We start from the raw sequence: 288,358 nt of genomic DNA, 5'->3' as shown, positions 1-288,358 counted from the left end.
ACTAGAGGGGAGATGTTTGTCCTTTCCAGGTTTCGGAACGGGAACGACAATAGCTTCCCGCCACCGTCTGGGAAAGGTACTGTCGGTCCAAATTCGATTATAAAGGCGAAGGAGGTAACGCAGACTATGGGTTGATAAATGCAGCAACATTTGGACATGGATACCATCCGGTCCTGGGGCGGAGGAGCGAGAAGAAGAGAGGGCATGTTGGAGTTCCCGCATGGAGAAAACAGTATTGTAGCTTTCGTGATTTTGAGAGGAGAAAGCAAGATGTCGCACTTCTGCTGCACGTTTCTTCGGGAGAAACGCTGGCGGGTAATTTGAAGAGCTCGAAATCTCAGCAAAGTGCTGACCCAACGAGTTAGAAATTGCGACGGGGTCCACTAAGGTATCATGCGCGACAGTGAGCCCAGAGACCGGGGAGAAACTAGGCGCGCCTGAGAACCGTCGAAGCCGACTCCAAACTTCCGAGGAGGGAGTGAAGGTGTTAAATGAGCTAATAAAGAATTTACAGCTTGCCTTCTTGCTATCGCGGATGACGCGACGGCATCGCGCACGGAGCTGCTTATAGCGGATACAGTTGTCCAAAGTAGGATGGTGACGGAAAATGCGAAGAGCACGTCGCCGCTCACGTAGTGCGTCACGGCATGCCTCGTTCCATCAAGGAACTGGGGGGCGCCGGGGCAATTCGGAGGTGCGTGGTATTGAACGTTCCGCAGCTGTAAGAATAACGTCGGTAATATGTGTGACCTCATCGTCGACGCTGGGAAAGCGACGGTCATCGAATGTCGCTAGAGACGAAAAAAGTGTCCAATCGGCTTGGGCAAATTTCCAGCTTCGCGAGCGCATATATGGCAGTAGAGGCTGCAGTCTAAGGACACATGGAAAGTGGTCACTCGAGTGTGTATCATCAAGGGCGAACCATTCGAAGCGCCGAGCTAGCGGAACAGTACCGACCGCAAGGTCCAAATGAGATAAATTTGTCGTGGAGGCAGACAAAAATGTGGGGACCCCAGTGTTGAGGCAAACTAGATCCGCTTGGTGGAAGACGTCTAGCAATAGAGAGCCACGTGGACAAGGATGTGGAGATCCCCAAAGCGGGTGGTGGGCATTGAAGTCCCCAACCAGCAAATAGGGGGGTGGAAGCTGACCAAGAAGATGAAGGAGATCAGCTCGTGCCATTGGTGTGGATGATGGAATGTATACAGTACAAAGAGAGAACGTGTATCCAGAAAGGGAAAGACGGACGACGACAGCTTGGAAGGAACTGTTTAAGGGGATTGGGTGATAATGGAGAGTATCATGGAGAAGAATCATGAGTCCTCCATGGGCTGGAGTGCCTTCAACAGAGGGGAGGTCATATCGGACGGACTGAAAGTGAGGGAGAACAAAGCGGTCATGCGGACGGTTGACCGGCCACCAGCAGTGCGCCTCGGCGACACAGAAGACGGCCGAGGGCGATTTCCGCCAGGTGGTGCTGTAGATGGGACACGCCTTGGCGGAGAAGGAGAGGAACTGGGTTTCTTTGTAGCCTTCTTGGAAGAATGATGTTTAGATGAACCGATGGTTGTGAAGTTGCAGTACGTAAAAACTCTTCACGAGTATGCTCTTTTTTCGAAGACTTGGCGTCCGACTTTTGGGCTCGAGATTTAGCAGAACCCGACGAAGGGTGAGCCATAGAGTGGCCAGGCGAAAGTGGTGAGGTTGAAAGAGCGATCTTTGCGCTGGCCGATCTGACGACCGTGGCACTAAAGGTGAGGTCGCAAGTCTGCGTGGCCACCTCCTTTGTTGGCCGAGGAGAAGCAAGGACAGTGCTGTATTTTCCTGTCTGAGGCACGGTGGGCTTGTGACTGGCGAATAATTTTCGAGCAGCAAAGGTCGACACCTTTTCCTTCACTCTTATTTCCTGGATGACCTTTTCGTCCTTAAAAACGGGGCAATCTCGAGAGGAAGCAGCGTGGTCACCCATACAGTTGATGCAGCGAGGGGATGGAGGTGGACAAGCATCCTCATGGGCATCCTTGCCACACGTAACACATTTGGCCGGATTGGAACAGGACTGGCTGGTGTGATTGAACCGCTGACATCGATAGCAACGCGTAGGGTTTGGGACATAAGGGCGAACGGAAATTATCTCATAGCCTGCTTTGATTTTCGATGGGAGTTGAACTGTCAAATGTCAAGAAGACAGTGCGGGTTGGAATGATGTTTTTGTCAACCCGTTTCATTACTCTATGAACTGCCGTTACGCCCTGGTCAGACAGATAGTGCTGAATTTCTTCGTCAGACAATCCATCGAGGGAGCGTGTATAAACGACTCCACGCGAGGAATTTAAGGTACGGTGCGGTTCCACCTGGACAGGGAAGGTGTGGAGCAGAGAAGTATGCAGCAATTTTTGTGCCTGGAGGGCACTGTGTGTTTCTAACAACAGGGTGCCATTTCGTAATCTGGAACAAGACTTTACAGAACCTGCAATTGCGTCGACACCTTTCTGAATAATGAAAGGGTTGACCGTGGAGAAGTCGTGACCTTCGTCAGACCGAGAAACAACAAGGAACTGTGGCAACGATGGAAGAATCGTCTGTGGCTGAGACTCAGTATACTTACGTTTGTGAGCGGACATAGTGGAAGGTGAGGAAACCATTGCGGAAGAATCCCCCATGATTACCGGCGTCTCCGATGGCGCGCTCCTCCCTTGTGGGGGCCCTCTCTGAGGGCACTCCCGCCTTAGGTGATTGTTCACACCTCAGGTCACACCTCCCGACAAACGGACGGAGGGACCAATCGGCATTTTCGGAAGGTATCAGCTCGGGTAATCACCCCTCCCTGGGCCTGGCCGTTACCAGGGGGTACGTACGTGTCCTACCTGTCTACCCGGGGTGGGGAATTACGCGTTACCCCGTCACCGGCTACGCACAAAAGGCGTGGGTCGGCCTTCAGACACGCACAGGGAGGAAGAAAGAGAAAGGGAAAGGAAAGAAGAGAGGTCTCAAACGCCGCAGCGATGAAAAGGGAAAGAGAAGAGGTAAGGAAAAGAGAAGGACAAAGGAAGGAAGAAGACATAAAAGCAAGGAAGGCGAAGAATGCAGTACATTTACGAGCGTCCGTCTCCGGACGTAGGCACAAACCATACTCCCAGATGGGAAGAAAGGGAAGGAAAGAGCCAGAGGTGAGGGGAGGAGGGGCGAAGATAGGGATGGGGAAGGATGCGGAAAGGGAAGGTATGCAGCCCGGAAAGGAAGGAAAGCCACATTAGCTCGGGGTCCCGTGCTCGCTACGCACGTATCCACAAAAGAGTTGTGGACCCCCTGGGGGGACAGCGGGTTGTACCGGACAGGATAGCGGTAACGGTAAGACATGTCGCACCTTGCAGCATGAATATGGAGGAACGAGAACTCTCCTTTTTGAATGAAAACGACAGTGCGTTTCAGAGCGGTAACAAGTTACCTGTTCATGTGAGATTTTCGGCATACGAACTTCGGTTTGGCGTGTCGTGTTTTTCGTTTGCAAAAGTATGTAACATTACATTTCAGTTGTATGTTTAGATAAAACATATCATTCTCTAGCTCAAGTTATAACAATGGGGATGTTTAACTAGCACAGCGGTAAGTTCAAGTTGAACCAGAAGAAACAGCGTAAACAACTAGTTTATGTATCGTTTTTCTTCGGTAGGCAATGGTGGAGAAGACACGACGTGAGTGCGATGAAAATAACATGAAGGAAGCTGTAGAAGAAGTCAGAGTTCTCGAAATGATGATCAGAAAAGTGAGTGAGAAATATTCAGTCCCTTGGAGAACATTAGACGACAAACTTAAAGCTTCGCAGGAAAATATATTGTAGGAAAACTATTTTAGGAAGCAATAAGCTCTTTCCGAGAACAGTCAGTGATGAACAGGAAACCGTAATGAAAGACTATGTTACAAATTTACATAACTAACTTATGCCTTTGAGCCAAGATGGATTCTTAAAATGGTTCAAATGGCTCTACGCACTATGGGACTTAACATCTGAGGTCGTCAGTCCCCTAGACTTAGAACCACTTCAACCTAAATAACCTAAGGACATCACACACATCCATACCCGAGGCAAGATTCGAACCTGCGACCGTTGCAGAAGCGCAGTTCCGGACTGAAGCGCCTAGGACGGCTCGACCACAGCGGCCGGCGAGTTCTTAAATCTTATGTGCTAATACACAGACCGACTGAAAATAAAGTATTGTTACACAAGACAAAAATTAAAGCGAGTAAGAACGTTTACTATGATTTTATTAATAGGCGTGAAGACTTAAAGCTGAAGACAACTCAATCCAGAGTTTGCAACGATCAGCAGGTTTTAGCGAGGAAAGACATACTGCCAAACTGGGCCGGCTGATGGAAAGTTCAAGTAGATAAGCTTTTACGGTCTGATTAGAGTTTCGTGAATAATGCTTTTTTTCAGATGTCCGACACATCCAAAACGTTAAATGGCTAAAATACAAAGGAAGGTAAAACTATTAAAAACGTAAACAAAAGTATATTCTTATCATAATGAGTTTTATAATTCTTTTAAGTAACGTGTTATAGTATTGATTGGTGTGGCAAACGCTGTACTACAACTACAGAAAAAAATTATACCTAGCTTCGGGCTAGTTCACTTGTACGATACAAGCCGACGTCCCCCTACAATAAGCTTTTGGATGAAACTTTCTTTCTCGAGAGTATATAATCGTTTTAGTACGGTGAAGGGGCCCTCCATGAGCAGACACCTTCAGCGACACACATCGATGCTGTTCCTTCATGTCTTCTTATACAATCTTCTCACGTTCCGTTATATCGTCTCTCCATCATTTCTTACCGCTGGGAATCCCCAGCCCTCGACTTTCAGTTCGTCACGCTGCTTTTCCTTACCACGCCTACCTCGACAGCTAATTCCCTAATCCAGTTTTCATTTTCCAGTATTACGTAACAAGGGCTTGACGATACCGTCAACAGGAATGCTTTCGTCGTCGTGATGTGGATAAATGGTATGGAGGCTTGTGGCACAATCGTGGGATTACAACTGCGTCAACTACAAGTACTTTCTGGGACGGTTCAAGAGTCGTCTTTGCTCTCCGACAGAAGATAAGAAGGTGGATCCTTCCCGAAACGTAGAAAACTCGGAGCAAACTGTAAGGGCTGTGAGATATTCTAGGTTGTAGTCTTTGCTTCCTGTTTTCCTATGGAGGCTTAATCCCGTGGTATGGTTTCAAACGTTGTCACGGATCCAACACTAGTGGCTTTCTCCTTGACGGAAGCCTATGGTGTCGATCTGAAACAAACGAAAAAAGTTACATTAGTATGCTGGAAGGAACAATTTTAATTACTAATTACAAACGGAAACTGAAATAAGTGTATGTTCTACAGTGTTTTGTTAACTCGGTGTACAAGCCCACCATCTGACTTTACGTATCGTCGCAAATAAGTTACAATATTTGCGAACAGCAGTCAGAAAGACGTTACACACCAAGAGTAAAGTACGAAGACAGAATAAATGTCATCTTCGACGCTACCCTGGTAATACTATTAAAAATGTTAGAGTTAAACGTAAGTAATTTGACAAGGGATGAAGCTTAAAAACATTAAAATAAAATTCGAAAAAGTGGTGACTATATATAAAATAATCTTAATAAAATAAAATTTGTGCATGACAATTGTACTGAACAATAACTTGAAGAGGTAGTGTTTAGTACACGTATGAGGCGCTACAGAAACGAAGTAAAGGCTGGAATTGACAATTGTAGCAACAGATTAAATGAATTACATAGGAAATCACAATAAAATAAATATATACAGGAAAAATGGAGAAACAGTATAGAAAAGCCAGTGCGGGAAGCATTAGAAAACTGTGATTAAGTGGTTTAGGAGAGGGAACTTACTGAGCTCTGTTTGATAACTTGTATTAAGTCAGGACTGTGAGCCAGACGTTTGTTATTGCCCAGGGCTTCCAAGACGTTAATTTTTTGGCCTTTATGTGATAAGTGGTAGACATGGGACTGTAGCAGTGTTAATTTTCAGCCAGCCTGGTTCCTGTTACGCCAGCAGGTGTGGTCACAATGTAGAATTGCGGCGTTGCATCATCGAGCCCGAGTTGGGGATATCTCGGGTTTGCGACGTTCTGCAGTTATTGCTGTAGTCACTAACCGATCAGTTAAACCTATCTCGGAGCTAAGGTATTCCAGATCTTTGACGGTGCGCCACTGTCAAGAGATTCGTAGGTAGGAGAATTCGAGTTTTAGATTTCGATGTGGCGCTCTCAGTAGGCGATATCAGCCTCATTTCACCAGACAAATGCGGCATACTCTAAAAGATGACACGGCAGCGTCTGCTGTAGAAGAACGCTCTTTGGCAGCATGCGAGGCCATCTCGTTCTTTTCGCCCTGAGATCTGAGACAAGCTGGAGCCTGTCGAGGTTGACACGTAGGCACCTCTTTGTACGAGGGCAGTTCAATAAGTAATGCAACACATTTTTTTTCTCGGCCAATTTTGGTTGAAAAAACCGGAAATTTCTTGTGGAATATTTTCAAACATTCCTGCTTCGTCTCGTATAGTTTCATTGACTTCCGACAGTTGGCAGCGCTGTACGGAGCTGTTAAAATGGCGTCTGTAACGGATGTGCGTTGCAAACAACGGGCAGTGATCGCGTTTCTTTTGGCGGAAAACCAGGGCATCTCAGATATTCATAGGCGCTTGCAGAATGTCTACGGTGATCTGGCAGTGGACAAAAGCACGGTGAGTCGTTGGGCAAAGTGTGTGTCATCATCGCCGCAAGGTCAAGCAAGACTGTCTGATCTCCCGCGTGCGGGCCGGCCGTGCACAGCTGTGACTCCTGCAATGGCGGAGGGTGCGAACACACTCGTTCGAGATGATCGACGGATCACCATCAAACAACTCAGTGCTCAACTTGACATCTCTGTTGGTAGTGCTGTCACAATTGTTCACCAGTTGGGATATTCAAAGGTTTGTTCCCGCTGGGTCCCTCGTTGTCTAACCGAACACCATAAAGAGCAAAGAAGAACCATCTGTGCGGAACTGCTTGCTGAGGGTGACAATTTCTTGTCAAAGATTGTTACAGGCGATGAAACATGGGTTCATCACTTTGAACCTGAAACAAAACGGCAATCAATGGAGTGGCACCACACCCACTACCCTACCAAGAAAAAGTTTAAAGCCATACCCTCAGCCGGTAAAGTCATGGTTACAGTCTTCTGGGACGCTGAAGGGGTTAATCTGTTCGATGTCCTTCCCCATGGTCAAACGATCAACTCTGAAGTGTATTGTGCTACTCTTCAGAAATTGAAGAAACGACTTCAGCGTGTTCGTAGGCACAAAAATCAGAACGAACTTCTCCTTCTTCATGACAACGCAAGGCCTCACACAAGTCTTCGCACCCGAGAGGAGCTCACAAAACTTCAGTGGACTGTTCTTCCTCATGCACCCTACAGCCCCGATCTCGCACCGTCGGATTTCCATATGTTTGGCCCAATGAAGGACGGAATCCGTGGGAGGCACTACGCGGATGATGAAGAAGCTATTCGTGCAGTACGACGTTGGCTCCGACATCGACCAGTGGAATGGTATCGTGCAGGCATACAGGCCCTCATTTCAAGGTGGCGTAAGGCCCTAGCATTGAATGGAGATTACGTTGAAAAATAGTGTTGTGTAGCTAAAAGATTGGGGAATAACCTGGTGTATTTCAATGCTGAATAAAACAACCCCTGTTTCAGAAAAAAAATGTGTTGCATTACTTATTGAACGGCCCTCGTACATCCCCATTCCACAGGTGAAGCCGCTACAAACTTTTACAGCAGGAAAACTCCGTCCGCACAGACATTTAGAAGTTAGCACTTTGCGTGCAACGACCGGGGCACAGTCCTCCAGCCGCAGGGGATGGAGAGGCGGCTCAGGTGGGAGTTTTGTGCTCAGAGCCCCGCCGGCCGGCGATAAAAATGACCGCGTATTAATATCCTTCAGCCACGTGATAGCGTTCCACGGCCCCCTGACAATCACATCCTCAAACCTCATTAAAGGCTGGCGGAAGATGAGAACAAGCGAGGGCTGCGCGGCCGGCGGGTGACGTTGAAAGAGGAGGGCCGCCACGCGCCCCAGGGGTGTCAAAACCTGACTGATGCGCCCGCCTGCGCCCACCACCGCGTTACCAGCGAACAGTATCGCCAGGAAGCTCACACTGATATAATTTCACTGATGATCATCATCGTCATCATCCCTACAAATGCGTTCAAAAGAAAAGTTTCACCTCAAATTTTCTTTTAAAGCTTCTTTCATCCCCTTTATTTTTTTTTATTTTTTTGGTGCGTCTGCATTACATCTCTTCTTCTACCTCATAATCTTTCCTTTCTATTTTTCTATCACTGCAGCTTTTTGCTAAGAGTTTTTGTTTGGAATGTGTCCGACTGATTTCGCCTTCACCTTTCAAACATACTACAGGAGAGTTCTTGCTTATTTACTCTTTCGAAAACTTCATTATTCCTCACGCAATATATATACTTAAATTTCTGCCTTATCTACAGCCACATTTCAAAAATTTCTAAGGATTTCCAGTCTTCCTTCTTTAACGTCCCAGTTACTAAGCCATATAATATATGGCTACACGAGACGGAAACAAGAAACGGTATTTCACATTCGGGACATGGAACGTGCGTACTCTTAATAAATGAGCTTGATACATGAATTAAAAAAAAATACAAGAGACATTCTAACTCTACAGGAAATTATGTGGCTTGGTGTCGTTTTCTATATTGGAGATGAAAAACAGCATGGATTTGGTACTGGCTAAAAATGGTTCAAATGGCTCTGAGCACTATGGGACTCAATATCTCAGGTCATCAGTCCCCTATAACTCAGAACTACTTAAACCTAACTAACCTAAGGACATCACACACATCCATGCCCGAGGCAGGATTCGAATCTGCGACCGTAGCAGTCGCGCGGTTCCGGACTGAAGCGCCTAGAACCGCTCGGCCACCGGGATTTGGTACTGACATTGCTGTAAAGAACAAGGTTGTTGATGTGGTTAAAGACATCCACCTCCATAACAAGCCAATGTCGTACATCACAATCAAATACCAGTGGTACGATATAACATTCATAAATATCCAGGCACCGACCGAAGATTCAACTCAGGATGAAAAAGATCAATACTATGAAGAATTAGATAGGGTAGTTGAAAGTATTCCAACAAGAAATATGAGGATTATCGTAGGAGATTTTAGTGGAAAGTAGGTAAAGAGGATATTTTCAACCCCACAGTAGGAGAATGTAGTAAGGGCTCCGCCACAAACTAAAATGAATTAAAAATGGACAACTTCGCATGTTAAAGAATATGAGAATTTACTCCACGATGTTTCCTCACAATGAAATTCACAAAGGTACATGGTGCAAAACTGTTAAGTCAGATTGATCATTTTATGGCAGACCAAAGAGATACCAGAACGTACAGAGAAGTAGATTGTAGCTCAGGTCACTTTCTGATGGTAGTAAAGATGAACACTGAGATGATTTGGAATCAACAACCAGAGTCCACGCCAAAACTTTTGTTCGATGTAGAACGACTGCAGGAATAGTCTCTTAAAGAAATCTGCGTGATTCATATTAATAACCAGTTTACAGCATTGCAAGAAGTTAGGGAGGAAAATAGTGTTCGGAAGGCTTGGGAAGTAAACAAGACAATAGTAACAGATGCAACAGCGAAAATATTGGGCATGAAAAAGAAACTGAAGAAAGGGAAATAGTTCAAAACTTGAAAAGAGCAAGGCTTCAGGCGAAGACCAGATATCAGCAGAGATGTCAAGAGATGGTGGAAATAAACTACACAAAGAAATTTATAACTTTATCACAATGATCTGGAAAACTGAAATTGTACCTGAAGACGAAAACTATAATACTTTGCCTCATACACAAGAAAGGAAACAAAATGGAATGTGGAAATTTCCCCTTGTGAGTTCGGAGGTTAGAACAGATCCGAGGTGTGCTTCCCTCTCGCAAAAGTATGATGGTTCCCTTTTAGGATTTGACCTCCACATTTTGCAAATTTTTCAAAAGTGCGGGCCATTTAGGGAAGAACGCCTTACGTGGTTCATCATATATCCATCATGTACTGAGACTTTCTGCACCTATTATTGTCATGCCTCTGCAACTCCACCCATAATCAACCTATTTGGGCGAGGAGACCTTATGGGGTGCATAATCTCTGTCTATTGTCCGTTGTCATCTTCTACACCCATGTTAATACTGGATCATTTTGCAGCCAATGTCCAACTCAGTATGCTGTCCATCATGGAGGGGTAGTAATGTACCTTCAGGGCTGTAGCCCCCTGACAACATAGAGATCGCACTGCTGACTCCTGAGCTGCAAACTCCCCACTTATGCCTCTCTACGTGGGACATCAGGGCAAATAGCAACGACTATCCTATCAGGTGGCCTTTGGTTGAGGCTGCATGGCCCCCATGTGAGAGTCCCTGGTCAGTATTGGTGGCATCAGGGTGGATGACCTACAATGGAGCAGACCAAGTCGTCTTTTGCTGGCGGCCGAAGTTTTCGATGCCGAGAAATAGGACGTCAAATCGTTGCCCTTCACAGCTACACCGTGGGAGGGCTGCAAAAACAAGAACCATATTCAACTCAATATTTAGTTTTCAGGAGAACCGATGGGGACTTCTTTCTGGCTACAAGCACTCTTATTGAAAACTAAGAGGATAAGGCTGGGGAAGGGGAGGCGCTGTCCAAAGTGTGAAATGGATTAGTCCTGATTAAGACAGTATTGCCAGCCCAGTCACAGGCGTTGCTCGCCTGTGACAAGCTGGGTGATATTCCCATCTCAGTCACTCCCCATAAAAGCCTAATCATGGTCCAGGGGATTATTTGTCATCGAGACCTTCTACTGCAGTCGGACGATGATTTACGCCCCCGTTTAGAACGGATGGGTATTCACTTCGCCCGGCGCATCTTTAGGGAAACAAAAGATAATAGGGTTGCTACTGGTGCCTTCGTCTTGAATTTTGAGAGTGATTTGTTACCTGAAAAGGTCAAGATGATGGTGCACTGATGTGACGCGAAACCACACATCCCTCCCCCTATGTGGTGCTTTAAGTGCTGGAAACTCAGGCATATGCCTTCCAGGTGCAACTCCACTTATGATTTCACCACTTTCATTAATTTCATAGGTTAAAGTCCCTTTAGTTTTCCTGTTAATTCCAAAATTATAATCCGGTACCTTTGTCCATTAGACACACGCACGGTCAAAATTGTGAATGCTTTCAGAGGGTAACACTAGCGAGTTTCACGGCACGTTAGTTTTATGCATTCACCTACACCTCCATGGTGAATACGTCGATCACAGCTTCGTCTCACCTACCAAAAGTCCCAAAAAACTCAGTTCATCCTGCAGTCCTTCGCGACCTATTTTTCTCTATTCTTGACGCGTTCCAGGGTTCAGAGGTAATGTACATGGATTGCTTGGTGGTTGCTGGACACGTTTGGTTCGTTCATGCTGGTGCAGGACATGCCGACTTGCGCTCTTCGAAAGACGGCTGCAGCCTTTTCACTGCGGAGGTGGTAGCCATCTCGCGCCCTTGAACGTATCTGTTCCTGCAGTGAGAAGTCCGTCTTTAGCGCGCCCTTGAGCGCCTTACAAACTCTGGACTAGTGCTATCCTCACCATCTTTTGGTAATGTCCATCCAGGAGTTCGTTTACGTCCATGAACAATGTGGACGTTCAGTAGCCTTTGTATGGATAGCAGGACACGTCGGAATCCCGGGAAACGAAATACCTAACAGGCTAACCAAAGAGGCGGCTACTAGTAAACTGAGTCTAGAGATCGGCATACAGGAACCTGATCTTCCATCGGTACTATGCCGCAAAGTTTTGGGTTCTGGAATACAGAATGGCTCTCCCTGACCATGCCGAATAAGTTACATATGATAAAGGAGACCACAAATGTTTGGCAGTCCTCCATGTGAGCCTCTTGCAAGGACGCCATTGTCCTTTGCCGGCTCTGCATCAGTCATTCTTGGCTAACTGAAGGTCACCTCATGCGGCATGAGCACCCACATTAGTGTCCGTGTGGTTCACGCTTGACAGAGGTCGACATGTTGTTGGACTGTCCAAATACAGGAACCTGATCTTCCATCGGTACTATGCCGCAAAGTTTTGGGTTCTGGAATACAGAATGGCTCTCCCTGACCTTGCCGAATAAGTTACATATGATAAAGGAGACCACAAATGTTTGGCAGTCCTCCATGTGAGCCTCTTGCAAGGACTCCATTGTCCTTTGCCGGCTCTGCATCAGTCATTCTTGGCTAACTGAAGGTCACCTCATGCAGCAGGAGGACCCACATTAGTGTCCGTGTGGTTCACGTTTGACAGCGGTCGACATGTTGTTGGACTGGTCTCTCTGACGTGCTCCCTTTGATTTTAGGTGACAATGCCTCAATGGATAACTTAGTTTTACCTGTGTAGGTTGTTTTTATCGTTCTATTCAAGAGGGCGGGCGCCTTGGCCTCACATCTCTGGCCCTCACCCTACCTGCTTTCTCCTCGCTCCCTCTGGTACTGTCTGTTCGGCTTGGCGTTCATCTTTTCACCATCTGTGTTTCTCTTGTCCTGTGTTTTTAGGCTGGAGATTTTAGTGTGTTGCAGAGTGGCTGGCTTATCCTCTTTATTCTTGAGATCAGCCAGCCAAGGCCATCTACTATGTTGTTTTAATACTTTCTACCATTCCTTCCTTTAAGTTGATGTTTTCCATTTTGGCTTGATACTTTCGTTTTCTACTTCGATGTGGCTACAAACATTGTTTTAGGTTTTTTCCTTCCAAGGATTTCAGGCCATAGGTTTGTTTTGGGATATGGCTTTAACACAAGATCCGTGTGACTAAGGAAAAAGGGACTGATAACCTTGCAGTTAAATCCCTTTAATCTACAAAACAACCAACAATCTAACCAGTGTGGAAATGACAGAGGAATCTGTTTGCTGAAGATAAAATACAAAGTTCTATCAATGATCATTCTCGACAAAGTTAAGCCTTACACAGAAAACGTTATTCAAGGGTACTAGGCTAGATTTCGAGCAAACCATTGCACAAATGACAATCGGTTTACTCTACGACAGATCTTTGAAAAATTACGGGATCTTTTAAAAAAAACATTCACTGTCTGTTTATTGATTTCCAACAAGCCTATGACAGAATCCACAGACGTAGCCTCTATAGCACACTAAGAGGATTTGGCGTACCCAATATACACATTAGAATAATGCAACTGTGCATAGATGATTCACAGGTGTAGTGTTCAGGGGATCCATGTCCCCAGCTTCCTAATTCCTTATGACAAGGAGATGTACTTTCATGTGTTCTCTTCAATCTTGCATTGGAGGACTGGAGAAAGTCGTTCAAGAGAGTAATTTACATCTATACAATGGTCTCCGATTCGAACACAGTGAAGTGAAACTTCTGGCATACACAGATGATGTAGTCTCACTCAGTGAAACAGTAGAAGGGCTGAAGGACACCTAGAGATCTCTCAGGCACAGTGCCAGCAAAATGAGACTTTCGATAAAGCAAGAGAAAACAGAATATATGGAAATAGATCGACTCATAAACCCAGATCCACAATGAAATTGACAACCACTCTAGATTTGGTAAAGTTCATCCAAGTATTTAAACTAATGTCTTGGATCACTTTTCAACAGTGAAAATGTCATAACATTGGATATAAACGAGAGAAGAGTTTCAGGATCAAGACTATAAGCTCTAAGTAGCCTACTCAAAGGTAAAGTTTTGTCAGTCACCACAAATGTGAACATATATAACTCCATCAATTGTTCAGAACTACTTTACAAATGGTTCAAATAGCTCTGAGCACTATTAGACATAACATCTGTGGTCATCAGACCCCTAGAACTTTGGACTACTTAAACCTAACTAACCTAATGACATCACACACATCCATGCCCGAAGCAGGATTCGAACCTGCGACCGTAGCGGTCACGCGGTTCCAGACTGTAGCGCCTAGAACCGCACGGCCACGCTGGCCGGCTATACTACTCTACAGTTCGGAAAGCTGGACACTTACCAAGAAAGAGAGAAAGAAACTGAACGTTTCCGAAAGAAAATCGATGAGAAAAATCTGGGGACCTGTATTGGAGAATGACATCTAGAGAGTTCGAAAGAACGCTGAAGTTTATCAGTTAAAGATACAACCCACTGTTGTCCAGAAATTAAAAAGTAGGAGAATGCAATGGGCTGGGTATGTGGCTAGAATGGAATCCAACAGAATCTCTAAAAAGGCATTTCAGTATACTCTCGAAGCAACAAGTCGTTGGGCCGACCTCGCCCACGGTGGCAACATGACGTAGAGAAGGACACAGCAGTATTAGGAATCCCCACAGGGTCGAGAGAGGCAACAAGTTATAGAAGAACATGGAAGCAGATCGTTGATGCAGCGTGTGGTCTACAGGGCCTGTCATCGCTTATAGTGCTGATAACAACTGTTAGATCGCTTTCTTCCATTTGCATTCTCATCATACATTTCTATCTTAAATGTACTCTGTGATTAACCCCACTGTCTTACCGCTGCATTTTTATCTTCTTCAGTATTCCTTATATAATTTTCTACTTTACGCAATTAATTCATGAAACAAAAATAAGTGATAACAAATAACTTACAGAAATGCAATCAGGTAACGTACTCGAAATTTTCGCTGCAAGTGGACTGTGTTCGGTGAGCTAGTTGAAAAATCGCCGTGGAGGGCGAAGCTTAAGTTTCGCAAAACAAATATATCTCTGCGTTGCCTTTCATCACTCTTTCCAGCTGAATCCAAATGAATGCTCTGGAAATTTATTATATCTCTTGTTTCTCATTGCTCCCGATTTTACACGAGTAGTAGCTTTGGGAGTATGGAAATGAATACCAATGTATATATAATGCCCCCCTGCTGGTCTGGGGGTTAGAATAGGCCCAAGATATTCCTGCCTGTCGTAAGAGGCGACTATAATGAGTGTCAAACGTTCCGGTCTTTATGTGATGGTCCCCTGTGGGGTTTGACCTCCATTTTCCCAACTTCTCTTGAAGAGTGAGCTAGTTGGGGAATGGCGCCTTACATGGTCAATCCTGTCCATCATGCACTGAGACCTTCAGCATTCTTTCTCATCGTGGCTTTGCAGTTCCGCTCATTCTCCATCTCATGGGCGAAGACACCGTCCTGGGTGCGTTTTCCTCCATCCACTATGCAGCGTAGTTTTTTGCGGCGATGATGACCATGGACTTCTTTGCTCCTGATATCCAGCACGGTAGCCAGTCCATTGTGGAGGGGCCAAAATGGACACTGTTGGTTGTAGGCTCCTCGCCATAAAGGGATCACTCTGCTGATGCCTTCTCTGTTAACTCCCCACATATGCCAAGGAGTGGATACCCATCACCTTGGGACATCGAGACTCCCAGCAATGGCCATCCTGCCAGGTGGCCTATGCTGTGGCTCGGTGGGACCCATGGGGAGGGTCCCTGGTCGCCTGGTCGGAGTGGGTGACATCAGAGTGGATGACACGCCACGAAGCGTAGTACATCATCTCTTGCTGGTGGTCAACCACCAACAGTCTCTAAGCGTTCAAGGGCTGAATTTAATGCATGGAAGTATGACCCCAAATCGTTTCCTTCCCTCGCCACACCAGGGGGGGGGGGGGGGGGGGGAACGTAAGGCTAAGGATGAAAGTGAATCGTATTCGCCCCAGTACTTAGTATGCACGAGAGCTGATGGGGAATCCTTTGTGTTGATGAAGCCTCAGTTTTTTGTAGAGTGTTTAGAGGTCAAGTTTGGGGAGGTGGAGGGATTGTCCAAAATGCGGTCAGCATCCTCTGTCCAGTCACGGGCTTTACTCGCTTGTGACAAGCTGGGGGATGTTTTTGTTAACATCACGCCCCGTAAGACTTAAATATGCTCCAGGGTATGATACTCCACAGGGTCTGAAGACGTGTGGCGAAGTGTTCGTTTAGTCCGACGCGTCCATCGGGGTCCGAGGGATAATGAGGTCGCCACCAGTGCCTTCATCTTTACCTTCGAGGGAGACCCATTACCCGAGAAGGTCAAGGTGATGGTCTACCGCTGTGATGTCAAGCCATCTATCCCTCCCACGATGCTGTTTTCTAAGTGCTGGAAGTTCGGCCATATGTCTTCCTGCTGTATTTTCAGTGTCACCTGTCGAAATTGTGGACGGCCTTCACATCCCCATACTCCATGTGCCACACTTCCCATCTGAGTCAACTATGGAGAACTCCTTCACCTTGCTCTCCAGACTGTACAGAACGAGAGTAAAATCATGGAATGGAAGACACTGGACTGACTGACCTACACTGAAGCTAAGAGGAAATTTGAACACCTACATACTGTGCATATGACTTACACCGCCACTACAACAGGTCTGGTCTCATCAGGTCCACCAACTCCAGTTATCTCTCAGAGCCGGAAGACCACTGCTGCACCTCATGATGGTGGGGCCACTTCCCTCTCTGTTGCTCCTGCACCACCAACCTCAGGAGCAGTGTCCCTACTCCCTCCAACCATCAGGGACACCACTCCCCACTTCTCAGTTGGAGAAGGGTACATCTTCTTTGGTTCCTCTCGCTAGGAAGGGGTCCCTTGGGTCCCTCCCCTCCAAGGTTTCTACAAGTGGGAAAGATGAAACCTGCCAGTGGTTGAATTGTCCAAAAGCATTGATACTCCTCAGTCCTGGAGTCTGAATCCGTGAAACCCTCCCAGCCAGAGAAACACAAGGAGCAGCGAGAGAAATTCAAAAAGAAGACCCCCAAGAGCAAGGGACATGTGGTGGCAACAACACCACCGCTACCTACAAGCTCTGCATCTCAGGATGAAGTGGAAATGCTGGCGTGTGCTGAGGGCCTACATATCGTTAGGTTCTCAGACACAATGCATGTTGATCGCAAATGTCCTGAACAGGTGGCAGCAGGTGACCCTGAGGCGTAAACTGCCTCATTGAATGTTCCAAGCCTTCCCAGACTCACAATCATGTCATCCTCCAGTGGGATTGCGGTTTTTTTTCCACCACCTGTCTGAGTTATGGCAAATGTTAAGTTTTACACCTGCTTTCTGGATTGTCCTCCATGAAACCTGGTTCCCATCAGTGCGGAACCCTGCCCTCTGCGGATATAAGGCTCATTACAGGAACTGTAGCGAATATAATAGTGTGTCAGGTGGAGTTTGCGTCAATGTCCTGAACTCAGTATGTAGTGAAACTGTGCCCCTTCAAACCTCTCTTGAAGTTGTGGCTGTCAGGATAAGGACGGCACAGGAAATAACTCTCTGCAATGTATATCTTCCTCCAGATAGTGCAGTACCCGTGAACGTATTGGTTGCGCTGAATGATCAGCTCCCTGCACCTCTCCTACTTTTGAGAGATTTTAATGCTTATAATTCCTTTTGGGATGGCACTGGCCGAGGCCGAGATGTCGAAACTTTACTGTGTCACTTCGACCTCTGCCTCTTAGATCCTGGGGCCACCACACATTTCAGTGTGGCTCACGGCAGTTACTCTGGCGTTGATTTATCCCTCTGCAGCCCAGGAATTCTCCCATCTGTCCACTGGATAGCACATGACGGCCTGTGTGGTAGTGACCACTTCCCCATCTTCCTGTCTTTTCCCTGGCGTCATGCCCACTCACGCATACCCAGATGGGCTTTAAACAAGGCAGAGTGGGGAGACTTCACCTCTGCTGTCACCGTTGAATCTCCCCCACATGATAACATTGATGTGATGGTTGAGCATGGCACTAGGACGATCGTTTCTGCGGCAGAAACTGCGATCCCTTGTTCCTTAGGGTAGCCCTGGCGAACGACCTTAGTGGTTGCAGGAAATTGCTGAGGCCAGTAAAGAACGTAGGCGAGCTCTACATTGACATAAACGGCAACCTTTCCTGGAGCACCTAATAGCTTCTAAACGGCTCTGTGCCATGTACAAAAAGACGGAAACAGGAGTGTTGAGAGAGGTATGTCTCAACCATTGTGTGCCATACGTCACCTTCCCAAGTCTGGGAGAAGATCAGACGAGTTTTGAGTACCAGACTCCAACAGGTGTTCCTGGCTTTATGGCGTGTTATCTGCCGACGGAAACGCGATAGCCGAGCACTTTGCTGAGCAGTATGCGACGGATGGAAGGGAAGGTCCTCTTGTTCACTACACACCACAGTGATTCTTATAACGCCACATTTACAGAGTGGGAGCTCCTCAGCGCCCTTGCCCATTGCCCCGCCACAGCTCCTGGGCCAGATCGGATCCACAGTCAGACGATTAAACATCTCTCGTCTGACTACAAGCGACGTCTCCTCGTCATCTTCAACCAGATGTGGTATGATGGCGCCTTTCCATAGCAATGGCGGGAGAGCACCATCATTCCAGTGCTCAAACCCGGCAAAAACCAGCTTGAAGTGAATAAGTATTGGCCCATCAGCCTCACCAACATTCTTTGTAACCTGTTAGAATGTACAGTAAGTCAGTGGTTGTGTTGGCTCCTGGAGTCACGGCGCCTACTGGCTCCATGCCAGGGCATTTTCCGCCAGGGTCGCTCTACCTCTGATAATCTTGTGTCCCTCGAGTATACCGTCCGAATTCTATTCCAGGAGCCAGGGTTTCTGTCTTTTTTTATTTACGGAAAGCATATGGCACAACCTGTCGACATCATAACCTTGCCACTTTATATAAGTAGGGCCTCTGGGTCCACTCCCTTTTATCCAAAACTTACTATCGCTCTGTACTTTCCGTGTCCAATTGGGTGCCTCCCATATTTCACTCCATATCCAGGAGAATGGAGTCCTGCAGGATTCTGTATTGAGTGTGTATTTTTAGGGGCCATTAATGGTCTAGCAGCAGCTGTAGGGCCGTCGGTCTAACCTTCTCTGTACGCAGACATCTTCTGCATTTCGCACTGCTCCTTCAGTTCTGGTGTTGCTGAGCGGCGCCTACAGGGAGCCACCCACAGGGCGCACTCACGGGCTCTAGCCCACGGCTTCCAGTTTTCAGCCGCGAAGTCGTGTGTCGTGCACTTCTGTCGGCATCGTACCATTCATCCGGAACCAGCACTATACCTTAATGACGATCCACTCACTGTAGTGGAGACAAATCGATTCTTAGGACTGGTTTTCGACGCTCGATCGACTTGGCTTCCTCATCTCCGTCAGATTAAGCGGAAGTGCTGGCAGCACCTCAATGCCCTCTGCTGCCTGAGCAACACCAACCGGTGGGCAGATCACTCCACGCTGCTGCAACTCTGCAGAGTCCGTGTTCAATCCCTTCTTGACTGTGGGAGTGTGATTTATGGTTCGGTAACTCCCTCAGCGTTGCATTTACTCGACCCAGTGCACCACTGCGGAGTTCGACTAGCGATAGGAGCTATTAGGGCGAGTCCAGTGACCAGCCTACTGGTGGAGGCTGGAGTCCGTCCATTGAAGATCAGACGTGCACAACTGCTCGCCAGTTACGTTCGACACATTCGTAGCTCTTCTGAACATCGTAATTACCGTCTCTTCTTCCCAACCACGGCGGATCATCTCCCACATCGGCGGCGCAGATCAGAGTTTACGATCGCAGTTCGTGTCCCTTCTGTCAGAACTGGAGTCTTTCCCTTTACAACCTCTCCTCGAGGTCCATTCACGTACACCTCCATGGTGTAAAACCTCGGCAGAAGCTTCTCCTGGACCATCAAATGTCCCTAAGGACACAGTTAACCCTGCGGTTTTCCGCTGTCATTTCCTCTCGATTCTCGACCTGTACTGGGACCATGAAGTGGTTTACACCGACGGCTCGATGGCTGATGGTCACGTTCGCTTCGCTTATGTTCATGGAGGACATACTGAACAGCGCTCCTTGCCAGATGACTGCAGTGTTTTCACTGGAGAGCTGACGGCCATATGTCGTGCCTCATGCCGTGGCGAGTCATTTCTTCTGTGTACTGACTTCTTCCAGCCTACAAGCTATCGACCAGTGCTACCCACGCCATCCTTTGGTGGCGACCATCCAGGAGTTTATACACTCCTGGAAATTGAAATATTAACACCGTGAATGCACTGTCCCAGGAAGGGGAAACTTTATTGACACATTCCTGGGGTCAGATACATCACATGATCACACTGAAAGAACCACAGGCACATAGACACAGGCAACAGAGCATGCACAATGTCGGCACTAGTACAGTGTATATCCACCTTTCGCAGCAATGCAGGCTGCTATTCTCCCATGGAGACGATCGTAGAGATGCTGGATGTAGTCCTGTGGAACGGCTTGCCATGCCATTTCCACCTGGCGCCTCAGTTGGACCAGCGTTCGTGCTGGACATGCAGACCGCGTGAGACGACGCTTCATCCAGTCCCAAACATGCTCAATGGGGGACAGATCCGGAGATCTTGTTGGCCAGGGTAGTTGACTTACACCTTCTAGAGCACGTTGGGTGGCACGGGATACATGCGGACGTGCATTGTCCTGTTGGAACAGCAAGTTCCCTTGCCGGTCTAGGAATGGTAGAACGATGGGTTCGATGACGGTTTAGATGTACCGTGCACTATTCAGTGTCCCCTCGACGATCACCAGTGGTGTACGGCCAGTGTAGGAGATCGCTCCCCACACCATGATGCCGGGTGTTGGCCCTGTGTGCCTCGGTCGTATGCAGTCCTGATTGTGGCGCTCACCTGCACGGCGCCAAACACGCATACGACCATCATTGGCACCAAGGCAGAAGCGACTCTCATCGCTGAAGACGACACGTCTCCATTCGTCCCTCCATTCACGCCTGTCGCGACACCACTGGAGGCGGGCTGCACGATGTTGGGGCGTGAGCGGAAGACGGCCTAACGGTGTGCGGGACCGTAGCCCAGCTTCATGGAGACGGTTGCGAATGGTCCTCGCCGATACCCCAGGAGCAACAGTGTCCCTAATTTGCTGGGAAGTGGCGGTGCGGTCCCCTACGGCACTGCGTAGGATCCTACGGTCTTGGCGTGCATCCGTGCGTCGCTGCGGTCCGGTCCCAGGTCGACCGGCACGTGCACCTTCCGCTGACCACTGGCGACAACATGGATGTACTGTGGAGACCTCACGCCCCACGTATTGAGCAATTCGGCGGTACGTCCACCCGGCCTCCCGCATGCCCACTATACGCCCTCGCTCAAAGTCCGTCAACTGCACATACGGTTCACGTCCACGCTGTCGCGGCATGCTACCAGTGTTAAAGACTGCGATGGAGCTCCGTATGCCACGGCAAACTGGCTGACACTGACGGCGGCGGTGCACAAATGCTGCGCAGCTAGCGCCATTCGACGGCCAACACCGCGGTTCCTGGTGTGTCCGCTGTGCCGTGCGTGTGATCATTGCTTGTACAGCCCTCTCGCAGTGTCCGGAGCAAGTATGGTGGGTCTGACACACCGGTGTCAATGTGTTCTTTTTTCCCTTTCCAGGAGTGTATATGCCCTGGAAAGGTCCAGTCGTTCAGTAGTGTTCGTCTGGACCCCGGGTCACGTCGGAATTCCAGGAGATGAACTTGCCGACAGGCTACACGGAAACCGCTTCTGGAGATTGGCACCCCGTAACTGACCTGCGTTCGTTATTACGCCGCAGGGTTTTTCAGCTTTGGGAGACGGAATGGCATAATCTCGGTACGCACAACAAACTGCGTGCCATTAAGGAGACTGCGAATGTGCGGAAGTCCTCGATGAGGGCCTCTCGCACGGACCCTGTGGTTCTCTGCTGGCTCCGCATTGGCCACGCTTGGGCTACCCACGGCTGCCTCCTGCGCCGTGAAGACCCGCCTGAGTGTCGGTGCTGCGCCTGGTTGACAGAGGTCCATATTCTTTTGCACTGTCCTACTTTGGCTGCCCTGCGACATTCTCTTCGGTTTCCGGACTCGTTATCATTGATTTTAGCAGACAACGCTTCATCGACTGATTTGGCTCTACATTTTATCCGAGAGAGTGCGTTTTATAATTCTGTGTAGGTTTTAGCGTATGTCCTTTGTCCCTCTGTGTCCTCCACCCTAGTGCTTTTAGGCTGGAGGTTTTAATGTGTTGGACAGTGGCTGGCTTCTCCTTTTATGCTCGTGGTCAGCCGGCCACGGTAATCTGCTTTCTTGTTTCAATCTCTCCTACCTGTATCTTGCATCTCTCTGTGGTTTTCTTGTCCTCTTTTGTCCATTGTAGAGTTTGTTGCCCTTCTGTCGTCTGTCGTTCTTGTGGTTTTTCCCTTTCTCCCCATTTTGTGTTGTCGGTCCCGTTTGTTTTATTCTCAGCCTTGTGGCATTGCTTTTATCGGAACAAGAGACAGATGACCCATCGCTTAAAGCAACCATCCAACGAAACTACATGTAATCCTAGTAATCCTTTGTACTTGAGAACCTTGAAGATTTTCAGTAATTTTATTTATGAGTAGTTTTAGTGACTATGTGTTCATGTATTCATAACTTCAGCATGCAATACGGTAGCATAGCACTTTGTCCTGCTTTTCCTATGATATGCTACGGATTCCTTAATTACCCTTTCTTTATAATAATAGGCCCAATTCCATCCTTGCTCCTTTCCTTTTGTTCGTCTAATTTATTGCAGTCTCATCTTAGGTGAAAAGGTTATCCCACAACTGCATTTTTTTATATACGCCCTTCCTGCATTAACGTCATATTTATAGCAACAAATATGTAACACTCTATTCACTCATTTATTATGTTGCGAAGTAAATAATTTTTTCTCGCTACTGCGATGGAGGGTTTGCTTTAAAGCATTTTTATGCTGACACTGTTTCATGAAGACTTCAAATTTTTGAAACATTTTTCACTGCACTATTTCCCAGTTTATCAAAATACTGCGAAGTTTCACTTTTGGTAGTCACCCTCCTGTCTCCTTATTCACTTATTCTAGCATGTAAACTGTTTGAAACAACAATGCAGAAATCAACAACTAAGTCGAATTTTAGAAACAATGGTAATTCAAGTGCATAAAATGCGAACCTCGTTGCCAATTTTGGGGAAGCGGCAAATGTTTTCGCACGCTCACTTTGTTTGCTTGCACACCTCTCGATCAGCTGTTCGCTGACCTTTTGGTGCTCTAGCTATCAATTGTTGAAAGTGTTGGAGCTATGTAGCTAAAATATTGGGTAAATAATAAAAAAATTGGTAAATAGATATTAGATTGATACTGAAGGATATCTGCATTAAGTAATAATATGGGTAAAGGTATCAATGGGAAAGTATTGAGTGAAGAGGTATCAGTATCGAGATAAAAGTACTTGATATCAAAACATAATAACGCAGTTTCCGTGTTCCTAGTCATGAGCTGTAAACAGTGGTTAACTCCACAAAGGCCTGTCACAGACGATCGTGTCGAGCTTTCAGCGCAGCAACCAGGAAGTCGTTTGTTATGAAACAAAAACAGTTTATCAGCACGTGCGTCACACACATTGCTCATCTAAGACATTTATTTCGGACCATTTGTTGTTTATCTTAAAGTAATATGTGGTGTCACCGCCAGACACCACACTTGCTAGGTGGTAGCTTTAAATCGGCCGCGGTCCATTAGTACATGTCGGACCCGCGTGTCGCCACTGTCAGTAAGTGCAGACCGAGCGCCACCACACGGCAGGTCTAGAGAGACGTACTAGCACTCGCCCCAGTTGTACGACGACTTTGCTAGCGACTACACTGACGAAGCCTTTCTCTCATTTGCCGAGAGACAGTTAGAATAGCCTTCAGCTAAGTCCATGGCTACGACCTAGCAAGGCGCCATTAACCATTTCTAGAGAGAGTCTCACTTGTATCATCAAGAATGCTGTATACAAATGATGGATTAAAGTTGAGTATTCCAGAAGCTACGTACTTTTCTTTATAGCATTCATTACGTATCCTGTTTCAGACCTAAGCAAGCCTGCGTGAGTTAAGCGCGTGCCCTTTCGGCTTCCTCGCCCTGTGTCTAGACTGTCTTGTCTAGACACAACATAATAATCTTGGGAGTCTGTAAAGTTTATGTGATTTTGACCCCGAAGGTGTGGGCCCTGTCGTAATGGTACGGCGCGATAAATAACGAGGCATCCTTTTTTAACGTCAGCTACTGTGTGGACAGTTTAAATTGGCGGGAAGGCTGATGCCGATAGAAAGCGCCCAGCCACGCTTGGCAAGGACTTCGGAAGACATAGAAGAACTTTCGCGAAATTCCGCCAGCGCTGTGGCACCTGGCCTCCCGCGATGCCACAGGCAACGGTCAGTCCCACCTTGCAAGCCCTAAGAAGCTAGTGTCCGCTGGGAACCGAACTCAGCATATCACAGCCGTGCATTTTAATTGAGTACGTCGTGTTTATCACGAAGAATAATTAAAATATTCGAGACAGAAAAGCAAAGATGATCTGATTGCCACCAAGTCTTCTGGGGAGATTAACTGATTTTTCAAATGCACGATTACTGCGAATTAATATTACAAGATTGCGTAGCGTGGTGGAAGATCCTGGAACGATACTTCGCCTAGCTGTTTTAGCAAAACAGAGTTAAATGGCGCTTCCTGAAGGAAGTCGTGTTTTTGTTGTGAATGGGGCGCGAAAACTGAAATAAAATACAATCTCATTCTGTCTTAGTTATCTTTATTCCAGTTTGGAACCTGGTTACGACATTGGCGTTTTCATTGGTTCCTGCTGTTGTTGTTGCACGAACTGTACGGAGGATGTCTGGTTGACCAGTTGTGCGACTGGGCACTATAAAGAGAATTTAGGTACACTAGAGTCCGCAGGTTAAGGAATTTGCCCGCACTAGCATATTACAGAAACAGAATTCCAAACCCCTAAATGTCACACTCAGTTAGTACCATCGAGCTGTGTGAGCCGTGGTAAAAATTGCTGTCTTGAAGAGCGTGCCGCGGCGCGTTGTGTGAAGCAGTCGCCCTCCGTTTATGGCGGTGGCGCCGCTGTGGCAATCGCAGCTTTGGTGTCTCACTCTGGCGGGAAAGGGGAAAGGTTGCCTGTTCACGTGCATTTAAGCGGCGCTATGAGCTCGCCAGTTGGTCAGTCTGGAGTCCGTCTGGGTGAGTCTGGAGTCAGTCTGGGGTCAGTCTCTCGTCCCCAGCTTGCTAGTCTGTCTCTCGTCCGAATTTGTGGCTCAGTGAGAGAAGTCAACGAATGGTCGCCCGTTCGGCGGCTTAGTTCCTGCATCTGAGTCTGCGCGTTAGGCCGCCAGTCTGCTCGAGTTGCTCAGGCAACGGTCATTGGCGGTTGGATCGATCGGTTGGTCGGTCGTGCACTGAGACACAAGATGACTTCTAAGCCTCGAGCGTCGGCGCATGTGAGGTCGCCACGTGAGTCCAGTGGGCCGCGCCGTATAGCGTCGGCTTCGCGGCCGACACGAGAGCAACGGGAGTCAACCCTCGACATCGGTCTGTCCGGTGCGAGCTGCGACGCCGTGAGACGGGAGATAGGCGCGCCTTCCTGCGTCCGTTGAAGCGGCTCGCAGCGGACGGTTCGGGAGAGCGATTTGGGGGTGCTGCGCCAGATCTTCGCCAGACATCGCAGTTTATTAGGAGTTAAGTGATTGAATATATATTGTTTCATTTACTTGTAAATTCTACTTTCTTCTTGGTGAGGTCACCTGCTGCTTTGTTTCGGGGTCGTCCCACCATTCTTCTCCGTTTGCCCACCCGCGGGAAGGTGGTTATTTATGAATTGGGTGGTCCGTTTTCCCCTTGTGGAGTAGGGGCGGGTTAGAGCAACCTGCGGTTCGGGTTGTTCGGTAATCGCACTATCAGTGTGCCGTACGTTAATAGCTGCCTCTGTCATGTTTTTCGGGTTCGGGGTGTTGCCGAATTTATTGCTTGAAGTGTAACTGCCTAATTCCTGAAATATGTTATTATCTTGCCTATCATCTTGAGAGGCGGTATATTTATAGTGTAGAGCATGTTTGGCCAATCTTGTATAATTTTATGTAAGATTGCATTTCATGGGCTTTTATTTAAATGCTCATTTTAGTATATAAGATAGCTACCCTTCCACCGAAAGACTTTTCTTAGAAGTTAAAATCGAGTTGCACCTTTCGGTGGCAAGTTAATCTTTTAATTTTATTGTTTTGTACCATTTCCATCCATCCTACGGGGTGCATAGTTTGTGTGCTTGTGTGAATTGTTAAAGCTTTTACTTTAAGGTACTCTGGTGTGTTGCAGATTTGCACCTGTGTAGTCTTTCAGAGGTTGTTGTGAGAGGTCGTGACTACGGCCGTGTCAAAAGGGGGCGGCAAGGTTCTCTGCCCGAAAGCTCATGCACTCAAAACTTTGTTTCCTTCTGCCTCTGAATAAATTGTAACTTGATAGTTGGAGGGTGCTTTCTGCTTATAATTTTAAATCTGTTCCTTAAAAAAAATAGGAATAAAATTCCCTTTTGTTAAAAGCAATTTCATTTTGATTTCATCAGTTACTCCCTGATACTCTGGTACTGACAACTACTTCCACGGTCACATAGTGTGATTAAATGTGATAATGTTCTTGATGAATCGCTAGTAAATAAAGTAAATTCTTAAGAAAAGGTTTTGAAAGCAAATTCACAGTTCACTGTGTTTAGTGCGACCCATAATTTTTAGGCTGCACATGGACGTTACCATACTAGGCTCTTCTTCATGTGTACTTTTTGTGACTCTTCATGTCCAAACGGGAATGGCGGTGGAAAACTAATAGCTGTTTTCGGGATTCTCCGGCAAGGGGTGCCGACGTGGGAGCAGGCGAAATGTTGGCCCCAGGTGCCGCTGCGTCATCATCATCAATGCGCCATTAAGCGAGCCCAAGGACGGCGCCAGCTGCGGCGACGGCGCGGGCTGAGCGAGTGGGTCCCCCTCTCCAGCCCGCCCCCGCCTCCCACCCTCCTTCTTTATCGGCCCATTTATCCAGACGCCTGCGAAGACCGCTTAGATTGTCGCGTCGTGACTCTTCCCACCTCCAAATCAACAAACTGCTGCGAGTTTAAAGTTTCTCTCCTGAGGAAGCCCGGAGGCAGTTTTAATTTAAATTAATGAAGGAGGAGGCGCCAAGAAACCAGTAGCTGCCGCCGAAGACTTGTTTCCGCGGACCGCAATATTTATCCCGCAGCGCTGGCGGCGGCGGCGGCGGCGGCAGTCGCATTAGCATATTAATTCCGGGCCTGCGACACGCAGATAAAGTGGCGCCCGCTATCGGGCGACTGGGCGCCAGGTATTTACTCGCCGCAATTAATCAAAAACACAAAAGGACGCATATTAGCATGATAACGGCCGCGCGCAAGACGCCCGCAACTTCGTCAGCGCTAAAGGCGAAGAACTGCGTACGGCGGTAGCTTCTGCTACAGGCTACTAGTTGGTGCACGGCGCATGCGCAGGCAGCCACACAATTTGCCCCTCTGTACAACGGTGTCCTGGAAACTGGTCTGTGAGCATGCGGGTGCTATTCTGTCATTCTGCACAACGGATTAATCTGAGATGTACCCTTTACCCTGTGGCTCCTGCAAGATGCAATTTCCATCCCCACACTACTACAGAAGTCAGACAGACGCTCCTAACGTTCTAAAGAGAAATGCCTGAAAAACTTTCAGCAATAAATATCTTCTGGAGTCGTCCACTGTAAGGAAATGACACGAAAATTCACAAAATTTCTTATGTAACTAGTGGGATACTTGGGTACTGGAAAGTGCTAGTTAGTGTAAGAAAAACATGAACCTAACGAAAATTATTATTTCTTTTGCAAACATTCTGAGAAATCACAATGGCACTTTTAGTTATGAACTGAACAATTTATTTCCGGGTTCTTTTCGGAATGTGAAATTACCTCTTAAGGATATTATTCGCTAATGAAATTTCTATACAAAGTTTAAGATTGTTATTGACTTGGCAAAATGGCTGAGAGCCGCGCCTACTCAACTTGAATAATTATCTGTTAGGTACGGTCGAGGCTGTCGCGTGTGAAATGCAGTGAAGTGTACTGTTGTGGAGGAAATATGGGGCTCGCAAGAGCTGCAGCGCACAATACCGTAAGCTGCGATGACTGCTGTCTGCGCCGCTCCCTGCTGACAAATAAGATAACTCTCGTTCTATCTGGATTGACGTTCGCCAATCAAACTCTCCCTACGCCTTGATGAAGTGAAGGACTCCTATTCGCCCCTAATCTAACTATTGGCGTGGTACACCGGTCAGATAACCAGTCCACCGCGATGTCACTCAAAAATTCGCCCGCAGGCATTTAACTATAACTCTATCCATTCACACCGCGCAATAAGTGTGGCAGAAACACAGTGAACAATGCTTAATCGCAAGGACTCAATATAGAGTCGCACTCCGATTCGCTCTCGACAGAGGTGCTCTCCCAGTGAAGTACTGAGGAGAGACTTGTTCCTCGCTTTTTGAGTACACGTATGAGCGCGCACGCTCTCGTTACGTGTTCTCGCTCCAAGAGCGACAATGGAACGGCCCCTCTCCACACCAGACGTGAAGCGATGTATCTTTCGGTCTCTTCCACTACTCTTTCAGCTCAAGGCATCAGAAATATCGTCTGCCAATCAGCATTGCTCTTCTAAAATGGGAGAATGACGTTTCGTTTAAGGCGACCAATCCGGAAATCTGTAGCATCGGCGTTTGGCGTTTGCTGTCTCCCTGTGAAAATCTCTGAAACTGCGTACTATGTTGTAAAGAATGTGTAGGCTGTGCACTGCCACACAATGTAGCGGAATTTGCTTTTAAGTCGAACACGGGGTCGTTCTTCCTTTCACTCGGGCAAACGCTGTCTGTTCTATGGGCGGTCACCGGCTGACATAGATAGGCTGAGTCGTCCTCTGAAGGGACCGCCCCCCGGCGTGCGGTTTGCGTCTCCAGAACTAAAAGCTCCCGTGACTGTCGTGTCTGGAATGTGTGTCTGTACGCAGCCTCGAGTATTTCAATCTTGGTGCGCATTTGCGATTTATTAGTTATTTGCATATCGTTTACATGAATTCATACAACACTGACTTTATCTTATCGAGTTTGGGTTCGAATGAAGCGTCTTGATGTGCGGAATATGATTGTGAGGGCGGAATATGTAAGCAATGAAGGTCAGGAGACCACGACGTCTTACAGTGGGACCAGCAAAATTTTCGCCCAGAAAAGGTCGAGAAAATGTTCAACAGTCCCCCTGGCAGGCAGTTTGAAGAGCCGAGGTCACTTTCGCACAACTCGCATAGTGGCGTCAAATCGAAAGACTTGCACCCGGCGAACGGTCTACCCGACGGGAGGCCCTAGTCACACGACATTTATTTACTTTCATGGTGATTTACTTCATAATAACGGGTGAATGGAAGCGTCCGATTCCATCCGTCTGCTTTGACCCATGATGTAAGGGTGTTACGTCATGGGTGTGTGACGTCATTACGACGCGGAGTTTATGAGTTGGTTTTGTTGTGGAGTTCGTCTTGCTGTGTTTGATGGCGCCCTATGGTGGTGTGTGTGTATGGGCTGAATGTAATGGGTTCATTTGAGCCTTGCTGTTGAATGTGCGAAGTCGTTGGTAGTCTTTGTAGTTTGGAACGCAAGGTTTGTGTATTTGGCGTTTCCATTATGTGTTATTTGTTTGTTGTTTGTGGTGAGTTCCGTCATCTCGGGTAGAGGTATCGGTGTCGGCGTGCACCACTGTGTGCTCATGTGTGTGTGTGTGTGTGTGTGTGTGTGTGTGTGTGTGTGTTTGGGATGGCCGACCTAGTTTGCAGCGCCGGACTTTATTGGTGGTAAGTAACTGTTTTTTTTTGTCTATTTTTCTCGTGTATGTTTTGTGTATTTATTGTGTATTGAATGTATCTTAATTTACGTGGGGATGTTTGACTTTTGAATTTTTGAGGTGTTGTGGTTTTGGTTTTGTTTTTCGTAGCTGTAGGCGTTGGTTTTTTTGTATCAATAGTTATGGTTGACCTATATAGGTCAATGGTAATGACCGATTCCAATTTTAGTAGTTTTTGCTGTACGTGTTGGTCTTTTGGTATCGTCAGCTGTGGTTGACCTTATGAGGACGCTTCCATTTACCAATATTTTTGCAATCTGGTCATAATGTATTTTTTGGTGTCCGACACAGTCACAAAATTTTTACTTATGGTCAGATCTTCGGAAACACCAAGTGGAAATCATGTAGTAAATTGCACTTGAAGATCTGAATGATAGTTTGGCGCAGGTACCACTAGTTCGTATAGCGTTATCCAGTGTGCACGTGTAGTATTCAACTATGGATGCAAACCAGCACTGCACTTCAATTGCAATTCGAACAAACTACGGTAGATACGTTGACTCGTTGCATAGAGAGGAGGGAGTAACTTTCGTCAATTGCGATAGTGGCGCTGCTAGAGAAACAGTTAAATATACAGCAGGAGACTGCCCATTTGAAACCTTCAATGGTGACCGTTTCGAATTCCTACGTGCTACTCTAAAGGCGGTCGAATACGACAGAAACATGGACATTCGGCGCGCAGTTGTGTTTCCCTACATTTTGTGATTTCATACAAGCTTATTCCTTGATGATCTTACAGATCTTCAGAAATGATGTAGGAGGGTAAATGTATCAATCTGAGGCAACGGTCGCTGGAACGGAAACGATCTACTATGAAGTTATAAGCGAAAATCGTTCTGATACCTCCGACAGTGGAATACATGTGCTGTCCTGCTGACAATGTAGGGTAAGCAATTCCGACAAGAGGTTGGGTTAGTAACTCTACTAATCCAATGCAAATGGCGTACTTTGTACTGACATGAGCAATCCTGGTATACAATGCCTGTAATGCAGTAAATGCAGTCTGTGTTTAGTGTTGAAGTAATAACGTCGATCAGCCATAACCAAGTGGAGTAGTGCCCAATGACGGAAGATGCAGACATGACTTTCGCGTATGTGTAAGCTATAGAAACAGCAGAAAAGCAAAAACATCGTACAGAACCAAATATCCACGCAGAAGACATCTGGCTCACACCATGTTTCCAAGACTGTTCCAGCAATTAAGCAAAACAGGGCAGACCGAGGAGAACAACGAAGTAAGTGCTCTTCTGACTTAGAAGATGCAGTGCTTGCCGGAGTGGATGAGGCACCTACAATCAGCACTCTATGAGCTGGGCGAATCCGATTTCGGTGCTCGTGTCGTGCTTTAGCCAATAGTTCCTGCAGCGGCTTACACTCCGCCCTACCGTCCCTGAGCACATACTTTTCACTGATGAAGCCTGTTTCGCCAGAGACGGTATGCTAAATAGTCGCAATAGTCATATTTGAGTCGATGAGTAACTGTGCGCTACAGCTGTGTAGAGCAATCGACGTGTTGGCAGGCACAGCCATTGATTACACACTATGCCCATTTCTGCTTTCTCTCCGCTTAAACGCACATCTGTACATAGTATTTATCAGGAACACACTACCCCGGTTGGTGGAATATATCGCACTCGCTATTCGTCAACGAATGTGGTTCGTGAACACCTGGATCAAACATTCCCTGAAAAGTGAACACGCTGAGGAGCTCCTGTTTATGGACAGCATGTTCACCTGATCTCACCCCACTTGATTGCTCGGTTTATTCTTGTGGAGCCACGTGGAAAGTCTTGCGTACGAGATACACGTCTAGACTTAAGAGGTTTTCCTGCCAAGAATTCTCTCTGCTTGCTACACTGTTCCGGCGACACCGTGCGCATTAGAACTGGTACGACATCGCTTTGTGCGACGCTGCCATGCCTGCATTTAAGGGAAAGGGGAGGAGAGGACACGCCATTTTGAACAACTGCTGTAAATGCTACATGTGAAACTTGTGGAGGTAAACGGAATTCATGATTACTGTAATGTAGAGCTGAGATTTTCCGTCTCCCTGACATCAAGTTACGTTCGCCGTTACTAGTCCACCAAGGGAAATTATCTGCAGGTTTTGGGGAGTATTAACCGAGAATTCTGTATGTCATGACCAGGGTTCAGAAGTTGGGGCCCTGCACGGTGCTAATGTGGAACTTGAGTAGATTTCTCGCTTTTCCCTTTCGACTCGGTCGTTCCGGACTAGAGTCAAATGACACATTTACAGTTATCCATCATCCCTGTATGTATATTTTTTTTGTATTTTTATGTCTGTCTTTTTTATGTCCTGTGTATTTTAATTTCATATTTAATGGTTGTATTAAAGACTATTTCTATTTAATTAATTCACGTGATATGCTACACCATACAGTAAATAAAGAAATAGAATGGAGAACATAAATACCAAATTACGAGCGATAAATTTAAAAATTGTCCTTTTTACACGGCATCACACGCATCAAAAAAAGTTCTGCATCACCCCGGTTCCCAGAACTCCTGAGGATACACGTTGACTGTGAATATTCTATCAGAGACAAACTACCTTTGAGTGTTTAGAGTTGTCACTAAACCCGCCCAAAGATGTAAACAACCATGCATGAGCAGCGCCTATTAGACGGAGGGGGTTCGACAGCCGGTCAGTTCCACTCAGGAAGGAGGTACACGGCTCGTGTTGTCTATAGTTCAACCATGCCTAGACGGTCAACACCGCGGTTCAATCGCGTCCCAATTGTTACTTAGTCTGCCTCGGGCATGGATGTGTGTGATGTCCTAAGTACTTCTAAATTCTCGTGTACTGATGACCTCAGATGTTAAGTCCCATGGTGCTCAGAGCCTTTTGAACCATTTTGTCACTTTGTGCGAGGAAGGGCTCTCAACAAGGGAAGTGTCAGAGTGAACTAAAGCGATGTTGTTCGGACATGGAGGAGATACAAAGAGACAGGAACTGTAGATGACATGCCTCGCTCAGGTCGCCCAAGGGCTACTATTGCAGTGGATGACCGCTGCCTACGGATTATGTCTCGGAGGAACCCTGACAGCAACGCCACCATGTTGAATAATGATTTTCGTGCAGCCACAGTCGTGTCACGACTCAAACTGTGCACCATAGGCTGTATCATCCGCAACTTCATTCCCGACGTCCATGACGAGATCCGTCTTTGCCACCACGACACCATGCAGCGCGGTGCAGATGGGCCCAACAACATGCCGAATGGACCGGTCAGGATTGGTATCACGTTCTCTTCACTGATTGTCGCATATGCCTTCAACCAGACAATCGTCGGAGACGTGTTTGGAGGCAAACAGGTCAGGCTGAACGTCTTAGGCACACTATCCAACGAGTGCAGCAAGGTGGAGATTCCCTGCTGTGCTGGGGTAGCATTATGTGGGGCTGATGGTGCGGTCATGGAAGGTGGCGTAACGGCTTGAATGCCACACGTGAATGCCATCCTCCAACCGATAGTGCAACCATATCGGCAGCATATTGGCGAGGCATTCGTCTTCATGGACAACAATTCGCGGCCCCATCGTGCAAATCTAGTGAATGTCTTCCTTCAGGATAATGACATCGCTCGACTAGAGTGGCCAGCATGTTCTCCAGACATGAACCATATCGAAAATGCCTGGGATAGATTGAAAAGGGCTGTTGATGGATGACGTGACCCACCAAACACTCTGAGGGATCTACTCCGAATCGCTGTTGAGCAGTGGGACATTCTGGACCAACAGTGCCTTGATGAACTTGTGGATAGTATGCCGCAACGAATACAGGCATGTATCAATGCAAGAGGACGTGCTACTGGGTATTAGAGATACCGGTATGTACAGCAATCTGGACCATCAACTCTGATGGTCTCGCTGTATGGTGGTACAACATGCAATGTGTGGTTTTCATGAGCAATGAAAAGGGCGGAAATGTTGTTTATGTTGATCTCTATTCCAATTTCTTGTACAGTTTCTGGAACTCTCGGAACCGAGGTGAGATGAAACTTGTTTTGGTGTGTGTATATGACACATGTAATGTATATAAATTGCCTTGTCATGTAAGATTGAAAGAACTATGCCCCTTACATGAAGTCAATCAAGATCACCAAACTCACGTTGAGCAAACAGTAGGGCTGAACAAATATGACTGAAAAGACAGTCCATCTTGTAGAGGGTATAGTATGGACATATTGGAATAATTAATGTTGGGTGATGGTTTTAAAGTAATCCATGGGACGTGAAACTTTGTGGAAATGCGTCGCTTTACTGGAGGCTAGTTTATCCCAGGGAAGTATTCAGAGTTGACCACGGCTGGTTGGCGGCGCGTGATGGGAAGCGACAATAGGCAGCTTAGGGCGGCTCAAACTCTGAGAAAGCGGTAACAGGGCACGGCCTCCAGCTGCCTAAAGATGAGTGACAGTGAGGGGGTGTTTGACCCCAGGCTGGTGTACCAGGAAGCAGATGGAAAACGGTACGCCTGTTGTTAAATGTCCGTCGTCCCGTTTTCAGTGAAACATGCGAGAAAGCCGCGCAAAGCTATGGTGGAGCAGTCAAAAGAGACCAAAATATGCGTGTTCGTGACTATAGCAACTTCACGCTGAATTCACGGTCCGCAGAGTCTGAAGTAAATCAGGTTAAGAGCGACAGAATGAAATGCGCCGGTCTCCGATGGGAACGTAAGACCAAGGAATTTGAAGTACTCTCCGAGGAGTCAGAATTTCGGAAAAAATTGGTGTTTTATGCAGATGATAACCTCGATGGGTGGGCTGGGAGGAGCTAAATAGCAGCAGTTGAGAGGAAGGGAAATTTTGTGGGAATTTGTTGACTTCCCAGAGGAGACATTGGTCGGCGCTGGGAAGCAACGCATAATTAACGCGACTTTTGCTGCAATTGACGGAAGTGATTTTGCTGGAGAGGAAACCGAGGCTAAGAGCGGACTGACAGAAGTCTCGGTATACGTCTTCCTATCCCAGCTTGCCTAGAGTGCGGACGTGCCGCTCTTTACTCAGCTTGCCTGAGAGAGAGTGAGCATTTCTGCACTTCAGGACTTAGCAAACTGAACTATTGAGCTTGGAGATAGAAAGTTTTTGTTCAACTATGTACTGAGCAAGATAGCTAGGAGTGAATAGACGAGCGCAGCCTTGCAGCACCACGAGGCTGGCCGACATCCGCACAACGACGCCACCCCGACACGCTGAATTCGGTGACATTGCGCCCGCTCCGGCCACTGATTAATTTGTTGGATCATGTCGGCAAAGTTTCCACGAGGGTTTCATGCGCCGTGTATTGTGGAATTCTTCTAGCACTTCGTATTACGCCTGGGTCAGTAGATAGGAATTAATTTTGATTTATCGCGAGTTACTCCACACAAACGCAATTTATTCCCACTGCCTGTTAGCAGAGTCATGTAATGTGATGATTGAAGGTCGTGAGTTAAAATAAATTTGTGCTAATCGACTGCATCTGTTTTCAATCCAGTAGTTGAAATCCCAAGTCACTTTCTTAATTAATTGAATGTTCAACATATGCATCTGGTGTTCAATAGCTGAATATAACATCAATGTGCACCCCTTTTTAATTAAAACGGATCAATTCTGAATCAATTAATGTCAACACTGCCACTGCAGTTCAATCAGGAGTCACAGGGCCTTATTACTTTCTTTGCGTTATCCGATATTGCGGCAGTTTTGCACTCTCTGTTGATCTGTTTGTCAATTAGGTGGGGTGAACACAAGCCAAAAGCAGATAAGTGACGGGTGGGGTGTTACAGTCATGCTGACTGAAAATATGCCAGTGTACAGGTGATGTGAGCTGTACACAGCTTCTCCTCTCACTCCTAGCGCTATATAACTTTAAAACATGAAAACGATTTTTTTGTATAGTTACAATTCTACATATAATCGTCTGTACTCCCAAGTGTAAGATGTATGAGCCTTGAGAAGTTGCATATTAAGTCAATATATCTAAAAACAAAGCTTCTGTAACTTACCAAATGAAAGCGTTGGTACGTTGATAGAGACAATAACAAACACAAACACACACACAAATTTCAAGCTTTTGCAACCCACAGTTGCTTCATCAGGAAAGAGGGAAGGAGAGGGAAAGACGAAAGGATGTGGGTTTTAAGGGAGAGGGTAAGGAGTCATTCCAATCCCGGGAGCGGAAGACTTACCTTGGGGGGGGGGGGGGGGGGAAGGGACAGGTATACACTCGCACACACACACACATATCCATCCGTACATATACAGAATGCATATTAAGTCAGATACACTTGAAAAGGACAGACTATGAGTCGTAAAATAACTCACGTAATAATAAACAAAATTTTTCTAGGTGACAATGCCAAACAAGATTTTTCATCTTCAAACCGAGTATGTTGTGTCCATCATAAAAGGCGGAGAAAGAGACCCAAACGTTAAAACAGCAAATCCAGCTTTATATTTGCATGTAAGGGGGCAGATAGATATTCATGTTGTTAGTCATTTACATCTTACCATTGACGCTGCATCACCCAAAAACCGTACTAAGGGAGACCAAGTCGCCATCCATAGGGGTTAACAAGGATACTCGGAGTGCATGCAGGCTGTGACTCACAGGGAGCGTTCTCGATGTCACCACCCCCTTGTTGCCCGAAGTTGATTCATTCATTTTTGAAGTAAGCTATTAATTTGGACGGCACTTGGCACGCTGAGATAGTGACACATTGCAGCGACCGATAGCGACGGTCGAATTTAAATAACCAGTTTTATTGATCATGCTGATCTTTTTTGTTGCTCATCTTTGTTGTGAGTTGAAGGTTCGATGTCAATTTTCTTTCTTTGGTTTAACTTTTTACGATCGTCTATAACTGTAGAGGATGAGTGGGTTGCTTCAATGAAATCATGTAAACACTGGTGGACTTTCTCGTAAATAACACGTGTTTTTTGAGTCATATCACCTCAGAATACACGTAACTCGAATTCCATCCTCGAACTTCAAACTCGCACAACTGACCGCAAATATTTAACAACACGCAGAAAAGAAATTACTGTCATATATCGATCTATTTATGCAAAATCGTGTTTGGAACATGCTTTTCATAGATAAAACATAAATAATTGTTTATCTTTTTTGAGGAGTCCACAAACATCATTGTAATTAGTTAAGTGTTTATAAAAGTTGACGTTTAAATGTTTTCGCATAACTATGTAGTAGTAGATTTTTGGTTTTTATGTTTTCAGTTTGGTATTGGTCGTTACATATGATCCGAGATCGGTTAGTACATTTGTCTCACAATAAGCAGTTTTATTACAAAGTGTAAGCACTCATGCAGCCCATATGGGCCGTGACTTAGTGAGCAGGTAGTTATAGCAACAGCCGGTCCAGTTTCCACGGTTTATCCTTTGGGCGAAGATTTCACTGAGCGCTGTCTTCATGTATACCTGTGCAATGCGGGCTTCATAGAGGAGAGTCCCTCGCAGATATGTTAGTAACTATCCGGTGTTGAGGAGACAGGTGTGAGACATCCCTTATTGCCCTGTTTCACACGGCATTTGCAAATAATTGATATGCTTCATCCGCATGAGTGGATAATTTCTGAACCTCCTTCGATTTGTAGATAGAATAGTTATGTTTACTTAGGGTTGAGAAGAATGTACGTTTAGTACACCGGTAGGAAAGCAACAAAATTTGATGAAGTTGCGGAAGTAGATGATTTTCTATACGTAAGACAAATAAACAACAAGCCGATGGACTCTTAAAAGAAACAACCAGCGGACTGAAACTGGATGGTAGTTCATTTGAGGAACTGAATGCCGTATTTACTCAAAACATACAGGGTGTTTCAAAAATGACCGGTATATTTGAAACGGCAATAAAAACTAAACGAGCAGCGATAGAAATACACCGTTTGTTGCAATATGCTTGGGACAACAGTACATTTTCAGGCGGACAAACTTTCGAAATTACAGTAGTTACAATTTTCAACAACAGATGGCGCTGCAAGTGATGTGAAAGATATAGAAGACAACGCAGTCTGTGGGTGCGCCATTCTGTACGTCGTCTTTCTGCTGTAAGCGTGTGCTGTTCACAACGTGCAAGTGTGCTGTAGACAACATGGTTTATTCCTTAGAACAGAGGATTTTTCTGGTGTTGGAATTCCACCGCCTAGAACACAGTGTTGTTGCAACAAGACGAAGTTTTCAACGGAGGTTTAATGTAACCAAAGGACCGAAAAGCGATACAATAAAGGATCTGTTTGAAAAATGTCAACGGACTGGGAACGTGACGGATGAACGTGCTGGAAAGGTAGGGCGACCACGTACGGCAACCACAGAGGGCAACGCACAGCTAGTGCAGCAGGTGATCCAACAGCAGCCTCGGGTTTCCGTTCGCCGTGTTGCATCTGCGGTCCAAATGACGCCAACGTCCACGTATCGTCTCATGCGCCAGAGTTTACAACTCTATCCATACAAAATTCAAAACCATTGCTGCACGAGAGACATTCGCTAACGATATAGTGCACAGGATTGATGACGGCGATATGCATGTAGGCAGCATTTGGTTTACTGACGAAGCTTATTTTTACCTGGACGGCTTCGTCAATAAACAGAACTGGCGCATATGGGGAACCGAAAAGCCCCATGTTGCAGTCCCATCGTCCCTGCATCCTCAAAAAGTACTGGTCTGGGCCGCCATTTCTTCCAAAGGAATCATTGGCCCATTTTTCAGATCCGAAACGATTACTGCATCACACTATCTGGACATTCTTCGTGAATTTGTGGCGGTACAAACTGCCTTAGACGACACTGCGAACACCTCGTGGTTTATGCAAGATGGTGCCCGGCCACATCGCACGGCCGACGTCTTTAATTTCCTGAATGAATATTTCGATGATCGTGTGATTGCTTTGGGCTATCCGAAACATACAGGAGGCGGCGTGGATTGGCCTCCCTATTCGCCAGACATGAACCCCTGTGACTTCTTTCTGTGGGGACACTGGAAAGACAAGGTGTACCGCCAGAATCCAGAAACAATTGAACAGCTGAAGCAGTACATCTCATCTGCATGTGAAGCCATTCCGCCAGACACGTTGTCAAAGGTTTCGGGTAATTTCATTCAGAGACTACGCCATATTATTGCTACGCATGGTGGATATGTGGAAAATATCGTACTATAGAGTTTCCCAGACCGCAGCGCCATCTGTTGTTGAAAATTGTAACTACTGTAATTTCGCAAGTTTGTCTGCCTGAAAATGTACTGTTGTCCCAAGCATATTGCAACAAACGGTGTATTTCTATCGCTGCTCGTTTAGTTTTTATTGCCGTTTCAAATATACCGGTTATTTTTGAAACACCCTGTACATAAACACTGTGCAAGTGTGTGTATAACCTATTTGACAATAAAGAGAACGCAATAATTCTATAAACTATGAAGGGATATCAGGCATGTGGTGGCCTTTCCACCCCGATACTCCGTGGTTGACATCAGGCGAGTACTGACAGTCTAGCTTCGACGACGCTGTGAACCATTCCCTCTGCAGTCAATGTCTCAGCTAAACCACCACTACGTCTCTGACTAACAACGTACTGCCGCGAATATGGTGAAGTTGAAGTGCTTCATATTAAGATAGGCGAACGAGTGAAATGAATAAATGACTGACTTGCTGGTGGTTTTAACAAAATATTGGACAAATATCGTCAAGAAAAAACTCTACCAACATACATAGCTTAGCTGAGAGCAGACTTCGAGCAAAGTATCGAACACATTTATTAGAATCAATTAACTAGTTCATACAAGATACATCGACACTGTTATAAGCTATCATAAACGAGTCGGCGCATTTTAAACGAGTACATTTTGGTTGGGACAGAAGGAAATATCTGTAGAGAACATCTGTGAGAAACGGTTCTCAAAAGATTTGTTTCGAAGTCACGTCTGTCTGAACAGTGGCAGCCAGTGTACAGTAGCAGGTTTCGCTTCAGGCGGCACGCGGGCATATCTACGTCCTCCTGCGAACGTGATGGAAGCAGAACCGAGCGTCGCATTGCGTCACGCCGTGCTCATGCACCATATTCGCCCGCCGATAACTATTTTTTTTTTTTGCAGTAAATGCACAGTTTACGCAACTGTATCTGGTCGCCGTGGCTTATTGAACACAAACACGCAGATTTTTAAGGAACTTTGTGCTTCGATAAGAAAATACTGTGGAGTTTGGAACGCGATAAACGTAAAAAAATTAGTGGTAAACAGTACACCAATCACAGAAGCAGACGGAAATAGCTTTTTCCCACATTTGCCGCATCGCACACAAGACGTAAATGAACGTTCAAGTAATTTGTTGTTGTCGATTTGTAATAACTCGTATGTTTTTCCCTTCTACGATGGGCAGAAATTATGTCCTACATTTTTACTACAACGTTATAATTGTAAATCAGTGAGTATTTTCCGTCTTGGATAAGGTGAAGTCACAGGCAAGGATCAAATTACATATTGCCTACGTGTCCATTTTTTTGGAGAAAGATTCCGATTTCGCCATTAGAGGGAAGCGAACACAAGTAACCTAGTCGTCTAGTCGTTATTCCGTGTTTTTAACATTCACGATCCGTGTCCCTACAGGAAAGCAATTAAATATGAAGAAGATCTCATATAATGTAATTTGGACTGCATAACAGGACTGGGAAAACAACTTGAAATGAGTTTAACAGAAAATGTTTCATTCACTATTTGTATTTCTGTTTATTTCATTTTTAAGATTCGCACAATAATGTTTGAGCATGCGACGTTTAATCTTTTATATTTCCAGAACACGTCATTTAACTTTCGTCGAACACTTACACAAACACTAACATAAAATTACCATTAGAGATACGGAGATGGAAGTCATAGAGATAAACGATAACAAAAAACATCTTCTCGCCCTCCACAAACTCTGTCACATTTTCAAAACCATTACGGAACAGAACCGACTCATAAGTTATCGGACTAACATGGTAAACCACACAGCTGTTAAGTTAATAGATCATGTAGTATAATATTAAATCAGATCTATGGTAACACCCACTCACTACCACTCTACACCCTCACACACTTCCCAGGCACCACCACCATCTTTTCCCAGTTGCTTTCCATCCCATCACTCCCCCCTCCCCCCTCTCACAACCACTAGCCACTACTCTCATCTCCCACCCCTGCTTTCCTGTCACATCTCTGCTGTTGAACAACGAAAACATTTCCACTAATTTGTATTGACTCACACTCCCCCCTCTATCCCCCCCCCCACCCTACACACACACACACACACACACACACACACAGAAACACAGAAACGCTCACAGTCAGAAATCAAATGAAAAAACATACTGCTTGAGTGCGGAACACATAAAACCACCCTTTTAAATTTGATGTGAAGTTTTATAATATGACATGAAGTGGAATTAACGCCCATAAAGCCTAAGAAAAAGTGATTTGAAAAGGGCGAAAAACTGGCAAGAGTGAATGTGAAACCAAGATTCTTCCAATACCACCTTCCGATAACGGCGAAGGAGTATGTGTACAAGAACTAAAAAGTCCGTAATACGTTGTAAGCCACCTTTATACGGAAATACTTGTTTGATTCTATACAGACCAAAAGGTACAGATATATCGTGCAGCCATATTTCCATAATGCCCACAGAAGACGCTTCGTAGATAAATGCGAAACGTTTCTGGTGTAAAAATATTATTTCATTGCAGTAAGCTTAAGACTGAAAATCCAGTAATAATTAGTTATCACAATTAATGTAGCTGAATTGTTACTACAGCCCATTTGTGTGCTCTTCTCCTTAATGGCGGAAACGAACTCTTTCTCCAAAAAATGAAAGCACAACTCCTTCCTCTTGCGAGCGTATAGCTGAGCTTTCGACATACCACTGTGAATGTCAGAATGATCCACGTCCGTTGGACAGGTCGATCCTCATTTTGCTCCGCAAGGACTCAAATACATTTAATGAAAAGGTCTCATGCAGTGGATAAGTAATAGAACACGACTGGCTTTAGCAAACATGGAACGTGGTTGTTGTACCTCACAAAAAATGGCAAACAGGATGATCATTTAATTATAACATGTAAGAGCGGTACACATTAATTTATATATGTTACGAAGTTCCCTGATAACATACATAAATAACAAATTATTACAGGGTCTGTTCGATCAGAAGCAATGCGGAGAGTGAGAAAATTAAAGATTGATGATTTGGGAGAGCACTTATCTAATACCTGAATGCCACAGCAAAGACTGGATGGTTTAGGTGTACGTGGCAAGACCACAATCCAGAAGTGCATTATGGGAAGACAAATCGGCATTGGTCGTGCAGTGATTACTTGAACCCTCCAGAAGAATGAGAAACTACACATTCAACTAAAATTCATGATTGAGTCGTGAATGAGCCTTCAGTCACTCGGGAAGAATATTATATTCATGGTTTCTAATCCTAACAATGCACCTACAAACACTCGGTAATTCTCATACGCTGCTCTCCTAAGCTGTGGGCGCTGACGATAATCAGCAGTCAGTCGTGTAGGTACTCTCCATATCCAGCAGTTGTTTGGACCTTACCGAGTGCCATGATCTGCCGAAAACTGCGCCACATCAGCGCTCTATCGGATATGTCAGTTAAATCTCTTAGACCAATCACATTCGTGTGCCCCAGGCAAAGTCTTTTCCACTGTGTGCTGAGCTGAAATACGTTCTCCACCGACAAAGAGTTCTTGCTCCTCTTTACAAGTTCACGCGACGCACAAATGAAACAGGTTCTGAAAATGATGGCTATAGATATGTTTGTTAACAAGGTAACTATCTCCCCTCCTAGCAAAAGTCTTAGAACATTAGCCAATCTTTAGATAGCCAAGAATGCAATTCTTAAACAATTCTGAGTTACTCCCCCGCTCCTCAGCTACGTTTCTTACTCCAGCTAATACGCTCATCTCCACGTCCTTATTTCTCAGAAATTGGCTTCTACTCAGCTATTTTTTCAGATTAGCCAACGAGGAGCCCTCTTATAGCTATTTAGGGCAGATGCTATTAATCCTGTGAAGAATTCATCTCATCACATTACAAAGGGAAAAGAATCCCTGCCCACGATGAAGATCTGTCGCTTCCCATAGAATGTTCCAGACTGTCCCAGCAATCTTGGAAAGCCAGTCGTCAGTACGAGACAAGGTCCCTTTTAAGTTGTAACACCATAGCTCTAATGCTCTACTGATTTATTTTGCCTTTTGTTTTATTTAATGTTACATCTTTGAGTTTCTGCAAGTGTTGTTTGATTGAATCGATAACACAAAATTGTATACTCCTTTCTTTGTAAAAACTTTGATGTCATGGTTTGATTCTATGCAATGTAGTGTATCTGTCATTTACATACTTTGTCTCATTTGAAGGGAACAAAACTTAATGTATATAATTATAATTTTGTTTAAATAATTTTTTGTGGAAATACCAATATATGCAAATGTTCTGTTTCATTTAAAATGTTTGTTTGCTGTTATGTAAATTGCTGACCTTCACTTAGGGTTCTTAGTTATTTTGTATGTAAACGTTGTTGTCCATCGGGAACGGAACTGTGTAACGCGCGCAAATTGTGGTTGGCCTAGGTAGAAAAGGTGAAATCAAGAGCCAGTCGGGGACGAGCTACCAAACTGTCAACTGCTCATGTGAAAGTTGTAAATTGTGCTGGTTCCGAGAGAGGCTTTCCGTGCCGCTTTCCAATGCCTCGGGTGTATGGATAAAGAGCTGGAACTATTCTGGAATTGATATCTATCTTCACCACCAAGAAATGACAGAGTCCAGCAATTCTACCTTGCAAAACCACCTACCAATATGCAATCGCCACAACATTGCCCAATCACTGAAAAGGAACCAAGGAATAGTAGAAATGTATGGTGAAGGATCAGCTCATTGGACGTTTTAGTGTGTGCAAATATAAGGTAACATACTCGAACTCTTATACCTATCTTGATTTTTTATCCCTAGTCACACAACCACTTAGGGTCGTTCCCATGCTAAAGTGATTACCGAGTGTAATTATTGAAAGAACATTAAAATTCAGTGTTTTAGCAGAACTGAGTAATACAGTAAATAATGCTTGCTGAAAATAATCTTTCTGTTAAAACTGTATATTAATATTTTGTTGCCAACTTCTAAAGCGAATGATCTTAAAACTGAGGCTTATAAAGTTTTGCTTAGTAAATGATCATATTGCTGCCTGTTGTGAATCGCAAAAGGTGAGTCAGTATCTCACAAATATGTTAATTTTGTGTCTCGCTGTAGTAAAAGTTGAAAACTGCAATTGTGGAAAATTATATACTCATGCCTGCTAAGCACTTGTTTCTCTTGTGTATTAAAAGTGCATAGTAATGGTGTAACAGGATCCACAGTTTGTGTATTGTGCTCAAGCTAGATAACGATTCATAGGTAGACCACTATCTAGACAACAGTAATTTCTTTATTCAAAAGACAGTGAGAAGTAATCTATTAGTGAACTCCAATTAATTTTCCTTCTAAGTAGAAAGGTGTTTAGTATTGAGAGACTTTATCTATGCACAATAACTAATTCTGCTATGAACCATATTCATATTTCATGTCAGATAGGAATATGTCTGAAAAGTAATAGTAAACCTATGCCCAATTTACGATTCTACAGTGAATATTAAGAATAACGTTATTGAGACCATTCAGTTTGGCTAAGCTCCTTAGGTAATAGTGTGTTTTGTTATCTGTTATATTTATGCAAATAGTTTGTTCTGATCTGTTAGCTTTATCCTTAACGTGAACATACTGTATTCAAGTGCCAGAGTTCATTGCACTCTCGTGTGGCTAAGTATAGGTTGTCCGTTAAAGCTACTCATACCTATTTTCTTGAACAAGAATGTCAATCATTCTCATGCCTAATTAGGCTGGCGACCGTTTTCTTTATTCTTTGAACAGTGTAGATAGGTAAAATATTGTTTGTTAATGTTTAAACATTTACGTGATTCTGAATTTCACTTACGATAAGGTACAATACGGTCAACATAACGAAATTCCTCTCAGAGGGTAACACTGCTCTGTTGCTTTATACCATAATTGCTTTAACAAGATAGTTTTATTTCACAGCCTGCCTCCAACTTCAAGGTTATGGTATAGCAGACGGTAGTGTTACACGAGGCTTTTCCGTGACAGGACTACTTGTTCTGTTGGGGCATAATACGTAATAGACCAAATTTGGTATTTGATTTCACAAACTACGTAAAACCGGTTGCAGTGTAATAAAGTGTGTGTTTTGGCGAGATGGCACTGCTTGTAAAGCGTGAGACCCCCCGTGAGAGCAGATGTTCATCATGCTTCGTTATACGATTTCTGTGAATGTAGTCCTGGCCCCATATCACACTGGACGCACTATTCTAAAAGTTGCAGAAATGTGACTTGCAGACATCAGCACTGACAATGGCCAGGTCGCTGCCCGCTAACTTGTCCAGAGCAGTCAGCTCATCTTATCCTCTTGTGCTTTCCTCTGAAACACAGCCCCCAACTCCCAGGGGAGTTAGTCCGTACAGATAGTGCCCATCTTCGCTTATTATGTACCCGTCTAAGTTACAGAGAAAATTACACAAAAAAACCACCAAGAAAGAGTTAATATAGAAATTGACGGCCTATTCCTGGCAATTACTGATGTTATTAATTACAAGAATTGAATATGTTATTAACTGATAGGAATAGAGGTTATATCAACAAGCTGCTTTTACCTCACACGGGGATAACAGTGGTAATAGTATGAAACCGATGTTTTAATTTGCTCGTTCTCTTTCACAATGATTCTTGCTGACCCTGATACCACTCACATGATTTGTGATTAAAACTGCATAGTGTTTTCGTGTAAGCGAGTTTGTGATGCATATCGTGCGGAGCTGTGTGAGGAATTTCTGTAATGGGATCGCATCGTCCGGCACCACCTAGTACATATCCAAACCATAACCAGAAGACTTCCCAGCTGCCGTGTTTCTTCCCTACGCTCTTCCCATTCATTACGTTGTCTTCCTTTAAGAAAGACATATGGTCGGATGCAATGAAGTTGGAGATAAGTGTGTTTGTCCATTTGTAACGAATACACGAATGGTACGATATACTACAAAAATTTGTTCACTATTTCCATTGCGGATGGCGGATAGGACTGTGATTTAAGTTGGTATAATATGCAATTACATGCTAGAAAGGATTTTTTTCATGGACCATTGGCAGCAAAAGAGCTGCTCTATAGTTGTTCTACATTGCCATCATCATCATCATCATCATCATTTAAGACTGATTATGCCTTTCAGCGTTCAGTCTGGAGCATAGCCCCCTTATAAAATTCCTCCATGATCCCCTATTCAGTGCTAACATTGGTGCCTCTTCTGATGTTAAACCTATTACTTCAAAATCTATATTGCCATGACTATGTAGTTTATATTCCACTCTCTTTGCTCATCTTTTATGTAACTTTTTGTTACTTATTACATGTATATTGTAAATATATGAACATACCTGCAGCTATCATTCTTCACTTTCATCTATCACCTATCGTTGTAAATATTTTTTCTGTAACGCAATGCACCTCATGTTAGAGATCGCGATGTGACAAAGTGTGATATCTAGCCTTTTCGTACATTTTGTACTGACTTTCTGTGTTTACTTAATGTGAATGAGTATGAAACCAAATGCAGCTAAACACTGTGTTTGTATGTGTGAATAACCTGCAATATATACATTAGCTGAATGAATTGGTCATAGATACCATGAGACATTGCAATAAATACCCCAGATCATAGCAATTTAAAAAAAAACTTCTTGTAACCGATAAGTATATTTCCGATATTTCCATCATTACCAGGATCACAGAATCTAGCTGGGCGTGATTCGGAATATACTATTCCTGCAGCACCATATCTGTTGATGAGCCTAAAATGTATTGAAAAGTAGTTAATAGTAGAGAAAACAAATCGTATCAAAGTATAAAAAAAGCTAACACAAATTTTATGTTACTACACATAAACTGCAGCTACGTACCCTTATACGCGTGAAGTATATTAGTTACTATTACCACCACGACTCCCTATTTAAAAAATTCGAAAAAGGAGCAATATTGTTGAGGCTGTCACGAGAAATTTAATTACCAATGTCTTTTTAGATGTTAAGACTTCACATTTGTAGAAAACTGTAACTAGGATTGGTCCGTTGTACACTAGTGCATAACAAAGATAGGCACTTCTAAATACGAGATGTAGAAGCACAGCGGGGAGTTCTGGTAGAAGAGAGTGAACACAATGAATTAAAGCGCCAATTGGAAGAGCTTTTAACGTTCAGTTACTGGGAGTAAGAATACCGCTAAATCTTAACAGCGTTCAATTAATGAACTACCTAAGTCCGGCTCAATTGACAGGACACATGTTTTTAGGTATAGGTGATTTAATAATGTGTACACTACTACAGTGTGTATATTTTCATTCCATGAGGACTTAATGAATTATGTTTCAAAAAATGCAGTTTACAAGGTTAATGTTGTTAGAAAAGCTAAGTACTTTAACACAGCGATTAGTATGTCCATAGAATCAAGTCATCAGAACAACAAGTGGAATATCCAACAGTGAAGAAAGGGGTTGCTGATTTCTCTGCTATTTGTGGGGACAGAGAAATGGAGCTGTTATACGTGGTCACCTATCGGTTGTCAAGTAGAACGGTAAACTGTGCTGTGGCTGAGTGACTCTCTAGAGTCCATCGCGACGGAAATAATGTAAGGGTGTAGAGGTGTTTTTATGGGGACCATGAATCCATGAAAACGTTTTTAGTAGGTGTGTTTATATTTTTATATATATGATTTTATCATTCTCGAAACTGCACAGATAACTCTCGGAGAACAAAGTAAAACAAACAGAAAAGTGCCTGTTGTTTGGCCTTTCATATTTTCACCATTTATTTTATCTTTTTCGTGTTTACTTCACAAGTATCTCTGAGATGTTAACTTTTCCAGCTTCAATATGCATCGGTTGTGGTACATTCGCAAACTCTTTGCTTAACTACTACATTGGAATGCTTGTTTTTAGTAAGCCGATGGTCATCAGAAAATGGCTTGCCTTGGCGGTTTAGAGTGCCATGTGCTTGAGTGTTCAAAAGAAAGTCGGCTATCATTCTCATTCTCGTTCTTTTACTTACAAGTGTAGCGTCGAAAAGGGAGAGACGTTGTCCAGCGCCTTGAAGTGTTAAATGTTTCTAGTTTTCTAGCCATATTTTAAGCGACACTCTGCTCTGATAAAATTACTTCGTTTTACCAAGAGCAATGGTTTTGAATAATTTTTACGACGAGCAAGATTACAGGTAAGAACAGTCCAAATTATTTACTGAGCTGAAGTCTGTGGTAATACTTTAAGTTAGTCAAGCCATGTTTTGGATACTTCTACGCGATGGTATAATTCTGCGTATTTGTAAATAATGGTGTAGGTTAAGAGTGGTTGTGAAGTATAAGCATATAAAAACTGGTCACTGAACCATTACGAAGCTCGTTTCATTCTGTTTTGCATGAAATTCGTTCATGTTAAATTTCATGAAAAGTACGTGATCGGTTTTGTTATGCTAAATCTTTTTACTACTCACTGATACTATTATTATTGCAAGAAAACATTTCATATGTTTTATTGTAATTAAAATACTTATTTTAAAATGCACATAAACAGTCTCGAAAGCAAGAAACTTTTATCTTTGTGGTTACCGGTTTCGGTCCGTTTTTAACCATCTTCAGGCCGCGTATGACGATGGTAGGCGGTGGCGGTGAACGGAACATACGTTACGACTCAACGAACGTCAACTGCTCAACTGCTGAGCAGTCGTAACGCCTGTTCCATTCATCGTCATCGCCTGCCATCATGGTCACAAACTGAGAAACTGACCGAAACCGGAAACCGCAAAACAAAGGTTCCTTTCGGGAAGGTTTTTATGTTAATTATAATGTACTGAAAAGAAACCGCCGTTCTCCAAGAGAAATGTTCTCAAAATTTAAAATACTTATTTTTATGATACTTATTTATATGATATATTTTATACGTGATGGGGAAAATAAAACTGGTTAGGAAAGTATTTCATGCATCATAAGACAGACAACCCAACACATCGTCCGGACCCAGGGCAGATGATATAAGCTGGGTTGCCTGCCTTAAGATGCGTCAGATGTTCTCGGGGACAGTTTTACTTTGCACATTTTACATATTTATAGTTGTTATTACATAATTCGTACACTTATGTGGCAGGTTATTTTGGGTGTGGGGGGGGGGGGGGGGGGTTGCGGTGAGAGGATAAAGGCAGAAACAAACTAAAAAACTGTGGCAGTCCACCCTACTCCAGAACCAAACAGAAACTGTGACTGGCGAGCCTGAATTCGCGACATAAGCTGAATAACAACGCGATTTGCTGTTCGAGATCTGACATATTTCAGTGTCCGTAAATTACCATTAGGCAAAAATTCATTTCACTCCCACGCGGAGAACTGAACCCGACGAGAAATAATCCAAGAGTGGCAGAGAAGCATCGAGATCCTTCCCTTATGCTGATGAAACCTCGTAACAGTTGACTAGCACTATAAGATAGGAAAGGGATCACCTTGAATTAAATTATAAGTGTGGTGAACCTAAATAAGATTATAGATGTGGTGATCTTAAATTAAATTGTAAGTGTGGTGAACTTAAATTATAAGTGTGGTGGAGAGTGTGTGCTCAAGTTGCTTCCACTGCAGCCTCTCAAACATTAATGCGTCTAATCTGGCCTTTGTTTCCAAGGACAACACCGACAAAGCAAAAAAATGGTTCAAATGGCTCTGAGCACTATTGGACTTAACAGCTATGGTCATCAGTCCCCTAGAACTTAGAACTACTTAAACCTAACTAACCTAAGGACAGCACACAACACACAGCCATCACGAGGCAGAGAAAATCCCTGACCCCGCCGGGAATCGAACCCGGGAACCCGGGCGTGGGAAGCGAGAACGCTACCGCACGACCACGAGATGCGGGCCCGACAAAGCAAAACACCAGCTATTTGTATACCACTTTATTATACCGGGTGATCAAAAAGTCAGTTGTTGTTGTTGTTGTGATCTTCAGTCCTGAGACTGGTTTGATGCAGCTCTCCATGCTACTCTATACTGTGCAAGCTTCTTCATCTCCCAGTACCTACTGCAGCCTACATCGTTCTGAATCTGCTTAGTGTATTCATCTCTCGGCCTCCCTCTACGATTTTTACCCTCCACGCTGCCCTCCAATACTAAATTGGTGATCCCTCGATGTCTCAGAACATGTCCTACCAACCGATCCCTTCTTCTAGTCCAATGGTGCCACAAGCTCCTCTTCTCCCCAATTCTATTCAATACCTCCTCATTAGTTATGTGATCTACCCATCTAATCTTCAGCATTCTTCTGTAGCACCACATTTCGAAAGCTTCTATTCTCTTTTTGTCTAAGCTATTTATCGTCCACGTTTCACTTCCATACATGGCTACACTCCATACAAATACTTTCAGAAATGACTTCCTGACATTTTATTCTATACTCGATGTTAACAAATTTTTCTTCTTCAGAAACGCTTTCCTTGCCATTGCCAGTCTATATTTTATATCCTCTCTACTTCGACCATCATCAGTTTTTTGCTCCCCAAATAGCAAATCTCCCTTACTACTTTAAGTGTCTCATTTCCTAATCTAATTCCCTCAGCGTCACCCGACTTAATTCGACTACATTCCATTATCCTCGTTTTGCTTTTGTTGATGTTCATCTTATATCCTCCTTTCAAGACACTGTCCATTCCGTTCAACTGCTCTTCCAAGTCCTTTGCTGTCTCTGGCAGGCCGGCCGCGGTGGTCTAGCGGTTCTAGGCGCGCAGTCCGGAACCGCGCGACTGCTACGGTCGCAGGTTCGAATCCAGCCTCGTGCATGGATGTGTGTGATGTCCTTAGGTGAGTTAGGTTCAAGTAGTTCTAAGTACCAGGGGACTGATGACCTCAGATGTTAAGTCCCATAGTGCTCAGAGCCATTTGAACCATTTGTCTCTGACAGAATTACAATGTCATCAACGAAGCTCAAAGTTTTTAATTCTTCTCCATGGATTTTAATACCTACTCCGAACTTTTCTTTTGTTTCCTTTATTGCTTGCTCAATATACAGATTGAATAACATCGGAGATAGGCAACAACCCTGTCTCACTCCCTTCCCAACCACTGCTTCCCTTTCGTGTCCCTCGAATCTTATAACTGCCATCTGCTTTCTGTACAAATTGTAAATAGTCTTTCGCTCTCTATATTTTACCCCTGCCACCTTCAGAATTTGAAAGAGAGTATTCCAATCAACATTGTCGAAAGCTTTCTCTAAGTCTACAAATGCTAGAAATGTAGGTTTGCCTTTCCTTAATCTTTCTTCTAAGATAAGTCGTAGGGTCTGTATTGCCTCACGTGTTCCAACATTTCTACGGAATCCAAACTGGTCTTCCCCGAGGTCAGCTTCTATCAGTTTTTCCATTCGTCTGTAAAGAATTCGCGTTAGTATTAGTGACTTCTTAAACTGATAATTTTCACATCTGCCAACACCTGCTTTCTTTGGGATTGGAATTATTATATTCTTCTTGAAGTCTGAGGGTATTTCGCCTGTCTCATATATCTTGCTCATCAGATGGTAGAGTTTTGTCAGGACTGGTTCTCCCAAGGCTGCCAGTAGTTCTATGTTGACTACTCCGGGGGCCTTGTTTCGACTCAGGTCTTTCAGTGCTCTGTCAAACTCTTCACGCAATATCATATCTCCCATTTCATCTTCATCTACATCCTCTTCTGTTTCCGTAATATTGTCGTCAAGTACATCACCCTTGTATAGACCCTCTATATACTCCTTCCACCTTTCTGCTTTCCCTTCTTTGCTTAGAACTGGGTTTCCATCGAAGCTCTTGATATTCATGCAATGGGTTCTCCCTTCTCCAAAGGTCTCTTTAATTTTCCTGTAGGCAGTATCTATCTTACCCCTAGTGAGATAAGCCTCTACATCCTTACATTTGCCATCTAGCCATCCCTGCTTAGCCATTTTGCACTTACTGTAAATCTCATTTTTGAGACGTTTGTATTCCTTTTTGCCTGCTTCATTTACTGCATTTTTATATTTTCTCCTTTCATCAATTAAATTCAATAATTCTTCTGTTACCCAAGGATTTCTACTAGCCCTCGTCTTTTTACCTATTTGATCCTCTGTTGCCTTCACTATTTCATCCCTCAAAGCTACCCATTCTTCTTCTACTGTATTTCTTTCCTTCATTCCTGTCAGTTGTTCCCTTATGCTCTCCCTGAAACTCTGTACAACCTCTGGTTCTTTCAGTTTATCGAGGTCCCATCTCCTTAAATTCCCACCTTTTTGCAGTTTCTTCAGTTTTAATCTACAGTTAATAACCAATAGATTGTGGTCAGAGTCCACATCTGCTCCTGGAAATCTCGTACAATTTAAAACCTGGTTCCTAAATCTCTGTCTTACCATTATATAATCTATCTGATACCTACTAGTATCTCCAGGGTTCCTCCATGTATACAACCTTCTTTCATGATTCTTAAACCAAGTGTTAGCTATGATTAAGTTATGCTCTGCGCATATTTCTACTAGGCGGCTTCCTCTTTCATTTCTTAGACCCAAGCCCTATTCACCTACTGTTTCCTTCTTTCCCTTTTCCTACTCTCGAATTCCAGTCACCCATGACTATTAAATTTCCGTCTCCCTTCACTACCTGAATAATTTCTTTTATCTCATCATACATTTCATCAATGTCTTCGTCATCTGCAGAGCTAGTTGGCATACAACCTTGTACTACTCTAGTTGGCATGGGCTTCGTGTCTATCTTGGCCACAATAATGCGTTCACTATGCTGTTTGTAGTAGCTTACCCGCACTCCTATTGTTTTTTCAATATTAAACCTACTCCTGCATTACCCCTATTTGATTTTGTATTTATAACCCTGTATTCATCTGACCAAAAGTCTTGTTCCTCCTGCCACCGAACTTCACTAATTCCCGCTACATCTAACTTTAACCTATCCATTTCCCTTTTTAAATTTTCTAACCCACCTGCCCCATTAAGGGATCTGACATTCCACGCTCCGATCCGTTGAACGCCAGTTTTCTTTCTCATGATAACAACGTCTTCTTGAGTAGTCCCCGCCCGGAGTTCCGAATGGGGGACTATTTTACCTCCGGAATATTCTACCCAAGAGGACGCCATCATTATTTAATCACACAGTAAAGCTGCATGCCCTCGGGAAAAATTACGGCTGTAGTTTCCCCTTGCTTTCAGCCGTTCGCAGTACCAGAACAGCAAGGCCATTTTGGTTAGTGTTACAAGGCGAGATCAGTCAATCATCCAGACTGTTGCCCCTGCAACTACTAAAAGGCTGCTGCCCCTCTTCACGAACCACACGTTTGTCTGGCCTCTCAACAGATACCCCTCCGTTGTGGCTGCACCTACGGTACGGCTATCTGTATCATTGAGGCACGCAAGCCTCCCCACCAACGGCAAGGTCCATGGTTAACGGGGGAAAAAGTCAGTATAAATTTGAAAACTGAATAAATCACGGAATAATATAGATAGAGAGGTACAAATTGACACACATGTTTGGAATGACATGGAATTTTATTAGAACCAATGAAATATAAAGTTCAAAAATGTCCGACAGATGGCGCTTCATCTGATTAGAATAGCAATAATTAGCATAACAAAGTAAGACAAAGAAAAGATAATGTTCTTTACAGGAAATGCTCAACATGTCCACCATCATTCCTCAACAATAGCTGTAGTCGAGGGATAATGTTGTGAACAGCACTGTAAAGCATGTCCGCAGTTATGGTGAGGCATTGGCGTCGGATGTTGTTTTTCAGCATCCCTAGAGATGTCGGTCGATGACGCTACACTTGCGACATCAGGTAACCCCAAACCAATAATCGCACGGACTGAGGTCTGGGGACCTGGGAGGCCCAGCATGACGAAAGTGGCGGCTGAGCACACGATCATTACCAAACGACGCGCGGAAGAGATCTTTCACGCGTCTGGCAATATGGGGTGGAGCGCCATCCTGCATAAACATCGTACATTCCAGCAGGTGTTTATCAACCAGCTTGGGGATGATGCGATTCTGTAACATATTGGCGTACCCGTCACGGTAGCAGTTACAAAACCAGAATCACGCATTTCCTCGAAGAAAAAAGGCCCGATAACGGTATATGTGGTAAATCCAACCCCTTCCGTGACTTTCGCGACGTGCAATGGAGTTTCCACGACAGTTCTAGGATTTTCGGTTGCCCAAATTCTGCAGTTGTGGGCGTTGACAGACCCTCGGAGAGTGAAATGAGCTTAGTCAGTCCACAACACGTTACTCAACCAATCGTCATCTTCCGCCACCTTTTGAAACGCCCACACCGCAAATGCCCTCCGCTTCAATAAATCGCCAGGTAACAGTTCATGATGTCGATGGATTTTGTACGGATAGCATCGGAGGGTACGCCTCAGTGCCAACCAAACAGTAGTGTATGGAATGCCGGTGCGACTGCACGAGCGCTGACTTCCCCGTGCATAGACGAACCCATTACAGTCTCCATTTCTTCCTGAACTGTCTCAGCAGCATTACGCCTTGTGCTCGGTCGGCCACTACGGGGTCTATCGTCTAAACAACCCGTGGCATCGAACTTCAAAATCATTCTCGCCACAGCTGCAATTTTCAACGGACCTTTCCCCTTTCGAATCCCCTTCCTATGGCGATAGGGTCGTAACGCTGAACGAGCACGTTCCCCATTCTGATAACACAGCTTCACTAAAAGCGCCTTTTCAGGTAACGTCAACATGCTGCGACTGCTGGCGCATCTGATTCTCTCTCTTTTTTTTTTTTTTCTTTATTGTTATTTTAAAACCCGTACAAAACAGGCAGGCTGTCAGCAGCATGGTACGCCGCTCTTCAGCCGTAGAGGAGATAAGAAAGAACAGAAAGAATACACAAATGTGACATAACGGTGTTTAATAAAAAGGAGACACATAAAGATAAACACGGAGCCGTTCACACTCGACGATAATTCACAACAAACTGTTGTCACGACGCACGAACACTGAAGAAGACAATGGCACTGGTGAACAATGGAGTGTGACGACGAAACTGAACACTAAACACGACGGCACACACGATACACTGATGGCGATGACCTCCGGCGCGCGAATGTTCACTCAGCGTGTACGAGTCCGGGGACCTGCCAAGAGTGGAGGTGAAGGTGGAGGAAGGGGGGATGGGAGAGGGGAGAGCAGAGATGCCATGGGCAAAGGAGAGAGGGGGAGGGAGGAAGGGGAAGCCCGGAGGAGAGGGTAGGAGGGAGGGGGGAAAGGAAAGAGAAGGGAAGGGAAAGGGGGGGAGGGAGGGTGCCTAAAGGAAAGGACACAGGAGGTGGGGGGGAGGATCAAAGTTGATAGGAGGGGTATATGCAGGGGAGGAGGACATCATCAGGGAGGGGGAGCTGGCGGAAGCCACCTTGGGAGAGGGTAAGGAGGGTGGAGAGATGGAGACCAGGTGGGATGTGGGAATACAGGCGCGGCAGCGGGCGGGGGTGGGAGAGGATCAGGGACACGAGCGGGTGAGGAGGATCAAGTTTACGGGAGGTGTACAGGATCCGTATCCTTTCAAGGAAAAGGAGGAGATGGGGGAAGGGGATGAGATCATACAGGATCCGCGTGGGGGAGGGGAGACGGATGCGATAGGCAAGGCGGAGAGCATGGCGTTCAAGGATTTGGAGGGATTTATAAAAGGTAGGGGGCGCGGAGATCCAGGCAGGATGGGCGTAACAAAGTATAGGGCGGATGAGGGATTTATAGGTGTGGAGGATTGTGGAGGCGTCCAAACCCCACGTACGGCCAGAAAGGAGCTTGAGGAGACAGAGGCGGGAACGTGCCTTGGCTTGGATTGTCCGGAGATGGGGAGTCCAGGAGAGGCGACGGTCGAGGGTGACGCCAAGGTACTGAAGGGTGGGAGTGAGGGCGATAGGACGGCCATAGACGGTGAGATAGAAATCAAGGAGGCTGAAGGAAGGGGTGGTTTTGCCTACAATGATCGCCTGGGTTTTGGAGGGATTGACCTTAAGCAACCACTGGTTGCACCAAGCAGTGAAGCGGTCAAGATGGGACTGGAGAAGGCGTTGGGAGCGTTGCAGGGTGGGGGCAAGGGCAAGGAAGGCAGTGCCATCGGCAAACTGGAGAAGGTGGACGGGGGGTGACGGCGGCGGCATGTCCGCCGTGTACAAAAGGTACAGAAGGGGGAGAGGACGGAGCCTTGGGGCACACCGGCGGAGGGGAAAAAGGTGTAGGAATCTGTGTTATGGATGGTGACATAGGAAGGACGGCGGGAGAGAAAGGAGCCGATCAGACGGACGTAGTTAATGGGAAGGGCAAAGGTTTGGAGCTTGAAGAGGAGACCGGAATGCCAGACGGGGTCATAAGCGCGTTCGAGGTCAAGGGAGAGGAAGATTGCGGAGCGACGGGAATTAAGCTGTTCGGAAAGGAGATGAGTGAGGTGAAGGAGAAGATCGTCAGAAGAGAAGGACGGCCGAAAGCCACACTGGGTGACGGGAAGGAGGCGGTGCTGGCGGAGATGCTGGTGGATGCGGCGGGTGAGGATAGATTCCAGGACCTTGCTGAAGACCGAGGTAAGGCTGATAGGACGGTAAGAGGAGACGGCGGACGGCGGTTTGCCAGGTTTAAGGAACATGAGGATACGGGAGGTTTTCCACAGGTCGGGGTAGTAACTGGTGGACAGGACTACATTGTAGACCCTGGCCAGGGTGGAGAGGAAAGAGACAGGAGCTTCACGAAGGTGACGGTAGGTGGCACGATCGTGACCAGGAGCGGTGTTGCGTTTTGTGCAGAGTGTATCAATGAGATCCTGTGTAGTGATAGGGGCATTGAGTTCCGTGTGTGTAATGTTGTCCAAGTACTGGAAACCAGGAGCGAGGGGAGGGACAGAGGTGTCAGTTCGATCGCGGATATCCGGGAAGAGGGAGTAATCGAACTGGGGATCATCGGGGATGGAGAAAACATCGGAGAGGTAGGAGGCAAAGTGATTGGCCTTACTAAGGGCGTCAGGGAAGGGGTGATCATCGTGGAGAAGAGGATAGTAGGGGGAGGGTTTAGTTCCGGTAAGGCGATGGAAGGCCGACCAGAACTTGGACGAGTTGATTGGTAGGGTTGCAGTTAAACGGGTGCATGTCTGTCGCCAGTCCTGGCGTTTCTTAGCCGCGAGCAAATTACGAACGTGCCGCTGGAGTTGCCGGTGGCGTCGTAGTGTGTCCGGGTCACGCGTGCGGAGGAAGGCACGGTAGAGACGACGGGATTCACGGAGGAGGAGAACGGCCTGTGGGGGTAAGGTAGGACGGTGGGGGTGGATGGCGACAGTAGGAACGTGGGCCTCCACGGCCTCAGACAAGGTCTGCTGGAGAAAGGAGGCGGCATGGGTGACATCGTCAGGGTGGTGGTAGGTGAGAGGGTGGCTATCGACCTGGGTGGAAAGGGTATCCCGGTAGGCATTCCAGTCGGCTCGGGAATAGTCGTGGACATACTTAGGGGGAGGATCAGTATGAGGGTCAGGGCGAGGGCGACGACCGTCTGAAACGGTGAGGAGGACAGGGAGATGGTCGCTACCAATAGGTTCCAGGACATCCACCGTTATGCGGCCAAGGAGGTTGGGGGAGGAGAGGATAACATCAGGAGTGGAGTTGGATTCGGGACGGGTGTGCTGGGGGATGGGAATGAGGTCGCCTTGAAGGGAGGAGAGGAACCGATGCCACCGCCGTAACTGGGCGGCGGAACGACTATGGATGTTGAGGTCGGCGGCGATGACGTAGGAGGAGAAGGTACGGTCAATGTGGGAGAGGAAGTCGAAGGGAAGAGGGGCGTTAGGGCGGACATAGATGGTGGCGCAGGTAACGGTAAGGCCAGGGAAGAAGAGACTAAGGATCAGGTGTTCGGTGGGGTCGGGAAGGAGAGATTGGAGCCGAACGGGGATCTGGCGGTGGTGCCCAATGGCAACTCCGCCACGCGCAATCGGGAGGGGATTATCGGAGCGGTGGAGGAGGTAGGGCGAAGTGTGGACTGTGTGGTGGGGTTGCAGGAAGGTTTCATTGAGGAGGAAGGCATCCACGCGGTGGGTGGCAAGGGTGTGCAGGAAGAGGTTTTTGTTGGCGGGAAGGGAGCGTATGTTGTTGAAAAGGATACGTTGCTGTCGCGCCATGACAGGGATTTAAACGAGGGTGTCAAGACGGGAGAAGGTGAAATGGGCCTGGTTGTTGGAGTAGGTGGCGTACATCTTGAGTTGGAATATGGAACGGGCGGCAAGGGAGATCTGCTGGAGGGTGTGGGGGCGCTGAAAGGGATGAACATTCTGGAGGACGATGGTAAGGAACCTGATGATGTCCTCAGCGGTGAGGGGGGGGGACGAAGGGAATTGCCAGGAGGGGTGGGGGCGTCCAGGGGACGGACAGGGACGGTGAGTTCAGGAGTGGTTGGAGGGGGTCGGGCTTTACACTTTTGGGAGTAGGTGGGATGGGGGAGATTGCAGGTATTGCAGGAAGGAGGGGATTGGAGGTTAGGGCACTGCCTGAGGAAGTGCGCTTGCCAACAATGCGGGCAGGTGGGGGCCTCGCGGCACTCAGCTGTGGGGTGCGCGTTATAGCGCAGACACCTCTGGCAGCGCAGGGATTGAGGAGGGGAACGGGAGGGGTCGACCTTGTACCGCTGGTTAAAAAGGAGGGCGCCATCCTTCAGGAGACGGTCAGTGGAGGGAACGTGCTCAGAAGAAACCCGCATAAGGTGGGTGGGGCCGGCAGCGTTATGTATGCCGCGAACCGCACGCACCTCCAAATGGGGATGCGCCTGGAGCTCCGCCAACACCTCCTCCTCCGTGATCACTGGACTAAGCCGAGTGATCACGGCGGTGAGAGTTGGCGGGCGACGCGGAGGTTGGGGTTGGCGGGAGGGAGGTGGTGAAGGAGCAGGGGTGAGAGAGGCATGAGAGCCAAAGCGGGTGACAGGGATGCGGGAAAGGAGGTATGTGTGGAGGGTTGGGCTGGGGGAGGACCGAATCACGGCGAGGAGTGAGGAGGGAGATGGGGGCACCAGGACAATGCTAGCAAAGGAAGAGGGTGAGGTTCCGGGCTTCAAGGAGAGAGGGATCAGGACGGGAGAGGAGGTAGCGGTAGGAGGAGGGGGTAGAGGAGGAGGAGGAGGGGGCAGGGACAGGCGGGGAGACATCCATGGCATCATGGGTGGGGGAAGGAGGACGAGGCGGAGCCTTTTTGGAAGCAGAGGAAGCAGGGGTGCCACTGGGGCGCTTGACGGCGGTGGAGGAGGTGTGGGGGACGGGAACAACGGGAATGTGGCGGGGAGGGGCAGGTCCCGGGGCCGGAGTCGGCGCCAGAGATAGTGATGGTGAAGGTGAAGGTGAAGGCGACGGCGACGATGACGATGACGGTGGCAGTGGCGGCGGTGATGGCGAAGGTGACGGGGAGAGCTGGGCGTGGACAGTGGCCCGACGGGCCACCACCCGAGCCGGAGCTGCAGTGACAGGCTGGGGGAGTGGGGGGAAAGGATCAGAACAAGAGGGGCGAGAGGAAGAAGCGGGAGAGGGGGCGACAAAGAGAGAGGGTGAAGGGAGAGTGAGGAGAGGTGGGATGGAAGGAGGGGGGTGGGACTGGGCACACCAAGTTATAGTGGTGGAGGCGGCGGAAGGGGAAGTATAAACTATGGCGGTGGTGGTAGCGGTGGCAGCGGTGGTGGGGGCGGACATGACGGTAGACAGAAACAATAACGAACAGAACGAAGAGGAAAGGACAGAAACTGGGGACAGACAAAGACGAAGACGGATGAAGACGAAGACGGAGGAAGACGAAGACGGCCGTAGACCAAGGTCAGGACGGCGGCGACGGCGGCGACCAGGCGGCACCGGATGGCGGCGGCGGCGGCGGCGGCGGCGGCGGGCACCGGCTGGCGGCGGCGGCGGGCACCGGCGGCGGCGGCGGTGGGCACCGGCTGGCGGCGGCGGTGGGCACCGGCTGGCGGCGGCGGCGGCGGGCACCGGCTGGCGGCGGCGGCGGGCACCGGCGGCGGCGGCGGTGGGCACCGGCTGGCGGCGGCGGTGGGCACCGGCGGCGGCGGCGGCGGCGACGGCGACGAACAGACGGACGGACGAACAGCAGATGGCGGCGAACAGGCAGACGGACGAACGGACGGACAGCAGGCAGCAGCGGCGGCGGCGGTGGACAGCGAGCAGTCAGGCGGACAGACGGACGAACAGCGACAGCAGGAAGCGACGGGCAGGCAGGCAGACAGACAGACAGACAGGCAGACAGACAGACACAACCGCCGAAGACGGAGATTACAACCTGAGAGTAGCCCAGGCGTTGCAACCTGACGTCGTCGACTGAGGGGATCCAACCCTCTGATGGATTCTCTCTCTCATTACAGCTCCTTTTATACACGATTGTCATGCGCAGTCACTGACGTTTTGCTTCCAGCGCCATCTGTCGGACATTTTGTGAACTTTTTTTTGTTCTAATAAAACCCCATGTCATTCCAAGCAGCTGTGTCAATTTTCACCTCTCTATCTACATTATTCCGTGGTTTATTAAGTTTTCAAATTTATACTGACTTTTTGATCGCCCGGTACTGACTAACCCAGAAAGGTATTTATACAAGTTAAGGAACTTGTAATGGAGGTCAAGTCTGCTTTCAGCATAATTTCGTTTACTCTAAAGTTGCACGAAAGTTAGTCAAAATTTGTCTGCCTTTAGCAGTTTATTTATTCTTAAAGGAAAAAAAGGTTAATCAAAATGTACGAAAGAAGCAAGTTTATCTGAACCTCGAATTAGGTTAACAATAAGTGAGAATAACACTTTGTGAGGATCCCTATCGAAGGTAGAGTGTGTGGTGGCTATATCACGAAGACGTCCAATATGTTCAGTACGTTGATATAAGATTAATTTTGATGAATTCAGCAATCCGAGTTGCACACCCATAACATACAGGAGCGAACAGCTCAGACTTCGGATCGCGCCCAACTGAGTTCACCAGACAGACCCAAACTGCCGTCAGCCCCCGCCTCCTTTGATCGGCCATCGCCTCCGCCGAATCACCATCTTCGACCTCCCACAAAACCCTCCTCGTGCTCGACTTCCAACATACCTAAAATTGCAGCTGGAAGGTCTGCCTCTATTTTATCACCAATGAGATGGCCGGGAAAAGTCACAGAATGTGCAAAAATCGGTGAAAAGACTTACGACATCTCCTCACATTTTTACTTCCGCCAGTAACTCATCTCCTACCTTCCAAACTTCACAGAACTTTGTGAAGACACTGTCGTGTCCTGTGAACTGTGCCTACGCGCCAACGCTATCAGAACTGTGTCGACAAGCGCCTAAGAACTTGTATTTTCTAGTGACTTTAGTGAAGCCAAAGTATGGCCATTCTGAACTTTTATCAATCCGCCACTCAGTAATCGTGGCTCATTTAGTGTGTTCTGAACCGCAAGTTCACGTGAGCAGTTTCATAGCTACAGCCGAACCTGGTGAGCAAAGATAAATTCTGTTGTAGTTAATAAATTATTACTTATTCAGAGTGTTATGATTAACTTTATTACTGTTAGCCACCACAGTGTCTAAGAAGTCTAAGACAACACTACTGGGACATCCTTTTCTCCACTTTTGAACAAACTATTGTTTTACCAAAAATAATTTGTTTCAAATGTTATTAAACATTCTTTTGCAAAAGTGAATCAGGTTTGAATAACCAATTCTATATTCTATTAAGCCTTATACTCAGGTTTCTAAAAATGTATACATACGTCAAAATCAGTTTGATAGTTATAAATTTACTGTAATTAAAAAGTGTCTTATTATTGGAAATTCTGACGGGAAATTAAGGTTTATATGGGCGCTGAGTGCCAATTCTGAGAGTGTGTATATAGCTTTCTACTCGCGAACATACTATGCTACTCCTTTTCTTCTTAAGTAACTACCTGAAAGATTCTATGCCACTCGTCTGAAGTTGTTTGTCATTTCTTTTAGTTGTTCTGACGTGAACAGTTGATGAAATACTAATATGGCGGCCACTCAATAAATACGAGGCGTATTCGGAAAATAAGATCCGATCGGTCGATAAATGGAAACCACTGTGAAAATTCGATGAAGCTTTGCACAGATGTGTTGGGCGGTATCTCTAGTTCACCAGTCGATCGCATCAAGTCGCACTTTTCAGTTCTGAGCGCACAGTGAACACATAAAGATGCCTAGAAAATAGTGTCTCCCTCCAAGTACTAGGGCCTGGTGAAATACACTCCTGGAAATTGAAATAAGAACACCGTGAATTCATTGTCCCAGGAAGGGGAAACTTTATTGACACATTCCTGGGGTCAGATACATCACATGATCACACTGACAGAACCACAGGCACATAGACACAGGCAACAGAGCATGCACAATGTCGGCACTAGTACAGTGTATATCCACCTTTCGCAGCAATGCAGGCTGCTATTCTCCCACGGAGACGATCGTAGAGATGCTGGATGTAGTCCTGTGGAACGGCTTGACATGCCATTTCCACCTGGCGCCTCAGTTGGACCAGCGCTCGTGCTGGACGTGCAGACCGCGTGAGACGACGCTTCATCCAGTCCGAAACATGCTCAATGGGGGACAGATCCGGAGATCTTGCTGGCCAGGGTAGTTGACTTACACCTTCTAGAGCACGTTGGGTGGCACGGGATACATGCGGACGTGCATTGTCCTGTTGGAACAGCAAGTTCCCTTGCCGGTCTAGGAATGGTAGAACGATGGGTTCGATGACGGTTTGGATGTACCGTGCACTATTCAGTGTCCCCTCGACGATCACCAGTGGTGTACGGCCAGTGTAGGAGATCGCTCCCGACACCATGATGCCGGGTGTTGGCCCTGTGTGCCTCGGTCGTATGCAGTCCTGATTGTGGCGCTCACCTGCACGGCGCCAAACACGCATACGACCATCATTGGCACCAAGGCAGAAGCGACTCTCATCGCTGAAGACGACACGTCTCCATTCGTCCCTCCATTCACGCCTGTCGCGACACCACTGGAGGCGGGCTGCACGATGTTGGGGCGTGAGCGGAAGACGGCCTAACGGTGTGCGGGACCGTAGCCCAGCTTCATGGAGACGGTTACGAATGGTCCTCGCCGATACCCCAGGAGCAACAGTGTCCCTAATTTGCTGGGAAGTGGCGGTGCGGTCCCCTACGGCACTGCGTAGGCTCCTACGGTCCCCAGGTCGACGGGCACGTGCACCTTCCGCCGACCACTGGCGACAACATCGATGTACTGTGGAGACCTCACGTCCCACGTGTTGAGCAATTCGGCGGTACGTCCACCCGGCCTCCCGCATGCCCACTATACGCCCTCGCTCAAAGTCCGTCAACTGCACATACGGTTCACGTCCACGCTGTCGCGGCATGCTACCAGTGTTAAAGACTGCGATGGAGCTCCGTATGCCACGGCAAACTGGCTGACACTGACGGCGGCGGTGCACAAATGCTGCGCAGCTAGCGCCATTCGACGGCCAACACCGCGGTTCCTGGTGTGTCCGCTGTGCCGTGCGTGTGGTCATTGCTTGTACAGCCCTCTCGCAGTGTCCGGAGCAAGTATGGTGGGTCTGACACACCGGTGTCAATGTGTTCTTTTTTCCATTTCCAGGAGTGTAGTTCGCCCGAAGCTAAGCAGCCCACATCACATAAGTGTCATGCATGTTTTTCTTCAGATCAATTTTCAGCCTCATTCTGCAGGGGCAATGAAGATGCTCCTGCAGCGTTTTAAATTGGAAGTATTTGTTAACTCACGATACCACCAGTAATTAGCTCCCTCTCAGTTTCATCTCTGCTCACATGAACCGCTGGCTATCAAGACAGCATAGAGAATTGGCAGAAAGCACCCGCGGCTGCCTCCCTTAACGATGGTATTGGAAAGTTGGTACAGTCGGACCGGCGACTGTGTAGATAAGTAGCTGGAAGTTGTAACTAACTATTGCAAAAAAAAAAAAAAAAAAAAAAAAATTATTGATTTTCAAGGTGGTTATCATTTGGCGACAGATCGGACCTTACTTTCCGAATACCCCTCTAAGTCATAAACTAGGACAGAGGCATCAGACACATACGTACCCGCTTGAAATATTTATTTTTCGACATACTTCTCTTGTAAACTTTAAACACGTGTCCTTCCTTTCGACTACTTGTGGCAACGTTCCCATCTAACGAGTGATCTAACAAGATTTTTTTATTTCCCCAGATTTCTGCAACCCACGAGGCCGATGTGATCTGGAGGGTAGTGAAACACACCTAAACGTGGAAACTATGTGCCATCGCTTGATAACTAGGCCGGCCAGGACGCTCCCTGCTGGGGACTTTTTCTTATCCTTTGCTGGATTCCTTTATCCCCTTCAACAAAACTTTCCATGAAATAAGCCTCTAACCATATATAACCTCCACGAATATATGGGACCAATTTCGCTTTGGACGCCCTCTGAGGACTATCTCTCAGCTTACAAATGTCGCATAAGATCTAGTCGCGTACACACCTTTAGCACACCTGCAGTGATAGTCTGACTGCAAATCACTAAGCATTGGCCGCGAGATATTATGCATCAGCTACCTTCCCACGCGACGTGTGCTTCCAGCTTCTAGATGCATATAGGCTCGAAATTTAAAACTATGTGCGATTTTCTGGCATTTGCAACTCACTTTGGTAAATTACAGAAAAGACCAAGAAATGTGTTTCAATGATCATGTAACAGACCCCATCTTTGGCAAGGAGTAGGAAGCAACAGAGAAAGATGGGAACATATTTTGTTTGTAATTATCTCTTCCGAATGATAAATAAATAGTGATAGCATGGTCAATATTTATCTCTAGAATGTGCATAGTTTGTTTACAGCTTTTTTACAACCTGACATAGACATTTTAATAAAATCACGATCAGATGAAAGACAGTAAACAAGCTGTATGCAAATCCATGTCCATATACTACAGTACTTGAGCATCAAGTTGGGAAGTGCTGTTTTCTCTCTGAAATGGTGATAACGTACTTAAAATCACAAAAGTTACTTCTTTATGAATTAATAAATTAGTTAAAAATGTGATTTCTATCGAATATTTCATTGCAAATGGACACTGAAAATCTATTTAACAGTTAGAATGCACTGAGGTGACAAAGGTCACGGGATACATCTCAGTAAAGGGTCAGACACCTATTGCCTGACGTAGTGCAAATGCTCTGTGTGTCGCAGAATAAAGTAATCGTTGGAAGCCCCTTGCAGAAATATGCAGCTGCGCTGCTCTCTATATCCGTCCATAAGTGCGAACGTGTTACTGGTGCAGGATTTTGTGCACGAACTTATCTATTGATAATATCCCGCAAATATTCGATGGGATTCGTGTCGGACGATCTGGGTAGCCAAATTATTCTCTCGAGTTGTCCACAGTCTCCTTAAAACCAATAGGAACTACTGTAATGGCAGATTATCATCCATTAAAATTCCATCTTTGTTGGGAACATGCAAATTTCTCCAAGTAGCCGTACACGACCATTTCTAGTCAATGACTGGTTCAGTTGGACCAGTGCACGCAGTAAATTTATGTAAACATAGCCCACACCATTACGGAGCCATCACCAGCGTCCACAGTGGTTTGTTGACAAGTAGGGTCCATGGCTTCGTCGGGTCTGCGCCACACTCGAACCCTACCATCAGCTCTTACCAACTGAAATCGAGACTCATCCGACCAGGCCACGCTTTTCCAGTCGTCTAGGGTCCAACCGATATGGTCACGACGCCAAGAGACTCGCCGCAGGCAATGCCGTGGTAGTAGCAAAGGCGCTCTGCTGCCATAGTCCATTAAGGGGCTCCGGAAAGGCTCAAAATCATGAAGAGTTCAATTTTTACTTTTTTTCGTTTTCTGAATCTGCAGACTATTACCTTTTAATGGATATATAATTTATTCAATTCCGAAGACTACAACTATTTTAAAATTTTTTTTGAAATGTGTTCTACATGGGCGTGACCCACTGTGGCGCTGTTAAACTGCTGTCAAATGGTGTTATTATTAACCAATTATTAATAATTAATAATAATGATACTAATAACTGAACTGTTGAAAAAGAATTCACGGAAAAACTCAAAACCCCAATGAAAGTGTAAATAGTGTTATATGGTCGAGAATCCCCAAGACTGTATTTGTTGGAATAGAAACACTTCACTTTGGTGTGTATGATGCTGTTGCGACTTTCAATGATGGCAACATTGTAAGGTGCAAGGTACTTAGAAATATGGGAATGAAGGTAGGTTCTAACATGGTACGAGCGATGCTTGCATTAGACAAGGAACGCCTTCGGGTTGCAGACAGGGCTGTAAAGAGTCTAGAAATACAAGCAAGAGTAAACAGGAGGAGGAACAAGAAGAAGCTGGAGGAGGAGTTTGCAGAGGATGAAGATAATCCATCCTATGGACCTGGAATGCACTAAAAAGTTAATCCAATCTTTGCCGCTCGATTCCCAAAACTTTTTACTTTCTCATACTAATTACATGTTTTCTAATGACCTTCCAAACATATTTGTTTCAAACTTTCAGTAAATGTTACACAGTATCTTCTGCATAATTTAACACAGCCTTTTTCTAAAAAACTGTATATTATGGAATATATAAATAAAAAATTGCAAAAAAATGTTGTGAATTTTCATTACAATTGAAAAAAAATCATCTTTAATAACTGAACTAAAATTTTGTAAAATCCCTGTGTTAAGTTGTAGCCCGTATTCCAATAAATAATCTGTAAAAAGTTCAACTTCCTACCTCAAATACTTTGTGAGGAAAGATGTAATTTATAAGCGTTATTTTAACATTGCAAGTATAGGGCGTTCCGGAGCCCCTTAACGCCAAATTTTGCCACGGTGTCCTAACGGATACGTTCATCATACGTCCCACATTGATTCCTGCGGTTATTTCATTCGGTGCGGATTACTTGTTAACTCTGATAACTCTATGCAAACGCCGCTGCTCTCGGTCGTTATGTGAAAGCTGTCTGTCACTTCGTTGTCCGTGTTGAGAGGAAATGCCTGAAATTTGGTATCCTCGGCACATTCTTGACATTATAGACCTAGAAATACTGAACTCCTTAACGATTTTTTAAAAGAAATGTCCCAGGCGTCTAGTACCATCTACCATTCTGCGTTCAGAGTCTTTTAAATCCCGTCGTGCGAACATAATCAAGTCGGAAAATTTTTCAGATGAACCATCTGAATACAATCTTCGCCAGTGCACTGCTCTTCTATACCTTACACACGCGATACCACCGCCGTCTGTTTACCTGCATACAGCTGCCTGATGACTCGGTAGAATGCTACGTTAACGGTTACACGTCTGAAATAATACGTAGGTGCATTATTTTGAAATGTAGCAGGCAAATTTGCATGCCCTTTTCATTAATCTTGTATTGGGTTAATAATTTAGAGAATGAGAAGTGTGGGAGTTGTAGTAAGAAAATATTTGTTAAATATCTTGGCCTTTGCCACCTAAACGTTGTTCGCGAATTAGGGTTTATTTACCGGACATTAAGAAGCAGCTACCACTATTTCGTTCTAGTAAGCTAAATGGATATGTGCAATGTTTTTTGTGTGTGTGTGTGTGTGTGTGTGTGTGTGTGTGTGTGTAGTGGTTCGTACGTTGTTTGCTTTGCGTCATGCTTGCAACTTTTCCATCGCTCTCTGTCTTGTCTGTAGTACAGCGGTTTCCCCAGCAGTCAACGATATTCCTTCAGAGTTTATTCGCTACGCAGCTACATCAGCAAGTGCCAAGCTGCAGCACCCATCGCGGTATACCTAAAACTCTGAGCTGGACGGGGGTCGTGACGTGACAATGGGGCGATCTTCTGTATGTCCCTCTCTCTCACACACACGCATATGGCAGAGAGCAGCGTGCTAAACCGGCACCCGATGCAGTGTCTGTCTGTCCTTGGGACCGAGACGGCGCGTCAGCTGAAGCAATACGCGCATAAACTCTCGTAATATACTGCCTTCAATAAATTATGACACGGCGATAGACGGTCGGCAGCGGGGGTGGTTTAGTAACAAAGCGCTACTCGCGGTGGGGGAGGAGGGGGAACGCGCGAGCCTGTTTTATGCTCGGCCGGCCGTTCTCACAGACTCGTGCAGACTTCGCCGCTCCGACCTTCTCGCCACTCCGTACGGGGAAGAACAATGAATGTTATACATTGATTAATGCTCAACCTGTCTTTTATACTGTTCCTTTCCACAGCTGCAAACACGCGAAACGGTCGCAGTCAACCACGACTGAGCTTTGATTATTTGTGTTAATCGGTAGAGTTCGGAGCAAATCCTTATTATAAGGGGCGATAAAAAGGTGCGAATTGTTATTATAAGGGGCGATAAAAAGAGTTTCCGTTACAAGGCCACACTAACATTGTGCCTACATCTCGGTGCTTACACAGGGTGGAAATTATTTAAACCGACAAACTCTGGATGGTTGCACGGGGCACCAACAAACATTCTTCTCTAAGCTCGTAATCAGCTGTGAGGCATTTCAAACCCGATAGATGTCGTAATGGCTCTCACTACTCGTGAAACTGCACAAAATGGCTCTAAGCACTATGGGACTAAACATCTGAGGTCATCAGTCCCCTAGACTTACAAACTACTTAAACCTAACTAACCTAAGGACATCACACACATCCATGCCCGAGGCAGGATTCGAACCTGCGACCGTAGCAGCAGTGCGGTACCGGACGGAAGTGCCTAGAACCGCTCGGCCACAGCGGCCGGCTGAAACTGCACATAACATGGGGACAAACCAGACGAATGTAAGAAACGTCCTTAGTGAGCAACTGTTAATGCAGTTCTCTTACAGTGTTTGGATCCAGATGATTATCCGCTCAGAGCACAGCCTGCGCAGTGGTGCCTGGAACGGTGTCAAATCCATCCTACATTTCCGTCCTCTGTGATGTTCACATAAGAAGGAATGTTCGGGCGTCATAGGCTCTGCAATATCAACAATCCGCATGTTTTGAGTGGGGTTAATGCACATGCCACATTAACTTGCGCTCATAAATTGCTGTTCTACGTGAATGTGTGGCAGATGTGTTGGTGACTGTTTAAATGGGCCTTCTCTCCTACCTAGGCGATTAAATGGTAGTCATTATTACAGTTTCCTCGTCAGAGTATTCGCAGAGTTGCTGGATGACATACCTCTCCCTGCAAGACACCGCGTGCGGTTCCGGCCGCAACATTTCAGTTGTCCTGTGCGTCGATTCTTGAACCGACAGTTTCCAGAAATAAATTTCTTTTATTTCTGTCTATGATCACAAAATTGTTAGTCCTTAGACTACCGATTTATGCCATTCATGACTATCTTCATAACTGTTTTAAATCATATCTTAACATTACGAAGCCGTAGTGGCATCGTCAGAAGGTAAACACAAAGTCAGCTTAGCATTGCCGCACATATTTAAAATGTAGTATGTACTAGACCACAGTGACACCGATATAATCTTGTTAACAGCACTACTGTTCATACCGTTTCACCAAACGTGGGCTTGTCGTGATGGACCTGTAACTTGGTCTACCTGATTTGACCCCTCTGGACTTCTTTGCATAGCGAGAGATGTCCAACGCTGTACGCAGGACGCCTGTTAAATCAGAAGAGTATTTGATTCCCCAGATACTAGTAATAGTACTAGGAATTAAGGACACTCCTGTAGACTTTGAACGTGTTAGACAGGACATGACCCACCGATGCAATCTCTGTCTACAAGTCAGCTGAGTCGTTTTTGGCTGGCCGGTGTGGCCGAGCGGTTCTAGGCGCTTCAGTCTGGAACCTCGTGACCGCTACGGTCGCAGGTTCGAATCCTGCCTCGGGCATGGATGTGTGTGATGTCCTTAGGTAGTTAGGTTTAAGTAGTTCTAAGTTCTAGGGGACTGGTGACCTCAGATGTTAAGTCCCATAGTGCTCAGAGCCATTTGAACCATTTGAGTCATCTTTGATCCCCTACTACAACTGACGTAATTATATTTTGTTGATGATGCTGCCTCTTGGTAATAAAGAACTGAAACTTTTTTGAATTTCTTTTTGTCCCCACAGCAAACCATATGAAAACATGTTTTCATTGTCGCATGCAACCTAAGAGAATTTGCTATTTTAATTAATTTTAATCCAGCGAAAACTCTCTCTAGTGCCTTAAAAAGTTTCATAGGAAAACATGACAAGGAAAAAGTATTTGTTTCTATGACCCTTACAACCTCCTAGCATTAGCTGGTTTCAGTAATTTTCACTCTGTAGATCCTCATCGCAGTCGAGCTGAGTGGCGTATACACTGCGGTAATGTCCTCCGACGTAAACTTTTTGATCGCCCTTACACTACTGCTTTATGTATCTGATGTTTAGTTTAATATGAACATTGGCCAATGATAAGAGAACTAGCACCACGAGCGTGACTCCAAAGCAAATGCAATTTTTTTTCAAAACTCCTCATCTTGTTGTTCACGGAGGTCACACAAACATACTTCCTGCTTGTATTCAACTTCAATTATAACTGTATCCATAAGTCCTGTTGTAGTAGCACAGCGTGAAGGCAGCTGCTACACATGACGTTCATCTGAAGCAAGCTGTTATAGAGTTGCTGTGATGTGGGAACGAGACAGTGACAAATATTCAAAAGTGCGTACAGAAGATGCACAGAGATGACGCTGTTGATCGCTGTACAGTCAGATGTCAGGCGAGCAGATTATCTGATGAAAGTGTTGTTCGCCAGTACACTGCACACAGTACATCCATTTGGATCTGCTTACTGCATTCATCTCTTGTTCTGCTTCTAGAATTTTTTAACGCCTATAGCAAACTGACAGATTCTTTCTTTTAGTCAAGATGTGCCATAAATTTCTTTTTTCCCCAGTTCAATTCAGTATCCCCTCACTAGTTATTCCATATATCCACCCTATCTTCAAGATTCTTCTGTAGCAGCGAGTTTCAGAAGCTTCTATTTTCTACTTGGATGAACTGTTCATTGTTAATATTTCCTTTCCGTATTTCTATATATCAGACAAATGCCTCCAAAAAGGATTTCTTACTATTTAAATTTATATTCGATGTTAAAAGATATCTCTTTTCAGAAATGCTTTCCTTGCTATTGTCAGTGTGTCTTCTATATCCTCTCTATCTTCCTCATCGTCACATATTTTGCTGACCAAATAACAAAATTAATTTACTACCTACTTGCAGTGTCTCATTTCCTAATCTAATTCCCTCCTTTAATTCGGCTATATTCCATTGGCCGTGTTATACTTTTGTACTTTACTTCTAATCTCTTTCCAAGGCACTGTCCATTGGGTTCTCCTGCTCTTTCATGTCGTTTCCCTTCTCTGACAGAAGTACAATGCCATCGACAAATGTCAATGTTTCTTTTCTCCTCCCTTACTTCATTCCCATTTCCAGTTTCTCCTTGATTTTCCTTAGTGCTTGCTAGAAGGAACAGACTGAATAATATCGGGCATGGACTACAAACCTGTCTCATTCCTTTCTCAAATACTACTTCCCTTTGATGTCCTTCGAGTCATAACTACAGTATGATCTTTGTATAAGTTGTAAATAACCTTTCACTCCTTATACTTTATTTATGCTGCATTCACGGATTAGAAAAGCGAATTGCAGTCGCTTTCATTAAATTTACAAATGCTTTTCTTCAACCTACCTTTTGAGACAAGTTGGAGGTTCAACATTGCCTCACATGTTCCTAATTTTCTTTTGAACCCAAACTGATTTACCCTGAGTTCAGTTTCTAGCAGTTTTTCCAGTCCTCTGTAAAGAACTCGTGTCAGTATTTTGCAGTCGTTATTTATTACAGTAATGGTTCGGTGGTATTCACATTTGCTAGCACCTGCCTTTTTTTTTTTTGAGTTAGAGTTATTACATTCTTGTTGAAGTCTCATATATCATCCACACCACGTGGAATCCTTTTGTCACGGCTGGCTAATTGTGAGTGAATGTCATCTACGCCTGGGACCATTTTTCGGCTCAGGTCTTCCAGTGCTCCGTCAAATTTTCCTCATCATATCCGATCTCGCACCACTTACATTGGATATTTTCTTTATTCTTAATGTTAATAAAATTTAAGAAATGCAATAGAATTACAGACAGATATTAACTATTCGCATTTTATTTTGTAGAGCAGAAGGAGTTCAGAAGCAAACATTTCATTTATCGATTTTTAATTTTCTGCCAGTAACTTAATACACAAGCGAAATTATCAAATGCTTTTTTGGGGTGTGTTATTTATAACAAATTTTATATTTCTTATTTATTTATTTATTTATTTAACCTGATCAGATTAGGGCCATCAGGACCTCTCTTACATCGGACCAGTGTTCCACACATGCAGCATTTCACACGTCAGAGTTACATCATGACCGTAGTTTAAATGAGAAAATTAGCTTACTCTAGTGACAATATGAATAAAGAGTAGTGACTAAGACCTAATAAAGTAAATGCGGAAGTATTTTTACAACAGATGCTATACATACTGATTATGATAAAAGCAATAATAATAACAGTGAAACAAAAAATCAAATAATAATGATAAACATGACTGAGATCTAATAAAATAATTGCTGGCAGTATTTTTACATCAGGTGCTATACATACAGATTATGGTGAAAGCAATAATAATAACAGTAAAAAAAATCAAATAATAATGACAAACATGAGAAAGATTGGCAATAGTAATGAAGGTTTGTGCAGATGCACATTAATATCTTGGTGTCTAAAGTAGATGTTTACTAGTATAGCGAGTTTTGGGTAAGGGAGATTTAAGGAGGGGGAAAGAGGGAAGTAATGAGGTGAAGTGCACTCATGTACAGAGGAAGGCACTACTGTTGCTTAAGTAGATACGTCATTAACTGTTTTTTGAAGCCGGTCATGTTTTTATGTTCTCTAACATAACGAGGGAGGTTATTCCAGAGTCGGGTTCCCGCTACTGTAAAGGACTTGGAGAAGGTGACTGAGCGATGCAGTGGAACGGAGAGGATTTTATTATGATGGGATCGTGTGTTTCTGTCATGTTGTTCCGACATGAGCGTTAGGGACGAGGAGAGATATGAGGGACAGTGTACATTTATAAGGCAGTAGATGAGACAGAGTGTATGGAAATCTCTGCGTTTGTCTGCACGCAGCCAGGACAATTTTGCATATGCTCGTGAAATGTGATCAAAAAGTCGAACGTCGCAGATATAAGTGAATATATGTATTGCGAAGGTATTGCGAATATCCCGAGTTCCTTAATTAAATATCTGCTATGTGATCTTGGGTGGGCTACAGCTGTTATTCTGATTACACATTTAAGCAATGAATACTTTTTCTTTTAATGATGAATAACCCCACAAAATTATGCCATCTGAAAGCAGTGAACGAAAATAAGCATGGTAGGGTAATTTACTGATATGTTTATCACCAAAATTTGCAATAATCCTAATAACATAAGTTGGTGAACCTAAATGTTTCAGCAGATCATCAGTGTTTTTCTTGTAATTCAATTTTTCGTGAAAGCGTACATCCAGAAATATAGAATACTCTACCTTAGCAACACACTTCTGTTCAAAGTCTATATTTATTAATGGTATTAAGCCATTTACTGTACAGAACTGTATATACTATATATACACAAAATTTAGTGAGAATCCACTTGCAGAAAATCATTTAATATATTTCTGAAATGCATTATTTACAATTTCCTCAGCTAACTGTTGTTAATTGGGGTTCTTACTATACTTGTATCATCAGCAAAAAGAGCTAACTTTGCATCTTCATGAATATAGAGTGGCGAGCTTATCAAGAAGACTTTCATGATTCACACTATAAGGTTGAGTAGCTGATATTGGAGGCTATTTTTTCTGCTGTTTTATTTATAAATGTTACTATTGTCTTCAAATTGTCAATGGTTTTTAACAATAGAAGTTAGTAAAGAGGAAATGTATTATAAGATTAATGTTTGTATGTCGGTGTTTCTAAAAATTTTCTAAGCGAGACTCAAATGTGACCACTAGACATTGTATTTCTAGAAACCTACTGTCAAATTCTGAAGTTGCATCTTGAGAATAATTCCATCACCGAACAGAAGTATGGAAACCAAGCAATCTTACAGGTGATTTCATCACCATATGGGCCAGGTGTTGTTGAACTCAAACGTTTGAGAAGAGCTATAAAATGTGGTTTTCAATAAAAGTCGTACGTTCAATTTGACGTGTTTGTCCTCTCCTGTGCTGTATTTATATGGATACAAAATGTTGGTTTGTACAGCATCTGTGGATCTCATCTTTGATATCTTTTCGAAAAATGTTTATAAAGAAACGTCTTCCACATAACTTATCTTTACACAGGTTACAAGTCGCAGGCGAGGAGCAGATATACTCTGTGCATGGGTCTGATATGAACGCCGCATACTACAAGCACATTTATATGCTTCTCATCTGTGAATATAGGTCATGTCTTACGCTACTACTCCACCTACTCAGTATTACCATAAGCATTAGGAATTATACGGAGTTCCTTTAGTTCTTATGGTGTTACTTTCCTTGAACAACAATCAGCCATTATTCTGATTCCTTGCAAATTGTTCCTTATCCCGAAAGACTCATAATTTATTAGGCTTTGTCTTTCAACTCCGTCTGTTTGTCTAAACTAATAAAAGAAGTCAGCACACTTAACTGAATAAGTTCTGTTTTCACTGCAGTATTTGTTACACAAGCTGTTTTCGGATGTTGTGCAGGCATATTAAAACAAGAATAAGACAGATTTGAACCACAGACATTTTTGAGGAAGATGCTGATACTGAATCTGTTGAGAATAGCTATTGTGGTCAATGATTCTCGAGAATTTGTGTTAATTTATACAATGAGAAATCTATATCTCTATTCCACGCAAAGGGGAGGATAATATAGTTTTCATAGTGTGTAGTTACGCTTTGGATACTTTGGACGTAATTTTTCACTGCTTAATCACAGTTCAAGATCCGCTAGATTTACCGTTGCGCTATGAAAGTCTTTCGTAGTTCCAATATCCCATAAAAAAAGATAAAAGGCGTTAATATTCATTTATGGATCCAAATCTCTTGTACGACGAGAATATTTTCAGGGAATTGATACCGAAGTCACTGATGTTAAGTTTAAAAAGGATTATACTCTCATCCTGAATTATATTGCGACTCTTGAGGCTTTCTTTTTGTGTTTCCGTCGTAGATATTCACGGCACGTAATGCAAAGAAGTATATCAAAGGCTGTGGGAAAGGAACGTTCTCATTCCAACTCATAATCTATCTATGACGTCCTCATGGGCTTTACCTCCAAACATCAACGCTGCTGCTGTCGTTTTTCTTATGTCGCAACTCACCCTCCATTAAGTCGTCGTGTTGATTTATTCTTATCGGTTAATATCCGGCAGCAACGTCCCTTGGCCTATTTACACTCTGTCCGCGATGATACACACTCTGTCATCCTGTTTGCAGCTATAATTGTGTCTTCCACTCCAGTCTGTTCCTTGCTCCATTTGTTAGTGTCGCCATCTCTCCCAGTCATTCCCGACGTCCAGCTATCCAACTGCTTGCTAAGCAAACATCAGTACGTGCATGACAGTTGCATTTAAATTCGGTACATCATTGCCATGAGTCAATATTGGTTACAGGTACTATTTGTTTACTTTCGTTTTTAGACACGTTAGAATCTTCATTTTCCACACTCTGTTTTTACCAATAGCAGTTCAGGGTATTTCAATCGTCTGTCTATTTCTTGGTTACCTGCATTTAGTCCTTTCCTTCAATCAGATTAAACACAATAAACTGGTCTTAATATCTCATTGTTTACGTTGTTTGATTGTGCATTATTTTAATATCTTTATAAATGAATTTTGTGCCTGCTTTGAAATTTCCTATATTAAATTGTTCCGTTCGTTTTCCTGCACACAAAGTAACAGTACAATATCATCATCAAAGTGAAGATGGAACACACAAACTGTTGAGCATAGTTTTTTCAGCACCTGGCAATTGCGGGCTTGTGTGGGCTCAGGTTCAATAGTGTCGTGGAAGAAAAGATAAGTCTTCTGAAGTAAAAGGACAACACTATCGGGAGATAAAACTGTTACAATAACAAAGGTAATGTTCTCGAATATGAACATCGTTCCAAATCTGTGAAATAAAAATATGCGCATGGGAAGCATTCATTACGTTGTTGCTCCACTACGTGAACCTGAACGTGCTAGGATCTTCCGCGGTACGCTTCCCACGTGCTGTCCACACGCTACTGCTGAGGCCTGTGCAATCCTTCAACGGTGACCCTCTATGCGTCATCCATCGTGTGAGGACAGTTTGTGGCACGGCTGACTACAAATTTCAAACGGCCCAGGCATGCTCAGTAGGGATCACATTTGCAGGTAACGCACGCAATTTCAGTAGAGTTATTCCTGCCTCCTGTATGACTGCGAGCTGAGAGCTGTTGTCATCTTGGAAGACCAACCCTTCTCGGAAATGTTAAATGTAGGATTGGACAGTATGTTGGGCGATCCTGCCCAGATATAGCAAATTACTGTAAGCGAAGACGAGAACCATCCGGCATCAGTCCGTGCTATTAGGCCAAAACGTGACATCAATTGACCCGCTGAATACATGAGACCGCGTGCCGAAACAAGTACTGGTACCGCGCTATCTCTACTTTTTCTTCAACAGTCATTAGCCGTCAGACAAATTATGCATTTTCTGCAGCTTTTCAGGCTTTCACAGCAGTTATGTTACAATATACTTCTCGGGTTTGCCACCAGATAACAACGGCTAACTCTCACATTATTTTATCCAAACACGTGTTTCACACCTGCTCTCGTTGGTGATGTACACGCGACCCGTTAATCCAGATTGAAGTTAGCAGACAACGCAGCCATACCACTTCGCTTTTTGTTGCTCCCTCCACGGAGATGTTCACTTGGTGGGCTGGACTATCATCTTGAAAGACAGCCTGTCATTGTACCGACGGACAATAGGAGGTACTGCTTAGCTCACAAATTACCATCCACAATGATCTGCATCATGAGAGAGGCACAACACTGCACGAAGCTATAACACTGTATTCCCAAGACGTGTACCAGGACCTAGCTGTCTCCATACTCTTCTACGACCAACAACTAGCGTCAGTCTTACCTCAGACTCGTTGCTGGATAGAACCGACGTCACTCAGCCAGGTTCCACACCAGAAGTGTTATTGTGCTCCATTGCGCTCCACTGTGTTGGGCGCTTTACAGTCTGGCTGGTAATGACACCTAGAGGCCAAATTTATCGCGTGTAGACGATTGCGCAATGCCTGTATCTACACACAGCTCCTGCCTACCTCCAAAACGGCTGCATATAGTTCTGTTCCTTTTCTTGTTTTTATTTGGTCATCATTCTTCTGGCTGGTTCGATGTGGTCCGCCACGAATTTGTCTGTTGTGCCAACCATCTCATCTCGGAATAGCACTTGCACACCACGTCCTTAATTATCAGCCATCCAATCTCTGTCTTCTCTTATAATTTTTACCTTCTACAGCAGCTTCCAGTAGCGTGGAAGTTATTTCTTGGTGCCTTAACACGTAATGTTTGATCCTATCTGTCGTGTCGTCCGAAGGGCGAGTTGCCATAGTAAGATTGGTACTTCGCAACGCAACCACAAGAGAAGATAACCGCTGCAAGCCTCATCTGTACTGACTCATTAAGCAGACTACAAGCCCTCGACCAGTGCTTCTGTCGCCATCCTTTCGTAATGAATATCCAGTCGGTTTATGCCGTCGAAAGCCGTGGACGTTCAACGACCTTCATCCGGACCCCAGGACATATCGGAATCCCGAGAAATGAACTTGCTGACAGGCTTGCTAAACAGGTTACTAGTAAGCCGACTGTGGAGATCGGCACACTGCAATCTGGTCTCCGGCCGGTCTTACGCCTTAAAGTTTTCGGGATCTGGAACACTATATGGCACCCCAAACAAATTACGTGCTATAAAGGAAACAACGAATTTGTGTAGGTCACCCATGAGGGCCACTCGCAGGGACTCCGTTGTCCTTTGTCGGCTCCGAATCCCTCCCCCCCCCCCCCCCCCAGTGCCAACCGATACGGTTCTTGATTGACACTGGCCCACATTTTGTTGGATTGACCCAATCTATCCGCCCTGGGGCGGACTTTTATCTTCCTGACGCACTACCTATGGTGTTAGCTGACAATGCCTCAACCGCTGGTCTACTTTTACGTTTCTTTCATTCGGCGGGGAGGGGGGTTTAATACACTCCTGGAAACTGAAATAAGAACACCTTGAATTCATTGTCCCAGGAAGGGGAAACTTTATTGACACATTCCGGGGGTCAGATACATCACATGATCACACTGACAGAACCACAGGCACATAGACACAGGCAACAGAGCATGCACAATGTCGGCACTAGTACAGTGTATATCCACCTTTCGCAGCAATGCAGGCTGCTCCCATGGAGACGATCGTAGTGATGCTGGATGTAGTCCTGTGGAACGGCTTGACATGCCATTTCCACCTGGCGCCTCAGTTGGACCAGCGTTCGTGCTGGACGTGCAGACCGCGTGAGACGACGCTTCATCCAGTCCCAAACATGCTCAATGGGGGACAGATCCGGAGATCTTGCTGGCCAGGGTAGTTGACTTACACCTTCTAGAGCACGTTGGGTGGCACGGGATACATGCGGACGTGCATTGTCCTGTTGGAACAGCAAGTTCCCTTGCCGGCCTAGGAATGGTAGAACGATGGGTTCGATGACGGTTTGGATGTACCGTGCACTATTCAGTGTCCCCTCGACGATCACCAGTGGTGTACGGCCAGTGTAGGAGATCGCTCCCGACACTATGATGCCGGGTGTTGGCCCTGTGTGCCGCGGTCGTATGCAGTCCTGATTGTGGCGCTCACCTGCACGGCGCCAAACACGCATACGACCATCATTGGCACCAAGGCAGAAGCGACTCTCATCGCTGAAGACGACACGTCTCCATTCGTCCCTCCATTCACGCCTGTAGCGACACCACTGGAGGCGGGCTGCACGATGTTGGGGCGTGAGCGGAAGACGGCCTAACGGTGTGCGGGACCGTAGCCCAGCTTCATGGAGACGGTTGCGAATGGTCCTCGCCGATACCCCAGGAGCAACAGTGTCCCTAATTTGCCGGGAAGTGGCGGTGCGGTCCCCTACGGCACCGCGTAGGATCCTACGGTCTTGGCGTGCATCCGTGCGTCGCTGCGGTCCGGTCCCAGGTCGACGGGCACGTGCACCTTCCGCCGACCACTGGCGACAACATCGATGTACTGTGGAGACCTCACGCCCCACGTGTTGAGCAATTCGGCGGTACGTCCACCCGGCCTCCCGCATGCCCACTATACGCCCTCGCTCAAAGTCCGTCAACTGCACATACGGTTCACGTCCACGCTGTCGCGGCATGCTACCAGTGTTAAAGACTGCGATGGAGCTCCGTATGCCACGGCAAACTGGCTGACACTGACGGCGGCGGTGCACAAATGCTGCGCAGCTAGCGCCATTCGACGGCCAACACCGCGGTTCCTGGTGTGTCCGCTGTGCCGTGCGTGTGATCATTGCTTGTACAGCCCTCTCGCAGTGTCCGGAGCAAGTATGGTGGGTCTGACACACCGGTGTCGATGTGTTCTTTTTTCCATTTCCAGGAGTGTATCACTCTAACAAATAGCGGGCGTGTGGCCTTCATCCTCTCTCCATTTTAACTCTTTCTCGGTCTTTCTTTGCTGTTTGTTCGCCTTGATGTTCATCTTTTTCCTGTCTGTGTTTCTCTAGCCGTGTGTTTTTTGGCTGGAGATTTTAGTCTGTTGCAGTCTGACTGGCTCATCCTGTTTTATTCTTGCGATCAGCCAGCCCGGGCCATCTGCTATATTACTTTAATACCTTCTATCGCTTTTTATTCCCTTTTAGTGCATGGTTTCCCCTTTTGGCTTGCTTCTTTTGTTTCCTCTTTCTTTTTCACTTTCACAAACTCCTTTTGGGAATGGCTTTAATCCGAGACCTGTTTGAATGAGGAGAAAGGGTCTGATGACCCTCTAGTTTTGTCCTTTTATTCTCAAAGCCAACTAACCACATCGAGGAATGAGCGACACCGGCGTAACTACTCCCGCATCGGTTCTCCTACTTACGGCTGAGCAAAGTACCGCTCAGACTAGTCCCCCATCATCGTCTTGTAGTAGGCCAGACGTATGGTGAATGTATTAGGAAGAACTCAAGTGAAAACTCGTATTTTGTCTGCATCAAGTTATACGCTATGTTTAGAGACATTGGTAAATACTTATGACAGTCCGGTGGAAATGGATTTTACCAAGTTAAATAGTTTTAATGTATATTACGAGGTGCGACAATAAAGTAATGAGACTAATTTTCTTCGCAAGAAGTGGCAACCCTGCAGGCTTGCGTAGCCACAATATCTTTGACCTTGGTGCATAGGATGCTTCTAGTCCAAGCGGCACATTGATGCAACTGCTCAGTCATGAGTTGTGCTGTAATAAGTCAACTCGTGTTTGTGTCTCTCGTCACGGAAATGGATCCGCATAATATTGCGCAGTGGTATGCCATTTGCATTAAATTGGGTGAAAAAGTTACAGTAAGCTTCAGAGAGCTTTTGGAGAGGAGGTTATGTCAAGAGCTCAAGTTTTCCGTTGGCATAAAATGTTTAGTGAAGGCAGAACAAATGTAGAAGATGAAGACCGCAGTGGACGACCATCAACCTCACGGACGGATGTCAACTTGGCCAGAATGCGTGAACTCGTACGATCGGATCGAAGATTATCCGTGAAAATGATTGCAGAAGAACTGAACATCAGATGACAAAGTGGTTTGTCTAATAATAACTGAAGATCTTGGTATGAGAAAGATTTGTGCAAAAATGGTCCCCAAAAATCTCACACCACAACAGCGAGAAACACGGAAAAATGTGGCAGCCGATCTCTTAGAGCAAACGGAAGTCAATCCAGAATTGTTGAATTGTGTTATCACTGGTGATGAAAGTTTTTTCAGTACGATCCAGAGACAAAACACCAAAGTTTCCAATGGTGCTCAAAGGGATGACCCAGAACAAAAAAAGCTCGCATGTCAAAGTCAAAAGTGAAATGCATGCTTATGTTTTTCTTTGATTCCGAGGGAATTGCTCCTAGACAAACAGTTAACCAATACTACTACAAAGAAATTTTGGAAAGACGTCGTAAAAGAGTTCTTCGTGTCTGTGCCAACATTGCTAATAATGGATTCTGCATCACGATAATGCGCCATCCCATATTGCTCTGTCAGTACAGCAATTTTTAACCTGAAAACAAATTTCAGTACTACCACAGCCGCCTTATTCACCAGATATCGCTCCGTGCGACATTTTTCTATTTCCAAGAGTCAAAACGTCCGTCAAGGGACACCATTTTCGAACAACTCAAGATGTACAAAAAGCTGTGACGAGTATTTTGGAGGATATTGCAGAAGATGGGTTCCAGAAATATTACCATCTATGACAGATGCGCTGGAAAAAGTGTGTGCAATCAGAAGGGAACTACTTTAAAGGAGACAACACTAAATTTGACTAAAACGGTAAGCAACATTTTTTTCACGTCAGTCTCATTACTTTACTGTCGCACCTCGTATAATGAAGTGAATTGATGTTTTAAGTGTTATAGTATGCACCCAGTCTCCTCCCAGAGCAAAGCGAAGACCCTGTCTTTCTACCAACCAATGTATTTTCGTCCAGTATAACACTGTCACTCCGTTTGTATCACCGCATCTCCGACTCTTCTTTTTCGGTTTTCCCACGGTACGCGACTCATTGCCATACAATATTGTTGTCAATACATACATTCTCAGACATTTCTTCCCTCAAATTTAGGCCTATATTCGATACCAGCACAGTTCAATTGGCCAGAAGTGTCACTTTGCCTGTGCTTGTTTTTATGTCCGTTGTCTGTTACGTGCGTTCTCCTTAGCACACAAACAATCCATGATTCGCTGGTGGCGGTCATGAGATGCTGTTACTGATCACGGGACGAGCAGTACGTTTCCTGTTTTCAATGATGTGTGCCTCTCGGTGGCGCCTCAAAGTTACGACGACGACGCTGTGGTGTCGGCCGATTCGGCTGACAGCCTCTAAAATGCATATCTTAAGGGTTACGAGCACTTGTTCATCTTCGCTACTGTAAAACACCTCTCGTACTCTTGTTCTGGTCCGTAGTATTTCTCCCCAGAATATGAAAACCAAAAGGTAAGTAGTAAAAGAGATTCGTTTCACAGTATCGAAGATGAAGACATGCTCATAGCTCTTGAGGTAGGAATCTTGGAGCCGATGTTTACTAGACTTTTTGCTTCGAATTATACTTCCTGTCATATCCCTACTGACCATTCTTGCTGGCACACCCTGTATTTAAACTTAGAATATGTTCAATTTCGCAGCAAACCGACGTTTATGTTACTGGTCTGTAATTCATTAGGTACGTTCTTTTACCCTTTTTTCCACACTCTCGGGACTTTGCACTGGATCGGAGATTCGCGTTAAATGCAAGTAAGGCGCGGATACCGGAAAGTTGTTGTTGTTGTGGTCTTCAGTCCTGAGACTGGTTTGATGCAGCTCTCCATGCTACTCTATCCTGTGCAAGCTTCTTCATCTCCCAGTACCTACTGCAACCTACATCCTTCTAAATCTGCTTAGTGAATTCATCTCTTGGTCTCCCCCTACGATTTTTACCCTCCAGGCTGTCCTCCAATACTAAATTGGTGATCCCTTGATGCCTCAGAACATGTCCTACCAGCCGATCCCTTCTTCTGGTCAAGTTGTGCCACAAACTTCTCCCCAATCCTGTTCAATACTTCCTCATTAGTTATGTGATCTACCCATCTAATCTTCAGCATTCTTTTGTAGCACCACATTTCGAAAGTTTCTATTCTCTTCTTGTCCAAACTATTTACCGTCCATGTTTCACTTCCATACATGGCTACACTCCATACAAATACTTTCAGAAATGACTTCCTGACACTTAAATCTATACTCGTTGTTAACAAATTTCTCTTCTTCAGGAACGCTTTCCTTGCCATTGCCAGTCTACATTTTATATCCTCTCTACTTCGAACATCATCAGTTATTTTGCTCCCCAAATAGCAAAACTCCCTTACTACTTTAAGTGTCTCATTTCCTAATCTAATTCCCTCAGCGTCACCCGCCTTAATTCGACTACATTCCATTCCCCTCGTTTTGCTTTTGTTGATGTTCATCTTATATCCTCCCTTCAAGACACCATCCATTCCGTTCAACTGCTCTTCCAAGTCCTTTGCTGTCTCTGACAGAATTACAATGTCATCGGCGAACCTCAATGTTTTTATTTCTTCTCCATGGATTTTAATACCTACTCCGAATTTTTCTTTTGTTTCCTTTACTGCTTGCTCAATATACAGATTGAATAACATCGGGGAGAGGCTACAACCCTGTCTTACTCCCTTCCCAACTACTGCTTCCCTTTCATGTCCCTCGACTCTTATAACTGTCATCTGGTTTCTGTACAAATTGTAAATAGCCTTTCGCTCCCTGTATTTTACCCCTGCCACCTTTAGAATTTGAAAGAGAGTATTCCAGTCAACATTGTCAAAAGCTTTCTCTAAGTCTACAAACGCTAGAAACGTAGGTTTGCCTTTCCTTAATCTTTCTTCTAAGATAAGTCGTAAGGTCAGTATTGCCTCACATGTTCCAGTATTTCTACGGAATCCAAACCGATCTTCCCCGAGGTCGGCTTCTACTAGTTTTTCCATTCGTCTGTAAAGAATACGTGTTAGTATTTTGCAGCTGTGGGTTATTAAACTGATTGTTCGGTAAATTTCACATCTGTCAACCCCTGCTTTCTTTGGGATTGGAATTATTATATTTTTCTTGAAGTCTGAGGGTATTTTGCCTGTTTCATACATTTTGCTCACCAGATGGTAGAGTTTTGTCAGGACTGGCTCTCCCAAGGCCGTCAGTAGTTCCAATGGAATGTTGTCTACTCCGGGGGCCTTGTTTCGGCTCAGGTCTTTCAGTGCTCTGTCAAACTCTTCACGCAGTATCGTATCTCCCATTTCATCTTCATCTACATCCTCTTCCATTTCCATAATATTGTCCTTAAGTACATCGCCCTCGTATAGACCCTCTATATACTCCTTCCACCTTTCTGCTTTCCCTTCTTTGCTTAGAACTGGGTTTCCATCTGAGCTCTTGATGTTCATACAAATGGTTCTCTTATCTCCAAAGGTCTCTTTAATTTTCCTGTAGGCAGTATCTATCTTACCCCTAGTGAGATAAGCCTCTACATCCCTACATTTGTCCTCTAGCCATCCCTGCTTAGCCATTTTGCACTTCCTGTCGATCTCATTTTTGAGACGTTTGTATTCCTTTTTGCCTGCTTCATTTACTGAATTTTTATATTCTCTCCTTTCATCAATTAAATTCAATATTTCTTCTCTTACCCAAGGATTTCTACTAGCCCTCGTCTTTTTACCTACTTGATCCTCTGCTGCCTTCACTACTTCATCCCTCAAAGCTACCCATTCTTCTTCTACTGTATTTCTTTCCCCCATTCCTGTCAATTGTTCCCATATGCTGTCCCTGAAACTCTGTACAACCTCTGGTTCTTTCAGTTTATCCAGGTCCCATCTCCTTAAATTCTCACCTTTTTTAGATTAAAACTTTTTTAGATTAGAACTGAAGAAACTGCAAAAAGGTGAGAATTTAAGACCGGAAAGTACTCTCTGCAAAATCGTACTGGAATTCCATCCAAGCCTGGCGACATTTATTTTCAACTCCTTCGGTTGCTTGCCAGCGCCAGGGACGTCTGTTTCTATACTCACCAAACGGAAGTCTGTGGGACGGTCAAATGATGTATGTCTGTAATACCCCGCTGCGTGAATGATTTTTAAAACTGAAAATTTCATACTTCCTTTTGCTGTCTTCTTTCGCCACACCAGATTGATCGGCGAGTGACTGGATAAAAGCCTTCGACCCAGTTTTCTGATTTATGTGGGATCGGTATTTTCACGGGTTCTCGACAAGATCTTTCGCTTAGGTATGACAGTGGAAGTTGTATACGTCGCGCATCAGTCATTCTGTCGGAGGCCTACATTTCGACGAACGTTGTTTCGATTTCAGTGTAACATGGTCAAGCCATGTTTCGCCACCAGTGATAATTCGGCTGAAAACTTTTTTCCTACGACACAGTATCTGAGGAGGGAGTTTATTGTACTTGCTGGACGACGGATTTTGTGCAACTCAGCATTTTTGGAATCCAGACTGCGCGTCACTTCCAGTACTATAAGCATTCTGTCACACTTTCATAGAGAACAATTCTGATAAGCGTGGGGCAAGGCAAGACATAATAACGAAATCGTGAATTGTCTGTCTTCTTGATTTCTTTTACCGTCTTTCTGCTGCAGGTCATCAGGAATGGCCGACGGTCACCCACTTCGCTTCTCATCATGCACATTGCTTCGGCCATCATTATAGACTCGACACCATTTTCTAACAACTCAATTCATAGCGTTTTTCTCCATACACTTATCTAATCTGCCGACGATGTTCGGCAGCTTTCACCTGTCTTCCGTTTAAGAAATGTACAATAGCGCATGTTTCATAATCCGAACGCCAGACTCATTTTAAACACACGCTAATAAATTCAGGGCGTCCTATCTCTGGTTCTACTGATTGCAGACTAGAGAGTCGAGTGTTTTGAATATATTTTGGCCTAGGGACCCTTTGAGTACCTATTGAAAGAATGGGCAACTGTAGAGGGTCAAAATTTAAACAGTACACTCTTTTCCATCCCATGCAAATTCAGCAAATCGACTGGTTCTTTTGCAGTAAATGTGGCCTAGTGTAGGCCTTAGGTGGCTTATAAATGCACTTCTTTATGGGCGGTTCCTGAGAAACCCTTGATTTTTGGGTACCAAAAGTAGCCCACTTCTATAATTTCCATTCATCGCAAATAGTCGAAACCTTTACCATATGTTCTTAAGATGGCATTCTTGGAGACACAGATTTTTTTTCGGTATCGTTATCCGTTGCTGGTATCCAGAAGTTCTATGTTACAGTAAATATGCACGTAAAGTATTCACGTAACATCCGCCTGAATAATGTAGTATTGACTTCCATAATGAGTATGTACCTAGGGTTCTGGGATCATCGCAATGTTTCTGAGGTCACCAAACTAGTTTTTAAAGTCATTTTTTATGGCGCTCTGTCTCTGTATAATGGTCACTTCACGCCTATACAGTCTTCCTTGACCTCGAAATTATTCGATGGTACCACCTGACAGCGTAAGGACCTTACAAAAAATTATTTTATCATATAAAATTCTGTGTACTTGCAGATCAAATACCACATTTTATGTGTACTGCAAGTTTAGCTTAAAAAGTAGTGCATTTTTTCTTATTTAAAGTAGTGTAAAGTTAACTTTCATTGGATGGGAGACGATTTTGTTTTAACTTTATATTATGCAAGACTTACGTTTTTGTTGCTTATACGTGTCAACCTATGTAAAATGTCGAAGTATGTAGATAAACTGTCAAATCTTTACTGGCGTAAGGAATTCGTTTTATGTAAACAATACATCTTGCTGTAACAGGGAACAGGAGGCAACCAGAGAAAAAATGCTCCAGTAGAAGGCCAAAAATGCGAACGTGCTTCTCTGTAGAAAAAACTCTGACATAAAAGTGGGGAGCCGCTACTCCTCTATACGCCTCCCTCATGAAAAAGTTTTGACAAGCGAACATATTTGCGCTATTTCGTGCTGAAAAAGAGACAGTGACGGTGGAAGAGAGAAGAGAGAAAGACAGAGTAGACGGTGAGGTTGGGAGAGATAAAGTGGCAGTGAAAGAGAGAGAGAAAGATATGTGAAGACAATAGAAATGGGAGCCAAAGATAGTGGAGACAGTGGTAATGAAAAAGTGAGATGAATGGAGACTATAGATAGGCTTCGAGGTGTGGAATCCCCCAGACCAGAGAACTTTAACACAAGAAAATTTGCTCGCTTTTCCCCATACCCTAAACCACATGTTTAAATTTCCTAGACTAGGGATCGAAACCCCGAGTAAACCATCCCCAAGGATGTGGGTGAAGAGGAGACAACGATGGATGAGGAGAAATGCAGCAGAATGTATCCAAGAAAGAAAAACACAGTGGCAAAGGAAGAGAAGAAGAATGGGACAGTGGTAGTGTGAAAGAAAGAGAGTGAAAGATTCAGAGGATAAGAAAGAGTAAGAGAAACGGATGAAGACAGTGACAGTGGAATAGAGACACAGAAGAAACTGACAATGGAAGATAGAGAGAATAGGAGGGAGACATATACAGGCAGTGGCAGTGGGAGTGACATACTGAGTATGAAGACTTCAGAACATAGAGAGACTGGGCAAATGGATTTAGAATGTTGTATGTTGAAAGAGATCGAATGTATTCGCATGCCCAAAATTTTTGTGAGGAAGGCAGGATGGGGATTCAGGTAGCGGATTCCCCACTTTTCTGTCAAAGACTTTTTGAGAGGAGTATCCTCACCTATTTCGTACTCCGGCAGGACCATTTACCAGCTGGAAAATAAACGTTGAAGCAAGCTATCGTAGTGACGTTTGTCGTCGGTTCTTTGAGAGCATCCACAGCTCCAAGAGCTTACTCTAAACATGCGCACAGCCGGGTGCGTATTTAGCTGACCCCTGTGGGCACACAGCGCAGGCGGCGCACAGAGACGGGGCACCCGGGCCGGACCCCCCAGGAGTCGGCGTCGCGACGCCGGTGGCGCGTGCCCCCTGCCCCGCCCATTGTGATCGCCAGCCGTGATTTACACCTGAATGCGTTCATACATTAGGCCGTGTAATTGGCGCTGCAGTGTCGAAAACGCCGACTCGCCTCTTACGTAAATCACGACAGCTGTAATTCAATTCAAACACTGGCGACCCAGCCAGGCACGCGCCTAATGGCCGCCGGATGCCTGCAGCCTCATCCCGAATACAATGGGCGCGATGATGGGTGCCTTGAGGCGGCTTGTCGGGCGTGATGCCACAGGTGAGGCGCCGGGGACGAGGGCGCCACCTGCCGTCCACTAGCTGCCCCATTCGGTACCTCTGAGAAGGGTCTCCTCTGTACAAATCAGTCACCTGCGTGCCACATCCCTCTGCAGAAACGGCACTTAACTTTTAATGCCTCACAACTCCACCCCAATGGGCCTCGGAATGCCCAACGGTAACGAACGACCGCCGCATCATCCTGGAGTCTCTGAATGCGGATATGGAGGGGCATGAAGTCAGCACGCCATGCTCCCACCCATTGTCAGTCTTGGTAACTAGAGGCGATACTTCTCAATCAAGTAGCTCCGCAGTGGGCCTCACAAGGGCGCGGTGCCCCCCACTTCCCAACAATGCACGGCAGACTCGGACAGTCATCCATTCAAGTGCTAGCCAATCTCGACAGCACCTAACCTCAGTGATTTGATGGGAACCAGTGTTACCAAGGTGGCAAGGCTGTGGGTTGCAAATGACTCACAAAATGGGCAAAAGAAACTGACAGTAAAAAAATGCATCACTCTCAAGGATTATGTTCAGTGGCATCAGAGGAAAATACGAGTATGTGCATACCGCGGAGTTACAGTGTTAGTGGTTCATTTTTCATGGTCATCAGCGATCAGATGGTGCTCAGGACTGTTTTGACTGTAAGCAGAAACTTAGTCTAGTTTAAAGGATGTCAGTGTTTGCAACATTCATTCTACAGTACAACCATGCCATGCCGATGGATACATACTCCAGGTGGACTTATTGATAGGTTGCTGTACATGTTGGGCACAATGTATCGATGGTGTGACGCTGCTTTCATCGGAGGTCTGCCGAACACCCCGACACCCATACAACCAGGTTCTGGAAGTAACCATAATAAAGACGCGAGTCAAGAATGAAGCATTGTGCGATCTGTGGTGGCTGATGGAACATCATCCAGGTAAGAAATTAGGACACATGATACACCTAGTGTGTCAATCAAGGACCACTGGGAACTATCTGCCTACAGCAGGGCTACAATTACATGTGTCTCTGGCCAGAATGCCACTGACACCACGACACTGTCAACCATGTATACCCAGGTGTCGTCAAACAGTTGTCTTCACTGATGGGAATAAGTTGTCTTTGTTGATCCATTATGGACCATGAGACAACGGATGGCAAGTATTTCTTGATGTAATAATTTACCAACAGCCGTAAGTATTGTAGAAATTTAGTTAATGAACTTCTTATGTGCTACCAGTTTCGGCATTACATTGATGCCATCTTCAGGCCCCACACGTCATAGTCGTAAAATCGCTGTACACGGAAGGAGCCATATAACTGGATCTGAGAATAAACTCGCTGTGCAACAGCTCTTGGTGGCCAGGCGACACAGAGCTGTTGCATAACGATTTTATTCACGGATCCAGTTATATGGCTCCTTCCGTGTATAGCGATTTTACGACTATGACGTGTGGGGCCTGAAGATGGCATCAGTGTAATGCCGGAACAGGAGCACATAATAAGTTCATAAAATAAGTTTCTACAATACATACGGGTGTCGGTAAATTATTGCATCAAGGAATAAGTTGTGTCTGTAAGCGCGTGGACGTACACGAGTATGGGGCACAGCAGGTGAGCTCTCGATTCTGGGGAGCATTTTCCCTACGACACACAGGTCCCATCCCAGGCTTCATCGTCTGATGGGTCACCTAACTCGTGATCAAATCTGGTGTGTCTATAGCGTAAAGTAACCAGCGTCCACTATATTGCACAGCTTGTTATTCCCATGGTACTGCCATTCCTCCGACCGCAATGTGGTGTGGTTTCTCAGCAGGCAATGCATGTCTACGTGTGGCTGCAGTGACGCAGCGTTCTCTGCATGGTGTACAACAGCAGCCCTGGTCTGAAAAAATAGCCAGATCTCCAGCCAACTGCACACTTACGAGATATGGCCAAGCAGGAATATACCTGCTCTCCAAAGCCTGCAAGAACCATTGCCTAATCACAACAAAAAGAGGTCCATCATGCTTGGGACAATCTATCGTAGGATCCATTCGACACCTTTATGACCGACGGCATGCTAGAACGGTCACCTGCTTTACCGCCAGAGAGAGTTACACTGTGAATTGATGCGACTGTTTGCGCACCCTTCCCTGTGACATGTGAACTTCATTTGGATGATGATGTCTGGTTTGTGGGGCTCTCAACTGCGCTGTTATCAGCGCCCATACAAATTCACAACCTTTGCTTATGCCAATCTCGCCACTTTCTTGAATGATGAGGTCAACACAAACACCCAGCCATCTCGAGTCAGGTGAAAAACTTCATTTGGTCCCAGTTTATTATCATATGCTCTTACAATACTTTACAACCTCTCACATCACTTGTCAATAATATAACCTTGTCCCTGGGGGTCTTCCATGCTTTTACAACAGTGTGAAACAGGCCCAGACAATATTTCAAATGGTTCAAATGGCTCTGAGCACTATGGAACTTAACTTCTCAGGTCATCAGTCCCCTAGAACTTAGAACTACTTAAACCTAAGGACATCACACACATCCATGCCCGAGGCAGGATTCGAACCTGCGACCGTAGCGGTCACACGGTTCCAAACTGAAGCGCTTAGAACCGCACGGTCACACCGGCCGGCGACAATATTTCATCCATCTTAATACAGACAGCCCAACTTACATCACTCTCACACTGGGACAGATAGTACTAGTCGGCTTGCCTATACTAACGAAGAGGACACGGCAAGTGCCATAATTCGATTTCCCAGAGACTTTGCTCAGTGGAAGAGGGATTAAAATAGGCGAACACATGTCTCTACTTATACGTATATACTTGACCGGTCCTCGGAAAACGTCGACGAAAATTTTCGAGGTGCTTCATTTGCCTTTTAGCGAGTAAATGGTCAAACCAATGTGGTGACACAGTGAACAGCGTCAGAGCTACGCACATTTGCATACTCTGTTCCAAGTCGATTTATTATTATTGTTTCACATAAGGCTTTCCAATGTATATCGAAATAGCGTTCTCCTTGTTCATCTACTAATTGTATGTCTGGTGAATGAATGAAAAAGAAAACAATAAATGAATGAGAAAGTTATCTGAAATTGTTTTCGGCGAAATTTCTGTAGTGCATCTTGATTCATAATATACTGCAAGCCCAGCTGTATGAAATATTGTCTGGGTCAGTTCTGTTTTCCCCATTCTGTATTTGTCGCCCAATCTATGTTGTAGTATGTGATGTTGTTGAATTTAATAGTAATAAAAGCCATGCACATTGGTCTCTGGATTATGAAATTAGCCATTGCGCTCGTACAACTTCTGTATGTTGATGGAGGAAACAGTGACCAATCCAGATATAACTTCACTGTCAGGATATTGGTTCTTTATTGGTAAACACACCATGCAGTCGCAGAGGCCGGCAACTATATATGTTTCCCGCCCCGGCACACGTCCCTTCCTGTAACATGCGCTTTACAGGAAATATGGCAAATTTGATTTAAAGCTGTGCTTTCCGAGAATATCTCGATTTTATTGACCCGATGTGACAATCATCTTTAAGGCGAATTTTGTTTCGTAATTTGTTGATGTCGCTAGATGAAAAGGGCGACCTGTAAAGTCCTTGGAATTCGAACTTCAGTCAGGAAATGATTTCTCGCCAGCGTGATATATGCCAGGGAATCTTTCACCGGTGACACGACGGAACGAGACAGCGAGACAGGTGGCAAACGCACAAGGTCCCAGGCAGCGGCGGGAGTCGACGCTTCTCTTGTTTTTTATCGACAGGAGTCAAACAACAAGTTGACGTACGATGACCCTGGTCGTAACCAGTGCCATCTCAGCCATCAGGAAAAAACAGAGGCTGCGAGAATGAGAGGGGCGGGAGGGGTATCGAGCGTGGGGGAGAGGTGCGAATGAAGGTTCGGGCCTGCGGCACAACAACACTGTGGCGCAGCCCGCCAGATGGCAGGTCTGAGACTCTGCATGACTGGCGCCAGTTTTTAGTGTCACGTAGTGCCGCCACGGAGGACGCACGGATTAACAGTGGGCGCTGTGACTTTCCACGTGCCAGTCACGTAAAAATTCGCTTGCACGTTTTTACGCGCACTTATACGAGAACGTTACGTAAAAGAAGACAAGGCCAAAAGGAAACCTCCACTAATTAAATGCCATTCTTTTAGAAAACTAATATCCTGGTGAAACTCTTGTCGATTAAGAAAGGGAATGTCGCGATAAACGTAGTAATTAGGCTCCCAGTACGGTAGCCATCCATGTGCTAGCTGCAGCCGGCCGGTGTGGCCGTGCGGTTCTAGGCGCTTCAGTCTGGAACCGCGTGACCGCTACGGTCGCAGGTTCGAATCCTGCCTCGGGCATGAATGTGTGCGCTGTCTTTAGGTTAGTTAGCTTTAAGTAGCTCTAAGTTCTAGGGGACTGATGACCACAGATGTTAAGTCCCATAGTGCTCAGAGTCATTTTTTTGCTAGCTGCACGTAGGTGTTAAAAAAACTTTTTTTTCAACTGCCCACACTTGTCTATCTTTCAGCAAGCCTCTTCATCCGTTCACAGCTACTGCAACCTACGTGCAACTGACCTACTTATTGCAGTCAAGCCTTATTCATCTTCTAGAATTTTTACGCACCCACCCCCAACTCCACACTTCGTTCTATATCCAGATTAACTACTCCTTGTTGCCTAAGGGTATGTCTTAACATCCGAAGCCTTATTTTGCTCAAATAGCGCCGCGCGGAGTGACTGCGCGGTTAGAGGCGGCTCCCGCCGGATGTTCGAGTCCTCCCTCGGGCTTGGGTGTCTGTGTACTTCTTAGCATAAGTTAGTTTAAGTTATTGATTGGCGACTCCATGGAGTGTTCTGTGCACCACGACCAAATAGTGGATATAATTGGAAAGAGAATCAGCATTGGTCGTATTTTTTTGTTTTATTATCCGCAAAATCGATTTTCGGTCTCTTAGTGACCATCCTCAGTGCTAGAAGTTAAAAATTTTTCACATAACGATCGGAGAGTATAAAACAGAAAATCACAACTACACCTGCGTATGAACATAACTGTTGGTAGGAACATACCTGTAATATACAATTAAAATTGGTAGGCACTGGTATCAACAAGCTTAGAGTGATCACATAGACTGTGCTCAGTTTATGTGATCGCTCTAAGCTTCTACTCTAGCTTTGCCGGCCGCTGTGACCGAGTGGTTCTAGGCGCTTCAGTCAAGAACCGCGCTGCTGCTACGGTTGCAGGTTCGAATCCTGCGTTGAGCATGGATGTGTGTGATGTCCTTAGGTTAGTTAGGTTTAAGTAGTTCTAAGTCTAGGGGACTGATGACCTCAGATGTTAAGTCCCATAGTGCTTAGAGCCAGAGCTTTATAGGGCTTTTGTGCGTTCATGGCTAGAGTATGGATGTACAGTGTATGGAACAGTGAGTCGTCCTTACCAGAACGAAGGTTATTGCCGTTAACCACATAAGGGCATTAGGCTAGCCACAAGTGCTGATGGTACCAGCCCCATACCTAGTCTCCATGTTGAGGCTGGGTAACCTCTACTCACCATCTGGTGACATCTCCTCAAGCTCCTCGCAGCTCCGATTTCACCAGCATACCATACTGTTCTTCGTCCCCCTCTGGAATTTCTTTTCACCAGTCGTCCACGAGAAACATTACCTTTTGGTACCTGCATGCAGCATGTTTTGGGGTAACTTGGTGTGGAGTCTGTACAACTTCAAATCCAGGGTTTTAACCGACCGCTGAGGTTGCTGGAGAGACCCCGCGTAATTTTAGATTTGATACAGTACAGGACAGATTACCCTCTTGTTTCTGTTTTCAACGCGGACTTTTCTGACTTCTTAAATGAGCACAACCATTATGTAGCTGTTTCTACACATGGGTCTAAACAGGGGGACGCCGTTGGTTGCTCTGTTGTTGCCTCGTGTCCTCAAGGTAGACTTCCTCAAAAATTCACTGTCTTCGACACAGAATTATATACAAATATGCGGGCACTGGGGCAGATGAGACGTTCTTCAGGTACTAAATTTCTTTTTGTTCCTTTTCTCTTAGTGCCATTCTCTGTCTAAAACGGTTGTACTCAGCAGATAAAGTAGTCCAGAATATCCAAGACACCCTCGTCAGACTACAACGGCTGGAAAAGAGGTATCTTTCTGCTGGGTACCTGGGCACATGGGTATTGCTGGGAACGAAAGAGCGGATCAAGCAACTACGGAGGCGTGTTCTGATCCTTTGTTATTTCAGTATGCCATCCTCCGGCCTTTTGTAGCCTCACTGTTGAGACTCATAGCCTTTTTCGTTCGTAGGAGAATGAGTGGCTTGAAGGGACAGGTAACGCCCACAGCATGGTCGTGGCAACCTTCCTTCCAGCCACGTCTGCGGGTCGAGGTCCTGCTTACTTGTCTTCACGTAGGCCCCAGTCCTCTGACGCATGGTTCTTGCTCCGTGAGAGGACCCACCAAAGTGTGGCGCCTGCGCTACACTTTACAAGACTGTGTTGTATTTCTGGACGAGAGGGCAAAGGCAGATTCGCCTTTAGATCTGCCCTGTATTTTAAGTGACTTTCAAAAGAATGTCTTGCGGCTTTTAAGGTTTTGTGAGTTGTGCAACTTCTCTCTGAAAGTTCTAGGAACATATGATTAATATGTTAATAGGGTGACTGGCTCACCCACGTTTTTTGTAAGTGATCAGCCAGTTACATCTCCTTGTGTCTCTCTTTAAGCTGTTCTGTGGTGTTACGCCGGTGTTAATCCCAGGTGTACGACCCTCCATCCTTGAGGAGTGTGAGGAATGTGATTGTGCGGCTCAACCCGATTGAGGAGAGAGTGAGTGAATGAGTGTCATTTTATAGATTTCCTTCTCAATGTGGGCCACAAGTTTGTTTTAATGAGTATAAGGGTGCTGATAACCTCGCCGTTGAACGCACTGAAGCTTCAAACACACATAAACACACACTCACATATACATGTCTACCTACTAATAAAGTTACTGCACTAAGCTAATGCGCTCTGAGCAAAGGGGACAAAAGAAGGGTGCTAAACAATCTCAAAGTTTTATTGAACGGCTGTTTTCTCCGATCATCTATTTTTTATCACACACAAAGAACTTACAACAGAATGTAAGACTAGCATCATGGATTTACCTCACTTTCAAATTTATTCCTCTGCCGCTTAACATTTGCCCCACAAATTCACAAGATATATATTAGGAAGTGTGATAATTGAACGGGTTAGAAGGATGAAGCGACCTAGGTGGAGAGTACATCTCTGGAAGGATGCAAAGTACGACTGACCACCCCAACACTCGCGGTCAAATAATGGCTTGTAAGAAATGTGTCGTAAATATCCACAGATTTCCTAGGCATGGAACGACCCTTTTTGAAATAATCGTTCTACTCTGATGCTACGGCCTAGTGCTAACAGTTTTTAAATGTAAACGACTCATCTTTGTCAAAAAATTGGCCTATAAGGCTCACATAAACCATATTATTCAGAAATGTGTTATGAATGAAATGAGAACCAGGACGTCACTATTAACCTACAAAACACTTATTCTTTACTGGGCGATGGTGCGTCAAGTCTTTGATTGCGGGACAAGATGTTAAGGATCAGATGGTGACATCCGCATTGGAAAAATTAATAAACTTCGATAGGAAGCTGTGAGAAGCTTTGGGGACGCCACACACTCCACCACAACCATCGTTCTTTTGGTTGAAGCAGATGGCACTCCAACTAATCTCTCTGTGACCATTTTCTATTGTAAATACCTTAAATCAAAGCAAAATATCTCGAAGCAAATATATCAAAAGCTTAACGGGACCCTCCTGCCTCGGTACGAATCTTTCTCTTTTCTTAAAAGTATGGTTTTTCTTTCGAGATGGACTTATAATGTATCTAGAACTCCCTGAATATCGATTCAGGGACCTCCATGAAGATTATAAGGCTCCCTCTGCTAGATATATTTTAATGTAGCTGTATCCATTAAAATTGGTCCTTTTGTAGGTAATAATCAGTTCATCCTCCTTGAACACTATTTCCACTTAAGTAGAAAATATTGCAAATTTTGGGACGCAGTTTTTAAGAGAGCTCTGCTTAACAATCGTTACCCGCACTGATGCCCCTGAAGTCACTGACCAATGGTAGCGTCTTCTACAAGCTCGTACGTGGTTGGTTTACTAATTACAGCGACAAGCATCATGATTGAGAGACCACAAGAGATAACAAGAAGAAAAAATACGATTTTGCTCGCAGACAACAAAAGCTTCATATGCTATAACCATTGATCTACTACTTGCTGTGATTACTTCGAACAACCTTTGCACTAGCGAGATGGAAGACTATCAAGTGCTAACATCGGTTTGAGAAGAAGGCAAATCCACTTTATTCACTTGGGTGATATTATATAGCCAAACACGTAGCCAGCCGAACGTGTGCTGGCCGCAATATATAAACGCCCGCTGCTCCCCCCGCACCGCGGTAGGGCAAGGAAGTCGGCAGGGCTGGGAGGCCAACAGAGGGGACACCTCAAGCTGTAGCTGTCGCGCGCAGCTGAAACCGGTGAGCGCATATCGGGACTATGTTCTGCTTCCGCGGCCCACTTCTGCAGCCATTCAAAACGAAGTAATTCCTCTGCGAAGCGAGAATTTAAGCTCTGACTGAAGCAGCAGGCAGCAGCGGCATCGACTTGCCCAGAACTAATGGTCAGCAACAGAACCGCCGCCACTGCAGCTGCCATCGTCCAATCAACCGTTCACCGCCCGCTCTTCTGATCGAGACGTCGCGCTACCCAGAGCGACATTACGAGCTAGGCGGGTCTGGGTTAGGACACCATGTCGGGGCTTGTAGTGAGGAAATTTAATGTGACATCACTCGTACCCGAAAAAGAATTTAGTATTCTAGACGAGGGGACTAGTAGCGTTTCAGAACTTACCTTCTGTTTCCACTATATAGTCACATCATACTTGGCCGTACAAGAAAAACCTTTCGTGCCATCTAACAGTTACGGAAAAAGTCTTGTTTATTTGGTGCTTAATCTGGAAGACGCTACATTTGTTTCTTCAAATATTCAGAATTGTGTAGTAAACAATTAGTCAGTTGAGCGAGCGTGAGTGTCTTGCGTTGGGGTTCAGTTTTTAACAGTCGAGCAAACAGACAACAAAGTGATGTTATAACGCTTTGTAATTCCATCTTCTCTCCTTCCCAATTCCAGTTATTGTCCACAGTAAGCAATGTCTTTTATGAAAAGTTTGAGAGGAGCGAAGATTACCATAAACTTTCTAGTTTATTTAGCTTTTCGCGTAGAGTTGACTCCAGTTCTTCCTATCTAGGTGTCTGACACTTGAAGCTGAAATTCTTACATTTTAGGTTCTCATGGCTGAACTGATCTAAATAAATTTTAAGATTGCTGTTCCAGAATTTTTGTTCTTACGTTAATACATTTTGTCACATTTTAATATATCATACAGCTTTTAGTATTTTCACATTAACAAAGCCGAAATTACATTGTTCGCCCAAAATATAAAAGTATGTCCGATCACAGACGCATGCTTACTACTACTTCACTCTGCGGTAATTTTCTTGACAAGTGTATTTCTGTTAATTTTGATTATTATTTCATAAATGAATTCAGAAATAAACATAGAGAACAGTACTAAATTGCGTAATTAATAATAGAAATTTTAAGTGTTCCAAGTAATTCGTAATTTCAAATGTTTCTATAAAAATAATTTTAACTCTACATTCAGAGCTAGTACTTATGGATTGTAACATCGAAAATAAAATAAATCCTTTTCATAAATTTTAGTTTGAAATAAAACATATTGTGTGTGTGTGTGTATGTGTGTGTGAGTAGTTTGAGTTTGTGTGTGTGTGTGTGTGTGTGTGTCGTCCGTTGTTGACGAAGGCCTTACTGGCCGAAAGCTTTATTTGTGACAGTCTTATGGTTCTGCCTATCTGCGACCCAGCAACTCCGCTATATGGTGAGTAGCAACTTTCCTTTCCATAATATTGTCACATTCCATCCTGGATTTTCCATTGTTTGATATTGTGCATAAAATTGTATGAAAGTTTTCAGAAAATCAGCTGCGATAATACTGATCTGTTCAAAATTTGAAAAATAATATTAGTAATAAATAAATGAATCAGTCTAATCTAAAAGCCGTAAATTCAACTAAATACCTAGGTATTACAATTACGAACAATTTTAATTGGAAGGAACACATAGAAAATGTTGTGGGGAAGGCTAACCAAAGACTGCGTTTCATTGGCAGGAAACTTAGAAAATGTAACAGACCTGCTAAGGAGACTGCCTACACTACGCTTGTCCGTCCTCTTTTAGAATACTGCTGCGCGGTGTGGGATTCTGACGGAGTACATCGAAAAATTCAAAGAAAGGCAGCACGTTTTGTACTATCGCGAAATATGGGAGAGAGTATCACAGAAATGATACAGGATTTGGGCTTGACACCATTGAAAGAAAGGCTTTTTTCGTTGCTACGGAATCTTCTCACCAAATTCCAATCACCAACTTTCTCCTCAGAATGCGGAGATAATTTGTTGACACCGACCTACATAGGGAGGAACGATCACCACAATAAAATAAGGGAAATCAGAACTCGTACGGGAAGATATAGGTGTTCATTCTTTCCGCGCGCTGTACGAGGTTGGAATAATAGAGAACTGTGAAGGTGGTTCGATGAATCCTCTGCCAGGCACTTAAATGTGATTTGCAGAGTATCCATGTAGATGTAGATGTAAAAGTATATATCGACAACTACTGTTGAGCCGGCCGCGGTGGTCTAGCGGTTCTGGCGCTGCAGTCCGGAACCACGGGACTGCTACGGTCGCAGGTTCGAATCCTGCCTCGGGCATGGGTGTGTGTGATGTCCTTAGGTTAGTTAGGTTTAAGTAGTTCTAAGTTCTAGGGGACTTATGACCTAAGATGTTGAGTCCCATAGTGCTCAGAGCCATTTGAACCATTTTTGAACTACTGTTGAGGAAAAGTAATGGTAAGGAAGATGTCCCGTTACAAGTTCCATTTTTAGCGACTGAGATACGGAACCCTAGAAAAGATCACATATTTGGGCAATATCTTTTTTGAGTTTAGTTTCAGATACATTTCAACACTCCTCGGTCTCCTATCATTAAAGCGAGAAGCTTTTAAAATCTCAGGCTTCCTATCGTTTGTTTTGGATTTCCCTTTCCACACAGCTGACATGTGACAATGATAGTGATGGTGCCATTTTTACTCGGAACTGTATAGCTATTGACCTCGATTACGCATATTTCGATGGCAATGCAATGAATGCTGCCCTCGGTCTAGCAGAAATAAGAGTTCGCTGTCTGCAGTGTGTCGTATATAAGTAGCACTATAGTAAGCAAGAGCAGAAGTCGAGTCAAAATATAGATCAATCAATCAAGTTAGATGGAAGTAATGTTGAATAGATTGCCTCGCCTCTGCACACGATCCGGCAGTTTTAACTAGGGATATTATCACAGCTCAAACACGAACTGAAATTCTTAAAGAAGTTGCGGAAAAAGCAGGACTACAAATATTATTCGAAAAAACGGGATATGTGACATGCAAGAAACAACCACCAAAGTTTTTGAACACGAAACATGAAAAAATAAAGAGGATTTCTCAAGTTAAATACACTCCTGGAAATGGAAAAAAGAACACATTGACACCGGTGTGTCAGACCCACCATACTTGCTCCGGACACTGCGAGAGGGCTGTACAAGCAATGATCACACGCACGGCACAGCGGACACACCAGGAACCGCGGTGTTGGCCGTCGAATGGCGCTAGCTGCGCAGCATTTGTGCACCGCCGCCGTCAGTGTCAGCCAGTTTGCCGTGGCATACGGAGCTCCATCGCAGTCTTTAACACTGGTAGCATGCCGCGACAGCGTGGACGTGAACCGTATGTGCAGTTGACGGACTTTGAGCGAGGGCGTATAGTGGGCATGCGGGAGGCCGGGTGGACGTACCGCCGAATTGCTCAACACGTGGGGCGTGAGGTCTCCACAGTACATCGATGTTGTCGCCAGTGGTCGGCGGAAGGTGCACGTGCCCGTCGACCTGGGACCGGACCGCAGCGACGCACGGATGCACGCCAAGACCGTAGGATCCTACGCAGTGCCGTAGGGGACCGCACCGCCACTTCGCAGCAAATTAGGGACACTGTTGCTTCTGGGGTATCGGCGAGGACCATTCGCAACCGTCTCCATGAAGCTGGGCTACGGTCCCGCACACCGTTAGGCCGTCTTCCGCTCACGCCCCAACATCGTGCAGCCCGCCTCCAGTGGTGTCGCGACAGGCGTGAATGGAGGGACGAATGGAAACGTGTCGTCTTCAGCGATGAGAGTCGCTTCTGCCTTGGTGCCAATGATGGTGGTATGCGTGTTTGGCGCCGTGCAGGTGAGCGCCACAATCAGGACTGCATACGACCGAGGCACACAGGGCCAACACCCGGCATCATGGTGTGGGGAGCGATCTCCTACACTGGCGGTACACCACTGGTGATCGTCGAGGGGACACTGAATAGTGCACGGTACATCCAAACCGTCATCGAACCCGTCGTTCTACCATTCCTAGACCGGCAAGGGAACTTGCTGTTCCAACAGGACAATGCACGTCCGCTTGTAATCCGTGCCACCCAACGTGCTCTAGAAGGTGTAAGTCAACTACCCTGGCCAGCAAGATCTCCGGATCTGTCCCCCATTGAGCATGTTTGGGACTGGATGAAGCGTCGTCTCACGCGGTCTGCACGTCCAGCACGAACGCTGGTCCAACTGAGGCGCCAGGTGGAAATGGCATGGCAAGCCGTTCCACAGGACTACATCCAACATCTCTACGATCGTCTCCATGGGAGAATAGCAGCCTGCATTGCTGCGAAAGGTGGATATACACTGTACTAGTGCCGACATTGTGCATGCTCTGTTGCCTGTGTCTATGTGCCTGTGGTTCTGTCAGTGTGATCATGTGATGTATCTGACCCCAGGAATGTGTCAATAAAGTTTCCCCTTCCTGGGACAATGAATTAACGGTGTTCTTATTTCAATTTCCAGGAGTGTATTTTGGGGACATCACACAAGATACCGGTCTGGGCATAGCTGCATACGAAGTTCGCTGTCAAAAAATGGCTACTGCATTCAGATTAACACAAAATATTTACGATAAAAAATCACTTTCTAAATTCGGTAAACTTAGGCATTACAGCACTGTAATAAAACCTGATTGTCTTTATAGAGCAGAGGCTTTAATTTTTAATAGAAAGAGAGATACTGAAGAAATTCAAAAGAAAGAAAGAAGGATGGTTAGGAAAATGTTGGGCCTCAAAGTTACTGATAGAGAAACAGGCCGAGAAGTAATAATGAAATAGAAGAATACACAGACATATATGGTGACACGAGAAAACGAAGTCTTGGGGTCTGTGGGTACATTAAAAGAATGGCACTCTATAGGTTGACAAAACAAATAGTGGTATTCTAAGAAAACAGAAGTAAGGCCACAGCTGAGCCAATTAAATGGATCTTCCGATTAAGGAGGATCTCAAAGCATCCGGTATAACTGAAGCAAACGTTGTAGATAGAAAAACATTCAGACAGTTGGTGAGAGGGAACACCGTGGACTGATGAAAGAAAGATACTTCATACTGAAAGGATGAAACAATGTGGACACAAAGTAAGGCCAACGAAACAAAACGTGGTCTTAGTGCTAGGTCCTAGTGCGCCCAAACGTGAATAATAACATAAGCTTTGTGAGAGACACTTACATGAGCATCATATATTCCATCACAGATGACTGTCAGCCGCGCGTTTCTTGTCTCAATACCACATTTGCTTCACAAAAGCTGAGCTTCCATTGATGCAGTCTCACTGCGCCTCTTTAAAAAATACGTGAATAAGCTAGAACTATTACATTCATGTTATCCAAAAAATCACTATTATCGAGCAACGGATTCAAATTGACTCTCGCCCCTGGTTCCCTTAAATTATTTAGTACAAGTATCTGCGATAGTTTAATGACCGATATCGTGTGGGACTTCCTTGTCCAGTCTTAACAAATACTTCTTCTCCGTGTGTAGTAACACTGTCGTGGACGACATGTTATATCCCGTTTTCTTTTGTTTCTTTCCTGTTCTGTATTCGGTATACACGTATTGGAAACGCGTCCTTCTGCGACGAGGAAAGCGTAACAAGCATGACTACGCGCCTTGTTTGCATACAGCATCTGATCCAACATACCCGGATACATATCAGTCGATATTAAAAAGGAATATATTCACCCTTCGCCTTTATGACGGTTTGAACTCTGTGGAAACCACTTTCAATAAGGTGTCTGAATGTTCGTGGAGGATTGGTAGCCCATTCTTCATCAGGAGCAGAAACCGGAGAAGGTGGTGTGATGTTGCACGCTGAGGAAGGGAGCCAAGTCGACATTCCAATTCATCCCAGAGGTGTTCCAATGGGTTCATATCGGGACCTGGCCAGTCCTGTCCGTTTCATGAGTGTTGTTGTCCACAAACCACTGCCTCAGACGTGCTCCTTTGTGACAGGATGTGTTGTTGTGCTGGTACAGGTAGTACTCGTTTCCGAGCTGTTCTTGTGCTAGAATGAAATTTCCACTTTACAGCGGAGTGTGCGCTGATATGAAATTTCCTGGCAGATTAAAACTGTGTGTTGGACCGAGACTCGCACTAGGGATCTTTTCCTTTCGCGGGCAAGTACTCTACCAGCTGAGCTACCCAAGCAAGACTCACGCCCCGTCCTCACAGCTTTAATTCCGCCAGTACCTCGCCTCCTACTTTCCAAACGTCACAGAAGTTCTCCTGCGAACCTTGCAGAACTAGCATTCCTGGAAGGTAGGACGCGAGGTACTGGCGGAATTATAGCTGTGAGGACGGGGCGTGAGTCGTGCTTGGGTAGCTCAGTTGGTAGAGCACTTGCCCGCGAAAGGCAAAGGTCCTGAGTTCGAGTCTCGGTCCGGTACACAGTTTTAATCTGCCAGAAAGTTTCATGTTCTTGTGCTGTACGCTGTACGCAATGCTGTAGACTGTGTTAATACCCCTTCGCAGTTTGTATTTTCTGAAGCGCAACAAGCAGACAACAATCCAGTCGCCGGCCGGCGTGGCCGAGCGGTTCTAGGCGCTTGAGTCTGGAACCGCGCGACCGCTACGGTCACAGGTTCGAATCCTGCCTCGGGCATGGATGTGTGTGATATCAATAGGTTAGTTAGGTTTAAGTAGTTCTAAGTTCTAGGGGACTGATGACCTCAGAAGTTAAGTCCCATAGTGCTCAGAGCCATTTGAACCATCTGAACCATACGATCCAGTCACGGAAAACTTCCCCGTATTGTAACATCACTTCTTCTGTACTTCACTATTGGCACTACCAAACCCTTCCGTGGGAATACCAGAGAGCGTAACGTGATTCATTGTTCAAGATGACTCGTTTCTGTTGCTCTTCAACATCGCCGTCCCAGGTGGTTCCTCACTCTGTGTCACCGACAGTGGGCCCTGTGGGCCGCCAGACTACATCTGCCGCGTTGGTGGTAGGAGGCAAATATCCTTCCGTTGCTGTAGGAGGAACAGCCTCCTCCGGCTCCTCTTGTGTGATAGGGATCCATTGGTACCCTCTCTGTCCCCACTAATGGCACAGCGGACACTCGCCAGTGGCTAAAGGAACCTAAAGCTGCTGGACGAACAGCTTCACGGTCTTCCTCCATGCATGAAGCTACAGGGTGATTCAAAAATGACCGGTATATTTGAAACGGCAATAAAAACTAAACGAGCAGCGATAGAAATACACCGTTTGTTGCAATATGCTTGGGACGACAGTACATTTTCAGGCGGACAAACTTTCGAAATTACAGTAGTTACAATTTTCAACAACAGATAGCGCTGCATGTGATGTGAAAGATATAGAAGACAACGCTGTCTGTGGGTGCGCCATTCTGTACGTCGTCTTTCTGCTGTAAGCGTGTGCTGTTCACAACGTGCAAGTGTGCTGTGGACAACATGGTTTATTCCTTAGAACAGAGGATTTTTCTGGTGTTAGAATTCCACCGCCTAGAACACAGTGTTGTTGCAACAAGACGAAGTTTTCAACGGAGGTTTAATGTAACCGAAGGACCGAAAAGCGATACAATAAAGGATCTGTTCGAAAAATTTCAACGGACTGAGAACGTGACGGAGGAACGTGCTGGAAAGGTAGGGCGACCGCGTACGGCAACCACAGAGGGCAACGCGCAGCTAGTGCAGCAGGTGATCCAACAGCAGCCTCGGGTTTCCGTTCGCCGTGCATGTGAAGCCATTCCGCCAGACACGTTGTCAAAGGTTTCGGGTAATTTCATTCAGAGACTACGCCATATTATTGCTACGCATGGTGGATATGTGGAACATATCGTACTATAGAGTTTCCCAGACCGCAGCGCCATCTATTGTTGACAATTGTAACTACTGTAATTTCGAAAGTTTGTCTGCCTGAAAATGTACTGTTGTCCCAAGCATATTGCAACAAACGGTGTATTTCTATCGCTGCTCGTTTAGTTTGTATTGCCGTTTCAAATATACTGGTCATTTTTGAAACACCCTGTACTTTGGAGATGTCCTCTCAGCAAGCTCCTAAAGAGAAGTGAGAGGGCAAGCAAAGAAGAAGTCTGCTAAGAAACAGGACCCTCTGGTGACACCAACACCACCATTCCCTAATTCCTTACCAATACTGCATCTGAGGTGGAGATCTTAGCGTCCCCTGAGGACCTGCATCTCACTGACGCCTCATTCACCGTAGGAATGGATACAAATACTCAATCGGTGGCAGCAGGTGATCCCAATGCATAACCTGCCTCCTTGCTGGCGTCATGCCTTCCCAGCCTCACGATAACGTCATTCTTAAGTGGAACTACTGCGGCTTTTTCCACCACCTGGCTGAGCTACGGCAGCTCTTAAGCTTTACACCTGCTTTCTGCATTGTCCTCCAGAAAACCTGGTTCCCAGCAATGCACACCCCTGCCCTTCGTAGCTACAGTGGATATTACAAGAACCGTAGCGACTACAGTAAAGTATCAGGTGGTGTTTGTGTCTATATCCTGAACTCACTGCATAATACACTAACAAGGGAACCTCCCCATCGCACCCCCCTCAGATTTAGTTATAAGTTGGCACAGTGGATAGGCCTTGAAAAACGGAGCACAGATCAATCGAGAAAACAGGAAGAAGTTGTGTGGAACTATGAAAAAAAAGCAAAATATGCAAACTGAGTAGTCCATGTGGAACATAAGCAATACAAGGATAAAGTTAGGTCAGGAGTGCCGTGGTCCCGTGGTTAGCGTGAACCGCTGCGAAACAAGAGGTCCTAGGTTCAAGTCTTCCCTCGAGTGAAAATTTTACTTTCTTTATTTTCGCAATGTTATGATCTGTCCGTTCGTTCATTGACGTCTCTGTTCACTGTAATAAGTTTAGTGTCTGTGTTTTGCGACCGCACCGCAAAACCGTGCGATTAGTAGACGAAAGGACGTGCCTCTCCAATGGGAACCGAAAACATTTGATCGCAAGGTCATAGGTCAACCGATTCCTCCACAGGAAAACACGTCTGATATATTCTACACGACACTGGTGACGGCATGTGCGTCACATGACAGGAATATGTTGTCGACCCATCTAACTTGTACACTTGGCGAATGGGTAAAAAGATTCTTCTACCTTGCCCGATTTAGGTTTTCTTGTGGATGTGATAATCACTCCCAAAAAAGTGATCGCATCGGACGGACAGATAATAATTGTCTGAAAATAAAAAATTAAAACTTTTCACTCGAGGAAAGACGTGAACCAAGGACCTCTCGTTCCGTACCTGCTCACGCTAACCACGGGACCACGGCGCTCCTGAGTTTACATTACCCTTGATGTTGCCTATGTTCTCATGGACTACTCAGTTTGTATATTTTGCTTATATTTTTCATAGTTCCATACGACTTCTTCCTGTTTTCTCGATTGATCTGTGTTCAGTTTTTCAAGGCCTATCCACTGCGCCAACTTATAACTAAATCTTAGGGGGGTGCGATGGGGAGGTTCCCTTTTCAGTATGCAGTGAACCTGTGCGCTTCAAACCACTCTTGAGCTGTGACTGTCAGGACAAGGACGACGCAGGAAACAACTGCGTGCAAAGTACATATACCTCTTATATATCTTCGTCCAGGTGGTGGAGTAGCCCTGAACGCATTGGCTGCTCTGATTGATTAACTCCCTACATCTTTCCTACTTTTGGGAGATTTTAAAGCTCATAATTCCTTATGGGGTGGCACCGTGCCTACTGGCCGAGGCCGAGATTTCGAAAGTTTACTCTCTCAGTTCGACCTCTGCCTCTTAAATACTGGGGCCCCCACACATTTCAGTGTGGCTCACGGCATTTACTCGGCCGTTGATTTATCTCTCAACAGCCCAGGAATTCTCCCATCTGCCCACTGGATGGCACATGACGACCAGTGTGGCAGTGACCACTTCCCCATCCTCCTGTCACTCCCCTAGTGTCATGCCAAAGGACACCTACCCAGATGGGCTTTCAACAAGGCAAACTGGGAAGCCTTCACCTCTGCTGTCACCGCTGAATCTCCCCCACATGGTGCCATCGATGTTATGCTTGAGCAAGTCAATACATTACACGCCTACACGCCACAGTGCACCCTATAACGCCCCATTTACAGAGTGGGAGCTCCTCAGTGCCCTTGCACATTGCCCCGACACAGCTTCTGGGCCAGATCGGGTCCACAGTCAGATGATTAAATATCTCTCGTCTGACTAAAAGCGACATTTCCTCGTAATCTTCAACCGGATCTGCTGCGATGGCGTCCTTCCATCGCAATGGCGGGAGAGCACCATCATACGGGTGCTCAAACCCGGCAAAAACCCGCTTGATGTGGATAGCTGTCGGCTCATCAGCCTCACCAACGACCTTTGTAAGCTGCTAGAACGCATGGTGTTCAAATGGTTCAAATGGCTCTGAGTACTAGGGGACTTAACTGCTGATGTCATCAGTCCCCTAGAACTTAGAACTACTTAAAACCTAAGGACATCACACACATCCATACCCGAGGCAAGATTCGAACCTGCGACCTCAGCGGTTGCGCGGTTCCAGACTGTAGCGCCTAGAACCGCTCGGCCACCCCGGCCGGCAGAACGCATGGCGTGTCGGCGGTTGTGCTGAGTCTTGGAGTCACGTGGCCTGCTGGCTCCATGACCGGGCAGTTTCCGCCAAGGTCGCTCTACCGCTGATAAACTTGTGTCCCTCGAGTCTGCCGACGGAACAGCCTTTTCCAGATGCCAACACCTTGTTGCGGTCTTTTTTGACTTACGAAAAGCTTACGGCACTACCTGGCGACATCATATCCTTGCGACACTGTGTGAGTGGGATCTCTGAGGCTCTTCACCCGATTTTTATCCAAAATTTCCTGTCGCTCCGTACTTTCCGTGTCCTCTCATAGTTCCCCCCATATCCACGAGAATGGAGTCCCGCAGAACTCTGTATTGAGTGTATCTCCAGTGACCATTAACGGCCTAGAAGCAGCTGTAGGGCCGTCCGTCTCACATTATCTGTATGCGGAAGACTTCTGAATTTCGTACTGCTGCTCTATTACTGGTGTTGCTGAGCGGTGCCTACAGGGAGCCATCCACAAGGCGCAGTCATGGGCTCTAGGCCACGCCTTCCAGTTTTCAGCCACAAAGTAGTGTGTTATGCGCTTCTGCCGGCGTCGTACCGTTCATCCGGAAACAACTTTACCTTAATGACGATTCAGTCACTGTATTGGAGAAACATCGATTCTTAGGACTCGTTTCCGACACCCGACTGACTTGGCTTCCTCACCTTCGTCAGCTTAAGAGGAAGAGCTGGCAGCACCTCAGCCGGCCGCAGTGGTCTAGCGGTTCTGGCGCTGCAGTCCGGAACCGCGGGACTGCTACGGTCGCAGGTTCGAATCCTGCCTCGGGCATGGGTGTGTGTGATGTCCTTAGGTTAGTTAGGTTTAAGTAGTTCTAAGTTCTAGGGGACTTATGACCTAAGATGTTGAGTCCCATAGTGCTCAGAGCCATTTTTGCAGCACCTCAATGCCCTCCGCTGCCTGAGCAACACCAATTGGAGTGCAGATCGCTCTACGCTGCTGCAGCTCTTAGAGCCCTCGTTGAGTCAGGCATTGACTATGGGAGTCTGGTTTATGGTTCGGCGGCGCCCTCAGTGCAACACTGTGGCGTTCGACTAGCGAGGGGTGCTTCAGGACGAGTCCGGTAACCAGCATTCTGGCGGAGGCCGGTGTCCTTCCATTGAAGGTTAGTCGTGCACAACTACTGGCCAGTTACGTTGCACACATTCGTAGTTCTCCTGAGCATCCGAATTACCGTCCGCTTTTCTCACCCACGGCGATTCATCTCCCGCATCGGCGGCCCAGGTCAGGGCTCACGATTGCGTTTCGCGTCCGACTCCTTCTATCTGAACTGGAGTCCTTCCCTTTACCACCGCCACCAAGACCCATCCGCATACACCTCCATATTATACACATAGGCCGAAGCTTCACCTGGACCTTCCGCATGCCCCTAAGGTCTCAGTTACTCCCGCAGCTATCCCCTGTCACTTCCTCTGATTCTTGACATGTTCCGGGGCTCTGAAGTGGTTTACACCGACGGCTCGATGGCTGACGGCCATGTTGGCTTCGCCTACGTCCACAGAGGCCATACTGAACAGCATTCCCTGCCCGATGGCTGCAGTGTATTCGCTGCACAGCTAGTGGCCTTATCTCGTGCACTTCTGTATATCCGCTCATGCCCTGTGGAGTCGTTTCTTCTGTGTACTGACTCCTACAAGCAGCCTACAAACTATCGACCAATGCTACCCTCGCCAACCTTACGTAGCGACCATCCAGGAGTCACTGTACGCCCTGGAGTGATCCAGTCGTTCCGTGACGTTTGTGTGGACTGCAGGCCACGTCGGAATCCCAGGAAATGAACTTGCCGACAGGCTGGCGAAACATGGAAACGGCTTCTGGAGATCGGCATCCCCATAACTGACCTGCGATCATTACTACGCTGCAAGGTTTTTCAGCTTCGGGAGACGGAATGGCATAATCTCGGTCCCCTCAACAAATTGAGTGCCACTAAGGAGACTACGAATGTGTGGCGTCCTTCATGCGGGGCTCTCGCAGGGATTCTATGGTTCTCTGCCAGCTCCGCATTGGCCGCTCTTGGGCGACCCACGGTGACCTCGTTCGCCGTGAAGACGCGGCTGAGTGTCGGTGCGGCGTCCGCTTGACAGTGGGCCATATTCTTGTGCACTGTCCTACTTTGACTGCCCTGTGGCGAAATCTTAGGTTACCGCTCTCGTTTCCGCTAATTTTAGCTGACAACGGCTCATTGGCTGATTTAGTTTTACATCTTATTTGTGAGGTTGGGTTTTATCGTTCGATCTAAGTTGTAGCACATGTCCTCTGTCCCTTTGTGTCCTCCACCGTAGTGCTTTCATGGTGGAGATTTTAATGTGTTGCAGAGTGGCTGGCTACCCCTTTTTATTCTCATGGTCAGCCAGCCATGGTAGCCTAATTTCTTGTTTTAATCTCTTCTACCTGTTTCTTGCGTTTTTTGTGGTTTTCTTGTCCCTTTTTTCCATTTAAGTGTTTGTTGCCCTTCCGTTGTTGTTGTGGTTTTTCCTTTCATTCCGTTTTGTGTTGTCAGTCTCGTTTGTTTTATTCTCACCCTTGTTCTATTGTTTTTTTCGGAACAAGGGACCGATGACCTCGTAGTTTGGTTCCGTCCCCTCTCTTTTAAACCAACCAACCAACCGACCTTGCCAAAATAAGGAAAACATGTAACACAGATTCTAGGCGCTTCAGTCCGAAACCACACGGCTAATGCTATCGCAGGTTCGAATCCTGCCTCGGGCATTGATGTGTTTGATGTCCTTAGGTTAGTTAGATTTCAGTAGTTCTAAGTCTAGGGGACTGATGACCTCATATGTTAAGTTCCATAGTGCTTAGAGCCATTTGAACCATTTTGTAAGGCAGGTGCGATTCCTGTGCTCCCACGTCCTCTTGAAGACCATTGGTGTGTTGTCTGCTGTAATAGAGATCAGATAACTTGTTTGGGAAGCTATACACACCTTCACAATGTGTAAGACATCACCTGAGCGTTTCGCTTATGGCATCTCAAGGAATCAGCATTTATTTACTGAATACGGGCTTGGCGACCTGGGGTTCGTGACCTGGGGACTGGTAATCACCTCCAGTCCCCTGTCACTGTAAGCTGTAGGCATGCTTCAGCGACCATTGTACGGCGCAGCAGTGGAACATTGATTGTTACATTGAGCAGGGATCTTGGCTTGACCCCCGGATCGCGAGGATGGTAAAAACGTCCATAAAAAACCCTCCTCTCTCTCAAAGAGTGCTGCACCCCGATTAGATGAATGGTTGTTACGGTTGAACAGTCTTTAGGGGGCAAATTCTGGGGAACCTGCGGCACCTCAGTTGTATAAGACTTACCTAGGCATGAGAGGCCCTGAATAGGTGGCATTTTATGTCTGTTGATGCTCGTGAGACCGAATGGATCCTTCGAAGTTCTCTCTTCCACATCCCTGGGAATGGGTGTGCCGCTGGTCGGTACCATCACCCAGGGCTCGAGTAGCCAGTTTTCCAGACTCAGGGATAGCTAAGAATTCTAGTGTCGTTAGTAACATAATACATGCTGCTGTTCAGTCTGTGTTTTCATTGGTTAAAAGCAAAGAGGGAAATTTTACGTTCGGAAGATTTAAGGGGGGTCTGCAGGTACTTCTAGAGCTGTTAAACCATTACGTAATGCGACTCTGTTGGTGGAAACATCAAGTTCCTAACAAGTGACAAACCTGCAGAAGGCCAAATGCCTCGAGGAGTATGCTATTGAGAGTGAGCTCCACATCACATTAAACTACAATAGAGGTGTAGTGACATGTAGGAACCTTGTCTAGATGCCTAAAGAAGATGTGAAAGATGAATGGGCCCAAGAACGCATTGTAGATGTGCAGAATATTGTAAAAAGAGTGGAAGGCGATCTGATTAAACTCCACACGTGCATCCTGACTTTGAATAGCCTAAAATTCACAGAACATATTAACGAGGCTTTTCTTCAACAATTCTTACGGCCATATGTCCCCAGCCAGATGCACTGCTTTAAATTCCAGCGCTTTGGGCACAGCACTCTTGGAACTAAAGGAGAAGACACTTGCGGCAACTGTGGTAAGGTTACCCATGAAGGAGTCGGATGTTCCTCTCCTCCAAAGTTTGTGAATTGCATTGGGGCCCACACTGTCTGGAATAGGAACTGCTGCGTCTTCCTTCAAGAAAAGAAGAAATACACTCCTGGAAATGGAAAAAAGAACACATTGACACCGGCGTGTCAGACCCACCATACTTGCTCCGGACACTGCGAGAGGGCTGTACAAGCAATGATCACACGCACGGCACAGCGGACACACCAGGAACCGCGGTGTTGGCCGTCGAATGGCGCTAGCTGCGCAGCATTTGTGCACCGCCGCCGTCAGTGTCAGCCAGTTTGCGGTGGCATACGGAGCTCCATCGCAGTCTTTAACACTGGTAGCATGCCGCGACAGCGTGGACGTGAACCGTATGTGCAGTTGACGGACTTTGAGCGAGGGCGTATAGTGCGCATGCGGGAGGCCGGGTGGACGTACCGCCGAATTGCTCAACACGTGGGGCGTGAGGTCTCCACAGTACATCGATGTTGTCGCCAGTGGTCGGCGGAAGGTGCACGTGCCCGTCGACCTGGGACCGGACCGCAGCGACGCACGGATGCACGCCAAGACCGTAGGATCCTACGCAGTGCCGTAGGGGACCGCACCGCCACTTCCCAGCAAATTAGGGACACTGTTGCTCCTGGGGTATCGGCGAGGACCATTCGCAACCGTCTCCATGAAGCTGGGCTACGGTCCCGCACACCGTTAGGCCGTCTTCCGCTCACGCCCCAACATCGTGCAGCTCGCCTCCAGTGGTGTCGCGACAGGCGTGAATGGAGGGACGTATGGAGACGTGTCGTCTTCAGCGATGAGAGTCGCTTCTGCCTTGGTGCCAATGATGGTGGTATGCGTGTTTGGCGCCGTGCAGGTGAGCGCCACAATCAGGACTGCATACGACCGAGGCACACAGGGCCAACACCCGGCATCATGGTGTGGGGAGAGATCTCCTACACTGGCCGTACACCACTGGTGATCGTCGAGGGGACACTGAATAGTGCACGGTACATCCAAACCGTCATCGAACCCATCGTTCTACCATTCCTAGACCGGCAAGGGAACTTGCTGTTCCAACAGGACAATGCACGTCCGCATGTATCCCGTGCCACCCAACGTGCTCTAGAAGGTGTAAGTCAACTACCCTGGCCAGCAAGACATCCGGATCTGTCCCCCATTGAGCATGTTTGGGATTGGATGAAGCGTCGTCTCACGCGGTCTGCACGTCCAGCACGAACGCTGGTCCAACTGAGGCGCCAGGTGGAAATGGCATGGCAAGCCGTTCCACAGGACTACATCCAGCATCTCTACGATCGTCTCCATGGGAGAATAGCAGCCTGCATTGCTGCGAAAGGTGGATATACACTGTACTAGTGCCGACATTGTGCATGCTCTGTTGCCTGTGTCTATGTGCCTGTGGTTCTGTCAGTGTGATCATGTGATGTATCTGACCCCAGGAATGTGTCAATAAAGTTTCCCCTTCCTGGGACAATGAATTCACGGTGTTCTTATTTCAATTTCCGGGAGTGAATTTTGAGGACTTAAACGTTATTTTCTTAAAGAAGGCATTCCTGTTTTCTATTTGGTAATTTTACTTAATTGGAGGTGTCATCATCTTACGACTGGGAGAGCGGTGTGCTGACCCCACGCCCCTCCTATCCGCATCCTCCACTGAGGATGATCGGCGGTCGGATGGTCCTGGTAGGCCACTCCTGGTCTGGAGTGCTTTAATTAAAGGTGTCATTATAGAAGGCCTACCTGTTCCCTTTTAGTTAAATTAAGAACTACAACATAATTTGGGTTAGCTGAAACTATTATTAATAAGGACCTTCCTGTTTTTATTGCTCTATTATTGAGATCTGGTATGTTACTCAATCTGTGTTTCAATTAACCTGAAATTGTGACTGACAAACGCCTATCTGTTTCAGAAGTATTTACGCCAATAAGATAAAAATATAAAATGATACATGATGGTACACCGGCCCTAACCTTACAGCATATGTCCCTTTATCCGTAATTGTAGGTGTCATCTACGTTCACTACCTTCTTTGCTACAGCCATTAAACAGCCAGTACAGACAAACAGAGGTTGCTATCGTCAACACTAGTACCTGCATTTGTTAGCGTGCTTGTGCTGATGCTGTTACTTCACAGCCTACACTTCCTCCCAAAACATCAAGCAAGTATGTGGTCGCTAACGTTGTGCAGCTCCCTGCTGCAGTCTGGTCCACTTTCAACTGCTGCATTCGTGGATCCAAAGCCAGTCCATGGCAACCAGTCATAAGGCCAAGTGTCCATCACAAAAGGAGTAGATGTCATGCTATCTGACGACTCTCTTGACTCCCTGGGCCTTGATGTCAGACTGGACAATCACTGAGTCATCACAAATTGTGAGCTCCCCACTGTTGTAACGTGTTGTAACCACGACCGGAACGGTCGCGGGGTGGTTAAAAAGCGCGGCGGGACCAAACGGAAAGCGGCCCGCGAACAAACAAACCAACGGAACGGACGGACACAAAACAACGACGGGCGATGGAGAGAGACCTTACGACGACAACATGCAAGAAGCAACAGAGTGACAGAGACAACCAAACAAATCCAAGACGTCCACTAGTAATGAAAACAAAGAACGGTAAACACGCTGTCTGTTGTCGAGGCGATATGTCAAGACTCACGCAACGATTAGACTGGCTGGCTGAGCGAGCGGCAGGCGCTTCAATACTCTATCGAGGGAGCCGCTATTGGCCGCTGGAACCACGTGTTACATTGTGGCGCCCTCACACTGAATGCGAGCCAGGAGGCGCGCGACGCCATAGCTTACGGAGCGATGGTGCAGAGACCTCTAGGACTCTTCGACGTCCGTGCCGTGTAGCGGGGATTCAAATTCCGCAGCGCGCGGTACCAGACCCACCCTGGCGAAAAGACAGGGTGAAAGTGCAACCCCCTTCATTGATGGCTCCCATATCATAGTGGAACATTAATGGGGTTAGGAGACATGTGGAGCAACTGACACTACTAGCACAGGCACACCCCCTGTGCTCCTGTTTGCAGGAAATGCATTTTAAAGCATCTGATGACCCTGTTTGAAGTGCCTACCCACTCCTGTGCAAGGATGACTTGAGTGGGGAAGGGCCAAAGGAGGAGTCGATTTGTTTGTCAATAAATCGCACCACTCCACTGCTCATCCCCTAGCTACCGACTTGCAAGCAGTGCGGGTCGCAATTCATGTCCTGTCAGAAGATTACAGTTTCTTAGCTATATTTACCTCCTTACGATGAGCCTGAATCTGAGGCTCTGACTGGTCTTATAGCACAACTCCCCCAACCCATTTACCCTAGTGTGAGGTATCAATACCAATCAAACACTGTGGGGTTCGATATCCACTTGCCTTCAGGATCAGGTTTTGAAGAGCCTCATGATACCTCAGGAGCTGTGTATTCTCAATGCAGGCACTACAGCTCATCTTTGTGTTACTACTGGGTCATTCTGGGCCATCGACGTATATTTCAATTCTCCAGCCCTCGCAGACTTCAATGCGTTCACCTGCTTCATGGAGAACTGTTGAAACAGAATCGACCAAAATAGATTGTCAGCAGGACTAACTGGACGATTTCCAGCCAACTGACTACGTTTGAACACCGTGACAGTATCCGGGAACTGGCGGACAACATCGCACTAGTGTTCCATCATGCCACTGATCAATCAATTCGAAGTCCTCAGGTCATCTTAGGAGGCAACCTGTATCTTGGTGAAAAGATGAGTACTGTTCAGCAATCTGGGACAGGCGTGCAGCTCTTCGACAGTTTAAATGCCGGCAAAGAACAGATAAACTCACAGCCTTTCGCGTCGCAGGGGCCAAGGCGCGGCACCTAATTGAAGAGAGCAAGAAAAGATGATAACAAGCGTTCTTGGACTCTATCAACCTTTCCACTTCTTCTGCGGTAGTATGGGAACCCATGCAAAGGATTTCCGGTAAACACCATCCCAGAGCATTTTGTGCAGGGTACTGCCAATGCCAGCCAGGGTGCAGCGTTTCAGCACTACTGTGCGACTGTAAATAGGCGAAAGTTGGACTTTAGATCCAACAGTTCTGAGTCACACAATTCCCCTTTTGTGGCTGTTTTCTATGTAATATTTGGAGAAATTTTATATGAGCTCCAAAACTAAGGAGATGTCTACAGATTGTTCCAAGCAGGAGGGCCCTGTTGGTTGCTCTGGTTTCCCAGATCATGTCCTCGAGATTCAGCTGCCTCAAGAGTTTACCGTCTTCGACGCAGTGACCTAAACACAATCAAATCTGGTACTTCAAATGGCTCTGAGCACTATGGAACTTAACATCTGAGGTCATCAGTCCCCTAGAACTTAGAACTACTTAAACCTAACTAACCTAAGGACAGCACACAACACCCAGTCTGCCTCGTGAGGCAGAGAAAATGCCTGACCCCGCCGGGAATCGAACCCGGGAACCCGGGCGTGGGAAGCGAGAACGCTACCGCACGACCACGAGCTGCGGACCAAATCTGGTACTGCGTGGTTCGATATTTGCCAGATGTGTGAAAAGAAATCTTCCTCAAATGTTTTAATTTGATATGGCAGTCAAGTTAACTCCCCAACTCGTGGAGAGAGGCAATCCTGATACCTCTCCTCAAACCAAGGATTGCATGAATCACAGTAGTTACTGGAGTATTGCTTTAACGAGATGTGTAGGAAAGACCCTGAAGCCAATGGATAACCGTCGTCTGGTGTTGTTAGAGACCAGGCAACACATTAGTCGCTCTCGATGTCGATTCTGGAAGTTTTCGTCCACTGTCGACAACCTGACCCTGATAGAGGCGGCTTTTCGGCAGTATTTCCAACATAACCATCACTGAAACTTCCTGGAAGATTAAAACTGTGTGCCGGACCGAGACTCGAACTAGGGACCTTTGCCTTTTGCAGGCAAGTGCTCTACCATCTGAGCTACCCAAGCGCGACTCACGCCCCTTCCTCACAGCTTTACGCCCTACCTTCCAAGCGTAAGTAAAGCTGTGAGGAAGGAGCGTGAGTCGCGCTTGGGTAGCTCAGATGGTAGAACACTTGCCGCGAAAGGCAAAGGTCCCTAGTTCGAGTCTCGGTCCGACACACAGTTTTAATCTGCCAGGAAGTTTCATATCAGCGCACACTCCGCTGCAGAGTGAAAATTCCATTCTGTAACCATCACTATGTTGGCACATTCTTTGATATCAGTATGGAATATGACACTACTTGGAGACATAATATTGTCACAGAACTGCATCAATGGAGTTCCCGTGGCCATCCCTCATTCTTCATACAGTCTTTCCTGTCCGAGCAGTTTTTTAGGATAAGAGTTGCGACACGCTGTCGTATCGTTTTCAGCAGGAGAATGATGTCCCTCACGGCAATGTTTTAAGTGTTACCTTCGTTGCCTGAGTCATAGACAGTATCATATCTACGATAAAGAGTCATGTACAGCGCATCTTATTTGTGGACGATTTTGCAGTTTCCTGTTCCTCCTACAGTGTTGCAACAGCAACCTGTCAGTTCGAACTTACAGTGGAGCAGTTGGATGAGTGGGCTGCAAAGACAGGTTTGCAGTTTTCTGCTCTATGTGTGTATGTGTGTTCATTTTAATCATTCTCATCTTATTTTAATTTATCTGACTTGCATATGAGGAACACCATCCGACGTTTAAAAGAGTCAGTGAGGTTTATAGGACTCGTTTTTCATTCCAAACTGTCGTGGTAACCGCACATAAAGAGACCTGAAAGCCAGAGCCCTGGAGGCACTGAACGTCAAGTGCCTTAGCCACAGATCTTGCGGCGCAGACAAACCGTGTCTCCTTCAGTTTTACAGTGCTTTTGAGCATTCAAAGCTTGGATGTGGCTGCACAGCGGAGCCATCTTACCTCAAGATTACTGACGCTATGAACCATGAGAGGGTTAGGCTAGCATCAGGTGCCTCAGTTCTGTACTGGGGCTGGCGAGCTGACACTCACAATTAGGTGGCATATGGGACGTCAGGCATGTAAATTCCTCGCAGCTCCGAATTCACCTGCACGCCATACTGTTACTCGTCCGCCTCTCAAACTCCTTTGCTCCAATCGTCCACGAGCAACACTGCCGTTTGGGATCTGCATGTGCCATGTCACATCGCAAGTAGCAAGTCCAGCCACCTTACTTACAGCGGAGGCCCAGGATGATATTAGATTTATGGCGGTACAGGAGAGATTGCACTCCTGCTTCTGTTTTTAATGCAATATATTTTATATGAGTTCCAAAACTATGCAGATGTTTACGGATGGGTCTAAGCAAGGGGACTCTGTGGGTTGCTCTATTTTCCTGGATCTGACCTCAAAATCCAACTGCCTCAAGGCTTTACTGTCTTCGACGTAGAATTACATGCGATTTTTCGGGCCCTGAAGCAAATGAGACATACTTTCGGCGCTAAATTTCTTGTATGTTCCAAATTTCAGAGTGCCCTTCACTATCTGAAACCTTTGTACTGAGCAAATAAAGTAATGCAGAATATCCAGGATGTCCTCCTCCAATCACAATGGCTGGGGAAGGAGGTGTCTTTCTGCTGAGTACCAGGCCACATGGGTATTGTGGAGAATTAAAGGGCGGATTAGAAGCCAAGGATGCATGTTGTGGTCCTCAGCAATTTCTGTGTGCCATTGCCGTGCATGTTATAACCTCTCTGTTTTGCTCCACAGTCTTGCGTCGTTGAGTGGATGAGTGGCTGGAAGTGAGAGGTAATAAGCTCCTTCTAGTAAAGCCCAAAATGGTGCCATTGAGGCCATGGCATACCTTCTTGCAGCCACATCGAAGGGACGAGGTCCTCCTTAGTCGTCTTTGCGTAGACCACAGCCATATGACCCATGGCTTCTTGGTCCGGCGATAGGACAGCTCAATGTGTGGCGCTTGTGGCGCACAGATCACTGCGTGACACATTTTATTCGACTGCGTTTTATTTTCCGAGCAGCGGACCGCAGCAGATTTGCCAATGGATCTTTCTTCTCTTTTAAGTAATGTTCTAACGAATGTGTTTCGAATTTCAAAGTTTTGTTAATTGCCCAACATTTTTCCCAATATTTCAGGGAGGTGGTTTTAATGTGTTAACAGAGTCTTGTAAGTTGTCAGCCGGTGACATTTGCCTGCCCCTTTCTTTTATCTCCCTTGTCGTTTTACTTGTGTTTTAATCTCATGTATAGCTATTTTTTGCCCTTTTTTCATTGTTTTAGAGCATGTGCAATGGAGTGATTGTACTGTCGATTCTAGTGCATAAGTGTGGAACAATTTTCGAGATTCTCATTTGACCCATTATAAATCGTTCTGAAAGCCTGCGACTGTGAAAACAATAGGTTTGTTTATAAATAGTTCTTCTGCTACCAGTCACGATTTTCTTTATTTTATTTTTCGCACGACGCGGTTTGGGGAATGATTCCCTTTTTCAAGTGCGTTTTTTGTGTTTGTTATGCCATTTCTATGTGATGTTTTCGATGTGTGAGTGTCTGATTCATTTCGTTGACTTTAAGTTTTCTTATGGTCCATTTGTGCAGAGTCTCACACGCACTAAACATCACACAATCTTGCTGCACACTTTAACCATCGAAAATATCTTACATGTAATTGTCTTCTCCTCCTCCCGGTGCTAGGGATGGGCCGCTGGTATGTCCCAACCCACATTCAGACAAGAGGGCTTATATAGCCACTCCTCCTGATGTTCATTCTAAAAGTATTGTCTCTAGTAACAGAACGCATCCAGTTAGTCACAATGCGTTTCTAATAGTGAAAAGGAAACAGGGTAGCTTCGAGAAAGGCGTAGAAGCCATTCCTGTCCCCTTAAAATCAGTCAATTGACTGCGTATATGACATTGTAGGTAAAAACTTCTAGTTTCCAACACGTTAAGAATCTCCATAAATCTCAGTGCCTTGGTAAATATTCAATTGAAACTGAGCTACACACCACCTTGAATTACAACAAAAGGGATCTGGTGGTCACACCAAGGGGGAATTGAAGGATGATTGGGCTCCAGAACGTATAATCTAGAAGCAAAACATAATGAAGAGAGTGCATGGGAAAGTCTGAAATCCGAGAAGAGGGTGCATGGGAAACTCTGCAATCTGACTCCTTTGTTCTGTCGTTCAGTAGAACCATACTTCCTGAGCTCGTTAAGGCAGGTTTCCTTCGCCTAAGTGTGAGGCCTTACTTCTCCAACTCAGTGTGCTGTTTCATTTGCCAGCGATTTTGGCCACTTGTGGCAAATGGGGAAAGGCTGCCCACGAAGGAGTTACATGTTCATTTCCCTGTCTGGGGTTGGGAATGCTGTGTGTATTTTGAAGAACGGAAGTTACAAGAACTTAACACCACGAAGGGCACCTCATGCCATGAGACCAAAAAGATGTATAAAGACATGCTCCTCTCATTGTTCACAACCTCCTTTGCTTCAGTTGATCAGCAGCCAGTGGAGGAAGCTGAAGCTGCTACACAAATGGAGGTTACTAGGGTCAGTACTAGTATCTGCTTTTGTCAGTGTACTTCAAGCGCCTGTACCTCTCCCCAGAACATCAGATAAGGCCATAGTTCCCAAGATTGCAGAACTCCATGCCTGTCCAGAAATTCAATCTGGTATGCTGCCTAGTGATACCACTACCACAGCCAAGGTTGGGGCTCCAAAATCCCTCAGAGCAAGAAATCAAAGACTAAGTACTCACCACTGATGGTGTCGTTAGTTAAACAATGTGAGCCGCGCGGATTGACCGCGCGGTTTGACACGCCCTATCACGGATTGCGCGGCCCCTCCCGCCGGAGGTTCGAGTCCTCTCTCGGGCATGCATGTGTGTTTTGGTCTTAGCATAAGTTAGTTTAAGGTAGTTTAAGTAGTGTGTAAGTCTAGGGACCGATGACCTCAGCAGTTTGGTCCCTTAGGAATTCACACACATTTGAACATTTTTAAACAACATGATGATGTCGACGTTATTCTGTTTGAAATCTCTCGTGACATTTCTGTAGTTGGACTGGGGCAATCACCTAGCTGCCGGCCGTGGTGGCCAAGCGGTTAAAGGCGCTACAGTCTGGAACCGCGCGGCCGCTCCGGTCGCAGGTTCGAATCCTGCCTCGGGCATGGATGTGTGTCATGTCCTTAGGTTAGTTAGGTTTAAGTAGTTCTAAGTTCTAAGGGACTGATGACCTTAGAAGTTAAGTCCCATAGTGCTCAGAGCCATTTGAACCATTTTTCAATCACCTAGCTCCAGGACCGAGCCTCCACCATCACAGACTCCCCTTTCGGGCGGTAATACAGGATCAAAGTGCTGTCCTTAGGGGCTCAGCATACGTTTGTTGAATATGGAGTTTGGCGACCTCAGATTTGCTGAGCCGCTTACTGGTAAGCGTCGCCATTCTTATGTCACTGTAAGCTCTGGGCATGCGAACTCTGTACAGCACAGCACAGGGATCGTGGCTTGACCACTTGGTTCGTGAGGACGGTAAAAACCTCTATAAAAATCACAAAATCTGAAGGTGTGCTACTCGCCAATAAGATTCATTCTCCGCAATATCCTTTCTTCCAGGAGTGCTAGTTCTGCAGGGTTCGCAGAAGAGTTTCTGTGAAGTTTGGAAGGTGGGAGACGAAGTACTGGCAGATTTTAAGCCCGAGGACAGGTCGCGTGAGTCCTGCTTGGCTAGCTCATTTGGTATAGCACTTGCAAGTTAAAGGCAAAATTCCCAAGTTCGAGTCTCGGTCCGGAACACAGTTTTAATCTGCTAGGATGTTTCATATCAGCGCACACTCCGCTGCAGAGTGAAAATCTCATTCGAGATTCATAGCTGTTGACGTGGAACAGTTACTAGTGGACAACCTCTAGGGAACCTGCGGCATGTCAGTTCTATAATGCTTCCTCAGGCACGTGGGGCTCTACCTCAGTGGACTATTATTTTTCTAGCTTCTTGTGGAACCAAAATGGAACCGTTGAAGTTTTCTGCTTCTCCTCGCAGCAGAAAGAATTGGCTGCTACTAGGTACTAAAATCCGTTAATCAATTGAGTTATGGCGTGCTGTTGGTTGAAACTGCTAGATCCCAAATACCAACTAATCTCCAGAAAGCTAAATTGCTTTGGAGAATATGCCAGGGAAACGGAACTCCACAGCACCGTGAACAACAGCAAAGGTGCTGTGCTGTGTAGGGATCTGGTAGACATCCCCAAGGAGGAACTGAAAGATGAGTGGGCTCAAGAAGGTGACGTCAATGTGCAAAATACATTGAAAAGGGTAGATGGAGATCAAGTAAAATCGGACTCCTTCATCACTACCTTCGATAACAGGAAACTACAGGAGTATATAAAGGCAGATTTCCTACACCTAAGTGTAGAGACCTATGTCCGCAACATAATGCACTGTTTTAAATGCAAGCGCTTTGGACACAATTCTTAAGATGTAATTGTGAAGCAAATATGGCAAAGCCACTCATGACAGAGTTGGCTGCCCGTCGCCTCCGAAATGTGTAAATTGTGCTGAGGACTACCATGTCTGGAGTAGGGACTGCAGAGTATTCGCTGAAGAAAGGAAGACACAGGAAATAAAATTATCGACACGCATCCGATACGATGAGGCCAGAAAGATCTATAACGTCGTGTGGAGTCCCACATTCACTACATATTTCGTTCCTGCCCTTAAGAAGAGTATCCTAGTTCGACAGTCAGTGCTTCTATGAAAATGGTAGATGCTAGCACCAGTGCTAGTACCTGCATTTGTCAGTGTGCCTGAGAACCAGCAGCTGTTTCAGAGTCCATAACCCCACAGAGAAAATCAGAGAGAGCCACAGTTTCCACCACTGTGGGGCTCCCAGCAGTACCTCCAAAGGCCGGATCTTGTAAAAATCCAGCACTGTCTCTGCTGCTGCTGCTGCTGCAGTAGTTCCCACAAAGCCCTCCTAGACCAATAAACCAAATAGAAAGCTTCCACCACACCTCCACAACAGACAATAGACAATGTCGATGTCACTCTACATGACGGCTCTGCCGCATTTCTTCAGAGTCAATGGAATTCGAAGTCAGCCCAGGGCTACCACAAGGTGATCCTCTATCTACTGTGTTTTCCAATCATAGCAGAAAGACAGGGTGAAAGTGCCACCCCCATGATAAATGTCTCCCACACTATAGTAAAACTTGAATGGGCTCAGGATTCATGTGGAGGAGCTGACACTTTTGGCACAGGCACAACCCCTCTGCTTGTGTTTACAGGAAACACATTTCAAAGATATTGCTGCATCTGTGCTTCTGGACTATACCTTCCACCGAAAGGACGACTCAACTGGGGATAGAGACAAGGGAAGTGTTCTTTTGTTTGTCTTTAACACACACCACTCTTCTGCTCTCTCCTTGGTTGCTGACCTACAAACAGAAGCTATTGCGGTTCATGCAGCTCAGATCATCACTATCTGGTCCCTGTATTTACCTCCAAAGGATGAGATAAAATGTTAGGCTCTCACGGACCTTATCGAAGCTACTACTTTCTCCTACAGGGTGATTTAAAGGCCCATAGTGTATTATGGGGCTCAAATAATACTTTCCCAGTGATTGAGTCTTGGAGAGTCTAATGATGTCTTAGGAGCTGTGCATCGTCAACACAGGCAGCTCCACTCATTTCTCGGCTGCTACTGAGTCATCCTCAGCACAGTGGGAAAAAACTGATGACCTTCATTACAGTGACAACTTACTAATGTAGGCTTACCTATTGGATAGAAGATGGTTTGAACAAAAGACAACGAAATGGGTGATCAGCAGGGCTAATTGGGCACTGTTCAGCCAGCTGGCTGTGTCTGAAAAACGCGACAGCATCTTGAATGAGGGGCCACATCACACAACTATACACCATGCCACTGACTCGTTGTTGTTGTGGTCTTCAGTCCTGAGACTGGTTTGATGCAGCTCTCCATGCTAATCTATCCTGTGCAAGCTCCTTCATCTCCCAGTACTTACTGCAACCTACATCCTTCTGAATCTGCTTAGTGTATCCATCTCTTGGTCTCCCTCTACGATTTTTACCCTCCACGCTGACCTCCAATGCTAAATTTTTGATCCCTTGACGCCTCAGGACATGTCCTACCAACCGATTCCTTCTTCTAGTCAAGTTGTGCCACAAACTTCTCTTCTCCCCAATCCTATTCAATACCTCCACATTAGTTACGTGATCTACCCAACTAATTTTCAACATTCTTCTGTAGCACCATATTTCGAAAGCTTCTATTCTCTTCTTGTCCAAACTATTTATTGTCCATGTTTCAGTTACATACATGGCTACACTCCATACAAATACTTTCAGAAACGACTTCCTGACACTTAAATCTATACTCGATGTTAACAAATTTCTCTTCTTCAGAAACGCTTTCCTTGCCATTGCCAGTCTACATTTTATATCCTCTCTACTTCGACCATCATCAGTTATTTTGCTCCCCAAATAGCAAAACTCCTTTACTACTTTATGTGTCTCATTTCCTAATCTAATTCCCTCAGCATCACCCGACTTAATTCGACTACATTCCATTATCCTTGTTTTGCGTTTGTTGATGTTCATCTTTTATCCTCCTTTGAAGACACTGTCGATTCCGTTCAACTGCTCTTCCAAGTCCTTTGCTGTCTCTGACAGAATTGCAATGTCATCGGCGAACCTCAAAGTTTTTATTTCTTCTCCCTGGATTTTAATACCTACTCCAAATTTTTCTTTTGTTTCCTTTACTGCTTGCTCAATATACAGATTAAATAACATCGGGGAGAGGCTACAACCCTGTCTCACACCCTTCACAACCACTGCTTTCCTTTCATGCCCCTCGACTCTTATAACTGCCATCTAGTTTCTGTACAAATTGTAAATAGCCTTTCGCTCCTTGTATTTTACCCCTGCCACCTATAGAATTTGAAAGAGAGTATTCCAGACAACATTGTCAAAAGCTTTTTCTAAGTCTACAAATGCTAGAAACTTAGGTTTGCCTCTCCATAATCTTTCTTCTAAGATAAGCCGTAAGGTCAGTATTGCCTCACGTGTTCCAACATTTATACGGAATCCAAACTCATCTTCCCGGAGGTCGGCTTCTACCAGTTTTTCCATTCGTCTGTAAATAATTCGTGTCAGTATTTTGCAGCTGTGACTTATTAAACTGATAGTTCGGTAATTTTCACATCTGTCAACACCTGCTTTCTTTGGGATTGGAATTATTATATTCTTCTTGAAGTCTGAGGGTATTTCGCCTGTCTCGTACATCTTGCTCACCAGATGGTAGAGTTTTGTCAGGACTGGCTCTCCCAAGGCCGTTTGTAGTTCTAATGGAATGTTGTCTACTCCCGGGGCCTTGTTTCGACTCAGGTGTTTCAGTGCTCTGTCAAACTCGTCACGCAGTATCGTATCTCCCATTTCATCTTCATCTACATCCCCTTCCATTTCCATAATATTGTCCTCAAGTACATCGCCCTTGTATAGACCCTCTATTTCTCCTTCCACCTTTCTGCTTTCCCCTCTTTGCTTACAACTGGGTTTCCATCTGACCTCTTGATATTCATACAAGTGGCTTTCTTTTCTCCAAAGGTCTCTTTAATTTTCCTGTAGGCTGTATCTATCTTACCCCTAGTGACATAAGCCTCTACATCCTTACATTTGTCCTCTAGCCATGCCTGCTTAGCCATTTTGCACTTTCTGTCGATCTAATTTTTGAGACGTTTGTATTCCTTTTTGCCTGCTTCATTTACTGCATTTTTATATTCTCTCCTTTCATCAATTAAATTCAATATTTCTTCTGTTACCCAAGGATTTCTACTAGCCCTCGTCTTTTTACCTACTTGATCCTCTGCTGCCTTCACTACTTCATCCCTCAGAGCTACCCATTCGTCTTCTACTGTATTTCTTTCCCCCATTCCTGTCAATTGTTCCCTTATGCTCTCCCTGAAACTCTGTACAACCTCTGGTTCTTTCAGTTTATCCAGGTCCCATATCCTTAAATTCCCACCTTTTTGCAATTTCTTCAGTTTTAATCTACAGTTCATAACCAATAGATTGTGGTCAGAGTCCACATCTGCCCCTGGAAATGTCCTACAATTTAAACCCTGGTTCCTAAATCTCTGTCTTACCACTGACTTATCCATCCCAAAGTCCTGAGGTCATCTTAGGGGGCGATCTACAGTTTGGTAGATTGAAAATGCCATTCAGCAGTCGGGAACAGGCGTGTATCTTCGTAAGTTTAAATGCTGCCCAACAGCAGACAACCAAGTCACGAGAGCCAAGCGTCGACACGTATTTAAGGAGAGCAAGAAAAGATCATGGCAGGCGCTCCTGGACCATGTCAACCATTCCACTTGTTCTAAAAAAGTACGGGAAGCCACCTGGAGGATTTCCAGTTAACACAGTCGTTTACCAGTAGCAGCAGTGCTGAAAGAGTGGTATCTCAAAACTACGGTCAGAGATATCGCTCAGACGCTGGAAGAGCATTTTGCACAGGCGTCTGCCTAAGACAGCCAGCATACGGCGTTTCACCCCTACCATACAATTGCAGAGAGGGGCAATTTGGACTTCAGACCCACCAATTCTGAGTCTTACAACCACACTTCCTCCATGTGGGCGCTGGAATCGACAGAGACTCATGATGCTGCGCCCAGTCACGACCAAATTGAATACTACATCCTTCAACATTTGCTTGCAGCATCAAAAGAAGTCCTTCTATAATTTTTTTTTCATATGGATGGCAGGTGACTCCCCTAACTCGTGGAGAGAGGCAATTTTGACCCCTTTCCTCAAACCAGGAAAGAACCAAAGTATATAAACAGTTGTCTCGGAAACCCCTGGAGCTGATAGTTAGCCATCGTCTGGTCTGGTCGTTAGAGATCTGGCAACTCCTTAGTCGTCCTGAGTGTATGTTTCACAGATTGCGGTCCACTTTCGACAACTTACCCTGCTAGAGGCTACTATTCAACAGGCGTACCGACATAAAGATGGCTCACTGTCTCAGTATATTCTTTGACATCAGTAAGGTGTACGACACTACTTAAGAGACACAGTATTCTAGAACAACTTCATCAATGGGGCTTTCGTGACCACCTCCACATCTTTATATGGTCTTCCCTGTCGAAGCGGTTATTTAGGTCTTGCTTTTGTGACACGACGTCGAATCGTTTTTAGCAGGAGAATGGCGTCCCTCAGGACAATGGTGATTTCCTTCTACCATGTTGCAAAACCGACTCACCAGTTGCAAATGCACCATAAGGTGATTAGAATGGCCACAGGAGCTTACAGGACAAGGCCCCTACCCAGTCTCTGTGCTGAGGCTAGTGAACAACCACTTACCATTCGGAGGCAGCTCTTCATGGTGCATGAGGCATATAAGTTCCTCATGGTTTCGAATTCACTTGAATACCATACTGTTACTCATCCTACTTTGTAACGCCTTTTTTCCAGTTGCCCATGAGTAACAAGGTAATTGGGTTCCGTTTGTGGCGTGTGCTTGCGTCACTTCGTGTTGTTCAAGTACAACCTCAGATCCAGTGTATTAACCATACGCCACTCGGATTACTGCAGTGGCCCAGAGTAATTTTTGATTTAGTGCCTTTCGGGAGAGGTTGCAATCCAGCATATGCTTTTAATGTACGAGGTGCTTTCAAGTTCTAAGGCCTCCGATTTTTTTTCTAATTAACTACTCACCTGAAATCGATAAAACTGGCGTTACTTCTCGACGTAATCGCCCTGCAGACGTACACATTTTTCACAACGCTGACGCCATGATTCCATGGCAGCGGCGAAGGCTTCTTTAGGAGTCTGTTCTGACCACTGGAAAATCGCTGAGGCAATAGCAGCACGGCTGGTGAATGTGCGGCCACGGAGAGTGTATTCCATTGTTGGAAAAAGCCAAAAGTCACTAGGAGCCAGGTCAGGTGAGTAGGGAGCATGAGGAATCACTTCAAAGTTGTTATCACGAAGAAAATGTTGCGTAACGTTAGCTCGATGTGCGGGTGCGTTGTCTTGGTGAAACAGCACACGCGCAGCCTTTCCCGGACGTTTTTGTTGCAGTGCAGGAAGGAATTTGTTCTTCAAAACATTTTCGTAGGATGCACCTGTTACCGTAGTGCCCTTTGGAACGCAATGGGTAAGTATTACGCCCTCGCTGTCCCAGAACATGGACACCATCATATTTTCAGCACTGGCGGTTACCCGAAATTTTTTTGGTGGCGGTGAATCTGTGTGCTTCCATTGAGCTGACTGGCGCTTTGTTTCTGGATTGAAAAATGGCATCCACGTCTAATCCATTGTCACACCCGACGAAAATAAAGTCCCATTCATGCTGTCGTTGTGCGTCAACATTGCTTGGCAACATGCCACACGGGCAGCAATGTGGTCGTCTGTCAGCATTCGTGGCACCCACCTGGATGACACTTTTCGCGTTTTCAGGTCGTCATGCGGGATTGTGTGCACAGAACCCACAAAAATACCAACTCTGGAGGCGATCTGTTCAACAGTCATTCGGAGATCCCCCAAAACAATTCTCTCCACTTTCTCGATCATGTCATCAGACCAGCTTGTGCGAGCCCGAGGTTGTTTCGGTTTGTTGTCACACAATGTTCTACCTTCATTAAACTGTCGCACCCACGAACGCACTTTCGACACATCCATAACTCCATCACCACATGTCTCCTTCAACTGTCGATGAATTTCAATTGGTTTCACACCACGCAAATTCAGAAAACGAATGATTGCACGCTGTTCAAGTAAGAAAAACGTCGCCATTTTAAGTATTTAAAACAGTTCTCATTCTCGCCCAGGCGGTAAAATTCCATCTGCCGTACGGTGCTGCCATCTTTGGGATGTATTGACAATGAACGCGGCCTCATTTTGAAACAATGCGCATGTTACTATCTCTTTCCGGTCCAGAGAAAAAAAATCGGAGGCCTTAGAACTTGAATGCAACTCGTACTGTTTAAGAACATTTTAACGAGCGCCACAGCACTACTGCTGTTTTCATGGATGGGTCAAAACAGGGGGTCTCCGTTAGTGGTCTGTTGTTTCGCATGATCGTGCTCTCAAGGTCCACCTACCTCAGGTCTTTACTCTCCTCGACGCATAATTGCGATCTTATGGGCAATGGAGCAGATGAGACGAGAGTCGACTAGTAAATTCCTACTGACTGAGTGCCCTTAGCTCTGTACAACTCTTGTACCCAGCAGTAGAGTAGTCCACAATACGCAGGACACCCTCCCCTGCCTACAAAGGCTGGGGAAGGTGGTCTCTCTCTCTCTCTCTCTCTCTCTCTGCTGCGTGCCAGGGCATAAGGGTATTGCATTTCATGAGGCGGCAGGTATAGCAGCCAAGCAGGCGTGTCATGATCCCAGTTAGTGCGGAGTACCATCACCTTGCTTGCTATCACCTCACTGTTGAGACAGTCTTGCATTAATGGGATAATGAGTGGATGGAAGAGAGAGACAATAAACGAAGCCTAGCAAAATCCACAGTGCGGCCGGGGAGGGGGGGGGGGGAGCCTCCCTCCAGCCATGTCGCTGGTACGATGTCTTTCTTACTCTTTGTCGCATAGGCCGCAGTTCGATCATGTGGTGCTGGTATTGTGCAGATCACTGTGCGCCACACTTTATTAAGGGGCGATGGAACGCAAAATGTAAACGTTTATTTATTAATGCACAAATGTAAAATTTTGCATCCGTAAAAACAAAGAGCTGCGTTACAACGGAAAAATATAATAAAATATGTATGTCTAATATTTTACCAGAAATCTGAATTTTTATTTATTTTATTGTGTTTTCTATAAAAAGCCATAACTCAAATTTTAATCCTGCAGCTAATATGAAAATTTTATTATAGTGCCCTGAGGAGACCACTGAACTACAGTTATTAATTTATGGTACAAATTAAACCATTAGCAGAGGTTTTAATTTTGCACATGCAAATTAAACTTTTTTCCTACACAAAATTATCTAAAAATCAGAATGTAATTGCATGATCTAGTATTTTTTAGCTCTAGGGAGACAGCAACACCTTGCGAACAGTTCCTAAAAATTTCATAGCATTAATGCATATACTTTTTGAGAAAAGGCTCCTAATAACGTAGAAAACATGGAAAATAAGGTTCAAGGATTTTCTTCTCATACTTCTACATGCAATAAGCTTACCTCTATTTTAAAATCCCCAATACTGATACTCCTCATCCTCCAGGTTTCTCTTCTCTCCTCTTCTAATCTGCCTGGCCTGTCTTTGCTGGTAAGACACTGATCTGTTAGCTTTCTTGACCGTGGTAAAATGCTTTTGTTGTAAACACACCAGGACCTATACCAACTCTCCTCAGAACTTCAATTCTGCCGTTATTTCCGTTATTGTAACATAAAACTGCATCTTAGACAGCTATTTTGAGTACTGAAAGTCCACAGAATGTTCTCTTTGAGCATCTAATCCAAATTAAACTATTGATACTTTCATTTGCATTTTGTGTCTTTCCGTGAAGACACTTCCTCAATAAATCAGGGTTTGGAAGGAACCTGACTTTGGGCTTAATTGCATTCGTTACAGGTTCTGGTAATGAGTATTTATGTGAATACGTCTCATTTCTGTTGTTGAACTTACACCAATTGTCTTTCGGACACAGATTGTGCATTGGTGTTTGGTTCGTGGGTAGTTTGTAGAAAAAAAATTGCCCACACAGCACGCATCACTTCCTCTAAATGGTGGGTGTATTTCCTAGTAGCTCTCCCACAAAATAATGAAGAGAATCAGTTTCTTTCAGAGTAAACCTCCCTTTTCACACTAGTGGTTGTCCACCCTGAAGTACTCCACATTTCTTGTCTTTCAGCAAGAGACGAAGCCTACAACCAAGCCTCTTTTGGATGTGGCCAACACATTCCAACTTTTCTATTGTTGTATTGTACGGATTTTTATCTGTTTCAGCTTTGAACAAAAAGGGGTCTCCATCACGAAGGTATTTAGTATATCTAACACCATACTGGTCCTCAGATCCAAAGAACGTCCTCACAACTGCAATAGCCCCCATGCCCCCACTTGAGCCACTATAATTTTTAGAGCATGTTACTGCATGCTTTTCTTGCCACAGTTTCTCATTGTCTTCATTGTTATACATTTTCCTTGTTGCACACTGGTGGCAGTATTTAGACATTATTTCTACATCTAAAACTTTACCAGAGTCAATACCAATAACTGATGCAACTCCATACAGAGATGTGAGACCCTTTTCATTCAGGTCCCAATTACAGACACACACAGGTCATTAACAAGTGTAGGAGATCCACTGTCATCACTGTCATGAATATCTACCCCAGGATTTTTTTTGTTTATTTCTACCATTTCCTCCACTACTTTCTTTATAGAAACTTTAGAAGTGTCGCTTACAGCGTCAGACATTTTCTTATTTATTTTTTCAAACCTTGCAAAAGGTAGAGGCACGTTCAGAAAACCACACAATAAAATACCTCCTCCCTGCTCTTTTTCATGGCATCTCAGAGCATATGCTAACATAAAATTCCTTTCATAGGTACCAGAGTCAGGTTTTTTGGAGGAGGAAAATGAAAATTCATAGCCACATGAATTACAAATTAATTTAAAATCACAAGCTATTGCCACTCTTCTTTCTTCACAACAATCACGTATTCCGTACTTTTACAGCTAATACATGAAAATGAAAAGTTATAGCTTGGCAGAGAAGCTCTAAATCGATAAGTCTGAATCCAGTGAAATCCATATCCACATCGTTTACGCACCTATACAATTCTCCTGTCACAAGTTTCCATGCTGAAGCTGGGAGCTTATTTTCTTCATTTCGAGCTGCTACGTCTTTTCTGTTTGTAAACCGACGTCCTTGAAACTTCCGTTTCCTAAACACAGTTTTTCCATCACCCATTATGCATAAAACGTGACTTCCACGTAAAGGTTTCCACCTATTAATAGGTGTTAGTATTGTCAAAACGTAAATAAACCACATGCAAGGTTTTCTGGCAAAGATATAGATGTCTTCCAGAGACACAGATGTCAGCCAAAGATATTGAAAGAAAATAGCCTACACACTGACAAAAATTCTGCTGAAGCAGGCAGTTTCCCAAATGTAGGAAGAGGTAGGAGGGGCTCCCAGTGCAAGTTAATCAGTCTAACAATTTAAAAGCATTTCTAAAGCTGCTATCACGATAAAATTCACACACAACATAGATTAAACTATGTAGATAAAAAAAATAATATTTTTGAAAAATCGATTTTTTGGACCCAACTCCATGACATCCCCCCTTAACTGTGTCATACGCAAACCAGAGGGTAGCATCAGATTTTCCAACGAACCTGTCTTGTATTTTAAATTACTTTCCAACGAATGTGGTTAGATATTTAAGGTTTTATGAACTGTCTGACATTTTCCCCAATATTTTGGGAGATGGTCTGAATGTGTTGCCAAGGTGACTGGCTCACCATGATTTTTGTAAGTGGTCAGACGATCATATTTGCTTGTGCCATTGTTTTAGCTCGTCTGTCGTATTAATGTTTTTGTAATCTCTGGTGTAGCACCTTTCACATTTTCTCTGTCGTCTTAAAGCGTGAGAGGTAGTGATTGTGTGAGTGAACGCTAGTGATGTGGGAGTGAGTGCACGAGTGTCGTTTCCTAGTTACATCCTCATTGTGTGCAACAACTTTAGCGTTTTTATCCAAATTTTTTCCCTTCAAAATGTGTCATAACGTTGATAACCTGGCTGTTGAGTGCCCGTAAAGGCAAAACAAGCACACAATAATAATTAATTCTCTCATCACATAACATCGAAAAAAAATTTAATGCCTCACAAAGAAAACATGAATAAAATTCATGATGCAAGGTGCTGACATGGAATTGTGAGCATACTAGTTACTACACATAGCTCCTTATAGCCACTCAAGATTTAAATTAACAACAGTTCCTACTTCAATATTATATAACAAATACCAAATACCGCTGCTTTTAATATTTACGACACAATTTAAAAACTTTCTACTGTATCTCGTTGGGCACCTCTTATTCCTTTGATAACTTCATCTATAGAACAAGTTCAAAGGCAAAGAAAACAATTTATTGCCAGAAAAATTGATGAGATATAATCATATTCATACAAAATCCTCTTTCTAGCTTCAGGGCATCAAATTCCTCCTACAAAAACGTCACCTGAAGTCGAAACTAATGTCAGCAAACAAACTGCATTCATTACTGATGTGCTCCTGCAACCTCCTCTGCTTTTGAAAATCACAATCATTAGCATAATCAAAAACTTTCACCTACAATATAGGAACAACAGTGCATTATAACACATTTTTCATAGTTATAACAACCTTAACTCACCATGTCAAATGAAATAAATATAAGCATTCATAAGTACAGGAGAAATACTATGCAAGCTATAAAAGTTTAATAATAATCAGTCTTACCCCTCTTTGTCCATCAGTCACTCATTCTGTACCAAATATGTCACCATTTAGTTCCCTTAAACGTTTCACCTTTATGTTCCTCTTTATTCCACCCTACTGTATAGAATTTCAAGACTTTCTCCATTTGTCTTCATGACCTATCTTGTTTTCATTTTTCACGTTTCCACAAGTCTCTCCATAAAACCTTCAGGTAAATGGTATGGGAATTATGTTAAACACATAACATCACTCTTTCGCAAATAATGAAACATATTAGACATAATCCACAACACTATAAATGTAATCGCAAACCAATTTATGTGATGCAAGATATCATTCTGTACGTAACTACTCCATGACTGTGTTGAAGTTGCAGATGTGACAAGCCCCACAAGTCCTCTTGTTTCTAAGAGTCTCAAGTTAAACTGTGTTTTTATGCACCGAAAATTTCGGTCCTCAATGATCTAAGTACACTGGAAAAAATTTATGTATCATCGAGTTATATTTGCTGGATAGTTTGTGCGATCTATATTAACACCTCTTCCCCAACTATGAACAACTTCTTCCTTCCTGTATAATTTCTCTTTTGTCTCTCTGCAGCCTTTCTAATCATTTCCGAAGATAATCTCACTACATCAGCATTCGCAACCTAGAGACCGAACGAGGTGGCGCAGTGGTTAGCACACTGGACTCGCATTCGGGAGGACGACGGTTCAATCCCGCGTCCGGCCATCCTGAATTAGGTTTTCCGTGATTTCCCTAAAATCGCTTCAGGCAAATTCCGGGATAGTTCCTTTGAAAGGGCGCGGCCGACTTCCTTCCCTAATCCGATGGGACCGATGACCACGCTGTCTGGTCCCCTACTCCAAATCAACCAACCAATCTCAGCCTAGAGGAAACTGGTAGCAGTACGTTTCACCATATCTTATCTGGTGGAATTTTTCAGAACTCAAATCAGTGGTAAGAACGTTGAATTGTTTGTCAGTTCATTAATGATTTCTTCAGATAGATGTATATACAAGTATCACGACATGTCGCATCATTGTTAATAAAGCATACGGAATTTACAAAGGTCTTTCTTGACGTAGTCATATGGGTTGGATGCAGGATGGTTTGTTGAAATGTCAATATACGTCTTCTAGGCACAGAATCTTCCAAGTTGTTGACCTGAATTGCATACCACTACCTGAATTAACTTTATCAACATGATCAGTTTTATGCAGAAAGTGAATTAGAAACGCTTGTATAACAGACGGACTAGTAACTCTTCTGAATGGTTTGAGTGACACAAACTTGGCAGTCAGCTCAACTGTGATCAAAACATAATCACGATTTCGACTAGCTCTTGGAGCAGGACCAAATAAGTCTATTGCAGCACATCCCCCAACATCAATGGAATGATAGGAAATAATCGTATAATGAGGCATCACTGGTGATTTTACCTTTTTACAAGGCTTGTATGAAGCGAATACTTCACATATACTTTCTCTGTGCTCAGAACCTGACATATCTTACAAAGTTTGTCAAACCATTTCTTTAGCACAAACTGCACATAACTCAAATGAGTTCTCCAAACCAATTTGCTGTCTAATTCGTCAGGAATATAAACAACCAAATGTGAACTGTTTACATATTTTCTGCTAAACAAAATCTTATCTTCAGTCAAGTAGAACTGTCACATTGCAACTTTATTACCATATACCCACTTCACATTACTTGTCACTATGATGGCTCTTTATCCTGATACTGTGCAATATTGTCAGCTGAAATGATCAAATGCTACATGTTACAGAAACATGACACTGAAATTATTTTCGTTATGCTCATTTTCAGTTCAATTTTTCAGCTCTATCGATCTTGAAGCCGCCTCAGTAATGACATTATCTTTACTAGAAAAGTACACTATCGTGAAGTTGAACTCCTGTAAATACTGTAAACGACTGACTACACAACCACGAGTCAACTCTGCACTCATTAAAAATTATAAAGCCTGGTGATCTTTATAGACCTACGTCACCCAAATAAACAAACAGCATGTTCTCACTTTCACGAAATCTCATTTAACAGTCAAAACTTGAAACTCAGTGACTGAATAGTTGAATTCATACATAGCAAGAACCCAGCTTGCGAAACGAATAATATGGGACTTCGTAATTCGATCTTCCTCAAATTCTTGTAAGTACTCAGCACTAATGGCAGTCTTAGAACTATCTGAGCCGAGACAAAAGTCTCTGTTAAAATCAGGATGCGACAGAAGAGAATTATAAAAAAAAGACAAGTCCTTTTTCATAGCCACCAGTTCTAGTTGTGCATCACAACCCCATGTAGTAGTTTCATCCATCAACGCACTTAGTCATGATGTAGGAAAACTGTTCAAACGCATACGTTTTTTATAAAAATTAATTAATCTAAGGAATGGAAGGATTTGTTTCCTTGTTGTAGGAACACGAATTCACGAATGGCCTCAATTTTATGCCGATTTGGCTGAATACCTGACGCACTCACAAAAATCCTAGAAATTTCAGCTCACTCCTAACAAACTCAAACTTCTCCAGGTTCACAGTGATACCATACGTTTTGAACACACACACCAATGTAGTTAATTGTTCGTGCCATATCTGAGCATTGACGTGACGTGGTTTGCAGGAACTGGTGTGAACAAGATGGCACCATGTTCCTATGTTTCTTAAGACTTAGGCTGAACAAAGTAATTCAGAGAAAACATTTGAAAAAAAAATGGTTCAAATGGCTCTGAGCACTATGGGACTTAACATCTGTGGTCATCAGTCCCCTAGAACTTATAACTACTTAAACCTAACTAACCTAAGGACATCACACACATCCATGCCCGAGGCAGGATTCGAACCTGCGACTGTAGCAGTTGCGCGGTTCCGGACTGAGTGCCTAGAACCGCTAGAACATTTGAATGTTACATAATTATATAATAAATAATTTTCCTTCGTTCAGTTTATTGAAATGAGGGAAGAAGCAGGCGCAGCTGCAAGTGGTATGTTCTACATTTGAGGCACGTCATACCTGGAAATTTATACCTTCGATAAATGTACTCTTTTATCTGCGCCAAATGCACGTTACTTTGTGTACCAGATTCTTTTCTCGTAAGCATGGCGTTCCAAGAAAAGGGCCTGAAACCGTAAAAAATTTCCAATAGCTGAATTACGAATAGAGTGGGTAAAGTACAAGAAAGTGAGTAAAAACTTTCATGCATCTTTAAACAGGCAACCCGATTTAACATCATCTGCACCTGGGGCAGATAATGTAGCTTATGTTAGCTGTCTGATGGTGAGTGAAATACTTTTTGGGCCAGTTTCATTTTGCCTGCAGTTATTAACAAACTATTGATTTAACGGTGCCTATTAAAACACTGGGCTTCCTTTGCTGCTTACTGCAGAGCTGCTGTGGCGTTTGGGTTAGAAGGGGGCAGCAACTAATAGGTGCTCCAAGTACAGAGGTATCTGGAGATTCAGATAAAAGTGTGGAGTTCAGCCCCGTCCACTGCGCAGTTTTAATCTGTCAAAAGAGAAATTGATCTTTTGTTTTCTCACTTGGTCCACCATCAGGCAATATTTGTAAAATAATCGAAATTTCAATTACAAAAAATAGATGTATGGGGCCCGCAATTAGCAACACAGTGTGTATGCATCCAATTTTATGAGACGTTGTCAGCTGCCTTAGAATTTAGGCTAGTTTTCCATACTTCGATATTTGTTTTTCAATCCTCAGAAAAAAATATTAGTTGAGGCATTACAGACTTTCACCATAGTCGTTAGCATTTTCTACTTGTACTTTTTTTTATAATTTTACTAACGTGGCAGCAGTTCTTGGTGATTTTTAATTGCCGGCCGCGGTGGCCGTGCGGTCTAGGCGCTACAGTCCGGAACCGCGGGACTGCTACGGTCGCAGGTTCGAATCCTGCCTCGGGCATGGCTGTGTGTGATGTCCTTAGGTTAGTTAGGTTTAAGTAGTTCTAAGTTCTAGGGGACTGATGACCTAAGATGTTAAGTCCCATACTGCTCAGAGCCATTTGATTTTTAATTTTAGTTGACATCTTAAGGATTTTGGTGACACTGTTATTCAGCAGTACACTGTATAGTTTTCAGGTACATAATTGTTGAGGATTCCGACCACCCATTGACTTTTTCCTGTTCGCTTTCGTCACGGGATCTGCAGCCGACACTTCTTAGTGATTCTTGTGACGTTTCGTGAGTGGACGGTGACTCTTCGAGAATGCACACACTCGTGCTGACGGAACTTCCGAAAAATCATTAAACAAACTACGACCTGTTATCCCGGGACTAAGGCGAACGGGTGATCCGTCACTTTTCAGGTAACGTTCCAGACGTGTTAAATGCCACCTCGAGCGAAACTGGCATGAAACAACTCTTATTCGTAATGTGTAATACTAATGGAAACATACTGTTAATAATGGCAATTATTTGAATGTAAGCATCCGTAACTCAAAATAATATAATAACTCTTGTGCTTGGATTATTGAGGTGCGATGTTGACTCTACTTCCAAGCAAAGCCAAGGAGGGGCATCAGTTGTTGGTTTGATTGCTCTTCTAACTGTGAGAACTCCACTGATCTGGGATAGGCAAACAGTGATCCCGTCGCTCGCTAGTTGTGCACTTTCTGTGCCAGTACAGTTCTGCTTAGGCGCTGACTTGCGATATAGCGAGGTGAGACGTAGCTTCGCGCAACTCGTGTGCAGTGACAACGACTAATGGGCTGACGAAATAACTAGCCAGGGAGGGTTTTTCAGACGTGTTCTAGCTCTCATCTAGGTGAATGTGAGGATAGATAGTATCTGCACCCTACGAAAAGTACAAAAAAAACTGTTCAAATACGCGCAGAGGAAAACTGAACTGCTATTTTGTCGAAAACTGACATTTTTTGAGACCGTGAGTCTTACGAAAATACAGATTGTTTCTTGCGAAGAGGACAACAGCAACCAGCCACGGTGTCAATGCCATTAATTTACAGAAGTAGCGACGTTGCTAGTTTCGAACGGACAGGTTCATCTTCGGGCGGCTGTTCACATTTAGACACAGAATATTGACAGATGTGTATCTAAACGTGTACAGCCTCCTGAAGATGAAGCTGTCGTTTCGGTGTACAAATAGCATTATCAACAACGGCTGCTTGCTGTTTTCTTATTTGCAAGAGTCAGCCCTTAAAGAGAAAGTGATTCAGAGGCAGAAGGCGGACGCGACCTCCGTCGTTCTAGGTATGTGGCGAATAGGGGGGCAGGATGAGTTACTGGGGTACAGAATTACAGAGCAGTTGCTGCGTAGTGGTGGATGCGCGGTGGACGCCACAAGGCGAAACACATGCTGAGGAAAAAACAAAAATTATAGTCTTCTTTTATTCTCTTTCAATTCTTTTCCACGTTTTCATTTTCAGATGAGGTTACGGTTCGTGTGCTAGACTTACACGCTGAATCTGTCCATACTTGCATTAATTTACTTTGTTCATTTCAACGATGTAGTATTCCACGGCTCAGAGGTCTCCGAAGATGTCTCCGGCAGTCGATTGCTCATCCCGTAATGTTTAACGGAAATATGTGGTAATTATAAAGTTCACGAAACTTTTTTTTTTTTAATCGGTATAGGAGAGCGTCTAAGCATAACATACAGTACGTGAAAGACAACCTATGCAAGTGTTTTGAAGTTGGTGCTCGGAAGTTAATTTGCGGAACCGCCGACAGAAGCGGCACTAGTCCTAGTTGCTGAAAATGTCAGCCAACTGAGCTAGACGGTGAAAGTATTTTGCTAGCTAGAATTTATCCGTTGCTAATTGGTAGTGAGTGTGCAAACAGCTTTCCATGACGGGTTCCACACGACTTCACCAGCTTACAACAGTGTAGTGAAATAGTACAAATAATTCGAGGAGAATGTTTCTGTGTGCGATGCGAGACGTTCGAAACGAATGGGCACGTCAGAGCAGAGGGCGCAGCGTGTGAGGGACGTTATGTATCAAAGTCCGACAGAGTCTACATATGAAGCTAGTACAGAATTGAATATGCGTCGGCCAACGGTGTGGAACATCCTTCGCGAGTGATTAAGAGTGAAGTTATACGAATTAGTTACTGGGAGCGATAATCTGTGATGACTTACTGCATCGTCTACAGATTTCCATTGATAAGTAGGACGATCTTGAACCGTCTTCACGATTTCACAAAAAAAGGTAATCTTTGGTGACGAAGTCACATTGCTTCTTTCGGGAACGTCAGCCGGCACGACACATGCAATTGTTAGACGCAGGCTTCACATGGAACTGTCAAAGGCGTCCGGGATTCCGAGAAAATTAACGTGTTGCGTCCAACATCTCTGGGAGCGGCCCTATCTTCTTCGTCGAGAAAATTATCTGTGCTACCGCGTACCTGGACTTTCTGCAGTGGAAATGATAGCGGGGATTCCATGTTCCAAGAGTTTTGTAGATCATCTGAATGAAACGTCAAACGTCACTGGACAGGCCTTTCACCTTGCTCTGCTCGACTGGCCAGTGGTGGTCGCATTTTAACCCTTGCGATTTTTTCTTTCTTCTTTTTTTTTTTTTTTTTTTTTTGGAGTTACATAAAGTAAAGCGATTATGCTGCACCTCTACAACAAAAGTTGTACCGATGACTTTGACTCGTGGATTATGCAGCTTCTTTCATCTGTCTGCAGCTTTCTTGATATTCTGTAATGCTAGACTTACCAGTTCATGATGTCTTAAACGTCGCTGTGCAGGGAAGGCTACTAATTGTTTTATCCTATCTGGTGGTTGTTTATTTTCCAACACGAGCAGTGGAGGCAAGGTAGTGGAATCATTAGGTAGTACATTAATAATGTTTTGGAAATCGGATAAATATACGCCCCAGTTTCTATGTTGGCGACGGCAGTACAATCTGCAAAGTTTACCTAACTCCTTCACGAAACGTTCTGATTGGTTTCATGATACCATAAAACGTGATATAAATACTGGTTTAATTATCCTGCGTCGCAAGGTTTTCAGCAGTACTCCATCGCAGCCGCTGTACTTACCGTGACTCGTGATACGCTGAGTGGGGATAGCGGAATTGCTCTGCCAATTGGATGTGTGCGGCGTGACGAAGAGTGGACACATACAGCGTTCAATACATAGTGAAAAAAAAAACATCGAGAGTTTGTGTTTCACGCACTGTATGATTTGTTACATTCTTCTTGGCCATTTACCTGTACCGATGACGTTGACTCGTGGATTATGAAGCTTCTTTCTTCTGTCTGCAGCTTTCTTGATATTCTGTAATGCTAGACTTACCAGTTCATGATGTCTTAAACGTCGCTGTGCAGGGAAGGCTACTAATCGTTTTATCCTATCTGGTGGTTGTTTATTTTCCAACACGAAGCAGTGGAGGCAAGGTAGTGGAATCATTAGGTAGTTCATTAATAATGTTTTGGAAATCGGATAAATGTACGTCCCAGTTTCTATGTTGGCGACGGCTGTACAATCTGCAAAGTTTACCTAACTCCTTCAAGAAACGTTCTGATTGGTTTCATGATACCATAAAACGTGATATAAATACTGGTTTAATTATCCTGCGTCGCAAGGTTATCAGCCAACTGTTGGAACGGAATTGTGGGCCATTGTCAGAAATCACCTTGTCAACGTGCCCTACATCCTTCAAGAAATTCTTGACGAATGCTGTAGAAACTGATTTTGCTGTAGCTTTTCGTAAAGGTGTGAATGAGACAAATTTCGAAGTAAGCTCAACAGCTACGAAAACATGTGAATGGCCTTGTCTAGATCTTATTACTGGCTCGAAGATGTCTACGGCAGCCATCTCCTTTAATTTGACTGGGATGATTGGAAATAGTGGTGTTCTGTGTGTCACTGTCGGTGGTAAAGAATAGTCAAATTGTTGTAACCACTCTCGACTGTAGATTTCGTGACTAACATACCGAAAAATTTTAAATTTCCTAACTGTGAGAAAATGCTCATAATCAAACTCGTCATTTTTCTTAGCGGATGAGTTTTCTTTTACAGCATAACTCACGTTTCCTTCATTACGTTCCGCAAACGTGTCAGATTCACGAGAAAAGTGGTCAGCATTTCCATAATTAACGAGCTCATTGTCATTACCAATTTGGTAATTATCGGATCTACCAGTGTCATTGTCTTTTATTCTATGCTGGCAATCTGTTCCTGTATATTTTTCACGTCACGTTTGTTTTGCTGATTAATTGTCATCTGCCCTTGTTTAAAACGTTGCAGAGACTGAAATTCTTCGGTATCCGCGATGGGTACCGGTTGAGTGTCATCTGACCTCGTATCTAATCCGCTACTCAGTTCCGTCACTTTCATGGTCAATAGCGTTTAAGACATAGTGAAAAAAACAAACATCGAGAGTTTGTGTTTCACGCACTGTATCATTTGTTACGTTGTTCTTGGCCATTTACCTGTACCGATGTTTTGTGGTGTTTCGTGGACTTCATAAATTACCTCGCACTTCGTATACATTTTATACTTTTTTTGCGATGGCCATGTTCCCTCGGAATTAAGCAGCTAAGAACACATATTACCGCTATGAATATGCCGCGCAGTCGTAAACTCAGTTTCCTGTTGCCGGGTTTCCGGCAGTCACCTCGGATCGGCGGCCCACGCCTGTTCCCAGACGGTGAGAACGCACAACACGAGGTGGCGGCAACTCTTTCTCTTTTTTTTTTTTCCTGCCCTCCCTCGCTCCCTCCTTCCCCCCGTCTGGACACGCGGCTCCTGCCGGTAGCGGCTGGCAGAGAACCAGCTGGTTTATTCTTCCGCTGACCTTGCGGGCCCTTCTAATTGGTGACCCCTCGCGGCTGCCTGGGCCCTGGCCCGCCTGCTTGTAACGTACGGCTGCTAATGGAGCGCCACCGGCTCAGACAGTCTCCGCGCCGGCTTCCGCAAAAGCGGCGGCTCTCCCTGCTGGCAGGCGACGCTAAGGAATAACGCGGCACCACGACGCGGACTGAGCCCCAAAACTTAAAGGTGACCATCACGGAAAAGATCTCGTGTCACCTTTGCGAAAAGTTTACTATTTGTGAGCGGTGGTAGAGAACAGGATACACAGGGTGGTCCATTGATGCTGAAAATAATGTGCGTCAACCTCAATGCATTTGGCAATACGTGTAACGACATTCCTTTCAACAGCCAGTAGTTTGCCTTCCGTAATGTTCGCACATGCATTGACAATGCGCTGACGCATGTTTTCAGGATCACGATAGCAAACATACTTGAGCTTTCCCCACAGAAAGAAATCTGGCGACGTCAGATCCGGTGAACGTGCGGGCCATGGTATGTATGGTGCTTCGACGACCGATCCACCTGTCATGAAATATGCTATTCAATACTGCTTCAACCGCACGCGAGCTATGCGCCGGACATCCATCATGTTGGAAGTACATCGCCATATTGCCATGCAGTGAAACATCTTGTACTAACATCGGTAGAACATTACGTAGGGAATCAGCATACACTGCACCATTTAGATTGCCATCGATAAAATGGGGACCAATTATCCTTCCTCCCATAATGCCGCACCATACATAAACCCGCCAAGGTCGCTGATGTTCCACTTGTCACAGCCATCGTGGATTTTCCGTTGCCCAGTAGTGCATATTATGCCGGTTTACGTTACCGCTGTTGGTGAATGACGCTTCGTCGGTAAATAGATGGAGTGCAAAAAGTCTGTCATCGCCCCGTAATTTCTCTTGTGCCCAGTGGCAGAACTGTACACGACGTTCAAAGTCGTCCCCATGCAATTCCTGGTGCATAGAAATATGGTAATGGTTCAATCGATGTTGATGTAGCATTCTCAACACAGACGTTTTTGGGATTCCCGATTCTCGCGCAATTCGTCTGCTACTGATGTGCGGATCAGTCGCGACTGCGTTTTATTGGCAGCACAGAAAATGTAACAGATTTACTAATGAGATTCCATACAATATGCATGTCCGCCCTCTTTTAGAATACTACTACGCGGTGTGTGATCCTTACCAGATAGGATTGACAGAGTAGAAGGGCAGCACGTTTTGTACTATCGCGAAATAGAGGAGAGAGTTTCACTGAAATGATACGTAATTTGGGGTGGACATAATTAAAATAAAGGCGTTTTTCGTTGCGGCGGGGTGCTTTCACGAAATTTAAATCACCAGCTTTCTCCGCCGAATGCGAAAATATTTTGTTGACGCCGACCTACATACGTAGAAACGATCACCGTAATAAAGTAAGGGAAATCAGAGCTCACACCGAAAGATATAGGTGTTCGTTTCTCAGCGCATTGTATGAGTTTGGAATAATAGAGAACTGCCCCGCGGGGTAGCCGAACGGTCTTGGCGACTTGTCACGGTTCGCGCGGCTCCACCTGTTGGAGGTTCGAGTCCTCCATCGGCCATGGGTATGTGTGTTGTCTTTAGACTAAGTTAGATAAAGTAATGTGTAAGCTTAGGGGCTGATGACCTCAGTAGTTTGGTCCCATAAGACCTTACCACGATTTAATAGATAATTATTGTGAAGGTGGTTCGATTATCCCTCTGCCAGACACTTAAATATGATTTGCGGAGTACCATCGTCGATGTACTGCCTTACACTGTCATTTTCATGCAGCCCCGCTACGGAAACAAACCACAACTCGCTTCTCAGGCGTAACGCTGTGGATTGCTAGGCTGTCGACTACGGCTATATTGCTAGCATAATTTACAGCTTCGTCGTACAGGCTCCTCTCCACGGTTGTTGTTTACTGAGCTGCCGCCGCACACTATTCCACCGTCGGCTAGTCACGTTCACTCCGTTGTCACACTCGCCAACCTTCCGACTCGGGTTCGATTGCCGGCGGGGTCAGGGATTTTCTCTGCCTCGTGATGACTGGGTGTTGTGTGATGTCCTTAGGTTAGTTAGGTTTAAATAGTTCTAAGTTCTAGGGGACTGATGACCATGGATGATAAGTCCCGTAGTGCTCAGAGCCATTTGAACCATTTGAACCAACCTTCCGACTCCACGCATGTGATGTATACTTCTTACAAGGGAAACTCCCCATCGCACCCACCCTCAACTTTAGTGGTAAGAGGGTCCATTGGACAGCCCGTCAAAAAATGTACACAGATCAAGCAGTAAAACAGGAAGAAGGTGTATTGAACTGTGGAAAAAAGAAGGAAATCCGTGAATAGTCCGGATTTAATTTTTGCACTTTTGAGAAAAATCAGCCGTATTCGTGTCGTGGTCACTGTGGTGTGGTGGAGTGCAGAATGGGAGATAAGGGTTCAAATACCACACGTTTCACCTTTTTCTTCCACAAATCATGAACTTTCCGTCCGGTCATTGACGTGTCTGTTCGCTGTATTCAAATTTGTGTATGTGTCATAGTGTAATGTCAGTTGCAACAGCAACGTGTAACGAAGGAGGTACGTACCTTCTATTTTTTTCTGCACGGATACCATATGGTATACCTCTTGCGTTCCGTTTTAGAAGTTTCGACTGTTGAAATCATTCGTTGTAACATAGTTCACACACGTTTATTTGTTGTTTTCAATTCTGTGTGAGGTCTATGCGGCATCTCGCGTGCCCTCGCTATTAATTTCATGATTTTGTGAGTCATCTAGTAAAAATACACTCCTGAAAATTGAAATAAGAACACCGTGAATTCATTGTCCCAGGAAGGGGAAACTTTATTGACACATTCCTGGGGTCAGATACATCACATGATCACACTGACAGAACCACAAGCACATAGACACAGGCAACAGAGCATGCACAATGTCGGCACTAGTACAGTGTATATCCACCTTTCGCAGCAATGCAGGCTGCTATTCTCCCATGGAGACGAACGTAGAGATGCTGGATGTAGTCCTGTGGAACGGCTTGCCATGCCGTTTCCACCTGGCGCCTCAGTTGGACCAGCGTTCGTGCTGGACGTGCAGACCGCGTGAGACGACGCTTCATCCAGTCCCAAACATGCTCAATGGGAGACAGATCCGGAGATCTTGCTGGCCAGGGTAGTTGACTTACAGCTTCTAGAGCACGTTGGGTGGCACGGGATACATGCGGACGTGCATTGTCCTGTTGGAACAGCAAGTTCCCTTGCCGGTCTAGGAATGGTAGAACGATGGGTTCGATGACGGTTTGGATGTACCGTGCACTATTCAGTGTCCCCTCCACGATCACCAGTGGTGTACGGCCAGTGTAGGAGACCGCTCCCCACACCATGATGCCGGGTGTTGGCCCTGTGTGCCTCGGTCGTATGCAGTCCTGATTGTGGCGCTCACCTGCACGGTGCCAAATACGCATACCGCCATCATTGGCACCAAGGCAGAAGCGACTCTCATCGCTGAAGACGACACGTCTCCATTCGTCCCTCCATTGACGCCTGTCGCGACACCACTGGAGGCGGGCTGCACGATGTTGGGGCGTGAGCGGAAGACGGCCTAACGGTGTGCGGGACCGTAGCCCAGCTTCATGGAGACGGTTGCGAATGGTCCTCGCCGATACCCCAAAGAGCAACAGTGTCCCTAATTCGCTGGGAAGTGGCGGTGCGGTCCCCTACGGCACTGCGTAGGATCCTACGGTCTTGGCGTGCATCCGTGCGTCGCTGCGGTCCGGTCCGAGGTCGACGGGCACGTGCAGCTTCCGCCGACCACTGGCGACAACATCGATGTACTGTGGAGACCTCACGCCCCACGTGTTGAGCAATTCGGCGGTACGTCCACCCGGCCTCCCGCATGCCCACTATACGCCCTCGCTCAAAGTCCGTCAACTGCACATACGGTTCACGTCCACGCTGTCGCGGCATGCTACCAGTGTTAAAGACTGCGATGGAGCTCCGTATACCACGGCAAACTGGCTGACACTGACAGCGGCGGTGCACAAATGCTGCGCAGCTAGCGCCATTCGACGGCCAACACCGCGGTTCCTGGTGTGTCCGCTGTGCCGTGCGTGTGATCATTGCTTGTACAGCCCTCTCGCAGTGTCCGGAGCAAGTATGGTGGGTCTGACACACCGGTGTCAATGTGTTCTTTTTTCCATTTCCAGGAGTGTATATTACCGTCGCTGTTGCAAACTGACACTACGCCACGACACACAAGCACACACACACACACACACACACACACACACACAATTTGAATACATACAGCGAACAAACACTTGAAAAAAGAAATTGGTACGTGTGAGATTTGAACCTGGATCTCTCGCAGCGCAATCCGACACCGTGACCTCACAACCACGAAACGACCAATACTATTGTTGCTCAATATTATATAGGTTAAATTTGGACTGTTAATTGTTTTTCTTCTTTTTTTCCACGTTACAGTTGACCTTCTTCCTGTTTTCATGCTTGATTTGTATTCAGTTTTTGATGGTCTATCCAACGAACCAACTTACCACTAAATCTGAGGGGACTGCGATGAGAAGTTTCCCTTGTTAGCAGCAGGTGGAATCAAGGAAACCAGAGACAGCGCCTTGATAGCACGCTCTGACGAATGCTGTCGATAATGAGGGCGTAATTTCTATCGCGGAACCACAGGATGCGTTTCCGCCATTTTGTCCACACGTCTGGGTGTGATAACGCATTAATATGGTCGCATCTTGGAAATAGTACAAAGGAACACCTGAAGTGCCGCAGTTTTGGGCCAGGGGGGGGGGGGGGGGGAGCGGGGGAGTGGGCAAGTGCCATGGCCAGCCGTGGAAGATACTTCTGCGAAATTGTGGACACTTGTAGTACGGCTGTTGGTGGACTTGTAGTGCTGACAGCGACAGTCTATGCAGGGTGCTAGGATTGTTGGTAGTAGCGAAGTTATCGTTATAACTGGGCCAGATGCAGTTGTCTCGACCCTGTAGCATGCCGAGGTGGTCATCTGAGCGGTCAATCTGACTTTAAAATTAGACGCTGAAAGTAATTTAGCGTGTGGGCTTCCTTTGTGACTCTTTTGTTCTCAGCTTCCATGTGGCAGTGGGCTATTCAGCTGTCTCCATTGTGTACCTGACAGAGTCAGTCAGGCTTGCTGTGGCAGAGGCGTTCGTCGACCTTGTGTTGTGCGTGAATGTTTTTCCCTGCTGAAATGAGTCTTTGGTTTATGTTTCCATTTATGTTTGTGATCGTATTTCTGCCTAGGATGTTTGCAGGTACTAGAAGATGGGAACAATGGCAGGAGGGTGTCCACAATGAGGAAATCAAAGAAAAACTGGGAATGAACTCTATAGATGTAGCAGTCAGGGCGAACAGGCTTAGATGGTGGGGTCATGTTACACGCGTGGGAGAAGCAAGGTTACCCAAGAGACTCATGGATTCAGTAGTAGAGGGTAGGAGGAGTCGGGGCAGACCGAGGAGAAGGTACCTGGATTCGGTTAAGAATGATTTTGAAGTAATAGGTTTGACATCAGAAGAGGCACTGTAACGTCCCCATAGAACAATTTATACACGACTGTGCTTAACCTGACACACAATGTTTTTTAGCGCAACGCAATCTGACTATCAAAGATCCCTGCAAAAGAATGGCCCTGAGTAACATTAAACTATACCTTTCAGAAATCACTTACCTCACAAAAATCTTCATTACTCGAACTACTGCAATACAGCGAGCGCCACTACTGCCAGCTAAATAAAAGATACAAAACTACGGAATAGGGATAATTAGCAAATGAAAGATTTTAATAGAGCACAAACAATGTATTTACCTTAATACTCATAATATATATAGCAGTTCATGACAAATTACAAAACTCCGCCATCTCTCTCCCCACATCCACCACTACTGGCGGCTCACCTCCAACTGCGCAACGCTACGCTGCCCAACACTACAATGGCAGACAACAATGCAAACTAGCCACAGGCTGCACACAGCACAGCCAGTGATTTTCATACAGAGCGCTACGTAACGTTGCCAATAAGAAAATATAAACTGCCTACTTACAGCACGAATGTTAGCACTGAATAGGGGATCATGGTGGAACTGTATAAGGGGGGGGGGGGGGGGGCTATGCTCCAGACTGAACGCTGAAAGGCATAATCAGTCTTAAATGATGATGATGATGATCGTATTTCTCCAGGTTTAGGATGAAGGGATCATGTTGGAACTTACTTGAACACCCATACAATGGTCTCGGGGTGAAATTCATTGTGCATGTCCACGGTGCGAGTGTATTGTGGACCAGTGCTTATGACTGGTAAAATCTTGTTCTGTATGACCTACAGGAGGTGCAGGCATGTCGTAGTTTCATATCCGCAGACTGCAGCAGTATTATGTCAAACACCGGTCTAATAACAGCCATGTACATGAACCGAGGCATCCTCCTATCTAGAGTACTTTGTCTGCTAAGCATTGGCTACAGCTGCTTGAGCCTCGCGTGTACTCGGTTGCCGATGTGATCAGCCCAAGTCAGTTCCCGATACAGCCAGACACCATGGAAATTCTCATAGAAGTATGTTGAACTTGTGTGTAGCGCTATTTGCCTGCAGCGTTTGTGTCTGGGATCCCAGCATTTCTGTCTACTGTCTTTAATAAGCATGAGCTGCTTGACCTCCTTGGTTGAAGATTCGGATGCATGTCCGCAGATATTCGTAGTGGCAATTACTTGATGATTAAAACTTGAAGGACTGCAACAGCACTGCGATTTTCGTCTGCTTTTGTAGTGATCGATAATATTGATTAGTATTGTGCCAGACATTTTTATTTTTGAGTCGGAATTTAATGCCGCTATGATTGATTCAATGGACAGTAGATGCGCTGTTGACATCTGCATGGGCTAAATACGGCGACATGATGATCCACCTGGTTTTCCATACAATTATATGTACTGTCAAGAACAGAATTCGCGAGAACCCACGCCTTTTCGTGATGATGAATTTCAAAGCATTACTACCTACTACGTATTATAAGAGGCTTGGATACATAGTGCCACCAATATGCTGTTAACTCACAAGTATCCCTACTGCGTCTCCTGGAAAATAAAAATGGAATACGAAATGAACAGAAGTTACGAGTTAACAGAGGACAAATTTGAAGCAAAAACAATTTAACAAAAGGTTCCATTTTCTTTTCCAAGAAAACGTGGAAGGAAAATAGTCATCTGCAACCAACATAGTCAGTAATAATAATGCTGTTCATAATGTGCGTTTTTTTAGGACTTAATGTCACGCCCATGAGCGTATTTAGTAACTATCTACAATTTTATTTTTTAACAGTTGTTTAAGCTCTCCACCACACACGCGTGCTTTCCTCCATCTGTCCTCATATTTCAGTGAATGGAGACAGCAGTGAGAGTTGAGATGCCAGAATTCTATACTATATTACTCAAATATTCCTGAAAGGACAGTGTTTACATCACATGGAATTCGGTGAATTACACGGTGCAGCAAAATACCGAAAATTGCTGATAGTCAAGTTTCTGTCACCTTGATCACGCCAGATCAAGGAGTCGGATGTCCGATGAGTTGCTATGGAACCGGTAATAATAACTTCAGAGGATGAAAAAATAACCGTAAGCATAATTCAATATCAATCTTTAAGATGGTTTTATTTCTATATGAGAACCATGTTACGTCTCAGTGCAGTCTTCATAGCGTCACTAAATTCCCGATAATATTTTCCTGTTGTTCCTGATTGTCAAACGTTTAACTAGAACGAAACCACCTGGACCAGTACAAACAGCCCTTATTCGGTGGCAGGACAGGCAAGAGGGATTCTGCTTTACACCGTGTGTAAACTTACACGAAGCAGAGCCGTGAAGTGTGACGTCACGGCCGGGTAAAGCAGTCAAACTGTTCTGCTATACAGAAAAAATACAGTTACTGTTTATGTATAATATGCGACGCTGTATGGATTTAGTTTATAAAAATTTTCAAATGTGTGTGAAATCTTATGGGACGTAACTACTAAGGTCATCAGTCCCTAAGCTTACACACTACTTAACCTAAATTATCCAAAGGACAAAAACACACACCCACGCCCAAGAGAGGACTCGAACCTCCGCCGGGACCAGCCGCACAGCCCATGACTGCAGCGCCTAAGACCGCTCGGCTAATCCCGTTCGGCGATTTAGTTTATAGTTGCTGTTAATTTCTGCTTTCTATCTGTTAACGTTTCCCTGAAATATCTCTTTAGCTTTGCTTACATACGCAATTTTCGTACCGCCGATAAAGATGGCCAGAACGTACGATAAACAAACTCCTTATTTCTATGCAAGAGATTTTTTAGTTTCACTTTTCGTCATTTATTTGCTGAATGATGAGACTACGGCAACACAAAATGGGCAAAACATAGATACAAAAAATTCATGATTACACTTATCTCACCATATGGGTAGCGAACATTCAGGCAACACCAAGAAGGAGTTGAGTGACATAAACGAAAGTTGGTAGGCGTGTTTCCACACATGAAAGATGGCATCTATTAAAATTTCGCGCCAGTCGCTTAAGAATGAGGCTAGTAGCGCCATTATGAGGCTGCAAATCAGATTTGCTTTAAATACACGCTGAAATGGTCGTGAGCTTCGACTCCAACAATCCTGTTTGTGTCCCGCTCTCCTCTCCAGTCCCTGGGTGCTGCCGCGCCTCTGCATTCAAGTCCCACCAATCTCCATCTACACATCCTCCGTATCCTCAGCCAGAGAAATTTCAACCTTCTCCCTCTCCCAGACCATGAACCCATCTACTAACTCTGAATCCAACTCCCTCCCCCTTCCTTCACACGTCCCCGCCAGGGGATCCCTCCCAAACCTTCTTTCTTTCCTCCAGTAGCTCCCCACCCTATTCCCTTTCCCTTTTAAATCCACAAATTTCAAAGCCAGCTACCTCTCTCTCCCTGTCCCCCAACCGGCATCCCTATCTCATTGTCATTACTACCTCTTAACAGTCGCATTCGGCCATCCTGATTTAGGTTTTCCGTGATTTCCCTAAATCACTCCAGGCAAATGCCGGGATGGTTCCCCTGAAAGGGCACGGCCGACTTCCTTCCCCATCCTTCCCTAATTCGATGAGACCGATGACCACGCTGTCTGGTCTCCTTCCCCAAACAATCAACCAAACCTCTTAACAGTTCTCATTTCCCATCCCCATCACTCTACTCTCTCCCTCTGTAACTACTTTTCCTTTCGCCTACCTTCTAGGGCAAGTCCTTTCGAGTTTTAGTGCAAGTGTGCAGTGATCCGTTGACATGGTCACTATCTCTTCTGCGTTGTTCGGTGTTGTTCCAGTGTTTTTCGAGTGTTTTTAGTGTGCTTCATCAGTTTTTTAAACTATATATTTATCACTGCTTTTATGCTGTTCAGTCAGACTTACTGCATTAGTCCTTCATAATTCTCATATTTCACCGCTACTGTAAAATCTTTGTCATTATGTCATCATGCTGCCGCCTAAGTGTGCACAACCCCTGGTTGAGGTGCAGCTTTAGTGTAATACTGCCAGCCCGCCAACCCCGCCACATGGGACGAGGGGGCTACGAAATCACAACAAAGTTGTAAAAGATAGTTATTTTGGAGACGGGACGTGGTAAGTTGATGTTAGTCAAGAAAGGCGACGAAAACATTTTCAGCACCTCACTGAATTCGAACGAGGCCTTGTAGTAGGGCTACGAGAAGCTGGATGTTCCTTCTGGATATTGCAGAAAGATTTGGCAGGAATGTAGCCACTGATCGTGGTTTCTGGTATGGTTGCGAGAATGTTCGATCGCAAGGAGACAGGGCTCCGTATAGCCACTTGGCACTGCTAAGGAGAGAAGACCAGCATGTTTGGCGTATGGCTGTGGTGTATTGTACTACATCTGAAGCAGCAGTGTGAGCAGCAGTTGGCGCAACAGAGACACAGCGAACTGTTCCAAATCTGTTATTTCAAGGACTCCGAGCCAGACGCCCTGAAGCGTGCATTCCAATGACACTAAGCCTCCGCTATTAGCGATTTCAGTGGTGTCAAGCGAAAGCTTTCTGGAGGGCAAGGTGTAGGTCTGTTGTGTTTTCTGATGAAAGCTCGTTCTGCCTCGGTGCTAGTGATGGCCGTATGTTGGTTAGGAAGAGGCCGCTTGAGAGCATGCAACCAACCTGTCTGCGTGCCTGGCACATTGGACCTATACTTGGAGTAACAGTCTGGGGTGCGATTTCGTATGACAGCAGGAGCTCACTCGTCGTCCTCCACGCACCCTGACTGGAGAATCGTATGGCAGTCTTGTGATTCGACCTGTTGTGCTGTCATTCAAGAACAGCATTCCAGGGGGTATTTTCCAACCGGATAACGCTTGCCCACACACTGCTGTTGTAACGCAGCATGCTGTACTCAGTGTCGACATGTTGCATTGGCCTGTTCAATCACCACTTCTGTCTCCAATGGAGTACATGTGAGACATAATCGGACGACAAAACCAGCATCATCCACACACATGCTGCATAAACAAACCCTGTATTGACTGACGAAGTGCAACAGGTCTGGCACCCCATCCCACACAGTGACAACCGGCACGTGTCCGACATAATGTATGCACGTTTGGACGCTTGCACTCAACATTTTGGCGATTACACCGGTTATTGACCTTCCAGAAGTTCACATTTGCAAATGACTTATCTCGCCCTCACATTAACCTACGATCTTGCAGTGTTAATACTTAGATATGTTACTTAGACAAATGTATTCGGGAAATTTCATTACTCTAAGTTATTTTTTGGTTTGCGACTTTTTTCCGTCAGTGTATTTACAACATGCTAACCATTAGCGAATGTAATTAGCCTACCTGATATTTGTCTCATACCAGGATAGTTCCTATATGCAGTAGCTATCTTACTGTTTTATTTTAACATACGAGGGTAAGTCAATCATTATCCGCTATTTACTTATATTTTTCTTTATTTTGGTAGTACTGTTGTTTTACATTGATGACGCTTGCTTAATTTCTTTGTTGTTATATCTTTGGAATTTTCAAGCTGCTACGTTAGTTTCGTTATTGCTGTCGTGCTGTTAATCAGGCTGCTCCGCTGTCTATTTGCACCAAAGAAGAGCAACGTTCAGTGATCCGTTTTTTGTGGTCGGAAGATGTATCAGGGGACGAAATTCATCGAAGACTTTCATTACAGTACGGGAACAGTGTTCTGCCACGTCGGAGTGTCTACGAATGGATTGAAAAATTCCGAAATGGTCGCACAAGTGTTACGCGCGATGAAGGAGCCGGACGACCTTTTACAGCCACAAGTGACGAAACCATTGAGCGTTCACGTGAAATAATTCTCTTAGACAAACGATTAACTATTGACGAAGTGTCACATCGTCTGCAAATTAGTCACGGTTCTGCCTACGAAATCATCCACAACAGACTTGAGTTTCATAAGGCTTGTGCAAGATGGGTCCCAAAACAACTCACACAGCTGCCTAAACAAATGCGCTTGGAGATCTGCAAACCATTTGGATCGCTATGGTAACGAAGGGGACAACTTCTTAGACAGGATCATTACTGCTGACGAAACATGGATCCACGAATACGAGCCGGAGAGTAAATGGCAGAGTATGGAATGGAAACATCAAAATTCGTCGTGCAAGAAAAAGTTCAAGATCCAACTGTCTACAGGAAAACTGATGCTTACGGATTTTTGGGAAGCGTAAGGAACATTATGGGGAAATGGGCACAAAAATAAACAGTGTAAGTTACAGTGAGAAGCCTGCTGCCAGGCTAAAGCCTGCAATTCGAAGCAAACGCCGAGGATTGCTGTCAAAAGGTGTTGTGTTACTACACTACAATGCCCTTCCACATACTTCTGCCCACACTGTTGAAACGCTCCAGAAACTCAAGTTTGGATCATCCTCCATATAGTCCCGATCTTGCCCCTTCTATCACTTGTTTGGTCCACTCAGACAGGCATTAAGAGGCCGTCGGTTTGCGTCGGACGAAGCAGTGAAAGAAGCGGCGCATTCCTGGCTCGCAGCTCAACCAAGAACACTGTTTTATCGGGGCATGAGGAAGCTTGTACAACGATGAACCAAATGCGTTGAAACGCAAGGAGAGTATGTCGAAAAATGATGTTCTTGTAAGTTTCCTATTTGATTAAAATAAAATTTTATAACTACTTTGCGGATAATAATTGACTTACGCTCGTGACATGGAAACACACAGTAGCAAAACGCAGTATTAATTGCGATTAATACGCGTCCTCATGATAAACTCCAGACACTAGTGTATATTCTCTGGCAAAATACAGGGTGTTTCAAAAATGACCGGTATATTTGAAACGGCAATAAAAACTAAACGAGCAGCGATAGAAATACACCGTTTGTTGCAATATGCGTGGGACAACAGTACATTTTCAGGCAGACAAACTTTCGAAAATACAGTAGTTACAATTTTCAACAACAGATGGCGCTGCGGTCTGGGAAACTCTATAGTACGATATTTTCCACATATCCACCATGCGTAGCAATAATATGGCGTAGTCTCTGAATGAAATTACCCGAAACCTTTGATAACGTGTCTGGCGGAATGGCTTCACATGCAGATGAGATGTACTGCTTCAGCTGTTCAATTGTTTCTGCATTCTGTGGTCCCCACAGAAAGAAGTCACAGGGGTTCATGTCTGGCGAATAGGGAGGCCAATCCACGCCGCCTCCTGTATGTTTCGGATAGCCCAAAGCAATCACACGATCATCGAAATATTCATTCAGGAAATTAAAGACGTCGGCCGTGCAATGTGGCCGGGCACCATCTTGCATAAACCACGAGGTGTTCGCAGTGTCGTCTAAGGCAGTTTGTACCGCCACAAATTCACGAAGAATGTTCAGATAGCGTGATGCAGTAATCGTTTCGGATCCGAAAAATGGGCCAATGATTCCTTTGGAAGAAATGGCGGCCCAGACCAGTACTTTTTGAGGATGCAGGGACGATGGGACTGCAACATGGGGCTTTTCGGTTCCCCATATGCGCCAGTTCTGTTTATTGACGAAGCCGTCCAGGTAAAAATAAGCTTCGTCAGTAAACCAAATGCTGCCCACATGCATATCGCCGTCATCAATCCTGTGCACTATATCACTATATCGTTAGCGAATGTCTCTCGTGCAGCAATGGTAGCGGCGCTGAGGGGTTGCCGCGTTTGAATTTTGTATGGATAGAGGTGTAAACTCTGGTGCATGAGACGATACGTGGACGTTGGCGTCATTTGGACCACAGCTGCAACACGGCGAACGGAAACCCGAGGCCGCTGTCGGATCAACTGCTGCACTAGCTGCGCGTTGCCCTCTGTGGTTGCCGTACGCGGTCGCCCTACCTTTCCAGCACGTTCATGCGTCACGTTCCCAGTCCGTTGAAATTTTTCAAACAGATCCTTTATTGTATCGCTTTTCGGTCCTTTGGTTACATTAAACCTCCGTTGAAAACTTCGTCTTATTGCAACAACACTGTGTTCTAGGCGGTGGAATTCCAACACCAGAAAAATCCTCTGTTCTAAGGAATAAACCATGTTGTCCACAGCACACTTGCACGTTGTGAACAGCACACGCTTACAGCAGAAAGACGACGTACAGAATGGCGCACCCACAGACTGCGTTGTCTTCTATATCTTTCACATCACTTGCAGCGCCATCTGTTGTTGAAAATTGTAACTACTGTAATTTCGAAAGTTTGTCCGCCTGAAATTGTACTGTTGTCCCAAGCATATTGCAACAAACGGTGTATTTCTATCGCTGCTCGTTTAGTTTTTATTGCCGTTTCAAATATACCGGTCATTTTTGAAACACCCTGTAATTGCCTTGCTCATCAAATAAGCAACCCACGCGAGTAGTACGTCTGTCGTAAAAGTAATTCGAGTTCAAAATAAATGTCAGCAGTGCATTATGAGGGTAAGCGATTTAGTTAATTCACCACACTGCCTGGATTGTCTTTAGCACCATTGTTACTGTACAGTAACCAGTAACAGTAACAAAAAAAGTTAAACCACCAAATATTTCCTGAAGTAAATTTTTCAGATTTTCATTTAGACAGTTTCTTTTCTTCCTGCATTACAATAAATTCTGCCATGGTTTCCAACTTTTTCATACTACTTAAGCATCGTCAGCGGTATTCTCAAGTATTTCCTTAAGGCTGATGGCAAAGTGTTCACGCAATGCATTTGTTTGGGTCCCATTGATTTGCTGATACAACATGAATATAGTCCATCACTAATATTTACGATCTATCAAAACTACGTCAATATACATGAGCCGGCCGGTGTGGCCGAGCGGTTCTAGGCGCTTCAGTCTGGAACCGCGCAACAGCTACGTTCGCAGGTTCGAATCGTGCCTCGGGCATGGATGTGTGTGATGTCCTTAGGTTGGTTAGGTTTAAGTACTTTTAAGTTCTAGCGGACTGATGACCTCAGATGTGAAGTCCCATAGCGCTCAGAGCCATTTGAACCATTTTGAATATACATGAACAGCAGATTGAACCCTTGTTGTTAGTTGAGTAAACGGTTTTATCTCAGAAACTGTTGTGTTTTCTCAACAATTTGTCTTTTATGAGTGATTTTGAGTTTCAGTTTTGCATGAAAACTTATTTCAGCAGCTATGTATCCGATACTGTGCAAAACACGTAGTTGTCTTTTGAAAAATTGTAGCTGTGAATAACATTATATTTCGTCGTCTCCCCTTCGTACTGCATTATCCCATTTCTTTAGACGTTCTGACGCCAGTAATTAAATCGGAAAAGATTTTAAACATCGTTGTAATAGTATTTGCGTTCCTGAAGTATCACTTTCTTTCCTTTTCTTTGAAGCATACGTAAATTACATGAGTGAATGAATGCCACTTTCTGCCGTTCATCGATTACTGAATCCACATACTACATTAATTTTTGGCCATTTTTGTTAGAATCCCTCTAAAGTCGGAAGCGGAAAAACAACGAATGCCACTTTATAATATTTTTGGCGGCTCCTCCAAAGACCGTCACGGGTTTCTAGGCAGACACGTTTTTAATCCTCTCTCCAGTTTGGTGTCGACTCACTGGTCTTGGAAACGCTAGATGCCGCAGACACCGACCGCTTCTTCTGGCCTACGGTGTGACAGTTTCCGCCCGCCATCTCCATCAGGCGCCATGAAGGCGACACCACTTTTGTGTAGTGGGTCGTTGGTGGTTTTCTCGAAAGTGGGATTTCATTCCAACTGTCGTCTACACTGCTTTCAACACTTGCGGTTGACATATCAATTACTCCAAACATTAAAATACCAGACGAATATAAGCTACGTGTGTTGGCGATGTTTGGTTTGTGCGGCGCTCAACTGCTCGGTCATCAGCGCCCGTACGAAGTCCCAATCTGTACACAGCCCAGTTTTTACACAGTCAAATATAGTCACTGCCACGAATGATGACGATGATGATATGATGAGGACAACACGAACACCCAGTCCCCGGGCAGAGAAAATCCACAGCCCGGTCGGGAATGGAACCAGGGACCCCGTGATCCAGAGGCAGCAACCCTAGCCGCTAGACCACGAGCTGCGGAAAAGCAAAATGTGATGTCACTGATGACAGCTCCCTTTATACGCAAGTCATTAATGCAATTACGCACCGGAGGTCATGATGGAAGCCATTGTACTAACGGAACCCAAAGAAAAATAAATCTTTTAGTGGCTGCTTACAGTGGTTACTAGTTCTAATAATAGCGCGTCTATAGAAAGAAGGCAAAAGAGAAACGAAATGACAATGGCAAACTTAAGTCCCATTTCAAACACATTAATGTCCACAAATAAAAATGTTGACCGTCAAATGTGAACTTTACCGCTGTACTTAACGCTTACAGATCGTACGATAGCGTATTGGGGCCTAATACCAACACATATGACAATTTCAAATGACAGCTCAAACCACAGAGTTTCATTAAAACGGCATGCTTACTTATTAACTCTGACCAATTGACAGCCGGCCGGAGTGGCCGAGCGGTTCTAGGCGCGACAGTCTGGAACAGCGTTACCGCTACGGTCGCAGGTTCGATCCTGCCTCGGGCATGGATGTGTGTGATGTCCTTAGGTTAGTTGGGTTTAAGTAGTTCTAAGTTCTAGAGGACTGATGACCTCAGAAGTTAAGTCCCATAGTGCTCAGAGCCATTTGAACCAATTGACATAACAGTGGTCAAAAAGACCAACGCTGGTGATTCGTGTCCCTTATCACATTTTTATTGCGTGATGATCACGCGTTTTGTATATTGCTCACTACATTTTCACCATCACAAAGAAAAACGCATACGTAATTTCAATAATAACGAAATACTGCGACCACTACGAAGAAATTATTATGATCGTTTACGATATCTCCGAAACCTCGGTAAAAACCTAGAGAATAAGAGAATAAAGGGAGAACTATGTAGCATCGAACTAATTTCTCGAAGCCATCTCTTCGCGAACAGATAATGACGTTTTTTGTTTCTTACCTTTCAGTAATGATGTAAAATACAAATTTCGTTAGTAAGGAACGTTCACAGTTTTAATTTTTTGCGACATCCGTCTCTTCCATAGTATTATATAAACCTATTTCACCTTAGCTAGTAGCGGAACAGGTCATTTTAAAATGGGATTACGAACAACGGTGCAGTGTGGCGTTCTACACTTGGCTTTGTCGAGGTGAAGAATGTTTACAGTGTGTGTTAAAAAAGTGCCTCACGTGAGAACCGAAAACAATATCTTCGGAATACTAAACAAGTACCGATTCACCAAATCACCCGAACACACAAAAGTGATGCGGAGAATAGCAGAACTGTCGATGATCGACTAACATTTAAATTATTCCTTTATTATTTAAACCTCATTTTGTCTGCTAAAAGTATCTGTCTGACGTAACAGGAAATATGCGAGTAACTTACTTTACTTTCTAACCCGCCTGTAATAGCAGGCCCTTCCAGAGACGTTTCTGCGAAACAGTTCGTGGCTTCCTGTGTTGCTCAAAACGACTGCTCATTGAGAGCTTCCTCTCGATGTAGAGGACGACGGACAGCCACTTGCATTGGCAAGAATAACGTTATTTATTATTATCGTCTGATTCTTTGTGATAAATTTCTTCTTAATCCGACTGAGCACCATGGTGTAATAAAAGCGGTGTTAACTTTGCTCATGCAGCATATGAAGTGAAGAATATTGGTTTATGTACTCTACCAGCGCCACCAAATTTTTACCGATGTAAATTGGTTGGTGTATAAACTTTTGGTGTTTTTCTTTGGCGTGTTGTCACGTAGGTTTGTAACCTCCCCCTCACTTATCGCCCTTAATGACAGTGAAAAATTAAACCGCGTGTACCTAATGGAAATTTGAGAAAAGCAATCGTCACCGGAGTTAATCTGTCGGTAAACAAGGGGGGGAAGGGTTACATCTAAATGAAAGGAAAAATGCAAATGAAATTGGTGTAATTAATTTTGAAAAAGGGCAAAGTTAATGAAGAAAGTAAATGTGTGGTCGTTACGTTAACAATTAACTGGCGTTAATTAGATATTTGAGATTTGGGAAAAATTACGGTCGCCAGTTCTATGGACAACTACTATAATAACTGAAAAAGAAAGGTTAATGCACATATAATTAGCACTAAAGGCGAGGCAACTGAAGGTTGACACGTGTTGTGTGAAAACTGAATGTTTGTCAGAAGTAATAAATTTCGCTAATATAGCAAAAGAATTAATAAAACCGGAAAATTGAAAATTAATTTAGTGACTGAAATTATTAGTGAACTTTGTTTCTGAAGCACTATGAAATTCAATAAAATAAGGTTAGTCTTGGGCTACCTCAACAATCATTTCAAAAACTACTTGAATCTACGCAATTAAGAATTAAGAGATTTAACTTTGAACTTGAATTAAATGATTCTGAACAAATAACAATAGTTAAATTTAGTACGTACCAAGCTGAGCTTTAGTCACCGGTAAGCTAAAATATCGTAACAAAACTCGCACTCTTAATTTGTGCTTGTGTAATCTAAATATTTTAGCCAGCCATGAATACCTTAACTGAACTTTGAAATTAAAGCAGTGAAATCGAATGATATTGCTTTACTGCTGGCGTTTGAATTTCAACGACACTCGAGTTCATTTCGGAAAAGGAAGGGACCCTGCTTGGTAATGCAATTGGGACAATGAGCAACAAAGGTTCATGCTAAGTTGCTGTATTTTAGTGATGCTATGGAATAGTTTGAAAAGCTGAGGTCTGCCATACAGTTCTAAAACTTTATGTGCTTTCAGTCTTCCTTGATGGTTGATTGAAGGTTTGGAGTCGTCGATCGAGGAGGTGACAACAGTCACTTATTGTCGGCCGTAGCTGTTGCAGAAGCTGGATATTGGCGTGCCTTCTTCTCGACACGGTCACCAGGCGAAATGGGCTCTTCATGTGTGCCAGCTAATGTTTCCCGTCCGCGACACCGTGCTAGAAGCTATCATAGCAAATCGAGCGCAATTACATGCTGCCAAACCCCGGAAGCGTGGCAACTCGCGGGAGCGTCACTCAGCACACCTGCTCCACCGCCCTACTCCAGCCAGACTCCCTCTGCCCACGCTCCATGCGGCAGAGTTAACACTACCAAAGATCATAAACACTTTGGTTCTCCACACGACCTTTCGATGTAATCGTTCGATAGCATAGTTTTCCCTAGGTAAGACCCAGTGTAAAAACACAAAAAATATTTACAAAACAAACCAATTATACATCGACATAAATGCATAAATATATATATATACAAATAGTAAAACAATTACAATATATAAAGACACAGAAATGTCATATCTTCAGGTAACAAAATAAGGAAGAAAATGTATAGTACAATAGATGGAAATAGGAGGATATGCATTTCCGGCGTTACAGGTTGTTATAAGTATATTTACCAACTGTTATTTTTTATTTGGAGTTCTTGTGGTGACATGTTGAAAGTTACAGATCTGAAAGTTATGGAGAGTGTTGTTCAAGCGACTGAAAACAGAGCGTCAAATGGGAAAAGTTTAACATTTGCGAGATTTTGTTCGCTTTGGGTATTCATAGTTGCGGATGTTAGGCGGTGGATTCAGCTCGTAACATTTGTGTTGTTTCAAATTGAGAATTTTTGACGTGAATTACTCGCCATTTCAATGGGCAAGGTTCAAAAATTGAGAAAAATGGAGGGTATTAAGACTAAGGTTTAGGGCCTCGTAGACTACGAGGTCCTTAGAGATGACCGCGAAGGACGGGGTAGAAAAAAAACCCTGATCCTTCAAAGGAATCAGCCCAGTGCTCATTTGTCTTAAGCTGTTTCAGGCAATCACGGTAAATTTAATCAGGATGCCCAGACGGGGATATGCGCAACCATACCCCTGAAAAAGGGTGCATGTGGATACTGCGTGCTCCAATTTAAAGTAGCCATATACACATTTTTGCTTGAACGTTAGCAACTCCTTCATCGAGTATACCTACCGAATATATTGACTGCTAACGAGATATGATGCGTTTATGCCAGCTGTATTAAAAGCAATTGTCAATTAAAATCCATACAGCAAAAAGAAGAAAGCAATGACTTGTGTAGATGTACAATGATAATATTATATATGTTGTGGCACAAAGAAGTGTTGAGTACTACAAACCGCTGTCTTCAAATATTACCTGTTATGCTCCTTATAGAACAATCGCTAAGAAAATGCGCTTCGAGGTAGGGTCAGCGACAGAGTTCTTTAATTCAAAACTAATAGTTGTCTACAGGTGTGAAATCGGTAAATTAACAGAGTGTTGTCAAACTGCTTAATATAGTGTAGGAAATTATATAGCTGATGATTAATTTCTCTCTTACGTTTATCAGTTGTGCCCAATAAAGCAATGAAAAATTGGTCTGAGTATGTACTGCACTAACACAAATGAATTACAGTCGGTCATGATAATCTCACGACTAAAGTTTTTCTTTAACAAAACAGAGTATCTATAACACTAGCGTATCAAAATCGTCACGAATTCACAAGACATATTACGCACTTTTGGCCACGATACAGTCCGTGTCTATGTGCAGTCAACAGTCATACTGAAGTAACATTACAGGACTGCTATGGAAGTGTGGAAATGTAACAGTAGGAGCAGACCAAGGTAACAATTTATTCAGTGCCACATTTTACACAGCAAAATTGTGTCTCGACAAAGAACTAAAGTACCCGGCAGAAGCAGAAAAATTCTTGAATTAACAAGTGTGCAATTTTGGAAGTGTTTCACCTTTACATGCACAGGGTACTGAACCAGTGTATCGAGAAGTTTTCTTAAGATTTCCACACTGATAATCGATCACGCAGCTTGTGTCCCTGTAACAAAAGAAGCTGAAATGTCGTCTACAGAGAGATCAAACCGCCAGCTAATGCAGCCCTCACAAACACGACGACTTTAGCATTTTCTTTTTATTTGTTTTTTTTCTTTAGATATATTTATTCGCCAGTTTTTTAGTCAGCGGGTCTGTACGGATGTCACATGACATCTTTCAAGTTCTATTGATGAGAAACTTTACTCTCTATTTTTTTTAATTACAGAAGTTGGTCAGCCCTAACACCGAGGTACCCTGTCGGATACCATTGAGCCAGCGAACAACGGTAGCGTTCAACACTCCCCCCCTCCCCCATTATCCGAGTGATGGTTAAGACGGATAACTCGCAGAGTGAAAGCTGTAAATAAACTGGAAATCAACTTCCAGGATGTTTGAAGGAGTTTAAGTCCTTTTTCTGATTATTAAAAGAACAAATTATTCGTCGCCGGCCAGGCTTGTAAATTCACATCAGCATTACATCGTCGGTGACACATCCAAGATTTTTCAGCCTATCGCCGTGTCTACGTTCACTACCATCATTCAAGCTACCACCGTAATGTGACGAGGTGCTACCTCACACCATCCGTGTTATATGTTCACTACGTTCGTACTGCGTCTTAACTTCCTCTTCGTATTCCAGTTGTTTTTTGAAGAAAAGCGGTGATTACGTTTGAGTTGACAAGGTCACCAGGGGCAGAGAAAACGCTCAAAATGGGGAAGGATGAAGAACGTAATCGTCCGTGTCCTCTCCAAAGCAGTTGTCTAAAATTTTGGCTTAAGCAATTCAGGGAATCGCAGAAAACCCTAAACCGTTTTAGCTAAATGAGGAATTGTTTATAGAGTATTTACTAGCTTCACGTATCTGGCCACTGTATTTTTATCTTATTGCGGCGAATAGTGCATAGTTCGTCGAAACTTCTACCCCAGCTTCTACATCCTTTATTTTCGCCAAGTTACAGCACTGAGAATAAAGCACTGAAAATATTTTGCTCTTTACTTTACAATATTTTATTACGCTTACGATCCTGTTGTTATTAAACTAGGCTCAGGTTTATAAGGTTTAAACAGAGGACTGATAGGTCAGTGGTAAGAAGACACGTAGCACAAGTTTCATAGGCGATACTGAAATGTCGATAGACTTCGTCAGAAATTTGTATCGTATGAACAGTACCTCCCAACACAGTGATGAAACCTGAAAATTTTTCAATATGAAATTAATACTGCAGCACGCAATGACAATAAAATATTGTGTAACACGAGGTATTAAAAGGTACAATATTTCTGTTATCTACGTAGCGTCATTATAGAAGAAGAACAATTCAGAGATTATTAGACGCCAATAAAGAAAGAAAAGTGCGGTTAGAAACGACGTCTTAAATGTAGAACAACATTACTTCTCGAAAAACTTTTTCGCCACATTAATGTATGTGAGTGAAGAAAGCGAAATAGGTTCGCCAGGAAGGTGCTGGTTAAAGGTAAAGATTATGCTGCAGGAAAATGACTTTTGAGCATGCGAGAAAACAAATAAGATGCCAGTGGAGAATTTCAACACAGGCAGATTTATGCCTGAGCAGGTGAGGAAAGAGAGATTAAATTTGGGGACAACTTGTAAAAGGCAAATAGCTTACTAGAAAACATGAGAGGGATAGGAAGCTCAGAAGAATCTTTCTGTATGACGTAACACCTGTCATAGGAGTTGCAAGAAACGCAGACCTCAGAAATCGTTTGAAAAAAAGTAAGAAGGCGATGTTTAGGATTATTATTATTACTATTATTATTATTATTATTATTATTATTATCCTCATTGGAGAAGGGGAAGGACAAAATTAAACGCTAGAAGACAACCTAAGGTTACCGAAAAACAGAAAACTAATGGTCACAATTAACGTCCCCATTCATCACCAACAGCACCTCAGGACTTCATTTCACGTGCTATTGCAGAAAAGAGTGGAAATTAAAACAAAATACGGACAAAGATTTAGTGCAGGAACTGATCCCACCAGCTTTACACCTTACTGGAAAAATTATGGTGGTAAAAAATAAATAGGAAACCGAGATTCGATTCAACTACCTCCTGATGCGCCGTTGAGATTGGGGGACACCTAATCGTTACTGGCGGGTGTTCCCGAGTACTGTGGGAAATAAGAAGCTCGGAGTCCGAAGCACAGTCCGTTCCATCCATGTCTCGTGTCTTCGCAGAAGCATTTTATCTCGTTTATTTTGCGCAAATGTACTCCAAGTACCCATCGACTTTTACAAGACACAGATGGCTACAATACCAGCATCTTTCTCAGGGACAGATTTCCATTAGCAGAGTCATAAAGCAGCAGCTGGCATGCCAACTGTGAGAGTAAATGCGCGAGTGAAGGTGTAGTGTAGAATGATTAGTCTCGCTGCTCGCCATATAACGTCGGCTGTCGCTTGCCTCGTATCTCGGTTACCAACGGCCGTAGACGGCGCGTCAGCACGAAACGATGGGAGTTGCATCAGCTGTTGGGTCAGGGGGTTATCGCAGGGCTCCTCCGTGGACAGCCGTAGTCTGAAGTGTACGCCCGTTAACGTGATACGCAGGGAACGTGATTGCCGAACACAGCTAGTGCCACTGGATATCGAGGAAATGGGAATTAATTCTTCCCCTACTGAACCGATCGCCAGTCTTTAGTTGCTACGAACATGTTTCTGTCACTGTAGGGGTCGTTAACAAAGTTTTGGTGTACGAAAGAAGGCCAAGTGTACGAGACTTAAATATGTGTGCTTCAATTTCCTTTAGATTTTACTCACACTGCCATGCTGATCAATCATATAATTTCAGTCAGTGAGAAGAAATTAACGGGACACACAAATAATGCTTTTATTCCTTAGGCGGGTTTTCGCACCAAATTTTTTGGAACTCTGATTGGTATGGATTCGACACTCTTTTGATTGAAACTTCCTGGCAGATTAAAACTGTGTGCCGGACCGAGACTCGAACTCGGGACCTTTGCCTTTCGCGGGCAAGTGCTCTACCAACTGAGCTACTGAAGCACGACTCACGCCCGCTACTCACAGCTGTACTTCCGCCAGTACCTCGTCTCCTACCTTCCAAACTTTACAGTGTGTGGCGGAAAATGTCTACGCACAGATCTCTCAACTTCCGTAAATTACGGGCCACTTTATAACCACCCAACAGTAAAAATAATTATGTATATCATTCCCAGTTTAAGCAGATTCAGAAGGATGTAGGTTGCAGTAGGTACTGGGAGATGAAGAAGCTTGCACAGGATAGAGTAGCATGGAGAGCTGCATCAAACCAGTCTCAGGACTGAAGACCACAACAACAACAACAATAGCGTTACCTCCCAATAAATAAAAAATATAAGTATATAATTGACATTTAGTGTAACCTAGCAGCCGGCCGGAGTGGCCGTGCGGTTATAGGCGCTACAGTCTGGAACCGCGTGGCCGCTACGGTCGCAGGTTCGAATCCTGCGTCGGGCATGGATGTGTGTGATGTCCTTAGGTTAGTTAGATTTAAATAGTTCTAAGTTCTAGGGGACTGATGACCGCAGTAGTTAAGTCCCATAGTGCTCAGAGCCATTTTGTAACCTAGCAACAGTTTTGTTATTCCGTAACCTACCAAAAATAACGTGACTAATTTCTCAATAAAATTGTGGCTCACTTATAACCTTTGAATAATTGACTGTGAATTTAAACTGGTAAATTTTGGACGTCAGCAGTGCTGCGTCATGGCCCTGAAAGATCATTCTGAATAAATAGAAAATTCTTACCTCAATAAGGTCGCCAGATAACGCGTATATATCTGCTCCTATAAGAAATTTTTCTGGCACAGCTCAGCGAAATGCTGCCCGATAGATTTGTCATGTATAAAAAGAAACAACTGACTTTTCTTTACAATAATCGGGATGGCCATGGATTGGAGAAAGTAGTAAAATCTTTAAATTGAATGATTGTCAAAAGTTAATTTTTATAAGAAAGATTATTATTAAGAGATTTTTTTTAAAGATTTACATGGGACTTGATATAACAATAGTACATATGCGCGAGGCTGCTTTTACCTTATACTACATCGCTCAGGCTCCGCCATCGCTCCCCACGACCGCCCCAAAAAATGGCTAAATGGCTCTGAGTACTATGGGACTCAACATCTTAGGTCATAAGTCCCCTAGAACTTAGAACTACTTAAACCTAACTAACCTAAGGACATCACACACACCCATGCCCGAGGCAGGATTCGAACCTGCGACCGTAGCGGTCTCGCGGTTCCAGACTGTAGCGCCTAGAACCGGTCGGCCACCCCGGCCGGCTGTGTGTTGCAGGCTGTGTGACTGACGAAGCGTACTGTAAGCAGCAGAGTGGTCATGTGTTCATGTCGGGAAGACGCTGAGATCGTGTTTTGTGTACGACCGAGCAGATGGAAGCGGTTGAGAGGCAACATGGCTGTACCGAAACCAGTACCCTCACAGGCACCAATCACATCACACAACTTTTCAAGCCCTTTTTGGGCGTTTGTGTGACCATAGGTCCTTTCAGGTGGACGAAAATGCAGGAGGTGACAGACTGTGCGTACACCAGACTTGGAGGACCAAGTTCAAGAGGGTGATGAGACGAACCCTAGCACAAGCTCCAGGTACGTGGCTCGCCAACATGGTGTAAGCCAATGTACGATCATGTGTATGCTGCATGACAACCGCTACTATATCTATCACCTGCAATCCCTTGGAGGCCCTTTGAACGTCTGTTCTGAGGTGGATGCGATGCAGCGCTGTACTGTGTTGAGGGACGATTTGTCTTCGTTGCACGCACACCGCTCATTTCCGGACACATGTTCATACTGCCGTTCTTCCCCTCATTTCCAGTCACGAACCCGTCCCTGCAGTTTGTCGGTTTCATTGATGTTGACCCTGTATAGTGAAACGTAATGAAATATCAGTATTAACGTACAAAAGAGACCTTGAATAGCTATGAGCAAAATGAGATGCAAACACAAAGGTCCGTAAGCGCGAAAATTCTTACCCTAGCGTCGGTGTATACGACATGGGCGGGCGTAGTAGGGGCGAGCGTACTCATGCGAGGTGACGGAAATGCTGTTGACGAGACTCTACACAAGACTGATTCCAATGTGATGGAAAGCAAGTCATGTCAAATAACATCGTACCAACTTCCACACTGTCTACTGAAATATAGCGTATCAACCTTAAAAGAAGTGCCTGATACTGAGAAGTAGAATTATGGACCTCTAGGGCTAGTTACGTTCACTCGGCAGAGAGCTCGATCAAGAAGTGTTTGGGGTTTAGTGGAAAAGATGAAGGAAAACGCGTAAGACGACTTTCATTAGTATGTACCTCATTACAATCTTCCTAGTAAGGCATACAACACTGCTCTCTGGTCTAAGATTCTCTTACAGCTTACATATCGCAGACAGCGCGTGAGCAATCCATCGAAATTACATCTGCTCGAGTGCGCTAGCAACAAATTCCTTAATCATGGACCTCTTACAACTTGTTTGTGGGCGTGGAGCTGCAATCGGAGAGCAACCTAATGTGTTCCATCGAGTCCGTATCAGGTGAACGCGGTTGCCAAGTCATCACGCCGAGTTCAATGTCGTGCTCGTCAAACAATTCTGGCACAATTCGGTCTTTATGTCACGGCCAGTAGATACCACAGCCGTAGAGGAAGACATGAAGTACGAAAGGTTACAGGTGGTCCATAGCAGTGTTTACATAGACTGCAGCTGTTCCTTCGATTGCTACCACAGATCCCGCGAAATCCCATGTGACTACCCCCGAAAGCGTAATATTGCCTCCAACAGCCTGCTTCTTCGCCGGGGTGGTACGTTTCAAGCAGCTGCTCGCCCATGTGATTGAGCATCCGAACACGTTCATCGACCTGGTGTAACACGAAACCTGAATCACCTATTAAGCGACATGTTTATACTGATCCACAGCCCAGCCTGGATAGTCGCGTGCGCAGTGCAGTCGTTGTTTGGTCAGTACGGCAACACAGAAGGGATCGTCTGCTGTAGAGGCTGATATTCGACAACGTGCCTCGAACGGTTTGTTCAGAAACACCTGTGCCTGCGCTGTTATCGTACTCTGTCGCCAAATCTGACAGTTGTGCAGAGCGGATAAGCCTCGGAACTTGAGCTTCTGTGAAGCAGCGTTGACATCGAGCTCCTTGTCTCCTGAGCGTCTTTCAACCGCATCCCGCACATACGCACGACAACAACTCGCGTACAGCAGACGAGGAATACCATTTCCGATATTCTCGTTCCCAGGAGCCGGGCAGTAGTTTTCTATTCTTTGTCAGAGTCGTTTCTGTCAGGGAAGTTCCCCTCTTGCGGCCACAACCGTCTCTTGAATGATTCCCCAATCGTTTGTACACTTTCCTTGTCGCATCGCGTGCCTGCAACGCCAACAAGACGGCGTTCTGTTTTACTGCAGGCAGTGTTCGAACGTTCAAACGTGTGTGAAAAATTATGGGACTTAACTGCTAAGGTCATCAGTCCCTAAGCTTACACACTACTTAATAAGGAGAAACACACACACCCATACCCGAGGGAGGACTCTAACCTCCGCCGGGACCAGCCGCACAGTCCATGACTGCAGTGCCTGACACCGCTCGGCTAATCCCGCGCGGCTGCAGGACGTGGTCGAATTGTTTTGCCTCGTCAGTCTGCGGAGTGTTCCCTGTTCCCGTGATGACGTTACGAAGCCTCGGGGATGGTCGAGAAGGGTAAGTGCAGCAATTTGAAGTGACCGACTCTAGTCGGGGAACGCCCGAGTTGAGAGTCATAACTAGACCGCGGATTTTAGGTAAAAACCTATTTTGTTCCTGAGTTCCTATTTGCATAAAAATTTCTACTTACGCGTTTCATGACTATTTACACTTAATAGCGTTAATTCTATAGGACCTAAAAAAGCCTATTTCGACGTTAGTGCCTATTTTTGCCTATTTCGGCTTTAATATCCTAAAAAGTGCCTATTTCATCAAATAAGACAGTAACTCCAAGTTTTTCCACACTATACGACAGATGGAAAAAAATATTTTCTGCCCAGCGTGCAGCAAGGTGGCTAGTTGATATGTGCTAATGCTTCGTTTTTGAAAATGGCTCTGAGCACTATGGGACTTAACATCTATGGTCATCAGTCCCCTAGAACCTAGAACTACTTAAACCTAACTAACACTAAGGACAGCACACAATACCCAGCCATCACGAGGCAGAGAAAATCCCTGACCCCGCCGGGAATCGAACCCGGGAACCCGGGCGTGGGAAGCGAGAACGCTACCGCACGACCACGAGATGCGGGCAATGCTTCGTTTTTGCCTAACACTTCGGTCTTTTTTTATTTTTTTATATCGCTATCCGTGTTAATACCAAATACTCTTTATAGGTGTTTTATTATTCATATGTAAAAAATAGATCACGGATCTTTAGGTTAAAACCTATTTTTTTTCTTAAGCTCCAATTTGCATATAAGTTGGTACTTATGCGTTTCATGACTAACTAAACTGAATACCGTTAGTTCTATACGACCTAAAATTGCATATTTCGACGTTGACGCCTAATTTTGCCTATTTCGGCATCAAGATCCTAAAAAGTACTTATTTCGTTAATCTGACATAGATTTCTTGTGTTTTCAAAGATTAGAAAAGGAAGTAAACTTAGGGCTTTACGTCTCGTCGAAGGCGAAGGTCGTTAGAGACTGTTTACAATTCCTTTGCTTGCCTTACTACCAACAGCACTCGGCACGGTTGAATGGTCATCCATCCAAGTACGCGCCGAGCGCGACAGTGCTTAACTTCGGTGAGCGAATGGGAACCGGTCAAAGATTTGAGTTACACATTAGAATCGAACGTGGGAGTACTAAATGTTATATTTGAAAATATTTCGTTCGTAGGATTCTGGCCAGCTGTGTATTTTCGCAAAGAAACGGTTTCATAGGCCTTAAGCTGAGCACGGATTAAAAAATCACAATGTTAATTTTAGACGCCCTCTATAGCTAAATTACTGCCCTTCGCGCATTTTCTCGCTGCTGTCTACAGGCAGTCCTATCAAATTACTCTGTTTCGTGAAAGGTATTATACGCGAATTTTCCGGTACGAAAAATAATTTGCCAGTAGTGAGATGTTTTCATCTGAAGCACCGGTAGATTCCATTCGCATGTTCAGAAGGGGCGGCCATCTGTCAGGTGCCATATGTCCAGCAACGAGTACGGTACTTCCCCTACCGCTTCCATGCACCGCTGTAAAAGGAAAAAAAAAATAGGTCATCGTTCACTTTTTCCCAGCGAAAACAAATCAGTACATTGTGTAGCGACCGACGTGTTAAGTGTTACTAACGTTCAAAGTGCAAAATAAATTCTAGTTTCTGTGTGAGAATACTACGCCATGCCGAAAAGAGCTAGTTCAAAGTCAACTCATATAAGGCAGTCGCTGCAAGATTTTCGCATTACACAACAGATGGGAAAATTGTTTTCTGTCAAGCATGCAACAAGGAAGTTAGTTGATGTTTTTCTTAGACTTCTTATTTTCCTGTCACTTAGGATTCTTTTTTATCGCTATTCTTTAGTAATACGAAATACTCTTCATATGCGATTCTAAACTGCATTTCCCTTTTCTCTTGTATTAGGTTTCGAGTGTTAAGAAATCTCACTTAACTCAGCAAGCAGATGGAATCGCACATAAAGCTAATGTTGAACGAAAGTCAAAATTGAAGCAAACTCTTTTAACCAATAAATCTGGTGAATCCTCCGAAAAAAACAAGTTCTGCAGTGATTTGTGTCATGCACTTGTGGCAGCAAACATCCCCTTTCAGAAACTAGAAAACCCTATTTTCAGAGGTTTCCTTGAGAAATACTGCCATCAGTCTATTCCTGCAGAGTCAACTTTACGTAAGAATTATGTGGATTCAGCTTACAATGCTGCATTGCACAGAATCCGAGAAGATGTTGGAGAATCTTGTATATGGATTTCTGAGGATGAAACTACTGACAGTCTTGGTCGTTACATTGCAAACCTGATTATTGGCAAGCTAGATCCAGATGCTCCATCCAGGGCTCATTTGATTTATTCAAAATAGCTTGCAAAATCTTACCAACAAACAATAGCACAGTTTGTGAACAATGGGCTTAAGGTGCTATACCCAAACGGAGTGGATGAGAATAAGGTGCTTCTGGCCGTCACTGATGCTGCTGCATATATGATAGCAGCGTTTCAACTATTAAAAGTATTCTACCCATTGATGCTCCACGTAACTTGTGTAGTGCATGGGATCAACCGCATAGCAGAGCAAGTAAGGCTACAATTTCCTAAAGTAAATAAAGTAATATCTATGGTGAAGAAAATTTTTGTTAAGCCACCATCAAGAATACAGGCATTCAAAGAACAGCTTCCAGATGTCCCATTGCCGCCAGAGCCTGTTGTCACCCGCTGGAGCACGTGGCTGATAGCAGCAGAATACTATAGTACGCATCTCTCAGCTGTCCAGAAGGTGGTTGAAAATATACCGGAGGATGCTGCATCCATAACTGCAGCAATGGAGTTACTCAAAGATTCTTCTTTAAAACGGGACTTATCTTACATTAGGGCCCACTAAACATTTATGGCAAGAATAATTTCACAATTAGAAAGAGGGAGACCTATCTACGACAATATTTCTTTGCTTGAAGAAGTCAAAATGAAAATTAATGAAGCGCCAGGAGAAGTAGGGGAAAACGTATGGGCAAAAATGCAAACTGTTTTGCAGAAGAACACTGGCCTGAAGGAGTTGTGTGCAGCTGCCGACACACTTAGTGGAAAATCCAGCACTCCTGACTGCAGCATTCCTGTCCAACCTGAAGTACGCCCCTGTCACATCTGTTGATGTAGAACGTTCTTTTTCAGCGTATAAATTGATTCTGAATGACAAGCGCCACAGTTTGTCACTATAAAACCTAGAAAAGGTTTTGGTTATTTATTGTGAAGCCAACTATTGTCAGAATATGTGAAACTACGAATGTATTAATTAAACCATTGCCACATCTTTTTTACGGAGATCTTTATCTTGCAGGAACTCAAAAATATTTGGAGTTATGTTCAACATTAATGTTGTAGATTGCTGTGCTCTGTAACTGTGTAAATATTCATTCTCCTTGTTTTAATGACTAATAAGATGTTCAGACTGTTAACACTGTGTATTTTAATTTATTTTTATTTTCTCTGCATCGTTTTTATTAGAGCCTATTTCAGGTTCTATATAGCTTAAATGAACTACTGAAGGAGCCTATTTTAGGTGCCTAAAACACACTTTTTTATGACCTAAAAATCCGTGGTCTAGTCATAATCGAAAACCCTTCGGATACCTGAGACAGTGGACCTGTTGTACTGCAAGCTCTTTGCTTTACGAATTTTGGGAGGAAGCAGTAAGGACCAAAACAACAAAAAAGTGTCCAGTCAACATGGCATCTAGAGCGCATAACTTAAAAGCTATGAGCAAATGTTCAGCACACGAGATGTGTCTCGTAGCAAAAAAGATGAACAATAACTCGTAGCTGTTAAGTACGCTCTTAATGGTCCCTTGTGTACTACACCTTTCTTTCTTATTTTGACGCATACAACCTCTTCCGAAAATATGGAAAGCAAAGAGCTTTCAGAAGAAGGCTCAACAGTCGGAGGTATCAGAAAGCTGAAAAGTTTTCGTCTGTAACTTTCGAGTCTGTCGTTTCGGATCAGGGTCGCTTACCTCAATTTGATACACTTTCCCTTCTCCTCCGTCCCTGAAAGTCTGTGACATCACCACAAATTTTCCTATATAATGCGAACAACCTACTTGACATAGCCCATTACGTTTTCGCATTAGGTGGAAGTGACAGTTGTGGCAAAAACGGGAAAACTCAGTAATTTGAAATTTCTTGTAATTACAGAGTGGAAGGAGCGATCTGTATTTGCTTTGAAGAAACACTTAATGACCATGATCGCATTCAGTATTATTTATTCCTGATGCGCGGTTTCAACAGGTAATACTGCCATCATCTGATCTTCAAGAAACTTGTTATTATACGTCCTGTTCCATTACGACAGTATCAACAATCCATGTTGACTTTCTAGTGGATAAAATATAGCACGTTTCATAGAGGTTTGTTGAAACTAAAAACAGATTTGTCACAATACCGTTAAAGAGCATCTTGTGTGATTAGCGATGTCAACACAAATAAATTTCGACTAATGCTTGTTAGATGCTAAAATGCGTAACAATGCACATTTGTGCACATGTGCACGTTTCATGTCTAGTTAAATTCATCATGGTTCCACATTCTTTGAAGGACGTATAAGAAATTATTTGAATACCAGAAAATGGCCGTATTAACTGCGGAAAACTGTCATCAGGTACAAATAGCATTGAATGCGATCTTGCCTATTGAAAGTTTCTTCAAATTTAGCGAACTGATGCGAAGTTTAGGAGCTACGAGCAAAGTGTCTGCTGAAAATGGTTTTTATTTTTATGTTGATGACAGCAGCAACATGAAATTGCTAGCGTAACTTAAAACGCAGGCGGCGGCTTCTTCGACGCAATGTGTAAGAAAGGCTCTTTCATTTCCCCCATTTCCAGCTAATCAAAAACAATGCTTTCCTCTGTGTGTCTCAGTACTTATCCTTCTCGAAACTTCTGCTTTGCGTGTTCAGTGCCTTTCCAACGAAGCAAGACGACGCAGCCTCGGAGCCCTACTCTGGTCGAAAGGGTTTCAAATCCTGCTCGGCAATCTTGACTTAGGTTTTACACATAGCCTCCAAATTAGGAAGGTGTACTCCGGGATAATCACTTAAGTAGCCGACAATAGTTTCCTGCCTTCTGCTGCTCCCTCCACCTGTTAATACCTTGCTCCGCATATGAAGCGCGTATTATCTCATCATAACCCCAGTACAGCTTCTCAGTTATCTGGTATCCTGGCTGTAATCATACACAAAAGGAAAGTATGAACATCTTTCTTCAGAACTGCTGTCCACCTTCGGAGCAGGCTTCTCTACACTGTACGCAAAATTCAGAACCCTGTTGCTTACAATAAAGAGCTTAAGAACGATCTTTCGCTATCTTCTGAATAAGTAAATGAAAAGCAATTTGTCTCCCGAAGGTTATAATAACGGTTACATATTTTTATCTAAGAGTGAAGCAAATCATCATTTTCTTTCAGTCACGCTCGTTTTTCTTTGCCGTATGTAGTCCTTAAGCTCCCAGATTTTTCATCCTGCTGTCTTCATTAAGGAAAGTTAGGGTAGTTTCGGATACCGGATCGTATCGGACAAGATCTGCTTCTGAACTCCTGTGCCAGCGACACCGCAGAGTGAAGTACGGAGCAAGAAGAAGGCTCACGCGATTTTGAATCGAAACAACAGTGTGTTTCGGTATGGCCGCGAGATGGACGTTCCTAGTTTGGTTTCGGCGCATGAACTTAACTTTGAAGTGTTTCGTTCGCAAGTAACTGATATTACACTTTTATTGTATCTTCACATACAGGTTATATTAATTTCTGTATGCTGTTGGTTGAGACAGTAGGGCATCTAGCCCCAACAAAATTTATGAGAAAGTAAAACTACTACTACGTGTAGTACTGCACAAAGCAATTTCGGACTGTACCCGAGAAAACATGTAGCCAAAAACTTAAATTTCAACGTGTTCCAACAGGCAAAGAAGGAGAAGCGACGACATAAGTGGGATAAAAATAACTCCCCATTTCCTAAGAAGATTATTACCGGGAACTTAATTCAAAAAATATACCTAGCAACGATGAATTTAAATCCAACATTACACACAAAATTCTCAATAATAAAATTAAAAAAAAAACATACCAGGTTTCTGCTATACCCTGTGAGCAACACAGATAGCTTGAAAAGGAAATAGTATGCAGAATAAGATTTTCACTCTGCAGCGGAGTGTGCGCTGATATGAAACTTCCTGGAAGATTAAAACTGTGTGCCGGACCGAGACTCGAACTCGGGACCTTTGCCATTCGCGGGAAAGTGCTCTACCGTCTGAGCTACCCGAGCACGACTCACGCCGCGTCCTCACAGCAATATTTCTGCCAGTACAGTTTTAATATGCCAGGAAGTTTCATATCAGCGCATACTCCGCTGCAGAGTGAAATTCTCATTTTGGAAACATCCCCCACGCTGTGGCTAAGCCATGTCTCCGCAATATCCTTTCTTTCAGGAGTGCTAGTTCTGCAAGGATCGCAGGAGAGCTTCTGTAAAGTTTGGAAGGTAGGAGACAAGATACTGGCAGAAGTGAAGCTGTGAGGACGGGTGCGTGAGTCGTGCTTGGGTAGCTCAGACGGTAGAGCACTTGCCCGCGAAAGGCAAACGTCCCGAGTTCGAGTCTCGGTCCGGTACACAGTTTTAATCTGCCAGGAAGTTTCAGAAAATAGTGTGGTTTGCGTTTATAGGTAAATTTTCTGATAAGGTAAGCAACATGTTAAAGGCAAAGAATTTCTGTGTGCTCTTCTCGGCCATAATGGCTATGTTTGTGAACCGTGACTGTGTGGGATAATTATTTATTTGTAATTTCTGCAACCAATCACTTTTTGATTTTTTGTTTTATGTTTAACCTAACATAATACAACGCTTTTCGAACATGTTCTATTATCTTCATGCGTTTATACATACCTACATATATACAGAGAAATGTTACTTAAAATAAACCGTCTTAAACTAGATTAATCTAGAACTCTTTGCTCTTTGTCCATTGTTTGCTACTGTAGTGGCTTGTCTGGCGTTTGCAGGAGGAGGGGGGGGAGGGGGGGGCGAGGTAGGGGGCAGTGGTGGACGGCCAGAAATCGAAGTCGGTGATGTCTTCTGCTGGTTTTCTTCTTTGTGGTTGACTATGTATATCTCTCTTTGTTTTGTATGTCTCACAGACATTAAATAAATGTTTCTTCTCTTCAAAGGATAAATAGACACCCATTTTTTTTCTTTTTACACGTCTAGTTCCGTAGGACCAAATTGAGGAGCAAATCTCCATGTCATGGAACGTATCAGTAAATGAAATTACAACAGAATAGTAATAACAGACAAAATAAAACATTTATGGATCCTAAAAAGACGCCGGAGTGGCCGAGCGGTTCTAGTCGCTTCAGTCCGGAACCGCGAAACTGCTACGGTCGCAGGTTCGAATCCTGCCTCGGGCATGGATGTGTGTGATGTCCCTAGGTTAGTCAGGTTTAAGAAGTTCTAGGTTCTAGGGGACTGATGACCGCAGAAGTTAAGTCCCATAGTGCTCAGAGCCATTTGAACCATTTTTTATCCCATAGTGCTCAGAGCCATTTGAACCATTTTTTTATAAGTTTTTGGAAATGCTATCGACAGTTTAACACTGGAATCAGCTTAATTGTTCAAGGAACCCCTCGGCAGAATATAAGAAGAGACCTACCAGGAAACTCGTCAGTTGAGATTTCAAAGCACGTGAATTACTTCTAAGATTTTTGAATTCTTGTGGTGAGTTATTTAAAAGGGATGCAGCAGAATACGGCCGCCTTTCAGCACGAGAGTCGAGGAGGTGCGATCCAAATGCAGATTGGATTTCTGCCTAATATTAACGGAGTGAAAGCTGCTAATTCTTGGGACTCAGCAGATATTGTTAACAAGAAACGACATTAAAAAACATATACCTTGAGAAATCTATGTCGGAATACCCAGATTAATGAACAGGGGTTGACAAGAGGTTCGCGAACTTACACCACTTATTGCCCGAATCCCCCGTTTCTGAGCAAATAATACCCTTTCAGAATGGGAAGAGTTACCCAAAATATAATACCATAAGTCACACGCGTATGAAAATAAGAAAAAAGCTACTATTGTGTCGAACTATCTCTTACTTCAGATACTGTTCTAATTGTAAAATTGGCAGTATTAAGTCTCTGAACAAGATCCTGAACATGGGCTTTCCACGACAGTTTACCATCTATCTGAACACCTAGAAATTTCAACTGTTCAGTTTCAGTAATCATATGCCCATTCTATGTAATTATAACGTCAGGTTTTGTTGAATTGTGTTTTAGAAACTATAAATGCAGCGTCTTACTGTGATTTAGCGTTAGTTGATTTCCTACTAGCCATGAACTTATGTCTTGAACTGCACTATCTGAAACGGTGTCATTGTTGCACGCGACGTCCTTTACTACCAAGCTACTGTCATAGCCAGTCTCTGTATTGTGGAGAATGACCTTCTGCTGTCTGTTCTTAAAGTAAGAGGTGAACCAATTGTGTGCTACTCCCCTTATTCCATAACGGTCCAACTTCTGGAGCAATATTTTGTGATCAACAGAATCAAGCACTTGAGTCGAATGGAAAAAGATGTCTGGAGCTCAAAACCTTTTGTTTAATCCATCCAACACTTCAAGAACAAAAGAGAATATGGATTTTCAGTTGTTAAACAACTTCTAAAAGCAAACTTTACATTTGACAGCAAATTATGTGAAATGAAATGATAAATTATCCTTAAATACACAGCTTTTTCAGTAACTTTAACAAATACTAATGGCATAGAAAAAGGTCTAAAATTGTTTCCAGTATCTCTTTCCCCCTTTTTATAAAGCGAGTTTACTATTTAATCGTTCAGGAAACTGAACAATCCTAAAGAAAAAATTACAAATATGCCTAAGTGTATGGCTAACATGTGCATCACAGTATTTTAGTATTCAGCTAGATACTCCATCATACTTCATATCCATGAGAGTCCTTAGTCTTCAGTGATTTAATTATTTACTCAGTCTCCCCCTTGTGAGTATCAGGGGGCAGTACTTCAAATGTCAGTCTCGGAACGCCATTTCCCAAAAGAGTTTCATGATTCCCTGTAGAAACTAATTTTTTATTTAAGTCACCAGCTATGTCCAGAAAATGATTGTTCAGTACCCTTCATAATGTAATTTGTCAGTAACAGAAGCATTTTTACTACATCTTCGACCTTGTACTGCTGACCAAACACTTCCGTCACGACTGACCAAATCGTTTCAATTTTATCCTGGGAATTAGCTATTCTATTTGCGTACCACATTCTCTTTGCCTTCCTAATAGCATTTTAAGCACCGTGCAGTAGCGTTGATATAATTCCCACTTTATTCTACAATATATCCTTATCCCACTAGCGAGGCCAACCAGGCTTTTACTGCTTTTACTGCTAGTACCCTGTTTTGAACATTCTAATGGAAAGCAGCTTTGAAAGAGAATGAGAAATATGTTAAGGAAAGCATTATATTTGTCATATACTTCAGCATTATAAACATCTTGCTACTCTTGCTTCTTAATGACGTTCAAATAAAACTCTCTTCAACCATTGTATCAGCTTTGCTCTATAATTTGTTATTATGTATAACATTTATTGAGTTCAAAAACGCGGATTTTTTAAGATCTATCAAGAGTGTCAGTCTTGTCCTACAAGACAGACTGGGAGGTCAAGGCTTAGAAGCTGAAGATTAAAGAAACCAGTTTCATCTTTTGCCTAACATTGTGTAAACCAGAGCCACAAATATGTAATAGCTGTAGAAGTCTTGCAAATAGAGAGAAAGTGTGTAAAGCTCAACCACTTAGAAAAATTAAAAAAAAAAAATACGTGTGTAGACCTGGACATTACTGCTGACTGAGAAAACTCATTGCAGTTGTTCACCCATTTTAGACGATGTTACGTGTCTACATACGAGAAGAAAGCTGGTGGCTTCATTCACAAATACATGGTGACACAGATACAAATTCATGTGCGCATAGATCTTATACAGTGTACGTTCATTCATAGTTATTGTAAATGCTGCCATACTGAATTTTGTACAATACAAAAATCACTGTGTCAAAGTAAGTTAATTTTTAATAGTGTAAGTCAAAAATGTGTATATTAAGAAATTGACATGCGTTTCTCTGTGAATGGATGCCATCTTTGGAATCTGCTGCGTACTAGAAAATTGGCTAATAACCCACAGCCAAGGTCATATAAAAGTATAAAGCTTTGTGAAACATGGTGAAAAAGTATTTCGTGTAGCTAACGCAATAGACATACAGATTCACGGGAAAATAAAGAGGTGAGCATGAAACGTGTTTTGGGAAATTGTAAGTTCTTTCCGAAATAATTCGATGATGATCAAGAAACAATATTGTACGATAATGTTAAAAATTTAGAAAGCCAGCTTATGCCTTACGGTAAAGGTGATTTTTAAGTAAAGTGTACAACAGGCAGAGGAACTGCAAAAAAACATCGGTTCCATGGGACAAAAATGAATGCGTATAAAGACTTTTAATATGATTTTAGGGCTTATGGCAGCTTTATTCATTTATCTGCAGAGAGCAGCAGGTTTCAGCGAGGAAGAAGTTGACACGTTCTTTGATAGACTAGGTGAGCAGACGGACATATACAAAGTAATAACTACTTACGGTCCAATTAGAACATTTTTGTCACAAAAATAACTTCTTTACTCATTTTAATTTTGTGCGCAGTACAGTTGTTCAAGAATTTAATAGAGCAAAATGCAGAAGGTGGCAAAATACCAAAAAATGAACGAGGGTCGAGTCTTATGACATTTGATTTTGTAATTCTTTTAAGATACGTATCATAGTATCGTTTAATATGAAGTGCTATTCGTTACAACATTCGTAAACAAATTTCGAGAAAACGCTTACGTGTCTGATGGTGTCTGATGTTGCCTTGCTTGCAATGCGCTGCATCTCCAAGTCTCTCTCTCTCTCTCTCTTTCTCTCTCTCTCCCCCTCTCCCTCTCCCTCTCCCTCTCCCTCCCCCCCCCCCACCCCTAACCTCCTCATCATTCATGCCGACTGCGTCTGAATTCTAAATCAGCGTCGCGGTAAATTATCCCTTTCATTTTACTCTTCACGAAAAGAAAATTATTTACGTCCTGCTTTAATTCTTACTAATCTTCTGTTTCTGTCTTATTATTTCTAAGTAATGGAATCCACTCTAGATATTAGAGCCAACTTAATACACGTGTTATAAGGAATGTTAAGAGAGCCGCGTTATGTCTAAGTTTGGGCTTCGATCTCACGGTCTAACAGAGAGAAACATTCCACTGAGGCAGTCTGCTGTCCCTGTTGGCCTAGAGTAGGGGTTTTCAATCTTTTCAGCTGATGAAACCCATTGAGAATCCTGGTACTTGAAGGGACATCTTGTTTATTTTGAAGGTTAGTGAAATTTTAAAAAATAAGAGAAACATGTTTTATTCAGTGATCATTTCTGTTTTAAAACATAACTGATAATACAGAAACCATTATAAAGCTTTAATAAAGTAATTAGTTTCCTGAAATTCATGAAAGGGAACGCAGTTTATGAAATCTTGATCTAGAGGTTCGAGAGAATTCTATCTCAACCGGTCTCCACTATGCATCTCGATTAGAACAAATAGGCCAACAGGGTTGGTTACCGTCAGTTGAGCGAAGCAGTGGAACAACCTCAAACGCACCAGTTTATGAAACATCGCGGAGGAGAAGGATATTTAAAGCAGGACGCAGTGTGGTGGTTAGGAACTGTACACCACTGTTTTCGCTCCTCTTCCCCGTCAAACAATGGTGATAACTATTTATTACAGTACCACAGTTCGAACTGCCTACGACTATGAGCAAAAATTTAATGAGACTAAATCTTTTGCTTTCCGCCTTTAGAACCGCTTCAAAAACCGCTCATTGCAATGTCAGTAAATATGCAGAAATAATACAGGTAATTCTCACAATGAAGGAGTTTGGGTACCGGAGAAATGTAGAAACACAGGAGGTCATATAGACCAGAGAACAATTTTCCCATTGTTGATTAGAATGCACTCTTTGAAATTATGAAGGTAGCAGGGATAAAACACTGATAGCAAAAGATTATTTAGATGTTGTACAGAAACCGGACTGCAGCGGTTATAAGAGCCGAAAGAAGTGAAAAGGAAGCAGGGATTGAGAAGGGAGTGAGGCGAAGGCAGTAGCGTCTCCCCGATGTTCTTCGTCTGTATACTGAGAAAGCAGTAAAAGAAATAATTCTGTCAGAAACGGCAAAAGACTTGGAAGAGCTGTTTAAAGCAATGTATAGCGTCCGAAAAGAGATTACAAGGGGAGTATCAACAAAATTAAAACAAGAGTAATGGACTGTAATCAAATTAAATTAGATGATACTGTAGGATGAGACTAGACATGAGACTAAAACTTATCGATACGTTTTGCTGTTTGTGCAGAAAAACAACTGGCGATGGCTGCAGAAGAGAGGATGTAAAATGGAGACTGACAATAGTAAGTGCGTTGACAGTATGACTGTGCTAGCAGAAACGGAGGAAAAGGTCCAGGTAATGATGAACAGTACTGAAAGTGTGGACGGACTCTGGAATGAAACTGAACATTAGCAAGAACAATTTAATGAGAACCGGAAAAGGAGACAATACCATTAATACGTCACTAGATGTAATGGTATCAGAACAGGGAGAGTAATTCATAACTTGCAGCGGATGTCATACAGAGGACGTGAGATGCAGAATCTCCCTGGAAAAACAGGTATCGGGAGAGTGAAAGGATTGCTGACGGCCAGAATCACTGCCGTTACACTCAGGAAGAGGTTCGCCAAATGTTTTGTGTGGAGAGTGGTGTCTTATGGTTCCGAAACGTGGACAGTCGGATAGAAAGAGCAAAATGTTCAGAAAGTTTTAAAATGTAGTAATGGAGAAGAATGGAGAAATTGAAATGTATCGAGATAATGAGGAATGAGGAGATGCTAAGGAGAGCAGAGCAACTTCATGACGATGATACAAAAGAGGAATACGTCTTGGATAGGACTCATTTTACTTAGAAATTGTCCGCGTGGACAGAAAAGTACAGTCAAAAGAGGGAGAGGAACGCATAGTATACAAACAGACGTGAAGGGAGGAAGAAGTTATAAGAAAATGAAGAAGGATTCTCAGAACAGAGAGAGATATAGAGGACGTCCAGTTGATACGTGTCTGAGGACAGATTTAGTGAAAGAAGAAGAATAGCAAGAAACTATTTCTGAAACAGAAAAGTTTGTGAACATTGTTATGAATATAATAAGTCTTAGGAATTCTTTTCTAAAGACGTTTGTGCGGAGAGTGGCCTTGTAAGAAACTGCAACGTGGACAACAAAAGCAGTTCACACAAAAGAAAGCATAGAATATTTTGAAATGTGGTGCTAGAGGATAATGGTGAAGATTAGGCTTGCGATTTGAATAACTTGTGAGGAGGTACTGAATCGAATGGGGAAGGTAAAAGAAGGAAGCGGTTAATAGTACACGTCCTTTAGCGATCAGGGAACCATCTCTTTACTAATAGAGGGAAGTGTGGAGGGTAAAAACTGTAAAGGGAGACCAAGCCATGAATACGTAGGTAGCAGTAGTTACGTGGAGATACAGAGGTTTACACCGTATAGATTATCGTGGAGAGCTCCATCAAACCAGTCTTCAGAATAAAGATCGCACCTGCAGCAGCAGCAACAACAACAACCAAGTGTGATCCTAGAAAATATTTACTGTCGTTATGTCAGCATACTATTACACAAGGAAAGCTTAAATTATACGTTAACGATAGCAGATATCAATACGATGGATGATTTTGATGAGTGTTGTCTTACCTCTCGATTATCTGCTAGCCCGAATCGAATATTAATTTTTTTATGTTGTTAATGTTTAATGTGGGACGATATTTGCAAATCACTGGAAGATTTCCGTACGTAGTTTGCTTGGTCACCGGCCGACCACACGGCATCGACGCAACATGTAGCTACCTCTCTGCCATCTTGCGGAGCGCGTGTGAACTGCGCCACAGCCAGCGCAGAGATACCGAATGTGGTGTGCGGCAAACTCAGGGAGGAGGAGCACCGCCCAGCCACGCCGTTTCGATTCGCATATTGTCCTGCTGCCTCCCCTCCATAATTGCTCAATAAAAATGGTAATTAATACATAGAAGAGCGAGCGGGGAGCCACTTATTTAAGAAAGTCTGAGATTCGTAATTAATTGAAAAATAACAGCGTAATTGAGTGCTTTGTCGAGAGGGACCTCTGCGTGGAATATCTTCGTCTGCCGGACTGCGCTTTAGGGTCTGAAACAAACCAGGCATCTTTCTCATAATTACTCCGCAAAAGAAAATAACTTTCTCTAAGTGCCTGGAACGGGCAAGAAGTTTTATCCTTTTCATGAAGCGTAATTTAATTTTTGGGGGAAGTGTCGAAGAATAATTTCTGAATTTAGCTCATCGAAGATCTGCTGTAGTCCAGAAAAAGTTGTCAAACAATGCACGCGCCAAAATTTATCTGTGAATTACCAGTTGCGTTAAGGAACTGTAATATTCAGAGGCCAGTAGGCAAGTGTCTGCATTTACATTAGTATCCAGTTACGCCTAAATATTTTTAACGGCAGGAATATGATATCCGTATCATACAACCATGAAAATGGAGTGTCGTACTTGTCAGTGTGTTAAAAGTATCGCTGGCTGGTTTTTCTGCGAATTCCATTAACGACCCAGCATGTGCAGTTCTGCACAGATAGAGTTACCTCATCAATGATACGTGGAACACATGGTCAAGAAATAACAAACAGGATGGAAACTTCTAAATTGTTAGGTGTCCATATCGATGAGAATTTAAACTGGACAAAGTGTATTTTGGCATTCTTAAAACAAGTTATTTCGACTATATTTGCACTTAGAATCATTTGCAATCTTTGGAAGAAGCAAATCAGCAAGTTGACATGTTTTGGATACTTCCATTCAACTGGAATAACGTTCTGCGGTAACGCCTCTTCAAGACAGAAAGAGTTCATTGCTTAAAAAGTGTTGCAAAGATATTTGGTGGTCAGCCACGATCATCTTGTAGACATCTGTGTAAGAAGTTTAGCATTCTGACTACTGCTCCACAGTGTATTTATTTCCCATAAAGTTTGTTGTAAATAATCCACTGCTGTTCAATACGAACAACGATGTTCACAATTACAATACAAGAAGAAAAATAACTTTCATTACACCACATTAAGGTTGTCTTTGACACAAAAGGGGTACACAGCGCTGCAACAAAGTTTTTCATGAGTCCCCTAGTAATATAAGATGTCTGACAGTCACCAGTGTAAAATTTGGAAACAAACCGCAAAAGGTTCTCCATGCCAACTCGTTCTATTCCTTAGAAAAATTTCTGTTATTGTAAAGTGTAAAAAATGGCGGATATGAATTACTAACTCACATCCGCTTGTTTTTTTTAGCAAAAATTAAACACTTATATAAGGTCAGCATGTGTCCATACTTGCAAAATAATTTGTGATATGAATATGAAATGATTCATTACGTTTTATCGTACAAATGATGCATGAAACATGGAGCTAAATAACTAACTAGAAGAGACAGAAAAGAAACAAGAAATCAAATACTACATAATACGAGAATGACTGGAGATGTGGAATTGTGTACAACAGGAATATTCCTTCTTCCTATTACGAAAGGGCGCTCAAAACAAAAGAGACAACTCGATAGTAACAGATTACACCACTAACGGAAAAACTCCTGTAGGCATTCACATTTTTGAATTGCTGAGGACAATACAATGAAGTGATATAAAATTAAATGAATCCTTGGAGCCAGTAGCAGGGAAGTCAAATAAAACACAGATTTGTTGCCATGATTCTGGAAAATTTGCAGTTCATCCATTAATGAAATTACATCGTAAACTGTAGAATAATTTCTGAAATATGACTACAGTCTTTTGCCCTTATCAAGTCAATGTGGCGGAATAAGGTAAATGAATTTTGAGGCGCGATGCTTCGTCAGTATACTTGCAGCCTAAATTTTAGTACCACGAAGATCAGGGAACTTGATGGGGTTCGTTAGACGGAAGACGATGTTCTTGCAAAATCATGTTGGCTGTACTTAGGCAGAATATCACTTCAACTGTCTTCACCACACAATCCGCGTATGGATCACGAGAAGCTGAGAAACAGTGGGACGTCTGAGCAGAAATAAAATCGATTTTCCCTCGCTTCATACGCACATGAGTGCAGAGCGGCATGAAATAGGATGACCACCTAAAACTGGTTGTGTTGAAGGCGAATAGGGGACTTCGGTGTACTGAAAAAATTCCGGGGTAGTGTAGTTCACCTGCAAAGGAGACCGCTCAGAACGTTTCTACGACCCATTCTTGAGAAGTGCTCGAGTGTTTGGGATCCTCTAGACGCCCGTATTAAAGGAAGACACCGAAACGATTCAGAGGCGAGCTGCTAGATTTGTCACCGTTCGGTTTGATCAGAACTCGAGCGTTACGGAGATGCTTCGGGAACTCAAAAGGGAATCTCTGGAGGGAAGATTCCCATTTGGTGAGCATAGAAATAGGCGTCCCTGGCGTTGACAAGCAACTGAAACAGTTGAAAACAAATAGTCGGCAGATCCGGATGGAATCACAGTTCGGTTTTACGGAGAGGGCTCTTTTTCATTGGCTCCTCATTTAGCTTCCATTTATCGCAAATCTCTGACCCAGTGCAAAGTAACGTTAGTAATTTTAGTATTAAATATCCATCAGCATTTAACGTAGTACAACGCGATGACATTACAAACTCAAATCAGATATGATGACGGACTATTGATAGCTACATATGTGGAATATTCCAGCATATAACTCATTTTTAGACGCATCTTATACTTTCCGATCGAAATGAACATCAGACCAATTAAAGAGACACTATGGCAAAAGGTTAAATAAAATGTTGCATACGTAGGTCTATCTTCCAAGGGCATTGATATTTTTTGTTTTATTAATTTTTTAGTCTTCTGTTTGCGATTTTCAGTTTTCTGGTCTCCTCTCAATGAATGACATCTACGTATACGTGTAAACATTGCACATATATGACGTTACAACGATCGACGGTTATCGTGAGAGGATGACTTCTTAGCATCCATGTTTGTGGATGTGGATTTTGGTGTGGCAAAGTAATGACCTCCTTGTTCTTATTCTTCTTCTGGTCTTCATGGTCTAGGCAAAATGCCTATTCCGATATCACATCCTGTATCTTCTTAGAGCTCTTCTCCCTTGTTGCTTCTGATGACTTATCTATTTTGGGAACCTGTTTTCATTCATTTTGTTAATACGTTCTTTCCATTTTATTCTGTAGTCGTTCACTCTTTCGCGTCGTGATGACTGGGTGTTGTGTGATGTCCTTAGGTTAGTTAGGTTTAAGTAGTTCTAAGTTCTAGGGGACTGATGACCATACATGTTAAGTCCCGTAGTGCTCAGACCTATTTGAACCATCGTTCACTCTTTCCCCAATATTGTAAACATGAAGTTCTGATCTCATTCATGTCTATATTGCATATTATGTATAATTTTGAGAATCCTTTAGCCCTTTCTTAGAAATCTCAGTTGCACTGTTTGGATCTTACGTTCCTCTATGTAGGCACGGAACTTCCCAAACCCACCCCACATGTTGAAACTGATGCTGCCACTACTTTACAAATTATGATGCTGCTGTCGTTTCTTGTCTTGTTATTCAACATTCTGTTTATGGCAGCACACATGTGCTCAAAACATTGAAGGTTAGTTTCTATATCTCGATTCTTATTATAACTTATATTCAGCCTGCTCATAGATAACAGATATGAGAGATATATTCTATGGGTTTTCTGCTGATAGTTGTCTTTGAGCAGGCTGGACATTTTCCTTGAAATGCCACTATAGTTTTTCGTACCGTAAATTTCTAAGTTATAGTCTTTGAAAATTTATTGAAATGGTAACATGCAGAGCATAACTCTGGAACGCTTCTAGTCATTTCAACCAAACCTGGAAAACGTTTGTCTTACTGTGTGAAAAAAAGTAGTATGGTACCTGGGACATCCATCACAATCTGAGGAATTGGGGTAGGATTGTGGGTAGCGACGGGAAGGGAGTGACATGTAAGAGTAACTCAGGAAAACGTGCAGAAATTTCAAGCAAACTTAGCTCACATATGAGTAGTATGTAGAAAAATGTACTGTGGGGTAAGACACCAATGTCACGCGTAGATGCTGAGGTGCAAATGAGCAGGGTTTGGCGTGTAAAAATAACAAATATCAACAGAAAATACTTGTATTCGTGTTTATTAGGTAATAGCTTAATCTTGCGGCACTTTTGACACGAAGTCTATAGGCCTATGTGCCTTTTTTCTATCACAGACAGTTTTTCTACGATACATTGCAAAATACACTGAATTAGAATGAAAAGTAACCGAAATTTTCAGTATGACCAAAGATTTCATTGAAATATTGGCATGAAATCACATGTTTGCTAGTTATAAATTGTGTGTCCATTGGTTTAAACTTCCGTTCTGTTTACTCCTTAAAGAATGTAGTAACGCTTTTTTTCGATGCACTGCCTTGTACGTTTCTGTGAAGTGACTCTGTCAGTAGCCTGCCGCCATATTGGTACTCCGGATGCCCTGGCACCATCTTTCCATTAAATGGATGTCGTAATGAAAGCGCTCATTTTGTACCTCACTAATCTCACCAAATGTATAGGGGAAGTAATGATGGTGATTGTTCAAGACGTGAATCACGACGCTAAGGGCACAGAAGAAATCCTACAATTTTTCTAACATGTGAGGTCCAGGGAACACGCTTTCTTTCAGTTTATCTTCTGGTAGATCAGCAAACATCTCGCAGGGATACCTGAAATTTCTGCACGTTTCAATAAGATTTTCAAAAACTCTTGTATTAGTCTCAAATTAATGTGTAGAGATTTTAATGGATTTTTTTCGGATCCGTGACACTCTTGAGCAAAAGGAAGAGCCGAAGAGACTGTCATGATAGTTACTACATTCGCCAACTAGAACAACCACTGCCGCCGAAATGTTGATTGAAATATTTATGGTTCAAATGGCTATAAGTACTATGGGACTTAACATCTGAGGTCATTAATTCCCTAGACTTGGAACTACCTAAACCTAACTAACTTAAGGACAGCACACACATCCATGCCCGAAGCAGGATTCGAATCTGCGACCGTAGCAGCAGAGCGGTTCAGGACTGAACCGCCTAGAACCGCTCGGCCACAACGGCCGGCGAAGTATTTATGAAATGAACGTGATAAAAATCGCAAAAATTTATTTCTGTGTAGAGTGCCGATTGTAAGAAAAATAGGTAATGCGGACTATTTGCTATCATATTAGCATGGAGCGCACTAAAAACCACAAGAATAAGATACTTTAAATGAAAATGTGTTTTCATTTAATGGCCTGTGTAAATGAGTACACACAGTATTAAAATGATTTCATTCCTTTTCCTGTCTAATATGAGACTGATATAAATAAGTAACGGTGCAACGCAGGATGATGAGCTGGTTTTAGGAAATGCAAAAAAGGCAACAAGAATCCACTGCGAACAATTCGTGATCGTGGCGGCGCCCTGTTCTGCGAGATTCTGAGACAAACGGCAATAAAGCCAGCTCTTCCCGGAGTCCCGAAGGCACTTTGTAACATTATGTGATTGCCTTATCATTTTAAATCATTCACTAATGGAGCAGTCGCTCGGCAACAGCTACAGTTAGCAAATAATGTTGCGAGAATGTAAAAGGTGAACGACCTGTGATGTAACTTGTTTATTGTCGAAGCGCCGTCAGAGATGCAGTGAGTTATTGACTTTGAAAACCGCTTTTTTTTTTTTTTTTTTTTTTTTTTTTTGAGGTACGAGATATTCTCGATGAACAGTTACTCATTCTTCTCTTGTCTCCTGTAACTTGTGTCGGACGCGCATGTCTTGCCGCCGTATTATTATTGTTAAAAATAATATTGTTCTAGTGTAAAGTAAATATTATTATTATTATTATTATTATTATTAAGCATTACAATCCATGAAGGCTTTTTGCTGCAGAATGGACAATGTTGAACCACTTTGCTCTGTCTTTACAAGTAATTTGCCACTGTCTGTCATGTCCTAGTTTTCTGAGATCGTCTTGAATATTGTCCAAGTATCTCATGCGTGGGCGTCCAAGAGGTCGTCTTCCGGTGGGAATCTCTTCAGTCACTTTCTTGATGGTCCTGTTTGGTGGTGCTCTGATGACATGCCCTATCCATTTCAGTCTTTTGGCTTTAATTTTGGCCACTATATCGGAGTCTTTATATAATTTGTAAATTTCATTGTTATTTAGCAATCTCCATTCATCACTGATCCTATCTCTTATGGGTCCAAATATTTTTCTCAAAATTTTTCGTTCAAATACTCTTAATCTGTTTTCCTCTTTTTTTGTGAGAGTCCAGGTTTCAGATCCATAGGTGAGTACTGGTATAATCAATGATTTGTATACTTGTAGTTTGGTGTTCCTAGATATTAACTTGCTTTTGAAAACTGTCAAGAGACTATAGTAGCATTTGTTAGCCTTCTGAATTCGTGATTCTATTTCAATTTTTATGGAGTTGTCAGAGGTTACTATTGTACCAAGGTAATTAAATTCATTTGTCTTTGTGAAAGCTGTGTTATTAATTTGCAGTACATTATTATTTGATGGATAGCGGGATAAGATAAAGTACATTGTTTTGTCTGTATTCAGCTGGAGGCCTGTGCCATTTGTGGCTTTAATTAATTGTGCTGTAAGAAGCTTCAAATCATTCTCACTGTCAGATAATAATGCAATGTCATCAGCGTATGCTACAATGTTAATTTTGCTTTCCAGTTGTGCTCCAATTTGTAGTAGCTTTACTTTTTGGATTATTCTATTGATTACTATGTTAAAGAGAACTGGTGAGAGTGAATCCCCTTGTTTGACTCCAGTTTTAACCTCAAAGTCTTCAGAAAGTTTGCCAGCTACTTTTATTTTGTATTTTGAGTTTAAAGTGCAAGCTTTTATTAAATTTATCAATTTGTTAGGGATGCCAATCTGCCTCATGCACTTCCATAAATATTCCCTGTTGATACTGTCAAAAGCTTTTTTAAAATCAATGAAAAGCATATGTACATTTTGATTGAATTCATATTTCTTTTCACCCAACATCCTTAGGACATATATATTGTCAATAGTCGATCTGTTAGGTCTAAATCCACATTGGGCATCATCTAGGGAGTCTTCAACGTAAGGGCTTATCCTTGCTAACAGTATATTTGTCAGAATTTTATATGTTGTGTTTAGTAACGCAATTCCTCTGTAGTTTGAACAATTTGTTGGTTCCCCCTTCTTGTATATAGGGCACACAACTACTTCTTTCCAATCATGTGGGACCTGTTCCTGCTTCCAGATGTTGGTGATGATTTTGTGTAAGCAGTTTACAAAAGGAAATTTACTGAGCTTCCATATATCTGTGTCTATACCATCACTTCCAGGAGCTTTATGTCTCTTCAGCTTCTTGATGCTTTCTTTAATTTCTGCTAAGCTGGGCTCTTCGTCCGATGGGTCAGCAGTAAGATATTCATTGTCATCTTCCTGAGAGACGCTTATAGTTGGAGCATTTAGTAACTCATTAAAATATTCCTTCCATCTGTTAGCAATGTCACTTCTTTCTGTTAGCAAGGAGCCATCTGGGTCTGTTATGAACTGTCCATAATTTTTTATATTCCCACTTTTAAACATATTTATGCTCTTGAAAAATCCTCTGGAGTCTGTGGTACGGTCATTCTCAGCTCTTTTTAATTTGTAATTCATAAAATCCCTTTTCTTTTTCCTAATGAGTTTCCTGGCAAGTTTCTGTTTCTCTTCAAAAATAAGTTTGTTTTGTGTTATTGGTTTTTGTAGGAATTTTTCCCTTGCTAATTTTCTATCTTCGATAGCGTTCGAGCACTCGGCATCAAACCAGGGGTTCTTAGTTGTAGTAAAATGTCCCAAAACTGAGGTAGTTGCTCGTGTGATATTTTCTTTCAGAGCGTTCCAGGCTTGATTAGTATCATCATTGTTAATTTTACTTTCCACTTCAGGTTTGTGTGTTTCTAATTCTCTAATGTACTGGTTGAGAATGTTTGGGTTTTTCAGTTTCATTGTATTAAACCTAGGAACACCATTTAATTTAGACCATTTATGTCTTGAGAGTGAGATCTTGAACTTGGCTTTTACAAGAAAGTGATCCGAATCGCAGTCTGCTCCCCTTTGACTTCTGATATCATGTATGCATTTATGATGTTGTTTTTCGATTAATACATGATCAATTTGATTTTTTGTGATGCCATCTCTTGAAGCCCATGTTTGTTTATGTATATCTTTATGTGCAAAATATGTACTTTTGATCAACATGTTTTTGGAAGTGGCAAAGCTAATAAGTTTTGTTCCGTTTTCATTACTCTGCTGATGTAGACTATGAGGTCCAATTGTAGGTTTATAATGATTTTCATGTCCTAACTTGGCATTGAAATCTCCTAGAATTATTTTAATTGAATTTTTCGAGAATGTATCATATACCTGTTCCAATTTGTTGTAAAATTCTTCTTTAATATTGTCCTCTTTATCCTCTGTTGGAGCATGGCAATTTATAACATTTAAAGTCTTATATTTGCATTGAATCGTAATGTGAGATATCCTTTCATTCACTGCCTCAAATTTCCTAATAAAAGGTAACAATTTGTTGTTTATTATAAATCCTGTCCCTAGTGCATGTATTTGTGTATCATTTCCCCCATACATTATTGTATACTTATTTTTGTTTATACTTCCATTACCCGTCCATCTGATTTCTTGTACTGCAACTAAATCCATTTTATACCTTTCAAGTTCCTGTATGACATTTATCAGTGATCCTGATCTATAGAGACTTAATACATTCCATGTTCCCATATTCATAACCTTTAAATTTTGCAAGTTCGTCATCAAGTTTGGTGGCCCAGCATTCTTGTCATTCTGATTCGTAGCAATCCATTTTCTCCTACAGGATCCTGTGATAGGGTCGCTGGCCCTAAGCACAACCCCCAACCTGGAGGACCAGGGTCTTGATTTCGGGGATGCCTACCCCTAGAGCAGTTGCTTTCACTTCAGCTAACGAACTTGCTCTGTCCGGCCTGTTGGTCCGCGGGAGGTATTTGATTTCCCTCCTACCACCCATATCTGGGAGGCGTTCCCCGATCCGCCACCTGGGGACGCGCCCTCTAGGAGTTACAGGCTCTCCCGAGGGTAAAGTAAATATGTAATACTAAAAGTGCCTAGCAGTAGATTTATTGTGCGACGTGTATGTGAAAACGTCAAAGGAATTGTTTTCATTAAGAGAAGTGCCAGTCAAAACGGCATCGATGCTAAATCCTTAATTACAGTGTAAGTTCGTCTATTAATTGCCATAAATTCAGAGTTAAATGGAACTGGTATATGGACTATTCATTTACTATAGAATCTATGTCTCACTTCTTCATGAAATTATTTAATTTTCTATATGTTTCTGCCAAATAGAGAGTTCACAGTCACGAATTCTTTCGTCGAGTTCGGACGGAAGTTGCATGCGGCGAAATATTTTCTCCGCGCCATTTTCTACTGGTAAATGCATGATAAACTGCGGTGCCTTAGGAAATTCATGTTGAGCTATCGAAAATAATTATATTTTGAATAGGCATTTACTCTCCTCTGCAATGCAACTTCCGACTGATCAGACGATCCAACAAGAAACAGCCGCACACAGTCGGCGTTCGCAAATATGTTTCCACCGCTGATTATAGCTATATGTTACAGCACAAAAGTAACATATTGTTATAATTAGCGACTACGAACCGGGACATTTATAACTGTATGTTTATGTATACACATTACGTAAACATATCGTTAAACTTTCAGTGCCAGAGTACGGCAGTATACACTGTAGCTACGAGGACGCAAAGTAGCTGCGTATATACAGCACATATGAAACAGCTGTCATCATTATCTCCTTCCAGTCTTTAGCATCAAACGGGATGACAGCTGGTTCGTAGGTGTTGTATATCCAACCAAAAGCTGAAAAAGTACTGGAACTTACCTCTGGTAACGTGGAGTTATACACTCCTGGAAATTGAAATAAGAACACCGTAAATTCATTGTCCCAGGAAGGGGAAACTTTATTGACACATTCCTGGGGTCAGATACATCACATGATCACACTGACAGAACCAAAGGCACATAGACACAGGCAACAGAGCATGCACAATGTCGGCACTAGTACAGTGTATATCCACCTTTCGCAGCAATGCAGGCTGCTATTCTCCCATGGAGACGATCGTAGAGATGCTGGATGTAGTCCTGTGGAACGGCTTGCCATGCCGTTTCCACCTGGCGGCTCAGTTGGACCAGCGTTCGTGCTGGACGTGCAGACTGCGTGAGACGACGCTTCATCCAGTCCCAAACATGCTCAACGGGGGACAGATCCGGAGATCTTGCTGGCCAGGGTAGTTGACTTACACCTTCTAGAGCACGTTGGGTGGCACGGGATACATGCGGACGTGCATTGTCCTGTTGGAACAGCAAGTTCCCTTGCCGGTCTAGGAATGGTAGAACGATGGGTTCGATGACGGTTTGGATGTACCGTGCACTATTCAGTGTCCCCTCGACGATCACCAGTGGTGTACGGCCAGTGTAGGAGATCGCTCCCCACACCATGATGCCGGGTGTTGGCCCTGTGTGCCTCGGTCGTGTGCAGTCCTGATTGTGACGCTCACCTGCACGGCGCCAAACACACATACGACCATCATTGGCACCAAGGCAGAAGCGACTCTCATCGCTGAAGACGACACGTCTCCATTCGTCCCTCCATTCACGCCTGTCGCGACACCACTGGAGGCGGGCTGCACGATGTTGGGGCGTGAGCGGAAGACGGCCTAACGGTGTGCGGGACCGTAGCCCAGCTTCATGGAGACGGTTGCGAATGGTCCTCGCCGATACCCCAGGAGCAACAGTGTCCCTAATTTGCTGGGAAGTGGCGGTGCGGTCCCCTACGGCACTGCGTGGGATCCTACGGTCTTGGCGTGCATCCGTGCGTCGCTGCGGTCCGGTCCCAGGTCGACGGGCACGTGCACCTTCCGCCGACCACTGGCGACAACATCGATGTACTGTGGAGACCTCACGCCCCACGTGTTGAGCAATTCGGCGGTACGTCCACCCGGCCTGCCGCATGTCCACTATACGCCCTCGCCCAAAGTCCGTCAACTGCACATACGGTTCACGTCCACGCTGTCGCGGCATGCTACCAGTGTTAAAGACTGCGATGGAGCTCCGTATGCCACGGCAAACTGGCTGACAATGACGGCGGCGGTGCACAAATGCTGCGCAGCTAGCGCCATTCGACGGCCAACACCGCGGTTCCTGGTGTGTCCGCTGTGCCGTGCGTGTGATCATTGCTTGTACAGCCCTCTCGCAGTGTCCGGAGCAAGTATGGTGGGTCTGACACACCGGTGTCAATGTGTTCTTTTTTCCATTTCCAGGAGTGTATATGTCTATGTATACACATTACGTAAACATATCGTTATAACTTTCAGTGCCAGAGCACGGCAGTATACACTGTAGCTACGAGGACGCAAAGTAGCTGCGTATATACAGCACATATGAAACAGCTGTCATCATTACCTCCTTCCAGTCTTTAGCATCAAACGGGATGACAGCTACACCTACGAAGTAGGTGTTGTATATCCAACCAAAAGCTGAAAAAGTACTGAAACTTATCTCTGGTAACGTGGAGTTGTAGTTGAGTTCAATGTTATTGAGGTTATATGTTTTTCGACTAGTGTAATCAGAGGTTTAGGTAGTACCTAATTTACACCACTATCTGTACTTCCGTCCCCCTCCGTAGATGAGTGATCGGCATAGATGGCTGCCACGCGGCGGTGCCAGACTCGATTCCCGGTACTGCCAGGTGTTTTTCCTTCTCGGTCGGACTGCTACGGGGAGCACTCAGCCTCGTGATGTCAACTGCGGAGCTACTGGGTTGACAAAGTAGCGGCGGCGCGGCGCGGTTTTTTTGGCTAATCAGTCTTCTGGCTGGTTTGACGCTTCCCGCCACGAATTCCTCTCCTGTGCTAACCTCTTCATCTCAGAGTAGCACTTGCAACCTACGTCCTCTATTATTTGCTGGATGCGTTCCAATCTCTGTCTTCCTCTACAGTTTTTGCCTTCTACAGCTGCCTCTAGTACCATGGAGGTCATTCCCTCATATCTTAACAGATGTCCTATCATCCTGTCCCTTCTCCTTACCAGTGTTTTCCACATATTCCTTTCCTCTCCGATTCTGCGTAGAACCAGCTCATTCCTTAGCTTATCAGTCCACCATTCCTCTGTAGCACCACATCTCAAATGCTTCGATTCTCTTCTGTTCCGGTTTTCCCACAGTCCATGTTTCACTACCATACAATTCCGTACTCCAGACGTACATTCTCAGAAATTTCTTCCTCCAGTATTTTATATTAGTAAACTTCTCTTGGTCAGGAATGCCTTTTTTGCCATAGCTAGTCTGAATTTGATGTCCTCCTTGCTCCGTCTGTCACTCGTTATGTTACTGCCTAGGTAGAGGAATTCCTTAATTTCATCTACTTCGTGACCATCGATCCTGATATTAAGTTTCTCGCTTTTCTCATTTCTACTACTTCTCATTACCTTCGTCTTTCTTCGATTTACTCACAATACATACCCTGCACACATTAGACTGTTCATTTCATTCAGCAGATCATGTAATTCTTCCTCACTTTCACTCAGGATAACAATTTCATCAGCGAATCGTATCATTGATATCTTTTCATCTTCAATTTTAATTCCACTCTTGAAGTTTTCTACTACTTCTCATTACCTTCGTCTTTCTTCAATTTACTCTCAATCCATACCCTGTACACATTAGACTTTTCATTTCATTCAGCAGATCATGTAATTCTTCCTCACTTTCACTCAGGATAACAATGTCATCAGCGAATCGTATCATTGATATCTTTTCATCTTGAATTTTAATTCCACTCCTGAAGTTTTCTTTTATTTCCATCACTGCTTCCTTCATGTGCAGTTTGAACAGTAGGGCCGAAAGACTATATCCTTGTCTTGCACCCTTTTTAATACGAGCACTTCGTTCTTGGTCGCCCACTCTTACTATTCCCTCTTGGCTGTTGTACATACTGTATATGACCCGTCTCTATTTTTCTCAGAATTTCGAGCATCTTGCACCATTTTACATTGCCGAAAGCTTTTTCCAGGTCGATAAATGCTGTGGACGTGGCTTGATTTTTCTTTAGTCCTGCTTCCATTATTAACCGCAACGTCCTAAAGCCAAACTGATCGTCATGTAGCGCATCCTCAATTTCTTTTTCCATTCTTCTGTATATTATTCTTGTAATCAATTTGGATGCATGAGCTGTCACGCTGATTGTGCCGTAATTCTCGCACTTGTCAGCTCTTGCCGTTTTCGGAATTCTGTGGCTGATGTTTCTCCGAAAGTCGGATGGTATGTCGCCAGACTCATACATTCTACACACCAGCGTGAATAGTCGTTTTGGAGCCGTTTCCCCCAAAAATATTAGAAATTCTCATGGAATGTTATCTATCACTTCTGTCTTATTTGATCTTAACTCGTCCAAAGTTCTTCTAAATTCTGATTCTAATACCGGGTCCCCTATCTCTTCTAAATCGACTCCTGTTTCTTCATCTATAACATCAGACTAATCTTCCCCCTTATAGAGGCTCTCAATGTATTCTTTCCACCTATCCGCTCTCTTGTCTTCATTTAACAGTGATATTCCCGTTGCACTCTTAATGTTATAGCCTTTGCTTTTAATGTCACCGAAGGTTGTTTTGACTTTCCTGTATGCTGAATCAGACCTACCGACAATCATTTCTTTTTCGAACTCTACACATATTTCACGCAGCCATTTCGTCTTAGCTTCCCTGAACTTCCTATTTATTTCATTCCTCAGAGACTTGTATTTCTGTATTGCTGAATCTCCCGGAACATTTTTTTGTACTTCTTCCTTTCATCGATCAATTGAAGTATTTCTTCAGTTACCCATGGTTTCTTCGCAGTTACCTTTTTGTACACTTCCGTATCCTACTTCTTTCTTTATTCATTCTTCCTGACTAACCTCTTAAACTTCAGCCTATTATGTTGTGATGAGTCTATATCTGCTCCTGCGTACACCTTACAATCCAGTATCTGATTTCGGAATCTCTGTCTGTCCATGATGTAATCTACCTGGAATCTTCCCGTATCACCCGACCTTTTCCAAGTATACCTCCTCCTCTTGTGATTCCTGAACAGGGTATTCGCTATTACTAGCTGAAGTTTATTACAAAACTCAATTAATCTTTCTCCTCATCATACTTTGTCCCAAGCCCATATTCTCCTGTAACCTTTTCTCCTCCTTCTTCCCTACAACTGCTTTCCAGTCCCCCATGACTATTAGTTTTTCATCTCCCTTTACATACAGTACTACTCTTTCAATATCCTCATACACTTTCTTTATCTCTTCAGCTTGCGACATGGGCGTGTATACCTGAACTATCGTCGTCGATGTTGGTTTGATGTCGATTCTGATAAGAAGAAAAGGAAGAGAAGGAAACGTAGTAGGTGAATATGGATTGGGGGGGGGGGGGGAGAAATGAAAGAGGAAGCCATCTGGTAGAATTTTGCACAGAGCACAACTTAATGATAGCTAACACTTGGTTCAAGAATCATAAAAGAAGGTTGTATACATGGAAGAAGCCTGGAGATACTGACAGGTTTCAGATAGATTATATAATGGTAAGACAGAGATTTAGGAACCAGGTTTTAAATTGTGAGACATTTCCAGGGGCAGATGTGGACTCTGACCACAATCTATTGGTTATGACCTGTAGATTAAAACTGCAAAAAGGTGATAATTTAGGGAGATGGGACCTGGATAAGCTGAAAGAACCAGATGTTGTACAGAGTTTCAAGGAGAGCATAAGGGAACAATTGACAGGAATGGGGGAAAGAAATACAGTAGAAGAAAATGGGTAGCTTTGAGGGATGAAGTAGTGAAGGCAGCAGAGGATCAAGTAGGTAAAAAGATGGCTAGTAGAAATCCTTGGGTAACAGAAGAAATATTGAACTTAATTGATCAAAGGAGAAAATATAAAAATGCAGTAAATGAAGCAGACAAAAAGGAACACAAACGTCTCAAAAATGAGATCGACAGGAAGTGCAAAATGGCTAAGCAGGGATGGCTAGAGGACAAATGTAAGGATAAAGAGGCTTGTCTCACCAGGGGTAAGATAGATACTGCCTACAGGAAAATTAAAGAGACCTTTGGATAAAAGAGAACCACTTGTATGAATATCAAGAGCTCAGATGGAAACCCACTTCTAAGCAAAGAAGGGAAAGCAGAAAGGTGGAAGTAGTATATAGAGGGTCTATACAAGGGCTTTGTTCTTGAGGACAATATTATGGAAATGGAAGAGGATGTAGATGAAGATGAAATGGGAGATATGATACTGCGTGAAGAGTTTGACAGAGCACCGAGAGACCTGAGTCGAAACAAGGCCCCGGGAGTAGACAACATTCCATTAGAACTACTGACAGGCTCGGGAGAGCCATTCCTGACAAAACTCTACCATCTGGTGAGCAAGATATATGAGACAGGCGAAATACCCTCGGACTTCAAGAAGAATATAATAATTCCAATCCCAAATAAAGCAGGTGTTGACACATGTGAAAATTACCGAACTATCAGTTTAATAAGTCACAGCTGCAAAATACTAACACGAATTCCTTACAGACGAATGTAAAAACTAGTAGAAGCCGACTTTGGGGAAGATCAGTTTGGATTCCGCAGAAATGTTGGAACACGTGAGGCAATACTGACCCTACGACTTATCTTAGAAGCTAGATTAAGGAAAGGCAAATCTACGTTTCTATAACTTGTAGACTTAGAGAAAGCTTTTGACAATGTGGACTGGAATACTCTCTTTCAAATTCTGAAGGTGGCAGGGGTAAAATACAGGGAGCGAAAGGATAGTTACAACTTGTACAGAAACCGGATGGAAGTTATAAGAGTCGAGGGACATGAAAGGGAAGCAGTGATTGGAAAGGGAGTGAGACAGGGTTGTAGCCTCTCCCCGATGTTATTCAATCTGTATATTGAGCGAGCAGTGAAGGAAACAAAAGAAAAATTCGGATTAGGTATTAAAATCCAAGGAGAAGAAATAAAAACTTTGAGGTTCGCCGATGACATTGAAATTCTGTCAGAGACAGCAAAGGACTTGGAAGAGCAGTTGAACGGAATGGACAGTGTCTTGAAAGGAGGATATAAAATGAACATCAACAAAAGCAAAACGAGGATAATGGAATGTAGTCGAATTAAGTCGGGTGATGCTGAGGGAATTAGGTTAGGAAATGAGACACTTAAAGTAGTAAATGAGTTTTGCTATTTGGGGAGCAAAATAACATGATGGTGGAAGTAGAGAGGATATAAAATGTAGATTGTCAATGGGAAGGAAAGCGTTTCTGAAGAAGAGAAATTTGTTAACATCAAGTATAGATTTAAATGTCAGGAAGTCGTTACTGAAAGTATTTGTATGGAGTGTAGCCATGTATGGAAGTGAAACATGGACGATAAATAGTTTGGACAAGAAGAGAATAGAAGCTTTTGAAATGTGGTGCTACAGAAGAATGCTGAAGATTAGATGGGTAGATCACATAACTAATGAGGAGGTATTGAATAGGATTGGGGAGAAGAGAGATTTGTGGCACAACTTGACTAGTAGAAGGGATCGGTTGGTAGGACATGTTCTGAGGCATCAAGGGATCACCAATTTGGTATTGGAGGGCAGCGTGGAGGGTAAAAATCGTAGAGGGAGACCAAGAGATGAATACACTAACCAGATTCAGAAGGATGTAGGTTGCAGTAGTTACTGGGAGATGAAGCAGCTTGCACAGGATAGAGTAGCATGGAGAGCTGCATCAAACCAGTCTCAACACTGAAGACCACAACAACGCTGAATGTACACTGTTCTTTTCAGATACATCCAAAGCTGAGTTGCTGACATCGTAATTAGAGCGATATGTCGTGGTATGTTGTTCTTCATATGAGGAAGTGTCCGGATACTTCGCTGATAGGCATGATCTTTCAGATATCCCCAAAATCAGAAGTCCGATGGAAGGCCACACATCTTGCAATTGTCTAGACGATGTTGGCATTATTGAAGGTTTCTCGAAGCAATCTTTCACCGGCCAAGTGACATGTACTGTCACCCCATGTTGCGTGAATATAGTGGTATGGACAAAGTTGCGTGCTTGCAGAGATGGAGTAACATATTGCACAAAGATGCCCTCATGTCTTTGTACACATAACAGGCCGCGGGGTGTCATGACCTCAAAGAAGAACGGATCGAGAATGAAGGGGCTTGTGAAAAGAACACCACAGCCTTCCATAATCTGAGGGCAGTGGGTATTCGTGCACAACATATGGGGGTGTAGTACCACATATGCGGTAGTTCTGTGTATGCACGGCACCGTACAGAATAAAATGTACTTCGTCCATCCAAAGAATATTCGCCAGCCACACGTCATCCATTTCCAAGCCTGCCAAAAAACGAAGAGCGAAGGCACGACGTTGTAGTTTATCTTTGGGTTTCATTTGGAGCACATTCTGAATCTTGTGGGGATACCAGTGTAATATGCGCCTCAAAATCTTATGAATTGTTGTCCAGCGGAGAGATAATTCCCGTGGCACAGATCGAGTACTGGGTGCATAATCTGAGCCATTTGCTGCACAGTAGAATAGAGGCAGCAGCAGCTTCATAGGGAGTGGGTTGCCTCCATCCGCCTGTTGCACCACCTAATTCACATGTTCCTTCAGATTTATTGATCATGACTTTTACCCCATTCATTAACGTGGGGTCTCTCCGCAGCTGTTTCGGCCAGGAATATCCCCGCAATTCAGACTGAGCCTTCACCCACTGTGGGCTCCTCTTCCTGGCAGTAAGTCAGGATGAAAGTGTTATCCCCATGATAGAGGGCTCCCATCCTCCAATGGAACATTAACTGGTTCAGGAGACATGTGGCGGAAAGTAAACTACTCGCAGAGAAATGAACCCTCTGCTTGTGGTTGCAGGTAATGCATTTTAAAGCATCTGATGCCCCTGTACTACGGGGCTATACATCGTACCACAAGAATGACCTGACTGAGGAAAGTGGCAAGGTAGCGACCGCGGTGTTTGTCAATAGCGCACAACACTGTTCTGCCTTGCCCATGCTTACTGTCCTGCAATCAGTTGCCACCGAATTCAGGTGTGCCAGAAGATCACTGTTTGCTCACTGTATCTACCTCCGCAAGATGCTATACACTAATAGGCTCTCAAAGATCTTAGGGAACAACTTTCCCGACCGTATCTCCTACTGGGAGATTTCAATGCCGATCATGTCTCTTGGGGCTGGACCTCTACTTGCGTCGTGTTCGGACTTTGGAGAGCCCCGTGACGTCTCCGGACCTGTGCGTCCGCAATACAGGTACTCACAGTCATTTCTGTGCTGCCACTAGGTCATTCTCAGCCATCGATCTGTCTTTCTGCACTCCAGGCCTCTCAGATTCTGTTCAATGGGAGGTCGTTGACGACCTTCACTCTAGCGACCATTTCCTGCTCCGCATTACCTACTGGATGCTGGAATGCTTGAACAGAAGCCATCGAAATCGATGGTCAGCAGAGATAACTGGCCGTTGCTCACTCAGCTAGCTGTGTTCAGACAATGCGACAGCACCCAGGAATGGGTGGACCACACCACGCGAGTCATCCATCGTGTCTCTGGCTTATTCATCCCAAAGTCTTCAGGGCACCTTAAGAGACAACCTTTGTTGACTGATGAGTACCCCTCAATGATCCGGGAAAGGCGTGCAGCTCTTCCATGTTTTACAAGCCGCCCGACGGCAGACAATCTCACAGCCAAGGCTCGACGCGTCATTAAGGAGAGCAATAAACGGTTATGGCAAGCGTTCCTGGATTCTATCAACCATTCCAGTTGTTCTCCAAACGTATGGGAAGCCACCAGGAGGATTTCCGATAAACGCAGTTGTTTACCGACGGCAGGAGTGTCGATAGAGGAGTGTCTCCAACGAACGCCAGGACTGGCAGTGCATTCTTCAACGACTACTACCAATTCAAGCCAGGATCCAACGTTTCCTCGCTACCGCGTGACTGTAGAGATGGGAAAGTTGGACTTAAGATCCAAAATTTCTAAGTTTTACAGCTACCCTTTCTCCGCGTGGGAACTGGAATCGGTGCTGTCTAAGACTCGTGAGACTGTTCCCGATCACGACCTGGTCCTGTACTGCATCCTTCGACATTTGCCAGCAGTGTCAGAGGAAATCCTCCTCGAATGTTTTTAGTTTGATGTGGCAGACAGGTCATTTCCTTACCTTGTAGACAGATGCAATTTTGGTACCTCTCCTCAAACCAGGGAAGGACCACACATGTCCTACTAGTTACCGGAGCGTCGTCTTAACAAATTGTGTGGGAAAGATGCTGGAAGAAATGGAGCCCTCTATTTTAGGTTATGTTGAAACGAATGTGGGAAATAGTTCTAAAGTCTCATAAATTGTCCAACTTTTTTCCCAAGATTTTAGGGAGATGTTTATACTGTGTTAACTGGGTGACTGGCTTACCCTGTGCCTTTCTTTCAGCTCCTCTGACATTTTACTTGCGTTTTAATGTCCTTTATACCGCATTTTAATATTTTTTTTGTTGTCTTAGCGCATATGTTAACATTTTACGCACACACACAACTTGGAACCAAGCATTTCCGAATCGATGTTCTAATGAAGGTTTTTTACTATCTACACATGGTGAAGACATACCTGATGTACCCCGTACATGTCAAGGAGTGTCTTTTGTTACTAGGAATCTCTGAACTATACAGTATTACGCATTAGGAGTTCATGATGTCATTCTGCGAGCGTTAAAAGATCTGTACATTGTAATGACAATATTACTCGTAACTCGGTTATTAGTTAATGTATTGTTAACTTCGGCCGAAGGCCGGTACATTGTATGTTTCAGTGACTCATAATGTACAAGTGAGTTCATTACACAGTGTCGGTGCTGTGTGCATACAAATAATGTAAATGACATAGTGAACGATCGGGGTTGATTTAAGGATAAAAAGCTAGAAACAAAAGAAAAAATTTACGGCAATATTACCAACATAATTACTGAACGGATTGCTATCGTCGTGCATATCAAACGACATCTTTTAACATAGGAAATAAGAATGAGGAATCATATATAGATTAACCAACGTTTAAAAAAAGTACTCGATGTTTCCGTATTAAAATTTCGATTAATTCATATTAATTGTAATATCTTCAGGAGCACAAAACTTGATGTTTCTATCGAGCTGTTTTGATATTCTTCTTCGATTGAAATTGCCCGAGTATTCTGAGGATTACTTCCCAAAAGTCAATGAAACCAAGTGATTTCTAAAAAGCAAGACCAGAAGCCAAAACTAGAATCATATGTTCACAACCAATTGAGTAAACAGACGATTATGAGTCCATAGACGTGAGTAGTACCACTAATTGCCGGGCGAGAGATTCGAGTTTTTATTGAGAACGCAATCGCTATTTCTTCTAGACGCTCACGGAGTAGCACCTTTGGGTCAATCGTACGAAAGTATTTTGATATACTACAGGAGGCCAACAGCTGTCACCCTCGAATGGCGTGTTCGCACTGAATGTAGCTTCGAACATTTGTTTATCACTACAAATTGAGGAAGCCGTCTTAGTGGGTAGGTAGGTAGGTAGAAGGGTTTTGTGGGCGCACGACAGCAAGGTCTTCAGCGCCCGTTCAGTATCATAGTGAGACGGGGGTCAAGAAATAAAGTCAGAACATTTACATCAAACGGAACATAAAACACGGGGAACAATCATGGAAAAATATGTGCTCACCCACACCGAAGCGTGGGATGAAGCAGGGCGTCAGCAGTGAAACATGGACAACACAGGAAGAAAAAGGTAGAGGGGGCTAAAACAATGGAGCAGATGGAAGTGGCTGGCTGACCGCAAGGAAAAAAGGGAGGAGTCAGCCACTCTGCAATACACTAAAACCGCCAGCCTAAAAGTTTAGGCCAGAGCCCAGACACATCACAAAACTTAAAAACCCTAGACACACACGTCTCATCGTTAGCTAAAACACAGGGCAGATCCCCATCAACTTGTGCTTCTGCGCTTGCATCACGGTATAAAACGCAGTCTGTTAAAATGTGCCGGACAGAGATGTGCACACCACAAGCATCACAAAACGGAGGATCCTCCCGCCGTAATAAATAGCTATGTGTCAGAGGACAGTGCCCGATCCGAAGACGTGTGAGGGCCACCTCTTCCCGCCTGAGCAGCCGGCAGGAGGAACGCCACGGCCGAGTGGTTGACTTTACCGACCGCAGTTTATTGGCCGTCACCGCCAGCCATTCGTCCTCCCACAACTGCATGCACTTCCTGTGGAGTGCAGCGATGACGGACTGCAAGGGGATAGGACACTGGACCACATCCTGCTCTCTGCAGGCCTCCTTGGCAGCCCGATCAGCCTGTTCATTGCCCCATATGCCGACATGACCAGGCACCCAGCAGAAGGATGCCTCTTTACCCCGCCGTTGGAGCAAGTACAGTTGGTCATGTATCAGCTGGACCATCTTTTCAGTCGGGTACAGGTTCTGCAGTGACTGTAAGGCACTAAGAGAATCGGAGCAGAGAAGAAATCGATCGCCCCGAACACGATACATCTGCTCCAGTGCCGTCAGGATCGCGTGGAGCTCCGCTGCGAAAACGGTATATTCAGCAGGGAGGCGAATCCGGGTAACATGATCAGGCAACACCACAGAACAGCCAAGGAAAGTCTCCTGTTTGGAGCCATCAGTAAAAACGACAGTGAAACCGTGATGCACATCTAAAACGTTAAAAAACAGAGTTTGGAACGTAAAACCTGGTGTGCCAGCTTTCTTAAAATTAGTCAAATCTAAAATAAGTTTGGGTCTCCGGAGGAGCCAAGGTGGAGATCTGCGCCAACCGCGACGTAAAACACGAAGACCAGCCATAGACATCGCACCGAGGCAATCCTGTGCGCGAATCCCATAGGGCTGCGTCGCACGTTGCCGGTTATGAAACAATCGTGCCAGAGGAGGCTGAGCAACGGTATGGTATTCAGGGGTGTATTGGTGCGGACAAAGTTTTATACGCCTGGCGCACTGTAAGTAGCCGTCGCCGCATATGAAGTGGCGGTTCACCAGCCTCTGCACAGAGGCTGGGTATGGGGCTAGTTCGGAATGCCCCAGTGGCCAAGCGAAGCCCTTCATGGTGCACAACGTCCAACATTTTTAAGTAAGAAGGCCTCGCAGACCCATACACCGTGCACCCATAATCGAGCCGAGAAGCCGTCTTAGTGTCCTGACACTACTGGACCTAGCAAACGGCGTTACTTCACCGCCGGGCAAGAAACGTTACGCCGCGAAGTGAGAACGCGTTGATTTATCGCCCCTTACGCCCCATTCCGGGCACTAAATGGCGCGTCTCGGCCACGCCCACCCCGGGGTCCGGCGTCCCATATTTTCCGCGGAGCTGGCGCCGCACAATGGCCGACCCCGAGCAGCACAAAGCAAACACGGCGGTCACGCCACGCACGGTAGTCAGCTAGCCCGCCGGCTGGCGACAAAGCAGCCAGACACTGGCCGGAACGGACGAGCTACGCTCGGCGCATTCTGCAGAGCGTCATGCCGCTGAAAGACGGCGTGATGGAATAGTCGCGCGCTGCCGGGGGCCGCGCCGTCCCCTGCCCAGCTGCGGAAAACGTAACAAAGGTGGACACGTTAACACGCAGATTCACACGTTGCACAGCCAACGAGGTGTGGCACTGACTCCAAGGAAGACCTGCTGTCATACTAAGAAGGGAAGCTCCCCATTGCACCCCCCTCAGATTTAGTTATAAGTTGGCACAGTGGATAGGCCTTGAAAAACTGAACACAGATCAATCGAGAAAACAGGAAGAAGTTGTGTGGAACTATGAAAAAAATAAGCAAAATATACAAACTAAGTAGTCCATACGCAAGATAGGTAACATCAAGGAAAGCGTGAGTTCAGGAGCGTCGTGGTCCCTTGGTTAGCGTGAGCAGTTGCGGAGCGAGAGGTCGTTGGTTCGATTCTTCCCTCGTATCAAAATTTTAATTTTTTCATTTTCAGACAATTATTATCTGTTCGTCCGTTATGTTTCCATCACTTTTTTGGGAGTGATTATCACATCCACAAGAAAACCTAAATCAGGCAAGGTAGAAGAATCTTTTTACCCACTCGACAATTGTACAAGTTAGGTGGGTCGACAACTTATTTCTGTCATGTGACGCACATGCCGTCACCAGTGTCGAATAGAATATATCAGACGTGTTTTCCTGTGGAAAAATCGGTTGACCTATGACCTTGCGATCAAATATTTTTGGTTCCCATTGGAGAAGCACGTCCTTTCGTCTACTAATCGCACGGTTTTGCCGCGCGGTCGCAAAACACAGGCACTAAACTTATTACAGTGAACAGAGATCTCAATGAACGAACGGACAGTGCCAAAATAAAGGAAGTAAACTTTTCACTCAAGGGGAGACTTGAACCAAGGACCTCCCGCTACGCAGCTGCTCGCGCTAACCACGGGACCACAGCGCTCCTGAGCTCACGTTCTCCTTGATATTTCCTATCTTGCATATGGACTACTCAATTTGTATATTTTGCTTATTTTTTCATAGTTCCACACAACTTCTTCCTGTTTTCTCGATTGATCTGTGTTCCGTTTTTCAAGGCCTATCCACTGTGCCAACTTATAACTAGATCTGAGGGGGGTGCGATGGGGAGGTTCCCTTGTAAGAACGGCGATGTAGCACGTGTGCTACGGCCAGAGCGAAACGATTTTCAGTCCGAAATCGCAATCTGGTTATCTGGTCCATCTTTCCAGTACGTCAGGGTTTCCCAGACAATGGTCAGCCTCCTAGGAATTAGAATAACCAACCGGTTAAAACCAATATCGGGATTTGAATTCTGAATAACCGGTATCTTGTTTGGTCTGAGTTACAGCAGCTGGTTTTTTTTGTACTAATAACCAGGTAAAAAGCAGAATTATCATGTAGCCATAGTTATGCTAAGATACTTTCGTTTCTAAATAAACCATTTTAAAGAACGAGTAATTTTTACTTCTAAAATTTGCTTTGCTTTGAAATATTGCGCTGTTATAGAAAGTGGTAAAACAATGAGTGCTATTTTACGAGGGGCGCTCCAAAAGAAATGCACACAACTTTTGTAAAAATACAGTTTTTGTTGTGTTGGCAGAAGAGCCAACACCGTGTTACTAGAGGAGGCCGAAATGCACACGTTTTAGCTCACGCAGGCTGGCGTGAGGAGGGAAGAACTATACTGACGTGAGGTCTGGAACATGACAAGGAATTAGAAATCAGAAAGCGGACGTAATTAATTTGATACTTAACTTTAATCCATTAATGATGAACGTCGCTCTTGACGGTACATGAGTCACAATATTATCTGTTCAGAAGACATAGTAAATGTTAATGGCGCCTTGCTAGGTCGTACCAAATGACGTAGCTGAAGGCTATGCTAACTATCGTCTCGGCAAATGAGAGCGTATTTGTCAGTGTAGCATCGCTAGCAAAGTCGGCTGTACAACTGGGGCGAGTGCTAGGGAGTCTCTCTAAACTAGACCTGCCGTGTGGCGGCGCTCGGTCTGTAATCACTGACAGTGGCGACACGCGGGTCCGACGTATACTAACGGACCGCAGTCGATTGAAAGGCTACCACCTCGCAAGTGTGGTGTCTGGCGGTGACACCACAGTTTTCATTCTGCATGTGATTAAAAGTTTTACGGCGTGTAAGTACATCGTTCCCTCTTGTTTTCAAACTTAGTTCAACCTGTTCCCGTGAATGGCGCCGTAACACCATGACTTCAAGATGGCTGCTACACTTGACATTCGTCAGAAGCAACGCGCTGTCATTGAGCCGGCCGCGGTGGTCTAGCGGTTCTAGGCGCTCAGTCCGGAACCGCGTGACTGCTACGGTCGCGCGTTCGAATCCTGCCTCGGGCATGGATGTGTGTGATGTCCTTAGGTTAGTTAGGTTTAAGTAGTTCTAAGTTCTAGGGGACTGATGACGACAGCTGTTAAGTCCCATAGTGCTCAGAGCCCGCTGTCATTGAATTTCCGTGCTGTGAAAATGAGACAATGGGAAACATCCACAAGAGGTTGAAAAAGGTGTATGGAGATGCTGCTGTCGATCGTAGTACAGTTAGACGGTGGGCAAGCAGGTTACGTGATGAAAGCAGGCATGGCAGTATTGAGGATTGTCCTCGCAGCGGCAGGCCTCGTACTGCACACACTCTAGACAATGTGCAGAGAATTAACGAATTGGTGACTGCTAACAGATGCATCACACTGAACGAATTGTCATGCTACGTTGGGATAGGGGAAGGAAGTGTATGCAGAATACTGAAAGTGTTGCCGTTAAAAAAGGTTTGTGGTTCCCACGATGTTGACAGTGGCTCACAAAGAAACAGGAAAAACGGTATGCAGCGAACTTTTGGAACAGTACGAGAATGGTGGAGATGAATTTCTTGGAAGAATTGTGACAGGTGACGAAAGATGGCTCCATCATTTTTCACCAGAGACGAAGAGGCAATCAATGGAGTGGCATCATGCAAATTAACCCAAGAAAAAAAATTCAAAACCACGCCTTCTGCTGGAAAAGTTATGGCTACGTTGTTTTTCGATTCAGATATGTGACGATACTGAAGAAACTTCAAGCTCGACTGAGTCGTGTTCGACCACATCGGCAAAAGCAGTGTGTTTTGCTGTTGCACGATAATGCTCGGCCACATGTCAGTCAAAAAACCATGGAAGCGATCACAAAACTCGGATGGACAACACTGAAATACCCGCCATCACAGTCCTGACCTGGCTTCATGTGACTATCATCTCTTTGGGAAACTGAAAGACTCTCTTCGTGGAACAAGGTTAGAAGATGATGACTCCCTTCTGTACGCTGCCAAACAGTGGCTCCAACAGGTTGGTCCAGAATTTTACCGTGCGGTTATACAGGCGCTGGTTTCAAGATGGCGTAAGGCAGCTGAGAGGGATAGAAATTATGTGGAGAAATTAGAAAATTGTTCCTAAAGGATGTATCCAAACACTGTAAAACTTTCAAACATGTAGATTAAAAGATGGATTTAAAAAAAAAGTGTGCATTTCTTTTGGAGTGACCCTCGTAATAACAATGCCGACAGAAACGAGCAACAAATACATTGCATAAGAACAGGCTGGTCCGGAACTTCTTGCGTCAGAAAGCGTCTTGCATCCAGCGCGCGTTGGTCTATCGATTGTTCATAGAAACGCATCCCTGTTGGTTTTTGAACATTTCTGAACACGTTCTAAGTTGATTTCTGAACGAATCATACGTTGAACTTTGAATGCGTTCGTAGTGCACGTGATGTCTCTGCCAGGCAATAGCCATCGCATCTGTTGTTGTTGTTGTGGTCTTCAGTCCTGAGACTGGTTTGATGCAGCTCTCCATGCTACTCTATTCTGTGCAAGCTTCTTCAGCTCCCAGTACCTACTGCAACCTACATCCTTCTGAATCTGCTTAGTGTATTCATCTCTTGGTCTCCCTCTACGATTTTTACCCTCCACGCTGCCCTCCAATACTAAATCCATCGCATCTAGAAATAAGAAAAAACTTTCCCGTAGACAAAAGGGGACGGGGGCTATACGACCTGAGCCGAATAAACCCGAACGGGTGAACACCAATCGCTGTCTGTTTGTGTGGTTGACTGCGTGTACGAGTAATCGGCGTTGTTGCGAAATCCATAGAAACAGACTACCAAAGTTCAAATTAACGACTAACAAATGTTCAGATGCGTGTGAAATCTTACGGGACTTAACTGCGAAGGTCATCAGTCCATAAGCTTACACGCTACTTAACCTAAATTATCCTAAGGACAAACACACACACCCATGCCCGAGGGAGGACTCGAACCGCCGCCGGGACCAGCCGCACAGTCCATGACTACAGCGCCAAAGACCGCTCGGCTAATCCCGCGCGGCTAGCGATTAACAGGAATAACAGATAAGAAAGATTATATATTAATCTTCTCGGTGTATCCAAGAAAATGAAATTTTGACAGTAAATTTTTGCGAGAACACTACACTATTAAGGGCCGGCTGCACAGTCTCCAGTCAGCAGCCGCTTAAGTTCTGTTCACGGAATGCGCGGAAAATGCGTTGTACGAACGCGTAATGACGCCTAACCGAAGAATAAAGGCGGCGTAACTAAACTGGTGATCCTGGCAGGGTTAGTGACGTTAACTGGAGAATTAATTTTGACAATGGCAGGAAGAGTTACAGAGTTAGTGATGACAAGGACGAGAAAGGAGAAGAAACGGGGATATCACACAAATTATATGCAAGAATTTGAGAATTCCAAATTTATATGAAAATTTCGTACTACTACTAATTTTCGATCCCGTGCTTGAGAAACTGTAGCGTGTGAATGTAACAGGAAACTATTTGCTATAAAACCTTTTTGCTTGCAGTAGGCCTAAGCCATTTGACATTGGTACTTGGTGAACTACATTCTGTCGTATTATTTACATAAATGAGGTAGATAAAAATGACCATTTGTGCCTAAACAGTCTCGCTTATTTGGCGTGTGTTACAATTTCCGCAACAGTAAAAAAAGACTATCTCGTTTTATCTGGCAGCCAGTGACAAAATAGACGTAATCAGATCTAGAAACCACAACAGTCTTGAGTACTATTCGTATTGACAGCTTTTTCAGTAAACAACGAAATTTTAACTTAACATGTAGCAAAACATCTGATGATGAACTTTGAGGGGGTAATAGGTTCTTTTGCAGAAAGTAAAGCAAGCCGTGTAAAGCTGTAGCGTGATTAGAGAGGAGAAAATACTGGGACCTAAGAATTCAAGAAATGTGTAATGTGTTGTTTGTCTCTTGTCTACTGATTTTATGTTTTAGTTTTGTCTCGCAAAAGGGAAAGTTATTAGCTAATAGATGATAAAGAGTGCAAATTTTCTGGAGAGCCCTTATTCTTCCGGTTACAAATAATCCCACCCAGTATTAACGATGATTTTTGAAGAGGGGGTAGGAGCAGAGACGGCCACAGGACATTTTAATTGCCACTCTTCTGAATATAGGTTTGCTGGCTTTCGTCACAAAATATACACGATTGAGTGCCACACAGAAAAAAACAGCGCCGAGCGATAAAAGAATGCTGTGTGAAGAGGCGTGGCACTGCACTTTGGCACACTTGAGACCAAATAACATCTATTACATTTCCTCGAAGATATACGTTTCATATATCAAACTCTTCAGAAAGATGTGCGCTACAAAATCAACATATTTTTGAAAAAAAATGTAAAAAATTTTTCACGGGCGGCGCCACTATCTAGTTTTTGCCCTGGTTCGGAAATATCGTAGATCCGGGCTGAGAATTGGTAAACTGACTCTACCTGTTACCATCTGCGGTGAAATACACTCCTGGAAATGGAAAAAAGAACACATTGACACCGGTGTGTCAGACCCACCATACTTGCTCCGGACACTGCGAGAGGGCTGTACAAGCAATGATCACACGCACGGCACAGCGGACACACCAGGAACCGCGGTGTTGGCGTCGAATGGCGCTAGCTGCGCAGCATTTGTGCACCGCCGCCGTCAGTGTCAGCCAGTTTGCCGTGGCATACGAAGCTCCATCGCAGTCTTTAACACTGGTAGCATGCCGCGACAGTGTGGACGTGAACCGTATGTGCAGTTGACGGACTTTGAGCGATTGCGTATAGTGGGCATGCGGGAGGCCGGGTGGACGTACCGCCGAATTGCTCAACACGTGGGGCGTGAGGTCTCCACAGTACATCGATGTTGTCGCCAGTGGTCGGCGGAAGGTGCACGTGCCCGTCGACCTGGGACCGGACCGCAGCGACGCACGGATGCACGCCAAGACCGTAGGATCCTACGTAGTGCCGTAGGGGACCGCACCGCCACTTCCCAGCAAATTAGGGACACTGTTGCTCCTGGGGTATCGGCGAGGACCATTCGCAACCGTCTCCATGAAGCTGGGCTACGGTCCCGCACACCGTTAGGCCGTCTTCCGCTCACGCCCCAACATCGTGCAGCCCGCCTCCAGTGGTGTCGCGACAGGCGTGAATGGAGGGACGAATGGAGACGTGTCGTCTTCAGCGATGAGAGTCGCTTCTGCCTTGGTGCCAATGATGGTCGTATGCGTGTTTGGCGCCGTGCAGGTGAGCGCCACAATCAGGACTGCATACGACCGAGGCACACAGGGCCAACACCCGGCATCATGGTGTGGGGAGCGATCTCCTACACTGGCCGTACACCACTGGTGATCGTCGAGGGGACACTCAATAGTGCACGGTACATCCAAACCGTCATCGAACCCATCGTTCTACCATTCCTAGACCGGCAAGGGAACTTGCTGTTCCAACAGGACAATGCACGTCCGCATGTATCCCGTGCCACCCAACATGCTCTAGAAGGTGTAAGTCAACTACCCTGGCCAGCAAGATCTCCGGATCTGTCCCCCATTGAGCATGTTTGGGACTGGATGAAGCGTCGTCTCACGCGGTCTGCACGTCCAGCACGAACGCTGGTCCAACTGAGGCGCCAGGTGGAAATGGCATGGCAAGCCGTTCCACAGGACTACATCCAGCATCTCTACGATCGTCTCCATGGGAGAATAGCAGCCTGCATTGCTGCGAAAAGTGGATATACACTGTACTAGTGCCGACATTGTGCATGCTCTGTTGCCTGTGTCTATGTGCCTGTGGTTCTGTCAGTGTGATCATGTGATGTATCTGACCCCAGGAATGTGTCAATAAAGTTTCCCCTTCCTGGGACAATGAATTCACGGTGTTCTTATTTCAATTTCCAGGAGTGTAGTTTTTGCCCTGGTTCGGAAATATCGTAGATCCGGGCTGAGAAATGGTAAACTGACTCTACCTGTTACCATCTGCGGTGAAATATTATATGATACGCGTGTACAAGCAATGTCTTCTCCGCCTGGTCTATATGATAGTTTCTTATTGTCGTCATCGTACATACGCTGTATTACAGAATGGCACAATCCCTAATTCGGAAGTATTTTACATAGTGCGTTATCAATGAAGTACTGTGCTCCATTTGCTTTAAAAGATTAAAACGGGAGGAGCCATAACAAGCGTGCTGAGTAATATAAGGAGAAAACTTACCAGTTTATTTGTAATGTATAATAAAAGTACAAAGCGGGTGATGCGCTGGCTGTGTCTACACAGCGTTCCTTTATATGCTCGCAGCCCGTGAGAACGGACAAATTAATACGGAAAATGGAGTTCTTCAACCTCAGTTTTTACCCTGTAGCGCTTACTGTTCGCAGTGTCCAAATAGTATTCTAATCCTCGATTACAACATGATTTTTGAGCAGAGATTCAAAATGTTACAATCAGTGATTAACTGCTGACCATTTTGCGATAAAAGCAGCGAACGGTGAATGGACGAAGTTTACCTTTATTTGCCTATTTAATTTAATATTTTGATTCCATGTATCTTGAAACTGAGGAAGTAAAAATGTTTCAGTCTTTGTTCGAGTTCTACGCTTATTAAACACAACGAATGAAAAGACCGAACATCTGTCATTTGAGAAACCGTTTATTTTGAGCGGCTTTCACCGTCCAGTTAAATTGGCCTTTAAAAACACCGAATTAACCGAAATTCGGTTGTTTCAGTTGTAACCGCCATCCCCTATGCCTGCCACAGGTGATATGCAACGACGTTTTAGTTGGTACACATACAAGTAAACGGAACATGCCCCGATGTAAGCAAAATATTCTCCAGCGTATGTTCATTTTTAAATTAGGATGATGCCGAGAAAACACATTTAAAAGTAGCGTCTGCATAACGTTAAAGAAAATGTGTGTAACGCGTATTGTTTGTTTCGAACTGTATGTAGGACAAAGAAAGGTCGCATTGTACCCTATCCTCGCCTCCGTTCATTAGTGGTCGTTGTCTCGGCCGGAAGTGATACATACGCCTTTGACGTTGGTGATATTCTGATCTGGTCTTGTGGGTAGTTATCCGAAAGATTTTCCACAGCTTTGCAACTTCTGCTAGCTTACGCTTTGTGTCAATGTGTGTCGCTGCAGCAGTCATTACGCAGTAAACGCTTTATTGTTGTTGTAGTTGTCGCTTTGTAGTGCGTTACATCAAATGGCATGGTGATATGAAGAAAACTTGCATCTGGAACCGGAGTGTGCGTATTACAACGAGCTTATTCTTGACTTCTATACCTGTGATGTGAAGTTTAACTTGTGTGGCTTATACATGGCTGTGTTTTAAGTTGTCCATGAGGCGATGTTTAAACCAGTATGCTCCTTCTGTCTCCAGCAACACAATTTAAAAAACCTGAACCAACATCTAACCGCATGTATGATGAAAGCTACGTCCAGTTTGCCTTTAGAGTAAAAACCGGCAGAGAAACCAGTGATAACCCAGTCCCTCAATCCACTATATGGTTAGAAAAGTTTTCAAATCAAAGCATTAGGCCATCTTTATTAAAACGTCATCAGAGTTCTAAGTATTTTGAGTTAGTTGGTAAACCTACTAACTTTTTCAAAGGTAATCCGCGTTTTGTAAAAAGATAATTCAAATGTGTTATAAATTTCGCTACACCTGATGCTAACTTGATAAATGCCTCATACCTGGCTAGTTTTAGAATTGCAAAGGAAGGGAAACCTCACACAATTGGCGAATCCCTCTTACTGCCCGTGGCTGCGTGCGTAGTGCAGGCAGTTTCGAGGAGAAAAGCAACCAAAGAAATACAAGAAGTGCCGTTACCCAAGAATACGATAAAAAGTAAGAAGAAATCACGTCCTCGGATACTGAAGAAACGTTGTTATTACAACTTCAAGAGGGCACTCACTTCGCTCTTTAAATAAGTACTGCATATGGACATGAACTTCCCTAAAAAGTGTTTCAACAAAACCTTATTACGTGGGTGTGTCACATTCGACACAACACAAAAACTGACTGTGTACTGTCAACAGTGAGGACGACGGAGGGTGTTATTATAACCCCCTCCCCACCGCCGCCTCCCGCTGTGCCATTCCTCAGTCGTCGCTCAATTGTGGGCATCTATAAATGGTAGGCCCAAATTTTGCTGAAATGTCAAGTAGTACGCAGTGACGAAAAGTCTCGTCGGTCTGCACTGCGTAATGAGTGTGGACGAACCAGAGCTCTCGGAATTCAGATATGGAATCACAATTGCATGATGAAATGAGGAAGACACAAAATATAAAAAGGTACTTGCTACAGTGCACTGGCATAGTATCCTTTTACTCATTATTATAATAGCTCCTTGTTATCTCGGTCCTTTAAGAACACTAACTTTTTTCTGTAAAGAAACACTTGATCTTAACTGACTAAACTTCTTCGTGTTTCAATTGTGCTGTAACTATCAAATGACAAAAGGAACATTCAGATCAGTCAAGAATTAGTCTTTTTTCCTATCTTTATAATGTTTGATTGTTTTTAAAAATTTTTCTTTCAGTTACAGATTTTAACGTTAAATATGACTTGACTCGTTGTGTCATTAACACGTAATATAACAATTATGGAAGGAACAATTACGCAAACATAGCATGTATCTGCTACAGAAAGCTGTTTTCATAGTTAAGTACTGAGAACGACGTTTAGCTTACACACGACATTATTCGTATCGCCAAGAGGATGGGATCACATTTCATTTTAAATCAGTAAGGCTCAAGAAAAAAGCACTTTCATTACGGACACGAACAAAGAAAAATTCAGGGTTCCCGCTAGGGACCCTGTTGAACAGCGGTAGGACAACAACTGTTAGCAAACTCTGATTAAATATAAAAAGTAGCAGAACTCTTTCGCAATACCATAGCATACATTAAAATAATAAGATAAAAGGACAATGAGCGTGACTACTGAACAGGAATGTCATTAACAATGCAAAAAGCGAAGTGTGACCTTTCCTAAGACAATACAGAGAGAATTGGCGATTTACGTTCGTATATTAGGTATGCAATTTTGGATAGGTGTAACCAGGGTGCGGGCAAGGACATGTTTATGGAGAGGAGAATTGAGTCTGTAAGTGACAAAGAACAGTAATGAGGAATTTCAATGCAGATTTAGTTGTCTGGGAAGGAAATACTGTGGAAGAATCGAGGAACATGATTTAGATCTAATAGTAAGTCGAAGGTCAGGACCGATTTAGCTGTCTCGGAGGGCAAGGTTGTGGAAGTTGCTTGTGGTCAAGATATGGACGATGGGCACGTGTGGGTTCAGTTGAATGTGTTGGTATAGATTCGGTAGTTATTGTAATAACGTATTCTGGGCGTGTACGATGCGCAGATATATTCATTGTGGACGAGGAGAAACGGGAATATGATGAATTGGGAAGGAATTGAGGGAGGGTGAGCTTAATTATAAGATTCACGAAGGTCATAATATCCAAGCATTTGCAGGCACAGACTTGGTGAATCGGAGATCCAGGTGACTTTGACATAGCGGAGAATGAGTTAAATCCTAACTTTTTACGTGTAGAGAATGGTGGTGAGATGCTATGCCCTTCTTGATCCAGCTGGGTAGTCTGTTGAACCAGTACCATCGAATGTTTGATAGGTGGAATTGTTGTGTAAGTTCACTGTGGCTCTTTATTTCGAGGTTATACTGTCGACAGCTACCCCCGTAGTGTTTTCGTGTGTTTTCGTGTGTTCGGTTGAGGACAACGGAAGGTGCTAGCAGTTCGTCGTTAAACAGATTTAATAAAAACCATTTCAAGAAATAGATGGCTATACTTGACTCATATCAAGATTCAGACTGCTGCGCTGCAGCCATGCAAAAAACAGAGTGGTTTAAAACACGAAAACTTAGACAAATATTGATTAAATAATAAATTAGTCCGATAATGTGGTGATGAAACTCTTGATATTGGTGTTGTCACTGCTGATGATGCAGATGTGGACAATGCGATTGATACTGTAGGACAGGAGACGTCGCATACTGTAGACATGCTTCAGCAATTTTGAGTGTACACAGGAGGGAGGCAAGGGGTAGTCTAAGACTGCTGAAGAGTCACAGGAAATAGTTGTGAAGGTGACTGTGTTTGGCTTAGAGCGCTGGTGCAGACGACAGACACTGTGAAGTGTTGCAAAAGCTTGTGTGCATTGAGGATCGTTAATGTAGGCTGCCTAAGATATGGGAGTAAAGAAAACCGAATTGACTGTCGAAAGCAGGTTGCTTTTGCACTGAACTGCTGTACTGGATGGTCAGAAAAGGTTATTTGGTGTAGGGTGTGGTGATGTTGGAAAAGGGATTCTAATTCATTGTTTCCTTTCCTTTGGTACTCTCTAATTCATCATATTCGTTGTGGAGGGCTAACTACAAATGTTATTTAAATTGGCGTTTTATGTAGGTATGATATGTAACCAGTCGATTATTTTAATTAAGTGTTTATTTACAGTTCTTTTAACCAGTATCGTAGCCATCATCAGATGGAGGTGTTACAGCAGCAAAGTTATATTCACAGGCTTAATGCACTCCATAAAATCCTCAAGTATAAACTGAATCGACACAGAACCTCTTCCTTCAGAATTTTCACGACATTCTGGCTCCAAAATACTTGTAGTTCCTAATGGTCATCTATGCTCGTCACGTAACTAGTTTAGTAAAAATCTCACTTTGTATATATATAAAATTTCTAATTCATGTTACATATGTACTGTCAACGGATGAAAACAGCTGTAGATTTTAGTGTTCCCTTACATTCATCATATAAGGATGTAAATATTGCATTTTATTCTCTGTATTAACGAATCATGTGACAAAGATCACGACGTGGCAAAGCGTGGATTTTAGCATCATACTCGAGCAGCATAAGTTTAGTGTCAAACCAAGTGTACCAAAATACTTTGTGGAAGTGTGTGTGTGTGTGTGTGTGTGTGTGTGTGTGTGTGTGTGTGTGTGCGTGTGTGTGTTAGCTGACAAAATGCGCATTATTTGAATAAGTTGTTATGGACACCACGAGGCAACTGTATGTAAATATTCTATAAGATAACTAGATTTTCATTTTGTAAACCACTTGGTCCAAGCCATAATGTTCCTTTAACACCTCCATTTGGTATCGTGCCTGTAGTGGTTCAAAAGCTAGTTAGTGACGCAGAAAATAAATCTTATCAAAACTGCAGAAAATTACAATAAAAATATCCACGTAATCACATAGAAAAGCAAACGTTTTACAAACACGAACTCAAACTATGCATTTAAGTTCAAGAAAGCAGGTTCATATTTTAAACCTAATCTGTCTAGTGTACCGACACACACAATCTTAGAGGCAGGCCATATAATAAACATACAGGAAGGACCGACATGAAAGCTGCCTGTCGTCTGACTAAAATTGGTGGTTAATGTTCGAACTGCGAATAGTAGACGGGATAAGTATTCTTGGAGAGCGAAGGTTGTAGTTTGTTTGCATACAGGACATTGAATTGTGCTCCAGGAACAATCGAGTGTTGTAGAAGACTTCTATAGTGCTGATTTCGAATGAGTATCTTTAAATAATACTCTGGTACAGGCAACTTACAAGCAAACTAAATGAGCTATGTCATTTCAGCCTACGACAGTACAGTTTGGAAACTGAGCGTACGTGAGCGACATCTCTCTCTGCCGTCATAAATATTATTTCTATGGCGACAAACATTGGTGCGAAGCCACTGTAGCCCTCACATACTGTAGAATTACCTGTTACGTGGTAATAGTACGTGGAAGGCCTTTCACAGCGTTCACATCATCACGCCACAAACTCGTTCCTAATGTAAAAAACGTTTCACTGAGCCACAGTGGAAAATTTTGAACTTTTGCAATTTTACGATAACGAAGCATGCTAGTGAATAGTAGGACATGAAGGACGCCTGTTTCAATCTCTCCTGACTCAGCTGCATACGACAGGCGGGTGCAGCTGTTTGCTACATTCGCAACTTTCGCTATTTTATTTGCCATTCTTACTGTTTACGTACTTCGCGAACAACTTAACGCGGATGTTCTATGAAGATATGATTCTGCTCCTTGCTATCGATTGCGAGCACCGAAAATGTATCTTTGGGACAGGAAGTATATTTTAACTTCCGGTTGAGCAATCGAACCATGGCACTGTCAATCTAACGACGAATACTCGGTCGCGTGGTTGAAGCAAATACTCCCTGTTCTCCGAGGGCAGAGGAGGCTCGTGTTACGCAGCTGATGGAGCGCGTCGCTGTTTACAGCTTTGCTGCTGGATGAAGTGATGAGCAGTGGAGGACATTTGTAGTATGAATTTTCGTTTAGTTGGCGGAAGTCATGAAGTTTATTTGTAGAGAAGACTAGCCATTTTACGAGGGTATTCTTTAGAATTTTTAAAAAGTTTTTGGGTTAATTTATCGTATTCAAAATAGTTCATTCTTATAACATTGTCATTAAAGTTTAACTTGGGGTGCATATTCATAATTCACCATTACGTTTAGGATTGCAAAATAATTTTGTTTAGGCGCAAGTTGAATGTGTAAATGTACCATGGTTATCGAGCACGTTTAAGAGCAAAGAACAGAATTATTGGTACACAAAACACACTACCAAAATTATCAAAATATGTTTTATTGGCAAAAAACAATATTACAGACTTATTTACGCCAATTAACATGGTAAAATATTAACAATTTACCGGCAGTAAACAAATTTTTGGCGAACTTCAACCTGTTGGTATAATGTAGCCTACGTAGAAGCTTCAATCTAAAGTCTATTCACCATCATTGTCGGAGTTGCAATTTATGCACTCAAAAAATAATGTTTGTTGTGGTAGAACCGTCGTGAGTACAACTCTTACATCTAAGTCACTGGACCCATTCTTGATTTCCTTTTGAAAGGTTGTATCTTTTGAATCAGTAAATACAAAGGTAATTTTCATCCCCTTCGTCAGACTCTGCGAGTTATAAGCGACAAGAAAGAAAAACTGGATGGGACATTCCTCGAGATGGGAGTGCTTGCTAAAAGACACTTTGGAACGACAAGTTTGTGGGAGGAGAATGAGAGAAAAACTGGAGACACAAGTATTTGCCTTCAGCAGTTAGCAGACTTTTCATGACTCTCACTGCTGAAGATATCTAGACTAAATTCGTCCAGAGCGAAAATTACATTTAGCGTTTCTATGTCAACTTTCTGCAGAAAAGGTAGATATTCGAGACGGCGCAGCTGACTGGCAGTCCTTCAGTCTGTATAACGTGTGTTTGTTTGAAATCTTGTATTTCTGGTCCCGGAGGCAACCAAATCGACGGGGCCTCGAGATATCGTGCCCTCCAGCACCAGACCATTTTTAATCAAATCCCAAACATGACCAAAATACGTTCAGTAAATAAACCATAGTTTGGAGTTTGAGATACCATACATATGCAGAATATAAAGAGAGGGCCCTTACTTACCCATTATCAGGCTGTGGCAATTACAGTGGGTGCGTTTAGAATGTATAAAACTTTTGTAAAACGTTAAGTGGAACTTGAAAATTGTAGAATGAAATCAGATGTCTTCTAGGCGCTGTTATTCTATATGAAACGTATTTTGATTCCTATGCCATCTGAAAAGTGTAATAAAGGTATTGCTTAGAAAACGCGCTTAAGTGCCGCGAAGACGTTGTTGTTGTTGTGGTCTTCAGTCTTGAGTCTGGTTTGATGCAGCTCTCCATGTTGCTCTATCCTGTGCGAGCATCTTCATCTCCCAGTACTTACTGCAACCTACATCCTTCTGAATCTGCTTAGTGTATTGATCTCTTGGTCTCCCTCTACGATTTTTACCCTCCACACTGCCCTCACTCACCGATGATTTATTAATTTTGTAACTAAAGTATCTCTCTCAATATATAAACTGAAGTGGCCTCTTTGCATCCGTCTGTATGAGCAGACTAATTTCGGGGTCCACTGTAGGGATTTTTATCCGATTTTGACTTATAGATACTGTGATTCACGTGGAAGATTTTTGTATATACTTTATAAATATTTAGCACAAACTGTGTGAATTATGATGAATTAAAGTTTAAGGTTTGAAAACAATGCCATTGTCACTTAGCGGACAGCCAACATATTTTCAGAGAGCACCAGTGCCCTGATACAAGAGAAACCGTGACCAGATTCGCAACAGGTGTACTCTTCTAACGGCCAGTTCCTCTCGGAGCGCCAAATAGACCAGACGTGTTTTCGCTTTCACTCTGTGGCAGCGTTTCCAATCGTATGTAGCAGGTCATTGTTTACGTAGCTTGTCCTCACTTTTACGAGTGGTTATTGCTCGTTGCATCGTCTTCTAGGTGGATTTAAGTCTGTTTCTAGTAGCGGTTCTGACCACCTCGTTGTCAACAAGTTCATCCCATGTAAAGGTCCCCAGCCAGAGAAGCATGTCTTCTTTGGCTTCTCTCACTGGGAAGGGGTCACTTGGGTCAGTCACTGGCCAGGTTCCTACTGGTGGCCAAGCAGACACGCGCCAGTGGCTGAAGCACCCACAGGTAGCTGGTCATGGAGTTTCACGGTCCTTCTCAGTCACTGAGACTGAATCAATGAAGCCCTCCCAGCCAGAAAAACCTAAGGAGCTGCGAGAGAAACCCAATAAGAAGAAGTCCCCCAACGAGAAAATTGCAGTGGCACCCACACCACAGCTACATTCAAGCTCTGATTCTGAGGATGAGGTGGAGATTCTGGCGTCCCCTGAGGGCCTAGATCTCGCTGGACCCTCATACACAATGGATATTGACAAAACGGGTACTCAATCGCTTTCTCGCTTCATGCCTTCCCAGCCCCACGACGACGACATCCTCCAGTGGAACTACAGCGGCTTTTTCCACCACCTGGATGAGCTACGACAACTGCTGAGCTTTACACCTGCTTTCTGCATTGCCCTTCAGGAAACCTGGCTCCCAGCAATGCAGACCCCTGCCCTCCGTGGCTGTAGGAGGTATTACAAGAATTGTAGCGACTATGATGGAGTTTCAGGGGGAGTCTGCGTTCCCCTCCTGAACTCAGTATACGGTTAACCTGTGCCCCTTGAAACTCCTCTTGAAGCTATGGCTGTCAGGCAAAGGACGACGCAGGACGTAACTGTCTGCAACGTATATCTTCCTCCACATGATGCAACACCACCGAATGTCTTGGCTGCACTGATTGATCAGCTACCTAATCCTTTTCTACTTTTGGGAGATTTTAACGCCCATACGCCTTTGTGGCGTGTCGCCGTGCATACTGGCCGAGGTACAGATGTCGAAAATTTACTGTCTCAACTCGACCTCTGCCTCTTAAATACTGGGACCCCCAAACATTTCAATGTGGCTCATGGTACTTACTCGGCCATTGATTTATCCCTCTGCAGTCCAGGACTTCTCCCATCTGTCCACTGGAGAGGCCACAACGACTTGTGTCGTCATGGCCACTTTCCTATCGCCTTTCACTCCCCCAGCCCCATTCCCCCAAAGATGGTCTTCAAACAAGGTGGACTGGGAAGCTTTCACCACCGCTGTTACCGTTGAATCTCCCCCACATGGTACCATCGATGTGGTGGCTGAGCGGGTAACTAGAACGATCGTATCTGCGGTGGAAAATGCGATCCCTTGTTCTTTAGGATGCCCCTGGCGAAATACAATCGGAAATAGATGAGGCCATTAAAGAGCGTAGGCTGGATTTACAGCGACATAAGCGGCACCATGCCCTGGAGCACATAATAGCTTTTAAGCGGCTCCGTGCCCGCGTTCGCCAGCTCATAAAAAGAAGGAAACAAGAGTGTTGGTAGAGGTTCGGCTCCACCATTGGGTGCCATACTTCACCTTCCAAACTCTAGACGAAAATCAGATGTGTTTTTGGGTACCAGGCCCCCCAACAGGTGTTAATGGCGTTAACATGAATGGCGTGTTATCTACCGAAGCAAACGCGATTGCAGAGCACTTTACTGAGCACTATATTGACGACTGAGTCGGAGGATCGCCCCCCCCCCCTTCACACCCTAAAACGGTGAATGGAAGGTAAGGTCCTTGGTCCTTTCGTTCACAACGCGCCACAGTGAACCCTATAACGCCTCTTTTACAGAGTGGAAGCTCCTCAGCGCCCTTGCACATTGCCCCGACACAGCTCCTAGGCCAGATCGGATCCACAGTCAGAAGATTAAACATCTCTCGTCCGACGACAAGCGACATCTACCAGTCATCTCCAACTGGATCTGGTGCGATGGCGTCTTTCCATCGCAATGGCAGGAGAGCATCATCATTCCTGTGCTCAAACCCGGTAAAAACCCGCTTGATGTGGATAGCTATCGGTTGTGTAGGGTCATGGACTCACTTGGCCTACTGACTCCATGCCAGGGCGGTATCCGCCAGGGTCGCTCTACCGCTGATAATCTTGTGTCCCTCGAGTCTGCCATTCGAACAGCCTCTTCAGATGCCAACACCTTGTTGCCGTCTTTTTTGATTTACGAAAATCTTACAACACTACCTGACGACATCATATCCTTGCCCGCTCCCGATTTTTATCCAAACTTTCCTGTCGCTCCGTACTTTCCGTGTTCAAATTGGTGCCTCCCATAGTCCCCCCCCCCATATCCAGGAGAATGAAGTACCGCAGGGCTCTATATTGAGTGTATCTCTATTTTTAGTGGCCGTTAACGCTCTAGCAGCAGCTGCAGGGGCGTCCGTCTCACCTTCTCTGTATGCAGACGACTTATCCATTTCGTATTGCTCCTCCAGTACTGGTGTTGCTGAGCGGCGCCTACAGGGAGCCATCCGCAACGCGCAGTCATGGCCTCTAGCCCACGGCTTCCAGTTCCGCTAAATCGTGTGTCATGCACTTCTGTCAGCGTCGCACCATTCATACGGCACCAGAATTAATGACGGTCCACTGACTGTAGTGAAGACATACCGATCCTTACGACTGGTTTTCGACGCCCGATTGACTTGGCTTCCTCACCTTCGTCAGCTTAAGCTAAGTGCTGCAGCACCTCAATGCCCTCCGCTGCCTGAGCCGGTGTCCCTCCGTTGAAGGTTCGGCGTGCACAACTGCTCGCCAGTTACTTTGCACACATTCGTAGTTTTCCTGAGCATCCGAATTACCGTCTCGTTTTCTCAATCACTGCTGTTCATGTCTCACATCAGCGGCCCAGATCAGTGCTTACGATTGCTGTTCGCGTCCGATATCTTTTTTCTGAACTGGAGTTCTTCCCTTTACTACCTCTACAAGAGGTTCATTCACGTACACCTCCATGATGTAAACCTAGGCCGAACCTTCGCCTGGAGCTTTCGCATGGCCCTAAGGACTCAGTTAACCCCCGTGGCTCTCTGCAGTCTTCACGTGTTCCGGGGCTCTGAAGTGGTTTATACCGACGGCTCGATGGTTGTGGGTCATATTTTTTTCACCTACGTCAACAGAGGCCATATTCAACAGCATTCCTCGCCCGATGCCTGCAGTGTATTTACTGCATATCTGGTGGTCATATTTCCTGCACTTGAGTACCTCCGTTCATGATGTGGCGAGTCGCTTCTTCTCTGTACTGACTCCCAGAGCAGCTTACAAGCTATCGTCCAGTGATACCCTGGCCATCCTTTGGTAGCGACCATCCAGGATTCTATCTATGCGCTGGAACGGTTCAGTCGTTCAGTGGTGTTTATCTGGGCTCTAGGTCAGGCTGGAATCCCAGGAAATGAACTTGCCGACATGCTGGTCAAACAGGCTACACGGAAACCGCTTGTGGAGATGGGCATCTCCGAAACTGACCTGCGTTCAGTATTACGCCGCAAGGTTTATAGGCTATGGGAGACGGAATGGCATAAAAGTACGCACAACAAACTGCGTGTCATTAAGGAGAGTACGAATGTGTGGAAGTCTTCAATGTGGGTCTCTTGCAGGGACTCTGTGGTTCTCTGCCGGCTTCTCATTGGCCACGCTTGGGTCACCCACGGTTGTCTTCTGCGCTGTGAAGACCCACGTCACTGTCAGTGCGGCGTCCGGTTGACAGTGACCCATATTCTGGTTCACTGCTCTACTATGACTGCCCTGCATTGAAATCTTCGATTAGCGGACTCGTTGCCGCTAATTTTATCTGACAACGCCACATCGACTGATTTAGTTTTACGTTTTATACGTGAGGGTATGTTTTGTCATTTGATCTAAGTTTTAGTGCATGTACTTTGTCCCCCTGTGTCCTCCACTCTAGTGCTTTTAGGGTGGAGATTATAGCGGGTTGCAGAATGGCTGGCTTCTCCTTTTTATTCTCATGAGCAGCCAGCCATGGTAATTTGCTTTCTTACTTTAATCTCTTCTACCTGTTTCTTGCGTCTCTCTGTGGTTTTATTATACTCGTTTGTTCCTTGTGGTGTTTGTTGCCTTTCTATCGTTCTTGTCGTTTTTCCTTCCTTTCGGTATTGTGCTCTACGTCTCGTTTCTTTTTTTTTCTTCCCCTTGTATGATTGTTTTAGCAGGAACAAGGGACCGATGACCAAGCAATTTTGTCCCTCCACCCCCCCCCCCCCCTTTTAAACCAACCAACCATGTATATTTAAAATTGCTTCACGTTTGAGAATTTAATATTGTGGTGAGCTGTCTGGGGAACGAGAGCTTGAAGCGCAAGAGGTAGCGACACAATTCCTTCTTTCTCGCGAGGACAGGGTGGTCCGCCCCAGCCCCGTTGGACTGTTATCACCCCGTGTTTGTTGGAAGGCTGTATGGACCAACATCTGTTTTCCGATTCACACGATGGAAGCGGCTGCCTCTTGCTACAGACCCATCAGTAGCTTATTACCTACTAACGGACGACTGCACCGAACTGGACATAGTTACTCGACTACACGTTGTCGATGTTGTTCCTTGGACACACTTCTACGTAGATTTACCTCCAGTGGTCACCTGGCGAACTGACTCTGGCTGCAGAAGTCCTCACCAGGACTTCTGTCACTTCTTGACCCAGCGACATTATCTTGCGAACGGAATCCTCCTCCTTTCCGAAGTAGAAGACTACTCCATGATGCGGTTAATTGCTCGTTTTGCACGTCTTGTCGTTGCTGGTGTGGAGAGAGCTGGGATGGCTTTTTTATTGTACTTTTCAGTGGAACGTGTTTACTGCATACAGGGACGCCTCGCAATTGCCCCGATATCGGGACAGTAAAAACTGTCCCGATATCGGTATCAGAAAAGTGAAATGCTAAATCTCACGTTTACCAGACTAAAAGTTGATTAGGGTAAATGGGAATGAGTTTTTGGCCTCATTGGCCGGGAGGTCCCTTACGGGGCATTTCCGGCCACCTTAGAGCATGTCTTATTACATTAGACGCCACATTGGGCTTCCTGCACGCCGGATGTGGATGAAATGATGAAGACAACACAACACCCAGTCCCTGAGCGTAGAAAATCCCCGACCCAGCCGGGAATCGAATCCGGGCGCATACGACGGCAGTCGGTCACGCTGACCACTCAGCTATCGGGGCGGACAGTTGATTAGGGTGATCAACGGGTATGGCTCTTATCCGATAGAGACGACGAGACGCAATGTCGGGTTTTTTTATCATCATCATTTCTAGTTTCTGTTTCGCCAATTGTGTACTATTATACATAATGTGTGTGTGTGTGTGTGTGTGTGTGTGTGTGTGTGTGTGGGTGTGGTAGCGTTGCGGCTCTGGATCGAGTCTCGCTCTTTCATTAATTCCTATATCTCTCTTTTCTTTTCTCAATATTGACTTATCGTTTCGTACATAAGACATATGAGGGATAATGTGATGAAGAGGAATAAAGGAAGAGGGAAGCGGTTAAGGCGTTAGACAGCCAAACTGCTCGTCCCCTATTCTATTCTTGGTCGGGAAAAATGTGGTACCGTGGTTGCTTTGTGCAGGGAACACTGCATTAGCTAAAAAAAACTGCGATGGTGGCTGATGGCTATGTGGAGAACCTGGCTTCGATTCCCAATACTGCCACGGATTTTTTATTTTTTTTTTTACTTGGTAGGAGGACTGTAACGAGATGCACTCAGTCTCGTGAGGCCATAAATTAAAAAAAAAAAGAAAAGGAAAAGTCGGCAGACCGTTTGGCTAGGAAGTGCAAGATTGTACGATCTAATCCTGCCCGAGTCACTTTTATTTAACTCTGCCTCTTAACCTAGTGTTCACCTCAGAACGCTCCCGCCGGAGGTTCGAGTCCACCCTCGGGCATGGGTGTGTGTGTGTTGTTCTTAACATAAGTTAGTTTAAGTACTGTGTAAGTATAGGGACCGATGACCTCAGGAGTGTGGTCCCTTAGGAATTCACATACATTTGAACATTTTGAACCTCTCAACGATGTGGAGATTCGTCAGAAACGAAACTTTGCTCGGATTCCACGTTACATTGTAGCTCCCCTTTTCCCGGCCTGAGGGACGTCCAGTTGTTTGCAAGCATTTCAGAGCAACTGCATAGCGAAAAAACACGTGAATCCAAAACCTGTGGTTCTCATTTCAGTACGCATGAAGTAAAACGCGACATGGGATGCATCTTTGTTTCGTTTACACAAAGGAAAGTCTCACAGTAGCGCAGCACATGGCCCAACTTCCAGCTATACGCTTTCCTGGAGTCAAAGTAAGACGTGAACACGATTCTCTGCGTGGTGGGGCAAAAGATATGATTTTATTTGTACACTTTCAAACTATACAAAAGACTGGTAATCGAATGATCACTGGCTAGAAAGAGGTTTAGGGCTTCTGAAAATCATAAAGGCATGGCCACAATTTTCTTCAATGGCATTCAAAAATTTCTGCCGATGAATACCCAAAGTTTGGAAATAGTTCTACACAAGTCTGAAACTAGCATTTCGAAATACGACTATTTCAGACTGCTAATTTCCGCTTCCCTCACATCAGCAACGCAATTAGCACCATTAATTCACTGCAAGTTCTTCGAAGTTCGGCCATTAAGTTACTACACTTTGAAGTATTCTAATAAATACGACCAACACCGAAGAGATTATGACCTCATCATGTGATGTGAGACTTAAAATTTGAAATAATCAAATATTTTGAGCAATAGTTTGCCAGAAAACGTATGAGAGCAATTGCATAGTGGAAAAACATGCGAATCCTAATATACGGTGTTTTATTTTTTATGTCTCAAGTTCCCGAGAAACGACTGCAGAAAATTTGCTGTGTTTACATACAGTACGTTCTTGTGTGCAACTTCGACCAACCTCTGATGCTTATTGAATCACGTACACACACATAGACGCCTGATTCACATACAGTATTTACATTGGTTGTATGCTTACTACTTACATCACAATGCGCCCCCATCATTGCCATGAGAGGTAATTCCAAACGTAGTTTTGTATGGAACACATAACATTCATGCCTCCAGATAACATTCCTGCCGTGCGCTGCTTACGTCGCGTAAGTTATATGAAAGTGATGATATTCACTCACGTAAGGTGGCTCTTTGAGGTTTATTTGTGGCCCGCAAGAAAAAGTAAAAAACGCTACGCCAATCAAGTTATCCGGCTATTAATGTTACTCGTGCGAAGCCGAGCCGAATGACTAGTTACGTACTAAAAATTGCTTTTTCAAAGGTTATACATAATTGTTATATAGTTTATTTTGTGGCTATGACTTGATGAACCCGTCTTTTGATTTTTACCAACGGTAGGCATCAAGATCAGTTCTAGAGACATGTTCACTTTATACGTCGGAAGTATACGTAGAAAAATGTTTTATAAATTTTTTCCCTGCTGAACCCATCCAATATCGCAAAAATCTTTATCTAGTTATAGTCAAAGCACCTTGAAGGAGTGTACCACGCGCGCTCTATGGCGGCTTCCGCGCAGAACACAAATACGGGGTATATCTAAACAAGAGACAAATTAACTGGTGATTTCTTTTGTAAGAGGAAGAACATGCCTATTAAAGAGTAGCAACGAGGGCAATCAGTTGGAAACTTATTGTAGTGAGATTTCATTCTATCTTGTGGCTTGTTACGAGACTAATGTTTATAGTAGGCGTTGCGGGACTTCCCTTAGACTTTCATTTGAAGCTATCGGGGAATATCCATCATAACGGGGAAATCTCAGATAGTCCGTTAGCTCAACCGCTTTAAAAAGCCTTGAGTTTCGTGTTCATTTCATTTTATTCTTCATAAAACTCTATTAAAAATATTGCGTAACTAATGTAATTTCTTCTTTGACTTTTGTTGTGACATGTTAAGCGAGTTTAAACGGTAATTGTATTACCGTGTGTCTAAGAAGAGACCAAGTATCAAGTATATACACTTCTATTTAGTTTATTATTATCTCGACAGTTTCTAGTACATACTATCACGATCAAAAGCGCATGATATTTAAAATTCTATAATTATTTGGAAACATTAGATTTTTTCTTTACACTGTTTTACAGAAAACAGCACTTCGTTGAAATACCGAAATGTGCTACTGATAGTACATTCATAATATTTAACAAACAAATAGTGTTTTATAAACTATAAATAGAACACAAGATTTTGTATGTAGGACATCCGCAGTTGAGAAGCGTGATAATTAATTTAGAGAGATCCGTTTCAGTTGCACTAATTGTTTATGCAACGACCGGTTTCTGGATTTTAAAATCTCGTCTTCAGATATATGTATAAACAAGCAGTTATTGGGAACTCTTGCACTGTCTGACACGACCGCATGTTATGCAGTGCTGGTTATTTCAGTAAATTATTTATTTTTGCGGCATAGGTTTCGGGTAATTACGCCTTTTTGTAGAATTATTGGGCAAAGCTGCAACAGTGCGTATCGATACAAACATAAACAAAGTAAAGAGCTGCCAGACAAAGAAGTTAAATGTAAAAACTAAATGCACAATGTAATTCATTCACAACTCAACAAAAATGGATCGGTCAATTAGTGAGGTTTGGCAGCATCAAGTAATGAAAAGTAACTCAAATCAGTTTGTTCATATTTCGCCGAATATCCACAGCGCAGTAATAAAAATCAGCAATAGACAACACTACAAGAGAGGTGCTGTAAGAAATAAATGTCTTCGTTTAATTCATTTCTCGAAAAAATGACCAAGAGGGTACATTTAAGGAAATTTGGGAGTATACAAAAGGACACTGACAGTCGCCATGCACGGATGGATCAGCAAGAAACAGGATGGGAGGGGAAAACGACTGTGGTATACCGAGTACTATCCTGTCCGCCACACACCATACGGCTGGCACAGTATAAAATGCACTGTCTGATGAAAACTGTCCATGCACGATATTTAATGCGGAACTGACCACTGGATATCGCGAGGAGCGGGCCCGCCAGTGTAAAAGGAGCGGGAAATATGTCGGTATCAGTACGGAACAGTGACAGCAGAACGGCTCGATCAGGATAGCTCAGTGACTTCGAACGTGGTAGCCATCTGAGCAACAAATCCATCAGCGACATTTCTTTGTATAGCTACCCAAGTCGACTGTTGGTGATGTGACTGTGAAACGGAACCACGATGTGACTACCACAGCCAAACTGAGGCCAGACAGACATCATGTACAGATGGACAGTCACCGTCCAGCATTGCGAAGGGGAGTTGTAAAATTGACATGAAATTAGCGGTATGAACGACTCGTGAATTCCAGAGAGCTAACAGCAAACCAGCCAGAACAATGATTGTGCGTAGTTGTTGTTGTTGTCTTCAGTCCTGAGACTGGTTTGATGCAGCTCTCCATGCTACTCTATCCTGTGCAAGCTTCTTCATCTCCCAGTACCTACTGCAACCTACATCCTTCTGAATCTGCTTAGTGTATTCATCTCTTGGTCTCCCACTACGATTTTTACCCTCCACGCTGCCTTCCAATACTAAATTGGTGATCCCTTGATGCCTCAGAACATGTCCTACCAACCGATCCCTTCTTCTGGTCAAGTTGTGCCACAAACTTCTCTTCTCCCCAATCCTATTCAATACTTCCTCATTAGTTATGTGATCTACCCATCTAATCTTCAGCATTCTTCTGTAGCACCACATTTCAAAAGCTTCTATTCTCTTCTTGTCGTAGGGAATTAAAAAGGATTGTCGAGCAACACCTCATCAGCTAGACAGCTCTGTAGTCGATACTAAGCGACGGGGATGATGTATGGGCGTCAAGATTGATGCTATTGGGCAGTGAATGGCTGGAAACGAGAGCTTTAGAGCGATGAGTCGCTCTACATCTTCGATTGTTTGGGAAAATGGCTGGAAAATCTTACGTGCCTTGCTCTGTAGTGCTAACATGCGGAACTCAGTGGAACACTTTTGGGATGACTTAGAACGTCGACTTCGCTACCTCTTGGTTTGGCTCTAGAAGACGTGTGGGTTGCCATCCCTCCACAGATATTCAGACACATATTTGACAATGTGACCAGTAGAGTTCGTCGTCATAAAGGCGAAGCGTGGGCACAAACATATTAATGTTCGCTAATAGGTATTAATGAAAGTTTTAATGGAAGGAAAAGAGTTTGTATAGGGGGTCGGAGAGTGGAGTGTATAAGATTTGCAGACGACATGGTTGTGAAGGCAGAGAGTGCAAGAGAGATGGAACAAATGTTAGGTGATCTAAACACATAATTAGAAGAATATGGAATGGAGATTAAGAAGAAGAAACCGGAAAGCATGGTAATTGGAGGAAAGGGGAGAAAATGCCGTATGAAAATAGGGGGAGAGGAAATAGAGCAAGTGAATAACTTCAATTACTTGGGAAGTGTAATAATGGATTATATGTATTGCTCAACAGAAATTAGGAAAATCAATGGCAAAAGAAGGCTTCAAGAGGAAAGAGAAATTACTTTGTGGACCACTAAACAAAGATCTGTGGAAAAGTCTTGCCAAATGTTACGTCTGGAGCGTTGCCCTGTATGGTGCGGAGACCTGGACATTGAGGAAGGAAGATGAAAGAAGATTGGTGGCACTAGTGTTGTGGATATGGAGAAGAATGGAAAAAGTGAAATAGGAAGACCGAGTAAGGAATGAAGAAGTATTAAGAAGAGTTAGAGAAGAAAGAAACATGTTGAAAGTCTTCAGATAGAGAAAACGGAACTGGATTGGACATTGTTTGAGGAGGGACTCTTAACTGAAGGAAGTAATAGAAGGAATGGTGGAGGGAAAAAGGGGAAGAGGAAAAAGGAGATATCAAATGCTGGACAATATCAAAGGAGACAAATATTCAGAAATGAAAGGCCTGGCTATGGACAGACAAAAGTGGAAGAGGCTTAACCTACGACAAGACCTGCCGTAAGGCAGAATGACATACTACTACTACTAATAGGTATCTGGAAACTTTTGATCACAAGAGTGATTTGGTATAAATAAACATCATCTTGGCAGTGATTTTTTTCTCCCATGGTTGTCTGTTCGCCGTCATGAAGTATTCACAACGTTTTTCTTAGCAGATTAGTGATTTGAGGGAAACGAGCAACTACCACTCTAGACTTTAACAAACGAACAATTCCAACTAGGGCTTCGTAACATCTGATGTCGTAACGAGCCAGACATATTCCTTTACCTCACACTCATGAATGCACTGTTTGGGTACGCGTATCACATATACCCATTCTCAGCGGTAAAAATAAATTAATAGTAAACATGTGCGTGTAGGAGAGTTTTGAAGAGCAGATAAAAAGTTGGAAAGTTGGTATAACGAACCGCGGTAGTCAACAGTGGTTGAAAAGAAGAAGGTACGTTTCACAGTTCACATTATTCACTGCAGCACATATAACATGGAACATCCGAAAGCAGAGATATTGGATTCAGATTGAAATGGCTCTAAGCATTATGGGACTTAACATCTGAGGTCATCAGTCCCCTAGAACTTAGAACTACTTAAACCTAACTAACCTAAGGATATCACACACATCCATGCGCGAGGCAGGATTCGAACCTGCGACCGTAGCAGCAGCGCGGTTCCGGACTGAAGTGCCTAAAACCGCTCGGTCACAGCGGCCGGCAAAGGTATTGGAGATAGTAAAAAGGGACAATATGCGAAATGCTACGACAATTCAAATATTCCAGACCATCAACAAATGATTAGTGTTTTGGGAGTATAGAAACGTAAACAGGAGGTAGCACAGGTATAAAGCAAAATATTGACACGTTCCTGTTATTCCTTCCCACTAAATACTCCTGAACGTTTGGAGGACGCAAAGTGAGATTAGCGTCTAGGTGCAACAGAGTTGTTACAGAAGGCAGCTCAGTACCGTTGTACGAAGATAGGAAAGTAACTGGCAGCGAAAACCAGAATTACCGACCTGAGATTTGCGCGTCCCTGCTGTTAAATACGATTCCAGCATCTCAACCACTGCACAGCCCATTTACGCAGAGTATCGAAGAAATATATTTGAATAATATCTGTTCTTCACGGTAATGAATATATGCATATTGTTCTGAGTCTCTGCTTGCACTGCACTTAAAAGCTGCAGTCAGTGACAGGATCAGAAGTGACTTTCCCGGATCTTGAAGTAATATTTAGATGATGAATCACCGAAAAGCGTGTCTTACTGGTGGCAATTAGCAATGAATACTTTCTCCACTAGAGAAATTCGTTCTCTTTCTACAATTACGGCGGCGCTGACTTCCTTCGTGACTTGTTCGGCACCGGACTGAAATCGATAAGTGTGTAGAAATATTTTATGCCTCTCTCTGATGAAACTGAAACGCAGTATATGTCTTTTTTACGAAGTAGCAATTTTCTGGTGAATGTTCTTGTTCTCCCTGTAATTACCTGCTTATTGCCTCGTAAACTTTCACGCTCGCTTGTGATATGCCATGGCTTTCTCGTCAGTGTCCTCCTACTATTCGGCAAACAGTGATCCAAACATCACTTTAAATATATTTTCAGAACGTGGTGCCTACAGCTCCTATATGATGGAAAAATGTCTTATTACCGCCTTCAGCTTCTGGTAAAGCAGTATATTTATACAACCAGTTTCAGTCATCTGCCCATCATCAGGTTCCATAAAGACGTAAACGGTTCACATTTGTACAGAGCTACGTGTCACAATAGTGTAATATGAACTATGTCGTTATTCTAGGTAGCGTACACTTTGATGTTAAACTGTAGCCGGCGTTAACCCTGTAAACAGATTCATACCAAGCAGAGTGTGGTATGAATCTGCATCAAACCAGTCTCACGACTGAAGACCACAACAACAACAACAACAACAACACGCAGAGGTGTCTGACCAGCTGATCTCTAAAACAGTAATCCTCGGCGACGAGCAAGGTGAGTAAGGGTACCAAACTCGCGGAGAACTTCCACATACTCAGGAGATACGAACTGTGTGATTATTCATTACCGGTGTTGCTCAGCCTTGCACTAGAATTAAAGGAAACAATTAGTAAGGACGCCGTCGGAAATCCAATCTAATATAAGAAAATCTCTCACTTTCCTTATCCTGACTTGTAACTGTATAGTACAGAGAGAAAAAAAAGATGATTGAAATAAGCGAGGTCACAGGGAATGCTCTTAGCAATTATGACACGTCTACCAAAGACAGATGATATTGTAAGCCCAGATAACTAGATCCATATCAGCCACTGATAATTGCAAAAAAAAGTGGTAAGCCATTGTTTGACTTGGCCGTAAAGGTCTTAGTCTAGTTGGTAAAAAGTTGTTAGGGAATATAATAAACTGTGTTCAGACTGAGAAGCTTATGTCCACGAATCAGCATGGTTTTAGAAAGCATTGCTCATGGGAAACTCAGCTTTCCCTTTTCTCACATGATATACAGGGTTATTACAAATGATTGAAGCGATTTCACATCTCTACAATAACTTTATTATTTGAGATATTTTCACAATGCTTTGCACACACATACAAAAGCTCAAAAAGTTTTTTTGGGCATTCACAAATGTTTGATATGTGCCCCTTTAGTGATTCGGCAGACATCAAGCCGATAATCAAGTTCCTCCCACACTCGGCGCAGCATGTCCCCATCAATGAGTTCGAAAGCATCGTTGATGCGAGCTCGCAGTTCTGGCACGTTTCTTGGTAGAGGAGGTTTAAACACTGAATCTTTCACATAACCCCACAGAAAGAAATCGCATGGGGTTAAGTCGGGAGAGCGTGGAGGCCATGACATGAATTGCTGATCATGATCTCCACCACGGCCGATCCATCGGTTTTTCTATCTCCTGTTTAAGAAATGCCGAACATCATGATGGAAGTGCGGTGGAGCACCGTCCTGTTGAAAGATGAAGTCGGCGCTGTCGGTCTCCAGTTGTGGCATGAGCCAATTTTCCAGCATGTCCAGATACACGTGTCCTGTAATGTTTTTTTCGCAGAAGAAAAAGGGACCGTAAACTTTAAACCGTGAGATTGCACAAAACACGTTAACTTTTGGTGAATTGCGAATTTGCTGCACGAATGCGTGAGGATTCTCTACCGCCCAGATTCGCACATTGTGTCTGTTCCCTTCACCATTAAGAAAAAATGTTGCTTCATCACTGAAAGCAAGTTTCGCACTGAACGCATCCTCTTCCATGAGCTGTTGCAACCGCGCCGAAAATTCAAAGCGTTTTACTTTGTCATCGGGTGTCAGGGCTTGTAGCAATTGTAAACGGTAAGGCTTCTGCTTTAGCCTTTTCCGTAAGATTTTTCCAAACCGTCGGCTGTGGAACGTTTAGCTCCCGCTTGCTTTATTCGTCGACTTCCGTGGGCTACACGTGAAACTTACCCGCACGCGTTCAACCGTTTCTTTGCTCACTGCAGGCCGACCCGTTGATTTCCCCTTACAGAGGCATCCAGAAGCTTTAAACTGCGCATACCATCGCCGAATGGAGTTAGCAGTTGGTGGATCTTTGTTGAACTTCGTCCTGAAGTGTCATTGCACTGTTATGACTGACTGATGTGAGTGCATTTCAAGCACGACATACGCTTTCTCGGCTCCTGTCACCATTTTGTCTCACTGTGCTCTCGAGCGCTCTGGCGGCAGAAACCTGAAGTGCGGCTTCAGCCGAACAAAACTTTATGAGTTTTTCTATGTATCTGTAGTGTGTCGTGACCATATGTCAATGAATGGAGCTACAGTGAATTTATGAAATCGCTTCAGTCATTTGTAATAGCCCTGTACTTAGAACTATGGATGAAGAGCAACAGGTAAATTCCATATATATAGATTTCCGGAGAGCATTCGACACTGTGACCCATTGCAGGCTGTTAACGAAGGTACGACCATATGGAATAAGTTTGCGGATATTTGAGTGGCTCGAAGACTTCTCAAGTAATAGAATCCAGTACGTTGTACTCGACGGCGAGTGTTCATCGGAGACAAGGATATCGTCAGCACTGCCCAGGAAAGTGTGATACGACCGCTGTTGTTCTATACACACCTTAATGATTTGGCGGACATGGTGGAGAGCGATCTGCGGTTTTTTGATTATCATATAGTTAAAATCCATGGAGAAGAAATAAAAACTTTGAAGTTCGCCGATGACATTGTAATTCTGTCAGAGACAGCAAAGGACTTGGAAGAGCAGTTGAACGGAATGGACAGTGTCTTGAAGGGAGGATATAAGATGAACATCAACAAAAGCAAAACGAGGATAATGGAATGTAGTCGAATTAATTCGGGTGATGTTGAGGGTATTAGATTAGGAAATGAGACACTTAAAGTAGTAAAGGAGTTTTGTTATTTGGGGAGCAAAATAACTGATGATGGTCGAAGTAGAGAGGATATAAAATGTAGAATGGCAATGGCAAGGAAAGCGTTTCTGAAGAAGAGAAATTTGTTAACATCGAGTATAGATTTAAGCGTCAGGAAGTCATTTCTGAAAGTATTTGTATGGAGTGTAGCCATGTATGGAAGTGAAACATGGACGGTAAATAGTTTGGACAAGAAGAGAATAGAAGCTTTCGAAATGTGGTGCTACAGAAGAATGCTGAAGATTAGATGGGTAGATCACATAGCCGGCCGCTGTGGTCTCGCGGTTAAGGCGCTCAGTCCGGAACCGCGCGACTGCTACGGTCGCAGGTTCGAATCCTGCCTCGGGCATGGATGTGTGTGATGTCCTTAGGTTAGTTAGGTTTAATTTGGTTCAAGAATCATAAAAGAAGGTTGTATACCTGGAAGAATCCGGGAGATACTAAAAGGTATCAGATAGATTATATAATGGTAAGACAGAGATTTAGGAACCAGGTTTTAAATTGTAAGACATTTCCTGGGGCAGATGTGGATTCTGACCACAATCTATTGGTTATGAACTGCAGATTGAAACTAAAGAAACTGCAAAAAGGTGGGAATTTAAGGAGATGGAACCTGGATAAACTGAAAGAACCAGAGGTTGTACACAGTTTCAGGGAGAGCATAAGGGAACAATTGACAGGAATGGGGGAAAGAAATACAGTAGAAGAAGAATGGGTAGCTCTGAGGGATGAAGTAGTGAAGGCAGCAGAGGATCAAGTAGGTAAAAAGACGAGGGCTAATAGAAATCCTTGGGTAACAGAAGAAATATTGAATTTAATTGATGAAAGGAGAAAATATAAAAAATGCAGTAAATGAAGCAGGCAAAAAGGAATACAAACGTCTCAAAAATGATATCGACAGGAAGTGCAAAATGGCTAAGCAGGGATGGCTAGAGGACAAATGTAAGGATGTAGAGGCTTGTCTCACTAAGGGTAAGATAGATACTGCCTACAGGAAAATTAAAGAGACTTTTGGAGAGAAGAGAACCACTTGTATGAATATCAAGAGCTCAGATGGCAACCCAGTTCTAAGCAAAGAAGGGAAGGCAGAAAGGTGGAAGGAGTATATAGAGGATTTATACAAGGGCGATGTACTTGAGGACAGTATTATGGAAATGGAAGAGGATGTAGATGAAGACGAAATGGGAGATAAGATACTGCGTGAAGAGTTTGACAGAGCACTGAAAGACCTGAGTCGAAACAAGGCCACGGGAGTAGACAATATTCCATTTGAACTACTGATGGCCGGAGAGCCAGTCATGACAAAATTCTACCATCTGGTGAGCAAGATGTATGAGACAGGCGAAATACCCTCAGACTTCAAGAAGAATATAATAATTCCAATCCCAAAGAAAGCAGGTGTTGACAGATGTGAAAATTACCGAACTATCAGTTTAATAAGTCACAGCTGCAAAATACTAACGCGAATTCTTTACAGACGAATGGAAAAACTGGTAGTAGCCGACCTTGGGGAAGATCAGTTTGGATTCCGTAGAAATGTTGGAACACGTGAGGCAATACTGACCTTAAGACATATCTTAGAAGAAAGATTAAGAAAAGGCAAACCTACGTTTCTAGCATTTGTAGACTTAGAGAAAGCTTTTGACAATGTTAACTGGAATACTCTCTTTCAAATTCTGAAGGTGGCAGGGGTAAAATACAGGGAGCGAAAGGCTATTTACAGTTTGTACAGAAACCAGATGGCAGTTATAAGAGTCGAGGGGCATGAAAGGGAAGCAGTGGTTGGGAAAGGAGTAAGACAGGGTTGTAGCCCTTCCCCGATGTTATTCAATCTGTATATTGAGCAAGCAGTAAAGGAAACAAAAGAAAAATTCGGAGTAGGTATTAAAATTCATGGAGAAGAAGTAAAAACTTTGAGGTTCGCCGATGACATTGTAATTCTGTCAGAGACAGCAAAGGACTTGGAAGAGCAGTTGAACGGAATGGACAGTGTCTTGAAAGGAGGATATAAGATGAACATCAACAAAAGTAAAACGAGGATAATGGAATGTAGTCAAATTAAGTGGGGTGATGCTGAGAGAATTATATTAGGAAAGGAGTTTTGCTATTTAGGGAGTAAAATAACCGATGATGGTCGAAGTAGAGAGGATATAAAATGTAGACTGGCAATGGCAAGGAAAGCGTTTCTCAAGAAGAGGAATTTGTTAACATCGAGTATAGATTTAAGTGTCAGGAAGTCGTTTCTGAAAGTATTTGTATGGAGTGTAGCCATGTATGGAAGTGAAACATGGACGATAACTAGTTTGGACAAGAATAGAATAGAAGCTTTCGAAATGTGGTGCTACAGAAGAATGCTGAAGATAAGGTGGGTAGATCACGTAACTAATGAGGAGGTACTGAATAGGATTGGGGAGAAGAGAAGTTTGTGGCACAACTTGACTAGAAGAAGGGATCGGTTGGTAGGACATGTTTTGAGGCATCAAGGGATCACAAATTTAGCATTGGAGGGCAGTGTGGAGGGTATAAATCGTAGAGGGAGACCAAGAGATGAATACACTAAGCAGATTCAGAAGGATGTAGGTTGCAGTAGATACTGGGAGATGAAGAAGCTTGCACAGGATAGAGTACCATGGAGAGCTGCATCAAACCAGTCGCAGGACTGAAGACCACAACAACAACAACAGGTTTAATTAGTTCTAAGTTCTATGCGACTGATGACCTCAGAAGTTAAGTCGCATAGTGCTCAGAGCCATTTGAACCATTTTTTAGATCACATAACAAATGAGGAGGTACTGAATAGAATTGGGGAGAAGAGGAGTTTGTGGCACAACTTGACCAGAAGAAGGGATCGGTTGGTAGGACATGTTCTGAGGCATCAAGGGATCACCAATTTAGTATTGGAGGGCAGCGTGGAGGGTAAAAATCGTAGGGGGAGACCAAGAGATGAATACACTAAGCAGATTCAGAAGGATGTAGGTTGCAGTAGGTACTGGGAGATGAAGAAGCTTGCACAAGATAGAGTAGCATGGAGAGCTGCATCAAACCAGTCTCAGGACTGAAGACCACAACACCAACAACAACATAGTGTTCGGCAAGGTGTCGAAGTTGAGTGACTGTGGGAAGACACAAGACGACTTAGACAAAATTTGCAACTAGCCCTAAATGTGGAACAATGTTAGTTATTGCGGATGAGTAGGAAGATCAGACCTGTAATGTTCGTCTACAGTGTTAATAGTGTCCTGCTGGACACAGTCAAGTCGTTTAAACACCTGGGCGTAACGTTGCAAAGCGATATGAGGTGGAGCGAGAAAGTGTGGAGGTAGAGACGGCGAATGGTCGACTTCGGTTTATTGGGAGACTTTTAAGAAAGAGTGGTTCACCTGCAAAGGAGGCCGCATATAAGACGCAGGTGCGAGTTATTCTTGAGTACTGCTCGGATGTTCGGTATCCGTACCGGGTGGAATTCAAGGAAGACATCGAAGCAATTCAGAGGCGGTCTGCTGATAGGCTTGGTTCAAATGGCTCTATGGGACTTAACTGCTGAGGTCATCAGTCCCCTAGAACATAGAACTACTTAAACCTAACTAACCTAAGGACACAACACACATCCATGCCCGAGGCAGGATTCGAACCTGCGACCGTAGCGGTCGCGCGGTTCCAGACTGTAGCGCCTAGAACCGCTCGGCCACATCGGCCGGCGGTCCGCTGATAGGTTCAAATAACACGTGTTACTGGCATGCTTTGGGAACTCAAATCGGAATCCCTGGAGGGAAGGTGACTTTCTTTTCGAGGAGCGCTATTGAATAAATTTAGAGAACCGGCATTTGAAGCTGACTGCCGAGTTATTCTACTGCCGCCAACATAAACTACGCGTAAGGACCACAAAGATAAGATACGAGAAATTAGGGCTCATAATGAGGCATATAGACAGTCGTTTTTTCCTCGCTATGTTTGCGAGTGGAACAGAAAAGGAAATGAAAAGTAGTAGTACAGGGTGTCCTCCGCCACGCACCGTACGGTGACTTGTGGCATACCTATATAGATGGAGAGGTAGTCAGAAAGGAATGACGAGCCCTTTACAAGAGGTGTCTTAAAGTTGCCTCTTAGGTGCATCTGTCGACCATATGAGACGAATAAATGTGTGTGCAGTGTGGTATCATGGTCGAATTGTACGATAATGAGAGAGAAGAATAGGGTGAACCCTGGCGTCGGCACAGTCTACTCCTCTAGAACTGCTCCAGGAAGATCATCTTATGACTCCCCATTCGATGGCCAGACCATTATTACCAGTGGGCTCTCTCCATGAGTGAAATTTAATACATGATGTTTAAGAAAATTCTGATGATCAGGGACTGACAGCTCTATCTCTCCTCCCCTTACCGACCAAACCCAAACACTGATGGTTCTTCCACCAACAGAAACAGTACCCACTACCCCAGACGTGCTCCTCCAGACAACTGTGTTAACAATGTCGGCTACGGAGGCAGATACTGATAACGGAAAAATGTAGAAAAAGTTCGTAAGAGTAGCATGTAATACGAGATTATTTAATGAAGCAAGCGAAGAAAACAAAGAGTAATATGAAGAGTTTTTTCAGAGACCTCAATCAGTCACAGATTTTTGTTGCTTTACTTAATGATTTGATAAAGCAAGATGTTTCGAGGCATAAACAAGATTTTAAAGCTTCAATAGCAATATAAAAACATTTAACAAAGGGGGCACACACAAATTATACGATGGTACGCCATTATTATCCGCAAAGTGGTTATAAAATTTTATAGTATTCTAATAGGAAACTTACAAAAACATCATTTTTCGACATAGTCTCTGTGGTGTCACCGCCAGACACCACACTTGCTAGGTAGTAGCCTTTAAATCGGCCGCGGTCCGTTAGTATACGTCGGACCCGCGTGTCGCCACAATCAGTGATTGCAGACCGAGCGCCGCCACACGGCAGGTCTAGAGAGACTACGTAGCACTCGCCCCAGTTGTACAGCCGACTTTGCTAGCGATGGTTCACTGACAAAATACGCTCTCATTTGCCGAGACGATAGTTAGCATAGCCTTCAGCTACGTCATTTGCTACGACCTAGCAAGGCTCCATTACCAGTTACGATTGATGCTGTAAAACATGTACCGTCAAGAGCGATGTTCACCAATTATGGATTAAAGTTAAGTATTCCAGCAGCTACGTACGTTTTTTGCTAGTCTCAATTCCTTGACCTGTTCCAGACCTCACGCCAGCCTGCGTGAGCTTAAACGCGTGCCTTTCGGCTTCCTCATAGTGGGTTGGCTGTCTTGCGAATCCACAACAGTCTCCTTGCGTTTCAACGCACTTGGTCCATCGTCGTACAAGCTTCCTGATGCCCTCATAAAAGAAGGTTCTCCGTTGAGCTGGGAACCAGGAATGCACCACTTCTTTCATTGCTTCGTCCGAGGCAAATCGACGTCCCCTTAATGCCTGTTTCATTGGACCAACCAAATACTAGTCAGAAGGGGCAAGACTGGGACTATATTCATTACTTCAAAGTTTAATTTCCGGAGTGTTGCAGCAGTGTGGGCAGCAGTATGGGGACGGGCATTGTCGTGCAATAGCACGACTCCTTTTGACAGCAATCCTCGGCGTTTGCTTCAAATTGCAGGCTTTAGCCTGGCAGTAAGCATCTGACTGTAACTTACACTGTTTAATGTTGTGCCCCTTACCCCATAATGTTCCAGTACTGGACCTTGTGCGTCACAAAAAACCGCAAGCATCAGTTTTCCTGCGGACGCTTGGGACTTGAACTTTTTCAGGCACTGCGAATTTGGATGTTTCCATTCCATACTCTACCGTTTACTCTCCGGCTCGTATTGGTGGATCCATGTTCCGTCACCAGTAATGATACTGTCCAAGAAATTGTCCCCTTCGGTACCATAGCGATCCAAACGTTTTTTGCAGATGTCCAAGTGCGCTTGTTTATGCAGCTGTGTGACTTGTTTTGTGGCCCATCTTACACAAGCTTTATGAAACCCAGGTCTGTTGTGGATGATTTCGTAGGCAGAACTGTGACTAATTTTCAGACCATATACCACTTCGTCAATACGTAATCGTCTGTCTAAGAGAATCATTTCACGTGAACGCTCAATAGTTTCTTCATTTGTGGCGGTAAACGGTCGTCCGGCTCCATCGTGCGTAACACTTGCGCCAGCATTTCGGAATTTTTAAATTCATTCGTAGACAATCCGTTGGCGCAGAACACTGTTCCCATACTGTGTAGAAAATCTTCGATGAATTTCGGCCCCTGATACGCCTTCCGACAACAAAAAACGGATCACTGAACATTGCTCTTCTTTGGTGCAAATAGACAGTGGAACAGCCAAGATTAACAGCACGGCAGGGGTAACGAAAGTAACCTAGCAGCTTGAAAGTTGCAAAGATATAACAGCAAATAAAGAAGCTTGCATCATCAACGTGAAACGACACTACCATCAAAATAAACAAAACTACATCGCGGATAATAATTGACTTACGCTGGTATATATTTTGTGTGTGCTGCATTCTAACAAAACACGTGTTCAAACAGTATATGACGGAAACCTATCGCTCCGCGAGACAAGCAACTGTATGTCACGTCCGCAGTTCGTTTGAAAGGCGCACTGAATTGCGCATTCAGGAGAATGTGTACTCGTTTCGACATCCCACTTACATGAACATTTTATCACTAGAACATCCATCTGAAGGCATCCAGTTACTTGCAGCATGTTGCATCCACACCTAAAATTTAAAACGTTTCTGGCTCTGTAATTTAGCGTGACAGAATTTTGATTTAAACTGTTTTGTCTACATTTGGTTCAATCGCATCAGTTATATGACAGAAAAAAGCTATGGTCTAATTTACAAAATATTTATAACTCGTTGTGAAACTGTCTCGAAAAATAACTGAATAAGCGATCTTGATGACTGCCCAGAAAGAGCAACGTTTTTTACGTTAATCTACCTAAATAAACATTCGTTTCAGATCTTATTTGTGATTCACAGAGAAAAACACCTAACTGAAACACCCAGTACATATGAGACGCTCCTGGAAAGATGTTTCTCAGGCACCGGCTAGTACCTCGTCGCAAGGTACTCTGCGTCCTTTTTTCTCTTCCTAACTGATTCAACGTCTCAATAACGTCTACGACTTTTAGGTAGTAGTTCGCTAAGCAGATGGAATGACACAACATGTCTTTAACGTTTGCGGATTTGTTTTTAACAAGAAGGCGAATAACGTGCTGCTTCGCCCGGGGTAACACACAGCCGAAAAAGATATGCAACACCCTAAGAACAAGGTTATTTCATTGACAAATGATGCAACAGGTAGCTCATTACGGGGGAGTATACAGGGTGGAGAAAAATTGTGTCACGAAATTTTAACCCTGGTAGCTGATGCCAGTAGGAACCAAAATTACTGATGTAGTGTAGGACTGACAACGCACCGTTTTTAAACTGCGGCAACTTGGCGCCACGCGCTCCGATTGGCCGTGGGATTGCCCTGTTGCCGTTCTTCGGTTGACGGGCAGCGCTGTGGTCGTCTATTTACACATACAAACGTCCCTCGCCCCGTCACTGCCGCAACGTGATACGCACACGAGTCGAACATGTCTTGCTGTTTGTCTCCACCTCACGTCAGAGGCATTCACAAGTAAGCTCTGCTTCGGAGCACACACACGTCACCTGCGATTTAGTCATACAGGAAGTATTGCGGCACAGTATTGGTTTGAAGAACAACGAGATATGGTTTTTTTTATGGGCTAGCCGACGGTAATGCGTATGAAGCTCGATGGTTGTATCTACATCTACATCCATACTCCGCAAGCCACCTGACGGTTTGTGGCGGAGGGTACCTTGAGTACCTCTATCGGTTCTCCCTTCTATTCCAGTCTCGTATTGTTCGTTGAAAGAAGGATTGTCGGTATGCCTCTGTGTGGGCTCTAATCTCTCTGATTTTATCCTCATGGTCTCTTTGCGAGATATACGTAGGTGGGAGCAATATACTGCTTGACTCTTCGGTGAAGGTATGTTCTCGAAACTTTAACAAAAGCCCGTACCGAGCTACTGAGCGTCTCTCCTGCAGAGTCTTCCACTGGAGTTTATCTATCATCTCCGTAACGCTTTCGCGATTACTAAATGATCCTGTAACGAAGCGCGCTGCTCTCCGTTGGATCTTCTCTATACCTTCTATCAACCCTATCTGGTACGGATCCCACACCGCTGAGCAGTATTCAAGCAGTGGGCGAACAAGCGTACTGTAACCTACTTCCTTTGTTTTCGGATTGCATTTCCTTAGGATTCTTCCAATGGATCTCAGTCTGCCATCTGCTTTACCGACGATCAACTTTATATGATCATTCCATTTTAAATCACTCCTAATGCGTAATCCCAGATAATTTATGGTATTAACTGCTTCCAGTTGCTGACCTGCTATTTTGTAGCTAAATGATAGATCCTTTATCTTTCTGTGTATTCGCAGCATATTACATTTGTCTACATTGAGATCCAATTGCCATTCCCTGCACCATGTGTCAATTCGCTGCATCTCCTCCTGCATTTCAGTACAATTTTCCATTGTTACAACCTCTCGATACACCACAGCATCATCTGCAAAAAGCCTCAGTGAACTTCCGATGTCATCCACCAGGTCATTTATGTATATTGTGAATAGCAACGGTCCTATGACACTCCCCTGCGGCACACCTGAAATCACTCTTACTTCGGAAGACTTCTCTCCATTGAGAATGACATGCTGCGTACTGTTATCTAGGAACTCCTCAATCCAATCACACAATTGGTCTGATAGTCCATATGCTCTTACTTTGTTCATTAAACGACTGTGAGGAACTGTATCGAACGCCTTGCGGAAGTCAAGAAACACGGCATCTACCTGTGAACCCGTGTCTATGGCTCTCTGAGTCTCGTGGACGAATAGTGCGAGCTGGGTTTCACATGACCGTCTTTTTCGAAACCCATGCTGATTCCTACAGAGTAGATTTCTAGTCTCCAGAAAAGTCATTATACTCGAACACAATACGTGTTCCAAAATTCTACAACTGATCGACGTTAGAGATATAGGTCTATAGTTCTGCACATCTGTTCGACGTCCCTTCTTGAAAACGGGGATGACCTGTGCCCTTTTCCAATCCTTTGGAACGCTGCGCTCTTCTACAGACCTACGGTATGTATGAGGAACGGTACCCAGCAAGACGTCACCCACACCCGCAAACGTTTACAGCAATTCACAGGCGAATTGGAGAAACAGGCTCGTTAGCGAGATATCATGGTGATGCTGGAAGACCTCGAACATGACGGGATGATGTATTTGAAGAGACTGTTCTCGAGCGCTTCGAGGGAGAACCTACGACAAGTACTCGAGCTGTTGGACACGATGTGGGGCTCACTCATTGGTTAGTCTGGGAGGTTTTGAGGGATGACGGCCACCATCCATTTAGTATCTACCCCGTTCAAGACCTAAATCCAGTGGCGGACTATGAACACAGGCTAGGGTTTTGCCGGTGGTTTCTGCGACGTGTTGCACATGATCCCGACTTCCCCGCCATTGTGTTGTGTACCAGCGAGTGCACCTTCCATCGGGATGGGTTTTACAACAGTCTAAACGTTCATTACTGGGCAAGAGGAAGTCCTCGCGTGACCTACGTCCACGGACACCAAGAACGATTTTCGCTCAACTTTTGGGCAGGCATTTTGGGTGACCACCTGATCGAGCCGATCCGTCTACCTCCTCGACTTACTGGAGCAAATTACCTTCACTTTTTGCAAGAAATTCTAGCTGGCCTGCTGGAAGATGTTCCCCTGGATATACAGCTATGCATGTGGTTGCAGCATGGTGCGGCGGCCGCACATAGCACTGGCGCTGTTCACGGATATTTAAATGAACTCTTCGACAGCTGGGTAATTGGCAGAGGTGCTTGTAGGACATGGTCCCCGCGATCACCAGAACTCACACCACAGGACTTTTCCTGTGGGGATTCTTCAAGGTTCTAGTTCACCCACCTGGATGCGAACCACTTAGAAACGAAGAGGAATTAATGGATCGCATTCAGCATGCCGCCAATCACATCAGGGCAATGCCAGGAATCCTTGAAAGAGTTCGGCAAAACACCGTTCGAGGTTATCAAGCTTGTGTCGCGTCAGAGGTTCGCCAGTTGGAGGACCTGCTTTAAGTAAACAATGTCCTAGCTACAAAAAAAGGTCCTTTTCAAGGCCGACACAGTTTGTAAACGACTTCCTGTACGTGGTTTTGTTCCTAGTACAGCTTATCATGTAGCTAAAGTGGATGTGTCAGGACCGCAGTGGATTCGCACCCAGGCCCCCAGAGTGGAAGGCTGGCGCGCTACCACCGAATGTGAGCGCCACCTTATATACATCGCGATCTCTGGCAGACAAAGCATTCGTGGTCATGTGTTATCCAGAGCATCCGGCAAAACGGCTATCTCAAGGTCAATCGGCGCGCTTGGCTCCAAGTTTCCATAGTTTGAAAATGATGCATTGTCGCGCAAGTTTCTGCTCTTACAGTCGCAATCAAGACTTTAATAAAGATGACAAAAGTAATGTTAATGTTAACACGGGAGTAGATGTGGTCTAAATAATAAATGATTTACTCATTCTTAACATCACATGACAAAATGTGGCTAAAGAAATGCCACACAAACATTTTTATTTGACAAACGGTTTCAATAATATGGGGTCTACAGGTAACAAAGTAATCAGCTGGGGATCAAGACACCACACTAATCACAACTAATCGCTTTGTCTGACTTCATAAATGTGAATCTGTGGTATGGCCGAAAAACTACGCTGCTATCAAACATCTGTTCTCTACTATTCCACAAAGAGAAATATGGTTCCCAAGATCAAGCTGCTGAGAAGCATATATCGGAGCCCTGAGCCATAGCAGTGAATTCTTTACCCTTCTGCAGATGAGGGCGGGACAGCACTACGCTGTCTCCAACTGCATTCATGGACAGTGACAATCTGTTAATTACAAGCGCGCGTCCGGAAGTATGCAAATATGCAGTCCTGCGTTCGTCTGATTCGGAATGCAGGTACTTCCCTATGAGTTTCTGAAAATCCGGTGGATTCCGGTGTGCCGGTGGACCCACTTGCTGGTCCGCCAAACCAATTTGACTCCGTTACACGACTATGTGTGACACAATAGCTACTAGCGAGATGCCAGTAAAAGAGTGTGATCTTCTCTCAGCTTTCCTCGCCAGCTCATTAGAATAGCACATTTAGATGCTTACACTACACCCACTTCAGCTGAAGCCAATTACGAGCTGGAGCTCGCCATTCGAAGCTGGGAGGCCACTCCCTGCTCTGCGCACACAGATTTGACCAACCAGGGACTTTAAAAAAAAATTAATCGGGTTCAAATGTCTCTGAGCACTATGCGACTTAACTTCTGAGGTCATCAGTCGCCTAGAACTTAGAACTAATTAAACATAACTAACCTAAGGACATCACACACAACCATGCTCGAGGCAGGATTCGAACCTGCGACCGTAGCGGTCGCTCGGCTCCAGACTGTAGCGCCTAGAACCGCACGGCCACTCCGGCCGGCAATTAATCGGGAAAGAAGGGGAAAAGATTCAGCTTTGCGACCTCTTTCCCACGCGTTTACGTCATGTCTGTTTCCTAAAAGCATGACCTGGATGGAACCACAGCCCTCCATAAAAACATCGTTGTCTCTCCTGTTGCGTCCATTTCGAACTATCCAAAGAACATAAACTCGCTAAAAGACCCGCTCCTTCATAGATGTGTTTTGTAGCAGAGTCTGTACGCCAGGGAGGCATTTTTCTGTCCCACGGAAATCCGTAGAAACTCCCAGGTGTCTCACCGGCTTCCTACCTAACAAGGGCCCATTCTCTGCTTTGTTGCCAGTCATCAATGCTCTGCTCACAGCTCCAGCGACTCCTTGGTGCTAGTCAGCCTACCTGTACACGGCCGCTAACCCACTGGCGCCACCCAATGTCTCTGCACAATGAGACGAAGGGACGTGGCAGTTCACAAACATTTTCACCCAGGTTCCACAGAAAAAACGCTCTTCTCAGCCCTCAGCTGCCGTACACTTTTACTGCAGTCAATCAGCTTGGCACCCTCCTCCTTTGAACTCAGATAAATTTTATTTATTCGTTCGGCATATACAAGGCAAATATTACAGTGTCATTACAATCCACCAGGAAATTACAACACTACACAATGCTACTTATAGTTTTGAGCCAATCTATGGCTAAGTCAGGCAGGTAATGTAGGTCCTTCAGTTCACCACTATATCCTACCACTTCACACACCAGTAGGTGGTCCATTGTCAGGATTTCACCACATTCACACACGGGACTCTCCGCAAGTCCCCACTTATTCATTTTATGTTTGCATCTTCCCACGCTTGTTCTAAGGCGATTTGAGGCAACCCAGAGCTTCCGAGGGAGATCAAAACCGTTTATCTTCTTGCTGGGGTCATCGATAAGCTTTTCGTTCTTGTGTGTCCCTTTGCGCCATGATTCCCCCCAGGCTAGCTTTGGATCGAAGTCCTGTAATTCCAAAAGGGGGACCTAGATTTTAGCCTGTTGATGGGTGATAAGTCTTGGTGTATAGGGAGTTCTGGATTGTGTACGATCTTCCTATATATTCTTGAGGTCGCCATGGAGCGCCTTATATCAGAGGGTTCTATGTTTGCAAGGACTGGGAGCCATTCACATGGGGTAGCCCTAAGTGTGCCTGAGATAATTCTCATCGTCTCTTTCAATTGGGTGTCTACTTTATTTACATGCGCACTTTTCGCCCAGACTGGTGAACAATATTCAGCCACGCTGTACACGAGGGCTAATGCTGACGTCCTTAGTGTATTAGCTCCGCACCCCCATGATGTTCCGGCCAGTTTAGACATAATGGCATTTCGAGATTTTAATTTCTGTTTGGTGTCTTCCAGATGGGAGCTATACGTTAGTGTGCGGTCTAATTTTACTCCCAGATATTTGGGCTTATCTTCATGTCTGATACGCCGGTCATTCAGGGAAAGCTGTAGTTTCCTGCTTAAAGCTCTGTTATTAAGGTGCATTATGTTACTGGTCGTTTTATTGGGGTTGGGATGCAAATGCCACTTAAGGTAGTAGGTGTTCAACGCTTCAAGGTCCGCATTCAATGTTTTTTTCAAGATCTTCGAAATTTTTGCTTTGGTAAGCGATGGCCAGATCATCCGCATACGCAAATTTACACGACCTGGTGCTCGGCATATCAGATATGTATAAATTAAAAAGGGTCGGCGCCAGGGCTGACCCCTGCGGCAGGCCATTGTTTATGACCATGCTTTTGCTGCTCTTTCCATGGAGATAGACCTTGATCTTCCTGCCTGTCAGCATATTTTTTAGTAATGTGTACGTCTGATTGCATTTGATAATTCGAGTAAGCTTCAGCTGTAGTCCTTCGGTCCAGACAGTGTCATAGGCTGATGTAAGATCTATTAATACCAGGCCCGTTTTCAGCTTGTTCTGATAGCCTTTCTCTATACGAGGTGCGGCTAGAAAAAAAACGGACTGATGCTGGAAAAAACATTTATTTACAATTATTTACAATTTCATGTTATCTCCTTCAATGTACTCTCCTCCTCGGTCTCTACACCGCTCCATACGAATTTTCCAGTGTTCATAGCAATGCTGCAGATCATTTTCGGTAAGTCCATACATTACTTCCGTCGCTTTTTCTTTTACTGCTTCAACAGTCTCAAATCTAGTTCCTTTCAAAGCTGACTTGACTTTAGGGAAAAGAAAAAAGTCACAGGGGCCAAATCAGGTGAGTAGGGTGGATGATCTAAGATGGAAATGTTGTGTTTTGCCAAAAACGTCTTCACTGTCAACGCACTGTGAGCTGGGGCATTGTCTTGGTGAAGGATCCATGACTTTTTTCTCCACAAATCGTTCCGTTTTCTCCGCACTCGCTCACGTAGGGTAGCCAGGACGCTAATGTAGTAATGCTGATTCACTGTTTGTCCCTCTGGTACCCAATCAATGTGCACAATCCCTTTGATGTCAAAAAAACAATCATCATTGCCTTGAATTTCGATTTTGCCATTCGTGCTTTTTTTTGTCATGGAGAACCAGGAGTTTTCCAATGCATCGATTGGCGTTTAGTTTCGGGATCGTAAGTAAAAAACCACGATTAATCGCAAATAATAACATTTTGTAAGAAAGTGGGATCACTTTCAATGTTTTCCAGGATGTCAGAACAAATCATTCTTCGGCGTTCCTTCTGTTCAATTGTGAGACACTTTGGAACCATTTTTGAACACACTTTGTTCATGTTGAAACTTTCATGAAGAATCTGCCTAACACTTTCCTTGTCAACTCCTGTTAACTCAGACACTGCTCTGATTGTTAAACGGCGATCTTGTCGAACAAGTTTACCGATTTTTTCAATGTTTGCATCTGTTTTTGCTGACAATGGTCTGCCAGTGCGAGTGTCATCACTGGTGTCTTCGCGGCCATCTTTAAATCGTTTAAACCACTCAAACACTTGTGTTCGCGATAAACAATCATCGCCGTACACTTGTTGTAACATTACAAACGTTTCACTTGCAGATTTTCCTAGTTTGAAACAAAATTTGATGTTAACACGCTGTTCTTTCTGTACACTCAACATTTTCCGACGCACAGACAAAACGTCAACTACTTACAACAGACGCCACGGGCAGACTGAGTGCAGGAGGCAGATGAAACTCGAGCAGTAGGCGGAGCGAGAGTCACGTGACAGGCCACGCGACTTTCAGCCTTATTGCATTCGTTTTATTGTTTCACCAGTACTAGTCCGTTTTTTTCTAGCCACACCTCGTATTCGTTGTAAGGGACAAAACTTGTTCACAGCAGTTCCTTCCCACACGGAACCCTGCTTGATAGTCCGGGAGGTTCGCCTCAATGTATGGTGCTAGTCTGGCCAGTAATATTCTCTCAAATAGTTTGTAAGAGGTACAAAGCAGTGAGATCGGTCTATAGTTCTTTGGATTACCTCCAGCCTCCCCTGGTTTCAGTACCGCTATCAACTTAGCTTCTTTCCATAACTTCGGGAGTGCACCTGATTTAATGCATTCCGTGAAGAGCTTGGCCATCCATTTCCTCCCAATGGGTCCCAGCTCCCTCAGAAATTCTGGGAGGATTTCGTCGGGTCCGGCTGCTTCCCCTGTTTTCATTAGTGTTAGGGCCTGGGTAATCTCCTCGACGTCCACTGCTTTCACAATATCTAGATTAGTTGGATTATTGGCTAATTCCTTGGTTAGGTTCTTGGAGATCCTTTTCTTCTCCTCAGTCTTCAGGCGTATTTTGGAGGTCTGTTTCATGGCAGTCGCTATTTCGGATGGGCCCACACCCGCGGCCGATCTTCGTGGTGTTGTGGCACCACCCAGTTTCCGCAGTAGACCCCAGCTCCTCCTGCTAGAATGGGTAAAGTCCAGATTCTCCATTGCCATCTTCCACCTGTTCCTACGTTCCTCGTTCATAGTGTTGATCAGTCGTTCTGCAGTCTCGTCCTCCCCACTCCTCTCATACTGCTCTAACAATGACTCGCACTCCTCTGACCAGCAAGGAATGTATTCCCTCCGGACCCCTCGGGGGATAGCCTTTAGGGCCCCTTTATATATCAGGTTTACAAACCTTTGGTAGTTCTCTGGACTTCGTGGTATTCGATAAAGCTTACCGCTATTCCTTCAGTAGAGCACACAAGCAAGAGCGTTAAATACTGCGAACCATTTCATCATATGAATCGTAACCAGCATAGCAACCAGGTAATGAAGATCATCTTCCCTAAGAATATTAAGCATTATGACACCATATTAGAAGTGAGAGTGCCCTCGAGTCTCTCAGTCAACCTACACAACATTAGTAATCTTGGTTCCTGCTGGCATCAACTTTCCACGGTTTCGTGACACAATATTTCTCCACCCTGTATAATAACAAATTTTGACCAAATGAAATACACATGTCACATTGAAGAGTGTCCAAATTGTGGCATCAATATACAGTGCACCTCACAATCGGTGGCAATACAGGCACGTATTGGCACATGCAAATGTTCATAAAGGTGTCAAGTGGCATTCTGAGATAGACTTTCCCAAGCACCTCGTGCCTTCTTTTGGAATTCGGTACTGGTTCTCGCAGGCTCTGGAGAACGAGTAAGTTCCTGCTTCTTAAGTGCGATAAGAGTTTAATTGACGAGATATCTAGTTATCTTGCTGACCACGGCAGTCGTTTCACACCCCAACGAACACATTATGTCACGGGACCCTTATGTGGATGCGCATTGGTCTGCTGAAGAAGAACATCAAGTTACTGTTGTGTCACCGCCAGACACCACACTTGATAGGTGGTAGCCTTTAAATCGGCCGCGGTCGGACCCGCGTGTCACCACTATCAGTGATTGCAGACCGAGCGCCGCCACACGGCAGGTCTAGTCTGGACAGACTTCCTAGCACTCGCCCCAGTTGTACAGCCGACTTTGCTAGCGATGGTTCACTGTCTACATACGCTCTCATTTGCCGAGACGACAGTTTAGCATAGCCTTCAGCTACGTCATTTGCTACGACCTAGCAAGGCGCCATATTCAGTTACTATTGAGATTGATATTGTGAATCATGTACCTTCAAGAGTGACGTTCATCATTAATGGATTAAAGTTAAGTATGAAACTAATTACGTCCGCTTTCTGAATTCTCATTCCTTGTCATGTTCCAGACCTCACGTCAGTATAGTTCTTCCCTCCTCACGCCAGCCTGCGTGAACTACGACGCGTGCATTTCGGCCTCCTCTAGTCACACGGTGTTGGCTCTTCAGCCAACACAACAGTTCCCATCGACGGAATGGCAGTAGCACATAGATAACAGTCTGCGCAATGCAGCGATCGCTGGCTACTTTATCCCACAGAAACGCCATAGTTAATGTGGCCATGACTTGTAAATGATGGCCCCCATACCATGAGGCCTGTGATGAAATCTGTGTGCCGAGGGCGAATGCATTCCTGAAAAAGCATTTCACCAGGTCTACGGCACACTCTTGTATGCTCATCTCTCGCATACAAGTGGAATCTACACTCATCACTGAAGATAATTCCACTCTCCCTTTACGATACCAGACGAGTGGCGTCCTTGAGAACCCGACCAGGGGCACCATTGATCTTACTCTTGCTGCAAGCTGTGTCCCTGGTGAGACAGCGTGTGCCCAATTTCGTCCCTGGATGACGTTTGGTCGACCAGCACTCCTCGCACAACACGTCGATGTGGACGTGCTCCTCTGCCATGCGGACGTCCAGTACCTGGTCTACGGGTGTGGGAATGTTCTACAAACTACTGATCAAAGCAGCGACATCGTACCGGAGTCCAACATGTGCAGTACTCGGTCTATATGTCCACCCAGCTTCCTGCAGGCGCACAACGTCTCTCTGTTCAAATGGCTGAAGCTGTTCAAGAAGAATACATACTCATAGGTGGGGTACGGTTGTATCCCATAATGCATGTTGCAACACAGTGTAACGCGACATCCTCCTCTAGCGTTACTTTCCCTCAATAGTAGTTGTCGATACCACTATTATTTTTCGAATTCTGAACAGGTCAGTATTATCTCACTTGTTTTTCTGAAAACTTCCATATAATTTTATACGCAGTATGTTATATTTGAAGTTAAAATTTATGAAAATGTATTACTTTATAAAGTATTTCAGTCTCGGTGTTACAATCGATAAGTACTACTTCTGAATGTACAGATAATTTTTTTTAGAAATATAAATTACGAAATATTTGCACACTTAAAATTTCTATTATTAATTACGCAATCTTGTACTGTTTACTATATTAATTTCTGGATTCATTTATGAAATAAGGGCGCCTTGCCACGGTTCGCGCGGCTCACCACGTCGAAGGTTCGAGTCCTCCCTCGGGCATAGGCGTGTGTGTTGTCCTTAGAGTGAGTTAGTTTAAGTTAAGTAGTGTGTAAGCCTAGGGACCGATGACCTCAGCAGTTTCGTCCCATGGGAACTTACCAAAAATTTCCAGAATTTTAATAATGTAACGAAAACTAGTAGGATTTCATTTGTTACGAAAAATTGTTAACCGTTTGGAATATTCTGATTTCCGCAGAGTGTGGGAGCCGTAATCTTGCCACTGATGTGATCGGACGTATTTTTGAATTTTTGTGCGAACAATGTTATTTCGGCTTTGTTAATGTGAAACATCAAATGTTCAGATGTTCAAGTGTTTGTGAAATCTTATGGGACTTAACAGCTAAGGTCATCAGTCCCTAAGCTTAGACACTACTTAACTTAAATTATCCTAAGGACAAATACACACACCCATACCCGAGGGAGGACTCGAACCTCCGCCGGGACCAGCCACACAGTCCATGAAAACATCAAAATACTGTATGATACAATAAAATGTGAGAAAATATATTTTCATGAAAAATGCTGCAACAACAATTTTCAAATTTATTTAGATCAAACCAACGGTGAGGACCTGATGTGAGATTCTTAGCTTCAAAAAATGGCTCTGAGCACTATGGGACTCAACATCTGAGGTCATCAGTCCCCTAGAACTTAGAACTACTTCAACCTAACTAACCTAAGGACATCACACACATCCATGCCCGAGGCAGGATTCGGACCTGCGACCGTAGCGGTCACGCGGTTCCAAACTGAAGCGCCTAGAACCGTTTTAGCTTCAAGAATCAGACCCCTGCACAAGAAGAACTGGAGCCATCTCAGCATGATAAGCTAAGTAAACTTGAAAGTTTCTTGTAATCTTCGCGCCTCGCAAATCTTCATAAAAGACTTTGTTTGGACTGGACACTGTTTAATGTGGACAATAGATGGAATTCGGGCGGATGGGGAGATTACAACTGTTCACCTCTAAACTCAACACAGTTACTGCCTGCAGCGACGAAACAGAGAGTGCATAGGCTGGCCATCAGAGCGCCATCTCATCACCGATGACCATGAGAAATGAAACACTAAAACCCTTCAATATTCACTTATTATTACTCAAGTACCACTGAATGCAGTCCTTGAGGGAGTTGTAGACACTTGTCAGAAGCGACACTTGTGAGAAACTGGAATGTGGCGACACTTGTGAGAAATCCGGGATGCTAAGGGACCGCCATAGGGTGTGTCTTTGCGCCACTACCCGCTCGGCCACCATCTGCTGCCGCTTGGTGTGACTGAGCGCTCGGCTTGTGCCGGCCCGGGGAGCTGCCGAGGGACATTCACACTCCTCCAGTGGAGCCAGGTTACATTATTTTTTTGGGCAAGAAAAGAGTAGCCTTTGTCAAATTAGAAATCGGAACTGATTTGCCCCCACGATATCATGTCAACCATTAGTTGCAGCATAGTTATGCGAAGACCATTTACATTGGAATTTTTGTTCTGATTAATCTTACATAGGGCATAATTTTCACTCAACCTCACACTTAACGATGTATTTTACAGAAACTATAGAAACCGAAAATGTTTTCCATCATTCAACCCCTAACCCAGAATTTGATATGACAGGAGTGGCAACCTTTTGCCGTATATTAAGAGGAGCCAACTAAAGAATTTGGTTTTTGGTAGAAACTTTTTCTTTAATTATTTCGAAATAAACTTCAATTTTTCTGTACAACGCAGGGAAGTGTACTGAGGTCTAATGTGAGTCCTGCTAGCAATTAGCGTTAAGGAATGTAATTTATTCATTGAAACAAGATGTATTCATCGTCCACGCAAACATGTTGATGTTGTGGTCTTCAGTCCTGAGACTGGTTTGATGCAGCTCTCCATACTACTCTATCCTGTGTAAGCTTCTTCATCTCCCAGTACGTACTGCAACCTACATCCATCTGAATCTGCTTAGTGTATTCATCTCTTGGTCTCCCCCTACGATTTTTACCCTCCACGCTGCCCTCCAATACTAAATTGGTGATCCCTTGATGCCTCAGAACATGTCCTACCAACCGATCCCTTCTTCTGGTCAAGTTGTGCCACAAACTCCTCTTCTCCCCAATACTATTCAGTTCCTCCTCATTAGTTATGTGATCTAGCCATCCAATCTTCAGCATTCTTCTTTAGCACCACATTTCGAAAGCTTCTATTCTCTTCTTGTCCAAACTATTTACCGTCCATGTTTCACTTCCATACATGGCTACAATCCATACAAATACTTTCAGAAATGACTTCCTGGCACTGAAATCTATACTCGATGTTAACAAATTTCTCTTCTTCAGAAAAGCTTTCCTTGCCATTGCCAGTCTACATTTTATATCCTCTCTACTTCGACCATCATCAGTTATTTTGCTCCCCAAATAGCAAAACTCCTTTACTACTTTAAGTGTCTCATTTCCTAATCTAATACCCTCAACATCACCCGACTTAATTCGACTACATTCCATTATCCTCGTTTTGCTTTTGTTGATGTTCATCTTATATCCTCCCTTCAAGACACCATCCATTCCGTTCAACTGCTCTTCCAAGTCCTTTGCTGTCTCTGACAGATTTACAATGTCATCGGCGAACCTCAAAGTTTTTGTTTCTTCTCCATGGATTTCAATACCTACTCCGAATTTTTCTTTTGTTTCCTTTACTGCTTGCTCAATATACAGATTGAATAACATCGGGGAGAGGCTACAACCCTATCTTACTCCCTTCTCAACAACTGCTTCCCTTTCATGTCCTTCGACTCTTATAACTGCCATCTGGTTTCTGTACAAATTGGAAATAGCCTTTCGCTCCCTGTATTTTACCCCTACCACCTTTAGAATTTGAAAGAGAGTATTCCAGTCAACATTATCAAAAGCTTTCTCTAAGTCTACAAATGCTAGAAACGTAGGTTTGCCTTTCCTTAATCTTTCTTCTAAGATAAGTCGTAAGGTCAGTATTGCCTCACGTGTTCCAGTATTTCTACGGAATCCAAACTGATCTTCCACGAGGTCGGCTTCTACTAGTTTTTCCATTCGTCTGTAAAGAATTCGTGTTAGTATTTTGCAGCTGTGGCTTATTAAACTGATTGTTCGGTAATTCTCACATCTGTCAACACCTGCTTTCTTTGGGATTGGAATTATTATATTCTTCTTGAAGTCTGAGGGTATTTCGCCTGTTTCATACATCTTGCTCACCAGATGGTAGAGTTTTGTCAGGACTGGCTCTCCCAAGGCCGTCAGTAGTTCCAATGGAATGTTGTCTACCCCAGGGGCCTTGTTTCGACTCAGGTCTTTCAGTGCTCTGTCAAACTCTTCACGCAGTATCGTATCTCCCATTTCATCTTCATCTACATCCTCTTCGATTTCCATAATATTGTCCTCAAGTACATCGCCCTTGTATAGACCCTCTATATACTCCTTCCACCTTTCTGCTTTCCCTTCTTTGCTTGGAACTCGTTTTCCATCTGAGCTCTTGATGTTCATACAAGTGGTTCTCTTATCTCCAAAGGTCTCTTTAATTTTCCTGTAGGCAGTATCTATCTTACCCCTAGTGAGATAAGCCTCTACATCCTTACATTTGTCCTCTAGGTATCCCTGCTTAGCCATTTTGCACTTTCTGTAGATCTCATTTTTGAGACGTTTGTATTCCTTTTTGCCTGCTTCATTTACTGCATTTTTATATTTTCTTATTTCATCAATTAAATTCAATATTTCTTCTGTTATCCAAGGATTTCTACTAGCCCTTGTCTTTTTACCTACTTGATCCTCTGCTGCCTTCACTACTTCATCCTTCAGAGCTACCCATTCGTCTTCTACTGTATTTCTTTCGCCCATTCCTGTCAATTGTTCCCTTATGCTCTCCCTGAAACTCTGTAGAACCTCTGGTTCTTTCAGTTTATCCAGGTCCCATCTCCTTAAATTCCCACCTTTTTGCAGTTTCTTCAGTTTTAAACTACAGGTCATAACGAATGGATTGTGGTCAGAGTCCACATCTGCCCCTGCAAATGTCTTACAATTTAAAACCTGGTTCCTAAATCTCTGTCTTACCACTATATAATCTATCTGATATCTTTTAGTATCTCCAGGGTTCTTCTATGTATACAACCTTCTATCATGATTCTTAAACCAAGTGTTAGCTATGATTAAATTGTGCTCTGTGCAAAATTCTACCAGGCGGCTTCCTCTTTCATTTCTTAGCCCCAATCCATATTCACCTACTACGTTTCCTTCTCTCCCGTTTCCTACACTCGAATTCCAGTCACCCATGACTATTAAATTTTCGTCTCCCTCATAGTCAAACATATATCGTTTATAATATTCTCTACACAAAATGCTGACTGTGATTGTTAGAAAAGCTATGACTTTTCAGACTTCATTAGTGAATCTTTTACAATTTGCAAGAGACATTTAGCCTACTTTGTGTCGTTTCCAGAGAACACCACGAGGAGGTAGTCTCTCTTCACCCCGCACTATATTTATTTCCAATATTTACAGGATGATTATTTGTTTACAATTTTTACAATAGGGCATTCGGCGTGAACTGAACGCATTTTCAATATTTACATGAGTTGCTGTAGCTTCAGCCATTTCCTTTTCATTGTAATTTCTGTACATAAGGCACGCAAGTAAGAAATGATTTTATATAGCCGTCAACCTGTAAGGGTCTTAAAAACTATCTCATCTGTCTTAATTGCGGACTTCTTTCTTCTTTTCCCTCCTAGATTTAATACTAGTCGTTGCCCATGATATTCTGCGTCTTCTCTGAGAATTTTTACTAAGGAGTAAAAATTTGGATGAACGTTCGAAATTAATGTATTTATCCTCCGATTGCATCCTGCTGGAACATTGTTGGTGCGGTGACGCCTTCCTGCGGAGTTCCATATATCTCTTGGCATGTCTTCATTATCCAGCCGTCGTTGAACAAAAATCCTGCAGTTTTTCATTATATGGCGTGCTCTCCTAAATGCATAGCCACCCATCATCTAACATGTCCGGAGGAATGTGAGCCAAAGCGGAACACAATCTTATGTGAAAACAAATTTCCTCGTTTTCCTTGTAGGCGGCAACAAGGCCGCAATTCTGCACTTGCCTCCACAAGCACTGATTGAAATGGCAGTTGGAACCATTATCTTTGCATCAGGAAACGAATGTGTTACTGATTGGATGATTGCAGCTTCAAAATCCATCATGATAGCTGTAGAATTCCATCCAGGTACGTTGCTCTCAACAGCGGTGAAAAAGTGATCATACGTTTCTCGCTTTTTATTCGTTAGCAAGGCGTACACGGTTGGAACTGTGTTTGTTTCCTCCTCAGAACTAGAAAAATCGGCATGAACAATAAATAACTGTCCAAACTGCTTGCTGGATTTTTTTGAACGTTCCAGCGTTGTGGGTAAAATCTTCTCAGGTATTGTTGAAAGGAAAGTGCGAGTATTAGTTGAGGACCAGTTGGATGAAAATCAGTGTGTGTTTAGGCCTCTTAGAGGTTGTCAGGACCAGAAGTTTAGCTTACGGCAAATAATGGAGAAGTGTTATGAGTGGAACAGGGAATTGTATCTATGCTTTATAGATCTAGAAAAGGCATATGACCGGGTTCCTAGGAGGAAGTTATTGTCTGTTCTACAAGATTATGGAATAGGAGGCAAACTTTTGCAAGCAATTAAAGGTCTTTACATGGATAGTCAGGCAGCAGTTACAGTTGACGGTAAACTGAGTTCATGGTTCAGAGTAGTTTCAGGGGTAAGACAAGGCTGCAACCTGTCTCCACTGTTGTTCATATTATTTATGGATCATATGTTGAAAACAATAGACTGGCTGGGTGAGATTAAGATATGTGAATACAAAATAAGCAGTCTTGCATATGCGGATGACTTAGTTGTGATGGCAGATTCGATTGAAAGTTTGCAAAGTAATATTTCAGAGCTAGATCAGAAATGTAAGGACTATGGTATGAAGATTAGCATCTCCAAAACGAAAGTAATGTCAGTGGGAAAGAAATATAAACGGATTGAGTACCAAATAGGAGGAACAAAGTTAGAACACGTGGACGGTTTCAGGTACTTAGGATGCATATTCTCACAGGATGGCAGCACAGTGAAAGAACTGGAAGCGAGGTGTAGCAAAGCTAATGCAGTGAGCGCTCAGCTACGGTCTACTCTCTTCTGCAAGAAGGAATTCAGTACCAAGACTAAGTTATCTGTGCACCGTTCAATCTTTCGACCAACTTTGTTGTATGGGAGCGAAAGCTGGGTGGGTTCAGGTAACCTTATCAACAAGATTGAGGTTACGGATATGAAAGTAGCTAGGATGATTGCAGGTACTAGTAGATGGGAACAATGGCAGGATGGTGTCCACAATGAGGAAATCAAAGAAAAACTGGGAATGAACTCTATAGATGTAGCAGTCAGGGCGAACAGGCTTAGATGGTGGGGTCATGTTACACGCATGGGAGAAGCAAGGTTACCCAAGAGACTCATGGATTCAGCAGTAGAGGGTAGGAGGAGTCGGGGTAGACCGAGGAGAAGGTACCTGGATTCGGTTAAGAATGATTTTGAAGTAATAGGTTTAACATCAGAAGAGGCACCAATGTTAGCACTGAATAGGGGATCATGGAGGAATTGTATAAGGGGGGCTATGCTCCAGACTGAACGCTGAAAGGTATAATCAGTCTTAAATGATGATGATGATGATGATGATGATGATGATCCATCGACAAAGAACGAATTGCAGTCTGTTAAACAGAATTTTCCCCCTTCGCTGGCCAACACCAATATCCTATCATTTGCTCCTCTGTCGTCATCAGCAAGTAAAAATTTGCTCCCATCGTTCATTAACAAATGATGTTCCTGCAGCACCGGTCGGATCTTGTGTCGATCCCATGCTTTTTGCCTGATGCGTTGCAGCGATCGTTTTGCACTCCTGTGTGGCGGCAGTGATGTTGACAATGCAGTACTGAACTGCGGTGCGCTACCTGTTTGGTGTCCCTGTAGACCGCCCGCCACCTGTTAGGCCGGGTCTCCTCACTAATGTCGCTCCTCACAACAGTCGCTCCTCACAAGTGCCGCAACCCCCCTTGAGGCAGCGCATTTGATATAGGATTAAGAGCTACGAAAGTAGAAGCGTATAAGCAGTACTCCAGCACGTGATTCCCACACGGTGTGGGGACAAGTACGGTGTCGAGAGTCTTTGTCGTATAAATGCTGGTAGCCTACCTCGGTTGTAGAACGAATGATGTCGGTGGAGAAGTGGTCCTACTCGTAGCGTTCTTTGTACACGGTGTCCTAACTAAACAGAGAGTAGTGCACGTAGTGTGGAGGAGTCTGTCGCATAGCGAGGAGCCAGCAGCGGCAGCGCGTGTGGGGGTCAGCGGCAGTGGGCGCCGCCGCCCCATTGCAGTCGGCAGACACATGTGCGGCGCTCGCGGACAATGGCCGGCCACATTAACGCGGCTGCCGCTTTGTCGCCGGCCAGCCACTCCCCCGCCAGCGGAGACATAACTTACTGCCGGGCGGGCAGCGCGGGCCCCACAATGTGGCCGGCTGCCCTCCCCCGCACACCGCTAAGGCGAGCTGTCGGACCCACAGTGTCCGCCAGAAACCCGTGTCCTCTCCTCCTACCTGCAGTCCGGGAGAATCGTCCGCAATAACTATGCTTTCCCGCGACAACTACATCACCCCACATTGACGTGCTCCCTAACATATTGAAACTACGAGGGTGAGTCAAATCAAAACATTAAATTTTTAAAAAATATTATTTGTTGTACAGAAGTGGTACAAAGCTGTGTTACTTGTAACAACAACGACTCTGTACTATTATACATACAAGTAAATCTGTTCATCTGATGTTCTGATTTCATTTCTTTTTGTTTCATGCCATTATGTTAAGAAAACCGTAAATAAGTTTCAATGTGAATATTAATGTTTATGTCAAATGTCAAGTAATATTGTTGAAGTGTCGGCAGAATTGCCAACACTGTTTTTAGAGGAGGCCGAATTGCACGCTATAAGCTCACGCAGGCGGGCCTGAGGTCTGAAACAGGATACGTAATGAAAGCTATAAAGAAAAGTACGTAGCTTCTGGAATACTTAACTTTAATCCACATTTGTAGAACAACGCTCTTGATACATTCATTAATAGACTCTCAATATCTATACTGGTAATGGCGCCTTGCTAGGTCGTAGCAAATGTAGCTGAAGGCTATGCTAACTATCGTCTTGGCAAATGAGAGCGTAATTCTCAGTGAAACATGGCTAGCAACGTCGGCTGTACAACTGTGGCGAGTGCTAGTACGTCTCTCTAGACCTGCCGTGTGGCGGCGCTCGGTCTGCAATTACTGACAGTGGCGACACGCGGGTCCGTCGTACACTAGCGGACCGCGGCCGATTTAAAAGCTACCACCTAGCAAGTGTGGTGTCTGGCGGTGACACCACCATTGGAATAGAATTGAAATGTAACAAATGTTGAAACTGTTGTTAGATGTTTAAAATTGTAACTGTGCGTCTGGTCCATACGTAGGCAATGTGTTAGCATATGTAGGATGCAAAACCTCGGGTGAATACCCGGTCTGTCAGAGAGCGGTAAAAGGTGGATGGCAGGCGAGAGCGGGAAAATGTGCGCGGGCACTGCATGGCACAACGGGCTCAGTAGTAGCAGTAGTTGGAATTTCGCACTGGTTTGAGCAACACCATCTGGAGCGAGAAGGCTCTCCTGGAAGACATAGCTTCACTGAGCCTCGGGTATGCCGTTCCAACGCCCACACAGCACGGCAAAATTCCATAGTCACTAAATGGAAAAGTATTGCTACGCCAAGAAGAAATAAAGTGCCGATACCTCAAGAGCCATAGCTGTGGTTGTATGTATGCTCCGTGCCTCGCTATCTTGCCGCCCGCCAACCGCCGCATCGATACTAGCAGGTTGAAACTTTTAGTACTGTGTTCGTATGGATCAGAGAGTGAACTGTGTTTGTTTCGTGCAATAATAACCTAAATTTTACCAGAACTTTTCCATCATTCAATTATTCTCACAACTAACCGAGACAGGGTCCTTTCCAAACGTTGTGCAATCCGAGTGTCACGAAATGAAAATTAAAAATTGTGTTAATAATAATTATTTCCAGAATGAGATATATTAGATTGGTGTTTAAGGAAATGTTTTTTTAATGAATAATTAAATGAATAGCGAAGGTCTGACGAAATCGAAAGATAACTTTGGTATTGATATAGTAATGAAGGTTATTATTTCGAGCAGATTTAAAGGAATTTAAATGAGCAGTAAATAAGATGAAAAGAGTAGTAACTTATATACTGGAAATCTTGAATGAATAATAAATTCAGTAATTATTTTTTTAAATACAGCGATCGTAACAGTTTCAGGATCCCCCCTTCTTTCATTTGAATTCTGAAATGTTCTAAATTGGTTTGACCACCAAAAGTTAATATAAAAGTCAAAATTTATCAGTGTTTTATCTTTACCAAAATTGACATTTTTTGTGTGGCATGAAAGTACAATTTCTAGGGCAACCTATGCCCGATTTTAATCAGATTCATAGACAGTGTAAAGTTTTGTAATAAACATTATAGTTTAGTGTTATGTATTCATGATTTTCCATATCAGTACAGAACGTGAAACTTTCAGTTCAATAGATTTTCTGGTTCTAAAATTCTACTATATTAAGCAGCGTTACAACTTGTTGTTTTGCATGAATATGTACCAACTTGTACAGGGAAGAAACTCAATTAATGCCTACTTAGGCTCGCGACCGTATTATTGTCACATTGGTAGCATCTTCTGGATTGCTTTTGGTCCATCCTGACGTGTGATTGCATTTCGAACTTACTTGAGGTATCATTGTTATTACAGAGTGGATGTAAGTCTGATTTGCCTCCATTCAGGCACACGCGGTCGATATCTACGCGAAAATCCTTCCTCATAAGGTGAATATCGCTCACTTACCATAGCACAGGCTTTAACGAGTACTGTGTCATGGAGGTTACACACTTTTCAACATAATCTCCCCCACGCTCAGTGCAAGTCCCAACGCTGACAACGTGCATAAATTCCTTTAGAAAAAAAAATTCTTTTGGTAGTCCGCGCAACCACTCGTGCACCGCGTGGCGTATCTCTTCATCAGAACGGAACTTCTTTCCTCCCATTGCGTCTTTGAGTGGTCCAAACACATGGAAATCACTTGGAGCAAGGTCTGGTGAGTATAGTGGATGAGAAAGACACTCAAAATGCAGGTCTGTAATTGTTGCAACTGTTGTACGGGCAGTGTGGGGCCTTGCATTGTCACATTGCAAACGGACACCTGCTGCCAGCAATCCACGTCGCTTTGATTTGATTGAAAGCCGCAGATGATTTTTAGGAGATCTGTGTATGATGCACTGGTGACAGTGGTCCGTCTAGGCATGTAATGCTCCAACAGGACGCCTTTTCCGTCCCAAAAGAGAGTCAGCATAACCTTCCCTGCTGATGGTTCTGTTTGAAACTTGTTTGGTTTCGGTGATGAGGAATAGCGCCATTCCTTGCTCGCTCTCTTCGTTTGCGGTTGGTGATAGTGAACCCAGGTTTCGTTCCCAGTAACGACTCTTGCAAGGAAGCCGTCACCTTCTCGTTCAGAGCGCCGAAGAAGTTCTTCACAAGCATCAACATGTCGTTCTCTCATTCCAGTAGTCAGCTGCCGTGGCACCCATCTTGCAGACACTTTGTGAAACTGGAGCACATCATGCACAATGTGGTGTGCTGACCCATGACTTATCTGTAAACATGCTGCAATGTCATTCAGTGTCACTCGGCGTATTTCTTTCACTATGGCTTCAACTCCTGCAATGTTCTGTGGAGTCACAACTCGTTGTGCGGGACCTGGACGAGGAGCATCTTCCTCTGAAGTCACACCATTTGCGAACTTCCTACTCCATCCGTAGACTTGCTGCTGTGACAAACATGAATCACCGTACGGAACCTTATTTCGTCGATGAATTTCAACTGGTTTCACACCTTCACTACGCAAAAACCGAATAACGGAATGCTGTACTTCCCTGGTGCAAGTAGCAAGTTGGGCGGCCATCTTTATACTGACACTGCGACGGTATGTGTGCATCTGCACTATGCTGCCACCTACAGGCCATTCTGCAGGCTGTTTGTAGCAAGCTTACCAACTTACAGGATAACGGCGTGGAATTTCGATTCCTTATTACAAATTTAAGGTTTTCATTTGACTGACCCTCGCAAATAAGAAAGAAGACTACCCTTAACCGGGATGACTTTCTTCCAGTTTTGAAGGGCTTTCTCTATTTCTAAATACTGAAGGTGTATACAGGGGAATTCACGAAGATATGCCAATGTTTTAATATGTTATTCTACAAGCAAAACTAAAGAAAAATGTTCCTATAAACATAGGTCCGCAAATGTTTGGTTACGGTGTACGGTAGCTATTAAAAAAATTTTGCTTGAAATTTAGCACCTTCACTAATACGAAGCCATCGCAAAATTGTACGAGGTTAAAGTAAAACATGATTTCCGTTTATTTTATTGTCATTGATCTGGTGAATCTAATAAAACATGTCCCAGACGTGTATCTGCAGTAGTTTCCCACAACATCCAGAAAAGCAAAGAAGTAATTTCATAAAGTTTTTCGTTTATGAACTACTTGGCCCTATTTGTTTCTCAAATTCCAGACAATTGCACAGTGTTTTGAACAGAAGTCGTAGAGAAATTAATTTTGGAAAAATGATGGCAATAAAGTTAACTGAAACTGTATGAATGTGTCAGATAATCTGCTTTTATCAATACCATAGCACACTTGAATTCGTGTTAAACCGGAAAAACAAAGTTCAGTGTGTAGGAAGTTATACAGTGTATATACAATTTCACAAGAAATTCACAATAAATGTTCAAAAATTCTCCGCCGAGTTCAATGCATTTAGCTGCACGTGTTTGAACAGATTTCGGTGCTCATTTCGGTTTCACAGAGTCATTCTTAATTTTGTCTATTGTATTCATAATGCGAACAATTATTGCCTCACGTGTATTGACTCGGTCCTCTGTCCTATGTCTTTCATGCATCCCCATACTCAAAAATCCATTGGTGTTGAATAGGGCGACATGGGTGGCCACAGACGTGTAGCACCACGACCGATCCATTTCTGTGGAAAATGTTCATTTAAATGTCTAGTAATGGCGTTGGTGAAATGTGGAGGCGCGCCGTAATGTTGAAAATACGTAGCAAGTGGAACATCTTCGAGCAAGCCAGACATTTCTTCTTGAAGGAATTGTCAGTACGTCTCGTCAGTTAGACGTCCTAGGAAAATGAATGGTCCAGTAAAGTGTGTGTTGATTATACCACACCAAACATTCATGCTAAATCGCTGCTGGAAATGGCGTTGCAGTGTTGCATGTGGGTTTGCTTCAGACCATACGTGCTCGTTATGTAAATTGGTTATACCATGTCGAGTAAACTGTGCCTCATCAGTAAATAAATGTTTTTGTGTAACTACCAATTAGTATTTAACCAATTGCACAATTCCAAGCGAAGGGCAGGACCTCCCGGGTGTAAATGTTGCACTTTTTGTTTATAATGAAGATACCGATTATTGCACTTCAGTGTACGCCATACCTTAGATTGTGAAATGCCTAATCGGTGACAAAAATTTCGTGGACTAATACCCAGACTACGTTGAACAGCATCCATAATACAATCATCGACTTCACGAATCGAGCGCTCGTACTGATTATGAACGCTAGGTAGAGAACCAGTCTCCCGTAACATTCGAAATACTCCTTTAAAGGTTCGAGCATTCGGAATCCTCCGAGTTGGATAACGTAAGCGATACTCGTTAACTGCAGCCGTTGCATTACCATCACATTTGCCATAAATAAACACCAATCGGCTTATTCCTCTATCGTAAACGTGAATGGAGTCCCTGTTTCATAAATAATCTACAAACTACAACAGTTACTATGTGGTTTCACTTAAATATTATGCTCTTTTACTGCACAATACAGAAAACTAACTCGCTTCAAGGTTAGCAAACGACTGAAACAACACATCAACGGTTTTCCAACAATGACATAAACGTTTCTACATTCTTAGTGAAAAGTAACAAATTTACTTGTATAATATAATCTTTGCTTCTCTGGATGTTCTGGAAACTACTGCAGATACAAGTCTGGGTCATGTTTATTAGAGTCACCAAACCAATAACAACAAATCGTGCTTTACTTAAACCTCGTACAGTTTTGCGATGGCTTCATATTAGCGAAGTTGATAAATTTCAGGATAAAAGTTTTATCAGCCGTAGACCCGGAACTAAACATTTGCGGACCTATGTTTATACACAACTGGCCATTAAAACTGCAACACCAAGAAAAAATGCAGATGATAAACGGGTATTCATTGGAAAAATATATTATACTAGAACTGACATGTAATTACATTTTCACGCAATTTGTGTGCATACATCCTGAGAAATCAGTACCCAGAACAACAACCTCTGGCCGTAATAACGGCCTTGATACGTCTGTGCATTAAGTCAAACAGAGCTTGGATGGCGTGTACAGGTACAGCTGCCCATGCAGCTTCAACACGATACCACAGTTCATCAAGGGTAGTGACTGGCGTATTGTGACGAGCCAGTTGCTCGGCCACCATTGACCAGACGTTTTCAGTTGGTGAGAGATCTGGAGAATGTGCTGGCCAGGGCAGCAGTCGAACATTTCCTGTTTCCAGAAAGGCCCGTACAGGACCTGCAACATGCGGTCGTGCATTATCCTGCTGAAATGTAGGGTTTCGCAGGGATCGAATTAAGAGTAGAGCCACGGATCGTAACACATCTGAAATGTAACGTCCACTATTCAAAGTGCCGTCAATGCGAGCAAGAGGTGACCGAGACGTGTAACCAATGGCACCCCATACCATCACGCCGGGTGATACGCCAGTATAGCGATGACTAATACACGCTTCCAAGGTGCGTTCACCGCGATGTCGCCAAACAGGGATGTGACCATCGTGATGCTGTAAACAGAACCTGGATTCATCCGAAAAAAATGATATTTCGCCATTCGTCCACCCAGGTTCGCCGTTGAGTACAGCATCACAGGCGCTCCTGTTGTGATGCAGCGTCAAGGGTAACCGAAGCCATGGTCTCCGAGCTGATAGTCCATGCTGCTGCAAACGTCGTCGAACTGTTCGTGCAGATGCTTGTTGTCTCGCAAACGTCCCCACCTGTTGACTCAGGGAACGAGACGTGGCTGCACGATCCGTTATTGCCATGCGGATAAGATGCCTGTCATCTCGACTGCTAGTGATACGAGGCCGTTGGGATCCAGCACGGCGTTCCGTATTACCCTCCTGAACCCACCGATTCCATATTCTGTAACAGTCATTAGATCTCGACCAACGCGAGCAGCAATGTCGCGATACGATAAACCGCAATCGCGATAGGCTACAATACGACCTTTATCAAAGTCGGAAACATGATGGTACGCATTTCTCCTCCTTACACGAGGCATCACAACAACGTTTCACCAGGCAAAGCCGGTCAAATGCTGTTTGTGTATGAGAGATCGGTTGTAAACTTTCCTCATGTCAGCATGTTGTAGGTGTCGCCACCGGCGCCAACCTCTTGTGACTGCTCTGAAAAAGTAATCATTTGCATATCACAGCATCTTCTTCCTGTCGGTTAAATTTCGCGTCTGTAGCACGTCATCTTCGTGTTGTAGCAATTTTAATGGCCAGTAGTGTATGAACTCTGTTCTTAAGTTTTAATTGTAGAATAACATATTAAAATATTTGCATATCTTCGTGGATCACCCTGTATAAGATGAGCACACGCTTCATCTGATAAACTTGCTGCTTATTTCCTGGAGCACAACTTTGTACCAAAAATATTGCCAGAAACTTGGCACAGTTTCATCAGATAAGGAGGGAGTCACTTTGTGCCACTGTCTTGTTCTTGGGTTTTTCGATGCTAAGCAGTGAGAGGCCTAATGCCAATTAATGTAACTTTGTCATAATAAAAGGCAAAAACACCGTAATAATTATATTTTATTGAATATGTAATGCATTATTACTAAATTTTACAGTAGTTTACAAACTTACTGGTCCTGTCTTTTTTAAACTAACAGAAGGACGACACTCTACGGCCACATTGGTCGATATGCGCTTGTACAGTGGACCGCAAGTCCAGCAACGAAAATGGGAAACCGCAATCACACACTGACACAGCATGTGCAGTGAACATGTCCTCCTCTTCTTTACTAAATACAGTTTGTCCACCCACAGGTGCATGATGCTTGCCATGCAATTTGTTCAGTGAATACCACATCCATATTTGCTAGCTGCTACACGAATTGAGATTCTCTTCTCACGAATTTGTTTAGGAGCATCTGCCAACGACAATTATGAATGTAGTCGGCGTAAGGACGACAGTCTGCCAATTTTTGGTATGTATGTTGTATCTTCTGTTACAGTAACGTCTAACGAAATTACATTTTGAATACCGGTACAGTACATTATTTAAAAGTCGCGCAAAACCTTAATGAAATCGTGGCACAATGTCACCCCTGCATCTTTCAGTTTTAACAACGCTTGATAATGCGCCAGAACCGTCAATGAGAGAACGTTCATATTATGGTGTCTCTCTAGTGAACAACGTTGCAAAACTGTATAGTTTGCTGATGTTCTTCCTTCCGGGAGAAACAGTTGAAAGTTTCCAGCATACAGGCTATCACGGAAAAATACTCAGACTGCTGCAGATGATTAAATAGGACCATACGAAGAGGACGTAAAGAATGAATACACCTGCAGATAGGAGGGCTATCTAGCAAAGTTTTAAGCATTTCAGCTCTTCTGGTGGGCGCATTCCCAAATGTTAAGACACATTTGTTGGCAAGAAAGTACGGGTGGCATGAAGTGACCTATGCGTCACAGAGTCAACCCTGGTTTATGGTATGTTACGCGCGATTACTCGTTGCAAAAATTTATAAATATTCAGTCTATAGTGTTTTATAAAATTTGCGACTCCATTGATCGTTATTCTCATTCATAATGTATACTCCATAACGACAAAACTGTTCCATCAGGTATGCAAGAAATACCTTCAAACTTCAAGAACAATGTAACAACTCTTCTTAAAGTCGTAGCAAAACGCTGGCACGAATTATTTACGGGAGAACCGGGGGAGATCAGTAACTCTCGGGTTCTGAAGAAATGTGGGAACATGAGAAGCAATACTTCGGTCTACGATATATAGAGGGGTGGACAAAAATGTGGAAACATTCCGAGAATGCATGCGTGAACATAGACGCAGATGACACCAAAGTCTGTCGGATATGCTGTTACACTTGACAACGAACGGCACTTGTCTCACATCCTCGGTAAGTTGCAAGTATCACTCGCAGTCAGAAAAATTTTCTGTGTGGTTGTGTCTGCATTGTGTCGAGCTAAATGAATTCGAACATGGGCAAATCGTTGGTGCCCATATGGTGGGTGCTTCCGTAATTAAGGTAGCCGAAATGCTTGGTGTTTCAAGAGACCGCATACAGGGAAAGGCGGAAAATATCATCCGCTAAGTCACAACGTGACTTAATGTGCATGTTCAGTAATCTTGACAGACCGTCATTTAGTATCATTGTGACGAAAAATAAGAGGAATACACACTTAAATATCACTGCAGAGCTGAATGTTGCACTCTCAAATACTGTTAGCACCAAAGCAACACGGAGCTACATAAGGAGGGAACTGGAGAGCCAGCTGGAATTCCAGATACACTCATCAGTGATGCAATTGCCCGTAAAACGAAAACACGCTGCCGAAGCCGTAAAACCTGGACTTTGGAGCAATAGAGGAATTTCATTTGGTAGGATGAATCTTTTGTTTTACACTGATTCCCACTTCTGGTCGAGTCTGCGCTCCACTACTGTAATATGGCAAAGTTTCGGTGGCGATTCTAGCAGCCGTATTGTGGTATTCCACGGGCTCCCAGGTTACTGCCAAGGATTGCATGACCAGGACAGATTTTTCGAGCACCAGGACGAATTTCTGGATCTCCCCAGGACACCACAGTCACAAAATCTCAATACCTGTACTGTTGTGCCTTTGTGGTCTGCTTTGGAGACAAGCGTATGTGAGCGCTATGCAAGGCATCCACCATCATCGTTACCTCAGATTACCACTGTTTTGCGGGAAGAATGGTATAAGATTAACTTGAAAACCATACAGGACCCATATTTACCCATTCAGAGGCAAATGGCAGATGTTTTGAATGCCAACAGGTTTCCAACACTGTATTAGGCAAGTTAATGTGTTTCCATGTTTGTCTCCAAGACCTGTACGTTCGAAAATAGGTCAACTACTTTTACAGCATTAAAGAGTAAACAGAAAATCGTCTGACAATGTTGAAATTATGCGAGTATCGGGGGCAACGTACTCGCGACAGTAGGTTATCTACAACTAGCTTAAAACCCAGAGTGAAGTTATAAGAATCGAGGTGACGGGGTTTTGTGTGGCAAAAACGTGAAAATCCGTGATACGTGTAGCCTTTTAACATATTACTTAATAATGAACTCTATAACCTCTTCTCTTGCAATGAATATCAACTAGTTCATATAGTCATGAAGAGTTATTAGGTATGCATCTACTAATATCTGGTTTGCGTGGAGCCTTAATTCACACTAAATCGCGCTAAAGACTGTTTACGAGAGTTTCGACGCATTCTGTAACCTTTTCTCTTGCAATGAATGTCAACTATTTCGTATAACAACGAAGATTTATTACGTATGCGTCAAATACATCTGGTTTGCGTGATTTAATCCACATTAATTCACGCTAAAGACTTTTTACGAGAGTTTTGACACATTCATCTTTGTCCTGCTTCTTCACTGACGACTCCCCTCATTGTATATTGCGAGACGCTCTTTAAGCAGTCCGTTCGGTGTCGGCAATTCCAAGTCGTATTTGCTGTGACGTAAATGCTCGGCCCGAGAAGCACATCAAACAAGTAAAACAACAGATTTGCACCACTTATAGATTTAGGTTACTACTGAACGATCACCTGCGATTTATACGTAATACAGTTCTTAACAAGAGGTAAAATTTTTCCAATCATTCAGAGACGAAGAACATCCCACTTCCCGTGCACAGCGTTTAATTGACATTGTTGCATTGATTTCTTATGACGATTCTTTATTTATGTACAATACTGCAAAACTCGTCACCTCCCAGCCAGATTTCTACGGGTTTACGATAGTTAACGTTACATGTCTTTTTTTTGTTTTTTTGTTTTTTTTTTTTTTTTTTGTACTTACTACAGAGAGTGTAGTTAACATCAAATATTCAGCGTTCTCCAACATACACTTCAGCAGATTTCCACTCGCACTGAGCGCAATTAGTGATGAACTATAAGATTTCAAATCTAAGCTGAAGACTCTTTTTCCCTCGGTAGCTACATCTCTCTCCGAAGGCGAACCTTACTTTCACTTTAACTGTTGTACTGATGTGATTTGTTAAACTAAATGGAATACTAGAAAATACAGTGCACACATGAATGCATCAAGCATTCTTAGCTGCGTTATTACAATTATGTGCAACTGAAGTCCATCGAGAAATTAGAGCCGCGTGGGATTAGCCGAGCGGTCTAAGGCGCTGTAGTCATGGACTATGCGGTTGGTCCCGGCGGAGGTTCGAGTCCTCCCTCGGGCATGGGTGTGTGTGTTTGTCCTTAGGATAATTTAGGTTAAGTAGTGTGTAAGGCTAAGGAATGATGACCTTAGCAGTTAAGTCCCATAAGATTTCACACACATTTGAACATTTTGATTTGAGAAATTAGAAGTTTGTTCGTGTAAAGAGGGCAAAGACTTTTTTAATTAATACACTCAGCGTGATTAACGAATTGTCATGGTTTTCCAATATCACTCCAGGCGAATATAGATGTAGTAGCTAGTAATAAGCCATGGCATCACCTACCGTCTTCGATAATCGTTACTAAGATTCGGAGTAGGAATTACATTTTTATGCAGCTTCTTGTTATAGTTATTGTGATTATTGTGTAGGTCGTGACCAACTAGGATTACGTATAAACTTCAGTTCCTCTTATTTCATTGATTTCCCCTATTTTTCCAGCGTTCTTTTATCTTCTTTTCGTTTCTTCTCTCCTTGTTGTTCCACGTTTCTTAAATCTTCTCCCTTCATATCCTTCTGAGTTTATCGTTTCATTCTTAAAAATATTTCGTTCTCTCGTTTCCCGTTATTTGATGTTGTTTTTTTCTAGTTCTTCTCTTTTTTCTATAATCCACGCTACTGTCAATTAATTTTTCAGAAATTGAAGACTTTCTTTCGTTAGCTTGTTCGCGTTCATTCGGTAGAGGTGTCCAAAGAAGATAAATATTCGCTTTCCCATTACTTCAGATATGATTTCTCTATATTTTCGTAGTTCTTCTCACTACTTCTCATTTTTCAACCACTTGTAGTTCGTATTGCACCCACTATTTTTCTCACAATACGTCTTTCAACTACCTCTTTTCTGTCCAGCTTATAGTTCATCATTAACCATGCACATGCATAGAAACATTTTGCTGTTACCACTCGGTTGTAGTATTTTAATTTTGTTTCTTTAGTTTCGAATTTCTTGTTCTAGGTACTTCCTTAATTATTATTATAATTACTGTCATAGAATTGTTTCCTCCAGGTATTATTTTCATTTCATGCTGAGCCGTGGTAAAAATTACTGTTTTGAAGAGCGCGCCGCATATTTGTACATTTTATATAAGACTGCATTTCATGGGTTTTTATTTAAATGGTCATTTTAGTATGTAAGGTTGCCACCCTTCCACCGTAAGAGTTTTTTTTTTTTTAATCAAGTTGCACCTTCGGTGGCAAGCTAATTTTTTAAATGTTAGTGTTTTGTACCATTTGCATCCCTCCTACGGGCTACATAGATTATGTGCTTGTGTCAGTTGTTAAAATTTTTAGTTTAAACTAGTCTGGTGTGTTGCAGATTTGCACCAGTGTAGTCTTTCAGAGGTTGTCGTGAGCGGTCGTGACACAAAAGGCAGCGGCAAGGTTCTCGGCCCGAAAGCTCATACTGTCTATATTTGTTCTTTCTGCCTCTGAATAAAATTGTAACTTGATATTTTGAGGGTGCTTTCTGATTATAATTGTAAATCTGTTTCAAATAGAAAAAGGGGTTTTAGGAATAAAATTTCCATTTGTTGAAAGAAATTTAATTTGTTTTCATTAGTCACCCACTGGCAACTTCTTCCACGCTCACATAGTGTGATTAAATGTGTTAATGTTCTTTATGAATCGCTAGTAAATAAAGTAAATTCTTAAGAAAAGCTTCTGAAAGTTAATTCACGGTTCACATGTCATATTCCACGTTTTAGGTTGAGATGTTTCTATTCTGGCTCAGGGGCACAGTGAATAAATGCCAGGCTAAAAACCGAGCGAGGTGGCGCAGTGGTTAGCACACTGGACTCGCATTCGGGAGGACGACGGTTCAATCCCGCGTCCGGCCATCCTGATTTAGGTTTTCCGTGATTTCGCTAAATCACTCCAGGCAAATGCCGGGATGGTTCCTTTGAAAGGGCACGGCCGACTTCCTTCCCCTTCTTTGCCTAATCCAATGAGACCGAGGATCTCGCTGTCTGGTCTCCTTCCCCAAAAACAACCCAACCCAACCCCCATGCTAAAAGTTCAAAAACTAAGCGTCAGATCACTCTTCGGATTTTTAACTGTCCATTGGGTTACGGCGTACAGTCAGCGCCGGCAGGCCAGTCGGGAACGACAAAGAAGAGAAGGCCGTGAGAAGAGGTGAGGGGATCGCACGCTGACCGACTTCCCTTTCTGGACGAAACGCGACAGTAGCTGCCTCTATGCGGAGAGGACCTAAGCGCCGCGCCCTACTGGTGGCGGGCCACTCTGGTAGTAGCTTCCATGGCTGGCACTTTTTTTTTTTTTTTTTTTTGACTGGCAAGACAAATGGTTCAAATGGCTCTGAGCACTATGGCACTTAACATCTGTGGTCATCAGTCCCCTAGAACTTAGAATTACTTAAACCTGACTAACCTAAGGACATCACACACATCCATGCCCGAGGCAGGATTCGAACCTGCGACCGTAGCAGTCGCGCGGTTCCGGACTGCGCGCCTAGAACCGCTAGACCACCGCGGCCGGCACTGGCAAGACAGCCAATCCACTATGACAGGAAGTCGAAAGGCACGCGTTTAAGCTCATGCAGGCTGGCGTGAGGTCTGGAACAGGTCAAGGAACTGAGACTAGCAAAAAAGGTACATAGCTTCTGGAATACTCAACTTTAATCCATAATTGGTGAACATCGCTCTTGACGGTACATGTTTTACAGCATCAATAGTGACTGGTAATGGCGCCTTGCTAGGTCGTAGCAAATGACGTAGATGAAGGCTATGCTAACTATCGTCTCGGCAAATGAGAGCGTAATTTGTCAGTGAACCATCGCTAGCAAAGTCGGCTGTCTAACTGGGGCGAGTGCTAGGAAGTGTCTCTAGACCTGCCGTGTGGCGGCGCTCGGTCTGCAATCACTGATAGTGGCGACACGCGGGTCCGACGTATACTAACGGACCGCGGCCGATTTAAAGGCTACCACCTGGCAAGTGTGGTGTCTGGCGGTGACACCACAGACTTTTGTCAGAGATCAACAGGCACTGCAAAGACTGGTTATTTTGTATGTCGCCCTTTGCTTGCGGCACATCCTTCAAAGTTAAGTATTGTAATTGATTAGTTGTAATAAAACTCATTAATAGGAGTCGTCTGATTGTTTGTCTAGCGGGCCGAGTAGGCGGGATTCCTAGACACAACACTTTGTGGTATCCTTCAGGCAGAGTACGTTGGTGTGAGAAAAGCTCAGTTGCACCGTCGTTCGGGGTCTACTTTAAGCTTTTACAATTGTTTCGGTAAGTCGGTTCAGAGGTCGGAAGAAGGCAGAGCTTACATCACCTCCAAGAGGACGATGACTAATAATTCACTGTGGTGTTCCAGGCAATCTTCGGATTGATGACGGCTTTACTTTATTCTTTTGTTTATCTGTTTACGTCATGGTATATCCTATGAGATTCGTCACTGACACATGAGTCAAATTCGATGAAAACTAAATGCATCATTATGTCATGTTACAGTATTTGGCCACAAGCGTTGCATGAGTGTATCTCTTAACGCTACGATAACCGATCGCCTCCAGTCAGAAAACATGTTTACAGTGTAGAGCCTTCTTCCAATGGGCGCGTGTTGTGGTACGTTCCACTGCATGAGGCTGCTGGTGTTCCACGGCAGATTCTTTGCGAGACCACCCCCGGCCGCACTTCTTTGCTCGGCGCCTTTATCTGTCTGCGCCCGTGTGTGCGGAACAGATGTGTGTGTGGGGTCGCGACGTTCGTTAGATAGAGTCGGACACACACGCTGCGCATTCCTGCCGGCAGATGCTCCGCAGGAAACGGAAGGGAGGCCGCCGGCATTGAACTCTGCACTCCGGCCTCGGAAGCAGGGCCGCGCTCACGTGGCCGACACCCGCCAAACACGTGTGGGCCAACGCTTGACAAATGCACGCTCAGCTGCAGCGCCGCCGGCGGACGTTTCCCGCTGCAAACGGAAGCGGGTCCTGCTGCGCTTCAACTGCGTGATAAGGGTCCTCTCTGTGACTGTAGTCCTTCATTTTCAAATTTACGTGGGTTGCCCGGAAAGTAATGCACCGCTTCTTTTAAATTTTAAATTTTAATTTTAATTTTTTTTTTTAGCCGAAAACAACGCTACCAAGGCGAAACTTTCGGCGGAGCTCCACCATTTGCAGCGGTCGGGGGGACCATGCAGGGCTGTCACACCTGATATGTTGCAGCGAGCTGATGTTGTCATCCGCGAGGTCGGACGCACTACGACTCAGCAGTTGGCGCTGCATCTGTCAATCAGCAAAGGAAGTTCATACAGTGAAGCACAGGCTCCGTCACCAGGACAAGGATTGGTACCGACAGGGCATACACACCCTTGTTTTGCGCTGAAGGAAGGCCGTAGAACGGGATGTGTAGATAAAACACTATTCCTTCTGTGGTGTCACCGCCAGACACCACACTTGCTAGGTGGTAGCTTTAAATCGGCCGCGGTCCATTAGTACATGTCGGACCCGCGTGTCGCCAGTGTCAGTGATCGCAGACCGAGCGCCACCTCACGGCAGGTCTAGAGAGACTGACTAGCACTCGCCCCAGTTGTACGACGACTTTGCTAGCGACTACACTGACGAAGCCTTTCTCTCATTAGCCGAGAGATAGTTAGAATAGCCTTCAGCTAAGTCCATGGCTACGACCTAGCAAGGCGCCATTAACCATTTCTAGAGAGAGTCTCACTTGTATCATCCAGAATGCTGTATACAAATGATGGATTAAAGTTAAGTATTCCAGCAGCTACGTACTTTTCTTTATAGCATTCAATACATATCCTGTTTCAGACCTAACGCCAGCCGGCGTGTGTAAACGCGTGCCTTTCGGTTACCCGTCATTGTGGACTGGCTGTCTTGTCAGTCCACTACACTTTCTGTGGGGTCACCGCCAGACACCACACTTGCTAGGTGGTAGCCTTTAAATCGGCCGCGGTCCGTTTAGTATATGTCGAACCGGCGTGTCGCCACTATCAGTGATTGCAGACCGAGCGCCGCCACACGGCAGGTCTAGAGACACTTCCTAGCACTCGCCCCAGTTAGACAGCCGACTTTGCTAGCGATGGTTCACTGACAAAATACGCTCTCATTTGCCGAGACGATAGTTTGCGTAGCCTTCAGCTACGTCATTTGCTACGACCTAGCAAGGCGCCATTACCAGTTACTATTGATGCTGTAAAACATGTACCGTCAAGAGCGATGTTCACCATTTATGGATTAAAGTTAAGTATTCCACAGCTACGTCCTTTTTTGCTAGTCTAATTCCTTGACCTGTTACAGACCTCACGCCAGCCTGCGTGAGCTGAAACGCGTGCCTTTCGGCTTCCTCTCATAGTGGGTTGGCTGTCTTGCCAATCCACAACACTTTCGTGTATGTAATTCTCTTTACGTTCAATAAAGGATTATTGAAGAAAAAAATGAGGTGCATTACTTTCTGCGCAACCCTTCACTCCAATTGTTTCAGGATGGAACACGGACGAGAATGGGTACTTTATGAAGTATATTTTGTTTAGATCTGTGTGAGATACTTTGAAACTTCCTGGAAGATGAAAACTGAGTGCCGCAGCGAGACTCAAACTCGGGTCTTTGCAACTGCCCGCGGAAGGCAAAAGTCACAATTTCGAGTTTCGGTCCGTCACATGGTTTTAATCTACCAGGATGCTTTCATATCAGCTCACACTCCGCTTAAGCGTGAAACTTGATTATGTGAGCTACTGGTTAATGCTTTGAAGCCAGTTCCCTCCGCCAACTCGGCGTTTTCTCTCGAAGGCATGGATAGAGAGAGAAATTGGAAATTTGTGGTAAGGTCTTATGGGACAAATGCTGAGGTCATCGGTCCCTAAGCCTACACACTACAGCGCTATTACAAATGATTCAAGCGATTTCATAAATTCACTGTAGCTCCATTCATTGACATATAGTCACGACACACTACAGGCACGTAGAAAAAAGTCATAAAGTTTTGATCGGCTGAAGCCGGACTTCAGGTTTCTGCCGCCAGAGCGCTCGAGAGCGCAGTGAGACAAAATGGCGACAGGAGCCGAGAAAGCGTATGTCGTGCTTGAAATGCACTCACATCAGTCAGTCATAACAGTGCAACGACACTTCAGGACGAAGTTCAACAAAGACCCACCAACTGCTAACTCCATTCGGCGATGGTATGCGCAGTTTAAAGCTTCTGGATGCCTCTGTAAGGGGAAATCAACGGGTCGGCCTGCAGTGAGCGAAGAAACGGTTGAACGTGTGCGGGCAAGTTTCACGCGTAGCCCGCGGAAGTCGACGAATAAAGCAAGCAGGGAGCGAAACGTACCACAGCCGACGGTTTGGAAAATCTTACGGAAAAGGCTAAAGCAGAAGCCTTACCGTGTACAATTGCTACAAGCCCTGACACCCGATGACAAAGACAAACGCTTTGAATTTTCGGCGCGGTTGCAACAGCTCATGGAAGAGGATGCGTTCAGTGCGAAACTTGTTTTCAGTGATGAAGCAACATTTTTTCTTAATGGTGAAGTGAACAGACACAATGTGCGAATCTGGGCGGTAGAGAATCCTCACGCATTCGTGCAGCAAATTCGCAATTCACGAAAAGTTAACGTGTTTTGTGCAATCTCACGGTTTAAAGTTTACGGCCCCTTTTTCTTCTGCGAAAAAAACGTTATAGGACACGTGTATCTGGACATGCTGGAAAATTGGCTCATGCCACAACTGGAGACCGACAGCGCCGACTTCATCTTTCAACAGGATGGTGCTCCACCGCACTTCCATCACGATGTTCGGCATTTGTTAAACAGGAGATTGGAAAACCGATGGATCGGTCGTGGTGGAGATCATGATCAGCAATTCATGTCATGGCCTTCACGCTCTCCCGACTTAACCCCATGCGATTTCTTTCTGTGGGGTTATGTGAAAGATTCAGTGTTTAAACCTCCTCTACCAAGAAACGTGCCAGAACTGCGAGCTCGCATCAACGATGCTTTCGAACTCATTGATGGGGACATGCTGCGCCGAGTGTGGGAGGAACTTGATTATCGGCTTGATGTCTGCCGAATCACTAAAGGGGCACATATCAAACATTTGTGAATGCCTAAAAAAACTTTTTGAGTTTTTGTATGTGTGTGCAAAGCATTGTGAAAATATCTCAAATAATAAAGTTATTGTACAGCTGTGAAATCGCTTCAATCATTTGTAATAACCCTGTACTTAATCTGACTTGAAGTAACTTACGCTACGCACAACACACACACCCATGCCCGAGGGAGGAGTTGAACCTCCGACGTGGAGAGCCGCACAACCCGTGACAAGACGCCTGCGACCGCGCGGCTACTCCGCGTGGCGATAGAGAGAGACAGAGAGAGAGAGAGAGAGAGAGAGAGAGCTTACTGAAGCGGTGATAGCTATAATTTTTGAGTCTGAGTTTTACTGAACAAGTAGTGAAACTGGGCACAGAAACCGCCGATGTAATGGCTGAATCGAAGGACTGTAACAGAGTAGGAACCAAACAAGAACAAAATAATTAAAAAATACTGCAATACTAGTTATCAATCGTAGTATAGCGTTTTAGTTTTTTAGTTCAGTGGGCCACATGTCTCAGCGTACCCAAAATCAATACAAGTCCTAGTGTTCCATTCGGACAGCTCGTATGTATCGATTTCTCATTGATGTGTAATGAACGGGTAAGTCTTTATAGAGTATAATGTGCAATAATACACTACCATCAGTGTTCCAGCGTAACTTTAAGCACAGTCACGCCGGTCGGGAACGTTAGAGAAGAGAGGGCTGTGAAGAAGACGTCAGCCAATTGCACGCCGACCGACACATCTCCAGGACGAAAACCCGACGGCGGCGCACTCGACACGAAGAGGACACAAGCGTCGCGACGCCTGACGCGGCCCACTTCCACAGCGGCTTCAAGAAAATGCACTTAAACAGCAGCGACTTAGGAGCTGTATTAGTTCTCTTGTATTACGAATTGTATATATTGAAGAGATTACGTATTTTGTCTGTCGCTCATTGTCTGCGACACATCTGCATTTCCCGAAGTTAAGTATCGTAATCATTTCCTTTTGTAATAAACTTCATTAATACTATTCGCAGTCGGGTGATGTTGAGGGAATTAGATTAGGAAATGAGACACTTAAAGTAGTAAAGGAGTTTTGCTATTTGGGGAGCAAAATAACTGATGATGGTCGAAGTAGAGAGGATACAAAATGTAGACTGGCAATGGGAAGGAAAGCGTTTCTGAAGAAGAGAAATTTGTTAACATCGAGTATAGATTTAAGTGTCAGGAAGTCGTTTCTGAAAGTATTTGTATGGAGTGTAGCCATGTATGGAAGTGAAACATGGACGATAAATAGTTTGGACAAGAAGAGAATAGAAGCTTTTGAAATGTGGTGCTATAGAAGAATGCTGAAGATTAGATGGGTAGATCACATAACTAATGAGGAAGTATTGAATAGGATTGGGGAGAAGAGAAGTTTGTGGCACAACTTGACCAGAAGAAGGGATCGGTTGGTAGGACATGTTCTGAGGCATCAAGGGATCACCAATTTAGTATTGGAGGGCAGCGTGGAGGGTAAGAATCGTAGGGGGAGACCAAGAGATGAATACACTAAGCAGATTCAGAAGGATGTAGGTTGCAGTAGGTACTGGGAGATGAAGAAGCTTGCACAGGATAGAGTAGCATGGAGAGCTGCATCAAACCAGTCTCAGGACTGAAGACGACAACAACAACAACAATACTATTCGCTTGAATTGTTGTCGAGCGATCGGAGAAGCAGGTTTCCTAGACTCCCCATATTTGACGAGTAGGCAGGATACAACAATCATTACCGCACAAGCAGAGCTAAGCGCCTCCTAAATACCATATCATCAGAATCAGGCAATTACAGTTCTAGTACAAGCACACGGAAATAAAAGTAACAGTTTTCGTATTCTGAGAGCTCGACGAAATAAAGAGACTCAAAAGAATTTCATGTACACAATAAATTACAGTCTACACTAATAACCCCAAATTCCAGAATAGTTACAGTCAATGTACCAGATGATCAAAGAGTTAGTATAAATTTGAAATTTTAATAAACCACGGAATAATGTAGATACAGAGGTAAAAGTTGACACACATACATGGAATGACATGGGGTTTTATTAGAACAAATAAAAATGTATTGCTAGACGCGTGAAAGATCTCTTGCGCGCATCGTTCGGTGATGATCGTGTGCTCAGCTGCTACTTTCGTCATGCTTGGCCTCCCAGGTCCCCAGACTTCAGTCCGTGCGATTATTGGCTTTGGGGTTACCGGAAGTCGCAAGTGTATCGTGATCGACCGGCATCTATAGGGATGCTGAAAGACAACATCCGACGCCAATGCCTCACCATAACTCCGGACATGCTTTACTGTGCAGTTTAAAACATTATTCCTCGACTACAGCTATTGTTGAGGAATGATGGTGGACAAATTAAGCATTTCCTGTAAAGAACATCATCTTTGCTTTGTCTTATTTTGTTATGCTAATTATTGCTATTCTGATCAGATGAAGCGCCATCTGTCGGACGTTTTTTGAACTTTAGTAATTTTTTGGTTCTAATAAAACCCCATGTCATTCCAAGCATGTGTGTCAATTTGTACCTCTCTATCTACATTATTCCGTGATTTATTCAGTTTTTAAATTTGTACTGACTTTTTAATCACCCGGTATACATTTTATGCTCAAGAATAGTAGACCTTTCCTTGGTTGGAACGTGCTTTAGGCTTGAAGCCCAAACACAAAGGCAGAATGTAATTACCCATTTTGCAGACCACGCTACGAGGTTGGAGAATTATTCTAGGATCTACGGTGTGATACGGGGTAGCATTTTACTGATTAATATCCAAATTAAGAAAAATTTCACTATCTCAGGAATCTGAATATACCAATATAGGAACTCAAAAAATGGCTCTGAGCACTATGGGACTTAACTTCTAAGGTCATCAGTCCCCTAGAACTTAGAACTACTTAAGCCTAACTAACCTAAGGACATCACACACATGCATGCCCGAGGCAGGATTCGAACCTGCGACCGTAGCGGTCGCGCGGTTCGAGACTGTAGCGCCTATATAGGCAGTGCTTCGTAATTAAAGATAAAATACAACAAAACTACGTCTTTAAAAATCCGAATTAACACTTGTTTTACATAGACACCATACGTTAATACATCAACTGGCATTTATGAAGTACTACTGTATTTTTGTGACGGTAGTAATGTTATGATGCTTTCCGAAGTATCTTCTGCCACGCAGACTTTATAGGTGCAAATGCAGATAATGCAGATTTCTAGGCAAACACACTCTCAATATCTTCAATTTATTTCAAAACAGCTCTTATCTTTAAACAGTTATACGTAATAGTATATAGTGAGTGGTGCTGAAATTAATTGATAAATTAGAATTGTGTGACTAATCGACTCGGCGTCCTGCCTTTAACGGGCACACCAATTAGCGGAACAAACTTTGCAGTAATGTTTTCTTATTTTCAATACGGTTACATGCAGCACAGCGTTGTAGAAGCACTTTTAAACGACACAGCGCCTCTCTTCATAGCTGAGAATCAATTCTACCTTCCCATCAATTGTGTACATTGTACTCACAAATCTCTTCGGCTGAAGATGGGTGACTGAATGACCGGCAAGCATTTTCCTTCTGTTTACTGTGAACTCCAGCAAGTGGACGATTTGCTTTATCCCGCGTAACTGCTCCCTGTGCTTATACACGAGAGTCAAAGTGAATTTCGTCAAAAGGCGCCCACTGTCTGGTAACTATTACAAACGTCTAAACATTCAGAAATCGTTCTTCGGTAGGACGCACTTTTTCCGTATAACGTAGACGTTTTCGTAGCCACAAACTTCCTACTCAACAGAACAGTGGATATCAGTATATAACTTCCTCTGAATGTCCAACTCGTCTGAAATTCCAGAAATATTAATTGAATTTAGTCCTAGGTTTCCAAAAGGAAACTGCACAACGAAAATCTAACTACTGAACGTCAGTTCAACGGATCAGCGGTTGAACCTTACTAAATGCTGACTAATAGCTTTCTGTTACAGGCTATAGGACGTGACTACACGAGGTGAGACAGCGTGGTGGTACGCACGTTGGGGAAAAATTTCATGAACTAAGTTGACTCTGAGAGGACATTTGTTTAGAACGGAGAGTACTCCTTAACTTCTGTAAAAATGTATAACGTATAAAATCTTACCTATATGGTTCCGTAACGGTAAACTTTTTCTCATTAAATTAATCATCATTATTCAACAAGAATTAGGTTGACTAAGGAAAGCAATATGGACCATCATGTGACTGTACACAAAGATTCGAACATTCAGAGAAAAACTGATGACGAAATTCACAATTTCCTTGGAAAAATTGAATCATCAAAACTGGCTTGTGACCCAAACCAGAAACATATGGGTAACTTAATCGGGGTCACGATGGATGAAGTGAATCGTGGTTGGATAAACAATACGATCTACCCCATATAAGTTTAACTAAACGATACTAATATTATCACTCGCGAGTATACTATTATGCTTTGTAACGTTGTTGCTTTAATTTGCTATGAAAGCGGTGCTGATAGGCAATAAAAGCGGTTTAAAAGCTGTGAGCTGTCTGGGGAAGTTAACCTTGCATTACTGCACAACTGTTTCACCTGGTATCCAGTCTAGCTTACCAAATCCCCAACCAGACTAACATTAATTATAATCTTTTAATAGTCATACGACAAACGGTGATATATATATAAAAAAGAGAAGTTAAATAAAAAGAAATAAATCAGTTTATATTTGGAAATTTATTTTAACATTGATCATTGAAATTTCAGCATATTAAACTCGATTCATAACTAAGCTGGTGCCTAATTTAGGATTGTGAAAATGTGAGATTGTAATCTTACGGAACATATCAAATATGGAGCCAAGGTTGCGAGACTGCATACAACACTGCATTCATAAAGTAACACACGAAGAACGTTGAAACATATGCAAGAGGAAATTAACTACAACCAACCGATTCAATTTTCACCCAAAGAAGTCACGTTCGTAGCACAATCCTGTCCGTCATGTAATTACCACACACTGGTATACTAAATTCATACTAACTCTCTGTGAAATCTTCCCGAAAAGAATAGCTGAGGGCTACTTTGATGATTACACCACATGCTTCACGTGGTCAACTTGGTTTACACAAAGAGTGTAACTCCACAATAATTTTGATAATTAAAATAAATTAGATCGAAAAGCAATTTACTAAAGAAAAACCTCGAACTGGTTACTATCGTCTTGCTATTAACCTGATGGGTCAAACAATTGTATAAGCACGTGGTACTGGTTTCACAAAGTACACCCCATGTGGGTTGAAGATAAAGAAAAGTTGCTATATTGAAAATTATTGTCAAGACGAGACGTTATAATCTCGCGCACGTTCGCATTTAACATTGATGATCTTAGTTAGAGTTACTGATCAACATGTGGTTCCACTTTACTCACAAAGTAGTGACAAAGCAACTACTGGAAGATGTTCTGCACTTCACACTCGAAATACACTACGTTGCAATTTAAGATAACATTACATATTTTAGAGCTAAACCTGAAATAAAGGTGATTAAATTTTCAGTTAGGCTGAACTTAAGAAATCCATTGTCCTACGGACTTAGCAGACACGCGCTTAGCCGGAGATCTTACCACTTCAGACGCTCGCCACGGACAGACTGACCTGCGCTCCTACCGAGCGTGCTTCCCAAATACACTCCTGAAATGGAAAAAAGAACACATTGACACCGGTGTGTCAGACCCACCATACTTGCTCCGGACACTGCGAGAGGGCTGTACAAGCAATGATCACACGCACGGCACAGCGGACACACCAGGAACCGCGGTGTTGGCCGTCGAATGGCGCTAGCTGCGCAGCATTTGTGCACCGCCGCCGTCAGTGTCAGCCAGTTTGCCGTGGCATACGGAGCTCCATCGCAGTCTTTAACACTGGTAGCATGCCGCGACAACGTGGACGTGAACCGTATGTGCAGTTGACGGACTTTGAGCGAGGGCGTATAGTGGGCATGCGGGAGGCCGGGTGGACGTACCGCCGAATTGCTCAACACGTGGGGCGTGAGGTCTCCACAGTACATCGATGTTGTCGCCAGTGGTCGGCGGAAGGTGCACGTGCCCGTCGACCTGGGACCGGACCGCAGCGACGCACGGATGCACGCCAAGACCGTAGGATCCTACGCAGTGCCGTAGGGGACCGCACCGCCACTTCCCAGCAAATCAGGGACACTGTTGCTCCTGGGGTATCGGCGAGGACCATTCGCAACCGTCTCCATGAAGCTGGGCTACGGTCCCGCACACCGTTAGGCCGTCTTCCGCTCACGCCCCAACATCGTGCAGCCCGCCTCCAGTGGTGTCGCGACAGGCGTGAATGGAGGGACGAATGGAGACGTGTCGTCTTCAGCGATGAGAGTCGCTTCTGCCTTGGTGCCAATGATGGTCGTATGCGTGTTTGGCGCCGTGCAGGTGAGCGCCACAACCAGGACTGCATACGACCGAGGCACACAGGGCCAACACCCGGCATCATGGTGTGGGGAGCGATATCCAACGCTGGCCGTACACCACTGGTGATCGTCGAGGGGACACTGAATAGTGCACGGTACATCCAAACCGTCATCGAACCCATCGTTCTACCATTCCTAGACCGGCAAGGGAACTTGCTGTTCCAACAGGACAATGCACGTCCGCATGTATCCCGTGCCACCCAACGTGCTCTAGAAGGTGTAAGTCAACTACCCTGGCCAGCAAGATCTCCGGATCTGTCCCCCATTGAGCATGTTTGGGACTGGATGAAGCGTCGTCTCACGCGGTCTGCACGTCCAGCACGAACGCTGGTCCAACTGAGGCGCCAGGTGGAAATGGCATGGCAAGCCGTTCCACAGGACTACATCCAGCATCTCTACGATCGTCTCCATGGGAGAATAGCAGCCTGCATTGCTGCGAAAGGTGGATATACACTGTACTAGTGCCGACATTGTTCATGCTCTGTTGCCTGTGTCTATGTGCCTGTGGTTCTGTCAGTGTGATCATGTGATGTATCTGACCCCAGGAATGTGTCAATAAAGTTTCCCCTTCCTGAGACAATGAATTCACGGTGTTCTTATTTCAGTTTCCGGGAGTGTACAAACGGAAGTGACCAGAGGGGCAGCTTCCTATACCAACATGAAAACGGACGGACAGGACCATACTAAGGACATACTAAGGATAGAAACCTCTTTGCTTTTAGAAAGCGTAGCTACCTGTTCCGACGTTGGTCCTACTGTTCTCTAGCAGACAGGCTTGTCTGCTACCCTCAAGCATGCATCTACAAATACATTTCCTCATTCATCCTCTCACACAGAAGGGAAGGAGGATGACAGTATTTTATCATACACAGTGTATAAAAGAAAGCGGATGTAGGTTCCGTATGAGACTGTGTGACATGAATTACATATAATCTGTGTTTTAAAGTGTAGTAGTGTGACAGATCGTTCTTGTTTATGTGTAAAAGTAACACATTTCACTGATCAGTCTCCTCCCAGATAGTCAGAAACACCACAGTAAATTTAGAAGAGGAATTTATGCCGTAAATGACAACAGATTTAAGAAATTAACATGAAAGGAATCCAACAGAGTCCTTTCAGCGTCTAACAAATTTTAAAATTAAAATAAATTTCCCTGCGCCAGCCGGGGTGGCCGAGCGGTTCTAGGCGCTACAGTTTGGAGCCGCGTGACCGCTACGGTCGCAGGTTCGAATCCTGCTTCGGGCATGGATGTGTGTGATGTCCTTAGGTTAGTTAGGTTTAAGTAGTTCTAAGTTATAGGGGACTGATGACCTCAGCAGTTAATTCCCATAGTGCTCAGAGCCATTTGAACCATTTGAAATTTCCCAGCATGAAAATCTGAACTAACTCCCATCCAGAATCACTTTCTACGTGCGCAAGTCGTACGCACCTTACCCCATGACTGCGACTGACTAACTCTGTACAAAATCAAACCTGCCCGGCCTCCAAACACAGCGACCGAAAAAAGTTGGAAGGGCCGGTCCAACAGGACGAATTTTTGCAGTGATACCAGGTATGTCCTCCAATCAGAAGACAAGAGAGACAATGTTTTTCCTCGTCGCTCAAAATTTTTCATCAGTTCAACGTCTAAAATTTGATCGAATGCACGCCATGTTTGTCGGGTCGGTCTGAAGGAACCAATTGCGAATCTACATATCAAGAAA

This window comes from Schistocerca cancellata, chromosome 8 (genome assembly GCF_023864275.1).
Source record: "Schistocerca cancellata isolate TAMUIC-IGC-003103 chromosome 8, iqSchCanc2.1, whole genome shotgun sequence".
Classification (NCBI taxonomy): Eukaryota; Metazoa; Arthropoda; class Insecta; order Orthoptera; family Acrididae; genus Schistocerca; species Schistocerca cancellata.
The sequence above is the reverse complement of the archived record's forward strand: the minus strand, read 5'-3'. Positions refer to the sequence as shown.